The sequence below is a fragment of the Squalius cephalus genome (genome assembly GCF_949319135.1).
Source record: "Squalius cephalus genome assembly, chromosome: 1".
NCBI classification, from domain to species: domain Eukaryota; kingdom Metazoa; phylum Chordata; class Actinopteri; order Cypriniformes; family Leuciscidae; genus Squalius; species Squalius cephalus.
The window spans coordinates 43,157,606-43,409,187 of record NC_137122.1 but is presented as its reverse complement, the minus strand read 5'-3'; the positions used below and the strand labels follow the sequence as shown (position 1 = coordinate 43,409,187).

At 37.3% G+C, this 251,582-nt stretch overlaps 6 protein-coding genes across 14 annotated transcripts; all 6 read left to right on the top strand.

Moving 5' to 3' along the window:
- The first annotated feature begins 5,013 nt into the window (after positions 1–5,013).
- LOC307167490 (uncharacterized protein) lies at positions 5,014–7,092 on the top strand. The gene is made up of 2 exons (XM_079886640.1): positions 5,014–5,080; positions 5,614–7,092. The coding sequence occupies exon 2, from the start codon at positions 5,661–5,663 to the stop codon at positions 6,546–6,548; it is 888 nt and encodes a 295-aa protein (XP_079742766.1). The 5' UTR covers positions 5,014–5,080; positions 5,614–5,660; the 3' UTR covers positions 6,549–7,092.
- An 18,923-nt stretch (positions 7,093–26,015) lies between these two features.
- On the top strand, positions 26,016–42,025 carry stk17al (serine/threonine kinase 17a like). Its single transcript, XM_079871613.1, has 8 exons — positions 26,016–26,118; positions 26,333–26,481; positions 32,445–32,657; positions 36,996–37,140; positions 37,809–37,935; positions 38,274–38,322; positions 39,266–39,445; positions 40,525–42,025. The coding sequence occupies exons 1-8, from the start codon at positions 26,017–26,019 to the stop codon at positions 40,775–40,777; spliced, it is 1,218 nt and encodes a 405-aa protein (XP_079727739.1). The 5' UTR covers position 26,016; the 3' UTR covers positions 40,778–42,025.
- Positions 42,026–55,471: 13,446 nt separating this feature from the next.
- atp6v0a1a (ATPase H+ transporting V0 subunit a1a) lies at positions 55,472–91,607 on the top strand. 4 transcript variants are annotated; one of them, XM_079891566.1, is made up of 23 exons: positions 55,472–55,553; positions 58,610–58,766; positions 64,895–64,973; positions 65,132–65,229; positions 67,425–67,553; positions 68,168–68,257; positions 69,629–69,711; positions 73,728–73,854; positions 74,016–74,098; positions 74,814–74,907; positions 79,502–79,714; positions 84,704–84,854; positions 85,000–85,139; positions 85,737–85,900; positions 86,072–86,162; positions 86,250–86,368; positions 86,451–86,667; positions 86,772–86,879; positions 87,353–87,460; positions 88,867–88,884; positions 89,330–89,447; positions 89,803–89,974; positions 90,490–91,607. In XM_079891566.1, exons 2-23 carry the CDS (start codon positions 58,650–58,652, stop codon positions 90,581–90,583), a joined length of 2,613 nt encoding a protein of 870 aa, XP_079747692.1. In that variant the 5' UTR covers positions 55,472–55,553; positions 58,610–58,649; the 3' UTR covers positions 90,584–91,607. The 4 variants fall into 4 exon arrangements, with proteins under 4 accessions (XP_079747692.1, XP_079747694.1, XP_079747693.1 ...); XM_079891568.1 differs by lacking the exon at positions 68,168–68,257; XM_079891567.1 differs by lacking the exon at positions 88,867–88,884.
- Positions 91,608–92,481: 874 nt separating this feature from the next.
- cavin1a (caveolae associated protein 1a) lies at positions 92,482–108,415 on the top strand. The gene is made up of 2 exons (XM_079878164.1): positions 92,482–93,494; positions 105,757–108,415. The coding sequence occupies exons 1-2, from the start codon at positions 92,919–92,921 to the stop codon at positions 106,516–106,518; spliced, it is 1,338 nt and encodes a 445-aa protein (XP_079734290.1). The 5' UTR covers positions 92,482–92,918; the 3' UTR covers positions 106,519–108,415.
- A 4,924-nt stretch (positions 108,416–113,339) lies between these two features.
- stat3 (signal transducer and activator of transcription 3 (acute-phase response factor)) lies at positions 113,340–147,549 on the top strand. Of its 6 annotated transcripts, XM_079877617.1 has the most exons (25): positions 113,350–113,546; positions 128,302–128,349; positions 129,329–129,462; positions 135,388–135,631; positions 136,004–136,096; positions 136,315–136,396; positions 136,487–136,587; positions 136,698–136,849; positions 136,929–137,087; positions 137,180–137,272; positions 137,349–137,408; positions 137,500–137,529; positions 137,825–137,918; positions 138,439–138,486; positions 138,590–138,673; positions 139,305–139,403; positions 139,502–139,637; positions 140,597–140,649; positions 140,771–140,865; positions 140,969–141,108; positions 141,260–141,478; positions 141,887–141,929; positions 142,879–142,938; positions 145,922–146,022; positions 146,385–147,549. In XM_079877617.1, the coding sequence occupies exons 2-25, from the start codon at positions 128,311–128,313 to the stop codon at positions 146,489–146,491; spliced, it is 2,466 nt and encodes an 821-aa protein (XP_079733743.1). In that variant the 5' UTR covers positions 113,350–113,546; positions 128,302–128,310; the 3' UTR covers positions 146,492–147,549. The 6 variants fall into 6 exon arrangements, with proteins under 6 accessions (XP_079733746.1, XP_079733744.1, XP_079733745.1 ...); XM_079877618.1 differs by lacking the exon at positions 128,302–128,349 and having other exon boundaries at positions 113,342–113,546; XM_079877619.1 differs by lacking the exon at positions 142,879–142,938 and having other exon boundaries at positions 113,343–113,546.
- Positions 147,550–152,046: 4,497 nt separating this feature from the next.
- stat5a (signal transducer and activator of transcription 5a) lies at positions 152,047–240,623 on the top strand. Its single transcript, XM_079891613.1, has 20 exons — positions 152,047–152,242; positions 202,802–202,866; positions 210,553–210,687; positions 210,795–210,951; positions 211,391–211,480; positions 213,051–213,225; positions 214,916–215,046; positions 216,832–216,983; positions 217,160–217,315; positions 221,011–221,190; positions 221,461–221,548; positions 222,376–222,498; positions 223,054–223,146; positions 224,988–225,194; positions 231,123–231,217; positions 232,636–232,778; positions 233,062–233,217; positions 234,501–234,552; positions 235,881–235,985; positions 238,630–240,623. The coding sequence occupies exons 3-20, from the start codon at positions 210,560–210,562 to the stop codon at positions 238,751–238,753; spliced, it is 2,355 nt and encodes a 784-aa protein (XP_079747739.1). The 5' UTR covers positions 152,047–152,242; positions 202,802–202,866; positions 210,553–210,559; the 3' UTR covers positions 238,754–240,623.
- The last annotated feature ends 10,959 nt before the right edge of the window (positions 240,624–251,582 follow it).

The following is a 251,582-nucleotide window of genomic DNA, read 5'->3' as shown; positions in this document are numbered from 1 at the left end:
GTAGGCAGGAGTTACTCCAACAGTACTCCAATGGTTAATGGTTAGGCTACAACAGTCCTCGAATCACACCACTACACTGAATATAGTTTATTCACTATAAATGCTTTAGACATGTAAAACATCCGCGTTTCACATCATTATTGGGTGCTTTCATAATAGAATTGCATATATGTGACATCATTGTGTGATTATGTAAATTAATTGGTTGGAATAGTTTTTTTTTTAACCGGTTCATTGAAACAAACTGTCCGAAAGACCCAGTTTGTGGAAAAGATTTGGACTTCCCATCAATAATGTGACATGATGTGCATACCCAACATGCAAATCAGTGGGAGGGGCTAAAGAGGCAATGATGTAGAAGTAGGCGTTGATCTTCTTCTGCAGAGGTGGTCTTTCGTCACACTATGACATCATACTGAGACAAAATCCAAAACGATGGTTGGTTTGAGAGCTTGATTTTTAAATAAATGCTGTTTTTGGAGTAATGAGGAAGTTTTGAGTTCTGAAACTTATAGGATATTTTTATAGTACAATAACCTTTTAAAGGTAGGGTAGGCAATTTCGGAGTGGCTAGCAATATCAAGTTAACTTGGAAAACATGAGATCCCACCTTCCTTTCAGAGCGCTCTCCAGAGCCACGCCTTCTTTAAAACACATGAATGCACACAGCAGAGTCTGGAAAGCGTCAAGAGAGAAACACATAAGTGCGAGTCTGAGGACTTGAACAGCTCCTCCTGGTAGAGGGTTGCTATCTCGTAATTACGGTTACGGCATGGCGTGAACACAGCATAAGCTTGTTGTTTTGGTTCAGGAGAAACTGTAAAAGGCTGTTGTTGTTTGTTTGTGGCTCTCAGTGACTGACATCTGTCTACAACCCTGCATAGCCTTATTCGGACCGAATGCAATGATTGGATGACCATTTTTTGGTGCTGAGACTTTAACAGAAATTGTGCAGTCTCTTGTCAATACCTTAAACCATTTCACATGGTAAAACACAATTTGCAGATCTCACTGAGACTTTTCAGCAAAACTCTAAACACATTGTCATTCTCAAAACACATTCTGCAATCTAATGCACATGTCATCCTTACTGGTAAACACAAGTGGCAACGATCAAATACAAATAGAGAACACATGTCATTGATTGAACACAACCACTCAAAATTGATTTAACCTGTTTCAAAAGATGTGACACAACCAATATAAGCCAGTTCAAAGAGCAAACAGGTTGTTGAAGGTGGGAAGGAGAAAGTCTGAAAATGGATAGAAGAAACAATGTGAGAGGACGAGGACGAGTGCGTATGCGAGGTGGGCGACGAGGAGGAAGAGGATGAGGAGGAAGAGGAGGAGGCCAAGAAAGAGGAAGAGGGGGAGGAGGGCAAGAAAGGAGGAGGGACAATATTGCTTGTGATGTCGACAAAGTGCTCTGGCCTGGCCTGACCCAGCCCAAAGACAAGAAGAAGCACATTGATCACATGTTTACATGTTTAAGGGATTTTTGTCCCTTTTAGTATTGTATACTGTAGTACAGTGCATTGTAGGCTGTATACTGTACAATGAACAAATTGTATGGCCCTGAACATTGTGCTTTCCATTTGTTAACAGCACTGACTGCTCAACAGATTTTGACTGGTTGCAGGTTCATATCAACAAAGAACAAGAATTACAGTATCACAGAGACAAAGGACAAGTTTGTGAGATGCAGGGTACAGTACTGTAAAAATAGGGGTACAAGGAGGAGGAAGAACACAAAAAAAATTGCAAAGAGCAAAGCACAGTAGTAATTTCTGATCAATTTTGAGCTACTATGATAGAACATGTTTTCGTTCACCAAAAGACAATGACGGAAAAATATGAAATTTGTTTTGAGATTAAAAATGTACTTCTCCCTGAGAACTATATGTTTCGAACAATGTGTTTTGTAGTTTTTTGGTGTATTGTTTACTGACTGCTTGATAGTGTATATCATTTTGATCACTTTGTTTATGATTTCAGAGCAGTGTTTGATTTTAAAAACAGGTAAAACTGTTTTGAGGCGAAAGCTTCATTTTGCAACAGGAGTCAGAGGTTTTGTAAATAGTGCTTGAAGATGAGGTTTTGTGTTTAATGTTTTCAGAAAATGGAGCAAGGTTTCAGAAATTGTGTTTTAGCAATTGAGAAAAACTGTAATATTTAGGTCACTCCTATTATTGATTTCTACCAGGATGTGAAGAGAGTTTTATCCAGTATAACAAAAAGTGTTTATAAAACAAATTGCCTATCCTTCCTTTAAATGTCAAAATGTGATTTCTCTGTTAATGATTAACCTGTCAGCCACAAATTCCTAATTATTTTGTAACATCTGAAACAAGCTGTGCTCAGTATAGATTTTGGTGGTTTGTGGCAGATCAGATGTTCTTTTTGACCATTTATTGCTCATGACTTTGTGAAAACGTGGCTATAGTGGCTTGTTTTTAATTGTGTCATCTGACAATGTTTCTACAGTGGCAAAATATGTCCTGCAACGCAGACTGACTAAATGCACTGCAAAAAATGTGCACAGTCTCAAGCTTTTGAGTAATTAAAAGTCTATTTTACACCAATACATGCTCATTAAAAGAATCAGGCACTGATAAGACATTTACGACTACAATAGAACAAAATAGGTTGCTTACAACAAATGAATCAAAATAGAAAATAATAGATATAAAAGAAAAGGCAAATTTTTTGCATATAGGCAAAATAGGCCTTATTGTTGAACAACATGGCAACAAAAATATATAATTACAATATGACAGTAGGATCAGGTGCAAAAGTGCATTACAGACAAGAAGAAGAAGAAAGAGAGAGAGAGAGAGAGAGAGAGAGAGAGAGAGAGAGAGAGAGAGAGAGTTGATTGGAATTTTAAGTAATTTGTTCATAAATAATTTTTTTGAGAAGAACTGTCAAATCAAGTTTCTAGGATCCCATAGGCCGGGAATAAAATGTTATCAAACATATTTCTGATACTTTTGTTTGGAATTCAGATTCAAAACAAAAGTTGTAAAACAAAAGATAGCCTATTTCCCACTGAAAACAAAAACTGAATATGAAACAAGATAAATTAGTTCTGCAGTTTTGTTTAATTTGTTCATCTGTTTTTTAGCATGCAAATATACAGTTATTGCTATCTGGTCAAACTTGATATACTGAGACTTGGTCACCATTTCTTTAGGACACACAATTGAAAATATATTTGAAAGCTTTTTTTAGGGCTCCTATAGTTAAATAATGTCTCTTTCAAATTCACATGTTCTACATTAGATTTTTTTGTGAGACTAATAACCCTGAGATTATTTACTCTTAATGGAATTCAGGGAAATTTCATGTTCCTCTGACTTTTTCAAATGGTTTTATATGTCTCTACTTTACTGATCAGATGCTTAAGTGATTCACACAATTGTTTTATAAATTTGTTATAGGAGCCAGTATTATGCATTTGCATTCATATGTATACTGTATATGATTGAACTGCTATTAATTTGTATTAAATTGTCTTTTAGGAAGTGAAATTATTTGAGTCGATAAACTGAACAACTCCTGATCATGTTTTTTTTAATAATTTTTTTTTTATATCTAAAAACTGCTGTGCTTAATACAAATTTCTGTGGTGTGTGGTAGATCAGATGACAATTAATTGTATTGTTCAGGACTTTCCATAAAAATTATAATGCTGTGTCATCTGTCTACTAAAAAAAAGTTAGGACAACACTTTTACATTGCTTTAACTCATCAAAATAAGTTAAGCAATTTTCAACTTTTTTTTATATGTTATACAAGATCCAACTCATTCTTTAAGTCAGTTTAATGTAATTTAAGTTGAAATGACTTAATCATCCAAGTTGATTGTACTTAAAAATTTAAGGCAGCAACTTTTTTTTTTTTTTTACAGTTTTGCAGACATAAAAACCGAAAAAAATTAAGAACGTAAATGAGACTTTAATTTTATGATGATTTTAATTCCTCTTTTATGTAAAGCACTTTGAATTACCATTGTGCATTAAATGTGCTATATAAATAAACTTGCCTTGCCTATGTATGTTATTTTACTGTAAAATATTTATACTGTAAATGTTTGCTCTATTTTTCTGGACTTTAGCCTACTCTTCCCCACTTTCTCTTTATTATCCTAAAAGTAAGAAAAGTGATAGATTTTTAACAGAATTCAAAAAGTGCTTTACCGCTATATCTATTACTCTTGAATGTGTTAATGTGTTAATTAGGCCTAGTAAAACATTAGTTATAATCATTTCCTAGAATTCATAAAAATACACCTTAATTTTATGCAGAATTCTTGTTAACGGGCAGAACAGACAAATAAAGAGTACAATAAATAGGAAAAATTTACTAAATGCACATCAAAACCAGGTATAGAGAAGATTTGTTACTTTATATCACTTTCGGCCTTGGAAAACGTACATGGCTTGGTTCAGTCAAATGGATTTGCATTGACAATGAGTGAAGTCAGCGTACTTCTTGTGTACTTATAGGGATAGGTAAGAACACAAATGCGCAAAAAATGAAAAAAAAAAAAAATGAAAAAATGCACAAAAAAAGGACAACACATTTTAAGGGTAAATGAAACAAAAATCATCAAATGTGAGATAAAACCACAGCTTTACTGAAAAATGACACACAAAAAAAGACCTTATGACAAAAAATACTGTGGTCACAGTGAGTTTTTGGTGATTTTTCTCCCAGCCCATTCTTTTATTGGAAAAAGATAGTTTCACATGCAAATTTATGATCACTGTTGAATTTTGTTTTGATTTTGCACATTGAATTACCATTGATATTTCTTACTTTTCAACATGAGTTGTGAAAATGTATTTTGATAACCTTTTTACAATTTAGCATTTGATTATTGAACCATTAAAACAGCAACTGACATTACTTCAACCACATTTCAATGTTGATGGTCAGTCATGTGCCGGCTAGGTTGAGAAATAAGTCGGTTAATGACGATATAACAAGGGGGTGGAGGAGAAGCTCGTTATAGGATATATAAATAAGAGATCCTTCATCTGTCTTCTACAACACACAAGATCCAGGTCCTTTACTGGTATGGTAATGTATTGATCTGAACTGAATCAGCACTGACTTGAGCTGAATAATGGCACTATTGCCTTCTGTAGCGCTGCTTTATAACTGAATTGATTTTTTTTTTAACATTTCTTTGACATTGACATAACATTGACATTGTTATGGAACTGAATTGAACTAAACTGAACTGAATAATGACACTGTTGTCTTCTGTATAGCAAATTGAAGTAATTTCATAATTGATCATTTTTTCAACATTAACACTGTTTGCTGTTTATTAATCTGAAGCTGAAGTGCTATATACTGTAAATAAGTGTGACTTGACTTGATCGGAACATTTTTATTACAACAAAAATGTAACATTAGTATTTTCCTACCTTGAGTTACTTTGAAGAAAATATATTAATATATGTAAATTGTAAATATTGTCATTGCATTAAAACTTCTGAAGTTCTTGTATAAGAAATATTATGCATGTATACATAATTTATATAGTTTTCTTATTGCTGCATAAAGCAATAAATAATTAAAGTTCCCTTTCTTTTTTTGCAGAAAGTTAACCTACTTCCTAAGTGCCGAACAATTCTGAAGAAACTAAAATGGCAAATGAACATCTAATAACAAAGCTCGGTGTTTCCACCTCTAAGGATGATGAGGAAATACTTGGAGCTCAAGGTTATCAGCTCATCAATGTTGACCTCAGTGAAGGTACTGGTAAAAAACGGGTCTTTCTTTGGTACAAGAAAGAGTGTGGCATGAGACCTGTGACCAGGATACAGTTTTCATTCTTAAATGAAATGAGCAAAGGTCTTGATAGCGCTGGGTATGAGAAGATCGACAAGAATCTGAATTCAGTACCTGGTGGAAAGGTCATCAATCTGTGGTACTTCTACGGCAACACTGAATTTGACATTCCTATTGTGAACATCGAGGTGAGCAAAGATGCCAAAGAAGAGCCTGCTCTTCTGCAAGACGGCTGGGAGAGACTGGGCTGTGAACTGAACCGTGGTGCGGCGAATAACCTCATGTACCTGTGGGTGAAGAGAGAGAAGCTGAGCTACATCAGTGAGATCGCAGCAACTTCTGACTTCACTTCTGACAAGCAAAAGTTTGATCTGGGCTTCACTCGTGTGGATGAAGACACCAATCGTGGTGCTGGTGGAAACTATGTCTACCTCTGGTATCGGCGCACAACCGATAAGAGCAAAGCTCTCACTGCTCTTAATGTATCCACTGACTTCCAGGAGAATGTAAGGATTCAGAATGAAGGCTTCAAAAAGGTCAGTGTAAATCTCAATGCCGGAACCACTGGAAACGATGTCTACGCGTGGCACCTGAACGAAGGATGTGAATCGCAGATCAAAGCCATGGTTCTACTGATCAACTCTGACGCCTGGCGGGTGTATCAGAAAGCTGGTGTCAACTTTGTTAACAAAAATCTCAACGAGGGCAACAAAGGCCAGGAAATGTACATAGCATACCAATAGCGCTCAAGCTTAAATAATCAAATTTGTGCCACTATTTGGCAACTATAAGCACAATCATTGAAAATCGTAATATGTTAAAAGCATATTGTCACTGAGGGTTTTGTAATACACCCAACCACACACAATTCAAGTGGCTTTTGTGATTTTGTTATAATTCATTATGAAATAAAGCATTTTTAACCACAGCAACTGTTTGGTGAGGTTTTTACATTTGTGCGCCTGTCTTTGGAACATACAATGTCAATATGCACTGTTCACTCGTAATATAGGGGAGAGCGGGGCACAAAGTAACGCTTTTTGACTTTCTCAGTTTGTGTAAATCTACTTATGGTTCAGAGTATTTATTTTTTCCCACATTAATTTCCCACATGTCTAGTACAATTATGTGGTTTTGTTTTATTAATACAGTGTATACCTTTTTCTGGATATACCCCGAAAGAATGGAAGTGAAATGTGACAACATGCCCCATAGGTGGGGTACATTGTAACATGTGAGGGGTACATTGTAACATGACATATGACAGCTTAAAATGTTATCTGATCTAATAAAAAAAATATACAAGATAAACTAAAATATTTTCTAAATAAAATACAATTAAAAAACTTAATTTTATAACTTCATATAAAATAATGGCAATTTTTAATAATTAAATATAAACTCATGTTTGAGTTTTGACTACGAACACAGGAAAACTCAGCTATACAACATAATTCAAAACAAATAAATAATTAGTAATTTCTGAACATTGACTCTCAGTCTTTATTCACCTTTTTCTCACGTTTTCTCAATAAAATTAATAAAAGTATAGAATATAATAGCATATTTCTAATAGGGGCACATTGTAACCCAGTGTTACAACATGCCCCGCCTGCACAACTGGGGTTTAAACCCGGCTAGTGTCTTCTGCTAGTTAGCGAAGCATTAAAGAACTATCTCAACTGTTAAATATCATATTGGAGATTAAAATAATATCAGATTTGTCTAATTTTTAAATAAACACAAAAAAATAGAGATGAAAAATTAACTTAAGTAAGAAATTTACTTTTGCTATGGTTTAATAAATGTCTATGGATATCTTCCAAAAAAATTATTTTGCCATAATTGTGTTCTCTATATAGTGTTGATATGGCAACTAGTAAATACACCAAGTTTCGTCATCCTAGCATGTGTGGAAGTATTTAAAACAAGTGTATTACAACTAGCCCCGTGTTACTTTGTGCCCCGCGCTCCCCTACCCATATTTCAGGGTCATAATGCTCAAGGACAAAACAAAAAAGGTGAATTTTCTCTTTATTTGGTTCTGTTGTTTACTATAAGACCAAGTGCTTAGATACTAATACTATTCCACATTCATAGGTTACAGGTGTATGCCCTGTAAAAAAAAAAAAGGTAAAAAAAATGTATGCCCATTAGGAACTTGACCCCACCTTGCACTATATTAACCGTAAGTGTACTGTGAGCAACTTTGGATGTAAAAATATCTACAAAATTACAAATATCCTCCTATAACTCTTAGAATTTCTCAGGTCACTGCCCATTATGTCCACTAAGTGGAGTAATCACTTTACTTTTGAGTTCATGTCTCTGTGAGGAGAACAAAACATGGCAATCCAAAAAGAGTCACAAAGTTACAAAGAGCTGCACAGGTATATAAAAAAGTATGCCATGCCATTATAAAGCATTTTTTTTTTTCTTTTAGCCATTATTCATCTTTGTCACACACACACACACACACACACACACACACACACACACACACACACACACACACACACACACACACACACACACTTTCTGCATTTTTACATTTTCAAAAAACATCACTTAGTATGATTTGTAAGCTGTTTTCCTCATTGGGGACCAACAAATGTCCCCACAAGAACAAGGATTTTGGATATTGCCATCATTGACATTTTGTCCCTATAATGTAGAGTTTACCTGAACCACACATGCACATGAATAAAGTGTAATTCAGTCCTGGTCAGACATATTCTGCTGCTGGCATATTCTATTTAAATCGCAACTTGCTCTCCTTTTCTTGTCCCCGAGAGAAATATAGACCTTTTGTTGAAGTCTCTGCACTGTTATGTAACAGGCTCATGGCCTGGTTTTAAAAGCATCTTCTGTGCTGCTGCTGCTGCTGGGAGTTGTTCAAAGTGGAATTTCCTGCCATTTTGCAGTGTTCTCTCAGTATGTCTGAGATCAGATTGGCAGCTGTCCCGTTGTGCTCGGGACAGATAAGAAACGTTTTCAGACAGCAATCAGCTGCAGGTTACAGCACAAAACAATGGCGAAATCACCACAGTGATGTGAAGCAGTGATATTGTCTATAGTGCTTTTATGTGGGGCTGCTGAGGCAAATAAGGGCAGGCACTGTATGTATTTTGTTTTTTCATAGGATCTTATCAAGCAGACTAAAATTCAAATTTGATCAAGTTTGTGCTTATGTGACAACCACTCGACCAGAAAAGCATGATGGTATAGTTCGCATACTGGCATCTTGTCTGATTAAAACAGAAATTCTAAGAAATGATCAGATAGAGTGGCACAAAAGACAACAGTTTACTTTGATAATGCTCTCGCAACTAATAATAACTGCCTCGTCAGATGCTTTCCAACAGAAAACATTTGCTTCATAAACCATAGAGTGAAACAAAACATACGTTTTTGATTCCAGTTTGCAATTGTCAGGTGTAGGCCCTGAATAATGTGTTTTTCTATCTGAGTAGCCTATATGCAGACTATGAGGGATGCCGCAGTGATCAGGTTATGCAGATACCTCTGGGTTGTGTGCCACTTGTAAGATAACATCTCACACTTGTTTTTACACCTGGAACTGTGAGAGATCAGATTAACACACAGAGCAATACCGGTTCTGTACTGCATTTGACAGTGTGTTGATGTGATATAGTGCTGATTTCCTGAGTTTAGGGCTGATGGGAAGGACGGAAAGTAAAAGCAAGGGGATGAAAAATTCATCAGCAATACACTGAAGCAGGGGCCTCAATTTAGCAAACCCAACTAACAGGAGTATACACTTGCTGACAAAGCAGAGGAGGTGTGTGTGTGTGTGTGTGTGTGTGTGTGTGTGTGTGTGTGTGTGTGTGTGTGTGTGTGTGTGTGTGTATGCTTGGAAATCCTCCAGTGTTGCATTTTTCCAGCATTTGTCAGCACAGGGCAAGTGTGGGTTTCTCTGGTAAAGTCATCAGGGTGAGACCACTTGAGATAGAAGAATTTTGTCCTGACCAGGTAATGTTTTTGTGTGTGCGAGACGAGTACATGTCGGCATAAAAACTGAAAGTACAACAGAGAAAAAAGGTGTAAAAATTTTACCTTTAGGGGAACAACAGCTTGTCACTGGGGCAGTACCCTTAAAAGGACATATTTGTACCTTTTTATTTCTAAAAGGTGCATATTATACGTACCTTAATGAACCTTTTTGTGGTAAAAAAAGGTACAAAGATGTCCTTTTAAGGGTACTGCCCCAGTTACAAGCTGTTGTGTCCCTAAAGGCACAATTAAAAAAAAAAAATTCTGTACAACAGAAGAAAACTTGCTTTCATTTATAATATATATATTGTTTTGTTTAAGCTATTAAGTACACTTTTCTCTATTATATCAAAATCACAATATCAACTAACATACAGCTTCTATTTTATATTTTGTTTCCCTATTACAAATTATTTTCAGGATGCAGTTTAAAGGGTTAGTTCACCCAAAAATGAAAATTCTGTCATTACTTACTCACCCACATGTCGTTCCAAACCCGCAAGACATTCGTCCATCTTCGAAACACAAATAAAGATAGGCTTTTAATCACATATATAAACATCATACAAACATCACATTCAAACCGCATTGATTCTCGCACGTCAAGCAAGCCTGCTTGAGCTTCCGTTTACCAGATGTGTGTGTCGAAGAATGTTTATGTGAATTTGAAAAACTGGACTAAACTGCTCAATTCATATGGATTAGTTCATGAACTAACCCTTTAAGTGAAAAGTTAAGTAAAAAAAAAATTTGGTTTGTCTCCCTTTTACTTTAATGACAGCATAATGATGAATCTTAAATTTTTCTTCCTGTTTTTTTGTTACTTTCATAGTGTTTTTTGTTGTTGTTGTTGTTTTTTTTTTTATCATAAAACCGTCTGTCTCAGACTTTTGGAGTCCCCTGTGTGTATTAAAGCAAATGTATAAAAATATACAGAATGTTTGTAGAAGAGAGGTGGTGCTTAAGGATTTAGCCTGATAATACAAAGGTCGCAGGTTCAATCTTTGGCAAGGACATCCATGAACTGTGAATTATGCCTTGTTTTATCTCTGTACCCTTGAGCAAAGCAATTAGAAATGTTATAAAATCCATCTGCTCAATGCCAAGTAGGTTTTCAGCCCTTCTGACAGTTTTACCATCCAATAGTAATGGAAAACACCAAGACTTTGAGAATAGAATGACAGAGTCACATCACTTTCCCTTCTCCATTTCACCTCAGTGATTAGAGTTAAAAAAAAAAAAAAAAAACTGTTCCACAGAAATCCTAGACAATGCTCTCTTTTGTGGTTTGGTCAGGCTAGCCCTAAACAATCAACTCAAGTTTTGTTATTTGTTCCTTACTTGTGTTTACACAATCTGACCAGGAATTTACGACCCACTGTACAAGGTCAAAGGTTTTCTCATTGGTTAACCACTTGACCCGGCGGTCACCATCACATTGACATACTTCATACTTTGTGTATATTTGTGAGTGTTTGTGCGTTCTTTCAGTGAGTTTGGTCTGTGGGAAGGAGTGTCCACGTCATCCATTACCATTAAAGTCATGACCTCGTACCCCTGAGACGTTTCGGAATTCGGCACATCCACTCCGCGCATGTGTGTGTGGAAAGAGCTTGAGAAGTGTGCTGTGGGAACTGTCCTCCGCTAAGCAGCCAAAAAGAACTTCTTATTTTCCTTCCTTGCCTCAGCACAAGGAACATCCACTTCCTGCCTCTCTCCTAGTGCAAACTGCTGTAGTTACTGATGCATGTTTGTGTGTCTCTAGGACAATACACTTTCACTGTTTACACTGTAAACATTTTTTTTTAATTGTTGTTTTAACTTAAAAAATAAAGTGTTTGTTAAAAGTGAAAAAAATTAAGTTTAGTCAACTCAAATATCCACTTATTTCACATTTGAAGTTGACTAAACTTAAACATTTTAAGGCAGCACGAGTACAATGTTTTTTTACAGTGATGCATCACCATTCATGAAGAAGCATCAAGTATACACCAGATCAAAAATCTGGTGTATACTGTGAATGTTTTCACAGTGAAAACATTTTTGTGTCTTTAAAAACATGATCATTATTGAATCAGTCAAAAATTACAATCAAAAACCACTTGAAAAGATGTGAAACAGAAATGTTGATGATAATGACCCTCTAATCACTCTCTTATAGCCTATATATTTTAGAGAATAAAAATATTGTTTTATAATATTTTGTTATAAATAACATCTTCTGTTATGTTTGGGTTTCCTAAAGGCAATGTTAATTCATAATGGATATTCATGCCCCTAAAATAGCCCACAGTAACGCCATGCGAGATATTACATTTGCAAGTGAAATACTACTTGTAGTTTTATACACATTTTATACACACATATTTTTTTTACACTAATAAGTGGGCCAATTTAGTCCCAAGTATTGAAATAGTACACTTAAACAAGTACTACTATTGCATTGATATTAGTATACTTACTACATAAAATATTCTTGGAAATATACTTGAGCTTATATAAATTTAGAGGATTTATACTTAAAAAAGGGAACTTGACGTACAGTATAGCCTACTTATTTTTTTGAAAGGGTCTCTATGAATCCCAAACAGGGAGCTCAGAGAGTACTAGAACTTATTTAACTAAAGGGAAGAAGCTAAATCCAGAGCAAAAGAAAGAGAGACAAGACAACTTTATGCTAAGAATAAAAACTGAGTCAGTCTCAGACACCTTGATGATGATACATGAGCGATGGCATGTGACCCTTCAGGTTTGGGACAAGATTTCATGCCATTCTTGATATCTCAGTCATGTGATTACTCTCTGATTTCTCACAGTGGAGATATGAATATGTCAACTTTTCTTTCTTTCTTATTTTTGACAGAAAGTTATTTCATCATTTCTAGGAGTTTCTTTATCATTACTTCACCCAAATGAACAACCACACATGGGATTTGAAATACACACCAGTTAAATGTGTCACTCACCGAATCTAGACCAGATGGTCTTGAAAATGTCTCTTTCAACTTTTTTTTTGTAGCTCTCAACTACTTTAAACCTATACTGAAACTGTTCATTTGTTAGCTCACTGAACCGTGTTTCCTTTCTTTCTCTCACATCTAATTTTTGTTCCGAATTCATTCTCATATTTACTTTTACAAGAAAGCAATTCTTTTTGACTGGGTGACAAAATTGAAAATACTAAAAGTAATTATTTGCGCCATCTGAAATATTTCAACAAACTGACATAAAAATTCCTTAGACAACATGACATCATTTTTCTCACACCCGTTCTGGGAAACCTGTGTTTATGGTATGTTTCTCAAGTTTTTATGCAACAACAGGTATGGCATGTATGGCTACTGCTTTCTCAACGTCTTTTGTTTCCATAGCAGACCTGCTTTACAAAGGAACAGTCGTGTAATACTTCATTCCAGCTACTACATTCTTATACTGGTCTTGTTGTCTAAATGTTTCTAGACAGCTATTTTAAAAATACATTCATTGTTGTGTAATGTCACTTGACTACATCCTCAACATACTGTACCACAAAGGTTGCATTCTTTCAGTGCAATGAAGTGAAAGAATTTTTATCCTCTTATAATGTACATTTTCATTCTCTTCTCTACAAACTCTACAAACACGATATACTTTTTGTACTAGTACTGGGTCATGCTAACCAGCCAAACCTTGACCTCTTAGTTAAATCTACATTTAACAATCTTCTGAATCAAATCTGAATCAAATTCCTCTTTAATGTGCTTACAGAAATATATACCTTGTAGATCATTGTGCTTTAATGTGGAAGTGTGATGTTGTGCATGTCAGAGAAACCCAAAAGGTTAAATTACTAAAAGACAATAGCATAACCTCAGGCTGCCTTGTCCCGGTTGCAAAGACTTCAATCTTTTTGTTTTCCATTGTGTGTTACAAGAATAATTAAGAGAAATCCCAGTGCTACATACTCAAATGTCTACATTGAGGAATTCATGCTCCCCTTGAGTCATGAACTCAGCTAAAAATTGTGGTTGTTGTATGAATAGGGAACAGGAGATTGAAACTACTTGAGTCTAATTTCAGATGAAATGGGAGACTGTGAGAATGACTGTTATTATAAATTCTCTAGATCCATCATGTCGTAAATGCAAATGTGCTCTGCAGGGTGAGTGATTTTCCATTCCTCTCTTTCCTTTAAACGATTCATTCCTGCCGAGGAGCAGATCGGTGGAAAGAGACTCAACACAGTCGCTACCCTGTTTCAGGTTTTACTTACTTTGCTTTTTTGTCTTTGTTTCTACTGGCATTAATGCAGTATGGATGATAGCAGCTATGTGATTGAGTATTTGGTTTCCCTAAATATTAATGTTGCCTCCAAAGCTGAGCTTGCGTTTTTTTTCTTATGCGTCAACAGTTGACTAGTATTTCTAGCCCCCTGGTGACAAACACAGAGGCTAGCACAACTTTCACACAAAGACAAATTCTTTAAGGTCTAACTTCTGTGGCATTGCGTCCAATGTCTGGAAAAAAAATGCATCCTGTACAAACTATATCTTTTCTGAAGTAAATGTGAGTGGTGCTTCCCTGCAAACCTCATCACCATATGTTTGGGTGGTTGTTAGGGCGTTGCTATGGTGGCCTAACCCTCAATAAGCTTCATGAACATGTCTCATTGATGTCCGTAGCACAAATGGTTGGATAATAAGATAAATATGATGGCATGTGCTTGCGTTAAGGAGGACTGAGATCACAAGATGTAAGAGAACCAATAAAACACCATTAAAATCTTCACCTTGTTTTAATGCACCATGATTCAAATGTATACGGAGAAGGGCTGGTGAGCGATAATGTTCTGTTAAGTTATCACTTATCAGGTCTGTGAGATAAGTTCCATATTTATGGATATATTGTTTTTGACTGTTTGAACTGTTTTTGACATACTTTAGTTTCTATTTCAATCCCTTTCAGTTAGAAAATACCTTCCAAGAGCCCAGTGGTGAAATACATTTTCCCAAAATGAGAATGGAAGAGCAAAGAGAACACCACATAGGGAACTAATTAAGGGGAAAAATTATGACATTGGACTTTTTTTCTGAACGGATGTACGTGCCTCCTGAGCATCAGATCACATATGTTCGCTGATAGCAGTTTATAGCATCTTTTTGCTGAAGTAGGACGTGCTGTGTCGCATGGCCCCTGAGCACTGGACAAATTCCTGACTAAAGAATTTAGAGGATATGACCTCTTCTCCCTCATTGACAATAATTGCATAATAACATCTGCTTTCTCTGTGCCATGTTCAGATGCATTCCCTTCCCACAACAGTAGTTGTAACTACCTCAAGTTAGGCTAGATACAGAGTGAGTAATTGCCTCAATTGGGAATGTCCCAGCAAGGTGAATTCCCTCTTTGGTTGCAATTCCTTGCATGCCAGGCCCAAGGAATGGACACCACCTTTGGACTTTCTTTAAATGTGGCACTTTTTGTCTTTGAGGGTTTCTGCAAAAGGAAATAGCTCTTTATGAGTAAAATAAATATTTGTTGATGTCATGCTGCCTTAAAACGGGTGTGTCGTTGCTCTAAACAGCCTCTCCAACAAGGGGAAAAGCAATGGCCTGAGCAATGAGACTACATACAGACGTGATTGTGTGTGTTAGACAGACACACCTCTCCTGTGAGCGTCTTAACACCTCAGGAGAAAGGATGGTTTTTCAGAAAAGGGTACAATTTCTGTGCTTCAAATGAATCCCCCAAAATAGTCTCTGACCCAAAATATCAGTGGCCTGAATTCATACCAAATCACTGACCCGAATTTGCTTCATTGAAGGATGCTTGATTGTTTAAAAAGATGAACTCTTAGTTTGCAGGCAAATGCCCTGTCAGTACAGGTGCATGAAGTTTATAGCCTAACTGTTAATTTCGCACAAAAGCTGTTGTTTATCTTTTGTTTTGTTTCTTTTAATCTATCATATCTGTTTAATGTATAGGAAAATTACGATTTGTAGATTAAATTAAATGGCATTAAATTAATACAAATTTAATTAGTAAGAATGAAATAAAACACTACTTGTATCAAATAGTTTTTTTTTTCAGTTGCAGCTCAGATTGTTTCATATGTATTTTTTTTATTAGCAAAACATTACTAAGTGCATCTTTAAAGTATACTGTGATCTTCCAGCTATAAAAGTGTTCAGATATCGGTGAACGTGAGTTGTGACTGTGATGTGGTCTGCCAGTTGTGTCCTCTGAGAACCCCAGATAAATGCATGTCTCTACACAGCTGTCTTTATCATGCTGTGAGACATTTCTTGTAGTGTGGTTTTCCTGTCATGCAAATCGCCCAGCCATGCAGAGTGACATCTGAGGGGACAGATGGTCTGGCTATTTAGACAATAGCATATGAGAAAGAGTGTTATTGAACATCTGTGAAAATTTTCTTATATTAATCCAGTACATTGGCCCATATATCTGTACAAACTTGTCTGTGGCTAATGATGCTTTCTCTTCTTTCCCTGTCTTATTCACTCTTTTCAGGTTTGCAAAATGTCACATTTGATATCTTTATTTGATCTATCAACTCTCTAAGGCAAGAGCCAACATCTCTCCTTCTTTCTCATTCAGAGTAAAACTTGACTATGAATGAGTCAATTGTGTGGTTTGACAGTTAGCTCTCAGCAAAATTCATATCTTGTTTTTTTTCCACACACACACTCAAAAAAAATGCTGCAGCCACTGTGTGAGCATATCAGCGTGCTGTGAGTGACTGGAAATCATTATATCATTATAGGCCAATGAAGCCCACACGCCACTAACATCAGCATTAAAAATTATTATTGAGATGAAAAGACAATAGTTTGCATAGGGAGAAACAGTGTTTGAAACACAAATAAGGCATAGGGGAAAGTGGGGTGAGTTGTGCCAGTTTTTACTCAAAGTGACTTTAAAGTGAGGCCATGGCAGAAATGCCTTCAACTTAAGGATGTACATATATTTCAGGATGTGGTGCATCCCTGAGAACAATAACTTTGGATCTGAAATAAATTGTTTCAGAAATATAGCTCTTGGGAAAAAAGTGGTCTCATGGCACAACTTGCCCCTGGTGCGGGGGAAGTTGTGCCTTTGGGGAAATACATTGGGGGTAAATTGTGCCAGTGATTTCTGAAGTAAAACAGAACATTTTAATGTTATGAACCCTAATGCTATATGAAAGCAAGATAAATTCAATACAAAATTACTAATTTAAGGTTTATTTAGATATTGTCACCCTGGAATACCATAGCATGCATTTTTCCTACTATGGTCAATTGCATAGGGATTTTGTATTGAACATAACTCTGGATCACAGTGTCATAGAGACAAGGGGGCGGGCTTATTTTACTCAGACGACCAATCAGTCTCTCAGGATCATTGTGAAGCTATCAAGCTACGCCCTAGCAACCATTTAGAGCACCATAGCAACACAATGTATGATATTTGTGAATCATTTCAGGCAAAAAGGCTTTGGCAATAGATGCCTGTTGACATAGCGCTGTCTGTCAATTATGTAACATATAAGAATAAAGTGACTAGGCTAATTTCTAAACATCCTATTGTGACATAGGCCACTTAAAAACGGAATAAAACTTCTCTTTAATAACATAGTGCAAACTCAAAACTGAAATCAGTGTTAGCTAAATTAAACAAATAGCAGGCAGGCCTAAGTCAAACAATGCCCATCTCCTCACTTCTCAAGATTATCCCCTGTGAGTATGTAGGTCTAGGTGGTCTGGATCTGGCACAACTTAACCCAGGCCCTTTGGCACAAATCACCCCAGACCCACAAGTTTGAAAAACTAGCATGATCCAGCAGTTAAGAGCTAACATCATGCTAACTGTATACTCATTGTGTAGCCTAAAGCACTAAAACATGTGTGAAATGTTTTCAAACTTGTCTATAATTGTTCAGACACTACAATCAAAAAACCTTAATCATAGAAATTTTACTTTGAATGGGAAAAAACAGTTTTTTGCACTAAAATGTGCTTAACTCTCATGCCATGTGTCTCTCTTCTTTGGAGGACGAGTAAAAGTGATTGCTTTTCAAAATTATGTGGTCACAATTTCTTCTATGGTTTTCCAGAAACAAGGGTGGAACTACTTCCCCCCCTGGCACAAATCACCCCACTCTCCCCTATGGGCCTCTCTTATCTTTTGATGAGGATATGTTTATAATTAAGCTTTAAATTAAGCTTCTGACATTTTAAATGCATGGGAGGAGAAAATGTTTGCCATATATCTTTTGTTGTTGACATCAATGGCTGTGATTAAAAATGCAAAATAATTTAGCATACTTTGGCTTATGTATAAATTGAATTAATATAATATAAAATTGTATAATGAATATATGTCAGTGTTTATTTTTAAGGACATTATATGTGCTTTTTTTTTAAGATAAGTCAAAGTATTTTTTCTACTGTGTTGGTTCATCACTTCCCCCTGGTTTCACAGACAAGGCTTAGGCCTAGTCCCACATTAAAGTGCATGTTTGAGCTGTTTTAACTGAAAGCAACTTGCACTGACAGATCTTAAAATATGTCAGTGCCATCGTTTTGTCTCAAGATAATCACAGTAGTAATGTTTGTAAAAGCTACTTAAATTTACCTAATTGAACTAAGGCCTAATCCTGGCCTAATCTAAACCCTGCAGTGAAACCAGGCCTTGATGTCACAGTTGTTCATCACTATGTAAAATGTGCATCCTGAAGTAAAACCAGTTGCGAACCACGGCTTTAGTCTCTTTTCTAATTTGATTGTGTGTTTGTGAGCAGCATGAAAACTGTGGGAGAAATAAAAAAAGGAGTGGAGTCTTTAAAAAGCTACCAAAAAACCCAGATGTCTGTGAGGCAAAAACACACGCTCAAAGTCACATTCAGAGTGTTTTACGACTCAATTTAAATGCAGACAACAGTTATATTCTTGAAGTGTATTTCTCATTGGGGAAACCCCTGATGATTTTTTTCGTATGTGGACCAGTTTATGTGGAGCCATTACTTTTGAACCCTGCCGTCTGGTTGGATGCCTTCACAAATGAGGTTTTAAGATGAAGGAACATTATACTTGAAGGTTTTCCCTCTCTCGATTTCAGACGAGACCCTTAGGAGAAGGCGTAGAGCATGGGAGCACTGTTTAGCTCCCTGTCAGAGTCTGCACAGGAAATCTAGGAAATTCCTTACAGAGATGCGGAAATCCGTCCGCTGTGCGGGGAGTTGTGTTATGCACACAGCACACACACACTTACACACACTCAAATACAAATACTTCTGTGTGAGGTTGGACACAGATCCAGTAGGATTTTAAAGGATTTTGCTATTATGTGTGTACCATACTGAATATAGAGATTATTCAGCTAAACGAAGGTTCATCACATCAAGTCATTCTGGAAAACTTGGTGTATGCCTGTGACTGCCTATATTTCATCTAAACAGTTTTCCAGATTTTCCATATGTGCCCATGCCTCACAAAATTGTGTTTAATCTAATCACATTTTTTGCAGCTTAAATAATTCAGAAATCTAAACTCCAAACGCTAAAAGTACTGCTGGGTCCAAACCACAAAACCCTCACTGGCAAGTTCACTGGAAGCCTCTTTAACCCCAGAAATCATGTGAGCCCCGTTAATTCTTTTTCGCCTGAGCTTTAAAAGTCTAACGTCACTTTTAATATTGTGGGAACACAAGTTTTTTAGCTAAATCATTGCTGAAAAGCCTCTGTTCAAAGGATTGAAGTTGGTGAGAATTTTTTATGCTTTTGAAAGAATTATCTTATGCTCACCAAGGCTGTTTTTCTTTATAAAACAGAAATATTAAGGGATATTATTACACTTTTTTTTGTAATTTTTATTCCTGTGATGTCAAAGCTGAATTTGCAGCATCATTACTCACTGCAGTGTCACATGATCCTTCAGAAATGAATCTGATATGATGATTTGCTGCTCAAGAAACATTCCTTATTATTAATCAATGTTGAAAACAGTTGTGCTGCTTAATGTTTTTGTAGAAACCGTGATACATTTTTTTCAGGATTCCTTGATGAATATAAAGTTCAAAGTTCAGCATTTATTTGAAATGTAGGCTACTTAAAGGGAAAGCTCACCCAAAAATGAAAATTAACCCATGGTTTACTCACCCTCAAGTCATCCTATGTGTATTTGACATTCTTCTTTCAGACGAAAACAATCGGAATTATATAGAAAAAAATGTCCTGGCTCTTCCAAGCTTTATAATGGCAGGGAATGGCCGTTTAAGTCCATAAAAGTGCATCCATCCGTCATAAAAGTGCTTGACGCGGATCTGTGGGGGTTAATAAAGGCCTTCTGAAGTGAAGCGATGTGTTCATGTAAGAAAAATATCCATATTTAAAAATTCGACTAAAATAACATTTTTTAAAATAAATCCAAATGTATCGTCTGAAAGAAGAATGTCATATACACCTAGGATGACTTAAAGGTGAGTAAACCATGGGCTAATTTTCCTTTTTGGGTGAACTATCCCTTTAATGTGTCCATGACTAAAAGAAAGATGAATATGATATAAGATTGTGCAATACAATATAAAAATTAATATGATTTAAAGTTTCAACTATGAGAAATAGTCACAGCATTGAGAAATAAAGTCACAACTTTGTCACAATTCCGAGAAATTGTCAAAATTGCGAGAAATAAAGGCACAAATAGCATTTTATTTTTTGTTTTAGTGGTGTAAATGGGCTTCCAGAGTCAACACCATGTATAGTAAAGCATTACAAAACACGATTACCATCTTCATTATAATACTGTACATATTTTGGCCTTATATGAGGAACTGATGTTGAACGACATCCACTGGAATCTTTTTTAAAGCATGTACGCATGTGTTTCAAAACATTGTTCCTCCTCTATTGTATGAAGCTTTATGTCTGTTCTAATCACATTCTTAACTTTGCTACTTATACAATGATGATTGTGCAACAATAAACACACAATATTTTTTTTTGTTTGACCTAGAGTGACATTAATACCTTCCGTGTATCTAGAGTGTTTTGAACAAATAGTTCTACCTCAGCTGCATGTAAGCGTGCATGTGCGTGCGTTCATCTCTGTGAATGTTGCACACAACAGCAGGATGTGGACAAATCTGTCTCATGCTGCTACCTGTCGAACTGTTTCATCTTTTTTTCTTTACACGATGTTTCGTCCCACACAGCGGTGAGCTTCTGGTTGATTTCTCTCAGTACGAAACAGGAAGTTGAGCGCTCTGTTGTCACTAACCTTTATCATTATGACAGATAACTAGGATTTTATGATTCTGAAATGATGTCATTTGCCTTACACCTCCAAACTCGATTAAAAAAAGTCCCATGATTTGTCACGAGTTGTTACTGGAGCTTTATATTAAAACAGAAATGTTACTTACATGTGCAATATGAGATTTTAAGTCCCATTCAAACTCTACAGAATACACAAAATGTAAATGTTGAATAAAAACACAGGTTTGGCATTTCATCATGATTATATAGACCATTAAATAAGTTTCTGTTTAGAGAACTACTTATACTAGCAGCATTGTTTTTTAACAACTGGCATTGATGTTGTGTTTGCACGCTTATTCAGTAACTAAAGCAAAAGGTTTAGTGTCAACCTCGAGAAACAGCTCCAGTGAAAGCTTGTGTGTGAATGTATAACAGGGTTGTAGGTTGGCTTTAAACAGAAGGCTTTTGTGCTCTTTTAGTGCAGGGACACCAGACACTGCAAAAGTAGCCTACAAGAAGGTGTATAAAAAAAAAGAAGAAGAAAAAAAAGAAATAATAAACAAAAAATTCGTCACTATAGAAAATGGAATTCTCCAGATTCAGACTGACACCGAAAATGTATGAACAACAGAGTGTAAATTGCTTCTGTATGTGCACCTGAAGTGTCCTTTATATTATATACCAAGGTCCAAATGCTTTGAGAATCAATGATTACATTCACAATTGAATTTAAACCTGAAAATAAACCTATATATATATATATATATATATATATATATATATATATATATATATATATATATATATATATATATATATATATATATATATGTATATACATACAACCCCAAATCAGAAAAAGTTGGGACACTGTACAAATTGTGAGTAAAAAAGGAATGGAATAATTTACAAATCTCATAAACTTATATTTTATTCACACTAGAATATAGATAACATATCAAATGTTGAAAGTGAGACATTTTGAAATGTCATGCCAAATATTGGCTCATTTTGGATTTCATGAGAGCTACACATTCCAAAAAAGTTGGGACAGGTAGCAATAAGAGGCCGGAAAAGTTAAATGTACATATAAGGAACAGCTGGAAGACCAATTTGCAACTTATTAGGTCAATTGGCAACATGATTGGGTATAACAAGAGCCTCTCAGAGTGGCAGTGTCTCTCAGAAGTCAAGATGGGCAGAGGATCACCAATTCCCCCAATGCTGCAGTGAAAAATAGTGGAGCAATATCAGAAAGGAGTTTCTCAGAGAAAAATTGCAAAGAGTTTGAAGTTATCATCATCTACAGTGCATAATATCATCCAAAGATTCAGAGAATCTGGAACAATCTCTGTGCGTAAGGGTCAAGGCCGGAAACCATACTGGATGCCTGTGATCTTCGGGCCCTTAGACGGCACTGCATCACATACAGGAATGCTGCTGTAATGGAAATCACAACATGGGCTCAGGAATACTTCCAGAAAACATTGTCGGTGAACACAATCCACCGTGCCATTCGCCGTTGCTGGCTAAAACTCTATAGGTCAAAAAAGAAGCCATATCTAAACAGGATCTAGAAGCGCAGGCGTTTTCTCTGGGCCAAGGCTCATTAAAAATGGACTGTGGCAAAGTGGAAAACTGTTCTGTGGTCAGACGAATCAAAATTTGAAGTTCTTTTTTGGAAAACTGGGACGCCATGTCATCCAGACTAAAGAGGACAAGGACAACCCAAGTTGTTATCAGCGCTCAGTTCAGAAGCCTGCATCTCTGATGGTATGGGGTTGCATGAGTGCGTGTGGCATGGGCAGCTTACACATCTGGAAGGGCACCATCAATGCTGAAAGGTATATCCAAGTTCTAGAACAACATATGCTCCCATCCAGACGTCGTCTCTTTCAGGGAAGACCTTGCATTTTCCAACATGACAATGCCAGACCACATACTGCATCAATTACAATATCATGGGTGCGTAGAAGAAGGATCCGGGTACTGAAATGGCCAGCCTGCAGTCCAGATCTTTCACCCATAGAAAACATTTGGTGCATCATAAAGAGGAAGATGCGGCAAAGAAGACCTAAGACAGTTGAGCAACTAGAAGCCTGTATTCGACAAGAATGGGACAACATTCCTATTCCTAAACTTGAGCAACTTGTCTCCTCAGTCCCCAGACGTTTGCAGACTGTTATAAAAAGAAAAGGGGATGCCACACAATGGGAAACACGGCCTTGTCCCAACTTTTTTGAGATGTGTTGATGCCATGAAATTTAAAATCAACTTATTTTTCTCTTAAAATGATACATTTTCTCAGTTTAAACATTTGATATGTCATCTATGTTGTATGAATAAAATATTGAAATTTGAAACTTCCACATCATTGCATTGTTTTTATTCACAATTTGTACAGTGTCCCAACTTTTTCTGATTATATATATAATTCATATTAATGTTAATATACTGTTCTTAAAATGAAAGTTACACTATGCACCTTTTGGCCCATAGCGGTTAAACTACATTAATTTTGCAGAAGAACATTGTTTTGGTTGTGCTTTGGATCTGCGTGACTGAACAAAAAACTAAAAAAAGTTACATGGTGTACCTTTAACATTAATGTTAATGGTCATTTTAATAATATTTATATTAGTGTTAATATTAATATTGATGTTAATATTTAAGATTAATCAAATATGTTAATTTATAAGTAAATTTTTGACATTGATCATGCAAACTCGTTGTATGGAGGGTCAAATGTTCTTGCTTCTGAGCACGAGATGGATCATTCTCAAATCTGGAGAACATGATCATCATTAAATCAAAATGACTTTTCCCCAAGAATATTTCATGCTTTCTAACATGCTTAACCTAATGACTGAGCAATGACGATTAAACCTCAGTTCTCTCTCTCATTCTGATTTCTTTTGTTTTTGGTTCCTTTGTTTTTATGCCAATGGATTAAATGAAAAATGATAGGCCTGTAGTGAACATCTAGTGCGCGTCTGCTTCAATGCACTGTGTCAGACCTCCTTGTCATATAGCAACACACAGTCTGGAATCCCCACAAACAGACACACGCATGCATGACAAAAGGTGTTTGCTCAGCTCAGGCGTCACAATTTTGTGTCCCCTTGTGACCTTTCTAACTAATGTGCACACACACATGAATGGATAGCAAGGCCAAAAATGCAGCCAGAAGCTCCCTGTTTTGCCAAAGCAGTCAGTGGAGAGAAAGAGAAAGAGAGTGAATGCTCAGTCAAGGTACATTGGTCCTGTAGAGCAAAACAAAGCAGAGATTCCATCAGGCATTTCCCGGAGTATAATTTAAGCAGTCAGATGTCCCAGCAGAGCAGTCAGAGGTGTGTGCTCTGCTGGCACAGGACCCCCATCTTTACTTCTTCAGCCAAACAGTTTCTGAATTGGGTAAGAAAAACAAGCTTAATTCAGTTTGGATACTCCCTGAAACCGACCTTATTATCTTACACAATTTTGCTTCTCAAGTAAGTTTATCTTGTTTTAAGGATGTTTAAACATTTTAAAAAAAGAAGAAGACTTGAACTAAAACTTGAAGTAACAGGTCAAGCAAAACAGCCTTACATAATCCTGAGAGGCAGACAAACAAATGCAGGAATGCCCTTTTCTCATTAAACTCAATCTTCTTCCCATTCCATTCTCTCTTGCTCTCTTACTTCTATTTATGCTGTCGCACGGCCACATGGCTCTTTGGTTTTAAACTGATCACACATTTGTGGTTTGAAGAAACACAATCTGGACTGCAGCACATGAACACACTGAAAACAGAAATGAAATCCATCCATCCATCCATCCATCCTAGTCTGCTCTGTATTACCTGGATACCAAAACTGTTTATGAAAGTTATTTCTCACACACACACACACACACACACACACACACACACACACACACACACACACACACACACACACACACACACACACACACACACACACACACACACACACACACACACACACACACACACACACACACACACAAGCAAGTCACCTAGAGAAAGTATGAAACTAAAAACAGAGATTAGTGGCAGCAGGGAGTGAGAGAGGGTGAGGTTTGAAGCCAGCTGGTATGACAAGAATCCTGACACTCATTAGGTAATTGGTTTTGGCAGATACCAAAAAACTGTGTGTGTGTGTGTGTGTGTGTGTGTGTGTGTGTGTGTGTGTGTGTGTGTGTGTGTGTGTGTGTGTGTGTGTGTGTGTGTGTCTGTGTGTGTGTGTGTGTGTCTGTGTGTGTGTGTGTCTGTGTCTGTGTCTGTGTGTGTGTGTGTGTGTGTGTGTGTGTGTGTGTGTGTGTGTGTGTGTGTGTCAAAGTATGAGGCAAGTCAAGGTAGGGCACTGTGTGTTTGGTTGCCATGTGACAACAAGGGAATCAACAGACTTTGAGATGAGTGAACAAATTTAAAAAGAAAGATTTTTTTTGAGTGTGCAATGAGAGAGGAGGGGAGAAAAATATGTTTTAGTGCTAATTTTCTCACAAAGCAATAGATAAATAAATATGGGGCCAAAATATATTTGAATCATATTACTATTTGTTGTATAGGCTATATAATTTAAAAAATGTCATATAAAAGAAATATATTTTCCAAAATGTAGTTGAAACCAACCTCCAAATGTCTATATATATATATATATATATGGATAATGTTTTGTATTTTACAATATACAAAGAATGACTAAATATATTTACCTGGAAAAAAAAAAAACTAAAATATTCTAAATAGGCCTACATGTATATAAATGTATTTTTATGGGTGTATCAGTACATCCACATTTATTGTGTAGATATTTTCCAGATTTGTGCTTTGAATTATTATTATTATTATTTCATGGATCTGCCTATTTCATACTTGACTTCACTTTCAGAACGGCAGCCCATTTCACAAATGCTACGCTCCCCCATTGGCCGCCTCTTAAGGGGCGGGGTTTGTGATGAGCCTTGTGCTTGGGAATGTTTGTCCGCATTCTCAAACTGAGTTACCGCTGCTTGGACGTTGGCATACGGGCGATCTGTTGCGGTTCTTAGCAAGTTCTGTGAGTTTTTTGGAAACTGTACAGTAGCTTTAGAACATTTGCACCACATCGAACGCTGTGATAAACCTGTAGTGGCAAGGGAATATTTCTTGTGAAATTTTGCCTCTGCAACAGTTAATTTCTCTAAGCATCATCATTTTTCCCACCGCAATTGGCTTGAATAGCGCTCTATGATAGTGACCTGATGGACTAAAGCTTTATATTTCTACTCCAGAGAACTCAAGGTATTATCCCGCAGCAGGACTGTAACGGAAAAAAAAGCACAATGATGAACAGGAACGGAATGGTCACAAAGATTCGCACTCGGATAAGGACCGACCCCTTCAAGAACACCTATGATCTGGTCGGCAGAGAGCTTGGCAGGTAAAAAAAAAAACATTGTGGATTATCTACTGTATAAACGAGCTATCGTGTTTAAAAGATCAAAATGTGTATAAGGCATGTAGTCATATCCCCGCAGGCAGTTTCACAAACTTGGGAACCGGCGTTAGAATTAATTGGGGGAGTGAATCACCGCCAGCTGGAAGCCAAACTAGGTTTGTTTGGCTCCCGCACGTGTAATCTGAGGATCAACTGGATGGATGTTTAGCCCTTATTGTAGCTTGTCAATACTGTAACGAACGACATGCATTTATGAAAAAACGAAAATGTTTATCACGCACTTCTACACCTTTGCGTTTATTATAACGGGACCGTTCTAGTTTACCTGCAGCGTAGACCAGCAGGTGGAGCAATCAGGTGAATTAGTAGCCTATTGTTTCCTTCAAAAACCAATCGTTGTCGTTCACTTAACATGCATGCATGTTTTTGTTCACCAAGTTTTGTGTAGCGCATAATTGCTTTAGTGAATTTTTCCAGTCTGCAAAAATAACGCAAATCAAAGAGGGAATCATTGAGCGAGTCAGTGTTTTAAATCAATTATTATGAAGAGTTGTATTAACCTGAAGGTGTTATTTAGAATTTAAAAAATATATTTTTTAAAATTTGCATCTCTTTGTGGTTACTTGTGTGGGAAAAGCTTATGATGTTTGTTTTAGTCAATCTGTAGACACAAATTTTGCTATTCGGTCGTGAACGAATAGGTTGAATAAAAGATTCAATGTCTCGATCATTACATACAAATTGGCTTGTCGCCACCTACTGGTAACAATATAATGCGTAGAAAAGGGAAACTGAACGAATCATACTGAATTGCTTAGTGAATGGATTCAAAATATTCTATTCATCCTGATAAATCAATCAAAAGTGAACTCTGAACCACTTAACATTCTTATTGGCATTTTCCAGGGGTGCCCCTCGTGCCTGAGAATAAGACTTGGATCCTTTCAGTGTGTTTTCTCAAGTAAACAAAGAATTTAAAACATGTTAATTCAGAGCCGCACGGGGCCCATGTGTGATGGATATAGCGCTGCTTGCCGTGACATTGTTCTTTAACGCTCCACTGACTAATTATAGACAAGATGGTATCGTTTGACCACGCAGATTTGTTTTCTCTTGGACAGATGTGTTCATTTAGAGTTAAACGCATGCTGTGCTTGTTGACAATTGCATGGTCTGTATCTGCTGGCTTTAGGTGAACTTTTTCCAAGTTGCTGGATTTTAATTCTCACTGCCATTCCGCATCATTTAACCCAATTTGATGGGTAATTTGTGGATTGGGTTGTAAAATGTCTCGATTTGGACTGGATTTAGTTGGCATTTGGTTCTCTCTGAAACGTTTTATGTTTGGCTCCACACTACAAGAGATGTGAGGATCCTAAGGCATGAGTAAATCCCAAGTTTTTCCTGTAATTAAAGTGCACAAAACACTATGCATGAGTCACAAGGCAAGCTGCTTACCATAGTGGTGAATTGAATGAGCATTGGAGGAATGCAGATGTTGGTGGATATTGATGTTGAGATTAGGTAGGCAGAAGGCGGCGGTCACACAAATATCTTGCATTCCTTCAGCGTAACCTAATCTGATTTCATCCTTTCCCTTCTTTTTCTTTATCATATATTGACATACATCGTTTTTATGTAAACATGTGACCGTTGCTTTGCAGCAAAGATATTTACACTGAGCTCAGCGGGTCAGCTTGTCTTGTGATTTTTACGGTGGCCTATAGAGCTCAACGCGCTGCAACTGAAGTAAACAAATGCAAATAGAAAAACACCTGCAAATTAAGAAAACATCTTCATCAGTTTCATGCATGTCCCAGCCGGGTTCGTCACTTATTGGGGTCCTCTGGAAACGTTTCCGTTGTGGTCTGTGCTATTTGCAGTGCGTTTCTGTATTTGGCTGTGTTGTGAGTATTTGGAGCACACGTGTTGTGAAACTGAGTTTTCTGAAAAGATGTTTTCTTAATTAGTTTGCGTTTGTTTTCTTCAGTTGCAGCACGTTGAACTCTCTCAGCCACCGTAGTTTAAACGAAAATCTCTTTTTAGTGACAGGCCAGCTTTTAAATTCATTCTTTAGCACTCCCGATGACCATAACATACATGTTGGCCTAGATTTTACTTTGTGCACACACTTCCACACATCCCACTGGAGTCAGTACAACGTAGACTGTAAAATGTTCCTTCTGTGTTGCTGAATGTACTCGTCTTACTGAATGGCCAAACCATCTGGCCCTGTTGTCAGCACTCCATTGATTTGATACAAAACTCCAACAGCAATTTCTGTGTTATTCAGCTAGATAAAATCCAAAGTTTGTTCCCAGACAACTTGTTTGTTTATTTGGAAGGATCAGTTTAGTTATGTCGTGTTTAGGTCAGTTTCCATTTCCAGTCATTTTCTTCCACAATATTTTGGAATCCTTCTGATTTATAACAGTAGTGCTTGTTCTCATTTAATGCTTTATGTACCCAAAGTCATCACTGGTGTGGAAATGGACAGTGTGACAAAATGCGGGATGCTGAAATCCACCAAATAAACTTGTCCGTTCCACTTGAATATCTGCCAGTTACCCATCATACAGTGTAGTGGATGTCCCAGTTCATTAAAGTTCTTATGAGTTGTGTCCCAGTTCGATGAGATTAGAGGGTATTTTTAAGCATATCATCTTTGGAGCTCCTCCAGAGTATCCAAAAATGACTTTAACCCCAACCTTCAAAATCCCATCTCGAATCATGCACCAAAATATAATCTATTTGAGGAACTTCATCCACACATACCTTCATAAATGCATCATCAGTCCTAGCACCCCTTTTTCAGAAGCTTTCCATTGACTTCATTCATGTTTTCTCAGCTATTTTTTTTCATGAAACTTGACACTTTTTTTTTTTTTTTTCCTCTCTCGCTGTGCGGCTGTTTTGTTAATCTGCACTTTTTATCCTCAGGAAACCAATAAAGTTCATGAGTTCAGCTAAGAATCAGTGATCCTCTATCCGAGGTGGTCTGAGTGAGGAATGTTCTACTGCAGAATTCTGGGATGCTGACTGAGCCTTCTGCCATACCAGTAGCAGACAGGCCAGCTGTGCATGTGTTGCAGTCTTTCACTTAATAATGGGGTTGTATGATTTCCCTTTAATAACGGATTGAGATTGTATATATCTTAGTGTCTAAATGGTTTTGTGTTTGTGTCTTCATGCACACGTGCATGATTTTGGTCTTTAAATGTTTATCCATTCTTTGACTCTCAAAAGTAGACATGTTTCTACCATCTGGGCATAAGAATGAAACTGAGAAATGGAGACAGACAGACAGACAGACAGACAGACAGTGAAAGAGAAGATGGTGTGATTTTTTTTTTACACAGGAAGTTTAACCTCCAGTATATAGGTCATCTTTAAAAATGAATGTACATTTCCTACCCTTTGAGAGTCATTGTTTTAGATTGAGTCTGACCATTTATAAGTAGAGAAAATGGATGTTTCAAAGTATTATGGGATTTTGATTTCTTATTCATCTTTGGTGCTTTGTGGAGTGATGAACAAAGTTGAATTTTATTGTGAGGGAGGGTGTAAAACCGCAAAATTTTCTTTATTTAAATAATTTAATCACTTTTACCGTTTTTTTTTTTTTATGTATTTTTATGAATTTATATAAAAAAAAAAATATATATATATATATATAGATATAGATATAGATATATAGATATATAGATATATAGATATATAGATATATATATATAGATATATATATATATAGATATATATATATATAGATAGATATATATAGATAGTTTGGCTCCTGACCCTTCAGACCTGCTCTGAGAAAGAGGGCAAAAGAAATGTGAGCTTGGCAGAATTATGGCAGCTAAGTGATGCCCTTTGACCTTGTTACCTCTCAGTCTAATGCTTTATGGTTGTGTTTGCAATTCAGAAATTGTACACTTCATTATTTAATGTCTGGACAGTTTAAAAAAAATAATAATAATTGTTCACAACAATTTCCTCACATGCTGAACTAATGAACAACAGGGTTGTTCTGAGAGTTGGCATCATCACATGCGGTTCTTGGGCTCCATTTGAACTCTGTATTGTGACTGTTCTGAGCTCAGACGCTGGAACGTGCTCGCTTCACCTCGACCCTGCCAACCACACTCACGTTTAGCAGGAAAACCACTACAACGCTGGCAATGGATGGATTTTGGCTTGTACCCTTGGGAATTTTCAGAGGATTTTAAGTGTTCTGCAATCATGGGAATTGTTAACAGCAAGACCAAACAACAAAAGCTTTTTAAACACCCCATGAAATTAAAGTAAATTTTCTGTGGCCAGAAAAATATAATTTATATTTAGTAGATGGAGATATTAAAATAGTCTTTTTCTTGTAGGAAAGTTGGCAAATATATTGCAATTTACGAATCATTCATGTTCTCTACAATGTGTTCCCTCCCCTGCCTATTTGTTTTTGTTATTTGTTTAGTTATGCATGCATTTTTTTTCAATAAATTATTTTAGTGTATATATTTGTTTTATACTGATTTTTTGGAATGGTTAACTCCTTCATAAGTCCTTCCCTGACTTTGTTCAGCAGCAAATGTCAACACAGGAAGGACTGCTTCGCTTGGGCATTTCATTAGGTCTTTGACTTGACAACTGGAAGCTCCATCCTGAATGTTTTATTGTCCACCTGCGTTTTTGCGTGTTCGTGTCAAACTTTTAAGTAGGCTGTTAATGGAGATGTAGATGGGAAGAGACAAGCAGTGGATAGAGGAGAGGTCACTGGGGGGCTGTATTTTGTTTGTTAGTGCCGTGTTTGGTCATTGGCTGAACTAGACGGTGGCAGGAGTGGACACCATTGACTCTCAATAGAGGAGTGTTGGAAGAGTGGGTGGTCTGTCTGTTAGGGTCCCTACCACACACACAAACTGGTGTCTCTTAATGATATGGCCTGGAGAGGAGGTGTGGTTAAGAGCCATTTGTCCTTCTCGCAGTCAAACAAGAGAATGCCTACGCTGACAGGCCTGTTCTTTCTATGTGTGCAGCACCCTGTGTGTCTTTTGACTGATAGATGAGGCGTTGGGAGGTCAGATGAGAGAGGCAGCAGGAAATCAGTGTGAATGAGCCTGTGTGTGTGTTAGAGGCCTTGGACAGCTCCAACTGTCAGTCTTATCATTTAGGTGTCAGGCTCTCGTTAAAAACGAAGAAGGGAGGAGGGAGGGAGTGAGTGATCATGAAAATTGTGAAATTGACGGGTTGAGAAAGAATACAAGGATGTTCTACTTTGCATGTAGTAAACATCACACATTTTTTGCTTCCTTATGTTGGCCAAACCTGTAGGCTGTTATTTATCAGTAGAAAAGAATTTAAGAATCTTCTTGCAGCTTTTTGACATTGCATCAGATCATGACCAACAGCTGTTAAGGTCCAAAAAAGACTGAAAATTTTGATAAAAGTAGTCCGTATGACTTGCACTTTAACGTCATGCATTTGAAAATAAAGCCAATATTTATTTCATTTTTAGTCAAAGATTCACCGTTTTTAAAAAATGACAGATCAGTGACTTATCAGTCTGCAACACTCTGCAAGACTGCAACCACGTCTTATCACCATGCTAACTAACTTTATGAACCAGTTTTATAAATTATAATTTATTATACATGTATATTTCATATTTTTACATTTATTAAACTAAACATTTCATTGCTTTTTTCTAAAATCAATTATTTAAATAAAAAATAAAACTTAACAAATTATGCAATTAAATGTAATATAAATATTAAATATACAGATGTGCAATTGTTCTGGAACGCTGTGTAATAAAAGCTCATGTTTAATAGAACAACGTGAATGTCATCATTCAAAGTGTTTATATTTTGATTTCCTCTTCTCATTCCCTAAACATTCCCCAAGCTGTTTATTTAATCACTCTTGTGTGTATGTTTGTGTGCACGCAGGGGCAAGTTTGCAGTAGTGAAGAAGTGTGTGGAGAAGACTACTGGCAAGGAGCATGCTGCAAAGTTCCTGAGGAAAAGGCGTAAGGGTCAGGACTGCCGCAGCGACATTCTGAACGAGATCGCGGTGCTGGAGTCGGCGGAGACGAGTCCCTATGTGGTGGCACTGCACGAGGTCTATGAGACCACCACAGAGATCATCCTCGTATTAGAGTGGTAAGACACATAATCGCAGTTATGTAGTGACATTCCCTGACCGTGAAAGCTAAGCGTAATGCGGAGTGTTTTATGATGTCTTGGACGTTGTGCACTGTAATTTTGTTATTCCAAGTCACCAGGGCTTTTGAAGATTAGAATTAGAGGCATAAAGTAATGGCCCAACGGGCAAATCAAAAAAAGGATTTTTTTTTTCATAACTCTGTTGTTTGGAAGCGTTTATATTTGGAGCTTGTGTTTGTCTGTACCTTTCTGTTACCACAGACCACATTGAGCTAGTTCTTTCTTAGCTGAGTGAGCTGAAAGTTCCATTACAATAACCAAAAAAAAAAAAAAAATGAATTAATGTATAATTTCCCAAGTGAGAATGTGGTGTTCTTGTGTTTGCCCCTTGTGAAACGTCAAATTCGAACGCTTCTCAGCCCAAGGAGAGGGCAGTTTTTCCTGACCAATCTGCAACTGCCAATCTGTTTCCTTTGCCTTGTCATTTTCTGCTTAAGTTCAGCAGGCCTGACCAAAAAATGACAAGCTATGTGAGTTTCACAGCTTTTAATATAAAGCATTGATAACCTAAATTCACCTCATTACTCCCCTACAAGATTACTTTAGCCAAGAATAAAAACAGCTATGATTTACACACCCTTACATTGCTCCAAACCCATATGGCTTTCATTGTGGAACACTAAATGAGAAGGTTTTTAAAGCTTCAAAACTCCAGTCCCGATTCATTGTGATTAAATGGAAAAGAGCAACCAGCACGTTCTTCTAAATTTCTGCTTTTGTGTACAATAAAAACATTTTGGGGGGGGGGGAGTGAATTATTAATTTAACACTTCATTGTCAGCTGAAGTGTAATCACACTATTTTAGCTTTTGCTGTAACACAGTAGCTGATAAAGTTCATTAATGAGGAGGAAATGACAGGTCGTTAAGTTTGAAATGCTTTTCGTGCTCTATCATTTGAATCTCCCTTATTTTTTTCCTCTTAATTTTTTGAAGGCATTTCATGGTTTTTCCCCCGACTGTCTTATTGCAAATTCTGCATAAAATCAACAGCCTGTTTTTTGCGCATTGTGTGCATTGATCTGTATAGCGAGGCAGGATGCTGACGTGTCGAATGACGGAGGTTTTGAGAATTGGTAGATTACATCTGCTCTCTCTCAAAGGTAACTTGCCACAAAAAAAAAACCAAAAAAAAATCAGCCCACTTGCTCCACACTGCTAAGCAACTTCCTCTGTAGAGACAGCTGTATATCAATCTATCACATGCAAGCACATTGTGTGTGTGTAGACAACCTGTGGAGTAAGTTTACCTTATAAGGAAGGTAACGCTTCTTGTGTTTTAATTGTTGTGCAAGCGCAGTTAAGGTCTGTGTGAAGTCATGGTCTAGTTTGTCTGTTTACACATTATATATAGGCCCAATTATAGTATTTATATATAAATAAATAAACATAAAAATCCCATTTATGTTTCTATATAAATTAATTACATATTCATCATAAAATATTGTAATATAAAAAAAATGGCCTGACTTTTCTCTTGTTTTGCATGCATGCGTGTCAGTGCTTTTACAGTATGTCTGGTTTGTTAGGGTAATTGTTTTTGCCCTGGTTTTCTGTTAGTTAAATCCTTAAACTTGATGTGGGAAGGTTTAGCAGTAGACACCAGTTAAACCGAAGAGAGACAGACAGAAAGAGACACTTCAATTTCCATTTCCTGTGGCTTTTCTTCTAAAAGCAGAGCTGCGACGTACTCACACTTGCATGTGCAATGCCATCACCACATCCTCTGTTGTCAGAAACAAACCGAATTCTCGCCATTCTCTGCCATTTAAAGTTAAAACCCATGCTATTGTAAGACTGACAATAAAAAAGGTCATAATTACATTTACCAAACATTCAGACACTACACACAAATTTTGCGGTTAAATGCTAGCACTGACTCTTACACGAACACACTAGCCACTGCTTTTTCTAAGGCCACTCATCAAGTAACAGGCCTAACTAGAAGTCATGCAGCCAGGAAGAGGATTTAATGCAGTGTTTATAGATTCTTCTTGTTTTGACTATTGTTTGTAATTTTAAGCAGTCTACATTTACACTGAAGGATCTAGTGACCAGAATAGAGATTTTAGGTCTTGTTTTGGGCCATAAAAACACGCTAGCATCCACCTACAACACCATAGCTGAGTTTCACTCGGAAGTGATGGTCCTTGGAAAATGTGAAACGTTAGTTGAGTTACTCTACCTGTGGCAATGTTTTTCATTCTTTAAACGAAACGAAATGGGGCCCTCCCTTAGTCCAGCGTTTGACATCTTTCTAGGAAAGCTCTTATGTAAGTCTCTTTGTTGCAAGTGTTCATCTTCATCACCTGCTTCTTCGTTTTCCTCATCTGCTTGATCAAAAGCCCTCAGAAGTCTGAAATGGACCGTTCAGTGGTGGCTTAAGTCCTTTTGACAGATGCAGATTTACAGTGTCCCACTGCCTCTGTTAAAGCCAGAGAGACAAGACATCTGGCATTTATGGAGATTTGACAGCTTTTGCTTTTTGGGATAGTTTGAGCAACATGGAAAGTTTTTATTTTTTAAGACATTGAGCATATGCTTCATTTGCTGTGGGGATTTTCTGATCTTCCCAAACAAAATAATTATTAGTACCAATACCAGATTATCCATAAATTAAGGGATTATCAAGGGATATCATCCTTAAAACCCCTTAATTTATGGTGTATCTGGTATTGGTAGTAATAATGGTTTTTATCTTCGCTACACAACTAATGGAGCTTTTTCACTAGAGCTTTTGTTTTGGACCGTTTGTCGAATTTGTTTCCAGTTGTTTGGTGCGAAAGCAGTTTTCTAAGATTAGCTGCAGTCCACAGTAGGTATGTATCCAAGCCATCCTAAATCATAGAAGTGAATCACGGTTTTCTACAAATGTGTTTTTTTAGTCACTTGTATTTAGATAAATTTCCGTTGGAGCGCATTCTTTGCATATTTTGCAAGATGCTTCAAGTCAGAGTACTAGTTCTCATCCTCTCATGAGAGGGGAACGGTGCTCTTGGTGGTCTTGGGTTGCAGATGAGCATATTTTTGTCCTCCTTTCTGTTCCAGAAAAGGAAGTTTATTTGAGCAGCGAATCTTTGCCTTTGCTCCACATTCTCATGGCTTAAAACCTCGGTCTTGGTTTTCATCATCTCATTTACAAGAGCAGCAGCCGTTTGATCAGGTGAAGTGAATGAAAATGGGACGTCAACATCCACCAGCCTGTAAGCGTGCGATTTACTCAACCACTGCTCTTCTTGGGTCAATCATAAATCTGCGTCAGTCCACAGAGCCACTTCATAGATGCTTTAAAATGTTCTGCCTCACACGCACTACGAAACCAAAACATGTTTTTTTCCATCCATGAAAGGCAGTGAGGATTTGATCCCTTCACATGTGAGCATTAACAGACCTCTTTGGGTTGTTTTTCTGATGTTACTTTAGAAGACGCTGACTTCGGGGGAATTTAGAGTGGAGGGTTTATTCTATTAGAGTGAAGAGCGTAAGTTTTTGTGATGTTTGATTTAAAGGGGGCTGAAAGGTTCCCAATATCCCAGTGTCCTCACTTTATAAGCCTCTAGTGGCTCATCTGATAAGCAATACCCAGAATCCCTTATTTATACAGCTGGATTCAACTGTTATGTAACAGACACCACACAAACGAATACATCCAAGACTCTACACTGTAGATGAAAAGCATCTACATGAGTGTCTATGGGAGAGAGCGTTTGTGTGCGGCCTGAAATTCACTACACATGGTCCTGATTTTCTTTCATCGCCCAAAGGAGTATCCGCCTGCAAATCCTCATGGTCATGGTAACCCTCGCCACGGTTACGCAAGGATGAAGTTCCACCCCCTTTGCTGTTACCCTGAAGTCTCCACTAACTTTATAATTGGGCCTCTCCAAGAAGATGGCTAATTATTATGTATAGAAATGAGCGCAAACACCTGGCATTGATACACCACCCACGTAGAGTTGTTTGAACCATGTAACCTGTGTACTATTGATTTCAGGGTGATTTCTATGAGTTGTTTTATTGAGCTCTGTTAGATGCTTGATCTGTCAAATGCTGATATCAGATGGGACAATGACACATCTCACCATCATGTTTGAGACCGTTTTAGGATGATTGCATGAGGATGTGTTTCTCTTTTAGGGTGTCTCTAATCATAGATAGGATTTATTTTTTCCATAAAATGCTACTTTTTGAATTGGAATCAATTAGGTTATGTAATATGTGAGAGTGTAAAATTTGAGATCTAAATTTTAACACACTCGCAATCTTTGTCTTTCAGTGCTGCAGGAGGTGAAATTTTTAACCAGTGTGTTGCCGATAATGATGAGGCCTTCACAGAGAAAGATGTCATCCGATTGGCCAGGCAGATTCTGATGGGCGTGGCCTGTCTCCATCAAAACAACGTAGTTCATTTGGACCTTAAGGTGAGTGTTGGGCATTGTACTATGTGCATGTTCGTGTTTTGCACGTTGATCATAATGATGCAACCAACATCTTTTTGACTGACTTTAGAACAGTTTTGTTGTAGCTTAGACTCCCTTACATGGTCTAAAACGTGACTGCTGCCCCTTTATTGTCATTTGAAGGTGGTGCGTGTGTGAACTAAAATGAGGTTGGCGAAAATGTTAGATAACATTTGCAATAGTAATGCGACTAAATTACTTATGATAGAGTTCTTATTTAAGATAATTAACCAGACCTGTTTGAACACGGTTTACTGATGGCACCCACTGGTTCAAACTAATTGTAATGTTACTAATTTCATCAAGTATGCCTATCCTGGTGTCTAAAAGTTTTAAAAGGCTCTAATCTGGCATCACACATGCTAGTTTTGTGCAGTATAAAAGATTGTTTGATGTCAGTGAACTTATTATGTGTGTACTTGAGGTTGAAACTGCTTGATAAATGGTGCTAATGGGGCGTTAAAGAATGGTACTGTTCACATGCAACTTAGATCCATTTAAAAAGTAATTAAATAAAAGATTAGTTCTAGTATGTTTTATTATAGTGCATATTTTTTTGTTTTGTTTTTTTCCTGTCTGAAGTGTTATTCAGTGTTTCCTTTCACTCACATTTGTAATGTCTTCTCCAGCCTCAGAACATCCTGTTGACGAGTGCTCAGCCTCTGGGTGACATCCGCATCGTGGATTTTGGCTTGTCTCGGCGGGTGGACAGCGTGACGGAGGTACGGGAGATCCTAGGCACTCCCGAGTATGTGGGTGAGTCGGACATCCCTCATTTGCAAACCTCAAACCCTCCCATGCATGGCATAACTGCTGCAAAACCAGATACAGAGTAAAGGTGAAGACTTGTCAGCTCAGTATAGTGAAGAAGAGGTGTAGAATGAAAGCTTGTGTAGGACTAGTGAAACTTCACGTGATCGAAACCTCAGTTACTGAAAATCTGTAGAAAGATCAAACATGAAACAGCGTGTCAGCAGGATGTTTTTGACACTTGTATGGGAGTGCTTGGATCCTGAGGTTTTTGTTTTGTTTTTGGTGTGTGTGTAGCTGTGATGTGAAGGGTTATGAGACGTTTGTTTCTCTCTTTCCTTCAGCTCCTGAGATCCTGGACTATGAGCCCATCAGCACAGCTACTGACATGTGGTAAGTTGAGCTTATTGAGTGTCCAGAGTCCAGGTGTGTGTGAGAGAGAGTATCTGTTCATTGTATTTGACACACATATGAATGTTATATAAAGGCAATTTAACGTTGTGACGACATCTAGTTAAATGAACCTGTAAAAGCAGATATAAGTTCCTTGAAGCATTTCTGTAATCCAGTAGTACGATAAGTGTCAGTGTTATCAGCATGGTAAAGTCAATGTGTGCAATCCGTTTACAATCCACTGATAATCTAGAACAGTCTCTAGAACGTTTATACTCATTTACTGGATGGAAAAGGTGGTCATCTCACACAGTCTCCATTTCCTGCATCATTCTGCTGTGTTTAAACAACATACAGTTTCCTATCTCTCATAATTAGGCAAGCAATATTACTTTTGGTCATTTAAGTATTTAGAACAAACCTCTAAACCTCAAGTATGAGCAAAAATATAAATGTAAACATAAAAATGATTCTTGCCTTAGTTTAAGGTCATGAGGTAAATTTTAAGTAGTGAACCATCTTCCATATTGACATACATCTGTGTGACACTGATTATTGAAAAAGAAAAAGGGCGGGACTTGGTTCTATCTGTTGTTTGTTGATTGGATCGAGGCAGATGTGAATGCAAGTTCGCAGTCGATTATAAGATCTAAGCAAACATGCTTGAACCAGCCCAAGCTGGTTTGCTGGTCTTAGCTGTTTTAAGTTTGTCTCCCAGCCTGACCAGCTGAGAAATGGCCAAAATCCATCTAAAACCAGCCGAACCAGGCTAGGAGACCAACTAAAACCAGCAAACCAGCTTGGGCTGGTTAATTTATATGTCATTTTTAGGTTTACGATTACTCTCAGGTGATGAAATGGGTGAATTGAAATGGTCAAGTCAAGTCAAATCTGATGGTGTGTTTTTCCTCCATACTGATGTGTTGCTGCTTTACCCCTACAGGAGCATTGGGGTACTGACTTACGTGATGCTGACAGGCGAGTCACCTTTTTTGGGAGAAGAAAAGCAGGAGACCTTCCTGAACATCTCCCAGGTCAACGTGGACTACTCGCAGGACGTCTTTCAGGGCATCTCTGACCTCGCCGTGGATTTCATCCAGTCACTGCTCCTCAAAAACCCCAGGTAGGGGAAGTTGGCTGCTATTCGTCCGTGTGGAGGTGGAATGACAGTGTCCCGCTCCAGTCTTGTTTAGGCAAACTTGCATAACCTGATTGATATAGTGGCTTTAGTTGGCTCTGCCCCAGACATGTAATCTCATGCTTCAATCTCTCATTAAAGCGTAATGGCCTCTTGGTTTAGAATATACAGTGAAATGATCCTTGCAGTCTTACTGGTTTCCCACATCCCTTGGCTCTTTTGCTGCAACTGCTGAATGGTGGAAGCTTTTTTTGGGGTCCGTTGGTGTAACTAATTGCAGTCCAGACCTGCCGCTATCATGGCTCTATGGGAACTGATAGTAGCACAGTCTCTGATCCAGGACCATAATCTGCACCCCATAAAATTTAATGCTTGTAGATCATTGGCACAGAGAAAGCAGGAGAGGAAAATGGAGAGCTTAAAGCTATGTGGAAAAATTCCTTAGTGTGTGAGTAATTGGGAAAAGAAAAATCCTGGGAACCTAAACGATAGTCCTTCATATTTGCAGAACTGATGGAGAAACCAAATGAGAACTTTAATGTGCTTTAATCATTGTACAAATAAGCACATTCTTTTATTTGTTTTCACCACAGGGCTAAATCTGCAGTTTTTGCTCAGTGAGCAAAGTGCATGTATATTTGATTTTAATTTAATTAAAAAAATCTTTATTTTTCTCATTTATTATTTAGTTTATTTCTGGAAAATAAAATAAATATACCTGTCTAATATTTGGTTTTATTTTCTTAATTTTTTTTCCCTAGACTATTTATTCATAAATATTTATTTATTTTTTACATTTTATGCTTATTCTATTTTATTCATTCATAGGCTTATTCTATTTAATTTATTTATACATATACTTGTTTTTCTTTTCCTGGCAAAACATTTCTCCCAATATTAGCACAGTGTCATTTCAGTTGTATGCCAGAATGTGACTTGATCGACACGTCAACACTGTCTATCACCAGTCCTAAGATGCATGTTGTACAATCTGACACACACACACACACACACACACACACACAAAATCTGTCTGAGTGTTTAACAGTCTTTTTTCTCTCTAGAAAACGAGCAACTGTGGAACAGTGTTTAAATCATCCCTGGTTAAGGGTCGACCCTCATCACAACGCTGTTGACGAGCAAGAAGCCAGCCAATCCGAATCAGAGCCTGAGAGTCCCGTCCCTTCCCCAGAACTTGTCATCCCTTCATATCCCACCTGCCCAGGCCAGGGGGAGCTGAAGACCGGACGGGACACTTTCATTTTCACAGAGGCGTTTCCATCCCGTCCAGAGATAAAACAACAGCTCATGTGTTAAGTGACAGACACGATTGCCCAATCGGAGGGCCTCTGTGTTACCGACCGAAAGACTTATCTGAACTGGAACCGGTGCGGCCTAGTTTGGACTGGACAGCGGCGGTCTACTCAAGTGTTTGCAGCACCTTTGTATGTGCGTGTGAAGTCTTTGTGTTGTCTTGTGTAGGATACGTGAATGTGAGTCAACCTCCCTTATGACCACAGAGGTGTGCGCGTGTGTCTACAACAGATCTGAATGAGATTTTATAAGCCCTTAATAAAGCATACTTTAGCTCTTGGTCAAGGTTCTTAACTCATCAGTGCACAGGAACAAACTGTTTATACGTTTAGAGTGGACTGAACCTTTTCTGCTGTCTGTACTTGGTCCAAAACTCAAGTCGGAGTCTCCCTAGGAAGCGCCTGCTGCCTTGTAGGAAGGAAATGGAAAGCTCTGATGAATCGACTGATGTTTTATTTATCGCCGCTGTTCATTGGATCAACGTTTTATGAAATGAAAAACTGACGCTACTGCTTTCTTCAGAACAGTAGATTTGACATCATTCTGCTTCTTTAGAAGTGGCATCTGCATTTTAAAGAACTGATTCAGAGACTACTTTTGTTCTAGCACTTTTGGTGGGGAAAAAAAAATGTATACTCGAGTTTCTCAACCACATTTAAGTAGTTCAAGATGGCATGGTCATACATATCCACAACCACTGTTTGTTTGGTTTCTCACACCATTTCTGTACCACTTTTTCTGTTATTCATAAGTTTGCTATAATTGCACAAATGTACCATTGTATCTTGTATCGTTGTTTTGTTTTCAAGGGGCATTTTTGCCTTGTTAATATATTCTGTATGTTGTTGTGTCTGGTAGGGTATCGTGAGGTAAATTTTCCAAGTCGTCAGTGATGGAGTGGGGCTTATAACTGAGGGCCACTCAGAAGGTTTTCTGGGATTTGTGCGTTTCAGACAGTTGTGGGAGATGTTTGCATTTTGAAAAGAGCAGAGCACAACATAACAAAAGGCTTTGATAATTGTATATTTTTTATTTTAAAAAAAAGAATGTAAAAAAAACTATTTTTCTACAGTTGTGGTATTTTATGATTAATGAGAAAATAAATTGTAATATTAATTTAGTTTTTTTTTTTTTTAACCAGTTGTGCTTAAACTTTGCACTTGTGTCCAGTCGGACTACTTATATGTATTATTGGCATGCCTGGCAAGATATTGAAGAAAATAAATGATCATTTTGTATTAAACTTATGAAGAATCTTGTTTGCTTACATGTTCTAATATACACCGTTCAAAAGTTTGGGGTTGGTAAGATTTTGTTTTTGTAAGAAGTCTCTTATGCTCCTCAAGGCTGCATATATTTGATCAAATTCAGTAAAAACGGTAATATTGTGAAATATTACAATTTTAAAATGTAATTTAATCCTGTGATGGTAAAGCTGAATTTTCAACATTACTCCAGTCTTCAGTGTCACATGATCCTTCAGAAAATAGTCTAATATGCTGATTTGCTGCTCAAGAAATTCAAAATGATTAGTTGTGCTGCTTCATTTAAGCTGTGAACAGCATTTATTTGAAAAAGAACAGTGTAAAAGTCTTGTCCTTCATAATCTATTTAATGTGTCCTTGTTGATTTTGTTTACATTTTTCAAAAAAACAAACTTTTAGTGCTTTCAGTAATTTTTAGATAGATATACAGTATATAGAAGTGTATATTCAAAAACCCTGCAGCCATTTCAAAAGTTTAATAGATTTACTTTTGTAATGGAAGTTTTCAATATTTCTTTATTATTTGTTTTAGAAATATTCATGATACATTCCTGATAGATTAACAAAAGAAAGTGTACAAAATGTTCCTTTATTGGACTAACACTAAGGCATCAAGTTTCCACATACCAACCAGAAAGGTTGCAGGAAAATATGAAATATTTTTCCTCCATGTAGTCTTCCTAACCTTGTGAGGCTGAGGTAACCAGTTGAAATGACTTTGTGAGAAAAATCCATCATTTTCTTTGAAAGGTGTGATTCTCTTTGCCAGTGTTCCCTCAGAATGAGGCAGTAGTGTCTGCATTTGGATGCCAAGCTTACTATCACTATTAGTTGAGACATGAACTCGGCTTACCCTGGAGCATCTGGCATGCTTTAAACAATTGTTGGAAAGGGAAAATGTATAATATTAATGACTGGAAAATAGAACTTTTTTTTCTATAAATTTGCCTTGACGTACTCGTTCTGCTTGTCATATTGAATGAACTCACTCTTATGCGCATCTCTCAGTCACAGGTTGTATACAATGGGAACTTTGGAAGTACATAGAAAAAATAGTGCTGTTTACTCTGACATTCTACCGGACTCTCAAGAAAGTTGTTTTTGAAAGCTAACATTTCTTTACATGTGCCTTTTACTCTGAATATTCAAATACGCAAACAGGAAATGCCAGTCTGTGTTTAAGAAGGGAGCATGTTCCTGCATTCCTCAAACACACACACACACACACAGGTTAGACAACATTGACATCTGCCAATAATTCTTGTTTTAATGTGTTCTTCCTCGGCATGTTAGCATTCTTCCTGCACACGCACATACACACTCCCACCCTGATCTCTGGAGTTCCCATTTCCCAGGGGAATTAGAGGAACGCATTGCTGTTTTTCAGATGAACTGATTCTCTTTCCTATCCTTTCTTTTCATTCCTTCTGTTTCTGTCTTCACCTTCTAACAATGCTGCATTACTTCTACTCACTCCCAATATAATGGTGGCCAATATTATATTGATATAATGTCAGTATGCATTATACAGATATATACATAAAAGTGTTGAAATGACATGCTGAAATTGTACTGCTTTTTCATTATAAAAAAAGCACTTAGAATAAAAGGTTCAATGGGGTTCAATCTTGACTCAATTTTAAAGAATCCTTTATGACAACAAGGAATGTCATGTTTAAAGGGTTATTTCTTTTTTCCCCCTATACTGATACATTTTTTAAGAGCTGTTTAATTAATCAAATTGAATTAAAATGGATTAAAAAACTAAATCCATAAAATGATCCCATAATGGGAGATGGTTCTATGAAGGTTCTATGAAGTGCAGCCTGATCTCACGGCAATTCGTACGAATTCTACGAGGTGGCTAATTCGTACGAATTCATATGACCTCACTCGTAGGCCTACGAATTCGTACGATTTTTGCTAAATCGTAAATATTTTACGAATTGCCCAATTCGTATGAATTCATACGAATGACCTACCCCTGACCCCGCCCCTAAACCTACCCATCACGTGGGTATAAACAAATCGTACAAATTCGTACGAGTGAGGTCGTACGAATTCGTACGAATTAACCACTTTTTTATCACTCGTACGAATTCGTACGAATTGGTCGTGAGATACCGTTGGAAGTGCTGCAGAACAATTAAAGTGTATTTTCCTTAAAGTTAAAGGAACTGTCTATCTCTGATAATGATGAAACGAGCCGCACTGCAACGATTGGCCGCCCTGAGTTTGTTTAATCTCTGAAACTTTCCTCAGCTTCCCTGCCCTCCATCATACTGTGACATGATTATGGTGCAACTGAAACTCATTCTGAAATGTCATCTCTAATCTCATCCTCCAATTCCCCACAGCAGAGGGCCGCAGTAACAAGGAAAATTCCGGAAAGGGATCAGGAATTCAAAACATATGGGAACAAAGAGGAATCTCATAATATCCATCAGATCAGTGGTCTGAGTCTCTCACCTTTGGAGTTACATAACCTGTGGATGCCAGAAGGGCATTATGAAGCTGATGAAGAATAACCTTTTTTACAAGTTCTGAAACATAGACAAAATAGTCTGTCGGTTTGGCAGGTAATGTTCTCAATCGCAGGTTTAAATACTTTGGTACAAACAAAACAAGCTAGATCAGTGCTTTAGCTTTTTATTTTATTTGATTATATCATATAATAATAATAATAAGGTGTCAAACCTGTCAGGAATAATTCAGCCAAAATATATACCATATTCTCTCATCATTTTCTCACTATAAGTATGGAACACAAAATAATTTGTATCACTCTTTTCCATGCATTAACAATGTTTGAAGTCATATGATAATTTTGGATGAGAAACAAACTGAAATGTCATTATTCTCTGACAATCTGCCATAAAGAGTTAATGCACAAGTGTATCCTATGCGGAAGTCTTTCTTGTAGAAAAACCTGATGTATAAATTCTCCTCCCCGTTCACAATAATTTTAATTGAATGAATCATACATCTAAAATATTTTAAGAGGGCATCTTGCTTTATTAATATTGATTATGATAACCAAACTTTAACATTATGAGGGCAGATCCCACGCTTTGAAGTGATGCTCGAGTGATCAAGAATATTCCAATAGTCTAAGCTTTCCTTCGTTTCCTCCGTCTTCATTTTCTTTCCTTGCAAGAAATGAGAAGCACCAGCTCTTACTTCAGCAATAAAAGTACAAAAAAATAAATAATTGAAACACAAATGTGATGTTTATCTAAAGTTATTTTTGCTTATTAGAAGGGGTGTAACGATACCCTCATGTCACGATTCGATACATATCACGATACAGAACTCACAATACGATATTATTGCGATACTCCAAGATATATGATAAAAGGTTAACAAAAAATGTACTGTTGGTTAAAATATTAAATTTGATATTACATTGTGGGTGTAAATGAATAGGCTTGAACTTGGCGCTGGAAACCCAATGCATCAGACAATGGTGACAGCAGAATAAAAATATTCATGATTCTGAAGCTGAAAACAGAATTATTTTAGACGAATATGCTTGCACTCTTTCACTTATATAAAATAATGTAGGCCACTTTTTACTTGTAACATAAGACATTTGGCATTATCAGGACCCACAAATATTCCCCCATTGCATTATTATACATCATATACTGACACTAAAACTCTGAAACTTGAATTTTTTTCTCACACAGTAATTGTAATTTTGGGTGAACTATACACAATACATATTGTCACTATCCACAATACATAGTGTTGCATTTTTGTATTGCGATATATTGTGACACAATATATTGTTTCACCCCTAATTATTAGTATGGTTGCATTGGATCATCGAAGGTCAGCAACAAAGACATTGGTTAATACATTTATTTGTGTTATTTAACATATTTCATTATTGCAGGTTTGCATAATATTCTGAGTTTGGATTACACTGTTTTTATTCATTTTGAGGAATACTGAATCTGTTTTTGTGTAAGTGGGATGAGTAAATGCAAACTCACTTTTAGTCTAGAACTACAATAAGCATCATACACAGAGCACACATCGCGCACATTGTGATTTGAAAAGTAATGCGTTACTTTCCTAGTTACTTAAAAAGTAATCTGATTACATAACTCATGTTACTTGTAATGTGTTAACTTGAAAACTGACTATAACAATAAATATAACTATATTTTAGTGTCCACAACAACGAACAGTAGTGCCATGTTCATTATAAGCACTGTTTATTGTCATCTGCCGCTTGAAATGTTCGAGTTCTTTAAAGTTGTGTGGATTCTGATTGGCTGTCAATGTTTTTATCGTTCATCAGCAAGAAAAAGTCATTCTGAAAATGATTCCAATGAAATTGTTCCACTATGTCGTCATTGTTACAGCTGTGTGGTGTGGACTTCCCTATTCTCATATTAGAACGATTATTAAAATGTTACAGTTATAGATATAGTTTGCAGTCTTGGTGTAAGAGGCCCTGAGAGCTGATGGATCGAGGGTGAGTAAATAATGACAGATAATCAATTAATGAATAATGAATTTGCTTATGCAATCTCCTGCTTTCTCTTTGTCTCCCTTGACTTTTTGTGATAGGATGACAAGCCTTCTTTCTCACCATCTCATTTTTAACCTCTGTGACTTTCCCTGGAGGCAGAGACGAGCTCTTGCATAACCAGGACATTCCTTTACGCCTCTGACTCGATTAGAGCTCATTAAGGTGAGACTCACAGTGGAAAAGGAACAAGAGTGAGAAGTGATCATGGTGATGATCACATTAATGAGCAATGAAAGATGAAAGGTGGGAGCCATCTCTGCTTCAAGTGTTCATGATATGTGTGTGTGAGAGTCTCCTTTGTCATGCATGAGGCAATGAATGTTTCAAATTACTTTTCACAGGGTAATATATCATATATCTTGATGGAATATAATGTTTTCTCTAGCCCCTGCCTTAAGTTCATCCTGTTTGACATATCCTCCCTCTCAGATTACTATATTAAAAAAAAAAAGAAAAAAAAGATGCTTGTTGTATGTTGCATGTCCTTTCATAACACTGAAAATTCTCACCATCCAAACTATCAACTTATTTCATGCTCTGTTTATGGAGCATTTACTCCATCGGGTGCAGAAAACAACTTCATGCAGGGCTCAACAATAATATTTTTTTCTGATGGTTTGTTGGGGTCAGTTCAAATATGTAGTTGAATTGACAATTTTGTCATTTACTCCACCACAAAAAATGTAAATGTTATGTGTTGTATTGTTATACTGTACGTGTACATTTTCCATTATACTGGGACTGTGGAATGCTTGATTCTTATAACAGTGCTGTTCTTGGAGCAGATAAACTCTGCTGCCGAACACTGTTAAAGGAGAACTCCGGTCACATCTACTGCAGTAGATGTGAAAGATATGAATAAAAGCGATGTTAATTCAGCCAGCGCACATACCTGTATTTACATCCTGTTTTCGGTCGAAGTCCACAGTAGTCGATTGTCGAGTTCACACGCATAGGTTTAGTTACCTATGATCACGCGCGTGAACTCGACAATCGATTACTGTGGACTTCGACCGAAAACAGGAAATAAATACAGGTATGTGCGCTGGCTGAATTAACATCACTTTTATTCATATCTTTCACATCTACTGCAGTCAGATTCACCCGTGTTAACTCTAAAGGAATCACTCACATGGCTGGGCACTTGTAATGACACATCAAGGATGTTAAGAGGCTAAAAGCAGGTTTAAAACTTGCCCCATTGAAGTCAACAGGGTGCAAATTTTAAAAAGAGGATAACACGGTGTAGGCAACACCGATTTTTGTCGTTGTTCTCTGTACTGACAGCACTCCAAATTTACAAAAAAATGAGCTCAATGTTAAAATTGACCGGAGTTCTCCTTTAAGAGACACACAAACTCAGTAAATTTCAAACTAAATTTACACTAAATTTCTCTCTCTCTCTCTCTCTCTCTCTCTCTCTCTCTCTCTCTCTCTCTCTCTCTCTCTCTCTCTCTCTCTCTCTCTCTCTCTCTCTCTCTCTCTCTCTCTCTCTCTCACACACACACACACACACACACACACAACCGAGGTGTAACGTCATGGCCACATTAGCTCCTCAGGTGTGCATTATTTTTCTAATAATTCAGCGTCCTGGAGTCCATTATTCCTTACTTAAATGTTATATGGTTTGTTTTATATGGTTGAAAAATTTATTTTAGGATTTAATTAGCATAATATCAAGAAAGTATACAGCTGTAATATAACTGCAAGGCAGAAAATGCAATTGGTAATTCATATGGTCATATATTATTTTATTATCAATCATGAAATGTAATTTGTTGTATGGTTGCCCACATAAACAGGTTCCTCTCCAGATCTGTTTCAAATTAAACTATTTAATTACTCTTGGGAGTGGGAAGAGGTTTTTATTGTTTTCTATATTTTGTAAGTGCTGTAAAAATTAATTTAATGCCTCATACGTCATGCTTTTTTTGAAAAAGTAAAGCTTTTAACATCATCAATCTTCAAAGTTTTTAACATCTTCATCTTCTGTTATCAGCAAAACAATTTGTGTGAAGTTTAATTGAAAATATATAATGAATGTCATATTTATTTTTTGCTTGAATGACAGCAGTACTTGAAATTCACGCTTGCGTGAAACCTGATGATCATGTTCTTCAGCATGATCCAAAGAACATCTTGTTCAGTTCTTCAATGGAAGCAAGAACATCTGACCTTCTGTAAGGAATTCACATGCTCAAAGTCACACATTACTTTACTTAAACATGACTTTCGTGAAATACTTATTCAGTTTACATCATAATCTTTCTCTGTTTTTAAAACCCCAAACTTTCTATTTCCAAGTTTATGCTGTGTTAATTGTGTTTTGTCCCCGGTGGCACGACCACGTTTTCCCACAAAACGCAGCTATTTTGGTCATTCTCAGCTATTCTAGAAAAATGTCTTAGAAAAGATCAAAACACACTTGAACTATAGACTTTCTGCCTGTTTCCTTGCAATCTTCTTTATCTCAAAGTAATATTTGTTTTTCTTCCTCTGTAAGGGCGAGCAGATACACATAGGAATCTAGATCATCATTTCAGGATCATGCCTGAGAGAATCTATGTGTGTGTGTGTGTTTATGTTCCGTTATATCTGATCTATTTTCTATGGGATCATGCTGCGTGTCTGCATGCATGATGAAGAATTAAAGGTATGATCTCTCTTTAACAGCTGCTTTATCAGTACATCAAAATGGATCTGAATTACTCCATTTCTGCAGGAATTCAAGCTTCCTTTGAGGTCATGCAATTCATTTTATGGTTTATTGATGTGTGTGTGGTTGTGTTTGTCTGTGTTTTTAAAAGAATTGGTGGATTTGAGAGTTTCTGCCAGTTTTTTACATTTCGTTGAATACTTCTCGCTGTAATCAACTAAATCTTTCACCATTAAAAAAATAAACGGACATGTTCCTATTATGAGAACAATGGAAAGGGGATGGCAGGTCATAATGATGTGTGTGAGAAACAATGTTATCACTGAGGCAGGGTCACTCAAAAGGCTGATAGGAAAAGGTGTATCCCAATTGATTACCTCAGACCACAGAATTACCTTGAGTAGCGTTTGTACAGCATGAATCATAATTAGGCCACGCCCACTCATTTGCTAAACCTTTCCTCTCAGTTTTTATTTTATTTTATTTTTTACATACAGAAGCGATGAACTAGAGAAGCTGGCTTTTGGCCATAAAATACTGGATGTCCATGATTTAACTGTCAATCTGTGTCAAGCAGAATGGATAGGCTAGCCTATAAATATAATTTTTTTATACAACATTTTTCGTCGATTATTTTCCTTGAAAACAAGGCCTAAATATTGATTAAGAAAATGATTTTGCAGTGTAGTTTGACAAGACCACAATTACATGTTCTACACTCCAAAGTATTATGAAGGTAATTGGTATAGGCCTAATAATAATAACGACTTAAACGTCTGGTAATGTGTGATGTATAATGAGTTTTTCCTGCCTTTCACAAAGTTGACAAGTGTATGATAATGCCTAGTGTTTTAAAACCAGTACAGATTTTAAAAGTTGCGTAATGTGTTCCAGCCTTAAATGAAGCTTTAAGAAGCAGCGAATAACATCAGTATTTGCATATAGAGACGAAGTGTGTCGCAATAGACGTGAATGAGGGAACACAATCTTTTCCCCATTCTCGCAGGCTTTCGTCTCGTTCCATCCGTCTGCTGGAGAATTTCACATTAATGGAGTTTATTTATTTAAAGCTCTTGAAAGTGAGCCCGTAGAATCCAATAGCCTATACTGCTTTATCGAAAGGGAGATCATCTGTACTCCAGCCCATAGAAAACACAACAATAACCAGAAAATTCTTGTGTGTGTATGTGTGCTGGAGGTGTGTGTGTGTGTCCATAAATAACTATTATCTTGTCTTCTTCAGTTGATCAATCCTTTGATTAAATTAGGACATACTCTAGTGGTTATTCGGTTGAAATATGAGCGACCTAAGGTGAAGTAAGATACAGCCCTTAGACTAAACTTGTCTCCAGTGGGCACTAAATCACGACTAAGTTTGAAAAACAGATCAATGGAACTGTGTGCCTTCGAGCAAGGAATGTGAGAAGGAAGCACATTTTAAACATTTCAAATGCGCACTCTCGCTCTGGCTCTTGCTCTTGCTCTTGGCCTGTCAATCATAAGGATGTTGAAGAACAGCATGTACAATCCAGTTGATGAGTGTAATGTAATGAATGTTATTGACTTTTTAATAGCAGGGCATGATGTCACTATGGAACATGCCATTAAACATGTAAAAATAAAATAAAAAACTTTATTTTTAAGAGTGTGACAGTGACTGATACACTCGTAAAAATAAAGGTTATTTATTGGCATCAGCCATCATGGTTCCTCGAAAACCTTTCTTAAAGGGATAGTTCGTCCAAAAAATAAAATCTGTCATCATTTACTCAACCTCATGTTATTCCAAACAATAATAATAATTCGTCTTATTATAGTTTCTTTCTTCTGTTGAACACAAAAGAACATATTTTGATGAATGTTGGTCAGACAGTTTACAGACGTCATTGACTTCCATAGTATTTATGTGGCTACCTTCAACTGTCTTTGTGGAACTAAAAATGGTTCATCAAAAAATGCTAAAAACAAAAACAAAAAAACCTTTTGGAATCTTTTTATTGAAGAGTGAAACTGAGGTTCTAGGTAAATCTAAAGCAACAAAATGTGCAACTCTTACACAAGCCGGCTGTACCTCATGCTTCTGTCACATGGGAACCATCAAATTAGATCAAAGAGCCTGAGGTAATGTTATGAAACCAGAGGCTTTTGCAATAAGAAGTGCACGCAGTCTCTTGTGGGACAGCACATTGACACCTTCGTTCCCAAAGCATGAAACTAAAAAGGCACACAATTTTAGTTTTTACCCCTAAAAACAGTAGGATGGTATTTTCAACCTTGTTTGGACTACTTCCGCGCGTTATTATGCTTCCCGGGGCCTTTGTACTGTACAAATAAACACCACAGCACACTAGCATAAGTTTCTCTGAGGTTTCTTGAGCTGTATTAACCTCCTGTGCCTTTTTGTGTTTATATTATTGCTTATTTATAAGATAAGTCAAAGGCATGCTCACATTTTGTTCATGAAAAGGAATTTATATGTGAAAAAGCTATAAAAACCTTCATAATAATAATAAATTTATAAGAAAACATAAAACAGGCTAAAAAGTTGGCAAGAGAGTAGAGCTTCTGGCAGTTAGGGAAATTATATCTCACTATAATTCAAAGACAAAATAATCTCAGTGTCAGTTAAGTGAAATATAACTTGTGAAAAACCTCACAGACAGGAAGCCTGTTCATGCAGCCTGAAGCGGTTTTTGCACGGTTCATTTCCCTGCAGTCTAGGTGTTTTCTTTGCACTTAATATAGGTTATTTCTTTTTTTAATGGACTTCAAAATTTCACATTACACTCTGTATCTTGGGAAATATCTGATAAGTCCTGGCTCTATCTAAGAATAAAATGCTTTTGTTCAGGCACCACAGTTAAATTTGTATCAAGTTCTAGGCCAGTGAGATAGCATGCAACCAGAACTCAAGTGTCCTCCTTTTAAAATTGTTGTTAGCAAAACTAGTATGGAGCAACTATTTTTAGATAACCAACGAGTCTTTAAAACATCTAGGTGTGTTTTCATTTTCACAGCCCCTCAGGTAGTGTGACGTTGTAGTTTCTTGGCCTGTGCTAATGTGTTGTTCATTAGCGCCTCCTGGTGGTTTGAGGGTGTAGTACATATGCCTTCAGTAGCCTCTAGGTCGCGCTTTATCTGTTAAAAGCACATGGTGGGCATGCTCTCTGCTCTCGAAATAAAGAAAGTTGCAGTCATATTATGTTACCTAATAAATTTTGAAAGCATTTAACAAAGGAGTGTCATCGTAATAAATAATCATCCTTTATAACTCCTCACACTTGTGTAGCTATTTTGCGCTACTGTCTCTAACACAACAGTTAACAAAACTCTAAGGTCTAGAAGTCCCAATATACGTATAGTTGAGAATGTACAGAACAGAAATAGGCCTACGTGTTTATATAATAAGACCATTATATGCCATAAAAACAACACCACGTTCAAACACATATAGGCCTACTAAACAATATGAATACCCACACATGCTGCAGATCTACAAACACCTTCTTCATAGAAGAGTATAGAAGCCAGCGAGGACAGTATTCCATATGGTGAACGCTTTTTTTGTTTTGTTTTCTGCAACCAACAGATATCACTAGTCATAGCCTGCCCTGCACTAACAAACACACTTGAGGCCTCAAGTTACATGTTGAGGAGGATCATGACTGAGAAATTATCTGTAACCCTATATGTGCACTTGTAAGATGCCCTCTCATCATGTATGGATAAAAATTTAAATAAATGTATGTCCTGGTTGCTCTTTTCCAAGCAGTTACAATTAATGAGGGATTAGAACTTCAAAAAGCATTCAAAAGCACCATTACAGTACCATAAAATAGTCCATTGTGAACTAAATATGTATCTTCTGAAGCCATATCGTTTGGATGAGAAACAGACTGATTTATGGCTGATATAACCTGATATACTGCGATATGTTGCGACAGATCAGTGAGATGAAGACGGATCATTACGAATTAAGGAGTTCATGAATCATACTGGTTTTGTGAACCAGATAAACATATTAATTACATAAATATACATTCTATTAAAAGAAGTTTAGAGAATGGATGGATATTAGCCTATATTTTTTTTTCTTTTTTTGCTGTAAGCAAGAAAAGTTGCAAAGGCTGGAATGACAGAGTGAGTAAATAATGACAGAATTTTATTTATTTATTTCTTGTTTTGAATATAACTTTTTTTGTTTTTGTGAATTCAGGTAAATTGATCCACTTTTTTCACATTGAGATTACCCGAGTTAAACTTGTTTTAAATCTAAAGCATTCCTTGATATCCTGCACAACCCATATGCGTCATAGGCCGTATTATCGGGTTGAATGATTTGAACTCTCTGATTTGTGATTTGTTTGCTCACAGCTTTGGAATAGTCCCGTCAACCTTGTGACTCAAAATTTTCACACTGGTGCTAGTTCACCCATCCTCCTCTGTGTGTCATTAAAGAGACAGTGACAGATTCTACAGGCAGTGACCTCTTGGCATTAGCTCTCAAGATCAAGCCACTGTTTGAGATTCATGCTGTTGAAAATGAATACTGGTCACTTACGGAACCCAGCTGAGAAGAGGGTTACATCAAGCTCAATTTTGAAACTTCAACAGTTTTCTGGGTTGTGATGACATAAAGACTTCTTTATTCTATTCTATTCTATTCTATTCTATTCTATTCTATTCTATTCTATTCTATTCTATTCTATTCTATTCTATTCTATTCTATTCCATTCCATTCCATTCTATTCTATTCTATTCTATTCTATTCTATTCTATTCTATTCTACTCTATAGTTTTATCCAGACTGGACTATTGGAACGCTCTCCTGGCAGGTCTTCCAGCTTGTACGGTCAAACCTCTGCAACTGATCCAGAACGCCGCAGCTAGAGTGGTCTTTAACGAGCCGAAGAGGGCACACGTCACTCCTCTCCTCACAAAATTGCACTGGTTGCCAGTTGCCGCTCGCATCAAATTCAAGTCACTGACGTTTGCCATACAGAACAACCACTGGTTCTGCTCCCTTTTACTTAAACTCATTACTTCGGACTTATGTACCATCCAGAAACTTGCGCTCTGCAAGTGAACGGCGTCTTGTGGTGCCATCTCAAAGAGGCACAAAATCTCTTTCTCGGACCTTTACCATGACTGTTCCCTGCTGGTGGAATGATCTGCCTAACTCAACCAGAGCGGCTGAGTCCATAGCCACGTTCAAGAAACGGCTGAAGACGCTTCTTTTTCGACAGCACTTGATCCAGTAATACTAAAACTTTCTCTACTATTCTATTCTGTTCTATAATAATAATAAAACTGCGTTAGATTAAACTGAGAAGGGTCATAGCACTTGCATGTACTGTTGTCCTGTTAGTTTAACTGCTTCGGTTGTTCTCATTTGTAAGTCGCTTTGGATAAAAGCGTCTGCTAAATGTATTCTATTCTATTCTATTCTATTCTATTCTATTCTATTCTATTCTATTCTATTCTATTCTATTCTATTCTATTCTATTCTATTCTATTCTATTCCTTTGCTCTGGCATCAATTTAAGGCCCAGAATCATATCCACACCATGTTGATTTGTTTGGCCAGAGGAGAACTGCTCCCCTACTGAGCCTAATTTCTCCCAAAGTTTTTTTTTTTTTCCTTCACAGGTTCCTTGCCACATTCTCCTCTGGCTTGCTTTGGGGACATAATATTTAGCAATAGGCTATTATTGATTTGACTGTGCTGACACTATTGAATGAGAGCTAAACTGAGCTGGACGATGACATCACTGTTTTCTACAGAGCTGCTTTATTTAGTGAAGAAGTCCTGGAGCATCAAAGGCACCAAGGTCAATGATATTGTGACAGACACAGGATGTGGTCCGTGGTAACTACCATCAAAAGCAAGCCACAGATACCAAAAGGGAGTGAGGAACAGTGAAAATAGTGAGAGAAAAAACATATATGAAAGTATACAAAATGTTTAACCTTTGAGAAAGTCATTGAACTTAAAGCACTAAAAGAACAAATCATTTACAATTCAACAGTGTTGCAGGGAAATATTTATCGACATAATAAGAAATATGCCAAGTAAAGAAATAAAAACGGAAAGAAAGCACCAGCTCACAAACAGATACCCACCCCAATGTCCACCTGCACTGTCCTCGGAACCTCCCCTCTTCTCCTCTGCCCAGGTAATCTCGGTCACGTGAGCAGGACTGGGCTGTTCATGACGTCATGTTCGCTCTGCCTCGTTCTGGTCAGCTGATGCTCACGACGCAGAGGATTCAGAGACTACCACAGCACTCCAATTTCAACCGTTTAAACTCAGTAAGTTACATTGTTCTTACTAAAATAACTTTATTCTCACGTATTAGCTGTTTTGAAACGCCCGGTGAGTTGAATTTAGAACAGAATACGTTAGCGTGTCTTCTTTCAGTTTTTTGGGATACGTTGTTGAGTGTTTATGTTCTCTGAGGTAACGTTAACAACCTGTCGAGGATCATTAGCATTAGCGCTTTAACTCTTTAATATGGCTGCTTAGGTGTTTTAATGTTTAAGTTGGAACTTTATAAGAGACCCCTGCCATCTTTCATATCGCAACGTTACTACTGAAGTGAAGAAAGTGGCACTTTGCTCCACTACTTGTTGACGCGTAACGTTAACGTTAAGCTTGGGTTGACAGCCAACGTACACTAATGTCCTCTGTCAGGCTAGTTGTGTTTACTCCTTCTTACAGAAAATAGGCGTTTTTGCGTTACATTGCAAGTCATTTCCGCTGGGTGACTAAGTAGTATAGTATAAGTCTAAAAACAACTGTTCAATTCTTTTTTTGATCGCTCACCATTTAGCAAAGCGGCTAATATACTGCTAATATAATCTGTATAAATGTCATCTCATTCTGTTGTGTAGGGGAAAACCGTAAAACCGATGTGAAAATAAATACATAATGAAATAAAATAAGATGAAACCTAATAACGTTAAATAGGCAATAATATAATTAACAACATAACATTTTATTGAAAGATTATTATTATTATTATTATTTTTTAAATAATACATCTAACAGAAAAAAAACGTAAGAATGTAACATAATAGCCTTTTTAAGTCTTAGGATGGGGTCCCTTCAACGTGGATAACTTAATCATATTTGGGGGATCATAGAATCATATATTATCAACGTTAAACTGAATTGTGCTGAGTAATGACACTGTTATCTTGCTACAGCTGCTTTACTTCAGAATTTGATGTTTGAATGAAGTTTGCACCTTTCATTTGGTTACTATCCTGTTTATTACTGTGAAGCTGCTTTGTAACTTTATTTCTATTGTATAAAGTGCTATAAAAAATAAAGGACTTGTTGGACGACTGTACCTTCAACAGTTTCATGACTTCGTGGTTTCATGAGGCCAAATAGACTTCTATTCTATTCTAATTCTATTCTAATTCTATTCTGTTCCATTCTGTTCTATTCTATTGCTCTGTCACCGTTGATTTAGTCAGTCAGATTATAGCAGTACAAATTACTCAGATTAAACCTGATTAGGCGCCCTACCACAGGTGTTCACATTATTAATATGCAGTCTCATTGAAGGATTTATTTTTCAAAGTCTCTGCTTTGGTCCACTGCATTGATACCTGATGATGCTGGGATAGCTGTATGTAGTTGTACAGGAGAATGGAAAAAAGAGAAGGATACACAGAGACAGCTGAAAGAGTATCTGCATCTTGATAATTCCCCAAAGTGTTGCATTATTCAGCACGTGTGGAATTACCCATGAAATCAAGGCTGCTTTTGTGCCATTTGGAGCACGTAAAAGTTGTCAAAATGGACCTAGCCGAACCATTAGCCTACATGGCTTTTTGTGCTCTATCGATTTTATTTGTGTCTTAGCATGCCACAAAGTGCCTCTGTGTTGGTAATGTTTAGTACGGAGAGTCACATGGTGCAGCTTAATCCTTAATCCGCTCCCTGTGAGTGGAGTCCATCGTACAATCGTTCTTAATGAATCGTAAACTTCTTTCACACAAAGTGAAGGACTGCTTTGAAGAATGGGCTACACTTTACAGTTCACTCCTTTGAGAGAACCAGATGCATTACATTGAGAAGATAAGGATTTGCCCTAGGAGAGCACATTCCATGCAGTTGTAGCTGTAGGTCCAGGGAAATTTAAGTTCATGAGGTTATTCTGTGTAATCGCTGAATGCTCCTGTGTGTTTTCTTCATTCCTCTGAGATGGCATGTGCTTATTCCCACAGCTGTTTCGAGCATCACATGCCACGAGAATGGTGTAGCGGCACAGAAGCATAACATTCCTTGAGTGTCCTCTGGGCACAAGATTCATTGTGGAAGCTTTTTTTGTTTATTACTGTTTCTAATTAATCGTTAGTTCAAGACGTTTTTTTTTTTTTTTTTTACATAGGCCTAGTCTATATTGAAAATTGTGCTTTTGGTGTTATGAAATGAGGCAGAAGTTTTACCTTTAAAGGGATAGTTCACCCAAAAATGAAAATTCTGTCAGTAATTACTCACCCTCATGTTGTTCCAACCCCGTAAGACATTCGTTCATCTTCGGAACACAAATTAAGATATTTTTTTATTAAATCTGAGAGTTGTCTAACTCCTCCATAGGCTTCTAAGGGACTGAAACTTGCTGGCCCAGAAAATGTATTAAAGACATCGTTAATATTCAGAATATTCGCCAGCAAGTTTCAGTCCTTTAGAAGCCTATGGAGGAGTTAGACAACTCTCAGATTTAATCAAAAATATCTTAATTTGTGTTCCGAAGATGAACGAATGTCTTACGGGGTTGGAACAACATGAGGGTGAGTAATTACTGACAGAATTTTCATTTTTGGGTGAACTATCCCTTTAAACTGCTTGGAGTAGGGTTTTGCCATGCATAATGATATTATATTTATCTAATTTTTAATTTGTTTTTTAGTTGAATTATATTTAAAGAACAGAACTGTCGGATGACCATTGAATATTAAAGCCTTGAAAACAGAACATTCACATGATTTTGTTGACTTTGTAAACCATCTGCCATATCCAATGAAGTTTAGCTCGCATTGACAGAGCATTTAGCTGTGGCATCATCATCTCACATGTCTGGAAGCATAACAAAATTTGCACAAAATCAGTAAAGACATCAGAATTGTTTGTGTATAGTGGGGCAACTGAGGTTAAACATGCTAATGTACTGTTTTAAGGGCCGGTCATCCTTCCTCTTGGTCAAAGTAAAATATTCTGCATTTGCACAGCAAATGTGGCTTAACCAATTGTCTGCTGTAAAACAAAAAATATTCTCCAACGTTTACTCTTTTCTTTTCATTTTTGTCTTTATATTATTTATTCTAATTTTTTTCTCCTTTTCCTCCCCCAGACATTCTCCCCTTAGTGCATTGAGTAGAGAGCAGTGCATTATGGGGGAGTTGTTCCGCAGTGAGGAGATGACCCTGGCCCAGCTCTTCCTCCAGTCTGAGTCCGCCTACTGCTGTGTCAGTGAGCTGGGGGAGGTTGGAATGGTGCAGTTTAGAGATGTAAGTATAAACCATTTCATATTGATATTTGTTCCTGGAACATTTCCGGTTCATTGTCAAACAACCGTAGAAGGCGCTTCATTCATAGTGACTCATAGCAGTAACACTGACATCATTGTCAACAAATGTCAGCATTACATTGTGTGTAAAATGTCATTTGGTGGCTGAATGCTCCCAGGATGCCTGAACTAAGGAAATTTCAAGTGTTTTGATTTAAGAGAGAAGCAGTAGGACAGTTGTAGTGTCACAATCGCAATAGCTTTGTAGTAGAAACTCACATGACGAAGATGAATAAACATGAAATGACTATACTAAATAGACTCAATGATAACTGCAACTCCTTAAAGGGATAGTTCATCCAAAAATGAAAATTAGTCCATGATTTAGTCCCTCAAGTCATCCTAGGTGTATATGACATTCTTCTTTCGGACCAATACAATCGGAGTTATATTAAAAAATGTCCTGTCTCTTCCAAGCTTTATTGGCCGTTTCTGTTTTGAAGTCCAAAAAAGTGCATCTATCCATCATAAAAGTGCTCCACACGGATCCGGGGGGTTAATAAAGGCCTTCTAAAGCAAAGTGATGCGTTTGTATAAGAAAAAATATCCATATTTAAAACTTTATAACTAGCTTTCCGGCCGAACATTCGCAAACAGCATTGCAAAGTTGTGTGGTTGGAACGACGTGATCTTCATAAATCCTTATCTTGAGCAAAATAAGCAAGCTGACATTCAGTATAATCTTAGAATACATACAAATGTCATTTACGTCTTTTAGTTTGTCAAGAGATTTAAAGCACCGTTTTTTTTTAGAGTGCGAACGTGCTCTAGTACGTAAGAATGAGCCTATGATTGGATCTGTAAATAAAGCAAAATAACTGAGAAAAGTGAGAATTAGTCCTCAGATGCCATGTCCACAATTCATAGCAAAACATCTAGCATTAATTAGATCTCAAACAGATTCATTAAAAGAAGTTATTACTCAAACACCTGCATGACATCATTAACCAACGTGGTTGAACGATCACTTTGCGACAGTATTGTTTCGGGAAACAGTCGTGACTAGTTGATTTCTTCAACAATGCATCGTACTATGGTAGTGAAGCAGCGAGTTACGTCGTTGTACAGGAAAGAACAACATTTTCTTTTAGGGCCATTTTCCTGGTTGCAATCGTTCCATGATAACTGAGGTGGAATTGTAGACGTATAAGTTATGCGATTGAAAGAGCAAAAAGGAGGGCAGTGGTACATATCAACTGGCAGTGCTACATATCATCGAGGCTGAGAAAATACCACAATGCCACACACAGAGGTGACAGGTAAATGCTATCTATTGCTGTTTTCCATTTTCATGGAGTAAGTATATGTAAACTGTGTGTTTATGCGGCTTTTTAAAAATAGCGGGTGTTTCCTATGGCTTAGTTTCAGCCAATCAACTTACTCTTACATCACTGGTAGTTCCTATTGTGCTGAAGTAGGTAATTTACTAATTTAGTCCTCCGAAAAGGCGCTCCTATAACTAAAATCATTCCCAGGTCCTTGAAAGGTATAGGAACTATGAAAACGATCCTCTTGTGTGAAAGCCCCTTTTATCTTCAATGGGGAAACTAAATTTTGCCAACTAAGTGTTAGTGTGATAGGTAGAGTCTAGTTGGCTTGTTAAGTCAGAGTATTTCTTTACAGGCTCTAAAAGTTAGATCGCTGCAATTTTAATGAATGAAGCTGCAAAAGTTACTCGCTTGCAGTGTTAACTTCATTAATAATAATGGGTGCGATTAAATATTACTGAATGTTCCGCTGAGGAAATAAGCATCTAAACTATGATATGCTTTCATTGCCTTTCTTGTTTAGACAAGCTCAGTATCTACAAGACAATGCTAGACATCTGCATTAGTGACTTCAGGTAAACATTCTCCTTTGAGAAAAGTTTTTGCCTTATTCAAACATCCAGTAATGGCACTACATCGTTTATTTTCATTTTTTTTCCCCGTTTTTTTATTGTTGCATATGTCATATTTGTTCTGTTTTAGCTAGACTCAAAGAGCTTGCATTGCTCATTTTGTTTGACAATTCTGTTTTATAAAAATTCTACTTCTGGAAATGCTTCAGGACCAGACATGCATGGTGTCGTTGTAATTCCTTCCTGATTGTTATTGGCCCTGCAGTATTGCTGACAGTGGATGCCACTCATTTCAGATTTGTGAGTCCTCGTTTCCTCACTTCCTTTCCTCGTGTCTCAGCAAAGAAAAAAAAATGAGGACGGAAGAATCAAAGGAAATCAAATCTTATATTGGAAAAATTCTTGATCGAGCGTCGCTTAAGTGTCTTCATTGCGCTCAAGGGATCTGCCCTTATGTTGCTGAAGTTTGGTTATTTAAAGGGGTGGTTCGGGATTTTTGACATGATCGGACCTCATTTTTAAGTCAGCCTGGTTGTTATTCATCAGTGGAGAAATTTTTTAAAAAAAATTATCCAGTCCTTATATTTGGATAGTTAGCCGATGCTAGGCTAGCGCGAGTCAATGGTATATATGTTAGCCAGCCATTAAAAACCGTTTACCCACTCCACAGTGCACCAAATGCAAATCAATTATAACACTAGACTATCGATGCAAATGTCCGTTGAGAGAATAATGTTAGAAATCAAACTTACCTTTCATCTCAATGATCCCAAAGGAACTAGTTTCTCAGCAGCTGCGGAATTTTACTTTGCTCCGGTTAGTAATGCGGCAAAAAGTAAACACAGAACAGAAGCGCAGGTAAATACACTTGCGTCATGTGTGTACCGGCTCACTCGGTTGCCTAGGTAATCAATATCACTCCGCTGCTGCTGTAGACAAGGCTTATGATTACAGGGAACAAATTATAACTAATGCCATGTGATGAAAGGTAAGTTTGATTTCTAACATTATTCTCTCAACGGACATATACATCGATAGTCTAGTGTTATAATTGATTTGTGTTTGGTGCACTGTGGAGTGGGTAAAACGGTTTTTAATGGCTGGCTAACATATATACCATTGACTCGCGCTAGCCTAGCATCGGCTAACTATCCAAATATAAGGACTGGATCATTTTTAAAAAAAATTTTCGCCACTGATGAATAACAACCAGGCTGACTTAAAAATGAGGTCCGATGTCAAAAATCCCGAACCACCCCTTTAAAGGAACACTCCACCGTTTTTTTAAATAGGGCTTATTCACCGTCTTTCCTACATTTAAGCCCCTTTCACACAGATATTCCGGCAAATACACGGATAAAGTGACCCGTGATTTGACCCGGGTTAGTTTGATTTTGGTTCATTCACACTGCCAGTGATTTTCCGGAATCAGAGAGTGCGTTCACACACACAACCCGTAAAAATCCCGAAAAGACACGTGACATCGACGTGACATGTAATGTCTCAGCAGTGTCTTAAGTTTGCTTATGAGCTGCGATTTCTCTCTCGACAAACCACGCTTGTGTATTTTTTTCTCTGATTCGATCATAAACTTGCGCATTACGTACCGTTTCTCTAGCTGGCGAACGATCCCGGCTTCAGCGTCATCACTACGACACGGCATTATTACGGCTTTTGTTCACACAGCGCGCGTTCCGGGACTGAACATGGCAATGTTACTAGGTCCCCAACCCGGCATCGATGCCGGCATCAATCCCGTGTCGTGTTTGCGTTCACACAGAAGGCGTTCTGCAATTTGCTGGGATCATCGCGCTGTGTGAAAGGGGCTTTAGATAGGTGGGCAAACGCATTTTTGTCTCAGTGCATGCATTGTTTTAGTTTGGAAGCGCCACCGCTAGCTTAGCTTAGCATAATGAATGGAATCCTTTGTTGCCAGCTAGCATGTCATGAGTAAAGGCCCGTTCACACCAAGCACGATAACTATAAAGATAACTATATATGCGTCCACACCAACGACCGATAACGGTCTTTTTATTCTAAGCACGCGCGCGCCCAGATGATCCAGATCCATTTTAAATGCGTGAGACCTTTAAATTAGAATGGATTCTGATTGGCTGTCAGTGTTTTATCGTTCGACAGCTGGAAAAAAATCGTTCTGAAAGTGATCCCAACGATATCGTTCCTCATATCTTTATCGTTATAGTTGTGGTGTGAACTCTGTTATTCTTTAATATGCAGAACGATTTTTAGAATTATATCTTTATCGTTATCTTTATAGTTATCGTCCTTGGTGTGAACGGGCCTTAAAAGTGATAAAAAAAAAATAAAAAAATAAACGAATTGCTTCTTGTGGCCTGCGTATTCACAACGAGTACAAATAGCAATGCAGATTAAGACTAGGTGATTTCCTAGGCAGATATTAACTTGGGACTATATTGGAGTGAAGCACAGGCGAAGCACTGCTTCTTGGGCGCTTGTGAATAAGCCCTATTTCAAAAAACGGTGGAGTGTTCCTTTAAGAAATTCATAGTAAGTAATAAGCAAGATACAGTAGAGTGTAGGCCTAGTAGTGGTTCAACAGATCGCAAAACTCATGGTTCGGATCAAATTACGTTTTTTGAGTCACCGATTGGATAATTTTTCAGATCAGCAAAAAAAGGGGGAGGGGTCAGAAAAAAAAAAAGAACAAATACACTAATTACATGCATAGATAATAATGCATTATAACAAAGTTACAAATAAAGTGAGGTCTAATTGTAGCATTCAGGTACAAAAATTTTATAATTAGGCCTAAATGTAAAATAACACTATAGTATATCAATTAAATATAGATTAATCTTTGTTAAAGCTGTGTTTTGTTGTTCGATTAACATTAATGACATAGACAGCAGCAGGTATTTATAGGCTGCTGTCACTTTAAAAGTGAATGCATAGATCCATGATACACATCAGATTTTTTTCTCAACGTTCACTTAAGACATAACGGACTGTGTTTTCAAGAATACTTGCTGAGACGGGTATTTTGGCGTAGTTTTGTATGTGTGTCCGTTTAAGCTCAAGGAGATGCGAAAGGGGAATCAATTCGCTGTTTGCAAATCAGAATCCCACCTCTCTGTGTGTGCGTGCTTCGGGTGTGTGCGCTAAATTGGCAAGACAAAACACATGCAAATGATAAACTTTCGCTCTATGATGGTTAAACTTTGCAATTAATCCACAAATCACATGCGTACTGAACTGTGAGGCCTGGTCCGTACGGATCATTTACCATTATTGGTAAAGGAAATGCTTTCCACATATTGGTTGAGAAGGAAATGTAAAGATGTAAACTTGTTTGTTCGCAATTAAACTCCACTGAGTAGCAACCTTTTAATATAGGGTCCTGTGAAATCCATTTTATTTTCCCCTAAATTCTGTTTTCAATTTAAGTTTTTGTGGATTCTGTGTTTTATGATTAAATACAAATTGATATAAACTTAAAAATGTAATCACACTTTTAAATTGCAATCAAATGAACATATAGGGCTAACAGTTCATTTACAACAAAATATTGAATCTTTTTTTTGTCAAATAAGATGCTGTACAACAGAACTGTATACATTTAAACCATTTAAAACATATCTTGTTTGTACAATAATATTATTATTATTACTTTGAGAATTACATTTTAGTATACAGTTATATATATATTTCTGTCATCATTTCTTGAAGTTAAACTGAAATTTTGTAACTATGTATTTGACGGTAGTTTTTCTCAAATGAAACAGTGAAAAGCTTGTGACTCTCAAAGCAACTCTGGAGATGAAGTTCATGTGTTTATGTCCTCATATATTAGGACGGCAGACGCTGAAAACCCAGTGAGTGTCGTGTGTGTATCAGGCAAAACAGCGCTGTTCTTTCACACAGAGACACTCAGAAATCGTAGAAGATTTAAGTGGCAAACAGATACACAGACGTTATGACATCATATAGGAAGTGATTGTGAAACTATGCTCAAAGTGGCCTAAGAGTTCTCAGAACTTCTCTCTCATCCTTCTAGTCATTAAGACCTCTATAAAGACAACAGTGTTGTCTTTTTTCATGTGTATTCATTTTTCCAGTGTGAATCTGACTTCTTTGCTATTTTTCCCTACACTCCTTGCAGTGAATGTGGCTTCCTTTATTGTTGTCTTTGAGAGTATGGTAGTTGTGTATTAATAGGTAAATTACTTTTCCTCTCTTTTGAATTGCAGTTGAACCCAGATGTGAACGTTTTCCAGAGGAAGTTTGTGAATGAAGTCCGTCGCTGTGAGGAGATGGACCGCAAACTAAGTAAGTTATTGAGTCAGCATTGCTGACATAATGAGCTTGAAGTCATTGCTGACACAGCATCCTGTGTTCTGATTAAATTTAGTGGAAAGACGTTCAAGAACATATTTTTTTCTGGCTATGTTTTCTCTGCTTTATATCAGTTGTTTTTTCTTTTCAAGGATTTGTTGAGAAGGAAATCAAAAAGGCTAACATACCTGTTGTAGACACAGGAGAGAACCCAGAGGTCCCTTTTCCGCGAGACATGATTGACTTGGAGGTAAAAAAAAAAAAACTGAGTAGAAATAATCAGAACCCATAACTAAAGTGGCAGTATATTAAGGGATTATGTGAAGGTTGTTCCAAAAGGTAATAATGCTGCCTCCTAAAGCCGGGTGCACACTGTGCAGTCTGAGACAAATTTTGCAAATCCTAAAAGATTCCTCGGATCCTAGGCTAAAATCTGAAGTATCTGATCGTTAGTTTGACATGTTGACCGACAGCCGATTAATGACTGTTACGATCAAAGTTTACCTCCGACACAATTCTGGCAGTGTCAGAAGATTTGACTCAGAGTCCTGCTTAGACTTCTACAAATTGTCTTCATTTTTCAAGACTAGCCATGATAGTGGAGCGGCTAAGTGCTTATGTTTGGCAGAATCGTTCAGTTTATGATACAAGCGTGAAAATTGGCATGAGCAGTCTCCATGGGTCACTTGACAAGAAAATTGTCCGAGCCACTTGAAATTTCAAGATGGCGGCAATTTTTCAAGATGGCCGACACCTTAGTGGAGCAGTTAAGTGATATAGTGGTTTATTTGGTGATACAAGCATGAAAATTGGCATGAGCAGTCTCTGTGGGTCACTTGACAATAAGCCACCTACAGCTACTTGAAATTTCAAGATGGCGGCCATTTTTCAAGATGGCCACCACCTTAGTGGAGCAATTAGGCTTAAGAAATCATTTAGTTGGTGATACAAACATGAAAATTGCCATGAACCTAATTGCTCCACTAAGGTGGTGGCCATCTTGAAAAATGGCCGCCATCTTGAAATTTCAAGTAGCTGTGGGTGGCTTATTGTCTAGTGACCATCAGAGACTGCTCATGCCAATTTTCATGTTTGTATCACCAAATAAACCACTATATCACTTAACTGCTCCACTAAGGTGTCGGCCATCTTGAAAAATGGCCGCCATCTTGAAATTTCAAGTAGCTGTGGGTGGCTTATTGTCTAGTGACCATCAGAGACTGCTCATGCCAATTTTCATGTTTGTATCACCAAATAAACCACTATATCACTTAACTGCTCCACTAAGGTGTCGGCCATCTTGAAAAATGGCCGCCATCTTGAAATTTCAAGTAGCTGTGGGTGGCTTATTGTCTAGTGACCATCAGAGACTGCTCATGCCAATTTTCATGCTTGTATCACCAAATAAACCACTATATCACTTAGCCGCTCCACTATGACCAAAATTAACGTTAGAGATTTCTCTGTAGTCATAATTTCAATCCCGGGTGTAATGCAGCTCACAGTCACTGAACGTGTCATTGACTGATGATTTTCTCACGTGCGTCCTTTTTTTAACGTGTCTTGACTTTCGTACAGTCTGACATCAATGACAACTGAGATCTTACAGTGTGACACTTACAGCGAGGATCATGTTTGTGAAGTCTGACAAGCAACAATCGTAAAGGATGAAAATAAAGCGCACAGTGTGCACCCGGCTTAAGAGACCTTATATTGGACAAATGCTAAGGCAGTATTACATGTATCCTTCACTGAGAAATCACTTAATGCATTGTGATGAACACAGTGCTAAAAAAACAAATCAGAGATGCTGGATGGAAAGAGAGAAATGTTGATTACAGTCTTATGTTTCATTCAATACTGACAAGTTTTGATAAAAGTAGTTAATTATGTTGAAAAGTGTTTAAATCTAAATTAATTATATAAAAATGCTGTTCTTTTGAACTTTCTATTCATCAAATCATCCTGAAAAAATAATAAGAAATGTTTCTTGAGCACCAAATCAGCATATTAGAATGATTTATAAAGAGTCACTTGACACTGAAGTCTGGAGTTATAACCTCTGAAAATTTAGCTTTGCCATCACAGAGCTAAATTACATTTTAAAATACATTACAATAGAACACAGTTATTTTACATTGTAATAATATTTCACAATATTTTTACTGTATTTAAGCTGTTGCAAGAGACTACGATCTCTCTTCACAGGCAGATCGTGGAGACATTTTATCTGTTCATGATTTAAGATAAAATAAATGCAGCCTTGGCGAGCATAAGATACTTAATTCAAAAACATTTAAAAGATGTGTATACACACACACACAATTAATTATTTTTGTGCTTATTAGCTAATTCACTAGGTTTTGGAACAGTAGAGCTAATATGTGTGAATTTGACAGCTGTAAACAGTTTTGAGTGTGTCAAATAATTTCTGTCCTTTTGTAGGCCACCTTTGAAAAGCTGGAGAATGAGCTGAAGGAGATCAACACCAACCAAGAAGCTCTGAAGAAGAACTTCCTGGAGCTAACTGAGCTCAAGCACATCCTCAGACGAACACAGCAGTTCTTTGATGAGGTCTGCAATATCTCATCTCTTACTAAACCTTTTAGCCTTTAGAGTTTCCTGTGGTTTTAGAGGCATTTTACACGGTGTATGTCAGGCAGAGAGCTTTGCTTGTGATCTTGCAGACTATCTTGTGCACAGGCGTTTTGCACACAGGCTGTGTGAAACGTCTCAGTGCAACCACAATGATTTCTGTTACTGCTTCAGCTCGAGCAAAAATATGCTGCAGCTCAATGAGAAGATTACTGTAATATTTTGTCCTGTTTCATGCAATTAATGGCTAATAAAGCCATAAAAGACTGTCATAAACTTATCCTCCATGTTGTTCTTTGACCACATAAAAGCTAAATACTAGATGACATTGCTAGCAGTTGATTATAAGAATCTTTTTTATGCTCAAGTTTGCTGCGGTGCCGTTATCCTTGACAGCTTTTGTTCTACCACGTTCCACTTCTTTTCCATTTAAAATGAATTGGGAACTTAGTGTTCCCCTTTACCGTGTAAAATGGCCACCATTCAATAGTCAAATGAAGAAGTACAATAACACAAACAGAGGAACCAAAACATGTTTTTCCATATGTCTGTGATAATGTTCGCGCTGACAAAGGCAGATGCATGTCTGACAGATTGAAAGGCCATTCTCTGAATTCCTGGCCACATCTCAGCCGATGATGATGATGATGTCAAACTGCCCTTCCCAAGACCAGTTCTGCAAGGTGTTCGACTCCCTATTCACAAACTGAAAATGTAAAAAACAGCCTTTTGTGCCCGTGATAATTAGCTCCTACCAGGGTGTTTCTTTTCTATCTTTCAGCCTTTCAGAAATTTTTGACCATACATTTCTCTGCTTCCTGAACACTGATCTGAACTTTAACATGTTATTGTGATATATTTGTTTTACGAGTTGTAAAAGATCATTTGAGAGTATGCAGTTAAGTTGTCTTTTAATCATTCACTTTACTCTTACACAAGCTTGTTGGGTGCTCACAGAGACTGGTGGTGGGTGGTGTGAGGATGGTGTGGCTCAGGGGTGAAACATCTCAAATAAAATTGCAGTTTCAAACCCTAAAATGGACTAATTCATGTGCTACCATCCCTTTGTCCTTGAGATAGGCACATCACCTCTGGTTATCCCTTTAATAAGTGCATCGGCTCAATGAGTATTCATATGAGGGGTTAAATAATAAGATTGGCTGTGAAATAAATCTTTTTAATGGTTATTCCATTGAAGAATTACGATGACATAAGGTCACAGAAATTTGCTCTTTATTTATAATATGAAATAAGTACTCTAACTATTAATGTAATTTCAGCATCTAACAATATTAAGTTAACTACAACCTTTATTGGAAAACAATTTCCTAACACCGTGTCCTAACTACACACGCCGCGACGCGCGATAAAAGGTATCTTTTCCATGTTAATCAGAGTTTTTGTCCTAACCAGCCACGACGGCGTCACGCGACGATTCTATTTTAGAAACGGTTTCTATTTTTCTGCGACGTCGTGGCTGGAACAACTAACACAAAGTGTGGCAATGATAATCTCAGGTACTGTTGTTTATGTTCTTTATTTAATGTTAAAAGCATGCAATGTGACTTTGAATATCATTTAGTGCTCCCAGCTTTGTAGCTGTAAAAGCAACAATGGATAAGAATCTTGAAATTAAACAAATGGAAACAAGAACGAACAAACTGTGAACAAACAAGTGTATTCTTTGACAAAGATTGTTTTAGTAACTCAGTAGCCTATGTATTTTTAATAATGTTTAAATGGTGTAATATTTTTGAATTTGATTATGAGGCCTACTCATCCATTTTCTTGCGAGTGCCATCAAGAGATTACTCTCTGGTGCTGTGCACTTGCCACGAGACTCCGCCCACACGCTGTTCTGATTGGCTGTGAGTTTTGATCGATTTTGACGCGTCTAGTGTGGACAGACAAATTATTTGTCGCTGGAATCTTATCGAAATCGCGTCTGGTTAGGACACGGTGTAAAACAACACTAGAATGAACTTAAAAATCGGATCATTTTTTATAGAAAGAGATGAATAACTTAATGAATTGTTGTTTTCTCTTTTTGTTAGATGGAAGATCCTTCACTTTTGGAAGAGTCATCAAATCTACTGGATCCGAAAGATGTCGGACGCGTCGCTCCACTCAGGCTTGGGTGAGTATGTCAGTGGGTTTTGGTCTCTCAGTCTTCTTAAGCTATTTTAAATGGACAGCTGAAACATGGATGTTTCATACGCAGTTCTAGATATTACAGACATATATATTCTTCTGAATTACTTTCGGTGTATTTCCACATCATTTTACCTCGTAAGCGGCATCCCTTAAAGATTACAGCTCACAGTTACTGCTTGAACTCTAGAAAAATTAAGTTTATACACTGCCTGGCCAAAAAAAAGTCACTGTTCGGATTTAAATAGGCAAATACTTAAAGGAGAACTCCGGTCAATTTTAACATTGAGCTCATTTTTTTGTACATTTGGAGTGCTGTCAATACAGAGAACAACGACAAAAATCGGTGTTGCCTACACAGAGTTATTCTATTTTTAAAATTTGCACCCTGTTGACTTCAATGGGGCAAGTACTAAACCTGCTTTTAGCCTCTTAACATCCTTGATGTGTCATTACAAGTGCACAGAAAATGTGAGTGATTCCTTCTGAGTGAACACGAGTGAGTCTGACTGCAGTAGATGTGAAAGATATGTATAAAAATGATGTTATTTAAGCCAGCGCAAATACCTTTGTTTACATCCTGTTTTTCGGTTGAAGTCCAAAGTAGTCGATTGCCGAGTTCACGCGCGTGATTAAACCTACCGTATTTTTCGGACTATAAGTCGCTCCGGAGTATAAGTCGCATCAGTCAAAAAATGCCTCATGAAGTGAAAAAAAACATATATAAGTCGCACTGGACTATAAGTCGCATTTATTTAGAAATTTATTTCACAAAATCCAAGACCAAGAACAGACATTTAATCAGGAAAGGCAAGTTATTCAACTACACAGTAGCACACAGAACAACAGACTGAATAGGTGTCCAGTATGTTAACGTAACACATTAACGCCCGTTTCACACATACTCCGTTTGTAGTGCGTATATTTTTCCGTACCCTTGTTAACAGGTCAGAGCTTTCACAGTGCACGCGGTTGCAGTCCGTCGATCCGTTCCAGGTGCGGTGCGTATACAGCAGTGCAGCGATCGTTTCCACACCGAGTCTATTTTTGCTGTGCTGCAAGCGCTGAATTAAAGTGACAGCGCATGTTTCGTGGTCAAAATGAATACAGATTGACATGAAAATGTAGTAATTTCATCATAAATGCATTTAATTAAATACTAGCCTACTATTTTTCACAGTCATCTTTTTACTTCAAGCGTTGGTAAATCAAGGAAAACTACAATTTACTTCAACAAGGCGACATAATGAACAACACTCGTCTCATTTGCGGAGGTGGAAAAACAAGTTATTTGTGACATGCAAGACTTATTGTATAAAGATTTAAATTATGCAAAAGAAAGGGTATGAGTCTGCTGTTTTTGTCAATTTTAAGTTTTAATTTAAAATGTATGCGATTTTAATATAAGTGCATGGGTAAATATTTTACCACTTGCTTGAGCAACTTAATATATAATTATATAGAAGTAATGCATTGAATAATAGTTTGTTTAAATTGTGTTTAAACGTGAATACGTCTATTAAAGGGTATACGTAAAGAGAATCGCAATGCTGACAAAAAACTTTTTCTTTTTTTTTAAATAAAATTTGCTGATAACTTCTGGATTTGAAATACAATGTGTTTGGGGTTACAGCCGCGGGTCAGTTACGCACTGCAAACGCAGCTTATGTGAAAGCACTTTAGCGCGTGCTGCTCCTGCACAGCATATGCACCGCACACGCACTGCACACGTTATTCAGCTACACAATAGCATAAAGAACAAATATCTGGGAGGCTGAATAAGCTAAATTAACATAAGCCAGCGAGTCCAACAAGCAATTTACCAGTACAAGTTCACCAAGCTAGCTCCCGCGATCTCATTCCTCATCATTTTCTTCATCATCCGTGTCGCTTCTGAACAACTCCGCCAACTAGAGCGCCCCCTCGCGGCTGTAGACGGTAATGTTTTCTCTTGGTTCATCTCAGTCTGAATTAATTTTGATATATAAGTCGCACCTGACTATAAGTCGCAGGACCAGCCAAACTATGAAAAAAAGTGCGACTTATAGTCCGGAAAATACGGTATATTAAACCTATGCGTGTGAACTCTGCAATCGACTACTTTGGACTTCAACCGAAAAACAGGATGTAAACAGGTATTTGCGCTGGCTTAAATAACATCATTTTTATACATTTCTTTCACATCTACTGCAGTCAGACTCACTCGTGTTCACTCAGAAGGAATCACTCACATTTTCTGTGCACTTGTAATGACACATCAAGGATGTTAAGAGGCTAAAAGCAGGTTTAGTACTTGCCCCATTGAAGTCAACAGGGTGCAAATTTTAAAAATAGAATAACTCGGTGTAGGCAACACCGATTTTTGTCGTTGTTCTCTGTACTGACAGCACTCCAAATGTACAAAAAAATGAGCTCAATGTTAAAATTGACCGGAGTTCTCCTTTAAGAGTCTATGACTTGATCATTATTGCTGTGATTATTATGTTTCTAGCATGTTATATGTTTGGCAACAGTTCTTCTTATCCTAATTGATGGAGGGTGTAGCTTTTCATTTCTTAATTATTCATGTTGGAACATGGCCACATCATGGCCATATTCCAGAATGACAATGTCAAGATTAATCAGGCTCAAACTGTTAAAGTATGGTTGGGAGGGAGCATGAAGAATCATTTTCACACATGAATTGGCATCTCTGAATCTTTGGGATGTGCTGGAGGAGACTTTACAGAGTGCTCGACTCTTGCACTGTCAATACAAGATCGTGACCAAAAATTGATGCAGCTCTTGATGGAAATAAATGTTGCGATGCTATTTCCATGAAGAGGTGCATCAATTTTTGGTCAATATCTTGTATTGACAGTGCAAGAGTCAATCTTGACATTGATGGATCTTGACATTGTGATCCTGGAATATGACCATGACGTGTCTTCCTACATGGTTGTTTAAGAAATGAAAAGCTACGCCCTTCATTGATTAGGGTTGGAAGAATGGTTGCCAAAATTATAACATGCTAGAAACATAATAATCACAGCAATAATGATCAAGTTATAGACTCTCAAGTATTTGCCTATTTAAATCTGAATTTCAAATTTTTTTGGCCAGCAGTGTATGCGTGCATATGCTTGGATGAAACCTAGACGTTAATGGGGTTTGTGCATTTTGTGATTTTTCTGATTTGCTTGCCTATTTTTTTTCTTTGCCATAGCTCTAGAAGAATGCAGAACAGGTCTTTTGAACGGCTCTAAGTTTAAGGGTGTATGGATAATAAATGCATCAAATGTTTAAATGGTAGTCATATGGTCATATTGTTCTGGATTGAGCTGTAAAAATTTCAATACAATGGGAGAGGTTGTTTTTTAATAGATTTATGCTAGTGAGGTTGAAGTAATTAAGAGGGATTTAACACCCATTCTTATGCAACTGCTGCCAATGTCAGCGGATTTGTCATTGATCTGTGATCAATAATCCTGGCATGCCTTTAATACATAACATAAAACATATTTTTTCCATTCCGAGCACTGAATGAAAGGAAAGCACCATGAGGAGAGTTTAAAATCAGCATGAAACGAAAGTTGGAATAGATTCCAACTTTACTTTAAACCTAGATTGACGTTTCAGTCTAGGTTTAAAGTAATGGAAAAACAGAATTGAAGTTAACCTAGGGTTACTGTAAAAATAAAATGGGCTATAAGATCAAAATGTTGGTTTAAATGTAATTGATTATACATTATACATATGCAACAAGAAGTTTGCTGTTGCATTATTATAAAATAAAACTCCAGATTTAAGATTAAAGATTTAATCCAGATTTAAGATTAATTGTTATTGGTGCAACCCACCCAAATTTCATTAAAAATAACAACATATTTTCTAAATAAGGATTAATATTAAACCTTTGGAAGTACAGCAAATGTTTGTTGTTTTGAATATCAGTTTCATTATCCAGATGTCTGCTGTTGGAGGATAATGATATAATTCACTCATGTTTGACACTGGTTGCAGGTTTGTTGCAGGGGTGATAGGCAGAGAGAGGATTCCCACCTTCGAGAGGATGCTGTGGAGAGTTTGCCGTGGAAACGTCTTCCTGCGGCAGGCAGACATCGAGGACCCACTTGAGGACCCCGCCACAGTAAGTTTGTCCTGTGAGAGAGAAAAATAAATAGCTTTTAGATAACTTTGCAAGCTAAAAATTTAATCTCTTGTCTATATAGTTTTCCATTTTGGATTATGAGTTAAATAAACTGCATATTTAATAGCAACTTCCTCTTTTTATTCCCCTCTTTTTTTCAGGGAGACCATGTGCACAAGTCGGTGTTCATCATTTTTTTCCAGGGAGACCAGCTGAAGAACAGAGTCAAGAAGATTTGTGAAGGGTACGAGAGCATCACTGCCAATAAGAAGTCACACAATATAGTGACCGAAACAGAAGAAAAAAGTTATTTACATGAGATTTTAAAAACATGAGGTTGTTCTCAGATTTTGCAGACTTGTTCCTTATAATACTTTTCAAGTTTGGGGTTAATAAGATTTTTCTTTCATTATTATTGTTTGTGATAGAAGTCTCTTATGTTCACCAAGGCTGCATTTATTTGATCAAAAACACAGTAAAAATGGTAATATTGTGAAATATTATTACAATTTAAAGTAATTGTTTTCTGTTTTAGTATATTTTGAAAAAGTACATTTTTCCTGTGATGGTAAAGAAGAATTTTCAGCATCATTACATACATCATTACATTATCAGTCTTCAGTCACATGATCCTTCAGAAATCATTCTAGTGATGATTTGGTACTCAACAGTTGTTTTGCTTATTCAGGATTCTTTGATAAATAGAAAGTTCAAAAGAACAACATATATTTGAAATAGAAATCTTTTGCAACATTATCATTTGTTATTGCCCCTTTTGATCAAAAAATCTTAATGAATCCAAAAACTTGGAACAAATATTTGACAAATTCATAAAATCTAAATATTGCATGTTCATACATATTGCATTGTGTTATTTACTTGTATTTTTGTGTTTTTGTGTACTCTGCACAATCACAATAAAGATCGAATGCAGTCTTTTACTAATATATTTATGTTAGGTTTCGGGCATCTCTATACCCCTGTCCCGAGACCCCACAAGAGAGGAGAGAAATGGCAGCCGGAGTCAACTCTCGAATTGACGATCTACAGATGGTAAGATGTGAGGACACACACACACACACACACACACACACACACACACACACACACACACACACACACACACACACACACACACACACACACACACACACACACACACACACACACACACACACACACGCACGCACATGCACATGCACGCACACATTCTCTAAAAATAAAATAAGTGGATGTTGGCCGAGTCTTTTTTCTAAAGTTCATCTTTTTATTGTATGAGGTGAAAGACTGATCAGGGTTCTTTTGAGTCCAGACCTGGTCTAGTGCTGTTAGAATTGTTCCTTTGTTCACTCTGCCCACATTCTGATTTAGTTTACTTGCAGGACTGACTTGTTTGCACTGTCATTCTGCAAATTATGAAATCTGATCTGCTCTTTCAGACAGTATTGTCAGTAACCGTTGTATCTTTGTCGGTTTGCTATAGTAATGAATATAAGCACCAACACAATGGCAAGACCAACTGTTTGTGGTCTGACCAGCGTCTCTATGTCCTCGTATCAGTGTGTGTCTCTAATCTTTTTCGTCTTGAGTGGAAACCCTAACCTGATCCTTGGGCCTCATTAAAACACATGATTTTATAATGTTATTTTTGTTATTACGATTTCCTTTTGTCCCTGAAATCCTCACTCTGATCAGAGGTTAAGTCAGGGATTATAAAATGAGCTTGTGAAACAAAACACAGCTGTTTACAGAGGGAAAGAGCCTTAAAGATTCAAACATGTTTCCAGAGCCAGTAAACTCATGAATGCATGTTGGTGTTTAAGTGATATGATATGACTGAATATAATTTGACAGTACATCAATTGATGTAATTTGCTTCATAAACTACAGCTGAGTGGCGTAATGGAATTACATGAGATAAGAGTGTGCCCAGAAACTCAGGTTAGATTAGAGAAGGGCAGATTTTGTTGCAAGTAAAACATTAATGTCTTTTCTTTTTTTTCTTTTTTTACAAATTTCACTAAAATACAGCAGAACACTGCAATCTGACCATTTCATTTATATTACATGCATTTGACGGTGCTTTTATACACAGCAACTTCAATAGTACTATTCTAGTTTTGTTGCCTTTTCAATGAGATTTAGCTGTTTTTTTCTTGTTTACTATTAGCAGTTTCACAGATCACTGTCACCATGAAATGAGAATGAATATATATATTATTATTATTTTTTTGATTGATCATTCTTCTTGCCTTCCCTAATATACTGTGGCGCCCCCTGGAGGTCTGTGCATCTCTTTGAATAACATATTAATTAGACTCAAAACTCTTTTTAGTCTCAAAACTCTTTTTCTTCAATTTCCTGCTCTATTTATTTATTTATGATCTTGAGTTGAGTTTAAACTAACAGATTTGCAATAAAGCACAGGTTATTTTGACAGAAATATCCACTGGCAGCATCAGCGCGTACACGCTTTCTGTCGATCCGTACGGCACAGGGAATCTCCCTCAGTGAGTCATTAGAGGCTACTACTAGGTTTAATGGGGGACTTCTGGATGGTGTTACAGCTCTGGGTCTTTGAGAGAATCTCTCAAATCTCTGCCTTATTTGGGAAGGAAAACTTTGGGTGAGTGTGTCCTCGCACATTTACATAGTACCCATACCTTCCTGCCCCCACAGATGCCCACACAGTTTGGACCATCAGCACATGGCAAGGCAGTTGATCACCACTGCCTACTTCTCACGTTATTTTTTTTTCAATGTCTGCACAGTGGCACATACAAGTTTCTAGCTCCATGTCATTTTTCAACACTTGCTGAAAGTGATATACTGCGTTAAACAAAAAATCACAGCCAATAATAATTTGGGCTTTAATAGACCTTAACAGGGTACAGCCATATTTAATTTTGTCAGGAATGAAAACGAGGCTGTGAGAAATACAAGTAGTGCGCTCAGTGGATTGTACTGTTGTTTGACAACATACCGGTTGTTCAGCTGACGAAAAACATCTTTCAATAGACAAAACTCCATAAAATTGTGAAAATTACATGACTTTAAACAGTGCAAGTCCATCCCTCACAGCCTCGTTTTCATCTGTGTTAAATTTAATATGGCCTCTAACCTGATAGACAGCTATGTGAAGTAAGATTTTGGGCCACTGAGGTTTTTCAGTAGGCGGGGGCTACCTATAAAATGTGATAACATAGAAATCGATCAACAAAAATCTGATTTGGGTCAAAAACTTAAGCTGGCATCGCGTCACAACTGTGAGGTGCCTTTCGCAGCGGCTGTCTCATAGTGAGCGTTCCTGTCTGTGCATACCCACATACTGAGGGAGTTTGTTCTTCATGTTTGCCACACTTATTCGCTGATTCACTCTCATCCCACACCCCCTGAAAACCCACATACATATCTGTTTGCTCTCTGACTTTTCAAAAGAAGTGAAGGAACACGTCCAAGCACAAGAGTGCTGACAGGGCCGGGACAAAGCGCACACTCGAGTTCCATGTCACTGACTCACTTCGAGCTATTAGCGGGCCTGTTTGTCCCGGAGGTGAGAGAGAATGCTCACTATGCTTGTGTATGTCGTTAATGTCGTTAATGTCCCTGTGCTCTTCTCCCAGCTTTGGAGAGAATTTGGTTTCCTTTGGTTTGATGCACATGCCTTGTTTGTGTTTGTTACTGTTTAAGAAAGACAGAAGGTCTTCTGGACACATTATTGAGGATTACATAAATCCCAGAGTGGGCGAGTTTGTCTTATTTGTCAGAGTGGGTGAGCCTGCATGTTTCCAGCGTGGGTGGGCATGTGGGTTATTCTAGTGTGAGTGAGTGTGTCTGATTTCACAGTAAGCGACTGCGTATGTCCCACCCAAGTGAGCGAGAATGTGCATTTGGACATTAATGTTGCCACTCTATCTGTCCAACTTGACAACCAGATGCTGGCTCACTTCCTTGGCCACTCCTGAATGATTGTGAAATTCTTTTTACCTAAATAGAAGACACATAGGCTATATTCAGACAACCAGGGTTTGGGATTCATAAACATCTTTACCAGCAGGTGTGTCTGCAATACAACAGCAAAAATGAGCGGCTTGTATACTTTCTGTATGGACAAATAACTAAACTTAAGCCCCTATTCTTGCAATAGCTGTGAATAACACTTGTTCCTAGTGAGGTGGCATTGGTTAATTACTTGTTTGTGTTTCTTGTTCAATGCAACAATAAACACAGCTTGAGGTCTGATGTTCGATTGGCAAAAAAATAACTCTTATGGTCACAAGCTCATGAGCGTGAAAACAGTTTGACAGACAGAACGTGACAATCCCCACACTTGCGTTCTTTGCACTGGACCACTAACATATTTCCTGTATTTGGCCAAAGTGTTTAAGTGGGCATGAAGACAGCACGTGTGTGTAGAACTTTTGATTGCCTAATGGAACACACTACATCAAAATACAGTAGTAATGTAAAGTAACGTTTTTACATTTATTTACACATTTTGATCACATGACTCTTTGTGTTTCTAATCATTTCTCTTTATTGCTTATAAAGAGTTACATCTCACTCCACAAGGGTATTGTGCCTGATGAAGACCTGATTGGTCGAAACGTTGCGCTGTTTGGAAAATATATTGTTTGGAACTACAATTTCAGTGTGTGGACATTATTTTTATTTGTTCATTTATTGCTATTTTGTTGTCCTGCACCCAAGCCCAATTTGGGTTTTTGATATGCATACTTTTTTTGTATTTTTGATTCATATACTTCAGGCTGTTGTTCTTTTGTGACTCCATCATGGCCAATGAAGAACATGTCGCTTTAAATAAGACATTTGAGTTTAGTGAAGCAGATTATTCTAGGATCCTTCTAAAAGACAATTTTTGACAACATTGAGGTTTTGTAGATGATATATGTTGAATCGGTTGGCCTTTTTTCTAGCATTATGGCTTTTCCATTCACATCGCTTTGATCAATATACATTTATCCACCTAATACCTATTATAAATAGTCTTTCTAGAAAACAAAACTTAACTTTTCTTATGAACTTATGTGAATTTTTTTTTGACAAAATACATCATGAAATATAAACTGCACCTGTGCAGCATAATGCATAAATAAATAATGCGTAATACATTCCCAAATGCAAGCTAAACTCACAGCACATGCAGAGATGGAGTTCACTGAGACGTGGAAAACATTGGATCATCGCTTTGAAACACAGCACAAACAGGCTATATACTCACTAAATTTAATTGCAGTCTTTTGCGATTTGATAAAGGCACAAAGTCATATCGCGCTTTTGATTTTAGTTCGTTTGACAGATACTTTGCCAAAGCAATGGTGCAAAACAACGTTAGAAACTTTTATGTCTTATGAGAAGTTTAAAAGTATTTTTAATTCATTATGAAACTGGTGGCACAGATTAGACTATGCTGGGCCGCAAGAGTCTAGGCAATTAATGGGAAACACTGCATCAGATGTTTGAAAGAGTGACATGCAAAGTCAGACACTTGACAGCAATCTACCGAGATTCAGGTTTCAACCCAACCACTGCTCTTTCAGCTCTAATTGTAACCATATCAACTCTGTCCAGTGATCTCACATTTCCTGTTTTGACCCCTCCTCTCCCTGTGCGCTTTGTGTTGTAGGTGCTGAATCAGACGGAGGATCACAGGCAGCGTGTTTTACAGGCGGCTGCCAAGACTGTCCGAGTCTGGTTCATCAAGGTCCGGAAGATGAAAGCCATTTATCACACTCTGAACCTCTGCAACATCGATGTCACTCAGAAGTGTCTGATCGCTGAGATCTGGTGCCCTGTGTCAGATCTAGACTCCATACAGTTTGCGCTCCGTCGGGGCACGGTGAGGACACACATTTGTTTTAAACTATATAGGTAGCCCTTACTTGCACATTACTATAATATTAAAGGGACTGTAAGTAGGAATTTCTCCCATCTAGTGGTGAAATTATATTTTGCATTCAAACGAATAATGCTCTCCAGCGCCTCACTTTTTCAAATGCGCGTTGCATCTATGGTAGCCGTTATGTACCAAAAAGCTATGACAGGATGTCTTATAATAGCACTTCGAGTTTTTCTTCGGGTGAACAGGTTTGTTATTTAAAACAAACTGAAACTTGAAACAACGAAAAAAGAATGTTACAGTATGAATTACTGACTGTGAAAAACATTAAATAAGGTAGTAATAAAGCCTTCTTTACTCGTTATATTTTTTGAAGTACTTGCATTGTTAGATATCATCATCATCAGAGCCTTTCTCTAATGTTACTTTACTCAATAGCTGCTATTCATCAAAGAGCCTGTTTAACTTTTACTATAAATGTTCTTCTGTCTATATAATAAAGTATACAACCAAGCAATGAAAAAAAAGCATGTAATTAAGAACGTAACATTGACTTACCTGTCGAGAAGAAAGCAGGAAACTTCAGTGTCTCCTTTGAAAGCTTTCTCCTGCATTAGCTATCCCAACATTAACCCTTGTTTTTGTAATCTCCGGTCACGTTTCCTTTTACGGTCTATTTTGGACTTTTTCGACGACGAGGACTCCTTATCCTGTGACTCATATGTATGTATGAATGAACGGTGTATAAATAACCGTGCAGTGCAGCCTTTTAAACTTGCCGCGGCAGTGACAAGCGCCTCTCTCTGCTCTGCTCCTCCGCTTCTGTTGACTTCAGTCACGTGACGCTGGTTCTGAACGAAACGCGTTGTGGAAACGCGTTGGCCTAGTACTTTTTGTCCCTCTCTGCTATTATAGTTTTTCAAGATGGCGGAACTACATGGAAGCCTCCGTGGACTTACCCGTCCCATGTATATAAAGATAATCAATTCTTCGTTTACGAGGATTAGTCTGATCATTGGCATAGGTATTTGTACATCATTGAGGGCATATTTATTAATAAAAATATTGATTTTAGATAATAAAATACCTAAAAAGTTACTCACAGTCCCTTTAAAGGTTAACAACAGAGCCCAAACTATTAGCCTAAATTCAGTTGCTATTTCTTTTTAGATATAATAATAATAATAATAATAATAATATTCAAAAACTTGCACTTTGAAACCTTTTTTTCAAAAGTTTGCGTTTTCAGGCATTGCGTTGTCGTGTAAATGAATGGCCAAAATGCATAAAAAGTTTATGCATATAAAGTGAGGTCAACCTCAACAATGGGCCAGGGCTACACACCTATTTTTTATAAACATCCTGAAATCTTGAGCCAGAGGAGGTTGGCATCTTATTCTTCATCTTATCCTAACCCAGTATCCACCAAATCAAATCAGAATCCACCAAATCAAATTGCAACATAACTTTACCTCGATATAATTCATTACATTTAAATTTCTCTGTAATAAGCACATCACTGATACAGGGGCCTGATAAAATAATTGAATTCCCTTTAATGTAGGAAAACATTCAGTGTCATTTTATTTTGATATCTGATCTCAAATCTGCATCGTAATTGTTACAATTGACCCGTGTCATTGTCGTTTGAACTCTATACTATAATTATATACTATACTTTAAGAGCTCTGTAAGTAATATGAAAGATGTATTTAGACTAATTTGAGGAATAATATACAGTAGTCTTATTACTGTTGTAGTTTATGGATATTTTATAGACCCCATGATATGGCTTAATGGGTTATTGTTGACATCCTGTTAAAATAGAACATTGTTTTGTCATTGTCACATTTTTTTTATCATTACATTTTTTTACAGTAGACAGCAGCTTTCTGAGCCGCCCTGTAACAGGAAGAAAACTCTTATTTTACATTATTTAAAACATTCCGTATATAGATTTTACTTATATCAGCACAATAATCTGTTTATTTATTTTCTTTAAGCATATTATCGTATCAGCAAACCCCAATATCGATTGACCTCTAATGTATGTATTGATATATTAGTATAAACTAATTTCAATATATATCTATATATTGAATAAAACATGTTGTGAGTATTTTAAACTTGCAGTTACCCTGTTTTCCCCAGCCTGTTATTAAGTAACAGAATCTGAGATGCAAGATTTATTTTGAGATTGTATGGGGTTGTTCTGTACATATGAATTTAGTCCATTTAACATTGGCATGTTAGATCACATATATTATCACCACACATGTGTTGTCTCTAAGGAGTTGCCTCTTTGTTCTTGTCATCACATTCAGTGACTCACACTTTGTAAACATGACTTTAGCTTGTGTTATCCCAGGACACAGACACATGCACACAGGGGACTGAGTGTTAGGACGGAATGCTCAGATGCTTTTACATTGAGTCATGAGACCCCTCAGATCAAAGTTTGAATTTTCCTGTGGTCAAGAGCAGCTGAAACCTGATCCTCCTCCCATAGTGCCACAAATGGACTCTGTCAATCACTTCTGCTCTGCCCTGTTGAAAAAAATGGATAAAACGATGGGCGAGATTGGCAATGGTCATCCACTCCCTCAGTGTTTAGTGCAAATGCAAAAGAAAGAGAGAATGCTCGTGTTTGTGTTTTATATCAGTAGTAAATAGTAAGTTATAAAATTGTTTTTATAAAAAATGTAATATAAATAAAAAATTTCAGGTTTTTATTAAATTAACTGGGAAATGCATACATCTTTTTCACTAAAATGATCAAATATATTTAAAAGACTCTTTATATTGTCCTTTGAATGCATACTAGTATACAGTGCATTAAGTCAGAATGATCGTGTCAGCACGTCTGAACAGAAATCTGAACTTCCACTAAACCTACATGAACCAAACTTGAATACACAGCATTTTCTGTTCCTTATGACACATATTATAGTGTTATTTGTTTATATAGTATTTATTTGCTGATTTATTATACAGTTTGTGTAAACAGACAAAAATGCACTAGAACATGCATGGTACGCATGACCTGCACTGAATTGGTTGGTCTCAGGATGATATAGTATGTGTGCTGAAGATCCCTTGAGCGATAGATTCTAGATTCTCATAGTTACTCACAGCAGAAGGTGTGTGTGAGGTCTGGATTCTCACGCCTTACAGCAAGACAGTGAGGGCAGGGTGGGTGTAATACCTGTAATCCCTGCAATGAGAAGTTGTAGTGTAAGGGTCAGAGGTCACTAGAATGTTAACCTTGTAATAGTCACATCTTAAGAGGATTAACTGCTCACACAAATTCACCTTCTGTTCTTCTGTGTCTGCCTCTCTGTCTTTATAGGGTTAAAACAGGTTATACGTAGTTTATATAGTGGCAGCAACCTACAGATGGACCAGTTTGTAAATCTGTGCAAACCATTTTTAGTAACAAAAAAGTAGCTTCCTTCTGAACCTAAACTAGAAGTGTTATAGTGTTAAGTCCATGCTGAAATGTGAGGGATTGTGCTTGCGTGCTAGTTCAAAGCCTGTCGTCCTTACACATGGCATTTTTCCTCATGCCTTATTTAACTAGCAGCTATTAATATCAGCTGTCTTACACATTGCCTTCACATGCACTTACATGCTGTAGACTTCACCTACTAAAGTTCAGTTTAGGATATACAGAATCTATTTAAAATTTAAGCAAACGAGTGACATATTAACACTTACATACAGGGCCGTAGCTAGAGGATTCGGGGCCCCCTGAAAAAATATTTATGTGGGCCCCCACCACCCTCCACCAATATCATATACTGTAAAATAGATGAGCATGGAGGCCCACATATAACAGAAGAAGGTGATGTTGTTGTAAAACCTTTATTTTAAAAGTTAAATTTATATAAAAATTACAACTAATAAAAAGAAATTGTTAAATAATAATAAAACCAATTTTAAAAAAGTAGCAGCAAAATAATGTTTTTTTTCCCCATCAGTCTGTTATAATTTATAAATCAAAAAGTTAACATTTATAAACTGACAAGAATGCAGTCAAATTTAAAAAATAAAGTCATTTATTGTCTTATTTTTTAATAAAGATAATATTATTAAATAAAGCTAAAATGTATGCATTCAAGTGCAGTGTGTATTCGTGTTTTATTGATGTAATAAATACATCATCAGCCGGCAGGTTAGGTGCATAATGCAATGCGTTGTGACTCGTGTCAATTTTTGAACTCTATTTACAATAGTGTAAAAAGACAGGAATTTTGACCACGTAATCATTCGGTCGATTGTGGTGCGCACCGATAATGAAGAGTGATAGTACCCGGCAGGCTGTAGATGGTAGTTTTCTTATTCCCAGCGAAATAACAATACAACCTGTCTTTAAGAACGTCTTGATCGACTGGGATACAACAACTCTCCTGACCTCCCTCTCCTTCTTTTCATAGCGTTTCTGGTACACTGATTTATGTTTTCTTTTCCTCGACATTTTGTCAGTCAATCTCCTGCTCTTCCACCAAGTTCATCGTTCACTTCAGACACTGCCGCCTCAACTCTGATTGGTTCTGTTCACGAGCTGGGGTGGGACTTACAATTTTCTTGGGTCCATCTGATGTTTGTCACTGACTGAATAATTAATAAATACTTTAGATCGGACTAAACCATTTATAGGGAGGAAAGAGAATATTTGGAAAGAATATTTAACCAAATTGCATGTCTTTGTGGTTTTCATTTAAATCTCAGGCATACAACTAATATAAATATTAGAATTATTCATACAACAGGGGCCTATATAGTATAACTGCTGGATTTTGTAATAATTGTCACCACCTTTCACCCCACTAGCGACGGCCCTGCTTACATAAATGCAATGTAGAGTTGCTAAGACAAGTGAAATAAATCTGGGCATTCATACAACTGCACCACTATTTACTGGGAAGCAAACTGGAGCATTTATTTTTATGCATAGCTGTTTGTGTTCAATTCCACTATTTCTTGCAGGAGAAAAGTGGATCCACTGTTCCCTCCATCCTGAACAGAATGCAGACCAAGCAGACTCCACCCACCTACAACAAAACCAACAAGTTCACCTCTGGCTTTCAGAACATCGTCGATGCCTATGGCATCAGCAACTACCGGGAGATCAACCCAGGTAACCCTGAACTTTAACCTTTAGTCTCGGAGCAAGTCCCAAAGTCCTCTGCAGTGATTAAAATGGGCTTCAGATCAGCATACGTATATTTTCTGTAGGTGTCACAACATATTGTTTGCATCCATTTTTGTGCTCATGTGCTCAGCTCCATACACCATCATCACCTTCCCCTTCCTGTTTGCGGTCATGTTTGGCGATCTGGGTCACGGTATACTCATGACCTGTGCTGCACTTTATCTGGTACTGCGAGAGAGCCGATTAATTGCCCAGAAAAACGACAATGAGGTATCCATCCATCCATCCATCCATTTATGCACCCATCTCATTATTGATGATTGTCCTTACTCGTATCAAATATTGTTCATGTCATATAGCCTTTATGTGTATATAGGTCCTGAATATAGAAAATATTGATCATAATTGTGTTAAACTTGTGAAAAATAAAACAGACATCTCCCATTGTGGGTTAATTCACAGGCTAAGCTAAATGTGAGAATTATTATTAGTGAGATGATTGTTTTAAGTTTGTCAGATGATTGTTTCAAGTTCAAGTTAAAAGTTGTTTTAAGATTATTTTCTTTTGTTTGTGGTGAATAAAAAACGTAGTTTGAAAATTGACTGTTTAGGCCTAAATTGTGGCTTTATAATTATTCAATTATAATTTATTTATATTTATAAATATAATTTAATTATTCATTTTATATATTATTAAATAATAATACAGGTATCTGTATTTATTTCATGATACTGACTTTGATAGTACTTGGTTAAAAGATGTAATTTTACAAACATTATTTAATTTTTTTTTTTTTTTTTGTCTTATTATGCATATATGTGACAATTTGGACCATCACAAATCAGTTTCTCTCTCTCTCTCTCTAGATGTTTAACATGATATTTGCGGGCCGTTACATTATTCTCCTGATGGGACTATTTTCAGTGTACACTGGGATTATCTACAATGACTGTTTCTCCAAATCCCTCAATGTCTTTGGCTCAGGCTGGAGTGTCAGACCCATGTTTGGAGATAAAGGAGACAACTGGACGTAAGTTGTTCGTTCCAACCCTTTGATTTTACAAAAACTTTGTAACTCATAATCAGCCACTTGTTTGAGTTTGAATAGATCCGTTCTATCGTTCAGGTCAGATCTTTATGCATAGCTATTCATTTGAATTACTTATAAATTTAACATGGAATTTTCCATCATCTCATTCAGGTTTACAACACTGGAGGAAAACCGGATATTACAGCTGAACCCTGCTGTGCCAAAAGTGTTTAACGGACCCTATCCAATTGGCATTGATCCAGTAAGCACCAAGTTCCTAAACGGTTCTGTAGCAAAGATAATCTAAATTCAGTCCTCTAAATATTTTTTTTTTACTTTCTCCTGTCAGATCTGGAACATTGCCACCAACAAACTGACGTTTCTGAACTCCTTCAAGATGAAGATGTCAATAATTCTGGGAGTCATCCACATGACGTTTGGAGTTATTCTCAGTCTTTTCAATCACCTGTATGCACTTGTCCATTATTACTCTCAATAGATCTGTGTTCATATTTTATGCTAATTTAAGTCTGTTTGTCTATGTTTGAAGGTACTTCAAAAAACCTCTGAATATCTTTCTGGGTTTTATTCCTGAGATCGTCTTCATGATCAGTCTGTTTGGCTACCTGATGCTGCTCATTTTTTACAAGTGGTTGGCATATGATGCCAAGACCTCAAAAGATGCCCCCAGTCTTCTAATAGCCTTTATCAACATGTGCCTCTTCAGCTACAATGATCCCACTATCAAACCGTTATACAAGGGACAGGTACACATTACCGACACATACCGATTTAATCAATATATGTGGCAGATGAGATGCCATGACATTTAAAACTGATGTTTTGTCTCTCTCTTTCTCTGTCTCTATAGATGGTAATTCAGTGTCTGCTAGTTGTTATAGCTCTCGCCTGTGTACCATGTATGCTTATAATAAAGACCCTAGTAATGCGCAGGCAATACCTCTGGAGAAGACACCTGGTAAGGACCTGTTCTTACAGACGCTCGCACACCACATTCAAGATTCTTACATACCCAGTTTATTTTTAGATTTTTTATCTTGCCATTTCCATATCCAAAGTGAGACGTTTGTGGGATGTGGACTGATGCAACTATTTGATGCATAGAAAGTTTAAAAGAACTTTTATTTGAAATAAATATTTTTGTAAAGTGTCTTTTCTCTGTTTAGATCCAATTAATTTGTCCTAGATCATTAAAAGTATTATTTTTTAGAAAAAAGAGCTATAGTGTATTTTTTTTTTTTTTATTATGCTCAGTTCTAAAGTGTTTCTTCAGCTAAAAGTCTTTTTGAGTGCAGTCTCTACAAAATCTATCATAAATGACTGAACAACCCATGTAAATTCATTGGTCAGCTAGCGTGGGAACCCTGATAACCGATGTGCTAGATTATTATATAATGGCTCAGCTATGACCTAGTGTGATTTTTGCTGCAGGGAACACAAAACTTTGGGGGAATCCGTGTGGGTAACGGCCCTACAGATGATGAAGCTGAGATCATCCAACACGACCAGCTTTCCCAAAACTTAGATGAAGAACCTGAGGTGAGGGAAGATTCTCTTTTTTCGATTGTTTGTCTGTCTCTCTCTCTCTCAACTAGGCTATAGAATAACATAGAAATAATACTTTTTGTCATACTAATTAAATAGATTACCCATGCTTGTGTCCTTTTTTATTTTACCAAGATGCTTTGATGTAGCATTAGTTTGTGAAGTCAAACAATAGTCTTTCTATAGCCAGAGAATGACTCCTGTTCTGCCGACCCAAGAGCATATTTATTTGGATAATTGTTTGGGTCGGGTTTTTCTGTCCGACACTCTGTGTGATGACATGTTTTGATTCTGAGAATAGCTTAACATTTTATTGTAACGTAATTAAATAGATTTTTTCTTCATAATAGTCTATGTGCAACTTGTTACCACCCACACGGTGACAAGCTACACCAGGGTACCAAAAATTGCTGCAGTGGGCATTCCTTTCTGTGACTCACTGGATCTGTGATCTGCATACCAGTGCTGGTCTAAACTGGGTCTTCCACTTTTAAAAGCACTATCTCTCCCCCCAACCACTGTATCCCTGGGAAACCAGTCTCATAACACTAAACAAACACGCACCCAGCTAATTGAGCTTCTCTTCTCTGAGAATAAAATGGAGGAAGATAGTAAACTATTTATACAATTTCCTGCTTTATTTTAGGGTTTGAGATGCAGTCATTTCAGTACATTCATGCCAATAATCTTCCTCTTTCCGCTCCAAACAGGCCTGTCAGTAAAACGCAGTCAGCCGTAGTCAATTTACTGGAGACTGAAGTCAGATCTCCAGGATTGTTTATCTCTCTCGTTTTGGTGTGTACAGTGACCCTGCAAAAGTATTTGGTTACTGAAGCCGCACTTAAAAATGTATGAATTTAGTGGTATCTGCAAACAAATGACGCTAGACCTTTTCTCGTAAACAGCTTAAATTTCCCAGCAATTACTTACAGTATCAATATGATTTTAGAGGATTTATGAATTCATCACAAATGAATTCATCCCTCAAATTCACAAAGATGTCCTAGTAGAGTGTAGTTCAACACATTATGTTCCAATTTTGTCCAGACAATTGTCTTTTTTTAATAAAATCAACTCTATAATTTATAATTTAAAACCTAACAAGTCTTTTTCTAAAATGTGTACTTTTAAGTGTGCTGTGTGTCTTTAAAATAAATGCCAATTGGTTTGATTTATTGTATTAAGGCATTCATGCATTTGTATTTGTGTGACTTGAATACTTTTTGGGGCCACTGTATTTTGCTGTGACGGAAAATAAATGTGTCGGTCATTAGATCTTTGCATTTTCTGTGAACTTAACAGTTTTCCCCCCACTGTCTCTTCATCAGATTCTAACTCTGTCATTAACCCTATTTTAACCCTGTGTGTCTGTCTTTGCATGTCTCTGATTATATTTCAAGCAGTCAGAGGAAGAAGTGGTAAGAGCAGACAGCCTTCTCGACTCTCTGTGTAGATGTTTGCTATCATTTTTTACATTTGTGTGTGTGAGTGTGTGATTGTGTGTGTGTGCGTGTGCGGCTTGTGTGTATCCCTGCAGGTTTCAGTGTTGGTAGTCTCCTGTTTTTGGTGTTCGGTTCTTTTCCAGCACAACTAGATAGATTCTTTTCTAGACGTCCATTTTCCTTAGTTTTTAGCCGCCATCATTACATGGGAACGATCTGGTGAGCCGTGCTGGAGCGTGATTCTGATTTAAATCACACCAAATGATGCTGATGATCTGAAAGGCCCTGCGCTGTGATTCTGTTCGTATGCCCGTGAGATCCAGGGCTGTTAATCATGCTGTGATTGAGCTGGGAGTGGGATTAGATTCATGTTTTCATCAGTCTGAATAGCTCTTATTGCTCTCTTTCTCTCTCTCTTTAGTTTAATTTTGCAGATGAAGCAGTGCATCAGGCCATTCACACAATAGAATACTGCTTAGGCTGCGTCTCAAACACTGCCTCTTATCTACGACTTTGGGCGTTGAGTCTGGCCCATGCACGTAAGTAATGCACACACACACGCATGCACATTTATTGTATTGAATACAAACTGAAACCTGGTCATATCTGGGCCTGAGAAATAAATGGAAATTTCTGCAGTGAATATAATTTTTGCTCAGCTCTACTTTATAAACTTAGAGTCGTAGGCAAAGACTTTGGTAATGTAAGCCCCTGTTAAAGAAGTAAACTGCTTCCTCCAATTATGAATTCATTCATAAAATCCCATTCCAACAAGTCATGAATGGGAACCCTCTAAAAATGTACTTACATGCTTTTCCTCTCAATATGCAATGTGGAGAAATAAAGTAATTGTTTACAAGGTTTTTCTTAAAATGTGTTTCTTTTTTCTTACAGAGCTCTCTGAGGTCTTGTGGTCAATGGTGATGCACATGGGCCTCTCTTCTAAGAATTTTGGTGGATTCTTGGTCCTGTCAATCATCTTTGCCTTCTTTGCTACACTGACAGTGTGTATTCTGTTGATCATGGAAGGCCTATCTGCCTTCCTTCATGCTCTTAGATTGCACTGGTAAGTACACACACACACACACACACACACACACACACACACACACACACACACACACACACACACACACACACACACACACACACACACACACACACACACACACACACACACACACACACACACACACACACACACACACACACACACACACACACACACTTTGCTTGCCTTTATAAATTACAGTTAAACCATTTTAAGAGCAGATGACTCTTTGTTGCCCCCTATCAATGGTTACATGCACACTGCAGTAAAAATACCGTTGTATTGATTCTTTTGAGTGCTTAGTCTTATTCTGTACACACAAAGTTTAATTATTTGCATGTGTGAGAACTCTATTCTACAACCAAATTCACTCCCTGGAAAGTTACCAACCAAATCTTTAGTAAGTCCATGTTTTAAAACCGAACTGAATAAGTAATTGTAAATGGCACTCTCTTTTGGACACTGACAGCTCAATTGAAATGTGCTAGAACTGTAATTCACTGACTTTGTTTCCCACTTTATTTCTGTAGGGTGGAGTTTCAGAATAAATTCTACACTGGACAAGGCTTCAAGTTCATGCCTTTCACTTTTGACAGCATTCTGGAGGGCAAGTTTGAAGACTAAACCACACCCACATTCTCTCCTTTTCCCAACTGCCACACCTCTAAACAACAGGAGCCAATCAGATCATGTGTGAGATTTTATGATTTGTGTGAACACTGTGACTTTGTAAGGCTCTACATTTCTCAGGTGTTCTACATCAGGACATTAATGGAATAAATTTCAAGTAAGTTAGAAATATTTAGTAGAAGCTGAGCTGAAAATAATCGTGAGCTAGAACTGCATAACACATTTGCAATGATTTCATTACTCTTAAATACTTGATAATGTAATAATACAAACTCAAGTGCTGTTACCATACAGCACACAGGAGAATGAACAGCTTGTTTTTTGTCGTAAAAGCCTCATAAATGTGTACATACTCTTTAATCAAATATCATTAAAGTTTCCCTACCATTATAGCACAGGTGAAGATTTTGTCTATTTCTGATATTTTTTTCCCAGTCTGTTAAATTATTAGTTTTTTTTTTTTTTTTATGTATCTTTTATCCTTTGTTAAACACATTTCTAAAAGAGTTCTCAAACAAAGGGACCTAATTTCAAATGCAGCAAAACAAGCTTCATTGTATGCCATTTTATAATCTTCTGTCATGCATAGAGGAGGATTTCCTCATAAAGCATATCAGAATAATAGTTGTAAATAATCCCCCAGAATAGCCAGATTTATTGCAGATCTTTTCATTCCTCTTTCACTTGCAAACACAAGTAAAGAGTAGTTATATTTTAGTTGCTGGGTTTTTTGTGTTTATTTTGCTGTTGTCTTTGGACAATTAAAGGCAAATACACATCTAAGCTATGTTAACCGTATGAATCTGTTCGCTGCAGTGCCCAGTTCCGGGTTTTTTGATTGTTGTTTATAATTGAGTTTACAACATGCACATGCAATGGCTCTTGAAGGAAACGTGTTTGCTTGCTAGATGTCAGAGGCAGTCCATTTAGTCTTGGAGAAATTAACTATACCAAGTAAAAACAGCCAGTGAAGCTGTGATTGTCTGTTTTTTGTCAATAAAGAAGGACTGGATATGAACTTGAGATTTTGTTTTTCTTTTTTGTATGCGTGTGAGAAAAGATCTGTTGATAAATCATGTCTAAATGTATAATAAAATTAATATAATAATCATTATTGATAATATAGGGCATGATTTTTTTTTTTAAGAGTCAGCTGCAGTTTCATGCCAGCCGAGCTGATATTTGGAACAACAGTACCGATACTCTGATTGTGAAATTGCTTAATTACATTTCAGACAAATTTTGACCAGTTTTGTCTAGTCTATTTTCTTTTTCTCTGCAAACAAAAATACTTTAACAAATGCTACAAGCTTTGTGTAAGTGGAGCAACAGCAGTTTCCCCTCTCCCTTCTTAAAGCATTCTGTAATCACTCCTACTTGCTAGAAAGGAAAATCCGCAAACTTCGAACATTAAAAAAAACAGTCAAAAATCAGACCACTAATCCACACTGCTTGCATACTCTGGTCTGGAACTTTGCAAATGTGAGCAGAGCGATAAAAACGGTAACGTCCAGTGCTGTTGGACTAAATATCAACACTCTTGGAACACAAAGTTTAAAACATGATTGTGCTACGATTACAAGTGCGTCCTATCTACCTCATTTATTGTAATTCCTATGGTGATTCCAATAACACATATCTTTGATCGTAATTTTCAGGATCAGGTTTACGCTTTAATGACTCATGGATCAATTTGAGCTGTTTGTCTCATACCCTTGCATCAATGAGTGAGTGAGTGAGTGGGTGGGTATGTGTATGTGTATGTGTGTCCTTTGCCAGGCTCTATTGGGAGGGTGGAGACTCCCCTTAAAGGGTCAGTGTGGGTGTGACCTTACAGTAAGTGATCTTGGTTGGGGGCTGGACTGAAGAGGGAAAGGGAAGACCTGACGGGCGGGATTCACAGGGAGCTGTGGTCACACACTCTTCCTTACCACATGCACACTCGCACACACCTTGGAGAAGAGAGTCTGTTTCCACCGACTGGCTGACGTCCCAGAGTAGACGAGGGAAAGAGGAAGGCAGGAAAAGTTTGAGGCATTCTAGCAAACCTAGAGAGTAGTACGTAGTGGTAGTAGATAGTACAGGTGTAAGACTTGTTAAAAGATTGGTTCAAAGTAGTCAAGAAAAGTTTTGAAGAGTTGCCGAAGGTTGTTGCCTGCAAGTTGGAGTCATCATTGGGTGTCTACTGTCATTCAAGTCTTTTTTTAGTGCTTTATTTTTACCCTGGGACTGCATTCTTTCGCACCGAGCCAAGTGTGTGTGTGATTCTGCTTTCTGTCTGCAAGTAAGCTTCTGTGCGTATTCATCAGTGTATACTTGAAACCGAGCCATGGCCGACACAGACTTCAAACTGGAGCGTGCCATCTTCGCCGAAATCTCTGATGATGATGATGATGATGAGGAGGTCGCCTTGGTGCCGGCTTCCACCAAACCTGCCACGACAACCAAAGTGTTCAAATCAAAACGAGGCGATGATGATGATGATGATGATGGTGACCCAGCGAAAGAGGTGGACCTGGTGTTGGGGCCGGGACTCGATGGAGGTGGCACTGGTGAGTCCGAGAAGTCTGAGGCCCAGGCTACCGGCATGTTGGTCCTGGCACTCCTAGACAAAATCATAGGTGTGGTGGACCAGATCCAGCACACTCAGACAGGTCTCGAGGCCAAGCAGGAGACCATGGAGAAGAACATGAGCAGCATCCAGACGGAGCTAGCCAAGCTGGCGAAGAGTCACGTTGGAACGGCCGGGACAGTCAACAAGCTCCTGGACAAGGTGCGAAAGGTGAACGTCAACGTGAAGAGCGTGCGAACGGACCTGGAGAAGCAAGTGGGACAGATCAAAAAACTAGAGAACAATGAACACGAGCTCCTCAAGAGGAAGAACTTCAAAGTGCTCATCTTCCAGGTGAGTAAGGAGTGCATTCCATCTCCTTTCATTTGTCTTAACTAATGGGTACTAATTAGTCTTTTAGCACATACTTGCTTTCAAAGTGACTTAAAGGAACCCTTGAGCAACCTGGAATTACTTGACTTGTTCATCTGCATGGATCCCTTCTTGCAGGGTTTGAACTTAAAGCATTTTTGTTACCATTCTCAACTCTAACCAAAGGGGTACCTTCTGATTGTGGAACTGGAACTAATTCTGATTGGTTATAAAAGCTTGAGTCCAGCTGATCTGTGGTCTTTTCCTCACTGTTCTAGTAGGTAACCCATTTTTTAGAACAGCTGGAGAAACTAGCCATGGGCACATTGTTTGTCATAGTAAATATGGCAGTGCCTTAGACCACCATATGTTCCTTGGGGCCCTTTCACACTTACCTTGTTTGGTCCGGATTTTCAGACTTTTCAGTTTGATCCGAATCAAAATTACAGGTGTGAAACCCCCCGGACCAAACAGACGAAATTTGGTCAAACGAAAAGAGGTAGTCTCGGTCCGGATCAAACTGAACAAAGGTTTGGTTAGTTTCTTGTGTGAAAGCATTTTCTGTATGGTTCGGACTTTCAGGCCATTTACAGGAAGTTCCGGTGGTTCTCGCAGGATTGCTTCTTCCCCTCCTTTCCTGCCGGCGACAATAAAATGTTCGCACAACGAGGACGTTCATTTGGCGAATTTGAACTAGCCTCGAGTATAGTTGGTGCTGCAGGGAGTTATGCCATAATAATAACAGTATAGTGGCAACGATATGAGTCTGTTCATTCATTCTTATCAAAGTTACCCGCCGAATTGACAACACGCTGACGTCAGACGCACGTCCATTTACAAACCAATCAATGTCAAGATGCAGCCCACATAGATGATGACGACAGGACGCAAGTACGTCATGTAAAGTTCTTTAGTGCGCTCGCATAATTGCAATGTGAAACCAAACCAAAACTTACCGAATGTATAAAACGTATCGAAACATGAACTTTGGTTCGGACCTTGGTGCGGACTTTCAGGTGTGAAAACGCCCTTAATCTATATCTTGACCTTAAATTGTTACCTTGGAGTTAGCTTTTTATAACACAATTAAACACTTCAGTTAAGTGTTTTAAGCATGTTCATGTTGTTTTGCTTTGGTCTGCTGCATGAGTGTATTTGCAATCCTCTTTCCCAGGTTTCTTATGGAGTACACATGGATTCCTTTGCAAGGCTTGGCCTTGAATTCCCCACTCAGTATCATAAAGTGTCAGTTCACTCCTAAGTGAACCTTCAAAGGTTCCGGTCTCACATCACAGCAACCGCTGAAAAATGCTGGGTCAGCACCTTCCATGAGTATACTGCAAATACTACATGCATGTCAAAACTAGCTGAACTTTATAGAAATGTAATACAGCTCAAAAGAGCACACACACCACACGGCAGAGAGATGTAGTGAAAAAGCATGTTTTAAAAGAAGTCTCTTATGCTCACTAAGGCTGCATTTATTGGATCATACAGTAAAATCGTAATACTTTGAAATATTGTTACAGAGTAAATAAGTGTTTTCTATTTTGATGTATTTTAAAATGTAATTTATTGATGTGAAGCTGAATTTTCAGCATCATTACTCCAGTCTTCAGTGTCACATGATCCTTCAGAAATCATTCTATTGTGCTGATTTGATGCTCAAGAAACATTTCTTACAGCATTTATTTGACACATAATTTTTAAGTTTTTAATGTTACTTTTGATTAATTTAATGCATTCTTGCTGAATAAATGTATTATAATTCTTCTTCGCTCAAAGTTTTGAGCAGTCTATTAGGATGAAGAGGTTTATAATATTATTATAGATTATTCACAAATATAATGCTTATAATAGACTGCAATGCTTTCCAGATGATGCACTGCACTCTTTCACAGATGTCTAAGCAACGTAAATGTGCTTACTGGAAAAATAGAAAAGGTAATTGTACACTGCCTGCAGAAAGAGAATGCCTATACTTTTTCCTTAATGTCTCTCTCTCTCTCTCTCTCTCTCTCTCTCTCTCTCTCTCTCTCTCTCTCTCTCTCTCTCTCTCTCTCTCTCTCTCTCTCTCTCTCTCTGGTGTGTGATATAGTTGGCTTTGGCAGAAGATAGTTGGCAGGTGTTTGAGGGTATAGAATGAAGACATTAAGATTTATATTTCGGCTATATCTTCTGCTTAACTGCTGTTTACCCGTCCATAGAATTATAATCCTGCTGTAATTTAAGATAGATTTGCTGATTTCTGCAGATTTGAGTATTATCATACACCCCAGTCTGATGTCTGATATCTTTCAATGCAATATGGTTTACACTCACACTATTTATCATAACTGAACTTACTGTACTTCAATAGAATATGAAAGAGTTTTCTACATGAACATCTCTATGTTTAGTTTACTCATGAGGGGAATTGACAAGGAAGAGCAAGCTTCATTATTTGAATGTCAAATCAGGTAACTGCTCAATTTGCATAATACTAATATATAATATAAGTCAATTTTTTACAAATTGTAAATAACACAAATATTATGTATGTTTTACTAAAAAATTGTATTTCAATCCGTCTCAATCTGTCAGTTACTTGCCGTTTTTTTTTTTTTTTTTTTACTAGCAATTTCTGAGTAAAATTGTTTCTCAAGTAAATCCTGCACCATTTTTTTTTCATTTTTTTTTTTTTTAGCATTAAAGCTTTATAAGTTTAATTTACATAGACATGAGGTGTGTTTGACCGGAAAATAATGGCCATGCCATAATTTAAATAGCCAATCCTGGCAGTGCTATTTCATAACATTTAGTGTTTGGTTTTCTAAATTGTGGAACTAAGGTTCTTTTAGCAATAAGTGAATAAGGTTAGCAAATGTTTATGTGCTGAAATATTGGTGTCTCTTTAACACATTCTACTGATTATAAGTAACGTTGCACCTACATGTCTATGTAGAGTAGGCCTGTACATTCATCATTAGAGTATCATTAGAGTATATACTGGTAGGGTTAGAAGAATAAGTTGATGCACTTAAAAAGTTACTTCTAGTCAACAGAAAGTATTACTTTAATATTTTGTGTAACAGCTCCGAAAATAGCACCAGACACTTCATATGTGAAAAGATTCTATCTTTAGTGTTTTACTGAAGTGCTAGATCAGTGTGTAGGGTAAAGCATTTCACTGTGAAGAGAGTCTTGTGCAAGCAAGCTGGACTGTGTATTAAATGTGTTCAGAGCGTGCTGGATCGCAGAGAGACTCCCTCTGAGACCCCCATCCCCCTCGAAACTGTCCCTTACATTCTAATTATAGTGCAGAATTCGGTAATGTCTGCAAGGATATGATAATGACACTACCGTACCGTCAGAGAACCTTTCAGTTTTAGAAGTAGGCCTACCGCCGGACATTTGCAACGAGCTTTGTCAGAGATCCAATAAGTCATTTGCTAATATACCATTTTAAATAATATGAATTAGTACATTTTACAGTATTAAATACAATAAATTAGCATGATATCAGTCATGGTCGCCTAAATGGTTTCCTCATAGCAGTGTGATTGACAGTGCAGTGGATGGTATTAAATATTTCTCCGTTATATAATTATGTTTAATGACTCTTTGAAATCCACAGATGTCATTGTGTGCCAGTGAATGTGTCGTTATAGCTTTCAGCCAGTGATCTGACATCATTGCAGTGAAACAGAAGCGTCTAAAGTGTAACATGTAGTCAGGATGAGGTTCGGTGTGTTCCAGCACTTGACTCTACACCAGCGTTACTGCATTTAGCCTCACTAACGAGTCGTTTCCTTCCAGCGCGGGGAACACTGGTGATGTAACTGCTCTCTAATGTTTTTAACTGAAAGATGGAAGATGAGTCAGTGAGGTCATTTATTGGTATATTTGTAAAGTGTTCTGTTGGCTTGTGCCCCTCTTTCCCATCATTTCTCCAGGCAGATGATAATGAGGATCATTATGGTCTGTTAGGGATAATCAGAGAAGATCTATGGATCACATGCAAAGAATGCTTCATGTGTATCTTTCATGAGCAAACTCAGAAATTCACATTAGCTGAAAAACATGAGACGTATTCGGTTTTATTCATATTTTATTTAATATAGAGTTAATGTAAATATTCAAATATTATAATTGCATGCATGCATAAGTAGATATGCATATTTGTTTACCAGTAGGCAAATGTGCCCTTGTACATACAGTGAAAATAAAATATAACAATTGACACTGAATTTGTAAATCAAATATAATTTAGTATGCGCTCAAATTGCATAAACTCCACGAGTTTAAAATCTGATGATCATGATACATATGAAAATGATACAAAGAGCATCTTGTGTTTTACTGTTACATTTTTTTTTTTTATTATTAATTTATGTATATTTACACTTATTTAATGTATTAATTTTATACATTTTTTTTATTGGTTTTACTACAATAATATTATTTATTTCTAGGGTAAAAAAAAATATTTTCACTGTTATCACAGACAATGGACACTGTATACACTACCTTTTAAAAGTTTGGGATCAGTAAGATTTAAAAAAATAATAGTAATACGTTGAATTAATCAAAGATGTTTATAATGTTACAAAAGGTTTCTATTTAAGTAAATGCTGTTCTTTTGAACTTTCTATCCATCAAAGTGTCATGAAAAAAATATAGCAGTTTCCGAGCAAGCTGTTTTCAACATAAAAAGCAATGTTTCTTGAGCATCAAATCATCATATTAGAATGATTTCTGAAGGATCATGTGACACTGAAGACTGGAGAAATGACCGCTTTGCCATCACATGAATGAACATACACTGCCCGGCCAAAAAAAGTTGCAAAATTTAAATAGACAAATGCTTAAGAGTCTATGACTTGATCATTATTGCTGTGATTATTATGTTTCTAGCATGTAATATGTTTGGCAACAGTTCTTCTAATCCTAATTGATAGCTTTTCATTTCTTAATTATTCATATAGGAAGACACATCATGGCCATATTCCAGAATGACAATGTCAAGATTCATCTAAATCCTATTTACATCCAAACAGCGACTTTTTTTCTTTCTTTCTTGTTTTTGTTGGCCCGGCTTATTTTAAATTGATATGATATATTTCACAATATTACAGTTTTTACTGTATTTTGATCAAATAAATGCAGTCTTGGTGAGACTTTGAAAAACAGTAAAAATCTTCCTGACCCCAAACATTCGAACAGTAGCGTATGAGTCTGTGTGTGTGTGTGTGTGTGTGTGTGTGTGTGTGTGTGTGGATTTAATTGCTCATGAAGTTTAAGTTTCAATCTTCTCTGATGGAATGTCCACTCAAGCAGCAGGTTACACTACTGGCATTTATCAGATATCTAATCACAGATCCCTGAGGTCATAAATTACCCCTGTAAAACTGGACTCCTGTGTGTGTGTGTGTGTGTGTGTGTGTGTGTGTGTGTGTGTGTGTGTTGAGAGAGAGGGTACACACATTCAATATTTCCTATGGTATAAATAAGTGGACATTTTAATTGATTTATTCAGAACTGACATTGACATTATTCTCAGAAATGTAGTAAGTCAGTACCAGAATAGTAATTACAGGCACAAGTAGAACTCCATTAAGTTCTTGGGGGGGGGGGAAATACGGCCACTGACCTTTACGTTGTCTCAGTACCAGCCCCTCATGTAAATACATTTTCATTGCATTGTTTAAAATGTTATTTCCATTTGCAGCTCTGCACCTGCGGTGAACATGCATGTCAAAACGTACTATTTTTGGGACACACATCAACTGAGTCGTATTAGCTTGCTCGTGCACATAGTGATATTGTAACAGGAGTGTAATTTCTAGTGAAGCTCATTTCCACTACATTAAACAAAACAAAAAAAATCATGCTTTGATTAATCATAAAAAAATTCCTGTGTCATAATTGTGACTTTTTAAGTTTAAGTTTTTATAGCATAATAATTCAGATTTTCAAAAGCGTGATCTTATGTGGTGGGCTTCCATTCATTTCTATTGCAGTCTGGTAAGAAAATGTTAAATGCTAAGAGGCGTTTGTTGGATAGTGGTTTGCTAGGCGGGAGATGATGAGGTGTGGTTGTGACTTATAGGGGTTTGGTGATCTCCAGCGTTACTGTTGGCCTCTGCTCTATTTTTGCACTGAATTCAGGGTATCATATTTACCCAGACAGCAGTGTGTGTTCAGAGTGAGCGTGTGTGTGTACGTAGACTGCGTATTGCGTGTTAGTCCAGGCCAGAATGTGATGCGTGATGAATGGGCTGAGGATAAATGAGGCATGAGTTGCCACCCGTGTGTGTGTGTGTGTGTGTGGGTGTGTGTGGGTGTGTGTGGGTGTGTGTGAGTGTGTGTGTGTGTATGTGTGTTTTAACCGTCAGAAGAGATGGTCACTGGTCACTTTTATTTTTTTAACATGTTAGATAATATGTCATATATGAGATATACAGGAAATGATAACCGTAGGTGTGCTTTCCCAGGTCCTGGAATTACTACATACTTTCATATCGCTTGCATGGGCTGGGCTGCAGATGAAGACGGAGCAACACTTGATACTGTAGCGCCCGAGCCAGACACAGTCGAAATGCACTTCTAAAATCTGAAGATAAGACTCACCTTCAGCTTTAATAAACCTGAATTAGGAATCATTCTATTCCAATTATACTGTGTCATGGTGGCAGCAAATGCAGTGATTACAAGTAGAACTGTTGATCATGTATATTTAATGTGTGTGCAAGGATATATGTATTACAAACAGGTTGGTAAAGGAGGTTATTAGGTGAAAAGCCTTTATCTTTTTGACATTATGAAGCTGTCAGATACAGAAGCACGAAAACAGCCGCTGGCTCCTGTTTCAGCCGGAGTAGTTTAATATAGCCTTCAGCCAATGAGAGACAGAATCCTATAGAGCAGTGTTGTGACTTTTGGATTCATTTGTTAATGCTGTCTTGGCCCCTAGAAAAACAAGTGCATGTGGTGTCCTGACTGACAAAACACGGATCTTGACTCTTATGTAAGATAGAGAGCTGATATTTTTGTAATACCTGTCATGATGAAACCCATACTAAACTCATGGTTGTTTCACGTTCTCAGAGGGCGTTCTGCTGCACAGCTGCTGTTCTGAATCCAACAGAACTCAACAGCTGCTCAGTGTCTCAACCTTAACATGCCTTTCAACATCACACACATACACAGCTGTTATCAACCCGTCACCGGCTGATTTTGTTTAGCTGGATATGTCATGCAAACCACCAACTGTTTTTGCCGCTGTCTTGGTAACGGTTGTCATGGTGCATTGGTCCACAGATAGCTGTTAATCTGTGTAATTGTTTGCCTCTTTTAGGGGGTTAGTACAGGGACCCGTCTATATATACAGTGTGGGTTGTCGTTCTTTTTTGCACAGAGCTTTTGAGCAGGAGTTTCAGGGTATTATTCAGCACCAGACACACTGGCAGCAGCATTAATGTGCTGTTTATGGTTACTGTATTTGAACTTTTTGGCTGCTAATGGTGAGTGAATTGAGAAAATGTACTGGCCATACATATTTCTTACCAGCAATGAAACTGCAAGACGATGGAATTAAATAGACACTTTCCTTGCATTGTAGTGGAAATAGTGCAGTTACTTCTAGCTTTATCTGTCACAAAATATAACAACAAAAAAAATATTGGAATTTTGCTGGTCACATACGGTTTTAGTCGTAACTGTCACAGTTTTAATGGTCAAACTATTCAATGGTTGTAATTCATGAATGCTTTGCTACAGACCTAATGAATGCAATAAATTAAAATCCAATTGTCTTACCAAGTTGTGTTCCAAATTTGAAGTTGATATCACAAATATTAAAGTTCCCATGAGATTTTGTTTAAGTGCTGTACCAAAAATAGCCACCGGGTGACACCCAAAAAAGGATTTTTTTGATGCCTTACCCTGTGACAATCTAATACATTTCTGTCACAATATCACTTCTATCACAAAACAGGGGGCAAATATGGAACCTTGAAACTCAGACCTTTCCAACAATATGTGTTTTGCCAAGATTAGATTTTTTTATTATTATAAAATACCAGGGGGAGGAGCCCACTGGGTACCATTGAGTACTGGGTACACAATTAAAGTACCATTTCAGTAAAGCAATGTCCAGTTTCAAAACAGTTTTCAAAAGATGAATTTTGAGTCTTAAGCTTTTTAATGATACATAAATGAAATAAAATATGTGACAGTAAAAAAAGTACAAAAAATAAAAAAAGAGCGGCTTGCATCCCGTTAGTGCTAGTTATTATATGTGTCAACTGGCAAACATTTTATTTACACACCAACGGCAAATTTTACTAGTATTTGGGGCTTGGTAAGTGTTAATTTTGGGCTCAGGTTTTAGCTCTGTGCCCACAGACTCAACTTTAGACTTAATAAAATTGTTATATTTACAATAATTAAATTATTTTTACAAGAATCTGTCTTAAAGTGTACTTTACTGTACACATTAATGTGGTTTTTAGCATTTGACTTGTGGCCTCGGTATAACGAAGATAATATGCAGTATGAACTTTCATATTTCTTTTTGGTAAGAAATCATGTAATGATTTCAATTATTCTGACAATGGTTTGCTGCATTAAAAGGTGCTTGCTAAGCGAAGAGAGATAGATGCTGCATTTCTTCAACGGCTCTGCCATCTTGGGATGGTAGAGAACGTACGTTTGAATAGAAATCAATGAGAAGATGCCTTGGTTTCCTGAATTTACTGCTCAGTTCATCATCATATAATCAATGTTAATAATCTTTTTGTTGAGAACTTTGTTTGGAGTTTGTTTTATGAGAGAAGTCATGACAATTGTCAACTAATCTCTGCCAACTGTTCTTTTCTGCACTGTAATTATTTTAACATTCACAGTTTTAATACGAGCTCTTTTTTTTTTTTTTATTTAGCTATGAAAATAATCACTGCTGTATAAAATATACTGATTCAATAATTGTTTCATTTTAATAATATACATTAAAAATAATATTTATATTATTTTTATTTAATTTAAATATATTCTGGTTCAGGTATTTTACCAGTACTTTAATTGCAAGTGTACAATAAGCAAAACTGTCAGATTTTTAGAATAGTCAGTGTTGAAAACACAAATTACTTTATAATTTACTTTCATGTTTACGGGTGGATCTTGACCTTTCTAATGCGGTGGACATGCAGACTATTAATAAATAATATCCATTCGGTATTCCCTTTAAAAAACTCGCCTTTACTCGCCAACACGTTACTGGAATTTGTTGTGGTCGGGCAAACTGTTATGGGGAGAAAAGGCTTTCCAGTTATGTGATTTCCTCCCCAGTGTTTCCATATATTCTCACTTGTTCTCTGTGTTGACACTGAGCTCTCTCTGTTGGCTTTGGCTGTTTGGATTGAGTATTGTGTAACATCTCTGGTCCTCTACATTCTGGCTTGTGCTGGAAATTTAGGCTGTTTATCGAACTGGGGTTCACATGAGGACAATTTGTTTTGGATAGCAAAAAACAGAAATGGTTTGTTTTGACATAGCAAATGACTGTGAGACAAACAGTAGCTAAACTCAGATTGAAGGCGTCACCAGAGTCAGCCAAGGCATAAAGTAAAGCTCTCATCTAAGACTGTGCAGTTCCTCTTGGATGTTTATTAGGTGTCTCTCACACATAGCACAATATCTACAGATCTTCCGTCCAGCTCTTGTCTCTGAGTAGCCAGTGAGTCAAGTCAGTGGATCCGGGTGCACAGCATCAGTATTTACTTGTTATGATGCAGGAGGGAATAGTGATGGATGGTTATGGAGTGTGTGAATGAGCACTGTTCAGGGAATGAGGCTGACTAAAATAAGCGCACACACATCTTCAGCCTCCACAATAAGGAGACACGTGCAAGTTTATGAGGACTTCCATTGGCACAGGGCTAGAGGTTGAAAAACGAACAGATTCAGGTATAATATAATATTTATTTGGAAACTGCAGGAGATCCAGAGAGTGCTGTTTTTATGCAACTCTCCTGGATCCACTTTAGTTTAGGCTTAAACAAAACACAAAGCATCAATTCTTTTTTAGACCACCAGAGGGTGTGTTATACTAGATTCTGCCATGTTAAAACTCTTTCAAATAGCATATGCTTTATAACATTATATGACAACTTACAATCTGAATGGAGAGTTGGGACCGTGTCAATATGCTTAGCATATTTTTATGGGTAGAACACATTCGGTTCACTTTGTTGTGGAATTATATATTTTTTTGCCCCAAGTAGGCTATTGAAATATCTTTTCGCTTCTTCATGTTTTGTTTAGTTGTTTTGTTGACCTGTTTAAATATCCACTGACATCCCCATTTAATGATGTTTGTGGTTAAGATATGTTTTCTTGTCTCACTCAAATGTTAGATGGCTTTGTGTGTGAGTGCGTGCATGTGTGTGTGTGTGTGTGTGTGTGCGTGTGCTTGTTCTTGATTGAGTTTTTTTATTTATTTGCAAGCAGTTGTAGGAAAATTCTGGGATTCTATTTTGATGACAAATCCCATGATTGTCTTGGGTTATTTAAAAAGTCCTAGTTGAATGTGCAAGAAAGACTGAAATAAAAAGTACTGAACTTTTTATTTATTCAGTCCGTCAGAGGACTTTGGTACTTTGCTTCATAGGTGATCCTGTGCTATGCACTAGGCCTACATGAGTTTAAAAGTATACACAGCAGACAATTAAGCCACACAATAACAAAGAGTTGCATTTGTCTTAAATGAATAAATAATATAAATGAACACTTTTCAAGAAAAATGATTTATACATGTTATATACACACAGGATGGTATCGGTGATGATGGCATTCATTCATATAGTAAAAAGATGCTACTAAACAACTATTTAAAATATACCATATTTTTGTTGTTTCTACATTAATTTAGATATTCAAAATTAAATTCAATATGAACACTGTTACACACCTCAGGTCGACAAAAAATGTATTATTTCTTTCATGTTATATTGTTTATAATGAATTGATTGAAGAATACTAAGAAGGTTGATGTCTTACTTTAAAAAATGAACGAGGAGGAGGATAGTGCATGACGTCCCAGGTCACTAAAGTATGCGTTTAAGGGTTAAAGAAAAAAGTATGATTAATTAGTCTTTTTTTTTTTAAAATCAATTGACAGCACTCAACCAAGCTAAATTTGTAAATATATATATATATATATATATATATATATATATATATATATACTTTTTCTCATTTCATTTTGTTTCAAATAATAGAACTATGTATGCATTATGTATATATTAATTTATACATTGTTAAAAAATATACATGTATAGGCTTATAACGAAAAATTGAAACCAAACAAACATATTTCTTAATTTACATGCATAAACCACTGCATTTTCAGTGCCCTATAGAGGGAGTGCTGCACTTGTCGTCTTTAGGCTCAGGATCATTTTAGTAATGGCCCACAGTTCAAATGAATCTCAGTGACATCTTCTCATCCTTGATGCATAAAAATCAGTTCATTATCTTACTAAAAAGCTCCTTCACCCATGTAATCATAATGATTATCACTCCCAGCACTTAGACAAGTCATAGCATGTCCTGAATTCTAAATGTTGGTCTATCTGCATGAGACAAATGAGGACTGAATGACTCAATGCGAACATGTGAAGAACAGGCTTAGGGGTGACAATATAGAGCTATTATAAGTCTTGAGACGAAAGAAGTCCAACTGGTTGAAGCCTAAATACAATTATTAAGCTGATGATTAGGTTCTCACAAGAAATTCAGTGTTCAAATTTAAGTCAGAATAGGGATTGTGTATAGTCAGCGGATACATGAATTGTTTCAATAAATAATATAATCCCATGTCAATACATGCATACAAGGTAATATAGGACTACATGTATTCTACACCGGTAAAATAACAAAACAACAGTAATATTAATACTTAATAGATTTTTTTTGCCATTGTTAAAAAGTGTCGCAAAATCCCTAAGCATTGTGGACAGGAAAAAAGCCTGCTGGCTGAGTACACTATTATGAAACATGTATATTTGCACACACTAGCTTTTTATATTCAGTTCTGAAAGTGAAAATGATCAGCTCTGTGATTCACTTTATATAAAATGGTGCTTTTGATGCCCACTTCAATATCAACTGCTTATGTTCAGATCTAGAAGTTCAAGAATATTCTGATTTGCCTGGTCTAATCTAATCTTAATTCCTTAACATTTCTCACCTCTTCTCTCAGGACAAGGTGAAACCTGTGAAGGTCTCTAAGAAGCCAGTGGCTGCAGAAGAGGAAGGAGAGCAGGTGCTGACTGAAGGAGGCGAGGAAGAACACGGCTCTGAAGAGGAAGTGGAGGTTGAGGAGATCATTGAGGAATCTCGTGCTGAGCGCATCAAGCGCAGCGGCCTCCAGAAGATGGACGAGCTGAAGAAGGCCTTCAGCAAGGAGCAGATGGAGAAGACCAGGCAGAAGACCAAGGAGAACCTGGAAAAAACCCGACAGAGAACGAAAGAGAACCTGGAGAAAACACGTCTGAGAACCCGAGAGAACCTTGAGAAGACCAAGAAGAGCCTGAGCAAGAAGATGGATAAGTTGGGAACAAAGATGACCCCTAACACCCAGCGCCGCAATAAGATCCGTAGCTCCAGAGAGAAGATGAAGAAGACACTGACACCCGACCACACTGTCTACGCCCGCTCCAAATCCACCACCTACCGTGTGCCGCCCTTCACCTTCCACGTCAAGAAGGTCCGTGGGGGTGCGACTGAACCAACACCCGAGCCTGAGGAAGAGGAAGAGGAAGAGGAAGAGGAGGAGGTGGAGCAGGATGAGGAGCTCCAGGAGGAGCTTGTGGTGCAGGAAGGAGGCCTAGTGTCAAAGGTGGAGGAAGGTGAACTGGTCAATATTGACAGCCCAGAGATGGAGGCCTTGCTAGAGGCAGCTGATCACTCACGGCTGGTGTTCCAGGAGACGGTGAGGCCAAGGGAGAAGGCCGGCCAGTAAGTCCAGTATGTTAAGCCCTGGAAAAAGTTCAACACGGGGGAAAAAGAGTGTGGAAGTCTGGAGATAAATAAGGATGATGGGATGTAGGGAACTGAGATGTGCTTGATGGAGGATTAAAGAGCAAATGAATGTGGAGTCGCTTCGACCTTTTGATGAACATTTGGTTTGCTTTATTTCTTGGTATCTCCTCAACCCAAAGGTTGCTTATTTTTTTTATTATTACTATTTTGTTTTCATTAATTTTCCGTTTTTAAAATTGACTAATGATCACTTTTTATTGTGTGGAAAAATTTAAAGTTAACATAATTTTTAATTTGATCAATGTACATTTAAAATCTTCAAAACAACTGAATGTTATAGTATTTTCTGAAAATGTGGATGTTAGGAGGTTTGTGCTCCAGAAGAATATTTTCATAAACACTCTCATGGCATTTAGATGTTATTAACTTATTAATTTGTTATCAAGGCTACCGGTTGCAGCCAATTATGTTTATATTGAAGTGCCTATTCATGAACACCCTGTGTTCTTTATCATGTGATGTGACGGCTGCTGATTTCAACAGTATAAATTATTAGCAGGCCCAATGCGTCTTGTTGAATGTCTGGGCTTTGGCCTTTAATGCCGTGAATGAACTATTGGAAGCAATTGGAAGTGAAAACTTTGAGGTGCTAGAGAGCTGTTGTCAGATGGAAATATTGTTTTGAGGGAAAGTGAATTATAAGATAGTCTAATCATACTAAATGTAAAAAAACAAAAAAAGGAAAGAAAGTACTGCAAATATAAACTGACGACTAACTTTTTGTCTTTTGAAACTGAAGATTTTATTTATCACTTAGATTAAGAACTATGGTGAATTTTGTGGTCTGGCCACTGACGTTAATGATCCAAACTTCAAGGCCCGGTTTCACAGACAAAGCTTAGATTAAGCCAGGATTAGGCCGTAGTTCAATTAGGACATTTACATAGCTTTTATAAACTTACCTTTGAAAAAACATTACTGGTGTGCATCTTGAGGCAAAACAATGGCACTGACTATTTTGAGATCTGTCAGTGCAAATCAGCTCAAACATGCATTTTAGTCTGGGACTAGTTTAAGCCTTGTCTGTGAAACCGAGCGTAATGAAATGCTTCACTCTCTAATTCAGACTTAATGTAAAAGACTTGTAGTTGCTGCATTTGAGACCTGCATCTTGAGATGGCATAATTTGATCTTTGATCTAGGTATGTAAATGTCAGTAGAAGCTCTTAGAAACCTGTAAAATCAAGCAGAATTTCAGTCTCTGAAAATTTTGCTTTTGAGAATTCAGTTTTATTTATTCTGAGGTGAAATAATTTGACTGTTTACCTTGTTTGTACATATAACCTTTATCATGCTTAAAGCAAGATTTGTTTTTGTCTTTCATATAAATGTACACACAAATACAGTATTAGGTAAACCGTAGCTTATGGAAAAGGTTATTGATGTGGGTTACTGGGGGAAAAAAAGTAAACTGATATGATTACCCTTATGATCTATCCACGTAACTGTGTAATTCAGCCTACTTAAGTAAATTGAAATATATCATATTTCTATTCAATATTTGAATATTCAGATCAGTCACTGATCTTTCATAAGTGCCTTCATGTCAGATAATCAACCCACATTATCGCATAAATAGTCAAATTTTTACAAACAATACTGTACACTGAAAGCTTGCATTTTGTATCATGCTATTTATGATCTTGTTATGAAAATACACAGCTATTGCAGTGTTCATTGCACATATGGGCAGTAGTTTTCAAGGTGTGATGGTCTGAATGAAGCTACTTATTGGCTCTACTGTTGTCCTTGTGAGATTGTGTGACAGTATAAATGGATTGGGTGTAGGTTGCTTTTAATAAACAAATAAAAGTGTCCATCTTTTCACTCTCTTTTTTTCATTCTCTGTCCCTACCAAGCTATGTACAGTTATCAGAGAGTGAGCAGCAGCTGCACACTGCATCATTGCTGTGATATTGCTTTGGTGAGCAGTAGTGAAAAGCTGCATTGAAAATTATGGTGAACAAAGACTATGAAAGGGACTTAGTGGTAAAACAGACACAGGCTAAGCCTACTGACTGATAGTTCAGTACAGATACTGCACACACAACAATATCAAGCTGTAGCCTACCAGCAAGTAATCTGCAGTGTCATGAGAACATTTTCTTTCCAATTCGGTGTTAGGACTTTGAAAAATACATGAACATGTATGTGCAAATATTGGACATGAAGACAGCAAAAGCCAAACTAAAGGTCAAATGACTCTTCGCAGGGAGTTTGATTGACAGGCGTTCTGACCAATCATAACCCGCCATCCGCTGAATCCGCCATTTTTGCCCGACAAAGCAGTCAGGAAAGTTGAACTTGAAAAACGGTGTGTAGTGAAAATAGAGCGAATTACCTTTTAAATGTAACTTGACATTTCAAATAAAGATTGTATGAATTACATCGTTACACCAGTAGGTGGCGACAGACGTCTTTCCGTGTTTAAAACAACATTTCTTCTTATGTTCATTCATGTTTATTTAATGCTATAAATTAACTAGAAGGAAGAGAGGATCGGTTCATGAGCAGCTTTAACTGAGGCTCTTGTCAGTGTCCTCTCTGCTACGCGATGTATTTTTCACTGCGTGAGAACATGGTGTGGCGTGAGAGCGCCGTGGCTTGTCGGACATAGCAACAGTAATTAAAGAGGGCAGGTCTTTGCGAACGGTCAATTCACACTGCACCGACAGTCACCAGATTACAGTACGTCACTTCTCCAGCATTCTAACGTCAATTCAAAATGTCTAAAATAAACGCCTTTTATATTTTGCCATCGTTATTCTGTGGTAGACCATAGACTGTAAAAAAAGATGGACGACACCCCTTCACTTTTTCTGAACTCGTTAAATCATCTAAATCGACAACATGAATGTTAGACCCTATACCGACTAAGCTATTGAAAGAGATGCTTCCAGAGGTTATAGATCCTCTTCTTAATATCATTAATTCATCTTTGTCATTAGGATACATACCAAAAACTTTTAAGCTGGCTATGATTAAACCGCTTGTTAAAAAAACGCAACTTGATCCTACAGAATTAGTCAATTACAGGCCGATCTCGAATCTACCCTTTCTGTCAAATATACTAGAAAAGGCAGTATCTTCACAACTATCCTTTTTAGAAAGAAATGATATCTGCGAGGATTTTCAGTCAGGATTTAGACCGTACCATTGTACTGAGACTGCTCTCATTAGAGTCACAAATGATTTGCTCTTAACATCCGATCGTGGTTGTATCTCTCTATTAGTGTTACTTGATCTTAGTGCTGCATTTGACACTATCGACCACAACATTCTTTAGACTCGAAAATTATGTTGGCATTAGTGGAATTGCATTAGCATGGTTTAAATCATACTTATCTGACCGTTATCAGTTTGTAGCAGTAAATGAAGACATCTTATCGATCAAAAGTTCAGTATGGTGTACCACAAGGCTCAGTACTAGGACCGTTGCTGTTCACTCTGTACATGCTACCCTTGGGAGATATCATTAGGAAGCATGGCATTAGTTTTCACTGTTATGCTGATGATACAAAGCTCTATATTTCTTAACACCCTGATGAAACTTACCGATTCACAAAATTAACGGAATGTATAGCTGATTACTACTTAACTCTGAAAAAACAGAGATTCTAATTTTTGGACAAAAAATTTCCTCACGTAATAATCTAGAATACTGTCTAACACTCGATGGCTGCTCTGCCAAGTCCTTGTCGTCGGTTAGGAACCTGGGTGTGCTCTTTGATACCCATCTTTCATTTGAAAGTCACGTGTCTAGTATCTGTAAAACCACATTTTTTTCATCTTAAAAATATATCTAAATTACGTCATATGCTCTCAATGAAAAAGGCAGAACAGTTATTTGGGGGCTTTGGAAAAAAACACAAAACAACAAAAAAGATGGCTTTTCAGATGTTTCTTAAGGTCAGTTATGTAATATAATATAATTTATATATAATATAATTTAGACCAGAGATTAAATAAGTTTTTAAGTGAATCCATAATTAAACTCAAACGTTTTAAAAGCATCCAAATACATTGTTATTAATGAAATGAAGTACGCTAAAAGTAAAAGCTTGTTTTCGGAAGTTAGATGTGCCATGTTTGGACAGTGATACTGCATAATGCATTACTGTACAGGCTGATTTTTTTTTAGATGTTACTACACAGGCTGGTGTCTGCTCTGTTTTTGTCTCCTTTCTCTCTCTTATCCCCTCATGTTCTCTCTGTCTCTTCTCTGCCCTTGGTGGTGTCATGTTGGTTGTAGAGGGAATACATTAAATAATCAATGAGAGGAATCTGATTAAGGAGAGTGCCTTTCCAAAGGGGAGGCAGAAGACAGCAGAACAAAATGAAGGCCACTTCGAGCACTATATACATCACTGAATCAGATAAAATTTCATTGAAATCACTGAAATAGATAATCTGTTTTGGAGATATATCAGATATATCTATTGTAAATTGCAACAAAAAAGTATGCAATATCAATGATGTATGAGATGCATGGATTGGTCACTGCACCACACAGTCATATAGCCTGTATACATACACCACTGCACATCTGTGTTTTCCATCAGAGTCTCAGGGGAACAGATGGTTGTGTGTTTGCAGAGAGCAGCAGGAAGAGCAAACAAGAACCTGAGCTGATGTTTATCTGGACTTTCTCTTTATAAGCTGTATGTGAACTTCCTACCAGGACAAACGTGGAGACAAAAATAAAGGCGAGGCTTGTAGTGACAGGGAGGATTGGTTGCATGTTTTTATCTCTTGTATGAATAAATAAAATTATTGAATATGTGGGAAGCGCATATTTTGGTTATTATGTGTGACTTTCCGAATTACTTCACTTAACTGAAGTCAAACATGTAGTTCTAAATGCAAAATTACATCATTCATATTTTGTTTCTGAATACTCATTTTGTTTATGTGAGTTTGCATTCTGGCCTATTTTCATCTTTGAGACCATTAAATGTCTCTAATGCACATAGCCTACTACATATATCATTATGCATAAAATATATGCATATTGCATTTAATCAGTTGTGTGGATAGAAGTGCAGAAATGCTTTAAATGCGCCAATGTGACATGCAGTGCTGACTAGCGAGAAATGACATTGATTGCATGATAGCATGTTCATTATTTCCTTGTTCTTAATTCCTCTTCCATCATCTTTGTCATCGTCTGCAAAGGTTAACACAATATAACATAACAATAAATTACTTTGCATTTTCTAAAATAAAACTTGAGGAAGTGCTATATTCACTGAGCCTGTTTGAAGCAGGACTCTTGAGCCTAGATCTTTACAGGCTAACAGATCTGTCCAAAAGAGCAGTCCTTGTATTTTGTTAAAGGAATAGTTCATCCAAAAATGAAAATTCTGACATTATTTACTGAAAGAGTGAAATTTATATTCTTAACCCAAGTGAGATTTTAATTTGAGAACAAACACACTAATAAAGTTAAAGCATGTGCATATCATGAGACCTTTATTTCAGTATTAATGCCACGCGTGTGATGTGTAATTTCCAGAATCATATCTTGACGCATCACATATGAATGTTTTTTTGTCAGCATCAGTTTCTTTTTGAGACAGAACTGAGAGACCAGATGTGAAGGAAAAACACTAGAGCCTATTGGACTTGGACCGGAACTACTGGACTGTCGAAAACATCCTCTGAAGTTTCCTTGGAAGCCCATGTCCAGATGTCCAATGACCTGAACACCCAGTTTTTATACTTCAATAAGGAAATATACTATGTAGGGCCTATTTAATGAAACAATGCATATCCAATAATGGAATAAACACAATGGACCATCCAAAGTTTATTTTAAATCAACCACAATTGCAGCAGAGTTGCTCAGTCATGACATCAATGGTATACCCAGAAAGTTAATTCAGCGTGGGTTTCCTTAGGGAATTTCAAAGGGGTTTCTAAAATAGTTTGTGATTTCTGAGTAAGAAATAACTGTGGTTAACATTACTTGAAGAGACTATTGATTGTTCTACATTATAAATTACAGACAGTCACACCTAAAAAAAAGAATTTTTAAACCATTGTGCACCCCCCCCCCACACACACACAAAATAAACTTAAAATGAAAAATCAAATAAAAAATATATATATTTTATAGAAACGAAATTAAAAACACATTCATAAAAAAATAAAATAAAATAAAAAAATGCTAATCTAAAACCCCATTTGAAATTCCTAAGCTGTAAAAAGCTAATACTATTCCAGGTTTTAGGGCTACAAACGTCTCTATTTACAAATAGTCCAGTCAAGAACTTTTATTGAAATTTGTTTGCTAAGCCATATTGTTTCTGAAATAAACGCCTTTTATATTTTGCCATTCTTAACAATTACTACGTTCTAAATATCGTTATTATGTTAGGCTATGGGTTATGAATATTTCTTTCGGGGTGGGGGGTGGGGGGGATTTATTAGGGCAGATGCCACGACAGTAGGCTACACTTTTCACATTCACTGAATTAAAAGTTGAGATGACGCAGGCACTGCCAGTAATTCAGATGACTTCCAGGCGAGCTGTTCTAGCAGCGCTCCCTGCCCCCGCCGTGCGCGGCTTCACAGCGGCGCGTCACGAGGGAGGGCAGAGCTGTCGGAAGAGCCTGTCGAGCCAGGGCAATAAACACAGGCGCTCTCGAGCGCGCAGGCTCTAGGACCCGCCTCTTCGCGTCATTCGGGTTCAGGGATTGGACATATTTCTGATCTCGCTCACGAGAGCGTGAAAGACCTGTCAATCAAAGAGAAACTGGAAATGTGGAGCCCGTTTTCGCATAGTCCACTTTAGCTTGCGTGTTTGTAGTGACGGAAAAGTTGAAAATATCTTTTTAAAACGGCGTATGACCTCTTAAACGATAGTTATTAGAGTCAGTAACGTGTTGACTACGCTTATTTCGGCGGGGTACATTTTCTCAGAAACCTTGAGCGACACATAGAGGGGTAAGTTGCTTTTTAAGGCAGTGAAGTAACGCGTTTTGACGCAATTCTGTGGATGTTTCTCTGTGAAGATGTGTTCTTCAGTTTCTGTGTCAGATTGTGTTCTGCAGTGCTGCTTTACTAGCTCAGACTGTGCTGGTGTATCGATCACAATCTAAACCGCTAGATTCTGCGAACGGGATATGCGCTCGTGACGGAAATAATGAACACATTGTTTCATATGAGCCGTTACATGAAGCTAGAAGAATGTTACTGTGACCTGACAAGGACTAAGTTTGGCTTAGTTTCACAAACACGTCTTAGTATGTTGCCAAGTCCATAACCAAAACAAAGAGTTTATAGAAACAAAGTTTTTCGTTTGTTTTGTAAGCTGACCTTTCCCCCGCCTGTTTTGCTGTAACGTTATATCTTCGTTTCCTCATAAATGCAGATTCTTGCTTTATGGCATGGCACGTTCATAGATGCCATGTTGTCAGTGGAGTCCACTCTCCTTGATCTCTTCTTCTCAGAGTCAGCTAGTAAAGCCTTATTTGTGTGCTTCTCAGCATTTACAATAGTGCTAAAGTGTACTTTTAGGACCAAATAGACAATGCTGAAATTACAGTGGACGAGGTAAATGAAGAAATAGATGAAGTAAAGTGAGTGCAAAATAAATAGGCCTTAATACTCAGAGCCAGAATCAATGCTTTAGGCTACATGATTGTCATAATTTGTAGTATCATCAGTAGGCCTACTTAAATGTCTGAATTAGACACTACAGAGAATAAATAGGGTCACGCAAATTAAGATGCATATTAAACGAAAGTGAATTATAAATAAAACGTGGGCCTATTATTGTTGTTATTATTGATAGAGCAGCCTAGAAACCGTCTCTCGATTTCATTTCTCATTATTGTTGCAGTCAGTGGATTAGGCCAAATAAAAGTAGCTTTTTATACGGTTCTGGCAGCTGTAGTGCTGCTTCTTTGTATCAGTTGCGCTGGTTGGGAAGGTTATGTTCTTTTCTCACTCGCTGTCTCCTGGGGGATTCCCCACCTCTGCGCCATGACGTCACCTCTTCCAGTATATGGCCGAGGGAATCCTCGCGTGCGATGGTATCGTCCTTTGCTTATAGTTGGTCACCGCATTTTCGCTTCTGACTTTCATTGCTTTTTACGGAATTAAGCTTTTACTCGCCAAATGTTTTACTGACCGATTAACACATTAGAATTGCGAGATATAGGCCTATATATATTTTTTATAATTATAATTTACTTATATCATATATATATATATATATATGATATAAGTAAATTATTTTACCCCTTAGTATATTACAGTAGCCTACTCATGAAAGGTTTGGATACAACTTCTCATTTTTTATTATTTCTTTGTTCTACAGTTTAAAGTAACAGTAAAGGTACCAAACCACGGTATTATATTAATTAAATTATGGGAATGATGTGGTGACCAAAAATTTTAATCTAATCAAAACTTTATATATTTTAGCTTTTCCAAAGTATCTGCACACACTGGATATTCCCTGAAAATGATAGTTCACCCAAAGATAGAAGATATTTTCAAAAGATGATATTTTGTAGAATGTTGGTAACCAAACAGTTGATGGACCCCATTGATTTCCATTGCATTTTTTCCCCATAATGGGGTCTATCAACTGTTTGGTTACTCATATTCTTCAAAATATCTTCTTTTGTGTTCAACAGAAAAAAGAAACTCATACAGGTTTGGAACAACTTGAGGGTGAGTAAATGATGACAATTTTCATTTTTGGGTGAACTACCCCTTTAACTAACAGCATGAGGTACATTTCCCATGTGTGGACTGGTGCACACTTGATGACTGCTTTCCCTGTACTATCTGGCACAAAAATTTACAAATGGTTCTTAATTTTATAAGGTCACAAGAAACATGCATATTCAGTCATATGTGTCAGCCAACTTTTGATCGGTTCTTAAAGGTACACTGTGTAGGAATTTCTCCCATCTAGTGGTGAAATTGTATTTTGCATTCAAACGAATAGTGCTCTCTAGCACTTCGCTTTTTCAAATGCGTTGCAACTACGGTAGTCGTTATGTACCAAGAAGCTACGACAACATGTCTTCCAATAGCACTTCATCGAGTTTTCTTTCGGGTGATGAGGTTCGTTATTTCGCTTTTTTGGCGACGAGGATTCCTTCTCCTGTGGCTCGGCATAAGTATGATCCTGCATTATGAAGTACCGTGCAGTGTACTTGCAGCCTTCTTTAAATTTGCCGGGGCAGTGACAAGCGCCTCTCCTTGTCCGTATCAGCTGGTTTCAGTCACGTGATGCGTTGTGGAAACGCGTAGAGGTAGGCTAGTGCTTTTTGTCCCTCTCTGCTATTATAGTTTTTCAAAATGGCAGAACGACATGGAGGCCTCCTTGGACTTACCCGTCCGATGTAAATAAAGATAAGAAATTCTTCGCTTACGAGGAGAAGTCAGATCATTGGCAGAGGTCATTTTACACCAATGAGGACATATTTATTAATAAAGACATTGATTTTAGCCAATAAAATACTTAAAAAACTACACAGTGTACCTTTAAAAGTATTACCGTCTGATAATATGATGGTATCACGTGGTACCGCATCACTTCCTCTCTCCAAGGGTTGGAGTTTAATGATATACATTTACGTCATGATTGCAATAATTAGTGCTCCGTACCTTCATCCTTTGTATCTTTAGCTATGTGGAACTTCCTCTTTTGTTTAAAAAGTTCAATCTTATCAGTTATGTACATTAGGGTTTTATGTTACATCTTATGTTGATAAAGTAATGTTTTTATTGCATTATTTTAGTGTCATATCATCATGTGTATTATGTGTTTGTGTGCTGCACCTTCTATATGTTAGTACTTATAAGCTTATGCTTATAAAGGTAAAATAATCAGATTTTAGTCATTTTAATTGGAATTTTAGTAAATAAATAAGTTGTATTTACCATTAATGTAATGTATACAGCTGATGAAACATGCAGGTGTTTTTAACTGTAAATTTAAGGTCAATATGTTATATTTATGTAATAATAATCCAAGATTATCATCTTCATGTGAGTGTGCAAGTCTGTATCAGTTCTAATAAGTCAAGACAAATAGATATCATCATCATCACCCTAGCTTTGTCAGGCAGTGAGTTCCTCTATCTCGTCTTCTCACTTATAATGCGCTTCAGAGAAGGGCGTTGAGTTCGTTTTTCCAGGGACTCAGACCACAATAATAGACTTGTGTGCACATCTAGTTTTTTTCTGGGTCTCTAATGACTCACACCATTATCACTGAGTGAACTGATCTAATGAAGGTAATTTGTACCTTTTGCTGGTAGTGGAATGTCATATTATTTAGTTATACTAAATTGTATAGCTTTAGCTAAATACATTTTTACATTTTTAATTTATTTTTATTTATTCCTTATTTGCAGCTAATTCTTGTAGGTTTTATCATGCTATTTCTGCAGCTTTCTTATTTGCACCCACATACCCCAAAACAAGTTCTGCATCTGCTCTCTTCCAGCATCTGTATTATTTGGTCATACTGTATGTATCGGGGTGATATGAGGATGTGCTCCTTCTGAGCCATTAGCATAACATATCTTCTTATCTTATATTCCTAGTTTTCCAATAGGTTAAGATGAAAGGGAAACTTCATTTCATTGGCATCACACTTGTTGTCACATTAGCAACAATCAGCATGACAGACTCAAAACTAATTCTGGGGAAACTGCGGTTGAAGACCAACCTTCACAGTTGAAAATATGTAGGTGGGGAGGTTATTGATTCATAGCAGTTATTGTTGGAACCATTGAGAGGTCTGTCAGAGACAGCAGTTGTTTGTTGAACCTTTGAAGCTTATTCCGTCAAGAAGGAAACGGTCCTTAAGAAAAACATGGAAGTCAGCCATACTTGCTTTAATAACCCTCCAGATCGACTCCATGCATCTTAATTTGCATATGCCACCTTTTGTTGTTGTTGGCAAATTTATATTAGGCTTGTGTTTCTAATGGTACTCTTAATTTTGTGTTGCACTGGTCAATATGATAGAGATGCCATTGTAGAAATGCACTATGTTAAAAACAATACAATTACAATTTATTCGAATTTTGCAAAGGAAAACAAGATCTTTGAGAGAGATTTTGAGACCGTTTTTCATTTGAGTTCTGTCATTTCTTTGAATTTCCTCCTACTCTTTTTATTTTTGTGTGTGTGTTCTTTTAGGTGGATGTAAATGACATTTTTTTGTGATGATGTTTAAGAACAGTCAGATATCTTTTTTGTGCAATCTCTTGATTTAAAGAGGCTCGTAGGCCAGTGTTAAAATGCCTTAGCGCAAAAGTGGCCATTATCATTCTGACTTGATTTAAGATGAAAGTCAGAATATGACATGCTTTTGCCACTTCAAAAGTGTGTGATACATACTTTCTTCTCATTGTGATCATCATATTGAAGGCTACATGTTTCATTTGCTATGGCACACGTTTGCAGTCTTGCATGCTTATGTGAAACCCCTGTTAGTTTCATCGAAATGCAGGCAGCAGCTGTCAGCTTTTCCTGATATTACTTATTTATGTCCTGAGCCATCAGACTGTCTCTGACTGACTCGTGCTTAAGAGACTCAAAGGTTGAGTTCATACTGCAGCAGATCAACTTTTTTCTAAATCTAATGTTTACATGACCAAGTCAGACACAGGTCACATCCTGGATGGTGAAATATGATTGATTAGATAGAGGTCAGATTCCATCAGCTGTTTTGCAAACTACCTAAAAAGGATTTTACATTTGATATTGTTACTAATTGGTTATTTATTTTGGGATAATTAAAATATTTGGACCATGTTGCAAATAGTCCAAATGACTGTCCACATAATTGCAGATTTATCAGTTTCATACTTCAGATTAGTTACATATACCATGCACAATTGTAATGAACCAGGAACTTTCTACAGATTTCCTTATGACTTTAGTTTATGATTTCTTCATACTTTGACATATTATATGTCTTCATCATGTTTATAATCCTGGGATCCATTCCAACTTGGCCAGTAAACATGATTCTGTTTCCAACAGAAGTGATAAACAACAGGCAGAGAAACATTCAGGAGAAATCAAAAGGGAAATGACTTTGGATTAAAGTGGGTTGGATGGTCCGAATGAGAGTGTTTTGGGCCAGTTGACTGAAACAATCACTTTCATTGATCTGGCACAACCTTTTTTGTATGCCTTGCAAACTTAAAACGTTTGGTTTTCTGTTTTGTATTCTACAATGCTGTTGCAAATTCTGCTGATTTGTCACCAAGATAATGTTATCTAACTGGCTAACAGACAAGGTTTTGTCGAAATTGCAAAAATACTTAGGCTTATCGTGATGGTTTTGAAAGCAAGCATGTTTTAAAATACAAACCAATTAGTAATGTTTTGTATTATATGCCATTGTTTTTCAGCAAAAGTATTTTTATGGATTTATGATTACAGCTATATTGTTTTACAGCTTTACAATTTTTTTTGTAAAGAAAAAATTTTCAAGTGAACAAAATAAATCTGTAGAGAAAAATTTCTATAAATATATCTAGCAAAGATAAATTACATTGCTAAAAATAAACAATGATCATTTTTATTCTGGTGGGGCCAGTAAAAATGTTGGCAGGGCAACATTTAAATTAAATGCAATAAACTTTTATATAGATATAGATGTCGCAAAGTTCCAACTTAAGTAGATTTCATGACTATGGATATTTGCAAATAAACATTCCACTCTTAGTACAAGTCTATTATCTATACAGAAAACATACAGAGTTTAAAAAGTCCATCACCTGACTGTATTGTGCATAATAAATGTGCATTTATGAATTATACGGTGAGCGTTTTTTGGTTTAAAGTAACAACATAGATCTGGGGGCCTCTGTGAATACAGTCAGAGCCAATGGTAACTAGCCACATTAGCTGTACAACATGTTAACAAGCACATTCAGAAAGGCTGGATATGAAGTTGGATCACAAACAGTTGGTACGAACCCATGTTTGAGAAGCAACTTTTGTGCAAATCAAGTGTTGATCTGATCCTCGTTTGCAAAGCAGTCGGGCATCCAAATGATACGAAATCGCACAAACAAATACGAATTGGACTTGCATTTATGGTTTAAATACCATGTAAAAGTGAATTTTGCATAATAAGGTCCCCTTTTAATTTCATCATCAGCCTTTAATGCGCATGAGCCTCAAATTGTTTTGAACTATTTAGTTGGTCCACAAGGTGTGAACACTAAAGTCCCTTCTAGAGAGGAATAACGCAGACATAGTAAACTAGACATAGATTTTGTTGCACGCATATGCTAAACATTCACATCAAAACCGAAGTATACTTTGGGTTAGCCTATTATCCCAGGAGACCGACTGGAAATACACTGTATTAGCCTGGATGCCAGCCGAATTTAGCCCCGTCCACAACATTTGAGGTCGGGAAGTTCTCAAACCAGAGCTGTTTGGACCAATCAAATTGTCAGGGCGGGCTTTATACAATGATGGACAGATGATCAACAGTAATGTTGCGATAAGATTTGTTTGCTGTATTGTCGAGTTCTAATCCTAAACGGAGAACTTGTGCGTATATGCATTCACCTTTACTATTTCTCTCAAAAATTATGATTGTGTTGGTAAGTACTCCGTGTATCCTTAAATTCTTTTTACAACACCGGCAAAGATTGTTTATACTCCTCTTCTTCTTCTACTTCTTCCAGCGTGCGTGCAGTTGAGTCACTTACTCTGTTGCTCTGATTGGTTGTAGGTCTATCCAATTGAGTGCAGAGACATTTTCTTTCCTGGTTCGCTTGAAACACGCCCCTTAATCACAGCCCAATGGAGCCAGCCCGGTCTCACCCCAAAACGTCACATACTGACGCGTCTTGACCATACGGCAACATACGATGAAAAGGGTACCCCTAAAACGTCCATATGAGACGAAGACATAAGCGCACCAGCAGCGCCTCTTAGCGGTACCCTAACGCATACCTAAACCTACCCATAACCCAAAACGTCACATATGGACGTTTTAGGGGTACCCTTTTCGTCGTATGTTGCCGTATGGTCAAGACGCGTCAGTATGTGACGTTTTGGGGTGAGACTGTGTTAATGGAGCAGTATCAGACTCGTATTCTGACTAGAATCTGAGTATGATGACGTCAGGCTAATACTGTATGGCACTTTGGATAAAAGTTGCATTGTCTTGTCTGATGGAAATAGGGCTTCTTTAAGTGGAATAATGAGTGTTTGTATATTGTATTGTTGTAACAATTGCTTATCTATTGTTTTGAATATGATCCTGTGCTGAGTGTTATGGTAAATTCAGACGTGGGAATTTTTTCGAAATAACATAAAATCAATGTCATGCACTGGAAACAGCAGGAAATGCCACTTAACTAAACTGTGCATCTCTTCACAGATACCCCATAAGTTTGAATGAATGTGTTGTAGGAGGCAGGTAGGAGGTGAGAGACATAGCCTAGTTAAAGACAGAGATAGAATGACAGCCCGCTCCTTCCTCAACCTCCACGGAAATGGAAAGGAGGCTAAGTTCAAAGCCAGGTCTGGGTCTTTTAATATTGTCTGAATATTGGCCCCATCTGTGAGTGTTACATCATTTGATCTCCAAAATGCTATTGCTTTATAATAAACAAGTGTCTAATTCATTCAATATAAAGTCCTGCAGTAATGGCATATATTTGTAGCATCACCCTGGTTCCCTCGACAAAAACCCAATAGGATTTTTCCACTGGCATTTGGATACTTGCAGAAAATTAGCTCTGTGACCTGACCACCAGAAGTTTATGATTCTTGCTTGTTTTGTTCCTCATGATGTTCTTTACAATTGAACACAACTTTTATGTATTTTGAAGCTTAAATGCAATCGCCAGAATTTAAAAGCTACTTGTAGGCTATAAACAAACTACACCACGATCGCATGACTGGCTTCACTCTCTCTTAATTCTATCGAACCCTGGTGCATTTGCTCTCATGTTATGTCATTGCAAATGTGCACAGCGCATAAAAAAAAACAGGTCGCGGGTCAATATATTGTTTTTTTTATTAATTTGATGCTAATATGCTCAGCAGAGTGACGCAGAAACACTTGCGTCTGTAGGCCATTATGCGTCACATGAATGCGGCTTTCTGACTCTTTTGAGGAGACCACTGATTGTGAGCCATTCATTTGCAGCTAGTGATTGCACTCAGTATGCGTGATTACACTTCACGCTCACTCTTGCTCAGGGTTCGAAATGAATTAGGACTCTTGGGGGGTCCCCTAAAATTTAATTATTAAATTATTAAAAATTCTGAAGACTACCTTGCTACACTATATACTGTAGGCAAAATTATATGGACCAATGTTAAAGGTGAGATAATGGTCTTGGGATGTTTTTCATGGTTTGGGCTAGGCCGAGTATTGTAGTGGTGTCTGGAGAAGTGGCTATAATCTAACAGCTAACCTCTAACTCTGCAGCAACAAAGTTACAAGTTCTTTTTCCTCTTTTTCTCTCCATGATGCAGGATTCTAAATTAAGAAAAATAATATTAGCTTAATAGCTTCCTAGATAGCTTACCAAGCTCTCATGTATATACTCATTCATGCTCAAATCACATTCACTTTAATCAACTCACAGACTTGAATTAAGTCCTGGTTATTTTTCGTAATCACTGACTGGACAAGTAGGTTGTTAAGCTAGCTTTGAATAACTAGTCTAGCTGCTAGGTCTGCTGTTAGCTGGCAGATCATTTGGCTTCATACACATACAGCTAGCAAAAAACGTTGACAAACGTACTCTTCTAATCATTACACTGGGTATCTAGTTAATGCAACTTTTGATATAGGAACTCGAACTCCTAATATTTTACTATAAGCAATTATGGAGATATGAACATAATCAAAGCACTTACAGGATTTTCATTTAGGATTTCACTCTTTGTGAGGTTTCGTTTTGCCGCGTTCAGCTACAGTAGGCTACGTGTCTGCGGGAGCACCACAACAACAATCTGTGACGCTGTATAGGAACTCACTCGGCTAATAGCTGCCCTGATTGCTGCCTCGCGCTAGGAAATAAATTAATTACTGTTATAAATATAAAACGTCACTAAAGACCTATAATTTTCACAATAATTTTTAATGTAGTTAAAATATATTTGTCAGGGACCCCCCAAAATCCAAAAATAAATTCTTATGGGGGGTCCCTAATGACTTATGGAGGGTCCGGGACCCCCCCAGACCCGCCTCATTTCAGGTCAACCATCACCACTGTCATCCCTTACATGTGTTTTGTTGAACTAATGATGTTGTCATCAGCTAAAATGTCTACCTTTTTACTTCCTGAACAAGTGGTTATCCGAGTCTGAGATTCTTTCACATTCACGTGAATCGCGCCTCAGTTCCAGTGCAACCAAACTCAGACCACCTCATTCAGGTAATCTCAGGTTTGGTGCCCTGGTGTGCTCCTGGGTCTGCATTAAGCCAGGGACACACCAAGCCAACAATCAGCTGTTCAGCAATGTCGGGCCGTTTTTAAGCATCATCTGACTTGTTTTTTTCGCTGTGTTCCGCACCAGTGGCTCCAGTCGGACGGCGTTGGGGTGTTTTTTGGGCCAATTCAGCATGTAGAATCTGCATCGGGCCATCGGTGAGAGAGAGAACTCTGATTGGCTGTTCAGCTTAGTGAATGAGAATAATAGCAAAACAGCGTTTCTTTTCAAAAAAAGAAGTCTAGACTCTAGACGGTACAGATAGAAGGCTGTTCTAAGTGGAATAAAGAACGTGATCAGCATGATTGATATTCCGAACTAAGCACACGCTGCTTTGTTCACGGTGGGTTTGTGTATCTGCAGCCTGCAGCGTCAGTTTCCCATTTTGAATGACGAATATAGGTGAATATATCTGCAGAAATATGATTTATCTCCTTTACACGCAGGCGTAGAACGCGTGTGCTATGGAGTTAATATTGTGCCATAATTAAACAAACAAATCCAGCATTTTGCAAACAAACACGATCTGCAACCTCTATAGTCCCATTTTAGCCCCTTGATAGCAACCACCTTATTTGAGAAATGTAAAAGCTTTGGTAAAATCTTGAGGGGGTATTACTGATCTATGTTATGTCGTAGAAAGCATGAAAACATCTTGAGATTGTGTTCACCGCAGAGGTTATTTCATGCGTCTAACCAAAAACCCATTTAAAAAAAAAAACCCTGATGGAACCAGAAATGCTATAGTGGTAACTAGTTTTTGGGTTTTGGCTGACAAAAATGTCAGCTCTGTAGCACTTAATAAGCTAAATACTAGGGCTGCTCGATTATGGCAAAAATCATAATCATGATTATTTTGGCCAGTATTGTAATCACAATTAACACGATTATTAGTGGACAATATAACCAAAACCTTATATGAGTAATTTATTTAACGAAAGCAATATCAATTTGCTGAAAATGCTAGCAGAATATTAGGCTAACTTATGTAATTAAACAGTCAGTAATATATATATATATTACTAACTGTTTAATTTTTTTTTTTTTTACATTTTTTTTATAAACAATAGGACAAATACAATAGAAAAAGACACAAATGAAACAAACAGTGCTTTAAGTTTTTCATTCAAGTTTGTAAGTATTTTGCTAACAGCCTTCCACAGATATTTAATAAATGAATGGAAAATAAAACATAACATATCTTCACTATAAGAATTAAACTTGCTACAAAAGTCATTTAGTCAAGAGCAGTGAGTGATTTTCTCATTTTCTTTTGTTGTTTGATTAACATTTACACAGATAGCAGCAGGTATATTCGGCCGCTGTCACTTTAAGACCTAATGCACAGATCCAATGTACTGATAAAAAATTATATTTCCTTCCAACTGTTTGTTCACTAAGGACATAAATGACTGGGTTTACGTGAATTCTTATCAAGCTTGGCATTTTGACATATGTTGTGTGTATGTTTGTGTGTATGCGCGCTCAGAAGTTCTCTTTGCTCCGTGTTCCGCTCCGTTTTGGAGGGTGCACAGAAAGCCGCCTGAGGAACAGCGCGAGTTCTCTTTTGTGCTTTTAATAGCCTAACTCTTTTAATATCAAGCACATCCCATTTTACAAAACGCTACATGAGTTAACTGATTTGCACGTTAAGTTTGGAATTTTAAGGGAGAGCCAAAGTGCACCGCTTTAAAGGAAAGGAACGGAATGGGACACAATAGTCGTTTTACCTGGATTGTCGTACTTTAGTAATGGTTGAAAGCCAAAATCAAAATCGAAACTCAATTTTGCTTAATCACACAGCCCTACTAAATCTGCATGTGTAGCCAAAGTTGCCAGTAAGGTCGACCAGGAAGTTGTTTGACATAACAGGAAGTTGTTTTATATAGATATGAAAATTCACTTTAATACATCTTTACACCTCAAGACCCCAGGCTATTGATCTCCACGGTTGGACTTCAGTGTACCTTCTGTGGTTTTGGGTTGTTTGCATACACTCTTGTTTATGGTAACTCATTTGAGAGCCGAAATATAAACTTCCTCCAAACTTTACTGCTCCCATCTCTGATCCTATTCTTCTCCTTCAGCTCTCCGCCGGGACTGCTGGATCCTTCTGACAGAACTTTTTACAACCTCAAACGCTTGCTAATCTTCAGCTCACTGTGACTCATCCTCTGTGTCTATGACATTTTCTCGTTGCACTTTGAGCCACAAAACCAACCAACATCATTTAAGCTCACACTAGCTCTGAGAAAAGCATCTAGTTACTCAGCACATCAAGGAAGGAAGGCTAACCAAAATTGAGCACCATGGTATTGTTATGAGGTTGTGTAAGTAATCAGCTGACATTTAGGTTGCAGCGTGAGAGCTGATACAGGAAGTAAGAGCATTGTGAATGTGCGCTTATCTAAAGTCCTCTGACTGCTGTTTGTTTTTCAGGAGATGATTTGGGTCATCATCATTATTATTCCTGGGAATTTTTCTTATTATGATTCTTGGGAGCATTGTGTAGCTGTAAACTGAGAACGGATGCCAGATGGTGGGGGCCACTGAATCCTCCCTCAGGGAGCACATAGATCTTAAGCTTTGTGGCTGGTTTCCTCCTATACTCTTAAAGTTCTTGGAAATATGATCCAAGATGATGTGTATCATCTAATATTCAGTGTTCCTGAAAAACACTGATGCCTTTTGTCATAAACCATGAGATCTGTGAATTGTGCAACCCTTCAAAAAAAAAATATTTTTAACACAGAAATACTTAAAAAAAAAAAAAAAAAAAAAAAAAAAAAATATATATATATATATATATATATATATACACACACACACACTCACCTAAAGGATTATTAGGAACTCCATACTAATACTGTGTTTGACCCCCTTTCGCCTTCAGAACTGCCTTAATTCTACGTGGCATTGATTCAACAAGGTGCTGAAAGCATTCTTTAGAAATGTTGGCCCATATTGATAGGATAGCATCTTGCAGTTGATGGAGATTTGTGGGATGCACATCCAGGGCACGAAGCTCCCGTTCCACCACATCCCAAAGATGCTCTATTGGGTTGAGATCTGGTGACTGTGGGGGCCATTTTAGTACAGTGAACTCATTGTCATGTTCAAGAAACCAATCTGAAATGATTCGAGCTTTGTGACATGGTACATTATCCTGCTGGAAGTAGCCATCAGAGGATGGGTACATGGTGGTCATAAAGGGATGAACATGGTCAGAAACAATGCTCAGGTAGGCCGTGGCATTTAAACGATGCCCAGTTGGCACTAAGGGGCCTAAAGTGTGCCAAGAAAACATCCCCCACACCATTTCACCACCACCACCAGCCTGCACAGTGGTAACAAGGCATGATGGATCCATGTTCTCATTCTGTTTACGCCAAATTCTGACTCTACCATCTGAATGTCTCAACAGAAATCGAGACTCATCAGACCAGGCAACATTTTTCCAGTCTTCAACTGTCCAATTTTGGTGAGCTCGTGCAAATTGTAGCCTCTTTTTCCTATTTGTAGTGGAGATGAGAGGTACCCGGTGGGGTCTTCTGCTGTTGTAGCCCATCCGCCTCAAGGTTGTGCGTGTTGTGGCTTCACAAATGCTTTGCTGCATACCTCGGTTGTAACGAGTGGTTATTTCAGTCAAAGTTGCTCTTCTATCAGCTTGAATCAGTCGGCCCATTCTCCTCTGACCTCTAGCATCAACAAGGCATTTTCGCCCACAGGACTGCCGCATACTGGATGTTTTCCCTTTTCACACCATTCTTTGTAAACCCTAGAAATGGTTGTGCGTGAAAATCCCAGTAACTGAGCAGATTGTGAAATACTCAGACCGGCCCGTCTGGCACCAACAACCATGCCACGCTCAAAATTGCTTAAATCACCTTTCTTTCCCATTCTGACATTCAGTTTGGAGTTCAGGAGATTGTCTTGACCAGGACCACACCCCTAAATGCATTGAAGCAACTGCCATGTGATTGGTTGATTAGATAATTGCATTAATGAGAAATTGAACAGGTGTTCCTAATAATCCTTTAGGTGAGTGTATATAATATTTATAAGGGATAATGTATCCTCTGCCTCCCGTCGGGGTCCTGATCAGCCTGAAGGGGTTGTATTCGCTATAACAACCGCCTCGCTCTACATTATCCCGCTTATTATATGGCTACCTACCAAATAAATAAATAATTTGACACAAAATATTGATTTAAAAAGGAGTTCATTGATTTGAAAACGATTGTATTGCTTCCGCTAAAGAAAATAGTCCGTTCCGTCTCTACGGTTAGAATCCTGCATCCATAGCAATGCTCTGTTTTTCATGGCAACGGTGTGTTATACTTAGCAGCGGTCTGTTATCAATAAATACCAGACCGCATTCTACATTGGAATTCAACCAAGCCATGTAATAAAAAACATTAATAGTAATACATTTTTATATAGCACCACTCAAAGACGCTTTAATACTGTTATTTTTAAAGTAATTTTAGAAATTTTGACTACCTATGTTGTTAACTAACTAGATAAAATGAATTAGGTGACAAATCAGCAGACTTTGCATTAACAGTGTAGAATACAGCACAGGAATCCAAATGTTTGTTTATGAGGCATAAAAATGAATGTACAGTATGACTAAATGCTTAATTTTTAGTGGCAACTCAGAACTTACCTGAAAGGCCAAGTGACACGACAGTCCTGTCAACTGGCCATGAACACTCCATCTTCATTCTTCATCTGATGTTCATGTACTAAAATCCAGACAAAGATTTCCAGTTTTGTCTTTTGTCTAACCAGCTTTTACTTAATGAGGCGTCACATTGTTAATTGGTCTGTGTTCATTGCTGCATTTGTGCATTCCTATCTCTATAGGTCCAAGTCCTACCCCTTCACCTCATACTCTTATAGTTTCACCTGTACAATGTGTGCATGAATAAAGTAGTTCACTTCCCTATTACACAGTAAAATTACCTTATTTCGGTCATAAATGCAACAGGTAACCTAGAGAAGATAAAGCATAAATGAGTCTATCCAGCCAAAATAAACTATTTATAATGGACTAGGTATTGTAAATACAGTGGATTGTTTGACCTTTATTAACTGCACTTTAAGTAGATACTTTTACAAGATGGCGGTGCTTTCAACGTGTCTGGCATTCCGGTTCCAAGTCCAATCCTCCACCTCATACTTTTATAGTTTCACCTGTACATGAATAAAGTAGTTCACTTCCCTTTTGTGCACACAGCAGGTAGACATGGCGAGCAAGGTTGCAGTTCGTTTTGTGGATAACAATGTAAGTTTGCTTTATTTCAGTTATGATTTATACTTATTTAAAAGGTTATCCGATGAAAATTTGTAAATATTCTCTTTAGTAGTTTATTAAACATATACTCTATAAAGAATGAGTTTTGGTATATAAATTGTATTCATTTAAATATTGGATTAGAATTGATGTATAATTTATTAAATAGAATTAGAGGTTGGGTCCCTCCCTATTTATTATTTTTTTATACACTTTATGTAAATTATAATTATACATTTTTATAAGGAAACATAAGTTTTACAGTTCTTGTTTGGCTAATTTACTGCTCAAAAGTTTAGTCAAAAGAGAAGTGAAATAAAGAAAAGCAGTCAAGTTTCGTTCATGAGGCTCAGACTTAAGGATGCATTTCCCTTTTCTTGTGTCCTTTTTCTCTCTATCCTTATTCAGCGTGCAAACCTGAGAGATATTGTGTAAAGAAAAGGTGTTGGTCTTTTTTAGTCTGTTTGTCAGCACAAACCTCTGTGTGTGGATGTGGTAAACTGTGAGTGTGTGTTCCACAGCATATTGAGGTAATGTAGAGAGAAACGCTGTCTATGGGCTTTTGAGGTTTTCCTCATTGAACGGATGCTCTCGTTGCTTTACGATCAACAGCCACTGATTTCTGTGGCCTTCACTTCCTTGACATCTCTGATGTATATCTGTTTTGTTGATAAGACTGGGTTGCTAGCAAAGACTTTCGTCCGAACATTTATCTGCTAGGTATGCTTTTTTTGAATGTAACTGCATATAGAAGCAGTATTCTATATTGCAGACCTTGATATGTGATATTTATGTCTGTTTTCAACAGCCACTGAGGTACTTTCACTCTTTGAGTGCTCCTTTGTTTTGAACTGTTTATGAGGAAGGAACAAGGAAACAAATCTTGACAAGCTGAACGGACCAGTTTTGTTTGCTTTTGTTTCCTTATGTTAAATGAGTTCTCAATTCCTTCTCTCTTTCTGTCCTGCAGGTCAACATGGCCCAGTGGAATCAGTTACAGCAGTTGGAGACGCGGTATCTGGAGCAGCTGTATCACCTGTACAGTGACAGCTTCCCCATGGAGCTGCGGCAGTTCCTGGCCCCCTGGATCGAGAGCCAGGACTGGTGAGTTGCCAGCGGTAGACAGGATATGACATAAGAGATGATAAGGACCTTGGCAATCTGGAGGTCTGCTTTTTTGAGCTGCAAGATTTAACATTTGTTTTGATTATTTTTGTGTATTTTTAAAGTTGCGAAAGTTAAAGTTGCGACATATCTTTTCCGTGTTGTGATGTACATCCGAGTTTAACGGATTATCGAAAAAGAAAAAAAACTCGGACGGAGGGGCTTGGCTGTATGCTTCAGTTGTTAATTAGATTTTGAGATGCAAGAGTTACACTCAAAAATCAGTGCGAGTTTGCAGTCAACTCTGGAGGAGCGGGGTTTAAGCAGACTAAATGATTGGAGAAATTTGACATTTGTCCCCAGAGAGGTCTGCAGGTCGAGAATACATTTAAGTCCAGTTTACTCTGGTGTTAAGATACGTTTTAAGTTGATCGGTTCACAGATAGATAGAGTGAATGTTATTTTCATTCTGACTTTTAAGAGCGCCATTTTGAAAGAGTCGGTTCCTGATGATTGCTTTTTGCAGAATGAATTAAAGCCAACAGACTTTCTGACACCAAGAGAAGTCGAGATATTAATCACTTGACCACACTCCTAAATATTGTGTTTGCTAGTGCACTTTTTGGGAATACAAATTTAAGAATCTGTTTGAGATCTGCTGATCCTATGTCCTGAAATAATATCACATGAAAAACTAAGTTGAACTATATTGTGTTGGGCATAGGACTGGGCGATAAAATGGTATGGGTATTTATCGACGGTACACCATTGTCGGTAACGCTATAAAAAATGTTCGATATAGCGCTCGATATTTTCATTAAAATGGCGCGCACCGCTGGTGTGACCACCACAACGTTGTCCAACATCAAATGGCAAACGTAAAGAAAGCGGAACGAAACTGCGCTATTCATTATTTTGTGCTTCATGGACCGTTTATCAGTTTGGAGTCCAATGTCAATACAGCGCGAGCCGATCTTGATCAAGTGACACTGTTACTACACAGCGCTAAGAGATCCAGTAAAGTAAGCATTTAAGCATTTGAATTCGCCTTTGAATTGAATTCACATTTTTCCACAGTACAGATGTGGAAACCAGGAGAAACATTGTGCCATGAATGAACTAGTTATAGGCTTTAAGTCCACAGATCAGCAACATTCACCATGGATTTAATGTAGTAACACTAACTGTAACCATGGAAGTTTGGCAGGAATAGTAAAATGCTCTAAGTGCCTCACACATCTTTTTCCTGCAATGTTATCATATTTAAATTAGGGCTGTGAAAAGATTAATCACGATTAATCGCATCCAAAATAAACGTTTGTGTTTACATAATATATGTGTGTGTACTGTGTAAAATTATTTTGTATATATAAATACACAAACATGCATGTATTTATTTAAGAAATATTTGCATGCATATACTGTATATATTTATATATAATTTATATTATATATAAATATAAATATTTTATATATAAATAACACATTTTTCTTAAATATATACATGCATGTGTGTGTATTTATATATACAAAATAATTATACACAGTACACACACATATATTATGTAAACACAAACTTTTATTTTGAATGCGATTAATCGTGATTAATCTTTTCACAGCCCTAATTTAAATGTTATTTTTAATGTGATGACCAAAACATTATTAGTTCATCCTTCAAAGATTAACCCCCATTTATAAAACTAAAAGTTTCAAGATGTAGGAAAACTCAGACTTGGCTTATTTAAAATCATTTTTCTTTTAATATTTTTTTTTTCTTTTTTAAATCAAGGAAATTTCTCTGGCATTTTCTACTTTTTTATCTTAATATAAGACATAAAGAAGATATTTTTGTTTATATTTTAGTTTAGTTTTTGACTGCTAAAACTAATATAATTTGTTGTTTGCCTTAATAATGTGGATAAATAAATAAAAAACAGTGGTTTAAATTCAACCACTAACCACAACAGTGGTTAGTGGTTAAAATGCCAATAATTATCGATACCGAACGATATGAAACATTATATCGTGATAATGTATTCTAACGTGATATCGTGATATTTTTTAGCTATATCACACAGCCCTAATTGGGCATTCAAGATGAACATGATGGCATCGGTTTTCTGATTAGATTGAATAAAGTCTCCAGTGAGGGGGTTCTGCCAGTCTCTGATCTTACTATTGAGAGTCAAACTATGTGTGAATGTTAACCTAATCTTAGTTCCCATGACCTGGGGGAACTCAAACCATTTTTACCAGAGTTTACCCGAGATACACCGAGTTTACATTCGGTGGTAACTTCCTGCATTCTTCTTTTGTTACTTTGATCTAAATATGTCACCCCTGAGTACTGTGTCAGCCCATCGAATGCCTATAAAATAGAGTGTATAGGCTCCCTCTGTTAGACTTGATGCCTGCAGGGCCTAACCGCATGTTCTCAATAAAGAATCCTGCTGAAGATACACCCGAGCTTCCTGGTCTTCGCTTCTGGGTTTCCTACAACTTCCTTATTCTTAGAATCATCTGTGGTGATGTCAGTCCTCTGCCCGTAAAGTGATCCAGGAAAATCTGCTGTGAACAATAACACGAACCAGTGCCATTTTTGTTCTCTGAGTTTTTTCACTGCATCAGTGTGAATGGCTTCTTTATGATTATGTTGTGGACTATAACATGTCACTCTGAAATGACTCATGTCCGGTTTCATTTTCTCAGTCTCTGTATCACAGCATGCATCTTTAAATGGAGAGGTAAATGTAGTCAAGAAAATTAAATGTGTCAGTACATTTAGTTACTGAACTAGTGAAGTAGGCTATCCCATACCCCCTTTCAATAACTCTCAAGAGTCCCTAGGAGACAGCATTGCACTTAAAGAACCTTTGAGTCGTGGTGTATTAAGTGTAAGTGATATAATTCTGAAGCTGAGATGTTGCTCTTTAAAGTCACCTTAAAATCAGAATTGACAATTGGATTATTGCAGCGTTTATTATAAATGATTTATCCGTGCACATCATTTTTTTATTAAATTCATGTGACCTTGTAGTCTTTAATCAAAATAACTTCCCCTCCCCCCTGCAGTGTCATCACTCCTCTTCTCTGATGACGTGTTTACTGGCGCGAGGGTGGGACGACCTGTCACTTACATGAGATCACAGCAATATGGCAATGACAATGATTCAGTCAATTACCAGTGGACAAAATCAAGTCCCGCCCCTACTTTTTTTTTTCTTCTCGTTCGAGAAGCCGTTTCACTCGAATATACATCACAATAGGGAAGACAAGATGATCGCCACTTCATTTCATGTTGACTTTAAAGGTAGGGTAGGTAGGAATTGTCTAAAAAACTTATTTTCCAAATTTGTTTAAACTTTATTTATATATCAATACATAATTAAAATGTAAGTACTCTGAAAAAGAAAGTATAAAAATCGAGTGTCTGTAGACCTCTCACGACTGTTTTAAAGACAGCTCATTATTTCCATTCACTCCACCCCCTCCATTCTGGGCTCCTTCCAAAGCCACGCCCCCAAAACACATGAACGCGCGACTCCGACCGCTGAGCTGGACGCATTATTTACCTGAGACGAGCGGAGAGGAAGGAGCACCGTGCATGTAGTGACATAATGTCAGAATCACATGTAATAAAAAAATCTAACTTTATCATTATGAATATAAACAAATAAGATGTATTTTAGTACTCACTATCAAGCTAGCATATCGATATTGGTAAAGTTTAAAATATATATTTTTTTGATTCGCTAACGAGCTAATTATATCTATAAGGCAAAGCTAAAAACAGGTTGCATTGATACACGTTTTTCCATTACCATCAGTTACACTGTGATGAAGATGAATTTCGTGTAAGATTCATAACATATATGGTGTTCTGCATGTAAGAGTTTCCATGATGAAAGCATTGTTGACTCTGATGAGGACTAACGTTACACTCCGGTGACAAGTACCGCATCGTCAGCTCGAGGACAGGTCCGGGGTCGAGGGCGAAGCAGAGGAGGTCGTGCAAGCGGCCGTGCAACTAGGGTCCGAAGAAGTAGAGGCCGAGGACGGGGTGGTCGAAGTGCAGGGCAAGGAGCACTTCTTGGACAAGAGGACCTGCGTCGAGTTTTGCATCTCCTATTCCTAGGTTCCGTGCCTCTTGAATTCCTCAAATCAAACGGCCGGTTGCGCGCAAGTGGGCAGATCCTTTCGCTAAAGGGTGGTTGCCATGGTTGCGAGAGAGTGACAGTCGCCTAAGCCAATCCTTTGTTTCGTCCCGAATGGAAATAATGAGCTGTGTCTAGAGTCACTCGATTTTTATACCTTTTTTTTTCAGAGTACTTACATTTTAATTATGTATTGATATATATAGAAAGTTTAAACAAATTTGGAAAAAAGTTTTTTTATAAAATTCCTACCTACCCTACCTTTAATGCAGTGGTTATTGGTTTGACCATGGGACTCACATTTGCTGTTGGCAAATGAAGAGCACAGTATAACATCTGACAGGACAGGAAAGTAAAAATTTTCTGAAGTGAGAAACGTTTCATTTTGTAACAAATTACGAAAATAATGTCAGAATAATGACACTGATGTTGCCTGACAACATTTCATTTGACGGCCTGTACTGAATCAGGACAAAGCGTTTTTCTCTGGCATGCTTTACTTACAAACTGCGTCTGGCAGAAGAGTCAACAGCATTCATGCACGTCTTTTAAAATAAAAGTCTTGCATCAGAAAAACATTTATAATTTCGTTTGTTGTTGTTTCTTTGACTACACACTCCGCGACCCACACAAAACGGTCCCGCAACCCACCAGTTGCGAAACACTGCTTTAATGCATACTGCTTTTTATTTTAATAGATTAATAATGTGTCTTTCCCTTTCTTTTGAATTTTACTAAACTGAATATTGCTTTTAATAAGCCCTCGGCATGTATGGTTTATGTTATTACTGGCAGTGTCATAGAACTTTCTGAATGGATCGTTTGTTTGAGCGCACAAAGGGACAAACATCAGTAGTATAATGAAGCCAGTAATTTATTGATAAAAACTTCAGGTCAAAGACTGGTGGCGATTGTTGTGCTTGTAAACCAACCATTGTTTATTTAGATATAGAGAAACAGTCCTCACCCGTTACGTCATGTCATTAAATTTGCAGTTTTCAAAGAGAAGCTAAAATAAGCGTGGCACATATATGATGGTACTGTTTGACAGTAAAGAATCAATAGATTTTGATGATTTTTTTTATTTTTTATACCAGAGTAGAAAGATACCTGTGGAAAAAAACTGTTATGTTATTTACACAAGAGTAATGAAATAACCTTATTTATTTGTTATATGAATAATCCTACCCGTTTTAGTCTGTGCACATCAAGAGGAAAAAATTAAGTAAAGCAATACGCATTTAAGTATTTAATTTACTGGATTATCTTTTTTTTTTTTTTTTTTTTACTACATGGTTATGTAAAATGCGTAGTGGATAGAGCGATGACTTGTTTCTTTACCGCTGGATGAGGTCAGCAGTGTGGAATTTTTGCTAACAGCAGAACAAGTGAGATCATGTGTCTGATGATGACTGCAAGCTGCAAGCTCAGAATACTCACTATTTGTCCAGTTTTGCAGTTTGACATCTTTAGACAAATACAATTTGGTTAGCATAGGGTTGGAATGATGTATAAATGTACATTAAACTCATATTGGCCATCCACTAACTAAAACCCTATCCTAGTTTGAAGTTGTACATGCTTGAAAAGACTTGGTTTTCGAACTGCAATATAACCCAGGGTTCGTATTTTTTTTTATTTACTGGAACTTACCGTATTAGATGTTGCTTATTCTATAAATAATGGCACGTCTAATTATCAAGTGCATGATTGGAATGGAGGAAGCTGTGCATTGCCTATCACATGAGCCATTTGCTTCTGTCCGCCACAGGGCGTATGCAGCCAACAAGGAATCTCACGCAACGCTTGTGTTCCATAACCTGCTGGGTGAGATTGATCAGCAGTACAGCCGCTTCCTGCAGGAGAACAACGTCCTGTACCAGCACAACCTGCGGCGCATCAAACAGCACCTGCAGAGCAAGTATCTGGAGAAGCCCATGGAGATCGCCCGCATCGTGGCCCGCTGCCTGTGGGAAGAGCAGCGTCTCCTGCAGACGGCCACCACTGTGCAGCAGGTAGAGAGACACGCACACACACACACACACACACACACACACACACACACACACACACACACACACACACACACAAATGCTGTATTTACTCATGGGTGAGATTTGTATATATGTACAGATTTGTTGTACTTCTATGGTAAATAAATTCCACCATACAAAGAGTGAAAATTAGTTGACTTTATTAAACGGTCCATCTAGATTTCATTCATAAATAAATTCATTGTTAAAATACATATAGTGTCCTTATATTTTTATTCACCAGGCCAGTTTTCAGGTCCTTTCAAGTCAAACACACTTTGCTTGGAAATGGATTCTGCTTTGCAAGGACATATATTTAGATTTCTGTTTCTCCAATTTCTTTCTCTTCTGTAGGATGGCCAGGTTGCCCATCCCACAGGCACTGTGGTGACAGAAAAACAGCAGATACTGGAACACAACCTGCAGGACATCAGGAAGAGAGTACAGGTTAGTACATCAAATCACACTTTAATTGAAAATCATTGGTTTGTTTTGTTCTCAATTAGAGTTACACATTCCACGAACCATCTAGCAACCCCTTATTGGCCAAGTTTAAAAGGCCTTTATTTAACATATTGCCCCGAGCACAAAATGAGGGTCTCATATTTTGTCCTTTTTGGGGTACACCCTCTCACTCATTCAGCTGCCTTACTCTTTCTATACAGGATATGGAGCAGAAGATGAAGATGTTAGAAAATCTGCAAGATGATTTTGACTTCAACTACAAAACTCTAAAGAGTGCTGGAGGTATGATGAGTACATGTGGCTGTGTTTTTTTTTTTTTGTCCAAAATCTCTTAACTAGTCTTAATCACTGATAAAATCTGTCACCATGCAGAGTTGTCCCAGGACCTGAATGGAAACAGCCAGGCAGCAGCTACCAGGCAGAAGATGTCTCAGCTGGAGCAGATGCTGAGCGCTCTGGATCAGCTGAGGAGGGTGAGATACAGCACAAAACACGGCGTTGACTTCTGGAATCTTGAAAATAATGACCAGCAACTTTACATAACACTTACAAATGTGTCAAAAGTTTGCTCTCTATTTTGCAGCAAATAGTGACTGAGATGGCAGGGCTGCTGTCTGCCATGGACTTTGTGCAAAAGAATCTGACAGATGAAGAACTGGCCGACTGGAAGAGGAGACAGCAGATCGCTTGCATCGGAGGACCACCGAACATCTGCCTGGACCGCTTAGAGACATGGTACACAGTCAGTTCACAAACAGTCCTGCTTTTGAATCCTACCTTTTTTAATTCCTTCTTTTCAATTTTTGCCTTTCAGGATCACCTCTTTGGCTGAGTCACAGTTGCAGATAAGACAGCAGATCAAGAAACTGGAGGAGCTTCAACAGAAGGTCTCGTACAAAGGAGATCCAATTATTCAGCACCGCCCTGCTCTGGAAGAGAAGATCGTAGACCTTTTCCGCAACCTTATGAAGAGGTTTGAAATCACCCTCACGTGTTTAACTGTAAAAACAAGTGAAACAGGATCTGATCAATGATGTTTTCTGTGGTGCTCTTGTCTAATTGCAGTGCATTTGTTGTTGAGAGACAGCCTTGTATGCCCATGCACCCTGACCGACCCCTTGTCATCAAAACAGGTGTTCAGTTCACCACTAAAGTCAGGTGGGTTAACACAAAGGTGAGTCATAAAGGAAGGAGGTCTAGACACAAATTGTGAACTTTTCCCCCTCTCTTTCAGGTTACTTGTGAAATTTCCAGAGTTGAATTACCAGCTCAAAATCAAAGTGTGCATTGACAAGTAAGTCACCCACTTCCTGTCTATGAAACGAAATGATTTTGAGTTGTATTTTGACATGCCAATTTAATTTTTTTCCACCTATGTCCTGCAGGGAGTCAGGTGATGTGGCAGCCATTCGCGGGTGAGTTCTGAGGTTAAAAAAGATGCCATTTCCATTACCATTTTCACGTGGTTATTTGTAGTTATAGACCAATTTCTGTTGGGCTGGCCAACTAACGACATTATTCATGGATAATTCATGTATTATTATTATCAGCTTATTTTAAGTACACAGTTGTGTAAAATAAATATTTCAGCCATTTTGTAGAAGTTTCATTTCTATCATTAAATTATATTGAACAGTTACAGGGAAGTATCTCTCTTGTTTGTATCTGTAAGTTGTTGCGTTACACAGTGTTCTGCTTCTTTTCCATCAGTTCACGCAAGTTCAACATCCTTGGCACCAACACGAAGGTGATGAACATGGAGGAATCCAACAATGGCAGCCTGTCAGCAGAGTTCAAACATCTGGTAAGCTCAGCCAATACACCAAATGTTTTTTTTAGTTTAGTTTTTTTTAGATCAAAACCGAATATTCTCTGGACTTGTGTGTTTCTTCAACTGTGGACACTGTTGGCTCTCTGAACCAAAGTTAAACTCCCTTAAAACACACTTAAATTAACTAAAATTAGTCCAGCATTGAATGTATTTCATCTCAAGATCTACGCTATTTTATTCTTAGTAAATAAGTACACTAACTTTTGAAACAACTTTATTAGAGGCTAAATTGATTAACTATGACAGACATAATTTGCGCGAGCAAGAAAAAAATCATTTTCACATGACTTATTTCACTCTTTCTTTAGATAATTATAGTTAAAATATCCTCTTTAATAAGAATCAACTTCTGGAATATAAAGTGCCTCAACAAAATTTCTTAATAATATAATTAATCGAATGTGCCATACAAGCTTCGAGAAGACTGGATCAGCTGTTGACTGTATGTTGCTTGAAATGCATTATAATGCTGACTTGTTCTTCTGTCTTTCAGACTCTACGAGAGCAGAGATGTGGCAATGGAGGCCGAACCAACAGTGACGTAAGGATGTGTATAATTAGCATTGTTACAGTTTTTCATTTTATTTAGGGCTTCTATTGACGAAGTCAGTGAAAGCACCTAAGCTTTGCCCTCTGAACTACAGGCGTCTCTGATAGTGACTGAAGAACTTCACCTGATCACATTTGAGACAGAGGTCTACCACCAAGGACTAAAGATTGACCTTGAGGTGAAAAACTACACATAAACACTTCTGCCAGCAGCAGCACTGGATTAGTTCATCTAAAAATGACTCTTTCATTTTTATCAAGAATTTAGATAAAATGTCAAACATGTCTTATCGTGACAGGATTCCTGTCACAAAGACGCTGTCCTGTTGAGCTGTATATCAAATCAAAGATGATGATGATATTATTAAACCCTCATTACTGCATAAGTCCATCACACTGCTACTGGTGATTGATTCAGTGTATTGAAAGCCAATAAGGTCATTGTAATAGGCTGTTGCCATGGTACCAGCAGTAGGAGGATATTACTGTGTTACCAGGCAGCGTGTCCTTGGGTAATCTGTCTCTTATCAAACCCATAACCACACACAGTGCTGCCTAGATGCTTATTATGAGTTGATAAGACTACACGCAAAATCATTCCTTTTCTGTTGATGGACACAATAGGGTCACGTAACATACCTACACATGTTAATTAAACAAGATAATTTAAGCCGTTCAGCTCTGTTTGCTTTAATAATTATTCAACCTCAGGTCTATTTGCACTAATTAGATTTCTAACAGAGCGTGCTGTACAAAAATAGCAGGATTTGTTATTCTAAATTATAAATAAATGTCTTTATCTCTGTCCAGACACACTCTCTCCCAGTGGTGGTCATCTCTAATATCTGTCAAATGCCAAATGCATGGGCGTCCATCCTGTGGTACAACATGCTGACCAACCATCCCAAGGTTTGAAATTGATCCACAGCAAGACATACTTACTGTTAGCACATATTTTTCAGTATAAGCGACTAAGAATCATTTTCTTTCCCCCCTTTTTTTCACAGAATGTGAATTTCTTCACCAAACCTCCAGTGGGAACGTGGGATCAGGTGGCTGAGGTGCTCAGCTGGCAGTTTTCATCCACAACCAAAAGAGGACTTACCATTGAGCAGCTCACCACACTTGCAGAGAAACTTTTGGGTATGTGGGTGTGTAATTTAAACCTGGAAATAAATAAATATGCTTGAGGATTTTGACAAAAAAAGAAAAACTTTTCTCTCAAATTGTTATGCTTATATATATATATGTGTGTGTGTGTGTATATACACTGAAATGTGCCTCTGAACATGCACTACAGATCAAAGGTTTTGGGTCAGCAATAATTGTTAATGTTTTTGAAATAAGTCTCTAATGTTCACCTAGGCTGCATTTATTTGATCAAAAATACAGTAAAATAGTAATATTTTGAAATATTATATCAATTTAAGATAACTGTTTTCTATTTTAATATATTTTACAATGTAATTTATTCCTGTGATGTCAAAGCTGAATTTTCAGCATCATTACTCAATTCTTCAGTGTCATGATCCTTCAGAAATCATTCTAATATGATAATTTGATGCACAAGAAACATTTATTATTGTTATTATTATTATTATTATTATCAATGCTCAAAACAGCTGTGCCGCTTCATATTTTTGTGTTAACATATATTTTCATTCAAATCAACAGCATGTAATGAAGTTTTATTAACAAAGTTCGAGAGGAGCACGGTCAAGTCAAGACACGTCACCTTCATTTATATAGCGCTTTTTACAATGCAGATTGTAATCTGTAAATACGGTGATAAAAGGAAATGAACAAGTACGGGGAACTCTTGAGTTCGGGCCGAGCTTGAAACCCTCACCTCAGACAGCACCCTAAATATGCATTCTTTTTACTATATCTGATTATATGTAGGGGTGAACTCTTGAAATAGTCTTTACAGTCACCTTTAATCATTTGTATCTTTGCTGAATAAAAGTAGGACTTTATTTAAAAATAATAATCTTACAGACCCAAAACTATTTTTCTCTTTCTCTCTCTGTGTATGTATACAGTATATATCTTAACATTCTTTGTGCATCTCTGTTTAATTGCGAATTTCTGATTTCGTGTAGGTCCGTGTGTAAACTACTCCGGTTGCCAAATCACATGGGCCAAGTTCTGCAAAGTATGTTTCTATAACAACTTTTTGTTCCCTGTCCTGAGTTAATTTTAGTGCAAATCAGACCAGCTGATCAGATTTCCGTAAACATTGCTGTTCTGTTTCTGTTTCTGTTTGTGATTCGCAGGAGAACATGGCGGGAAAAGGTTTCTCATTCTGGGTGTGGCTAGACAACATTATTGACCTAGTGAAGAAATATATTTTGGCTCTATGGAATGAAGGGTGAGAACTCCTGCTGCACTCGTTGTGTGCGCCCATGCGGTTTTTATAGTTCATTACATCAATCACTGCTTGGGTGGTTATATAAAGCTCTTGTGTGCGTCAGGTATATTATGGGCTTCATCAGTAAAGAAAGAGAGAGGGCAATCCTGAGTCCAAAGCCTCCTGGGACATTCCTGCTACGCTTCAGTGAAAGCAGCAAAGAGGGAGGAATTACCTTCACCTGGGTTGAGAAGGACATCAATGGTGAATGCATTTCCATGTACATGTCAAAAGTGTCAATACTTTGGTGATTTGCCAAGTCAATGTTGAAATATAAGTTTTGTACTTTATTAAATGTTTCTGTAGTTGTATAGTTGAATATGTGAAGCATTTGTGCTCATGTATGTATGTGCAGGTAAGACCCAGATCCAGTCAGTTGAACCGTACACTAAGCAGCAGCTCAACAGCATGTCTTTCGCTGAGATCATCATGGGCTACAAGATCATGGATGCCACCAACATCCTCGTCTCGCCGCTGGTCTACCTCTACCCCGATATCCCCAAAGAGGAGGCGTTTGGCAAGTACTGCCGCCCCGAGGCCCAGCCAGATACTGAATTCCCTGACCCTGGATGTGGTGAGTGTCCTTTGCGGGAATAGAATTCATTCAGGCTTAGAATAACATCTGTCTGTTCCTTGGCAAAAGTATGTCTCATTTCATTCTCATTTGTCTTGGAGACTATTTTTGTATTGGAAGTGCACTGAAAGGGTGTGGTTTACCAGAAACGTTCTCCCTTTGAGGAAATCATCTAAGAATAAGAGAAGAGAGAATGCAAAAGCATGATTTTATCCTTTGGTTATTTTGATCCCAATTTTTTTTAATGGTAGTGTATGAAATGAAATACTTTTATTCATAAAGGACATTAAATTGATCAGCGAAGACTTTTACATTGTTATCGTTATATAATTTCTTTTGAACTTCCTATTCATCAAAAATCCTATTCACTCTCCCCGTTTAATAACACGGCGATTGTTTTTCTTTTAGTAATTCAGCCCTACCTGAAGACCAAGTTCATCTGCGTCACCCCGTAAGTATCTTTCCTTTCTTCCTCACCTCAGTATGCGTGTGAATGATTGATCTTGCTGTAGTCTCTGTTTTCTCTCTCTGTCCTCTTGTAAACTTTGAAATCTCTGGTGTGACTCTTCAGGCAGGAGCACATGCAAAGTACTCCTCTCAGTTTTCTTTTCAACATGGATCAGGGATGTAGCCACTACTGAATCCTCCAAGGACCCTTCACACCATCCTTTAAACCACAATCTTGCACAAGAAGACAGAAAGAGAGAGAAAATAATGCTTTAAAAAGCACATGATCAACAAAACAGCTAATTAAAGGAGGTTCAGGCTTACTGTTGTCATTAACATGTATTAAGCGCACAACTTGAGGTGAACTGTTGTGTAAACACTTTGTAGCCATGTGATTTCAGAACTTAAATGTAATACATTTAAAAAAGAATAATGTAGAAATCAAATTTAAAAAATCAAAACGAAGAAATAAATTTCCACTGTTAACATGAAATAACAATTGACGCTATTTACGTTAATATGCGTTCCTGGACGATATTTTGAGCAATTCCTTGTTTTCAGTGTAGATTATTCCAAATAATGTTTGTCTTTTTGTAATCTTTCATATTCCTATATTTATATTTTTATCCATATTAGACTTTCAAAATATAACTTGCTCTGCCTCTGAAACGGCACCAGATTTTTGAATGTTTTTTTTTTTATGTTGACTTTAAGATAATGAGAGCAATGGTTAATGGACATGGTATATAAACTGTATGTACATGCCATGTTAGGTAACATGCTTGGCTACAAGAAAAATTTGGTTGGAATAAAAGCTGCTTCAAACTCAGTCTTGCTTGAATCACAAATGCTTTCTGTCTTTGTAGAGGGGTTGGATTTACTGGAGGTCATGTATGTACGCCTGTGTGTGTGTGTGTGTGTTAGGCAGGCTATAAACTGACCTCTCTCCATAGGTGTCCTTCTGTCTTCATGGACTTCCCGGACAGTGAGCTGCTTGGGAACGGCTTCCCTGGGTAGGCACTAGGGAGCTGCTCTATGTGTGTGTGTGAGACGTGAACGTTTGTGGTCAAACACACTCCTGTAGTTGTCTGCTAACATAGATCATTCCTTTTAACATCTCTAGAGCTTGACCAAGGGTTTCTGTTTACTCACTTCATCCCTTTATAACAAGAGGTCTGGATGTCACGGGAACTTTTCTACAAGTTAAAAGGCTGGAATGGCTGTTGTTCATGTCTCTGAATCTCAGTTTTGTGTTGGTGAACTACTTCCGCTGTAGACAAGGGATTTTTTTTATTCATTTCTAAGGTCACAAGCTAACTTCTGTATCAGTATGTAAAATATTTTCACTAAAAAGTGTTTACCTTCTCTCACATGTTCATTTCTTTTCCCCATCTTCCAGTTTTTTTCTATTTCCCCCCTTAGAGGAAAGTGCTATGAATGGAGTGTTGCATTTTATGTGATGTATAAATGGTTTGGTCCCTCAGTATGGTAAACAATGATGTCTCCGAGACTCATGTCACACATGTGACCCTTATTATGGCCGTGTCCACAGAAAATGTCAATGTATCCCCAATTTGATGAAAACACCATTTCAAACCAAAATATCAGTAAAAGTAACAGTGAGGCTGTTGTTAGACGCTGAGAACGGTCTCTTAGGAGGCTTTTCCCAACCTGAATGTGGCAAGACAAGGATACTGAGCAACAACCACACAAATGACCTCACTAGATGTAGCACATCCCCTCATAACTGTTGCCACTGTTTAGTTTATATCACATCACACTGTATTTCTGAACCAGTGAGGTCTATAATACCTGTGGCTCTGTTGCCGGCCACAGGACCATCTGGAGATATACAGTTTTATCACATTATTTAACATTAATTATATAGTTTGTGATTTATGTTTTGCTTGCAAAAAACATACATTGCTTGCTACTTCTGAATGGTTGTCCATGGAGAAAGGTAGTTGTGACATCTCATCTACCATCAGAGGCTAACTGGACCATGCTAACCAAACCTCAGCATCTGCAAGAATATTATCTGCACTCTTTCGTGCTCAGCATCCAGAGTTTATTCACTTTTTTTTTTTCAGGATAGTGTAATTCAACAATAACTGACATAACTTCCCCAATGGGTTACATCGCTATTAGCTAATTCACATTTTATGAGACTCCAGGTTAAAGAAGCAGTCAAAATCTGAACAAATGAAATGTAAAATTTGGAGATGTCCTTCATTTATGTAATAAATGACCACATCGTCTAGCGTTTGCTCGGGATCCTGTAAGATAGTCAGGGCTTTTAATGCTCCGGGAAGAAAAACAAGTTTTTGGCTTAAACTTTTATTGGCAATCTTTTTAAAGTGCTCTTTTATCTTTGACAGCGAGTTCTCCGGATTGGTCCTGGTAATGGCGTTAGAAAGTGTTTCTGGAAAAACGCTTACAAAGTCTAATATTACTACAATGGTTTAGAGTAAAAATACTGTAAAGCTCCCTAACAACTCTTATACCCTTTCTCATACTTGCAATATGAGCAGAACAAAGCACTTTTTTAAATATAATATGTGCCTATTGTTTTTTAAGACCGATAATTTTGTTCTTGGGCAGCCTGCATCTCAGGACAGGTATATTGATATAACATTTGATGTGAAATTTTATCACCTTTTGTTTTAAATTACACTGGTTAAACCAAAAAAAAGTGTTTGTAAGTATCACTTTTGTTTGAGATCTCCTCTAGACAGAAAATACACACATCAAGTATCGATCCCATGAAATTAACAACGCCTGGTTTAATTTCCCATCAACCTGACATACTAGACAAGATCAACAACTAAATGTCTTGAGTGATCTGAAAATCCTACAGTTTGACATTTGTATCATTTGATTAGTTTGATGTATCGTTTGTGAGTTCATGACCACTTACCCACAAGTATGAACTCTTGCCTGACTTCTGCACCTCAGCTAGTGTTGTAAGTGCAGACTTCAGGTTCAGAGGTTTTGTGCTTGTTCTCTTGTCTCAACACAAGCAGGAAATAGTGTAGAAATGCAGCTTTACCAAAAACAAACCGCCCGTATGAGCTGTTTGTAGTGTTAACAAATAGGAATGGGTGAACTTTTCCCTCTGGTAAACCATTCGCCAGGTTAAGACTCGATGCTTCAATGGGTAACTGAGCAGAACACCATAGAAGAGGTCAGATTTTAAGCAGGCTATGATATACAGTATGTCAGTATTTATTCAGTAAATTCAGCCACCTATAAAAAAACTAAAAAGCATAAAGCATGTTCCTCTATCAATGGCCATTCTAAAGTAGCCTCTCACAAAAGGGATTTTTTTTTTTTGCAAACATATGAATGGCAAAAATGTATAGCTTTTCCATGTGCTAATACAGAATGATCAATCACACGGCATTTACGGCTCAGGTGAAAAGGACGGGGAAATAAAAGTGGACAAGCAACAACTAAAACTCCAGATTCACATTACATCACAGCTTGTCAACTATGTAGTAATATACATTTTCATTGCATTGTGTTCAATCCACTGCCTCTAACACCTGACTGAGTTGTCAAAAATCTCTTAAAGGTATAGTTCACCCTAAAAATAAATTCCATCATTTGCTCACCTTTATGTTGTTCCAACCCCATGACAACTTTGGAGCCCATTGGCTTCCATTGGATGGACAAAAAGAAAAAAAATATATTTTCCACAGTATTAAAGTAATTGAGGTTTGGAACAACATGAGGTTTCATTTTTTTGGGGTGAACAATCGCTTTAAGTTACCTAATATTACGCAAGTGATGCTCATGTGTGTGACTTTGAGTGTGGGTGTGTGTGTGTCTTGGTAAGTCGTGTGTTTATGATACATGTGAATATTGGAGTGAAGGTTTACTCATGATGTGGTGAATGAACTTTCAGATCTTTCTAAATCATGACGTCTATATGTGATGGTAGGCGTAATGATTGCTCGTGTGTCATGTCTAATGTACGCTGCCTTTCTTTTGCAGGACTAACTCTGGCAACACAAGTGATTTGTTCCCGATGTCCCCTCGTACACTCGACTCTCTCATGCACAATGAAGCCACGGAGGCCAATCCGGGACCTCTCGGTGAGTCACATGACTAATTTCAACAGCTTTCTCAATATGTGTTGCACGTTAACGCCTTGTCATAATTACCGTAATTTCGAGATGACGTTCTCGGACTGGGAATTCTGCCTTTTTATGCCGACAACTATCAAAGCCTAAATGAATCTACAGTGGTCACATGGCACAAATAGGAGCTCTCTGAAAATTCCCAGCCTACAAGTTGCAATTACGTGCTTTACGAGGATGTTAGCACATTTTACAGGTTGAGATTTTGTAATTATGGTAATTACAACATGGTGTGAATGCAACTATGCATACAGTATGAAGAAATCTTAATTTTATCATAATACTTCTGTTTAATAGCGTTTCTGTTTCCCCCCCAGAATCCCTCACTCTGGACATGGAGTTGAGCTCCGATCATCCCTCACCCATGAGAGAAGGGTTTGCAGCCTCAGCAATCTCAGATATGGACACCTGCCGAAATGCTTAGGTTTCCAACGTTTTAGGTTTTTTTTGTTTGTTATTTACATAGGGAAAAGTAATTGTCATGTAAATAATGTGCTTATGTGCTAGAGCCCTTTTCTCTCTCCGAGCCAATTCTTTTCTTTTCGGTTTTTACAGGCATAGCCACAAGCGTGCAAACGCGCTCGAAAGTTAAATTTTCATCCTCATATCAACATTGATAATACTGAATTGAACTCATTCTTTTTTTAAATGATTAAGATGTATGTTTTTTTGTCTTTTATTACAAGAGCATGAGGCATTCAAGATAACAGGAGTTTTTAGCTTTTTTTTTTTGTCAATGAAGGTTAATGTAAAGATTATATAAAAGTTTTTCAATATGTTTAATTGCAGACATTTGGCCATGACTTTCACTTGTGTTGCAGTGTCCACTGGTGTTAGGAAACATAAAAACATATTTTGATCTGTTAGCAAAGCATAAAGCCAGTGAATTCTTCATTCTTCATGTTGATCTTTTGAAATGAGTGTGAAGGGGAGTAAACTTTACAGTAGTATTGATAAGCAGTACTTTAAAGCTGCCAAAACTCGGCATGATCTTGTACCGTGTTGAACATAAACTTCAAATCTGGATTAGTACAGAATTATCATTTGTCAGATAAGTTCGTGCATGCAGGTCTATATTGTCCATTTTAGCTTCTGGTTTATATAAATATATTGTATTTTACTGTTTTACTGAAAAATATTTGACTCTTTTATTGGATTTCTTTGGGAAGTGAATGGAAGAATATATATATATATAAATATACATTACGCAGATGAGCAAATGTGATATTTCCACCATATACAGTGTCCTAGATGTGATGTTTATTGCGCTAACTTAGATAGCAAGCAAATCTTGCACTATAATTGTAACAATTAGATGGTGAATCTTATATATAGAGAGACACATTCATACATGCACATATATACAGATATTTATAATTTTGTTCAATTCACTGATCTGCTGTGTCGTCATGTAAGGCAGCGCTTCAAACGGAAATATGATGGAAAATGATGTTTCTTCATTTTTAAACACCTGTTAGTCCGAGTTTGTTTCCCAGTCTGTGCATCTATCCTTCCTTCTACTCTCAATTTATAGTGTGTGTATATATATATATATATATATATATATACTGCACTATGCATGTTCTCTTTATTGTACAATGAATTCTTGATGAGAAACAGTCATCAGCTCTTTGTGTCCTTGAGGCGGTTCTTCAGTTATCTGCTGGGATATACACTACCGATCAAAAGTTTGGGATCTTTTTATTATTTTTTATACATCAATACCTTTAAATTGATCAAAAGTGACAGTAAAGACATTTGTAATGTTGCTAAAGATTTATATTTCAAATAAATGCTGTTCTTTTTTAACCTTCTATTCATCAAACAGTCCTGAAAAAAACGTAGCTTGAATTCCACAAAACTATTAGCATGGATAATAATAATAATAATAAATTGAGCATCAAATCATCATATTAGAATGATTTCTGAAGGATCATGTGACACTGAAGACTGGAGTAATGATGCTGAAAATTCAGCATTAAAATATAAAACAGATACAATTATATTTCACAATTTTTTTTGTTCAAAGTAATATAGCCTTGGGGGGACTTCTTTCAAAAACTTTTAAAAATCATACCAACCCCAAACTTTTGAACAGTAGTGTGTTCACCATACTGTATGTTCAGCTACCATAACATCTGAAAGTGGAAATAGAGTCTGAACTAATAACAAAGATGACCAGAACTACAGTTAGGGAAATCAGGACTGGCTTTTACAAGGTGTCCCTGTAATAAATTGGGTGCCCTGTAGGGGCATTTTATCTCAGACCCAGTGGAACAGAATTAAGTGATCATGTTTCAGCAGATATTTAAAGGTCATTCTTCCTGAATGAATCTCATCTGCCTTTACGCAAATGGTAATTACTGAGTGTTTATCTCTCTCTCTCTCTAGCTTACCCCCAGCCATTCTGCTGTAAAGGTTAAAAAGAGATAGATAGAGACCCCGCATTGGACGTTGTGCTTTGACCTTTCGTTAAGGTTCTTTAATTAGACGTCCAGCTGTTTGTTAGGTTTGCAGTAATGATGTTTATACTTTCAAATAATTGCATTTTTATGGAGACCGGTGACTCAGGAGGACTGAGAATACATCGGTTCAATTTGTGTTGTCTTTATGCAAGAGGCAAAAACAGGATTTTAATTTGCATTGTTACTTTTTTCTTTGTTTGTTCCTATTCCATGATACAGCATTATGGTCTTTGTTCAAGTACATGTCATTCCTGAAAAGCTCTATGTGAAGCTGTACTGATTCTGAAATTTAATTTAAAAAATCAGACTATAATCTCTTTTAAAAGCAGCAAAAACATGGTCACTTTCTACAGAGAAATGTTCTCACAGCTTATACATAGGATGTGCCATTAATAACAATCCTCGCTATTTTGTTCTTTTGATTCCTATCTTTTTAAGATATTGATTCTGCTCTATTCATGTCATTTTCCATGATAGTATAAAATAATGAAGTAACTGTATAATTGTAAATGTTACGGTATTTTTTTTTTTCTCCACAATTATTCATCATGAGCATTGTAGAAACAAATAATTTAACACTGAATATGTTTTGCAGAAACAAATCACCTTCTGAAATAAAGCTGTTATATTGGTTACTCTGAGAAACTGATTGTTTGATTATAAAGACGTGAGAATTATTTAAAGAGCGACTTTCATGAGCCCCTTCATATGTTATGTGGCATTAAACATAGTGCTATTGAATTAACTGATATTTATTAATAGGGGATTGGATGCGTAAATGCATGCACGTGCACTTAATATCAAGATTGAAAGAGATTGCTTCATTTGAGAATTTCAAATAATGATAAACAGATGCCAAGTATACTTTTTATTTAACATGCCTTGTTGTATTAATATACACTCTGGAGGAAGGAGACTAAATCTCCACGGATCCCGCACACTCAGAGAGAGAGAGAGAGAGAGAGAGAATATGCTGAATCTGTGTTTTCATCTTGCCAGGATGGAGTTCTGCCAGTGTAGGTTGTTTATTTGCTGCACCTGAATGGGAAACTGTGTTTGAGCCCATTGCTCTTCTTAATAGTTTTCTTGCAAAAAGAAAAGTATTTTTTACACAATAGTATTGACCAGCATTCTCTCTCTCTCATATACTGCAGCTGATATTTGTATTGTTAAACTCAAATACTGGCATGTTTGCTATTTGATTCTCATTACCTTTAAAAATTCAACCATATACTATGTGCTTGTCTACAGTTCACTCGGCCAAGTCAAACAAGAATAATCAATGTTTAATCAACCTCTATGCCTGTGAATGTAGTAATATAGTTTAACCAGCAGGGGGCAATAATGACCTACTGAATGCGGCTGAATTAATCACTCATTTAAATAGCGTGTGCTTGGGAGCTAATGCAACTGCACCAGTTTTAATTAAAGCCCATAAAGAACGAGCCTGCAGATAGAATGGTTGGAAAAGACACTGAAAGGCGAACTGTTTTATTTGTAATACGAGGTTTTGAGGTTTTCCCAATAACCAACTCCTAATAAAACTGAATTCAAATAGCATGCTCTTTATCATCTCGTGACTCGTCTAACCCTTTTGATCACAGTTTGCGTCCATCTGCAAGAGCGTGCGTGCCCAACCTGGATCCGGTGTTGTGCCAAATTATTACCCCCCTAGTATTGGTAGGTTTAGGATTAGTTGGGTTAGGATTAGGCGTGGGGTTAGGATTAGGCAATCAGGCACGGACTTCAACGAATAATTTGGCAGGGCCGGGGTTGAAATTCGGCACAACACCGCGGGTTCACGTCCGGCTGTCGACTCGGACATATTTTTTCTCCGTCTTCGAAAGTCAGAGGACAGGAGAAATAGGGGTCGCCATAAGTGGATTTTTTCCAGATCTGGCCGTTTCCCAGAGCCACACTCTCCTGAGCCGGTTAAAAGTGCTGAGATCGCAGCTGAAGACAGTTTGTTTAGTGGAAAACGCCCCGTGCTTATAATACATACAACGCCACTGGATTTACCTCTTGCCATTATTGTTGTATTATATTTGCATTATAATTAGGCTATTGTATGGCATTTTAAACTACACGCCCACAAAACGTCCAAGTTAATAAAACGTGTTACTGAGGAAGTGAAACTCACATTATAGGAGTTTATATAGTATTTATCATATATAGCCTATATATATATATATATATATATATATATATATATATATATATATATATATATATGCCTATATTTGAAGGTTAACTAACTGTCTGACAATAAACTTCCATGGTCGTCAGAGAATTATAAGACATTTGCACATTCATTGAATAGCCTAAATTTCCATGTTTCCATTACTTTTAATATTATATGGATTTCCAAGACTTATCAGAGCACAATTCTCATCGCCTTATATTTACAGGTTTTCTAAAAAGTAACAAATAAAGATTTTACTACTACTACGTCTATGAGCGTGGGAATTAGCCTACCCCACATCACAGAACAACTGTACTCGCCATCCGTATGCGCGCTTCGACAGCTCAAAGTAAACAGTTTGTTCCGCGTTAAGGTTATATTATATGAGACTCAGCCCAAGACAGCTCGACTCGAGTCACGCGTAACCGCTCATGCCCAATCAGCAGTCCTCGCGCTCCGCTAACCGTATTTATATTTTATAGCCCCACCCCCGTCCCGCAGCGCTCATATTAGACCTTTTGCACATCTAAAATAATAATTCGCCTGTCAATGTTCGCACGGGCCTTATAGACGACTAGCGAACGACTGTGCATTAACCTTACCTTACATTTCCTTGCATAAGCGACTCTCTCATCAGGGAAACAACACCGGAAACGGGCGGTTAGAAGTGCGAGAGAGTAGTTGCTGGGAAGTCCGACTCATTTCCGCGAATCGATTCTTTCAAACAGTTCGTTTAAAAGAACATATTCAGAGCACAGTGATTCTTTACGTCGTGACGTAATTGCACAATCACGTTGCCCCTGATGCCCCAGCTTGGCATTTTACGTGCTAAAACGTTCATATTGTAAACATCATTTGAGTTTTATAAGGGGGTTCAATGAAATAGCATGTGTCCCAGTTCAGTTTGTTTGCAGGCTTAATTCAGCTCGAAAAACAAAATAATGTAGAAACTACATATCATTTTCATTTGCATGAAAACATGCACATATTTTGGCAAAACAAGTTTTGCACGTTTTGATAAAACTATATTTATTAAAATGTTTCGTATGGGTGTCGATTAAAAATGTCATTCAAATCATAAACATATTTCTATTAGCCTACTTTAAAATCAATTTACTTTTCGGTCCCAATGCTCTTGCTATGAGCTCACTCATGTAGGCTAATGTTGTTCATTACGAATCGGAAATGGCCGAAAGAGACGGTTCTCAGTCCAGTGATTTGTTGACTCGAGAACCGCTCGGACCTTTTCAGTCCAACACATTAAAGAATCGTTTAGAGAGATTTTGTGAAACGGTTCAGCCGATTCATTGATGCGATTCGACTCAAACGAACGACTCGTTCACGATTCGGACATCGCCAAAGAGAGCGAGAGAGTGAGAGGAGGGGTAGAAGCACATGAAAAACTGTATAACCCACTGCTGGTTGAGATAGACGGGGCAGAAAGGTTGCCTTTCTGGGTCGTTGGCGCTAACTGGAGCTTTGCTGTACTTTTATGCGAAACGACAGCGGATTTAGAAGACCTGCCGAGGTACGTTTAATGCATCTGTGCGAATTCAGTGCGTCTTAAATGTTGTTTGTCGATGTCAAACGTTGTTGTTTTAACAGCATATTTGTTTATAAACAAATGTCCACGGTTGATCGTATTGAGGCTTCGCTGTGCTGCACTTTTCACGTTGAATTAAAGCTGTTTACGTTGCTCTTGTTGATTCTGAAATATATGACATGTCTGATAGAATCTAATTTAAAAGGTTCCCGTTTAGTTCAGACAGTGCGCGTTTGACACCGGTGTTTCGCAAGCCCCTAGCTCTTGCACCCTGTTTTTTTATCGGATCAACAGGCTGAGAGTCCAGCCCCCCTCAGCACGCCTGTCAAGTCTGGACAGTCCAGCTCACATTTCCAGCTCCATTCCAGAGTCCAGGGAATGCGGCTCCATAATTCTGCGCGTTCGACCAATTCGCATGTGAAGAGAATTCTGACATTTATTAAGCGCTCAGAGGAACGCACGCGCACGCTCCGCGAGAAAGTTTTCATCAGGCTGTTGAATTTACCGTTATGAGGGGAGAACTTGAGCGCTGGTCTGTTAGCAATACTTCTTTTGGGCTCGTGGTTGAAGAGACAATTGGGTTTCTGTGGGTTAAAGTTAATTATGTTACGAAGAGTTAATGATTAAAACGCTGAGACAGGTCTGTCGCCATGCATGATAGCCTACATTGTGGTTGTGACTGGAGATTTCAATAAAGCAAGCAGGGTTGTGTTATTAAAGCCATACCTCTTGCCGAATTGTGAACTGTCCTTTCGTTTTGAGGTGTCACATTCATTTGGCAATGAGACAGGCAAATCGATTACAAGAAAGTCGTGCGTATGTACTCACATTTATTTGAGTTTTAACCGTCATGTGAAGGGCATTGGGTGTTTTTTAATCATAGCGCAGTTTGTTTACATGTAAATCTGAGTTTATTAGTTCCTGACACACGACAGTTACCCTTGTGAGAAAGTTGAAGCCATGCTCTTTGTTTTCCCCTTTGATATGATCTTCCACAGTAGATTTTTTTTTTATCTCCCATCATGCAATTTGTTTAGTTTCCGTTCAGTAGTGAAAGTGTGTGCGTGCGTGCGCTTTTGTGCATTCACATCGGCTGTAGGCTGTGTACCATACACATGTGCGTTGAATGTATTTTTGTTAATGTTTGTGAAAACATTGCGTTTTAGTATGCTCTTAAAGTGTAAAGAACACTTTATTTTCGATAGTTATGCATCTGTCAATTAGCTTTATTATATAGCTAGCATTATATAAACCCTGTAGCGTGTATAGTTTTTATTCGACGGCACAAATCTTGATGTATTGTGGAAAAAAAAAAATGTGTGAATGTGTGGCAGGATTATTGAGAACTAAATCTTAAAGTCAAGCTTAATTTAAGAGCATGCTGAAAAGGACCATAGTATTCACTACTGTAAATGTAAAAATGGCCAATCAACCATTATTTTAATATTGCAGTATTTATTATAAATGATTTATCCATGCACATCAGTAAAAAAAATGAATAACAAATGAATGTGCTCATGTAATTTTTAATCAAAATAACCTCCCCTCCCCAGGAACGGATTATGACTTGCAAAGGCTCCGGGGCCAGTTATCTCCAAGAGCCCCTCCCCCACAGACCCCCCCCCCCCCCCCCCCCCCCCATTTTTTCAGTCCTTTCCATTTAACTGTAATAGAGAGTGGAAGTTATGATGATCATGAATGAATGATATTCAAACTGTTCTCACTCTGAGGTGTCAAATCCAGCCACAGATTCATAATGAAATATTTGTAAATATTTGTATATCTCTAATGTTGCTTTGGCAAAGTATCTGTCAAATGAACTAAAATAGATGGTTTAGTGCTAAAAGGCTGTGATTTAATTAAATTAGTTTTTATTTGAATTTAGTTTTTATATTTTATTTTACTTTTTGAGCTTTCCTTTCTTTGTGTGAAAGGTATTGGAAAAAGTACTAATTATTATAACTGCCCATCTTCCTTGAAGTTATAATACATGCCAGAAAGAAAGAAAGAAAGAAAGAAAGAAAGAAAGAAAGAAAGAAAGAAAGAAGGAAGGAAAAGAAAGACCAATGTGCCCACCACCCCGTCATTATTATTATTTTTCCTGCCTATATTAATTATTCTAAAAAATGTATCCAACAAAATGGGCCTAGAGAGATCTATAGAATATGTTTTAGTATTTAGTATAATATTTTTGTACATTTTAAAGTTAAATGCATCAATCTGGTGCACTTTGGCAGATCAAAATTGAGTGGACTCAAACCTCTTTTTATTTGTAATATAAGTAATAATAATAATAATGTTGTTGTTGTTATTATCCCTATAAGACAGTAATATATAGTAAAACAAATTCACTGTAAATTGAATGTAAATGAAAAATCTATATTTCATAATAAGTACCTACAGTATATTATTTGACTTTCATTTTTTTTACTTATTATTTTACACTTGCTTTTTTTGGCGAAAAGCTGAAGTTTCTGGGAAAACAGGTTTACAAACGTGTCATTACAAATCTTGTGAAATGCTGTAATCATCTGTCCGCAAAAAAATGTCCACAAATGTGAAAATAAAGCATACTTGTGCCCGCTGTGTTCCCAAATCACGCTAATTTCACAGCACATGCAGAGATGGCGTTTACTGTGAACCGAGCCGCTCTGAAAACACTGGATCACAAGCTGATCGCGTGAGCAAAGTGTGTGCTTCTATCATTTGAAGGCCAATTCACACCGCACAGACAAACGCCAACTAACAAGTTGGCCGTTGGATTTAGAATTTAATGAAAAATAACTGTCATGTTCACACTGCCCCAACAGACACAGACAAACGCTGAATGAACATGTTCAGTCGGGTGAAAACAAACCCCGACCAACACCAACAGACGCCGACGGGTAACACACTGATCCGACAAAACCCAACAAACGTATTATTTGTTGGTGTTTGTCTGTGCGGTGTGAATTGGCATTAAAACAGGATTGGACAATAGTCCTATAAGAGGTCTGTGGGCATTCATTTAGGGCCCATAGTAGCAGTACCAGGATTGCCAGAGAGCCTTCATAGTTCAAGAGCCTCGTTTTAAAAGGCTGTAGGACCTATATATATATATATATATATATATATATATATATATATATATATATATATTATATATATATATATATATATATATTATATATATATATATATATATATATCACGTCTTGTTTTGGTTCATGTTTCATGTCAGTCATGTTTCATGTCTTGTCATGTGATTCCCTGTCTTAGTCATGTGATCCTGCCATGTGTTCCCCATGTGATTGTGTCATGTTGTCATAAAACTAATATTCAAGCATAATTAAACATTTGTTTTCATTGTTGATGGGTTTTCTGTACCAAATTATTGTGCTGCCTTAAAGCCTTGGGCCTCCCGGACTCCTGTAACCAAGGGCCCATGGGCACTGGCTCCATTGGCCAGGTCCGCAATTCATCCCTGCCCCTCTCAATGATATCTTGTAATGACATCTCTTCTCTTCTCTGATGTTGATGTGATCACTCACATGGAATCGCAGAAATAGCAAATGACAATTTATTTTGATTTTGAACTTTTTCAGTTGAGAATGGACATCAAATTCAACTGTCCACAATGTGATTGAAAAGTGTTCTTTAATTGCTCTAATTGTGGCCTTTATTTAGTATCTTGCCAACAGGTTATTTATTGTGCGGTCAGATTATTGGTAAGCTGTACCTAGTTTAGCAAATGATTGATGACGACTCATCAAATAGCCACAGTAACAAGTCAGTTTGATTTTTTTTTTTTTTTTTGTGCATTCCTGGAATCACTCAGACTTTCAAATCAATATTTTATTGCTAAACTGACAAACATACTTTAACATTGTTTTCTGTTGTTATGCAATGTGAACAATGAAGATGTTTGTTGTCAAATGATTTAATGCAAGTATGATTAGTAATTACCAATGCCATTAACCAGATATAGGCTATCTTTTAGATATGAATCATTATATGAAGACCGGGAAGGACGAAAAGGGAAAATATTTGATGCATGATTTACCATTCCTGAGTGTATATTAATAAATTACAAGAAACAGTCTATCTGCTCAGTCACATTTTGTTGCAATAAAGCACTCCCTTCTGGAAATGGATAATACATTACCGATCGTGTCACGTTTGGTAAAAATGTCACTAGGTTTACAGCACAACAGACTGCGATTTCATAAATTGATTAGATTCGATTTTTTGTCTAGTTTATTATTTCATAAATCTGAAGTGTGCCTTTGTTTTACATTGAGTCCCATGCTCTGTCTCAGCTCAACTGGAGGAGGATTATGAAGTTTGTGCATTTCAAGCTGGAGAAATATGGCTCTTGATGAACACTTAAGAGCCGCTTAAGTTGAGTGTTTATGTACTTGACCAGTGCAGTCATTCATTGATCTTGCGTTGTACTAGCTGTACTTAAACATGCGTTTTCAGTTGGCAGTAATTTAGCACTGGAGGTGATTACTTGAGACCACACAAGCTTTGAAACAGCTGTCATGACAACAAAGAGTAAACATACAAATTGTTGGGTGTTTGCAACAAAAAAATCTGTATATGGTTAAGGCTGAACCATTTGGTTTCTTGTCAGTAAGGTACACAAAGGGTACAAATTAATTATTTAAAGGTTGAATGTATTATTTAAATGTATTGCCTTAATTGTTTCTACTCGCTAATTCTCACACTTACATTTACATACTGCATAATTATCTCGATCTTTGGCCGTTAGTGTTTGTTTTGCTTTTTGTCCACTTGTGGAAAAAAGGGGCAGATCTCTTTCTCTCTCTCTCTCTTAGCTAAGTTTGTTCAAGCTCTCTTCGTTTGCGTCTCTTCCCACCACTGGAAGTGAATGTGAAATGCATGTTTAGCGAAATTGTTTGGCCAACCTTGACTATGAGAAATCAGGAATGTAGAGGATCTGGTGTGGGATTAGAGGTGAAACTCTGGTGAACCCCAGGTCTGTTGAAATATTATATTTCATAAATAATTGAACTTGAGGTGCATTTGGACATTTAACCTTGTTGACACGCAACCTACTTTGACCTGTGCTGCGAAAGTTTGTGCGGTTGATGCCCTCTTGTCTGAGTCGACGACACACAGCGTTTGAGAGAGTTGACTGGGATGTAATTGCTGTACAGGGAATAAGTTCAACGTGTTGACCAGCACACTGTGTACTTAAAGAAAAGGAAAAGATAGAAAGGCAGAGGGAGGTGACAGAACGTCTGTAAACCGAAGTAGTGGGCAGAGTTGTGTTTTTTATTTGGTTACACATATATTTGTGCATTTTTAACGAGCACCTGGAAATGTGAGAGTTTAATGTACTTATGTTGTGATAGGCTACATGAAGAAAGTTAAGCTTATTGTATTGATAATGAAATTCATAAAGCCAACCATATCATTGCTGCTTTTCCAAAGAAATTACAATCATGTCCTGTCTGCTTTAAATAAACCTACAGGAGATATCACTGCCAAATGAGCCTGTGTGCCTATTGATTGTCTGTTGTGGGATTTACAATAACCAGAATCAAATGTTTGAAAGACTCTTATGAGCTGGCTCATTTTAGTGAATCCAACAGTGTAGTTAATGATTGTCTGTTTATTTGACTGTCTAGCTAAATATTATACATGTTTTGTCAGTAGTATTTTATAAGAATTAAAGTGCCACTGTCTATTTGAAAGTTTCCTAATGTTGTTTTGGAGTCTCCTACAACAGGTTTACATGCATCAAAGGTAAAAAAAAAAAAACTGTTTAATTTTCTCATAATATATATATTTGCACATCACCACATTTTCAATCATTCTCAAACGACTCGTCAGACGAATCAATCTCTCTAAATCCCTCCTTTCCGCGAGCTTCTCTGCTCTGATTGGCCAGACAGCTCAGTCTGTTGTGATTGGTCTACCGCGTACAGCGTGCGCGTCGAAAACAAAACCTCCCATTGCCATAACAACGTCAGCTCTGCATGTCCTGGGGCTTCCTACACCGTAAACTAAACACAGTAACGAACAATGACGTTGATTTTACCATATCAATCTAAGCGCGAGTCCAATGATGAAACACTGGAAGAACTAGTTATTCAACCCGAACCTCCATCGCAAGGACGACTCGAGCAGGACGTTTCTCAGTGATACACTACTCAGTTTGAGGTACATTATGAGATGTTGTAACTGTAATTCCTCACCATCAGCATTAAGTTCATGTCCATCAACAAACCGACTATTTTACTTGTACTAATTTATTTACCGAGTATTTTTCTAATATATTGCGGTGAACACGTGGTATCAATAACAGTGCATGTATGCAATGTATACATGAGCCAAGCTCTAGCGTGAATGACTGATGTGAATGACTGGTGTAACATAAACGTTGGTAAAACAAATCTTGCTCCATGCTGACAGTCAATCTGCATTAATAGACACAGTTATAGGTAATAGTGGCCCACAAACTGATTAGCAGAAGAATTTCAGTAAGACAGTAATAATGTGAGTTAGCCAGTTAGCAGGAGACCTACACAATATAAAACTCAAAAGTAAGTGTTTTGAACACCATCTTTCAAGATAAAGCGGTTTGCGAATCCTGCATTGAACTCGTCAGTAAAATAAAGGGAACACAGCAAAAGTTTAGGATTATACAGCTGTGTTATCGTGGTAAAGATGAATTTTAACCACTGATTCTTCACATGCTCGTCCTTGGGCAGTGAAAAAAAAACTGGCTTTACCTTCACATTGTAGAGCACAGCGCCGTCTTCTCGACATGCTATCCAGTATCCACAGGAATCAGCTGCCGATTTGAGGGCGTTCAAGTTTTCCCTGGTGTCTGCGCGCACAATAAGTGGGCGGGCAATATGCTAATGTTTCGTCTTGACGTCACACCGAAACTGCTTATGACTCGTTTGAAAAACAATTCATTTAATTGACTCAGAGTCGACTCTCATTTATATGATCAAAAACAAATAGTGTGAAATATTATTACATATGAACTTTTCTATTGAATATATTTTACAATGTAATTTATTCCTGTGATCAAATCATTACTCCAGTCTTCAGTGTCACATGATCCTTCAGAAATCATTCTAATACGCTGATTTGTTGCTCAAGAAACATTTCATATTATTGTCATGTTACTATTTTTATTATAACAATATTATTGTCAAACCCAGAATTTTTTTTCCAGGATTATTTGATGCTTGTCATGTGACAATTACATTATCTCCCTAAATATTCAAATGCTAAAAGAATTGTTAATGGAATCGGAACCAGAATCATATATCTGGTGTTTTATTTGATATTTAATTTAAAATAGTCCTTTTAAAGGGCTTCCACTTTTTTGAGAAGACTTTCCACTAGATATTTTATAATTGCTGGGGGTATTTGCTCTCATTCAGACACAGCCATCAGTAAGGGCAAGGCACCAATGTTAGGCGATGAGATCTACATCAGGCTTCGTTCCAGTCCATCCCAAAGTTGTTTATTTGGGGGGTGTTATGGATGCCTGTCAAGTTCTTCTCATCAAACTCAGTTAATCATTTCTTTACTGACCTTGCTTTATGCACTGTCGTGCGAACAGAAAAGGGCCGTCCACAAACGGTTGCCACAAATTTGGAGGCGAGTCATTGTATCCTGTAGCATTAAGATTCAGAGGGCCTGGCCAAACACATTATTTAGATGTTTGTGCCCACATCCTTTTGGCTATGTGGTGTGTATATGCATGTTCGCAGAGCACTTTTGTTGTTTTAAACGCTACATGAATCAAGTCAGAGAGTTTGAGGAAACGAAAGTAAGGGAAATTTAGTGAGTGATGGAGCGGTTATCTCAATCCTTGTCCATTCAGAAACCAGTGCTTTTGTGCAGTTGCACTCAGCAGCTTTACAAGAAACTTTGTGTTATATATTAAATGAATTCAAAGTGCACCAACTAGACTGTAAGCTCTTGAAATCTCTGAGAACAGCTAAACAGAATATTTACCATTGAGCAACATCAGACCATTGCAAGAGTGTGTTCTACTTTTTAGTTTCCTCTAAATCTATATTTAACTAGCTCTTTTATGCGCTTTCGCTTTCTGTTTGCGCTCTCTCTGCGCTTCTTTGCTGGTGTTTTCCTCTACTTTCTTTACACATTATCTGTTTGTTTTGGGTTTTTCACAATCTGCTAACTGACCTTGACTGCCATCCACCCATCCAGCGCTCATCTCGCTCTGTGCCAGGCTTGGGTAGACAGAAAGATAATAGAGCGTCAGATGAGAAAGAGAGAGACTGCTGTGGTTAATGTACGCCTGTTAGCAGTCACTCCCAATGAACGGGTTCTTTTTGTAAAAGAGAAAAGTCTTTGATCTTTAGTTCTGATGCTCTCTGATGCCTCTTTAGTCAACCCTATACCCACTGCATCTCTCATCAGTTCAGCGACCTAGCAGTAGTAGCCACAGCGTATGGGAAGTAAATGTATAGTAAAAGTAAAAAAAGAAATTGGTTATGTTCAGTGGTTTACACAATGATGCCATATAAGAACCATTTTTGGTTCCCCAAAGAACCTTCTTAATATAGCCTTTTTTTCCTTAGTCAGAAGAACATTTTAAAAATCTAAGAACATTTTTCCACAATAAAGAACCTTTTGTGGAATGAAAATGTTCCATGGATCATGTTAAAGGTTCTTCGTGGAACCATAGATGCCAATGAAGAACCTTTATTTTTAAGAGTGTACGTTGTTATTATGTCAACTATTTAAATGATTGAGTAGTCAGAGAGCAAGACAATCACCTATTAAATGTGTTTGAGGAAAAAAAAATTAGAGTTTCGACCTAATATCTAAGAGGACGAAAGCAACATATTTAGTCTGTAATGCTAAAAAAAAAAAAAAAGCTGAAGGAAAAGCACATTTTTAAAGATGAAATGCATGTCTTGATATTTAGCCTACTATCATTATCAGTCACTATGGTTACAAACGCGCACAGGCAATTCATAACGAAACATATACATAATTGAACTCAATAATTATAGTGTATAAGTGATTCATCTGAAAATCTGAAGGATTTGTTTTTGTTTTTTGCATTTATATTTGTCTAAAGGCAAATTTTTTATTCATTTTAGACCACCAACATGTTCATGGAATATGTTTTATTTTCTCTTTTAATAAGCAACAGTAAAGGAACAGAAAAACGTGCTGTTCACGTCTATATTATAATTATATATTATAATATACTACCGTTCAAAAATATGGGGTTAGTAAGATTTTTTTTGAAAGAAGCCTTTTATGCTCACATTTATGTGATCAAAAATATACAGCAAATCGGTAATATTGTGAAAAAAAAAAACTATTTTAATATATTTTCAATTTGTTTCCTGTGAGGAATTTTCAGCATCATTACTCCATTCTTCAGTGTCACATGATCCTTCAATAATCATTCTAATATGCTGATTTGATGCTCCAGAAACATTTCTGATTATTGTCAGTATTGAAAACAGTTGTGCTGCTTAATATTTTTGTGGAAACTGTGATATTTGTTCAGGAATTTTTGATGAATAGAAAGTTCAAAATAACAACATTTATTTGAAATAGAAATCTTTTGTAACATTATAAACGTCTCAACTGTCTCTTTTGATCTAATGCATCCTGAATAAAAGTACTGACCCCGAACTTTTGAACAGTATTTATAAATGCATTGATATGGACTAATTTTGCACAGTCGTTATTTGCACACTAAAATTCAATCTTTAATACTCATTAAATCATTTTACTATGCTTGTTGCATATTCTTAAATCTTGAAAAGGCTTTTTTGACATTCGTTCACCCTCAAAGAGCAAGTGCAGAGGACGAGTGACATTACTAAGGCAGAATTGACGTTCAGATGACTAAAAAGCAGGAGACCTCCTGGGAGCTTCCCACAGGAACAAACCGATCGACTGACTGAATGAAGACCAACCTGAATCAGTGAAGTGAAAGTTTTGACTGGCAAGACTGTAGGGATGTGGAGTGGACTGAGTGCATTTAGAGATCTAGGTGAATCAACTGGATTTAAATGTGGCCTGGGTATTTGTATGAATATGAACTCAGTAGTCAGTACATGTAGAGATATACCTAGTAGTGTGTACTTTTATTGCTATCAGTATAGAACTTGTAGAATTATGATCGAATATTTCCAAGTAATGAATATTGTTTGTTCTGTGCCTATATTTTATGCCTCATTTCAATGTCATGGTTGTGAAACAAGCATTTTTAGGAACTGTTTGTGAGACGCTGGGGGAGAGGCCACTGATGTCTAAGTTCAGGGCAGAGTCCTAATTAGCTTATCTGATCAGGTTCATAGAGCGGTCAGTTTAACTAAACTGCAGATGACCTTATGCAGTTACTTTTAATTTAATATCTGTCTGTCCGTCAGCACACTTTTATTTGCTCTTGTTTCGTTTCCGCCGCTGTATGCATCAGTGTGCATGTGGCCAACATTTTAGATCTGTTCCAGTTGACTTGAATGAGTAAAAATCTACTGACTGCTCACTGTCCACCATGCTCTCTCTCTCTCTCTCTCTCTCTCTCTCTCTCTCTCTCTCTCTCTCTCTCTCTCTCTCTCTCTCTCTCTCTCTCTCTCTCTCTCTCTCTCTCTGAGAATAAATCACTGATAGAGAGGCTGGCCATAAAGCTATAGTATGAGAGCAGAGAGGACAGTGTTTCTGTCCTGCTTAAGCCTATTACAGGCTTACCAAGCCAAGCAGTGCCCCTTAAGCACATAGAAAGAGAGAACGCAAGACAGCGAGAGACAGATGTTTAGTTATTCATCTGAGAGTATTAAAAAGGTAAAAACACTCCATTAAGCTGTCAGCTCAGAGCTTACCATAATTATCATATATAAACAACAATATATATAACAAGATATGTTTTAAAATGATATGTTTGCGTGATAGAGAGACCAAAAGTTGTTATTCACAATAATCTGGATTCGAAAACGTAAAATCATTCAGACATAAAAGAGTCATTTAGACAAACAGTTTATTCAGTGTTTTGTGAACTGGATCAAAGATTCATTGAAAAGATCCAACATAAAAGATTTGTTCATGAATCGGACACTACTGCAGAGTGTGAATCTCAGTCGGTTCCTCACACAGCTATAATATGACTTCTATGACATTTAACATTGAATGGTGCTTTTTTTAAGCCATTTTGGAGCTTCATAGCCCCAGTCCTCATTCATTATATTGAAAAAAGTGGCTTAAGATACTGTATACTATAAGTTCTCTTTTATAAGCAATTTTTATGTTCCCCATTGAGATCTGACATTGATTTTAGGCATTTCAGTTAATGCCGAAGGTGTTGAATGGAGTAATTAACTGAATTGGATTGTTGAATTGGAGTAATTAAGTAATTGCTGAAATAACCAACCAGTTCAATAGAAGGGGCTGAACTTTACTGTACGTTTACTGTATTCATGGACCATGGCATTGACAAAATTCTCTTGGGTACCTCAAAGAAAGTCATAGTGAGCTTCTGAGAGAAGTGCTGATGTTCCATTCACTAACCTTGTATACAAACCTTATTGTGAACTTTTCACACATTTAACTTAATTTGCAATTAAATATATTCTAAATACAATTTAAATAAACAAATGGTTTTAAACAATGTATATTTTTATAAAAAAATCAACATTTGAACGAAACAACAATTTTCTGTGTGAACAAGCTGACATTCTACATGCAATTATTAGTGAATGAGACTCAAATTCTGTTTTGTGAATTTTCTGTTTCTTGGAGTCACAAACATCTAATAAAGGTCATGGCGTTTGCCGTTTGGACCAGGGGATTGTGGAAGGCCTTCAACAGATGAACTTAACGCAAGACAATCTGAGGATAATAATGACAGCGGTACATGATCCATCAGCTTTTGTGATTAGCACTAGCTGCCCAGACGTGTTGCTGGTCTTCTAATCTGCCACCAGACATCAGCAGGCAGTTATGCAGATTGATTGTAATGCCTGTAGACAAAATCTTTTCCTCTTCTAATGATCCTTTTTTTAGGTCTTCTTTTCCCATTAGATGGTAAAGTTACAAAACTAAACAGTCTAGGCCTCAGTGGGTATTAAAGTTGAATGGTAATGAATGGTTAGTACAGAGACTCAAATATGATGCAGTGTAAAACATGTATGATATAACCAGCCACAGTCTTGACAGAATTACCTCATGGCTAATTTAACGCCCCACTTACAGAGGTTATGAGAGCGTGTGCTGTGCTCAGGGACCGGGGAAAAAGTTTCATTGAGGAGATTTAAACTTTTTTTGAACTGTTTTGAAATGCATTTAACATGCTGAAAAAAAAAGAATGACTTTTTTAAAGCTTACATATACTTAATTTGTAGTCACATTCCTAGCGTAGCTTGTTGTGCTAGGTGCTTGGCTTCGCTAATGCTAGTGGCCCTAGCTGGTGCATTCACTTCAAATTAAATAGGTCCATTATTTATCAAATGCACAATATGCCCCATAAATCAGTAACTGTGGGCTGTGAAATGTTAGATCTGCGAACTCCCCCCAAAAATAGAAATAGAAATCACAAAATTATGCTACAAAGTGAGCTACAATCGAACCTCGCGTTGTGCTGAGTGCCATTTGCTTCTCCGTTTGGATTGGATGCTATTATTGTACAACTACAGCAACTCCAGAAGCACATGATGTTTTGAAATGCATCAACTTTCCTTTGATTATATGTATGCACATGGTCCGCTTAAGGGCTCTTTTAGTCCTCTTACCCCAAGCTCATAAAATGCATTTTGTTTAATCCGCCTCTACATATTTTCCCCCTCCCTCTCCTTCTCTCTGTCTCTTTCGTTATCTCTCTCTTTTGGCTTGCTGTAAACAGGTCAATACTAGAGTTCTGTCCTGTGCGGCAGCAGCCAATCAATTCTTTGTTGGTACTGGTGACTAAGCAGCTCAGCCAATCAGCTCTCTCACACTGACATCCTCCTGCACAGATTGTGATTGGCTGGAAGACGGAACAAACTCTTGCTTGAGAGTCTCGGTGCTCTCTCTTATTTAGATTAAAAGTGTGAATTAAAAATTAATGTTAAGGCATGAGAAGGAGTAACGAGTGTCTGCAGCATCAAACATCAATGATTTATCACTGTAAAGTATCTCATACCTCACGGCAAAAGAAGAATTGAAGCTGTTTTTCAGCGATGAGGACTAGAGAATGATATGGATGCACAAAACATGAGAATTTTGTGGTGGAATGACAGCAGGTCCAATTGTGTGTGTGTGTGTGTGTGTAAGAGGGTGAGAGTTTGCATGTATGTGTGCACCTGATTCTATAGATACATCTTTAAAATGGGCTTCAACCACTGTGTAACTTTGCATAATACATTGAGTATCACTGCACCAATTAAAAATGTAATGATCTAAGTCTTGGCACAATCATTCTTGGAGAATGGGGAACTGAGATGATCTATTTTTTCTTGCTTGTTGGTGTGTATACCATATAAGAAGTGATATCCAAATGTTCAAGACCACTGGTGAAAATGTTATTCATAAAAATCCAAAATATGTTGCATTATAATTTAATCATAAGCATTGTAATTTAAAGGGAAAAGTTGAATGTTTGTGTCTGAACAATGTGACAAACATTTAGCTTTAGGACAGAATCTTATAATTTTGATATATTTCTTAAATCCCTTGCAAATATGTTTTTGTTGTTCCAAGCATTAAGCCTCACAAAAATTAGAATGAATTTAAATGCATTTTGAAAATGCTTAAATTACAATGCTAACTACCATTCAAATGTCTGGAGTCTGCAAAAAAAAAAAAAAAGGATTTTTGAAAGAAGACTTATCAGTTTGTTACATTTGTTAAATACAGTAAAAACAGAAATTTTGCTTTTACTTTGTTTACTGGAAAACAAGACAAAAATATTGACTTAGAAAATGGTTAATTTGCAGCGCTGAATCTGACTAGACATCAGTGGTGTTATATAAGGACACTAGGACAGTTTGTGGTTTGTTTGCTCTAATAGTTTTCACTCTGTTGTCCCTGTCCTCAGTTCTGATTACAGCTCTTTACAGCTGACCTTGTGCTTTCAGAAGCGCTGTGGAGTGGAGTCCATTTTCACTTGTTTTTTTGTTTTTGTTTATTTTGATTACTTATATTATTTATTCCCTATAAAGGAGTGAAGGTGTATGTGACATTAGGGTGACAGTGAATAGGACATATATGTAAAAAATTCAATATACATTTCTCAGGTAATAGGGTAAATGATCTTCTAGTGTGTGGGGGTGGGTTGTGTGTATACTGTATATTGGTACTCTAAATTGTATGTTGTACACACAGATACACATAAAACAGAGGTCTGACTAGTTGTCAGTGGCCCTTATTGTATGTTTGTATGCTCTAGTGGACCAAACAGGTCATGCTATTGATTGATTACTTGGACGTCATAGCAACTAGTCTTGCTGTTTACACTATGACAGTGGAGAGCCGTTGAGAAAAGTGAAGATGTGCCACAGTATACACTTTAGCACTTTCTCTAACTGCAACACACAAACACATAATGCTGAACAGACCGTTAATTCTTCTAATAGCCTTTCCTGTGTATTGGGTGCATTAGCTGATGTTACCTGGCTAGGCAAAGCTAATGCTTTAGAAGCTAATCTGTATTAGGGAAATCATGTGACTGATGTAAACGTTGATTCACCTGCCTTTGTTGTCACAATAGTCTCAAGTCGTTTGCCCAGTCAAATTAACCTCTGCTCTCTGGCATCATAACAGTCAAATCAATGACCAGGTCATGTGCAGTACGTCACTAAGCACTCCAAGATTTTACAAATAATGTTTCTGACAGCATATATATTAATACAAATATTATTTCAGAATTTATCACCGATGCATTGAGAAAACAAGTGAAACAAGTATATATGTATAATACTTTAATATTTTGTATGTTTTTATATATGAAATATTTATCTATGCATATACTGTATATTAATATAAATATATGTAAATTATATAATATTTTTTATTTAAATATATATTATGTACAAAAATATGTGAGCAAGACCCTGTTAGTTTTGCCTTTTGTAGGTAACCATCAGACTGTATTTTAAAGCGCTGTTCCATTGATGGACACATTTCCACAGGATTAGTCCTAATCTGCTCCGGGTGTGTTGACACGAACGTGGTTTGATCTAATGCTGTTGCCGTTTGTTATTTATTTGACATAGTGACTGGAATTACTAAAACGTTCAAAAAGGATAAGCAGACAATAGCTGTACTTAAAGTATGTCACAGTAAAACCTGTTTGGATGGTTTGGACCCAATAATCTGAAAAGTGTGTGTGTGTGTGTGTGTACTTGTACAACTATCTTTGTGAGGACCAGTTTGAGTTTTAGACCATTGGAGTGAGGACAAAGAGAGTAAAGTGAGGACATTTTGGCCAGTCCTCACTTTCTGAGACCCCTTTAAAGGCTGTTTGAGGGTCAAGACTTGGTTTTAGGGATAAGGTTATAATTAGGTAGGTTTAGGGTAAGGGTTCGGGTTAGGCACTTAGTTGTGATGGGTAAGGTTAGGGTAAGTGGCTAAAGATTGCATTGTGTCAATGAATGTCCTCATAAAGATAGATGTACAAGAATGTGTGTGTGTGTGCGTGCGTGCGTGTGTGTGTGTGTGTGTGTGTGTGTGTGTAAGAAGAAGATGTGATCCGGTTTCCATGAGAGACAGTGTGGGTAACTGAAGATCACCAGCTATTTGACCCCTGGCACATCACAGACTGTTAAAGGTTAAAGTTCATTGTCAAAAATGCCTTTATGTTTATCTGAAGTGGTGAGAAGAGAATGAAGGAAAACGTAAAGAAAAAAACTGATCATGTATCGAAACCAAACGAAGAACAGTCATATGTCCATAATGAAGTAGAAGATTTACTGTGGACTAGAGATTCACTTTCAGTTGTTTGACCTGCACAGACCTAGTGACACAGATCATTTAGATCATTAGATCATCTTTAGATAATTTTATTGTGTATTTATTAGGGGTGTAACGATTCACTCGTTTTCTCAATGCATCGGTGATAAATTATGGCATGCACAAATGAATGAAGACATTGTGTGGCCATCTTTTGCACCCTCACAGCTCTCCCTCACATACGCGCTGCGCTCTTTCCCGCCTTTCACTGGATTGGATTGTGCTCGCGCTTGCCGCTTTGTCCCATGGCTGCATTCGAAAACTTAGGGAGCTGGCTTGTTGCCTCGCTGCCTTGACTTTGCAGGCAGCGTTTATGCATTAAGGTGCCTCATGAAACAGACTTCTTAGGCAGCGTAACGGTTTAATGATCTAAGCTGTCTAAAACTAAGCGAATATTTAATTACTACAATAGTAATTTCTTGCTAGAAATGACATCAGAAGTGGAAAACATTATTCAAAAACATATATTTGCACACAAACTGACCAGCAAAATCTTTATTTTTTAGCTCAAATGTCACAGAATGGAAAACACTTGATTGTGGGATATTTAAAGACAGTGAAGGAAACTATGGCTTCAAAAATCCATCAGATGAAGGTATCTCAGGAGACAGGAAGTGAAGCTGACATTGGTTTCGGACGGGCCTTGATGACTTCCTACATTGGAATGCGTCCTCCGAAGACAGCATTTATCAGTTTTATCAGGACTGCCACTGCTATCACATGAGAAGATGACAGCTCTCTCACAATAGCACTATATCTCAAGTCAAACCACTGATAAAGTCATGGAAATAGATAGAATCCCATAAAATGAAGCTTTAAGTAAGTAGTAAGAAGTAAGTGTGAAGATACATTTAATAGTATATGTGATATCCGTATCGCAGAGAGTTGTGATAAATTACATTTATTTTCATGTGCCATGCATTTGTGTATTGCATGCATATGTTGTTTATCCAAATTTGACCTATCAGATGGGGCCTTACTATCTTAATACCCGCCTCCCCAGTAGGTGCTATTATGCTATTGGCTAGACCGGGCCCAAATGAGAACTAGTGGCTCAGAGCAGAGAGTGGAAAATAAAAACTAATGGCGGGAGTAGAGAAGCGAGGAAAATAACAACAGCGAAGAACTTGTGCCTTTTTCAGTGATTCATTGACTTAGTTGAATTTACTAAAAAAAATTATGTTAATTGGATCCACATAATTGATTTTAGCTACATTTAAACAAATGCATTACGTTGAACTTTCAACTATTCAATGAATCATTTTTTTTCAGTGTATAAAGAACTGTACGTCTGAAATATGGCAATATGTTGGCTTCAAGAGAGAAGACGTGTCACAAATGCAGGTACCATGTAAGGGGCCGTTCACATATCGCGTTTTAAAAACGCGTGGAAAGCGCAGCCGGTGTGGTGAAGTGTTGAGTCCCAGTGAAGTGATGAGTCCCAGCTTAGGACCCAAGCAATCCGATTGGTTCAAAGCTCGTTTTATGGGTAATCGCTTTAGTGCCTGGTTACAAATCAGATATCACTTTATTATTTAAGTCTTTTGAACTACGTTATAATGTTATTCCATTGAACTACGTTGTTCCATTGAGAACAAAGAGAGCTTTTTTTTACTATTCTGTGAAGAAAAGTTTAGGATTAGTTGGGAAAGTGCCAGATATAGGGTCGTCTATTTATTGGAAGCATTGTATGTTTTATGCATCTGGAAAACTGTAATAAGGTTGTCTAGCCTATACATTACCACTATCCCACACAATAGTAAACATGAACTAAAAATACTTTTAAAGCCTTTTTAAATCTTGGTTTAAATTTCTACATACCAGTTTGTATAGGCTACTCAATGACGTGATGTAGCATCATTAAGAACTAACATGAACTATCATCTAACAATGAACTTTTTTGGGGGGGAGGGGGGCACCCCATGAACGTCGCTGTGTGTTTCACACCCTTACTTAATCATTAATTGAATCTCATTGGGAATTGTCTCAAATCGAATCCTTCTGAATTTGCAAAAATCGTCCTTGAATCGAATAAAAAATCTACTAATCTTGAATCAAATCAATTCGCTCTCTACCCAAAGCATATCGTGAGCTTAGAATTATAAGGTTCTATCTCCACTTTTGGTCGAAATTGAGTTTTTGACATAAACTGATCCATTAGGTGTTTATTAATGCCTTTGTGGTGTTATTTTTGTAAAAAAATATTTTGTTAGTAGTTATTAATAAAATAAAAAGGTTCCATCTCAGTTGTGCCAGTTGGGATGTAAAAACTGTGATGCTCAATATCTCGGAACTACCCTAAACGGAGATAGAACCTTATAATTCTAAACTCACGATATAGCATTATTTATGCACTTTGTGTAAAAAAGTGGCATATTTCTCTATGAGATGATGCAGGTGTTTGTGTTTCTGTGGAGGAGGGATGCATCTGTCTGAAGAAAAGGCACACAACGGAAGGGTATAGCAACCTCTATAAGATGATTATTATGATTATAAATCAGTCTCAAGTGCTTCTGTTTGATTATAATCAGTTTTATCTCACTTCCTGACTTCATCAGTGTGGGTGCATAGAAGATACAGGGTGCGCTCCATTCAGATGTGATCATTCCTATGTAGTGCTCTCTCTGAGGGCTTCGTCCTCCACAGCGGGAGCTTCAGGGGGTTAAAAGATGCAGGGGTCAGAAATAACAGGCATTCAGAATGCAAAGTTAGGCTACATCAAGACAAAGGAGCCATTGTTATTGTCTCACAAAGGCAACATTACTATCCTGAATTCTTACATGATCTGGACTCACTAATAACTTTTAAAATGCAAACCAAAAATAAATGCTTTAAAACATCCAAACATCATATAGGTTTGGGGCGAAATGATGGAGAGTTAATGATAGAATTTGTAGAGCTATCCCTTTAAGTTTGAACCCTCACTGTGGATGATACTTTAATATTTTTCTTTCTTTTATTAGTTGTTTTGAAATAGCATTTTGAAGTAGTTATTTTCTGATTGGAATGACGCCAGTAAAAAGATGGAGATCAGCGTGCATCATGCTTTTGTAATTACATGTTTGTGTGTTTTTAATGCCCACATGTTGTGTGTTGAAAACAGACAGTATTTAGATGGATTTTAAATGAACCGAGATTAAGCTGTCTGTGAAAGTGCTGTCTAGATTCACTTGCACTCAATCAAACCTGAAGAACCAGTGCTGCATGTGTGTTGACTTAAAATAATAAGGGTATGAATGTGTGCTTGATATTCCATATGATATATATTTTTACTGATTTCACACCAGATTAAATTCTGTGATTAAATTCTCATGTTATGTTCTTGTGAAACTCGAGTAGAGCTTTCAGATAAACCTGAACAGCCAGTGGCGAGTGTTTTTGTATCGGTGCTTGCAAGTTTGTGTGCCTGCTTGTGTTTGAAAACTGTTTTGTTGTAATTCTTTTTAGTTGGATTTTTTAAATAGCTGAGTTTTATTGATTTCACTCTGTTGAAAGAGCACAAATTATTCCTTGTCAGAATGTTGAGTTTTCACTCTTAAACATTGTAATCGGAATAACCTGTGCTATTGAACCCATGCAGTGACTGTTACATGGACGTAATCAATTATAACATGTGGCATGAGTTTGGGGTGGGACATTTTGTTTGACAAAACAATGGCAGATGGGAGGAAAACATTTCTAATGTTTGTTACCATTAGCTAAAGCAAAAATACATTTTTATAGACTAAAATAGGATTGTAGTGTCAACCACCAGGGAAAGTTACAACAAGGCATTATCAACAGTACGACAGACACTAAGAACTGAGTTCAGACACCCAAGGCCTGACAGATCACTTTCACTAGACATTTACTGTAAACACATCTGCCTTTGAACTTTTTAGTAAATATTCATTAATAAAAAGTAAAGTTTTTTTTCCATTTACCTTTTATTTTTTTATTAGTTAATAAAAACTCTCATCAATGAGATGCCAAAACTGACATTTTGAAATCATGTTCACTATTTAAACAACATACACTGTAAAAAAAAAAGATAACTTTTTTGTTATACAAGATTCAACTCGTTTTTTGAGGTCAGTTTAATGCAATTTAACAGTGTACATGTAACACTGGTCCATAGACCTACCATATATATATATTCCCATATATATACACTAATATACTAATATATATATATATATATATATATATATATATATATATTCGTATATTAGTATATATATGGGAATATATATATATGGTAGGTCTATGGACCTGTGTTTGGATCTGACTGGGGGCAAAAAGACACATTTAACAGGCTTTAATCTGTATGAAATAATATCAGGGGCTAAAACTAAAGTGAGTTATAAGAAATGTGTATTTAATGTGAGCTCTCTCCACTCTCTCAAGACAAATGAGTTGCAGAGAGTGTAAAATACAGTGCATTTATTGGTAATAGATTGAGAGTGTGTTTACCTCTGCATGATTATTCTCGAGTTGCCATGTGTTCAGGGCTCCCAGGCAAGAAACCAGACAGCATTGTTCATTAGTCTTAATTAGGTCTTTCTTTGTTAGCGCTGATTCAACCTCACAGGTTCTTGTTACCACACTGTCACGTACACATGTGTGTGTGTGTGTGTGTGTGTGTGTGAGAGAGAGAGTAAAGACTTAAAGGATAATCTTGAAGGTCCTTGTTGGCCTATTTGTATAAGCAAGTAAAGTTCGACAGGATTTGTATCCTATGGGCCCTTGTTACTATCACGTCCTATGGGGCCTTTTTCAGTGCACCTGAAAGTCACCTAAAGGTCAGTGTAATCTCGTGTGTGTGTGTGTGTGTGTGTGTGTGTGTGTGTGTTTCCAGGTAATGCCTTCAGTCCACTGTTGATACATAAACTGATCTACTGGTCACAATAGTACGAATATTTGCAAATACATTCACATTATTTTGTTTAATCCTATGGTTTTTATGCAGACAGTAAAAGGTTGTTCATCAAAGTCTGTCAGCTATCAAATGCCGGCATATTGAATCATTGCTGACTTGTGCAGTTTCATTATGTCTCAGGAGTTCAGCCAGTTTCTGTGAAACAGTGTCACATCTACTAGAGTTTGAGGCATCATTTGGAGCAAATGCTCCACTCATGTCTTTCTATTTGTAGTGGATTTCTTGAATAAATCCTCAATTACAGTAGGCCTATAGATAACAATTATGATATATGTGGCTTTAAAGCAGTGTTTTAACTGCTTAACAGTGCTTAGTAGGCTATATAATTAAATGTGACATGACTTTTTTGCAGATGTCGTGCAAACATCACTGTGATCAGATGGTTTCTTAACTGCTGTTTTCTCACTGCTGTTATTTTTGTTGTATGTTTATTTTGTTATTGAAAGGAAAGCATATTCATCTAAACGGCACTCTCCTCAGTGTGGACGTCAGGATGTTAGTTAACAGTATAGCCATGCAAAGGTATTTCAAACTTCTTTTTATCCATAAGCAAAAAACGAAAAAGAACTTTGCTGTTAGTACAGTATATCACAAAATTAATCTTTTAATAACTCCCTTTCAATTTCTTCTCATTCTTCGTTCTTAACTTTGATGTTTACTATGCATTTAGGCTATGTAGTTCACAACGTCATTAAAGCAATATTTGAACTCCATAACCTTAGACCTGTTGCTTATTTCACATATTCACCAAGAATTTTCTGGATTGAGCGTGCGGCCTTGAGCGGACTGAGCGAGCAGAGCGGAATCTCTCCGCTCCGGAGGAAATATTGCACTCCGCTTACATGCTTTGGTCCAGTTATGACATTATGAACTGTTCACAATAAGGTCTATAATATTCATGTGGAAAATAGAAAGGGTGGATTTTAATGTCATACCGACTTTAAAATATATAATACATATTAAAATATAAAATATATAAAGGCTTGATTTTAGTGAACTTGAATGATTGAAAATGGGTAGGTAAGATCTCATGGAAAAAGTTTCCTTTTTGATAGTGCATTTCAGACTGTGGTTTGCTGTCCATGTAACCTCCTCACACTGATTAACCAAGGAGAGGAAAATCGAGATTAGTTTTTTTTTTTTATCTTGCTTGTTTGCAGCATGATTGTGTGTTTTCAAGTTGTTTTGCAAACCAGGTCTACTAAAGAGCTTTGTTGAAATTCAATAGGCTGTGAAAATGGCATCTATGAGGAGATGGGGCCCTTGTGAACCAGCCCTTTCCAAAGTGATTTTGTTCATGTGACTGCATTTGTGTGTGTGTGTAAGTATATGTCAGTGTGCACGAGCATGCTCAAGCATTGAATGAATAAACCCTCTTTTTATGTGTGATGGGTAAAAATGGAAAAAGAATAATAAATAGAGATTGATTCCTATTCACTTATTCCTCTCATAAAGATCTCTCTTGATTATGTTTCTTTGCGGGTAGCCTAAATGCTGTTAAAAAATATGTAAGATAAGCATGCAGTGGCTGACTGATTTAGAAATATGACGACGATCAAATGTTGCTTCGTAATACTGTCAGTGTGTTTAACTTATACAATATCAAAACATTTATAAAAAAATATAATTTTTTGGTTTGTTTGTGTGCATGTGTGTGTATTTTGAGTAGGCATACATGGGTTATAATAATCACCTAACTGACTAGTCAATTACTGGAGTTGACCATCATGACTCATTTCTACTCAAAACACACAAATGCATGCACAAAAACAAAAATAAATGCAACCTGCTCCAAATGTTTTTTTCAACATTCATGTAACAGCCTGAGGACGGAAGAAAAAAAATGGTGTTCATTATATGCACATGTTAAAAGGGTTGGACAGTCTTTTAGCACCAGAACCTCAGCTGTCTCTCTCTGTGTTTCTAGAGGGTGTGTGTGTGTGTGTGTGTGTGTGTGTGTGTGTGTGTGTGTGTGTGTGTGTCGTTGGCCACTCTGCTTTTTGGTTATATAAGAAGATTAACTCACTGCTCCCTCCCTCTCTTGCGGCACACACTCGCTCGTACACAAATCACTCATGTGCTTGTTGGTACTGTTCTCCTGCCTCTTCTAATGAACTTCATTTCAGGTGACAAAGGGAAAAACAAAAGAATCCGGTACCCCCTTCTCGTCAGGGATGTGCACCGTACAGAAGTGAATTTCTTTATTAAATTAATAATTTAATTTAATACTAATTTCTTTTAAATTCCTATTCAGTTCCTGAATTAAAATGGTATTTTAATTGATGCAGCTATCAGGATGCTGAATTTGATTTTGAAGGTAGAAGAATTAAAATTATCTGAAATTTTAAGAAATTATATATGATTGCCAGTCATATTTCATCCAGGATGAATTGTTGATAATATCATACACAACATACAACATGTATGAGGTATTTCCAGAATGAGAGAATATTAACCATGCACCAACTTTTGAAATTTCATTATTATACATGAAATATTTAATACATTAATTTCCATTAAAAATACATTTGATGACAATATTGTACTATATTTTATTTTTATTAGAATTTTTAATCAATAGTGGACATTTTGTGGTACTGTATAGCAAAAATACTTGTTTTAGTCCCCCTGTAGTAAATAATTGTATCCCTTAAAACTCATCTTCGATCACCAAAATTACATATTTAAAGTTTTTTCCTGAGATAAAAAATCTTCATGCCTTAAAATAGCTTGAATGTAACACACACTTGCTTCATTTAGTATACTCAGAACCATGAATATGCAAATTAGACCCCACCTCCACTCACTCACAGCAGCTCAGAATACCTGATCCACTCAACTTTACTGTAGTAAACGCTGGACAATGGCAAGTGGAAATACTGGTTTAATTCAGCCATATATGTTTGAACCAGAAACTTATCCAGAAAAAGTGGAAGAGTGAATTATACAGGGTCGTCTACAAAGTCGATGTATCAGAATGGTAATGCATTTTATGTATTGCTATTAGGGCTGTCAAACGATTAATCGCGATTAATCGCATCCAAAATAAAAGTTTGTTTTTACATAATATATGTGTGTGTACGGTGTATAATTATTTTCTATATATAAATACACACACATGCATGTATATATTTAAGAAATATTTGCATGTATATACTGTGTATATATATTTAGATTATATATAATTTATATTATGTATAAATATTTTATATATAAATAACACATTTTCTTAAATATATATATGCATGTGTGTGTATTTATATATAGAAAATAATTATACTCCGTACACAGACATAAATTATGTAAACACACTTTTATTTTGGATGCGATTAATCGCGATTAATCATTTGACAGCCCTAAATGCTATACATATTATAATGTGTTGCTAATGTTACACAAACCATGCCTTCTAAAAATCCGTATACTTAGAAATGCTTTGAACATCTTAGAACGTCAGTGGAGAAAGGCATATAGTTCATCATAACCTCGTTATATCATTATCATATACATAATTCACCCGCTAGATTGCTAAATGCATACCCGATTTTTCATATTAATAGAAAATATACCGGGATAACCTGGCTTCTCTTGACACTCCCCTGCTTCAGAGCAGTTAATGATATGCTAAAGCCCGCTCCTCTCGTGACGTGATTGGTTACAAGGTAGTTTGTGACGTCAGAAACACCAGTGATTTCAAACCGTGTTTTTGAGACTGCAGTTTTAAGGAGAAAATACTCAGCAATTGTGTTATGAGTTTGTGCATGGTTTGCCTTAAAGCATATTTAAAAAAAACACATAGACATATAAACAAAATTAAAAACTAGATTTTCACCACAGGGGGTCTTTAAAGGGATGGTTCGGAGTAAAATCAACCTAGGGTCCTTTGCACCATGACCTCGAGCCAAACACCCCTCCAGAAGCCTTTTTTCCCTTGGTCGAATATTATTAAAGTTAGAGCTTATTTCGAGATATCAGCCGAATGGCTTAGTGCAGGCGCTAATGGATCCTATGATGCATCTCGTAAATTACCCCAATGCCCAGAATGGTACCAAACTTATACAGTAGTACAAATAGGTTCTGTACTCATAAAATGAGGCATTGCAAAGTTTGTAAGAACATCAGGAGTTTATTTAAATAACACTTGCCTGACGGCTCATGCTACTGCTAACCCAGACGTCGACATCACTTCTGTGATTTGGGAAAAGCACGTAAAAGTCCTGGCATAAAGCGATGCATAAGGATGTAGTGTAACGACGAATTATCATTTTTTCCAAAGTGTTGCCAACTTAGTGTTAACTAATAATTGTTGCAAACTGGTACTACCAACAAAATATTAGTGCATTCCTGGAACTCGTTCCTGGCGTCGTTACAGTACATCCTTATGCATCGCTTTCTGCCAGGACTTTTACGTGCTTTTCCCAAATCACTGAAGTGACCTCGACGTCCGGGTTAGCAGTAGCATAGACATTATGCAAGTCAGACAGTCACTGTGAGATTGCGTCATTGCGATGAACTAAGATGAGTGACAGCTTTTAATTGATTATAAAGGTACCGCTCTTTGCACACTTTAGGTGATATATAATCAATTCATAATTTGAATAAAACTTTTGTTTTTTTATGCTTGAACAGCGGCCATGTACCCCCTGTTTTTGGACATCCGCTACATTCATGTATTAAGCGATTATTATTGTCATGTTTGTGTGTGATTTTTTTATTTATTTATTTATTTATTTATTTTATTTCTCCTTTCCCACAAAAAAAAATATTTGACCAGTCATCAATCTGAGAGGGATAGTGCCACCCTGGCCCTTATGTAGCCTCACCACTGGCTTATACACACATACACTAAACTATATATATTTTATCTATTCTACCATTGTAACATTGTGGTAGTTGTGGAAAGCACATGACGAAAGTGAAGGTGAAACACAGTCTTTACTGATCGAACTCAGGCAGGACAGAAACAACCACATAAAACATCAACGAGAACCGACAAGGGACAGATCGGGGAGTATAAATACACAGGATTAAATGAGGGAACTAACTAGGCACAGTTGGAGGAAGATGAACTATTGTGACAACCATAACTATTTATAATTATATGATAAGACATTATCATATTTCATGACAATATTCCTTTTCTGAACATGGTAGATGTTGTTTGTTTCTGATACCCGGCATCTCATTGTTGCTTTTTGGGTATTCGCTTAAATAGGCATTTACTAGTGTAATAATCTGTTTTGCGAGGGAGTGTTTGTTTTCTAACTGTTCTGTCAATGTTCCAGGACATGGTGAGTTGTTTTCCAGTATAAATTCCTGGGAACAGTAGCCTGACCAGATGGTCTTTGAAGTCAGTATCCTGACATAAACTCAGGAACCTCAACAAGGTGTGCGCGTGCGAGTGTGTGTGTGTGTGAGGGGAGATTTAAATGGCAAATAGGTCAAATCACAGAAAAGGGTTAAATCCAGTTTATCCATGCAGATCGGCCCAGTTTCCTGTCACACTGTGAACCTGATTTATGTATCAAATTCATGTGTTTATGTCAGTGTTCTAATTAGGGCTTCTTTTTATAGGCTATTTTATTGACAAAGTTGTTGTTATGCAGTAAATGATTAGGTTAAAGTAAAGCTGTCTTAGAAATGGTTCAATGCTTTCAGGCCAGGTTACTCAAGTTAGGGAAATCACTAACTGAAATGGAACCAGGTGATACCAACTCCTACAAAGATAGAATTTCAGTTTTACTTGATTATAAAAGGGCAAGTTAATGTGCACTATAGGGTGGGAGTTGAACTTAAAACTATTTGTATCAAGTATAAAGGGAATACATTTTATTTTCTTGCCCCTTTATTAATATTTTGGCATTTGAAGGTTTAAACAAAAAATAATTTCATTTAGAAAAATATATTAAAATAATGAAATAATTTAGCTGCATTGTTTACAATATTTGTTTACCATACATTTAATAGTGCCTTCTTATTGGCTAAATTACTGAATAACTTGTCTCATCGTCAGATTTTAGTCGCTCACACCATCTCATGCTCTGAAAAGTTTGAAGTTTCTCTCATTCATCTCACTTAAGAGAAAAAAGAAGACTGAAACATAACCTTATGTTCCTGTTGTGTGACCTCTGTGTTGTTTTACTGTAAATCATTCAGTGTTCCATCATTATGAGAGTCTATTGCGGTGGACAAACTGCAGACAGACACATGCAAACTCTATCAAATGGAGTGTAAACTTTGTTTGCTCATGCTCCTCTGTTTAGCACTTTTGCTTGTCTCTGTAGCCCATCTGTGCTTAACATTCAATCAGATCAGAGAGCAACACTGAACTCTGATCCCACAAAATTATTATAATTTTTTTTTAGTGAGCAGTGTCATGTGAAAATAAGAATCGACTCTGTTGCGCAAGTAGTTTTGAGAATGCCTCATCTCTTTAATATGCTCTCTCTGGACAGATTTTTTTTATGCCTGTTAGGAATTTTGGTAGGAAAACACTTCACAGATTTTCTCTTTTACAATAATCATAGTTTAAGGAATGCTTGTAGTCGCTCAAGATGCATGTGGTCATCTCTTGCAGCAGTGATTCCCTTATGAAAGGATAAATAAGTTATCATGACCTCCATGACAACTCAATTTTGACATTTTCTGATGAAAATATCATGGGAAACCAAAACCGAAGTCCCATGAAGGTAAATCAGTTCAGTTGGCACTTGGCAGCCATTTTAGTAACATCCCCGGGCCAGGCTGCTATCTGTATGTAATGTTGGCATAAAAGTACAGCTTTACTTGAATCAGTAAAGTTTTAAACTCTCTAAAAGAGTATCTATCTTTTAAGATTAAGTGTTAATAATATGGCAACAATAATATGCTTGTAATTAACCAATAATTAACCGAATCGTGTTAAAGAAACTGCTTTCAAATTGTTCTAGCTAATGTGCATATACTGAAATTTGCAATTTGTTCCCAAACTTCACCATGTTACTATAGGATGTTTTTGTGATTCAATATGTTTATTTTTAGCGTTGACCAAACCGTTTCGAGGTATCATTCTTGTCAAGTACAGTACATTTCATGTGTAGGACTAATAGTGATGCAGAGCTTAGAAAATACTACTTAAATGCTTATGAATTCATTTGATTTGCCAAAAAAAAAATTAAACAGGGCAGAGTGAGACTTTAGTGCTTTACAAGAAGATCAGAAGAACATCACTTCCAAGACCAAAAGTGTAATGTCCCTCAACAGAAGATAAACCAAAATCCAAGACCCTGGCCTAAAGTAACACTATTCTGATCTTTGCACATGGAAAAGTTGGGAAATGCTGGATCATTTGCATAATGACTATTGCCCAAAGGAAATTGGGCAACTGTTGTACTTGTTTGGCCAAGCTGCACTGTTACTCAGTCCCCCTCTGATACTGTTTTTACACAGCAACCAGATGTTATGAAAAATGTGTGTTCAGTTTTGGCTAACTCCTTATAGATGTGTGTTTTTTTTTACAAGGTACACTTTGACTGAGCGAAATGGTGTTTGTTTGTTTTTGTTTTTGTTATGTGAATGATGTAACCAGGGTCTAAGGTCTAAAAACTTTACTTTAAATGGTTCTAAAAGGTTCTAGTGAAGACTCAAACTCCAGCATTAGAGCTTTTAAAGTTCATTTTCTGGGTTTCCGGTGATGGATTCTTGATGGCTGGGTCTGATGACTGCATGACCATTTTGTCATAAATGTGGTCATGATTTCCCAAATTCTGTCTCCCTACTATCACACTAATGGATTCCTGAAACTTCAGCAATTAGTTTGTGGATTACCGAAATCACATCCCACAAACAGCAGAAGATGACTCCATATGCCATTGAATGGTGATGTGCGGTTGTGAAGCGCTGACATTTCTGTGTCATAACTCATAGCCTTGACCTTCTCAGTATCATTTAAGGAATTTACGGGAACATTCACAACCCGAAGGAGAAATTGGAAGGGGTTTTCGATGGGATTTTTGTGTTCGGTTTCAGCATTCAGTTAATATTTTAAGGGAACTGCTCTCATAAAAAAATATTGGTAGTAAAACATTTTTTGTGTCAGTCAAAAATGGTCAGTCTTTGTTGGACAGCATTAGATAATATAATGCAAAGATTAACGGCGGTAGATGGTCCATTTCATCACAGCTTCTGGCACAACTGTAGCCTGTAAAAAAATTACTAGAACTGAATGACAACTGCATTGCCCAATAACTGGCCACAATCAAAGTTTTACACAACTCACCAAACATTGTAACACCACCGACAGGATCTATTGTATGAAACTAAATTGGGTTCAATCTGAATGGGAAGTGCAATAATCTATATACGGTAAATTATCATGGAATATTTAGTCAATATTCAGTTGATACTTATACAAATATTGACAGTAGCAGAACATTTTCAACAAATCTGAGTAATGAAAGAGATGGATGGCCAATATTTCTGTAACTGCACCTTACTTTTCAAGTGCTATAGTGAGTGAAGTTTTGTCTTTTCTTCAGTTTATATGCTTTTATCAGGCTAAGTGAATAATGACACATTCAGTTTGATGGTGCGAATATTTGAAGATTATTCTGTCACCCCCTTGAGCCCTGAGCTTTGTTACCGCCACAGTAACTCGAGAGCGCACATAAAATATTAAATATGGGGACCACTCCGATGCAATGCATTGGCCAATGCTAACATTGGCTTTTTGTTTGGTGTAATTCCAAAGCCACTAGCGGCATCAAACAGAACTGCAATCTGTTTGTTTGACTCAGCAACATGAGCGCAGCCAACCAACGCTGTTAGTTTGGTGAATGACAACTCGTTTGTCTGAACAGTGGCATGAACTTGTTTGAAAACAGACATTATTGCAGTTCTTCTTGGTGTCAATAACGTTGCTAGAAAAAAAGTGATGTGTAATCAAACTCACCCGTGCATTTTATCATATTTATATTCATAAAAGTTCATTCATATATTCCTCATACTCTATGGTAAGGATGCACAGCTTGCAGTCTAAGTTATAGCCTGCTGTGCCTGTGGATTCTAGACTATCATCAGTCAGTGCTGTTGCATTCTGGGTGATTTACTGGGTGACAGACCCTCTAATGGATCATGGGTCTTGGTCTGGCTGGATTAAAGTGCGGCTGGAATTTGATGATTTAGCATATGGTGGCAGGCGCTCCCTGCTTCAAGGCAGTAGCTTGATACATGGCCTGATGTTAAACCGGTCAGGATTTTGCCCTGGGACTTTCTGTCAGTTCATTTTGCTGCAAGGTGTCTTTCTCTACTTAGGCCTGTTTAAAGACCGAGAAGGAAGGAGAGGGGATAACAACAACCTACAGAATGCTGGATTTGAACATTTCCTATAATTGAATGGTTTTGTGTAATTTTACAGTTTCAACCAGTAATGCAAATGCAAATGCAAAAATAACAGTTTTCAGACAGGTTTTTCGAACACTCCCCATCTGCCCTTTGTTAAACAAACAGATAGTCCCGCCCCACGATCTCACGCCTTTGGTTGAGCAATGTTGCTGTGCTGGGCTGGTCAAACAACAGAGAAATGTTTTGCCATGTTTACAGCTGTTCTGGAAATCAGCCTACAAATGGCTTACATATTGTCTCTGCATATTTAACTAGGATAGGAGCAAGTATTTTAAAATCTAAAAAGATTCCACTTACACACAGCTTTGACTCTTTGTCATGTGTTTTTAAGTCGGATGTGTCAATACAACAAGGGTTTGCAAAAACATGTAGAGTATTAGATAATATTGTTCCTCTCTGACCAGGCCAGGACTCAAGCAGTGACTTGTAGAATTCCAGTGGAATGAATGGTTAGAGATGCCTTACATCAGATGAATTTAGATATAGGGCCAGATTTACTAACAGCTTGCGCAAACCCTCTTTTGGCGTTAAAAAACTACAGTCAGGATTTACTAAAGACACAGTGAAAAATTTGCGCTGAAAAGGCGTGGTTATTTTTGCGGCTGACCTTATTGCATAATGCATTTGTAGGAGATTCCCTTTCAGATGCAAAATGTATGGGAGAAGAGTATTTAAATGATTCATGCAAGGTGATTTAATGTGAACTAATGTTTCCGCTGGTCAATTTACTGGTATTTGCACCATTATTTAACGCCCAAAAAAGCGTGTCTCAAACCAGACACTAATTTGCGCTGCTCTTCATAGATTGCGTTGTTTGTTATGTAAATTATCCGGTTGCGTTCTTTAATTTGAGCATGGTCAGTAGGCCTAGATCACTTTTTAAAAATGTAAAAATTATCGGCTGAAAATAGTATTTTCGTTTTTGGCCGAAAGAGAAAAAAGGCCGAAAATATAAGCCGAAAATATGTCGCTCCGTGTTTGGCGATCAGGTTTTCACACTCACGCAGCACAGTAACTTGACGAGCAGCTCCGCTTTTCCGCTTCGTGTGCGCGCGCTCTGCTCAATGTTCCGCTCCGTGTGTGTGCGCTGCGACCTCTGCTCTGTCGATCATGGCCCAAACTCTCCACTCATGTACCGATCACGCACACCGGAAAAGCAAAGTCCGCTCAAATAAAGCGCCGACATGAAATTCTCTGTAGTAGACTTCTGTTTCACTAGTAGACTCCCGCTTGTTCACTGATCTGCTCACATGCTCTTATAATAGCCTAATAGTTTTATTATTATATATAAGGACTATACTTATGTATAAGGTAATTATGTATAAGGACTATACTTTATTTTGATAATCAGTCAAAACATAAATCTGTTAAATCTCTGAGTCTGTTGCATAGAACTGAATGATGAATAATATACTGATCTATTTATATTTAATATTATTTTAATGTAGAGCTATTTGCTTTCCAATTTTTGTGTGTTACTTTAAATAAAAGTGTGGTTATTTTATTGGCTTGTATTTTTTTTTTTTTCAGATTCAGTAAAATGATTGCATTTAATTTAAAAGTCTAATAAATAAGTAATAAATTAAATAAAAGTAATAATAATTTTTTTTAAAAGTCATTTTCGGCCCAGAATTTTCATTTCGGTGCATTTATGGCCCTTTTTTACATTTATATATGTTTTCATTCTATATTCCAAACCCAAATTGTACTTTAAGATTGGAAATGCATTTTCTTGCCCTATAAGGTATAGTATTTGGCCATTTGAAGGTTTAAACAAAATATACTTTTAATAAAAAAAAAAAAAATCTTCAAGCCATGCTGTTTATGATATTAACTATCATTTTGAAATATATTTTGGCCAGAATTTTATGCATATGTTTTCCAGTTTCCTTCTACTTTTTAGCTTTTTTCTTGGTTCAAAATTGTGTCACTATTCAAGCGTGCTGATGGCTATATCATTATTTAAATGTATAATAACCTCAAAACAAGTTACCAATAGAAAAGTATCAGTTGTACTGTAGCCTTACTACTGAATGATCCTTTAGCTTATAATCAGTTCAAGTAATTGCCAGAGCATGCTGTATTGATACTTTTACAGCATTAGCTGGTGTACATAGGACTTTTTTTTTTTTTTTTATAATTTATGCAAAAAAAAAAACATCCGACAAGAAAATGAAATCAAGTAAACAAATCAAAATAATTAGAATAACACAATAAAAAAAAGTAAAAACTTATAATAATTAACAATAGTTACAGCCAAAGACTTTTTAGCCATTGTCATTGTCCATTGCATATTCGAAAAGGAGTGGGAAGAAAAAACAAAACGTATTTAATCCCCACAAATCAAAGCTTACAAATAATCGACCCGCGTTCCAAATATTCATACATCTACTTTGTTATACCCCAAAGCAATACAATCAATTATGTAAACAAGGAAAAAAATTATATTTAAATAACTACTATGAAAGAATAAATTATAAATGTCAGCAGCTCAGGAAAAATAAATTAAAAAAATGAAGTAATAATAAAAACACAATGAAACTGAAGATAATTACTAGCCCCAAAAATACTCGTTAATTATTCACCCCCTTCTTCATCCCTGTATCCCTTGAAGACCATATCTTTATACCTGATTTTAAACTGATTTATATTTGGACATTGCTTTAGTTCCTCGTTGAGACTGTTCCATAGCCTTTCTCCAGAGCTTGAACTTGCTTCTCTCTTTTAGATTGACCTCTTTTTGACTACTCTTCTTACAGCGGCAATGATCACAGGTGTTAGCAGTCATCAGCAGATGACATGTGGTTCACAGCACTAGCACTGACCTGCTCTGAGCCTTGAACCTGCGATTTGTTAGCATGCCAGCCACACTTACACCTTTGCTTTACAAGCAATGTACCTCCCTCTGCAAGCATCAAGTTACAAGCTGTTAGTCATTTATTGGAAATTTAGGTGCACTGATGAGTTGCCTGAACCTGCGCTCTGCCTCATTATGCTGGAACTTCTCAAACGTTTTTTACCCATGTTTGAGTGAATGAAACGTATTACTAATGTTTTACAAGCACCTTCCAAGCATTGCATACTGATGTAATAGTGTTATGCCTGGTAACTTCTGGGTTACTAGGTTAAAATAGGCTTGTGGTCTGCAAAAAGAAACTGTCTGTCTGATTTGTTTGTGTTTGTGTGTCTGTCTGATTTGTGTGTGTGTGTGTGTGTGTGTGTGTGTGTCTGTCTGATTTGTGTGTGTGCGTGTGTGTGTGCGTATGTGTATTATTTAGCATAGGCTAATTAGAAACAAACAAACAATCTATAACTATTGAACTTAAATTAGAGTTCAAAGGTTTGTTGTTGGTAAGATATATATATCATATATATATAGTGGTGTGAAAAACTGTTTGCCCCCTTGGTAAATATGATCAAATATGGCTGTAAAAAATAAATCTGCATTTTTAATCCTTTTGATATTTTATTTAAAAAATTTGCAAAATTCTAACCTTTCATTGGAGTAAAATAATTGAAAGTGGGGGGAAAATCACATTATGAAATAAATGTTTTTCTCCAAAACACGTTGGGAACAATTGTTTGCCCCCTTTTATTAAATACTTTTTGCAACCTCTTTTTGCCAAGATAACAGCTCTGAGTTTTCTCCTATAATGCCTGATGAGTTTGGAGAACACCTGACAAGAGATCAGAGACCATTCCTCCATACAGAATCTCTCCATCAGATGAAATAAAAACATTAGCTTTTTTGGCAGCAAACACTTATGATGGGTTTGGTGCACACAGGGATAAAAAAGAATGAAAAAAATGTGTAAAATGAAATACTCTGCTGTATCTTTAATGCTGTGGGCCTAATTTTCTGCCAGAGGTCCTACCAACAGATAAAAAATCTAAACCTGACAGCCTGTTCTGGAAATCTTATAACGTAGAACAGGATGGAGAGATTCTGTATGGAGGAATGGTCTCTGATCTCTTGTCAGGTGTTCTCCAAACTCATCAGGCATTATAGAAGAAAACTCAGAGCTGTTATCTTGGCAAAAAAGAGGTTGCAAAAAGTATTTAATAAAAGGGGGCAAACAATTGTTCCCAACGTGTTTTGGAGAAAAACATTTATTTCATAATGTGATTTCCCCCCCACTTTCAATTATTTTACTTCAATGAAAGGTTAGATTTTTGCACATTTTTTAAATAAAATATCAAAAGGATTAAAAATGCAGATTTATTTTTTACAGCCATATTTGATCATATTTACCAAGGGGGCAAACACTTTTTCACACCACTATATATATATATATATATATATATATATATATATATATATATATATATATATATATATATATATATATATAAATAAATTATTGTGAATTAGAAATGTTTTATATGCTGAATTTTCAGCATAATTACTCCAGTCTTCAGTCACGTCACATGATCCTTCAGAAATCATTCTAATATGCTGATTTGATGCTCAGGAAACATTTCTTATTATTATTATTAATGTTGAAAACAGTTGTGCTGCTTAATGTTTTTATGGAAACTGATTCTGATATTTTCAGGATTCAAAAGAACAGCATTTATTTGAAATAGATCTTTTGTAGCAATGTTAAAATCTTTACTATTTTTTTTATCAGTTTTATACAGCTTTTCTGAATAAATGAAAGTATAAATTTCTTTAAAAACAGGTGTGTGCTCTTTTGACTTGAGTCAGTAAGCAAACACTAGTAACCACCCAGAACACAATAGAAACTGATCAGCAACATGTTAACAAACCCCAGAAGTCCCTTTAAGAAGCTTCATGAGAAGCTCAGTGAAAGTGAGCTTTACATACTCAAACACCACTTGTTTTTTTTTTCTCTCTCAAAAATGTAAATCTAATTTCTTGGTTTAGTATCTTTTCAACATGTTTGTGTATACAATTGTAAATTCTTGTAAAGTCACCTAAACAGGTCAGTGTCTCTGTCTCTGCATTTTGTTGACTAAAACAATTGCCTTGTGGTCTGGGAGCCTCAGATCTCGGTTTTCTTTGTTCCTCCTTTACATAACAACAATTCATGAAACTGTAAGAAAACATACAATGTCAACAGTAATACTGAAAAAGACATAACACTTCGTGATCAGTTATGCAAATCAGTTGTTAATGTGGAGTTCCTGTTGACTATGTGTGTATAATAACACAAATGGGGTTGCAATGGGGTCCAAAGTTCAGAAGTAATTTTTGAAAATGCTTTTTTTGCATTTGTCTAATTTACTATTTTTCCCCATTACTAGTTAAATAGTAAAAAAAAAATGAGTGAAAAGTTTAAATCAAATTTTTTTTTCAAATTGTCTTAGTATTTAGTTTGTCTTCTTTTGCAGCACTTGAGCTGCATGAACTCCACATGTTTAAGTCAAATTCAATTGAATTCAATTGAATTCATGTTTAAGTCATGTTTAAGTCAAACCTGATGATCATGTTATCTAACCTGCAAACCTGTTCTGATGATGCAAAAAACATCTTGAGCTTCAATGGAAGCAAGAACGTCTAAAAACCTGTACAAAAAAGAGTTCATGGGATCAAATGCTTACTCTTTAAATTTTTAATTTCAGATTTTCATTGTGGTCTCAGACGTTTGGATCCCATGTGTCTTTTTTAGCCGTAACTGAAAGTCTGGTTTTAGTCTTATGAAATTTGTAGTACTGCAAGTGTTCTCTTCCTTTTTAAATCACTCTGAAAACCATTTTTTTTGAACATTTTCACACCCCAAAGTTGAAGGAGGATGTGAAAGATACCTAGACAGCTAAAATTATGCTTCTTTTAGTCATTCTGGAGAGATTCGATTGGATGTGATGGATGGGTTTTGCCACTGCAGTTGGAAATATATTGTGGTGTGTGCGTTTTTCCATAAAATTCGGATACATTTGTTTTGCCTATAGGCTAATTAATAGCTAGCAAATGGACCCGAAGCGTTTAAATAAAAAAATTTAAAAAATCATAGCTTCATCGGAATGATCCGAAATTTGGTGACTTTGTTGGTACTTGGTATATGAACACCCAAAAAAATTGGGGACAGGATTTGAATAGTCTAAGTGGTTGTAAAAAAAATAGTCACACTCAGGACCTTCGGGTCCAAATGGACCCGCCATAGGAAATGAATGGGAAATTGGCAAAAATGTGACAATACAGAGTTTTTTTGTGCGTACAATCTACAAATCAGCCACGATCCAGAAAAAAAGCACACAACAGTGAAGGGGTAAATCTATAAAACATCAAGAGTGCAAAACAGACACATCCACACACACACACACACACACACACAAACACACTTTTATACACATACACACTAATAAATTCAGATTACAAAAATCTGTTTTGAATTTTTAAAAATCACAGCTTCATCGGAATGTTACGAAACTAGGTGACTTTTATGGTATTAGGTATGTGAACACACAAAAAATATTGAGGTCATGATCCAAGCATGCTAAGTGGTCATCACACTTCTGCTCTTTGGTCAAAAATGACTCCCATAGGAAATGAATGGGAAATTGTCAAAAATATGAAAACACAGAGTTTTTTTGTGCATACAATCTACAAATCAGCCAGGATGCAGAAAAAAAGGACTCAACAGTGAAGGGGTGAATCTCTAAAACATCAAGAGTGCAAAACAGACTAAATCTGTTCAGGCAAAAATCACTAGAATTCGCAAGCCTTTCTACAGAGAGCTGTAAATCCACTAGTGGTAAAAATGTGCTATTGCGTGATAAAAATGCTCAGTGTGTCCACCAGTTGGCGCCCATCTCATTTAAAAAATTGCTTTCATGAGGCCTAGGCTTGACTCTAAAATGAAATACAGCTTTAATAAAAATAAAATAAAAATTATATATATATAAAAAAATTCTATTATATTCAATGGGAAAAAATGGGTCATAATTATTGCATAAATATTAATTATAAATCATAAAATTATCTCAAAACACCAAAAAAGAAAAGAAAAAATATTATAAAAAACAAGTAAAAAAAAAAAATATTAAGATTTTTTTATATATATATTAATCCCGCCCTCCGGGTCCATTTGGACCCGAAGGTCCCAAGTGTGACTGTTAAACGAAGGACCCCAGAGGGTTAACACAGATGTCTGTTTAATAAAAAAAGTCCTCAAAAGTACAATAACGTCTTGGTTACTGATGTAACCCTCATTCCTTGATGTTGACTGACAAATGGGGTCTCACTTGGGAGCCCCAATCACCTCTGAGTTTTAGAAAAACGGCCAAATGAATTGGCAAATGGAATTTGCTTGGCACGCATCCACTCATTCAGGTTTATGCTGAGGAGCCGAGATGAGGGCCCCGGCCATTCAGCGGTGGTTCAGGCTTGTAACGGGGGGGACACAACGTCTCCATTCTCTCCATCGGGAAAGTAGAGGCAGTGAGTGTTGTGTGACACATAACTGGCTCCAAGGATCCCGCAAAGGGATGGCCAGAGATACGTGAGGAGGCAACACGTCCTCGAAACGTGACTTCTTGGCTCGTGGCGAATGTGGAAGGAGAGGCTGTGGAATGAGGAAGCATAGCATCACTCACTGCATGACCACGCCCTGAATGGCCCAGAGATTGAGGAAACTGCTCTTTTTTTATTGAAAATGTGGGTAATGTGGGAACAGTTTAAAGAAAAAAAACAAAGATTCTACACCCAGCCCTCCTCCAGGTTTAGAGCAGCTTCGCACATCTCTGGGCTGACTGTATCAGAGCCGCTTCGATGGACTTTGGATGGTTTAGTGGCCTGAGGGACGGCAGCGGGCTGGGTAACTGCACAGGGGACTCCAGCCTTCACGAGGAGTCTTGGGGCCTGACATGGTCATGTTCTCGCAGTGCAGACTTGAACCACCCACGAATGCCGTCTCAGCCCAGGCATTTGTGACAGTGATAGTGGCCGTCAGATGAAGACCGGAAATGACCGCATCCAGAAACACACGAACGGAAAGGCATCTTTGAAAAGACGCTCGCCGACCATGCTTGCTCTTTTAGGGAAATCTGCTCTTTGCGCTGAAGCACCCAGGGAAATTTCACTGCACTTCTGAATGAGTGCAGATGCTTGCTACCATCTTGTATACCCATATGTACGAGGGAATGGCTCGGTATGCAAATTCCACTCACCAATTCCATTGGTCTTTTTTCTAAAACTCAGAGGTGATTGGGGCTCCCAAATGAGTCACCATTAGTCAGTCGACATAACGTTGTGTGTGTGTGTGTGTGTGTGTCAGTCAGTATGCCAGTTTCTCTTTCTGACTGTGTCTCCGGCACACTTTAAACTTAAGAGTTTTCTATGGCAACCAGTAGTTATGAAGTTACTTATTGATCATTTCGTCTTAACAGCTCTCATTCCACCAGTGTTCAGTCTGTTTCTACACCTCGCATGTCCAGACAGCGCAATTTCCATTTCACTTCCTTCCTTCGTTCTTGAGCTCTCTTCTCTATTTTTAACATCCATTCACTACTACCTTTCCCAGTCTGTCTTTGTATGTTCTTTTTGAAAGTGCACTGAACTTGAGTTTTTATCATTGAGGTAAAATTGGGCTTTTAGATGGTTATGTGCACCTTTGTTAAAAGTATGTGTGTAGAAATGTGTACAGGACAGCTGCTTTTTCCCTGGAACAGAACTGGACCATCTGTCCATAGTTCAATTCAGCTGCTCTGGAATAAAACTTTATGAAATCCTCTGTTTATCTTGCATGCATGTAAGATGCTTTACTAACTGGTTGCTACACCGACAGACCGATCTAGTTCAATGGAAGTTGAATGGAAATCACATACTGTAACACACAAACATGCAGATAGAGACATTTACTGTACCATACACATATACTTTTCCCTTTCCCACACATATATACTAGACTCTAACAGAAACATGATCAGATGTTGTGCATTTAAAAAGTGTGTGAGGTTTAAAATAAGCTTCACAAAGGACCTGTTAATAGACAGACAGACACAAATGCACAGAGACACTCCACATACCAGTCTTGCTAAACATATGTCGCTGTTCTCGCAGAACAATTTCAAAGTTTAAAGTGCCCCATTATGCTATTTTAAAGGCTCCTAATTTTGTTTTGGAGGTCTCCTACAATAGGTTTACATTACATTATAAGGTCGAAAAAATGCACATCACCACATTTTTTCAATGATTCATAAACGACTCATCCAATAATTCAGTCTCTCTAAATCCCTCCTTTTCGAGAGCCTACTCTGCTCTGATTGGTTAGACGGCCAAGTCTGTTGTGATTGATCTACCTCTTACCACGCGTGTCGGAAACGAACCTCCCATTACCATAAATGAACTTCTGCTCCGGAGGCTTCCTAAATCCTCAGTGATTGCACACACTGTAAAGACAGTAACAATGGAGTCGATTTCACCAGATCAATCTGAGTGCAAGTCCGATGCTGAAACATTGGAAGAACTAGTTATTCAACCCGAACCTCCATCGCAAGGATTACTTGAGAAGGACGTTTCTCAGTGAGTAACACACTACTCAGTTTGAGGTACATTATGAGATGTTGCAACTGCATCAGCATCAGCTTAAACAAGTGTACTGTATGTTCATCAACAAACCGATGTGTATATTTTTTATTTATTGCGGTGAACAGTCCGGAACTGCATTAACTGTATCAATAATGGCGCATACTTTAGCCGAGCAGCACTAACATGAATGACTGAAGTAACATTAAAGATTGTAAAACAAATCTAGCTCCATCCTTTATCATTACTCAAAATAGTAAAAACATCAGATAATATGCATTAACGGACACAATTTTGTTAATAGTGAGCCCATAGCTGCTTAGCAGAACTATTTCAGTAGCCTAAGTTAGTAATAACGTGAGTTAGTCAGTCAGTCTAGAGAACTAGCACAATATAAAACACAAAACTATGTATTTTGAATACCCGGTAGAAAATATATACATCAATAATTACTCATACTTACAGATTGTGATTCTGAGGAGCAAGTTTGTCCAAATAAAGTGGGTACTGTCCCATCTTTAATGGATAAGCGTTTTATAAATCCCATTTAGACCTCACAGAGATTTGAGAAGCAATCGTCAAAAGGTTATACTGCTGTTGTGTCGCTGTGGTAATTTTAACCACTGACTCTTTACATCAAAAGCAGAATTTGCTTTTGCAGAGCAGAAACAGCGGCTTTTCGACATGTACAGCATTTGAGGGTCAAAGTAAACGTTATTCTCAGACAGCCAATGAAGACTATAGGTGGGCACTATGCAAATGTGTTACCCAGTGACGTGTAGCCCTCACGAAAGTGGGATTCGAATTCCTGATGACTCATTTAGGCTGTTCAGAGTTGATTCTTTCTTTTGGGAGTCAATATGTAAGGAATAATTGACGACAGGCCGTTGAATTATTAGAAAAATAATGCACACCCGAGGTGGTAATGCTGTCACGATGCGAAGCGTAGTGGCCGTTACACCTCGGGTGTGCATTATTTTTCTAATAATTCAACGGCCTGAAGTCAATTATTCCACTTATACTACAGTTACCACACCTCGACACATTGTTCAGATTATGTATTCCAAGACGTTTGTAAAGTTTTTGTCATTAAAATGCTCTTGAATGTAGGACTAATTTCTTACGCATCTAATCCAATGCCTCCGTTGATAATTCCAAAACGTCATTTTAGAGTTAGTAACGGAGGTTTGAGCCACTGATAGCAGACTAATGCTGGGGACACACGACTAGCTGACACATTCTCTGACTGTATTCATCGCAGCAGATTTTAAACACCGACTTTGAACACAGACTGAACGCGCTGAACACGCGTTTGGGCATGATCAGTCATCAAATTACATTCATAACCGGCCTTAAAGTGTGTCCTCGGCTCGGCTTTATGCAGTGATTAGAGAGAGATGTTGCAATAATGAGACAGAAAAGCATGTGCGTCAATATTATTATTTATTTATTAATTCAATTCGTTTTAATTAATTCGTTCATTCTTTTTTTTTTTCTATTATTGACAGATGACAGTAGACTAGCCAAATAAATGAAAAAAAAAAAAAAAGCCTTTTAACAAGTAAGGCCTATCAATAATTATTTATTTGTTATATTATCTGCAATAAAAATCCGTGCTGCAGGACTAGGAATAGGAATATAATTTTTTTATTAAAATTAAACTGCATGTTTCCATTGATTGTGAAACTAGACATTGAAAATTGCAGATCAAGCGCATGGGGCTAAATGTTTTTTCTTGTTATGAATTGTATCCTATTTTCCGTTATTACAGTTAACTACGCGAAGTGATACGGAACTGTAATGCGGTCAAGACCTGCCTGGAACTACTTTAGCTGTGCGTTTCCCTGAAAATAATGCACACCTTAGAACGTTCGTCAACCAATCAGATTCAAGCATTCAACTGCCCTGTAGTATAAATTTATTTATCGTGCACTTTCTGCATCACAACTTTGCAGACCATTTACATTCACAGACAGCTACATTACACATTGCATGAAAGGTAATATTCGAAAAAACTTTATTTGGGCACTTGAAATTTAGAGCAAATGAAGATAATTGGGCTATTACGTACTGAAGTTGCAAAGCTTTTGGCACTATCAGCCTCAGCATCCCAATAAACAGTATGATGGGTCTCATAAACGCCACTCGTATGCTGCTCATTTGGCCGAGGCCCTTCCTGTCAGACAGACAACAGCTTGCTTTCAAAGTCCAAGTTGCTCAGCCACATTCATTGACATTTTCTGAATTTACATAATTAAATTACATTCTTGACCTAAGGCCGGAAACATATCAGCAATTTAAAAATCCAAATATGCTCCTGTTTAAAAAGAATCACAAATATTGAGTAAAGGGCAATTTAAGAATAATGATGAATTATATATATATATATATATATATATATATATATATAATTCATTATTTTTAGTCAAAGTAGTAGTAAGTGTGTGAATTATTTAGTGACTTTCACTAGCTAACTAACCTTCAGATTGCTTCAGGACATTCTAAACTAAGAACTAACTGTTTCTGATACATTTTTGGTATTTAAAATGGCAAAGCTTTAAATAATGACAGTTAGGCTATGTTTTGTTGAATTAATTTTATTGATCCTAACAGAAAGTGCTAGAGTTGCCTACCGTTTCTATGGTTACATCCTCAGGCAAATGCTTCTTCTCTTTGCTGTGTTTAGTGCACTCTTAGTAGTTTCTGAAATTATACACACACATCACATATATGTCATATTTCAGCAGCTTTAATATTTTAATCTGTATTTTGATTAGTAATGTGCAAAAAGTAGTTTGTTGTCGTTCGTTTTGCCGTTGCTGGGATGTGTATACGAGGTCTGTCATGGTGGTTTGTGTTTATTAATGGTGATATAATTTGTAACAGGCAATGAGAGAATATATGACAGATATTTGTGTCCACCCAGTTTCAAGCGCTGTGATGTTGCTGTCCACCTAGTCCCAAGAAAACAATCCATTCGCTTCACTAATTAAATGAATGAATGAACATCCCTATTAAAGTCACTTTGGCCTTGGTCTTAATAGGGCCCAAGAGAGCCGTACACATTTTGTGTGGCGTTATTGTACATATGCTCTTTAAAACGTTACAGATGAACTGGGAAACAGCGCAGTGGAATCAATAAGTCAACATATGCTCTGAATAACATTGCTTAGCTATAGAGTCATTACTCATTGATCATTTAGAAAAAAATAGACTAAGAATTTCCCCATTTTGGCCTTATTTTAGGTGTTTCTGTGTTCATTTCAGGGAATGAATAACTGCGAGGCTTGTGGGATTCAGTAAAAGAGTGAATTAATCTGTTGGTTTGTGTTCCTCCTGTGCTTTACTGCTTTAATTAATGTATCCACTTCACAGAACACTTCAAACTATTCATACTGTGTACGATATGTTGTGTGTGTGTGTGTGTGTGTGTGTGTGTCTGTCTGTCTGGTCCAAGGATCATTGAGTTTAAACACTTCACCTTTGGACTTCCATGTTTCATGTAGTCCCTCATTTTCCATCCATCCATCCATCCATCCATCCATCCATCCATCCATCCATCCATCCATCCATCCATCCATCCATCCATCCATCCATCCATCCATCCATCCATCCATCCATCCATCCATCCATCCATCCATCCATCCATCCATCCATTAGCGGCTTCAAGCATTTGCTTAAAAATGTGAAAAGCAGATTCCATACGTTGTGCTAATGGACATATGATGCAGGTAATCAGGGTGGATTCATTCAAACATGATATGTCTTTTTTCATGCTCATCCTAAAAAATAAACAAACTGCCTGTAAGTGTTCATGTTTTCTTGTGTGTGTGTGTGTTGTTTTCTTGGTGAGTAAGTGCGACCGGCTGATAGCCTCTAGGCATAATGCACCTTTCAGAAGTGCTTCATCGTCATGGCAACCGGAGGTTAGTGGTAGGCGTGGCGATTACGGCGTTTGAGTCGGCTGCTATTGTTACCTGCACAGGAAGTTTGATGCTCACGTTATCTTCTCACAGATTAATCTCCGCCAGATGCGTGACATATTAATTCATGTTTGCTGATTATGATTTTCTGACTTTTTCTTTTCAATCTTGGAAATAATTTTGGTTGTATATTGTTTTAGGGTATTTTAGAGACCAAGGTATTTATAGATGTCATGAGGGCCTCTCTGGAGGGTTTGTCTAACTTGATCAGATATGCAATGGCAGATGGTATGCAAACATGCGCACACACACACACATTCATCAGCTCACACACAGGCATGAGTCACTGCCTGTGCTCGCTCAGATAGACTGACCTTTTAATCAGGATTTAGACTAATGATACCAAACACACACAAACAGACACAGATTCTGTTCCGAAGAGTTTTCTAAATTGTAACCAGTAAATAAACTGTCTTCAGGTCTTCTACAGGGACTCAATAAATTATTTCAGCAGAAAAGTTTGCCTGGTTGTGTCATGAAATTTACTTTCTAACGATTTCAACATAACAATCTTGTTTTACTGCTTTTTTCTCCAAGTGCTTGAGGACATTTATATATATTGTTTTGTTTCTATGGTCATCTTCCTTCCTGTCAACCTGACTTCTTGTAATGGAGGGCGGCTTTCAGTTTGCTTATTCTCATAATGCTTCTCTCCCTCTAAATGAGGGACTCTAGATTCAGTAGTTCAAGTAGCCTACCACTTTTGATTGTTTGTTAGGATGAAGTCAAACAACACACTGTGATTCATATTACATTTATACCACAAATATTGAGGCAAGATGGCGCCTGTGTTCGGACCAGATCTGTCTGAGCCGAGCGGTGCCTTCGTCTGGTTCCAGTCAGTGACCGGACATGGGAGTCGCACCGTGCGCCACCGGCCTCCGCTTCTCCATCTTTTTGGCACTCTGATCGGATCTTTTCAACCCGGCAAGCCTGGATCCTCGCTGGATAGTGCCCTGGCTACGCCGAGGTGTCCCGCCGGTCAGCGCACACCTCCAGTCTATTGCACCCAGCAAACACTGTTTGCTTTACTGAATGCCCGCTCCATTCCGAACAAGGCACTTTATCTGGGAGATTTGTTCACAAACGAAAATCTTGATTTCATGGCCCTCACTGAGACGTGGCAGCGGCTGACTTCTTTTATTGACTTCTTTATTGTATTTTAATTTACCGACCTCCTGGTCCTGCACGAGAGTTCTTAGACGAGTTTTATCTACTATTATTAAATTAGACAAAGGTTCCATTCTTGGTGATTTCAATTTCCACATTGACGATCCCTTTTGTAATGTAGCGTCTGAGTTTTTAACACTTACAGACTCTTTTAATTTAAAGCAACATGTTTCTTCAACATTGTAAAGCACAATGTGCCATACCATTTTTATGCTGATGACATACAGTTGTATTGCTCTGATTTATTGGATTGTATTTCTTGCTAGTAACTGTCTACAATTAAATTAGAAAAAGACTGAAACCCTAATTGTTGCCCCAGAAAATCCCATCCATCCTTCAACACCTTGGTTCTCTGAGCTCCTCTGTCCAGTCGAGCCTCAGAAATCTTAGCGTCTGGTTTGTCTTTGGACTGCCATTCTTTACTTTTTGGTCAGAAATTGTTTTTATCATCTAAGAAATATTGCAAAATTGAGGGCAATTTTATCAGACTCTGCATGATCTTGAGATGGTTATCCATGCTTTTATTTCTTCACGTTTAGATTACTGTAACTCCCTTTTTACTTTTTTTTAACAAATCTGCTCTAAATCGTCTTCAGACTGTTCAAAATGCTGTGGCAAGGCTTTTAACAGGATCTGGCAGAAGGACACACATCACACCCATTTTGTCCTCTCTACACTGGCTACCCATCACATTTCGTATTGATTGTAAAATATTAGTTTTAACTTAGAGCTTTAAATGGTCAGGCCCCACAATACATTGCTGATTTGTTATGCACATACTCCCCAGGCCGTGCCCTTGGATCCTCAGGCCAGAGTCTTTTAATGGTCCCAAAGACTCGTTATAAAACCCTGGGAGACCTGTCCTTTCAGGCTGTAGCCCCCAGACTGTGGACTCTCCCCCCAGACACTAGGCCTACTGTGTCATGTCCATATTTATTAGTGCTCTGTTGTCCCGGATGGTTTGTTTTTATTTGTGGTAAGAAGATTTTTCTGAACAAACTTACTCACCTGACTCCAAAAGTTGGTTCACCAAAAAACTAAATTCTTTCATCATTTACCCTCGTGCCATTCTAAACTTGTATGGCATTCTTTCTTCCATGCAACTACTAAAGTTTGCAGAATTGTCACTCTGCTGTTTTTCATATAATAAAGTGAATGGTGACCAGGGCTGTCAAGCTCCATAAATGACAAAAAGCACCATAACATTTCCATAACCAGTAGGTCATTTGACTGCTATGCTGTATTCAGCGTAGTCAAAAATGTAAGTACTTACTCACTTTTAAGGCATTTGTATGAACTGCACTATTGAAATTAAGCGAATATGCATGAATTTTCAGTATGTTATATTTCATTTGAGTATGTTCCCATCACAGACTGGTTGTATAGACTACACTACAACAAAGATGAAAGTCAAAAGTCTTTATCTTCATATTACTCATTGAGGATTATTAATTAAAGGAGAACTCCGGTCAATTTTAACATTGAGCTCAGTTTTTTGTACATTTGGAGTGCTGTCAATACAGAGAACAACAACAAAAATCGGTGTTGCCTACACCGTGTTATCCTCTTTTTAAAATTTGCACCCTGTTGACTTCAATGGGGCAAGTTTTAAACCTGCTTTTAGCCTCTTAACATCCTTGATGTGTCATTACAAGTGCCCAGCCATGTGAGTGATTCCTTCAGAGTGAAGACAGGTCAGTCTGACTGCAGTAGATGTGAAAGATATGAATAAAAATGATAATAATTCAGCCAGCGCTCATACCTGTATTTACATCCTGTTTTCGGTCGAAGTCCATAGTAGTCGATTGTCGAGTTCACGCGCATAGGTTTAGTACCTATGATCACGCGCGTGAACTCAACAATCGATTACTTTGGACTTCGATCGAAAACAGGATGTAAATACAGGTATGTGCGCTGGCTGAATTATTATCATTTTTATTCATATCTTTCACATCTACTGCAGTCAGATTCACCCGTGTTCACTCCGAAGGAATCACTCACATGACCTGTGCACTTGTAATGACACATCAAGGATGTTAAGAGGCTAAAAGCAGGTTTAAAACTTGCCCTATTGAAATCAACAGGGTGCAAATTTTAAAAAGAGGATAACACGGTGTAGGCAACACCGATTTTTGTCGTTGTTCTCTGTACTGACAGCACTCCAAATGTACAAAAAAACTGTGATGTTAAAATTGACCGGAGTTCTCCTTTAAAGACAGGCAAAATAACAAATAACATCAAACACAGACAAGAGACAAAGAACTGAACAAAACAGGGAGTACTTATACCAGAACTAAACAAGGCTACTAATGAGATAATTGATGGGCAACAGGTGAATACAATGAATGACTAAATCAAACACACAGGAAAACTGGGTCAAACTAGCAGACAATGAAGGCAGTGTCAAAACACAAAGAAACATGAACATAACAGAACATAACTGGGACTGTTCCTCACACATAGCTATAAAATTACTTCAGAAAATGGTGCACAAGTTGAATAGACCACTTTTATGTTTTTTATTTATTCAGCTTTTTAGTCTTTTTGATGCCATAGCTGCTTGTCACTTCTCACTTTCATTGTATGGAAAATATCGTCTTTGTTGGTCCATGGAAGAAAGCACATCATACGGCTTCAGAAATGAGTACATAACAGCTGAATTATTTCTCTAAAGAGAAAAGTACTCTTTTATTGATTTAACTCTTCTTTTATTCTTTGCACCATTGGTCTAATTTCTGTCAAAAGATCGAGAGGGAAAATGGCTTGTTTATTCCCAGAAAGCAAGACCTACATCTGAAGAGAACTTGGAATGTGTGTGTCTATATATATATATATATATATATAATATTATTATTATTATTATATTATATTATGTTGTTGTTGCATAAGGTCAGCTGGCACCAGTCCCTCCCTGCTGTCGGGTCTGCTATATCCTCACCGGCCATAAATATGCTTTTATTCATCCTCCCTGTAGAGAAAGCGAGTGATAGTCAGTGTGGAAATGGTGGGGGATTAATTTGGTGTTGCTTCATCATATTAGCCTTTTTAGCTGGAGGGATGGAAGAGTGTGAGAGAGCGAGGAATGCTCTTTTGGATATCAGCTTGAAAGTATTTGCGCAGTGTGAGTGACGCGACAGCTTCAGGGTTGTCTTTGTGCGGCCATCAATAAATGCAATAAAAACACAGATGGTGTGTGTGTTTGTGGCCGTTTGAACATTGCCCCCTTAAGAAAGTTGACCTCGGCCCTTCCAGCTGCCTGCAAAGTGTCGGATGAGTGTTTTTGTGTTGATATGTGTGACAGTTCACTCTGTATATTCTTGTCGCCACTCACCAAATGAAACTGCATACAAATGCCTCTCTGCCATTTAAAGCAGTGTTTGAATTCACTTCCCTGCTTATCTGTTCCTCCTCACAAGCACTCACTCACAAATGTTTATGTTTGTCTTCCTCTCTCGGCGCTATCACATCAGATCACGCACAAATTTCTCCTCCTCGCCTCATTAACATCTGTCGCGCATGGTTTTCTACATGGATTCCCTCTTATCTTACCATGGCCTCTGTCAAGAGAGAGTTTCTCTGTGAGATTACATAATCCTCCCCATGGGGTCTAATCCTGGCTGGCTTTCTAAAGTCAGTTGTGTTGAAAATGGGCAAGAATTTGTACCTTTGGGTTTCACGCTTGTGTCGAAAGTGATAATTGTCGACTGAGTCGTCGATAGCTGTTGATCAAAACATTATATTTTTTCTGGGGTAAAAGGAACAGATGGAGTTAAATATAGATAGAGTGTTTTTTGCTGACCTTTTCCATAGAATGAAAGTGAATTGTGACCAAATGTTGTAGATAAAACTGCACACAAATTTCATTGAGTGACAAGCCGTGCAGGTCATTGTGTCACTTGCAGCATCGTAAACAAGCTGATGACAGCTCCATCTGTCAGTGAAATTGCACAAAAACATGAAGAAGACACATTGTGGATTTATTCCATTTCATTTTGAAAATTGAATGCAAGGAATATCCTATGTATTTTAGCCACATGGAAAAATTACTCAAGGCATCCTAGAGGAGGAAGTTGTCAGAAGGCAAGGCACATGTGTTTTCTTCAGACTGTTTCATTTGAATCAAGCTAGTCTCTTATATAAGAGAGGGTTGAATCTCATTCGTACAATGTGATTTAAATCATGCTGTTTCAAACAAAATGATCAGCCAATTGGCGAGAAACTTTATTTAATATTGGTGCTTGGCAAGTGTTAGTTTTGAACCCTGCTCTCATCCTGTGCAGTGCAGACAAAATACACAGCCAAAACTGACTGAAGCTGGACATATTTTTGATTTCGAAGAGATAAGTCATAGTCTTAGTTCATGGCAGACAATCAGGCGATTTTCAGGGATCAATCCAGAATGCACTAAATCCTACACTGCTGTTTTTTTTTTGTTGTTGTTGTTTTTTGTAGAAAAGAACCACATTTTGCATTCAATATGAGTGTTAATTTTGCATATGTTTAGTTATCCAATCAGTTGATTATTCTCTGTCCAGAGAATGTGTTTTTTCCTTCAGTTTCCCCATTCAGCGTTTGTGAATGCACCCAGTAACCATAGATCAAGATTTAATGCTTCACATTTAACGTTTCAACTGTCAGTGGAGACAGATTCCTCTTTCTCTCTCTCTCTCTCTCTCTCTCTCTCTCTCTCTCTCTCTCTCTCTCTCTCTCTCTCTCTCTCTCTCTCTCTCTCTCTCTTAGATTTTCTTTCCCTCTGAGGAAAGAACAACAGACTGAGAGGAAGTAACAGTTTTGCAGACCTTAAAGGGATAGTTCACCCAAAAAATGTAATTCTGTCATCATTTACTCAAGTTGTTCCAAACCTGTATGAGTTTCTTTCTTCTGCTGAACACAAAAGAAGATGTTTTAAAGAATGTTGATAACCTGACAGTTGATGTGCCCCATTGACTTTCACAGTAGGAAAAAAACAATACTATGGGGACCATCAACTGTTTGGTTACAAACATTCTTCAATATCTTCCTTTGTGTTCATATAGGTTTGAAACAACTTGATGACTGAATTTTCATTTTTGGGTGAACTATCCCTTTTAACTATTGTTATTCTTACCTGGCGTGTTCAGTGTGTATATCTCTGTTTAATTAAATAGGAGAGTTGCATTGTGTACTTCTTCATACAGAAATGTATACTTCTACAGGCCCGTTCACACCAAGGACGATAACTATAAAGATAACGATAAAGATATAATTCTAAAAATCGTTCTCCATATTAAAGAATAACAGAGTTCACACCACAACTATAACGATAAAGATATGAGGAACGATATCGTTGGGATCACTTTCAGAACGATTTTTTTCCAGCTGTCGAACGATAAAACACTGACAGCCAATCAGAATCCACTCTAATTTAAAGGTCTCGCGAATTTAAAATGGATCTGGATTATCCAGGCGCGCGCGTGCTTAGAATAAAAAGACCGTTATCGGTCGTTGGTGTGGACGCATATATAGTTATCTTTATCGTTATCTTTATAGTTATCGTGCTTGGTGTGAACGGGCCTTACTTCTCAATGTTTTTTTTTTGTTTTTGCTTAAAATTGTACAAGCTAAGACAAAAATACTTACACAGTTCTCTCCTTCTCTCTTTCTGTCTCTCTACCACGCAGGTTTTCCAGGTTTCCTCTCCAAAAGTTCCTGTTCTTAGATGGTAACAGAGAGCTTGAGATAAGAGGTAAAATTAATGTCTGCATGTGTGTGTGAATGATTTTCTTTTTTATTCTGATGTGATTTTAATTGCAGTGTGATTCCTATTGAGATGTAATTACTATTGTTTGTTGTTGCTGTTATAATGATGTAATGGCTTTACATCAATATTACATTGCATTACATTGGCTTTTGGCAAATATTATAACCCATAAGACAAACACTAGACAAATCATAATTAAGTCATAGTAAAACAGGGACTGACAATATGCACTCAGTCACCTCCCCCATGGTGCACATCCCCTCACAGAGTCAGGCATTGTGTGTGAATGATTGTCTTTTTTATTCTGATGTGATTTTAATTGCATTGTGATTCCTATTGAGATGTAATTACTATTGTTTGTTGTTGCTGTTATAATGATGTAATGATGGAGATTAGTAGAAAACGTCTCCGGTTAATAAATGTAACCTCATTTCCCTGAGATGAGGGAATGAGACATTACATCAAAAGCTAAGGAGAAAATTGTTTCCCCATAATGTCAGCTTCTGACGTAATGTCGAAGTGACCGAAAACGAAAGGGAACAAAAATTATTACCTTTAGTTATCAAGGTTATCAAATGTCTGCTTTTGTTTTGGTCTGTGTGATCTCGCCCACTGCCAGTTTACCCAATAGTATTTCGACACCCCGGGTTGTAGCCACGGAAGTCAGCAAACAAACTAGGTCAGAGATCGCGGATTCAACCTAACCTAAAAAGCCTCGGCATCCATCTGAAAAGCTCTATGTCCAGAGGCATGTTAAAACGCGGATGAATCAACTTACAAGTGCAAGTGCTCATCGCCTTCCATTGTACATTGCGCAACCCGCGTGAGCGTCGAGTCAGAGAAGGAGGTAGCGGGGAAACAACCCTCTCCAATATTTTGAATTTGGACTGCAGTACCCATTTGAACCACTAGCTGTCAATATTACATACTGTACCTTTAACACATTCTGTTGACTGATTTACTTTGCACCTACTACCTTTCATTAGAGTTCAAAATTTCGATCAAATAAAAATTCCAGATATGTCTATAAAATGTTATGATAAAATACAATACCATTTATAATAAATACAATCATTTATTGCACATTGGCTTTTGGCACATATTATAACCCATAAGACAAACACTAGACAAATCATAATTAAGTCATAGTAAAACAGGGACTGACAATATGCACTCAGTCCCCTCCCCATGGTGCACATCCCCTCACAGAGTCAGGCATTGTCCTTATTTAAAGGCTTACAGCGACGGGAATGAACAAATGCCTTTGAAATTTGTTTTTACTGAGAGGAGGAATTATCTACCTCCTCCCTGAAGGTGGAGGTTCAAGGTATTTGAGAAGTGTACTGTTTGTGTATTTTTATTTTCTTAGCCTCCTCCACAACTAAGAGGTCATAAAGGTCCTGAGGCCAAGGAAGGCCACAGTGCTTCATACACAGCCTAACTTTTACTATTAATGATTTATTTAAATTTTTCACTCTGTTTACGTTGTTGTTGTTGTTGTTGTTGTTGTTTTTCCTCATATTTTTTGCTAGTTTACTTTTTGAACCTACTGACCTGAAGTGTTTGGGAATTTTTGATACCTATATAGACCTAAATAATGCTGTAGACATTATTGATTGTATAGATTTACAGATATTGGGATTTACCTCTATGTTTACTAACACTGTTCCCTGACCAGAATTTACAGTGGCAAGCAATTTGTCTGTCCACGATGAACATGAAACCATGTGATGCAACACAGTTGCAGACAATCAGAATAGATTTGATGTTTAATGTGTTGTGGGACTTTCAACCAATGAGATTTTACTGTAGGCAGAGCTACCAAGTATGATTCTGCAGAAATAGATACCGAGAGGTCAATAAAATGTCACTTTGGTTGTCACTGCTTATCCAGGACTCTATACTGTACCTTACCGCACTTTCTATCTGCACCCCCGCCTGCTGAATAAACTCTTAGTTTCAGAGTAGGTTTAAAGTTGATCAAACCATACAGATCCAACCTGGTTTAGATCAGGTTCAGTGGGCTCACAACGTTCGGTTTAATCGTTGCCTGTCAACTCAGTGTTTGACCCAGAGTTTGTGATTAACTCTAGAGAGTGTCATGTGCAGCAAACAGCCAATCACATGGAACATGGAGAGGGTCAGCAAAGCAACTTGAAGACAAGCCTGCAAGGTTAGCAAAAAAAGCTTAACTCCTGCTGCCGCAATGGTACGCAGGGAAGGAGACCAGAGGCCGTTTTTTTAATGGATGTCAATGGAGGAGAGACTTCACTACGCAGCATAAACCGCTTTTGTGAGGAAACAGCCTATAATTGAATTAATCGACAGCCCATCGGCTAGTCTTAAACATTTTTGCTCTTAAACATTAGTTTTGGATTGATCTATTTTTAGAGTTTACATTACATAGTTTATGAAAAAAATGCTTTTTTATAAGAGAAGTCACAGACAATTGCACGACAGGTAGGATTCAGTTTACGGCACTTCTCGTGCAGTAATTGACTGTCGCAAAACTATAAGACTATCTCTGACATCAGTTTGATTCACTTCTCGTGAGAGAGCTGGTGCAATTCACTTCCAAATATATCAAGAATTTATAAATGTATATACAAGGCAGGAATAAATGCTGCTGCAGCGAGAGTTTGAGAAGACAGCTGAATGAAAAAATAAATGCATTTATCAATTGATTTTAAATGATAATTTATACAGATTCACAAAGAGCTCAGAAGAATACACGTAAACTTAATCAGATTAAAAACTTTATATATTAAAGATTATATTATATATATATATATATTTATTTTAATTGAATTGACAATTAATATAATTATTATATAGATATATTATATGAATTATACATAATTATAATTCATATAATATAAATAAAATAAATAGCAGCAAAATATTTTCACTAAACTGCTTTAATATGGGGCAAGAGATATGAGGGGGGAGTGACTTTATTGAGTCACTTTGCTCACAGCTGATTTGTTTTGGTTTGCGATCTCTAACCCAGAATAAAACCTGCGAGAGTTAGCCAGCTAAAAACAATTCACCTTCTTGGGCCCGAAAAACCAGAGTTTGCTCAAACTTATCTCAAACTTACCTGGCCGTTTCCCAAAAGCATCGTTAGCCAACTGTGTTTGCAAGTTCTGTTGAATTTTGTAGATAACTACGAAAATTGCGACCATAGTTGGCTTCGTGAAATGCACCCCTGGGTAGGAAATAAAACCGGTTTCATGCAACTGGCCTAAGATATTCAGGATAGGTCTACCAGAGCTGTATCATCTACAATTTAAAAGTTCTTATCTGAATCCCTTGTGTTATGTGTATTTATGGACAATAGCACTGGGAGGATTGCAGTTCCTTGAGGAGCCCCAGTAGAAGCAAACAAGCTTGAGACAGTAGTTTCTGTTGTTTTAACATACTGCGCTCAGCAGGAGAGAAAGTCCAGAATTCACAATATGATGGAATCACAGCTTGATCTGTGCTTTAGCCTCAAGGGAACTAGGTACTGTAGTTAAATGCAGATGAGAAGTCTAGAAGAAGAACATCTTCGTGTAAAATGGCCTCTTCAGATGTTTTATGTATGATGTTCACAGCTGCACTGAAAACCTTGTTTGGCCCTTATAATCATAAAGCTCTAGCCTTAGGACTACATGTGTGGTCACATTCTGTGTGCAAAGGTGAGACGCTGCGTTATGTGACACGATGATCAAAGATGTGGGAACTGTAATTTAATTCATAATTCTGAAAACACAAACTTTTGAAATGGGTTTCAAAGTGCACGTTTTTTAAACCAATACTGTGATCGTCTCCGTGTAAACAAAAAAAACGTGAATCTGTGAAAACAGTGATGTCATGCGCACCTGGCATGCATAATACAACGTTTTTAGTAATTTTTCCGGATCCGTGTGAATGATGTCATTGTACAAAGAAAAAACATTTCTGTTTTTTGTACATCGTTGTCATGCTATAAAGGTTTAAATCTTTGCCATAATCTACTGCTATCCCTTTAGGTTAGTGCGACAGGATGATGATCTAAATGCTAAAATATGTGTAAACAATTCCACATCCAATACACTCTTAAAAAAAAGGGTCTTTATTGGCATCGATGGTTCCCTGAAGAACCTTTAAAGGAACACGCTGACTTTTTGGGACTTTAGCTTATTCACCGTATCCCCCAGAGTTGGATAAGTCCATACATATACCCTTTTCATCTCTGTGCATGCCGTAACTCTGTCTGACACACCCACCGCTAGCCTAGCTTAGCACAAAGACTGGAGGTAAACAGCTCCAGCTAGCATAATAGCAACATTTTCCTATTTACATGTTGTGATTTGTATAGTCACAGCGTGTACAAATAACAAGGTCACATGAGACACAGCCATCTTCTAACCGTATACAAACTGGGAAATATTCTCAGAAGGTGAAGCACTGCTACTTGGGCGGAGTGATTTGCTCACAGCACCTGAGAAGCCCCGTGGCGAGGAGCAGAGAGTTCACTCAGAGTTGGAGTAAATCACTCTTTCAATTGTGAAAAGGTTCTTCATAGTGGAAAATGTTCTTTAGATCAGGGATGTCCAAACTTGTTCCTGGAGGGCCACTGTCTGGCAGAGTTTAGCTCCAACTAGCCTCAAAACACCTGCCTGGAAGATTCTAGTATGCCTTGATTATTGGTTCAGGTGTGTTCATTTTGGCTGGAGCTAAACTCTGCAGGATAGTGGTGCTCCAGGAACAGGATTGGTCACCCCTGCTTTAGATTATTAAAATGTTCTTCACACTAAAAAAAAAAAGAAAAAAAAAAGAGGTTCTTTCAAGAACTTTTCATTGAAAGATTAGGGGAACCAAAAATGGTTATTCTATGGCATCGCTGTGAAAACCCCCTTTTATTAATTTTTATTTTTAAGAGTGTTGGCTTATCAGCAGCCAACAAATATCTAATAGGAATGAATGAGTGGTGAAGAGAGCAGGCCAAATGTGAGGTGTGAGAGGAAGTGTTAATGGGTACAGTGAGCTGTCAGGGTCAGGAATGCTTCGTAAGTTCAGAGAGACATCTGACCTGATTTCAGCAGCAGCAACCATCCAAAATCACATCAAACATCAGTCTCCTTAATCCATCACATCAACCGGAATCAAGTGTTTGTCTTTGTGGTTAGTTGACTGGCAATGAGTGGCTTTTGTGTCTGCCTTCTTTATAAGTGTAGTGTTCGTGTGTGTGGCAAGCTGACTGGAAATCAATGGTTTTTGTGTCTGTGTAGGTGTGCAGCTTTCAATTCATGTACATGTCTGTGTGGTTGCACTGCTTGGAAACACACACATGTTCACACGTATGCGAACACACACACACAAGAAGTTGGACAGGAAGAGGCGGGCTGTGAACTCTCTTCTCTTACAAGTTACTTCCGTTTTGATTTGAAGCTCATATGCTCTTAGGTGACAGCTCAAACAAATCAAATGCAACGGTTTCTCACATGGCTCATTTTAATAGCTGCTTTGTCTTGCATGTTTATGTTCTTTGAAGACACTTTCTTACCACAGCAACTTCCGAGCAGGGGATTTTCAAACTGAAGTCCAGGGACTCAACCAATTTTGACACGATTACAGTTTCATTTTCACTTTTTTTTTAAAGATCAAGATTAATTAATGATTAATAAATATTCAAGATAAATCTAAAAAATAAAATATATCAAGGTATTAATCTTGTGAATTTCTATTGAAAATTACTTTATTTACAGCCGTGTGTGTGTGTGTGTGTGTGTGTTGCAAGAAACCTTGACTTAGTGCACTTCAGGGGGAAACACTTCCGCATGTGCAGTCATCACCATAAAAACTGTCAGCGGACTGATCAGATGACCCTGCCTGGAGTGATGTTTGAATATGTATTTTCGAGTGTGTTTATGCGCATAGAATTTGATGCTTTATGCAGTGCCTGTAGTTGAGAGACAAGCAAGTCATGTGGGGATGTCATATTGACGGCTAAAACGAATTAGATTAACACACACAAACACAGATACAAGCTAACACTTCTGCACACACAAATGAATGGTGGTCAACCAATATATGAACCAATATATGAAGATTAATAATCATTATAATACTATTTTAGTACTTTAAACAAAAATAATTAATAAATCTTACCAACTTTAAACTTTTGAATGGTAGTGTATTTTTAATTAAAGGGGTCATGACATGGATGTACAAAAATCATATATATATGTGGAAAAATGATTGCAGCCCTCATTTTGATGCTCTATGTCATTGTCATTGAAATGACGATGCCCACTCGCTATTGCATCTGAATGTTTTGTCATTTACAGAAAAAACATTATGAAATAATTTACTTATTCAGCTTTCAAAAAAGGTTCTTTGCGAACTCTCCATTACACTGACTGTGCCTCATTTACAAAACAAAATGCTCAGAACAAACATATAATCCTTCTGGACGCAATCCAGAATGCCATTAAAATAAACCATCCACTTGTTTCTGACTCTGAGGTCTTTCTGAACTCTGTACAGAGACGTGAACGAGCTTTTTAAACTGGACGTGTCAAAGCAAAAGCTCTTTCACTCTTCCATTTGTCCTGTTGTCGACAGACACAAGCACGCGGAGTATGTCAGAAACTGAATGTGCATCTATATTGACACAATGTGATGCTCACATCCAGTGTAGGCAAATGTAGCCATTAAGCAACTGAATGCCAGAAGGCAGGGCCTATGATGCGATGATGTATAACTATTCGTCAATGTTATATGATCATTATATGGCAGGCATATGCAGATGTATTTGCCTGTGTGACATCCCAAATCCCACAAAATCCAAATGAGCCGTTTGGAGCTTGCTTAAATAATTGCTTTGTTTATGATGAGTTGGACATTTTAAGCTCTGAAACTTAATTTAAACTTAATCTTGATATTTTAACGGTACAAAGACCTCTTATATGACAAATGACCAAGGCAAATTTGATTTCTCGTGTCATGACCCCTTTAAATATATAATTATACAATACATTGTATATAATATGTAATTATTATATATATATATATATATATATATATATATATATATATATATATATATATATATATATATATATATATATATATATATATATATATGTGTGTGTGTATATATATATATATATATATATATGTATATATATATATATATATATATATATATATATATATATATGTATGTATAGTGTTTAATTATAATATATATTAAAATAGTAAATATTTGATATATATATATATATATATTATAATTTAATAAAATATATGAGCAATGAATGTCTAGATATAATTTTTACAAATATTATAATGTGAAATATAACAAAATATAATATATAATTAAAAAAGTTTAAAACTATAGGAAACATTCTTTTTTATTATAATGTAAAACTCTAATAAAATATAATTCTATTTTAGCATTACAGTAATGACAAATGACTTGGTGGGAGACTGCTTAATTGTCATTATAATGTCACAAAAAAAAAAAAAGATAAAAAAAAAAAAAAAAAAAATTTAATAATTTTTGGGGTGAAATGTGACCTAAACATGTTCGTGGTAATGTGAGCATCTCTTTTGTATTCCCTTTTTTTTTTTTTAGCATTTCTAATTTTCCCTAACTCTCACTTGTTTGTTGTACTGTACCTGACGCTGTGTCTCTCTCAGAGTGAAAATGGCAGTGTGGATCCAGGCCCAGCAGTTGCAGGGAGATGCTCTGCACCAGATGCAGTCTCTCTACGGGCAACACTTCCCCATAGAGGTGCGACACTACCTGTCCCAGTGGATAGAGGGACAACTCTGGTATGTGAAGAGTTTGCCTAAACTCATTTGAACTGCAGCTGATTTGCAGATTTTGACATTTTTTATTACATAAATGTTATTTACTGTGTCTGCATGTCCTCTGTCAGGGATGCGATAGATTTAGAGAACCCTCAAGAGGAGATTAAAGCCAAGCGTTTATTGGACAACCTGATCCAGGAACTACAGAAGAAAGCAGAGCATCAAGTGGGAGAGGACGGCTTCTTACTCAAGATCAAATTAGGACATTATGCTTCACAGCTGAAGGTTCTGCTTGTTCTTTGTTTGCGAGTACAGTTCAGGAATGATGAGTTAAAAAATGTGATAACGGATCAGACTTTTGATTTTCGCAGATTCAAAAGCTCCTGAATAAATGTTTATACACGCACACTGAAAAACGTGCAGACTCAGATCTCTTTTATATGTTTGTTTGAGATGTTTCTCTTAAAGGATATTTGGAGGAATAAAATTAGAGAATATAGATAGAAAAAATAAAAAATAAATGAGAGTTGTTGACATACAGTATATCAGTGCATGATGATAAAGCCATTATTAAGAACAGGCCAGTCAGGAAAGTGCAGCCGCAGTGTTTACTGTCACTAGTGTTGCACAGTGTACTTGAGTGTGTTACTGTAAACAAGACCGAGTAGATGGAGGTGTGCGTTTATTTTCCTCTAATTCTGACTCTGTGTGTGTGTTTTTTCAGAGCACATATGACCGATGTCCCCTGGAGTTGGTGAGATGTATCAAACACATCCTGTACACGGAGCAAAGACTCGTCAGAGAGGCAACTAATGTGAGTGGACAGAGTTGGCAGTCGGTTTATCAGTTCATTTGTAATAAGGGGTTACTTAAAATTAATTGTATGTGTTCTTATCTTTATTTTGTATATATATATATATCAAATAAATGCAGACTTGGTGAGCAGAAGAGACTTCTTATCTAATCTTAATGACACCAAACTTTGTGTATGGTGTGTGTGTATATATATATATATATACACACACACACACACACACACACACACACACACAGTTAAGATTAGATAAGAAGTCTCTTCTGCTCACCAAGTCTGCATTTATTTGATCATAAATACAGTAAACACATTAGTATTGTAAAATAGTATTACAATTTAAAATAACTGCTGAAAATGTATCACATGATCCTTCAGAAATCTGTTTTTAACAAAAAAAAATTGTAATAACATGAAAGTCTTTTCTGTCACTGTTAATCAATTTAGCGTCCTTGCTGAATAAAAATAATAAAAAGTAAAAAGGAATAAAAAGTAATTATTGGCCTCAAACTTTTGAACGGTAGTCTAGTTATTGCGTTTTTGTTACACAGATAAGTGTAATAGTTGGTAATAAATCTGTTAATTTAAAGAATTGATACCTGATAAACAACTGGAAAAATCATGGAAAAATACACAGAATTGCATTGGTCAAAATGTGTGGGAACCCAGGTCTGTGAATTGTTCCATAACATATGATTCCAACATTTTACAGACCTCATAATTTTACTCCCAGAGCTCTCTCTACATTCGACTGATTTATAAACACTTTGTTTGAACAAGCCATTAAAAATGGATTGTACCATTTATAAAAAGAGAGAACTATGTTGCCTTCTTGGTTTAAATCATGGACATTGAGTAATAAACAGGGCTGCTGTAAATGACTTTTACAATCTTCAGAAATAGAATTTGCATGTAGATGTGTAGATGAACATACATAGCTAAATATACACATACTAATCTACACACAAATTTGACGATACCTGCCAAGAAAGTGCTCAGTTTTATGAGAGTAAAAGAGGAAATTTCAGATTTTATTAACTGAACTGACATACCATAAAATCATAAAACTAAAGACAATATCAGTAAATCTAGAGGCTCACATACACATGAAAATGCCCACTCATTCCTTATGTTCTTAGGCACACCTGTACATCCACTCAACGCATAATATTTATGTTCACATACCATGTATGCACTACACAAACAATATTTAGTTTGCTCAAACACACATGTACATGCACCCAGTCTTACGTGGGCATAGAGGAATAACCTCACCTGCGTGGGTTATTCATACACAATGGGACAGAGAGGATAAGGACAGTATACATATTGAAGCTTTGGTTTGTGGGATTTTCATAGAAGAACCGTTGATCAGGTTGTTTTAAAGGTATCTACAAACTTCCTTCATGCTGCTAGTTTATCAAAACTAAAACAAAAACATACAAAAAGTTGAATTATATCATGCTTTATGCTTTTCTGAAATATTCTGTTATAATTTTGTGAAACATAATTTTAGTGAAACTGAACGTTGAACTATGGTTGGTTGTCACTCATGTGTGTCTGTGATTGGCAGTCAAGCTCACCGGTGGGCGGGGTGATGGACAGCATGTCGCAGAAGTACCATCAGATAAACCAGGCGTTTGAGGAGCTCAGAATATTGACTCAGGACACAGAGAATGACCTCAGAAAACTACAGCACAACCAGGAGTACTTCATTATACAATACCAGGAGAGCCTCAGAATACAGGGTATATGTCCACACACATTTGCATTTATACATGCAGCAAACGCTGTTATCCTTGCATTCAAAATATACTTTTCATCAGTTCATGTATTCTCTGCATGGAAATCAAACTTTGCCATTGTAAGAGCCATGCTTTGCTGTTTGAGCTACAGGACACACACACACTCACACACACACACACACACACACACACACACACACACACACACACACACACACACACACACACACACACACACACACACACACATGTCTGGTTCACTATCTTTGTGGGGACTCTCCATAGACGTAATGGTTTTTATACCGTACAAACTGTACATTCTATCCCCTTACACTGCCCCTGCCCCTAAACCTACCCATCACAGGAAACATTCTGCATTTTTACTTTCTCAAAACAACTCATCCTGTGTGATTTATAAGCCTTTTGAAAAGTGGGGACCGCTGGCTGGTCCCCACAATGTAGGTGATCTCAGGTTTTACTATTCTTATGGGGACATTTGGTCCCCACAATGTAATATAAACAAGGGCACACATACACACACACACACACACACACACACACACACACACACACACACACACACACACACACACACACACACATAGCCATGACTATTTTATCATTCAACTCATCATACAGCAAAAAATGTCCTTATTAAAACAGTCTGGATGTTCACATATATACAGTGCTATGCGTAAGTTTAGACACCCATGCTAAAGTTGACTAAAAAGAGGAATAAAAAATCATCTTTTGGAAATTGAACTTAATGCCTTAATTTAAAAAATTAGGAAAAATCCAACCTTTAAGGACACCAATTTTCTTTGTGAATGAATAATGTATCGTAAATAAATAAATGTTCTTCCTTAAAATACAGGGTACATAAGTCTGGACACCCCTATGTTAAATTCCCATAGAGGCAGGCAGATTTTTATTTTTAAAGGCCAGTTACTTCATGGATCCAGGATACTATGCATCCTGATAAAGTTCCCTTGGCCTCTGGAATTAAAATAGCCCCACATCATCACATAGCCTTCACCATACCTAGAGATTGGCATGGTTTTATTTCAGTTAGCCTAATAGCTGGTTTGATTTGCATTGAGAGATGATCTTATGGAAAGTACCCCATGCCAATCTCTAGGTATGGTGAAGGCTATGTGATGATGTGGGGCTATTTTAATTCCAAAGGCCAAGGGAACTTTATCAGGATGCATGGGATCCTCTATGGGAATTTAACATAGGGGTGTCCAGACTTATGCACCCTGTATTTCAAGGAAGAACATTTATTTATTTACGATACATTATTCATTCACAAAGAAAATTGGTGTCCTTAAAGGTTGGATTTTTCCTTTTTTATTTAATTAAGGCATTAAGTTCAATTACCAAAAGATGATTTTTTATTCCTCTTTTTAGTCAACTTTAGCATGGGTGTCTAAACGTATGCATAGCACTGTATACTGTAGAATACCATTGAATTACAAATCAAGTCTGAATTTAGACCGCTAATAATTTATAAATAAGCATTATTTGTAAAGATTATTACTATAATAAAAAAAGAAAACTGTTTGTCACAGGAATTGCTAGATTCACAACCCACTTTTTTCATACCCAGATCCCTCTTCTACATACGAGAATATGGGAATTTTATTTTTCAAAACTTATGTTTGTGGAATAAATCTTCCTCTGCTTTGTGCAGCTCAGTTATCAAGCCTGGCCACGCTGCCTCCAGCAGACCGACAGCTACGAGAGCCCAGCCTGCTCAGCAAGAGAGCCACAGTAGAGGCCTGGCTGACCCGAGAGGCCAACACCCTGCAGAAATACAGACTGGTACTCACACATACACGCTCGGAATGAATAGTGTGTATAGCATTAGCATAATGCAACACTCAAACTTTAACATTAGTAGCACATGCTTTTAAAAGCCACGTCTTAAACATTTATAGCAAGTTTTTTTTTTTTTGAAAGAAATTAAAACTTTTATTCAGCAAGGATGCATTAAAGGTGCCGTAGAATGGATTATTTTATTATTTTATAATGTTTCCTGGGGTGCCCTTATAATGTTAGTATGTTTTTTAGATCAAAATTTGTTATAATTTAGAAATAAAAGGCATATTTCCTAGCCTAATTTCATCCATTGATTTGAACAGTCTGTTTGAAGGGGCGTGTCTGCTGTGAGACTTCAGTGTTGTTGCCCACTGCTGTGATTGGCTGACATGCTTGCATATGAAATATCTGGCGTTACATGTAGAACTATCTGGAAAATTTTTACTATTACAGCTTTTATGCGTTTTTACTATTACAGCTATCGGGATTAACGAATCATGAGAAGTTTTTTAAGTATTTAGATTATTCCAGCATTGAGCAGATGACAGCCTGTTGATCGCGTGAATGAAGATCTTACTGCAACGCGATTTACTGATGCATAAACAGTGTTGAACGACTTTGAGAGAAAGATTATCTGTCTGAACTTGAACAATTACACATCAGAAATTCACATAACCCACTGGTTCTCCAGAGGCTCGGATGAAGGAACTAAAAAAATATTTTTGTGTTCATTTGTACATCCAAACACTGAGCAACTGCCATGCTTCGTTCGCTCGTTTGCAAGCCACGATGTCTATCGAGGAAAAAACAATATCGCGCTGGATCTAGATAACACATTGTAAATTATTGTTAATAAAATCACTACTTACCGCTTGCGGGAATATAACGTTAGTTGAAATTGCCCCCTTCGTCTGTTTGAGACGCCGAGAGATGCCTGGGTGCTTGATATTGTTCCAGGTTAGAAAAACAGTCCGTGGTGAAATGGACAGAGCAACTAACAACTTCGAATTAAACTGTAGCGGTATCCGATTATAGATAGATTGTAGATAGATCTGCCATTTTCCCTATGATCCTCCTCCTGCTTGTTTCTTCACCTGCAGAACTTCTGATGATTCGGCTGTGCAGTTCCGCCTGGCACTGAGCATGGGCTGGCATATGCAAATTTTTAGAGGCGTACATATTAATGATCCCAACTGTTGCGTCACAGTTGGTGTTATGTGGAGATTCGCCTGTTTTTCAGGGGTGTTTTTCAAAAACGAGATTTAAATAAGAAAGAGAAAACTATGGTGTTTGAGACTCACTGTATGTCATGTCCATGTACTGAACTCTTGTTATTTAACTATGCCAAGATAAATTCAATTTCACATTCTAGGGCACCTTTAAATTAATAAAAAAAGGTACAGTAAAGACAACAATGTTACAAAGACTTCTATTACAAATAAATGCTGTTTTGATCATTCTATTTATCAAAAAATGTATCTTCGATAATCCATTTCACTTGGGTATACATCACAATACAGAAGAAAATGTTGTTTTATCACGACTTTAAGGTATACACAAATTACCTGTTTTGATTGGCTTACCCGGTAAAAAGAGGAACACATTCATTTCAAAAGATACTGTTTACCATTATATGTCTTCTTTAAATTGAAAACAACAGTTCCACTTGATGTTACACATTCGTTTTCAAGTACAGTACTAAACTTGAGGGCCGTTGTCATTTACATGAGTACAGTGCATATGTTCACGTCTGTTCAAGCTAGTGTGTGTGTGTGTGTGTGCGCTCAGGGCTTGGCAGAGAAACACCAGAAGACACTGGCATTGCTACGGAAACAGCAGACGGTGATTCTTGATGATGAGCTGATTCAGTGGAAGAGACGTCAACAGCTGGCTGGCAACGGAGGGCCGCCCGAGGGAGGACTGGACATACTGCAGTCATGGTGCGCACACACACTTACTTAGGATGTATCATAGACCTCTATTGTTTTTAAAGCTAAAGTTAATTATAATTACTACAGATTAACCCAAACACTTTGCATTTACATTACACATACACAACCTGTGATCTTTCATTCATGTTTTCGTTACACATTTCTGCTTATGTGCATGTGCACAGGTGTGAGAAGCTAGCAGAAACCATTTGGCAGAATCGTCAGCAGATCCGGAGGGCGGAGCATCTGAGACAGCAGCTGCCCATTCCTGGCCCCATCGAAGAGCTGCTGACCGAACTCAACGGCACCATCACAGACATCATCTCAGCTTTAGTCACCAGGTGTGTGTGTGTGTGTTCGTTCGAGAGAGAGAGAGAGAGAGTAGCAGTTCAGTTAAGGTTAAAGGGATAGTTCACCCAAAAATGAAAATTCTGTCATCATTTACTCACCCTCAAGTTGTTTCAAACCTGTAAGAATTTCTTTTTTCTGCTGAACACAAAAGAAGATATTTTGAAAAATGTCTGTAACCAAACAGTTGATGGACCCCATTGACTTCCATAGTAGGAAAAAAAAAATACTATGGAAGTCAATGGGGTCCATCAACTGTTTGGTTACAGACATTTTTCAAAATATCTTCTTTTGTGTTCAGCAGAAAAAAGAAATTCTTACAGGTTTGAAACAACTTGAGGGAGAGTAAATGATGACAGAATTTTCATTTTTGGGTGAACTGTCCCTTTAAGTGATTGCAAAGTGGAGTAACACAACCAATATCCTCACTGTAATCAACATCATGCATTTTTATTATATATTTTATTAATATATATTATATTGACTTCACAATGCATTTGAAAGCATCATATTAGTTGCCATGGTGACATGCCAACCACATTCAAAGTCATACATCAGCTTCCTTTCAGTTTTCTGTATGTGTGTTTATTTTTTCACTCAGTATAGAGTCTGGGTTGTGGGTTGAACATTTATATTTAATTATTTAGCAGACGCTTTTATCCAAAGCGACTTAGAAATGAGGAGAGCAACAGAAGCAAACAAACTTACAAAACGGCAGCAATATGCAAGTGCCGTGACCAGTCTCCAATTAGTCCAGCACAGTACACATAGCAAGGTGTTTATTTTTTGTTTTTGTTTTTTAAACAGATATACTAGAATAGTAAGTGTTAGTATTAATGGGTCAAGTGTTACCGGAAAAGATGCATCTTCAGCAGTTTCTTGAAAATGGCTACGGATTTAGCAGCTTGGGTTGAGTTAGACAGGTCATTCCAACAGCAGGGAACAGGTGAAGGTCCGTAAAAATTGATTTTGTGCCTCTTTGAGATGGTACCACAAGGCACCGTTAACTTGCAGAACGCAAGCTTCTGGAGGGCACATAGGTCTAGTTCTGTAGGCAGACATCAGTGCCTCGAATTTGATGTGATCAGCAATTGGCAACCAGTACAAGTGTATGAGGAGAGGTGTGATGTGCGCTCTCTTCAGCTCATTAAAGACCACTCTTGCTGCTGCATTCTGAATCAGTTGCAGAGGTTTGACAGTACATGCTGGAAGGCCTGCCAAGAGAGCATTACTATAGTCCAGTCTGGATAAAACAAGATCATGGACAAGGAATTGTGTAGCAAGGGCCGGATCTTCCTAATGTTGTATAAGGCAAATCTGCAGGACCAGGCAGTTCTAGCAATATGGTTTGTGAAGTTCAACTGATCATAAATCACAACTCTGAGGTTCTGTCCTGGATGGAGTTATGGTTGACAAACCCAGCTGAATGGAAGTTGTGATGAAATGCTGGGTTGGCCGAGATCACAAGCCGCTCTGTCTTTGCAGGGTTTAGTTTAAGGTGGTGTTCCTTCATCCAGTCCGAAATGTCTGTCAGGCTGAGATGTGAGTAGTTACCATCAGATTATTTGGCTGGAATGAGATATAGAGTTGTGTGTCATCAGCATACCAGTGATAGGAACAACCATGTTTCTGAATGACGGTGTAGATGGGAAAGAGAAGTGGTCCAGGGACTGAGCCCTGAGGCACCCCCATAAAGTAGCTAGATGTTGCAACCTACCTATATGAATAATGAATATGAATAATCTAAAAAGAAATATTAAAGGGATATATTTCACCCCAAAAATACTTACTCTCATGCCATTCCAAACTGTTTGACTTTCTTTAATATGTGTTACACAAATTGTGCCAGTCACTTTTTCCATGAAATGACAATAAATGGGCTTCAAAAAGGATGCAAAAGCATTATAAATATATCAAAGTGGGCCATACACAACTCATGCACTATGTTCCTAGTTTTCTAAAGCCAAACAGTACAGTAGCTTTTTTGTGAAACAGATGGAAATTCAAGTCATTATTCACAGAAAATATATACCTTAGTTCATGAAAGTTCATTCTTCATGAAATTGCTGCTTCTATCATGAACCATTATTTATGCACCTAGGAAAACTAGGGCATACGTCAAGTTTCAATGACTAGCAACTTAAATGTCCTTTACTCTACTAAAAGTTTTGGGCCAGTAAGATGCTCACCAAGGCTGCTTTTGTTTGATCGAAAATACAGTAAAAACATATACCGAAAAATATGACATTGTGAAATATAACAAAATAAAATACAATACAAAAATAAAATAAGTGTTTTCTGTTTTAATATATTTTACAATGTTATTTATTCCTGTGATGGGAAATCAGAATTTTCAGCAACCAAGTCAAATTTACCTCTTTATGATAGTTTCATCATGCTTTTGCTTCCTTTTTGAAGCTTGAAATCCCCAGTCTTTTTCTGTTCCTGAAGGAAAGATAGTCATGAGTGTGAATGATGACGCAATTTTTCCTTTTAATGATGACGAAATCCTTTCACATTGTTCATTCTCACATTTTATGAAAACAAAAGATTAACATCTCGGTGCCAAATTAGTTTATGTATCATTCACCCTGTGTATACTCGTGTGAATCTCTGAGAAATCAACAGAGGCCATTTGTCAGAGACATTCAGTCGTCACTTTTGTGGCACACTGGGGATGTCTACAAACTTCTGCTCTCCTTCACTCTCTTTCTCATCATATCTTTTGTCAGTGTTCACACCTACCACAGGGGATGAATGTGGGGGTACATTCATGTGTGTGTGTTTGGTGCCTCAGGCCAAGCAGTCATTGAAACAACTGAGCTTAATAGGAATTGTGCTTTTGGTTACACTTTATTTTGATGGTCCTTTTTAGACATTCTTTTGACTTTATGTAACATGTCACATACATGTCAACTAACTGAGTGTTAGTTGAGTATTAGTAGACTGTTAGGGGTAGGGTATGTAGAATAAGGGGTTTGGGTTAGTAGAATAAGTTGACATGCACTTGAAAAGTAAGTAATAGTCAGTAGAATGTCTGTTGGGGAAGCATCACAATAAAGTGTTAGCAGATATTAATCTACTAATACTCTAATGAGAGTTAGTTGACATGTATGTGTTACTTATAGTCAACAGAATGTCTAAAGGGGACCATCAAAATAAAGTGTTACCATGACATTTTCTGATCCAGTTCCCCCTTTTCTCATCATTCCATATCATCTCTTTACTATAAAATAAGAAATAAGAAAAATAAGGGAAAATATATTATATATTTATTTAATATATTTTGTGTGGAAACCATTTTTTCAGGATTCTTTAATAAATAAATTTCAAAAGTATGGATCACATACCCATACACATAAGGGAGAAGGGAGGAAGAAATATATCTCAGCGCTTTGCATTCTCCTTCTTTCTCCTTGAGAAACTTTGCATTAACTCGCAAGCTTTTTTGCGAGCGAATGTAAAATTTAATTAAAATTTTGTAGCAATGTAAATGTCTTTACTGTCCCTTTTTTTATCAGTTTGATGCATATTTGAAGAATAAAGATATTAATTTCTTTAAAACAACTGACTGGCCCTTGACTTTTGAACGATAGTGTACATGTGTTTCTTCCTGTAGATAATATACTGTGTGTTTTATGGATTAGGATTTACAGTAAATATGTGTGTGTGTGTGTTTTCTCTGCAGTACCTTTATCATCGAAAAGCAGCCTCCTCAGGTGCTGAAAACACAAACTAAATTTGCAGCGACAGTGCGTTTGCTGGTAGGTGGGAAACTCAACGTGCACATGAACCCACCGCAGGTTAAAGCCACCATCATCAGCGAACAACAGGCCAAGGCCTTGCTCAAGAATGAAAACACCAGAAAGTGAGCAGAAACACAACACACTGTATTTAGTAACTCCTTTGCGTGTTGTTGATTACTCATTGGCCTAATATGCCTGGAGCTGCTAAAACAAAGCATGTTTCATCAGGCACCCTGATACACAATCCTACATTTATGAACACACACACATTTTTTTTGCACAAACCCAATTTTTAGCTGCATTTGCCACTTCTGATCTTGGTTAAAATTCTTATCTCCATCTTTACGTCTACATGCTAAATAATATTCTCTGTATATGTGTCTGTCTAACAGTGACAGCAGTGGCGAGATCTTGAATAACAACTGTGTGATGGAGTACCACCAGACCACAGGCACCCTCAGTGCACACTTTAGAAACATGGTGAGTGCACTGTGTCTGTCTAACTTTAGAAAAAATGTCTGTAAGAGTGTGTGAATGTTTCAAAGTACGCTGTAAGCCACCATTTCATTTTATTCATAATTTACTCTGTGCCCTCAGAGAACAGATATCTATTCTCGGTTACATATCAACCATGACAAACAATAACAAAATAATGATATTATTTCTGTACATTTGTTAACCAGAAAGTGTAACAATTACTTGTTACCCAAGTAATTCTGTCTTACTTTTGTACACTATATTTTATTTGTTTATAATAAAAGGAAGTTTAAATGAAAAATGACTAAAACATGAAATGAAAAACATGAAACTTTCTTTATTATAAACACTTGGTTAGGCAATTTGTTGTCTAATTTGACATTCGTGATTCATATACTGTGAATGACGTTTGTAGATGTAGCCTAAGTATTTTTGGGAGGGTGTTTTGTGTGGAAGTGACTCATGGGAAGTTGAATGGGAAGAAGAAATCAATCATCTCTCTCTCTCTCTCTCTCTCTCTCTCTCTCTCTCTCTCTCTCTCTCTCTCTCTCTCTCTCTCTCTCTCTCTCTCTATATATATATATATATATATATATATCTATATCTCTCTATCTCTCTCTCTCTCTCTCTCTCTCTCTATCTCTCTCTCTATATCTCTCTCTCTCTCTCTCTCTCTCTCTCTATATATATATCTATCTCTATCTCTCTCTCTCTCTCTCTCTCTCTCTCTCTCTCTCTCTCTCTCTCTCTCTCTCTCTCTCTCTCTCTCTCTCTCTCTCTCTCTCTCTCTCTCTCTCTCTCTCTCTCTCTCTCTCTCATTTGTCCTATAGTCTCTGAAGCGGATCAGGCGTTCAGACCGCAGAGGAGCGGAGTCTGTTACAGAGGAGAAGTTCACCATTTTGTTTGAATCACAGTTCAGTGTTGGCGGAAATGAGCTGGTATTTCAGGTTAAGGTGAGATTGAGATGAACTGTAATATTGAACTGTCTCATGAACTGTTACGAACCACATATAGGGATGTAGAAATAATTATAACTGAGACATTTCTATGTTAATCACATAGATTGTCATTAATTAAAAAAAAAAAAATTACTATGTACATTTTAGACTGGAGTTGCTTTTTGGTTAATTCAGTCGAAATAATTTTTTTGTATATTTAGCAGTACAAACAGTTATAGTTGTTATATTTATGCTACACATTTCTGTTCAAAACTTTTCAAAACGTTTCTATTATTTATTTATTTAATGGCAGCAATTACTCCAGTCTTCAGTATTTGCTGTGCAAGAAAAAAAATATTATTATCAGTATTGAAAACTGTTGTGCTTTTGATCAATTTAATGCATCCTTGCTGAACAAAAGTATAATTTATTTCTTTCAAAAGAAAAAATCTTACTGACCCCACATTTTTGAATGTTATTGTACAATTAATATTATTAAAGTGATTATGTATAATAAAGTCAATTGCAACTTGGTTCATCCATTTTTCTCATCCACACATTTCCCCCCAGACTCTCTCTTTGCCTGTGGTGGTAATTGTCCATGGAAGTCAAGACAACAATGCTACAGCCACAGTTCTATGGGACAATGCATTTGCTGAACCGGTTAGTTCCTGATAACATCAGTGCATCTTTGGTTGGGTGGTGTGGTGGTTAAAGTTCAGGCCATCATTATTGTGCCCTCGAGCAAAGTACTTAATACCAGGGAGGCTGTCCCTGTTATAAGCTCATGAGGCCGTTGTATGGCGAAATCACAAGAAAGTAGTGGAAATAAATTCCCAGGTCATGTGGCAATAACTAAACATCCTATAACTTAACCGTGTTGAGCATCAAAAATCACCCCTGACTTGACAACACACAAGACTAATTCTTCAAACCATACGTAATGTAATTTCTCTCCCACTCACCAGGATTTCAAACTCCCCACAACAAACAAAACTGTCATGTTTCATAGCGTTGGTGTTGATTGGATGGCTAACGACATATGACTAACATTCCTTTACTGTACCCTTATTCTCCTTAAAGGAACAGTGCATCCATAAATGGATATCCTGTCATCATTTACTCACCCTCATGTCATTCCAAACCTGTATTACTTTTTCTTCCCTGGAACACAAAAGGAGAAGTGAGTGAATGGTGACCAGTGGCTGTCAAACTACAAAAAGCAGAATAAAAACAATACATGTAGTTCATATTAGGTTTTTCAAGAGATGTCTAGTTAGTATCATATCATTATGAGTCACTAATAAATTTTTCTTAAGGGCAGCAGTGAATGGCATGCGTACAGAACATGTTAGATACTTATGCAAATCAAGCAGGATATGGTGAGTGAAGGAGTTGATGTAATATACCCCTCTATATTGTCATGAAATTTCTCTGTTCTTTTCCTAAAAACAAGCTTAAAACCAAGGGCGTAGGTTTCATTTTGAGATTGGTGGGGACATTTTTGCACTTTAGACTACAATTTCAAGTAATCTGAAGCCTTTATTTATAGACATGGTAGCCAACCCACTCATAACATGATTTTGATTATGTAAACCAACAACATTACAATTTAGCTTTCTGTACTTTATGCTAGAATATCATAAATTACATAAACAAGCATACATTCATAACACCAAAAAAAAGTGATCAGAGATTTGAGGTTTTGAGTCTATATTGACTTCAATTAATCAGTTCTGTAATGTTATAAGTTAAAAGTCAGTAATGACGACAAGAAGGCTGTTTAACAGATACTTAACTTTACTCTGTCCATATAGTGCAATCGTCAACATACAGTACATCAGCATCAGAGTACATATACATAATGTATGTAGAGCACTTGCAGGCAGTGTGCAAATTGCAGTGTTTTTAGGGGCCAGGGTGCTCTTATTGATGCTGTAGTGTATATTCTTTTAATATCAAAAATTAACTGGACCATCAATGATTTTAGAAGAAACTTCAACCAGGAGTCTACTGTTGCTAATGTAACAAACACAACTTTCACGTGCATCTGATCGAAAGATAAACCACATGCTCTTATTTCAGTGTTGTTTTTATTTTTGTGGATATTTCAGTTTGCTATGCACATTCAGTTTGACAACATTTAGTTGAAGAGGGTCAACTTTAACATTCAGCTGAACTGTTCACGTTTTAAACACTTACCTTACTGCATGCATTAAATGCACATCCTTAAAAGATCAGTTTTCTAACGTACTTTTTCATGTAATGTCAATGGTACGACCCCTATATTTCAGATGTGGCCAAAATTACAACAGTGGTTACATATACATTTATTTTAATTGTTTGATCAAAATTATTGCTAGGGGCAATTCAGTAGTCGCTGGATTTTGCTTCCCTACTAAATTGTATGCCCTTGCTTAAAACCAAAGTGATTGTGACCCACTGAGAACCTGCCTGATGAATAAAGTTTTTGATAAGGTCCTATATTTTTCATTCTCTCTCAGGGACGGGTGCCCTTTATTGTGCCTGACAAGGTGTTATGGCCGCAGTTGTGTGAGGCTCTGAATATGAAGTACAAGGCAGAAGTGCAGTCAAATCGAGGTCTGTCCGAGGGGAATCTCGTCTTCCTTGCTCAGAAAGCCTTCAGCAGCTCCAGCGTCAACCCGGAGGAATACCGCAACATGACCATGACCTGGTCACAGTTTAACAGGGTAAATACACAACTCAATCTCAACCACAGTACTGTACTGAATTAGTTTAAGAGGTCAGGGGCCGCATTCACAAAGCATTTTATCTTACCACTACGAGTGCTCTTAAATCGCACTAAAAGATTTTAGCTAGGAGTTTTCTCTTAAAAGTTATTCACAACGCCTTTCAGACCTACTCTTAGTAAAGAAAAATGACAACTCCTAAACTAAGAGTGAGTCTTCGTTGCTATGGATGACTTCATTACTCATGCACGAGCTTGACTGAAGTGACCACCTTGATTGGCTGATGATTGTAACGCGGGAATGATTCCAAACACCTCCCCTACGATGATGAGTGACAGGTGACAGGTCTGAGAATGCGTGCGCTACACAAGGACGGAAGATGATGAATAACTGAATAAATAGCCTAAATGAATAAAGAGTAAGGCAAAACAATAGCCTAGTAGCCTAATGAAACATATGGATTGATGCAATATCTTTGCAACATTATTGAATTAATCTGTCACTATATGTCTCTGCCTACGTTTGCAAAGAGAAGAACATTTTAATGTGATTCACAAATGAAACGTTACAAATAGTTTACATGCAATGAGTAGCCTAGTTTTGGTTGTTGTTGGTGGCGTTATTGCATCCCTAGTTATGCCTACAATGCAAAATTGTTCCTCGCGATTGGAAGCTCCTGTAGCCGCCGCTTACGCATTTCAAAACATCGCAACGTGAAATGCCACAAAAAGCGGTTTGTGAATAGGTCTTAGTGAGTTAGGAGTCCTCTCGACTTCTTTTAAGCTGTCCCAGGCTTAGGTGCTACTTTTAGGGCTAAAATGCTTCGTGAATTACTCTTAGTCAAAAAAATTAGGAGTCCTAAAGTTACGAGTGACACGCCCATTATTTTTAGGAGTTGCTCCTAAATTTGCCAGTTAGGAGCTACTTTTAGCCTTAAAATTCTTTGTGAATACGGCCCCAGAACTCTTCTGTAAAATCTGTTTTTCCTTGTCTATCCATACTAGTGAAAAAAAATGCATAGAAGGAAATACCTATCAAAGAAAACACAAAAAATACATAGATCAATAAAAATAGATTATGCAAGATAAAGACTAATGGACTGTTGGTTAAGTGAGGTCAAATATTGTATTTATATTTCAGATATGTATACACATACATGTATATAAATACACACACACTACCGTTCAAAAGTTTTATTTTTAAATAAGTAAATTTTGCTCACCTAGGCTGTATTTATTTGATCAAAAATACAGTAAAATCGTAATTTTGTGAAATATTATAATTTAAAATAACTGTTTTCTATTTTAATACATTTTAAAATGCAATATATTCCTGTGATGACAAAGCTGAATTTTCTCCTGTGTCACATTATCCAGAAATCACTATAATATGCTGATTTGGTGCTCAAGAAACATTTCTTATTATTATCAGTTGAATTTTTTTCAGGATAATTTCATGAATAGAAGATTCAAAAGAACTGCATTTATTTAAAATAAAAATATTTTGTAACCATGTATAAGTCCTTAATGTCACTCAGTTTAATACATCCTTGTATATAAGTATTGTATACTGTATAAGTATATAAAAAGTATTAACTGACCCAAACTTTTGAGCTATTTTCATTGGTGAAGCAAAATGCAAACTGACTGCCAATATTGGGTCTAAAATGTAAATCATCCAGTAATCAGTCATAATGACGTGTCCCATGCTGTTTTTGAAACCCATCTCGAAATCTCTAAACCCCTGCGTTTAGTTGCGCTCCATCTAGCTGTTCTTCAATACAAGTATTTTTGTTCTTCCCTATTGGTCATGAGCTTTATATGAGCTTCAGTTAAGCCGAAAGCAACATGGCCAGTTCTTTTGTAACACATTTTTCGACCATGACTGTGACCTGCTGCTCTGTTACTCAACAGCACTGCCTTTATCGAGCAATGTTCTCACAGATGGCTTAATCCTAAACTAGTCTCTCATCATTCTGGCTTTGTTTTCTTCATTTTAAGTGGCGATCCGCCGACCTGGGGCAGCATGCTAGCCGATCAGATTGACATTGCTTCTCGTCCATTGCAATAGTTAATGGTTATTCAGAAAGTGAGGTTTGATCGGAGAGCTTTTGATGTGCAGGCAGGCCTAAGGCTGTGGCTGCCTTTGAAAATGGCCATGTGCTGATCTGCTACATTAAGCGGGCAGTGTTCCCAACAGAGGCCTTTGGAATTTAGGCATTGTATGCGTTTATGGCTTTGTTTATTTACGCACAAGTCACTGATACTCACTATGCACACACTTGCACAGATAGACACCAAGTAATCTTCGCGATTGATGCCTTCATGCAGTGGGGTCCAAACGTCTGAGAACATTTGTGGAAATGCTTGAATCAAAAGTTAAATGTATGTGAAACAGTTAGTTAACATTAGTTAATGTATTAACTAACATTAACTAACAATGAGTAATATACTTCTTACAGTATTTATTATTTTTTGTTGAATTAAATAGCTCATTGTTAATTCATGTTATCTCAGGACTAAATAATATGGTTACACTTTAAAATAAGGTCTCATTTGTTAACATTAGTTAATGCATTAACTGACAATGAGCAATACATTTGTTACAGTATTTATTAATCTTTTTCAATGTTAGTTAATCAAAATAGAGTTGTTCATTGTTTGTTCATGTTAGTTCACAGACAGTGCATTATTTAATGTTAACAAATACAACATTTGATTTTGATAGTGTATTAGTAAATGTTGGAATTAACATTACAGGTGCTGTATGTATTTTATTTAATTAGCATTATTTTTACTGTACCAAAGCATAAAAAAAAATCATAATATGTTTGCATCAGGGTTTTTCCTGGGTGAAAAATGGTCTTCGGTGGTCGCAGACGAACACTGTCATCCACAAACACAGTACCAAAAAAAAGTACAAAAGCCCAGTACTGACAATAAAACCAAATAAATGCATAAATAAATGTATTCATAAATAAATAATCACTGTCAGGACAGACCATAAGTGCTTAGAACTATTTTATATGTAAATATTATTAATAAAAAAAATGAACAAAGTAACACATTACATAGAAAAAGTGGCAGGTCTGTTATTTTGTATTTACACTCCAAGACTTAATGCACTGATCATTTGACATACAGTATCAGACTGCAGATTCAGTTGCACATTTAAATATGGTTGTCAATCCAGAAACTTAGCAATGTGTAGTTAGCAGCATGAAAAACATATACTATACACTAGGGATGTAACAGTACATTGAAGTCATGGTTCGGTACGTACCTCGGTTTTGGGGTCACGTTTCGATGCGAGTTCAGTACAACAGGAAAAAGCTACAAATTCCCAATGCTAGGTTTCTTTTAATTTATTTTGAACAGACAGTAGTGCAAATTACAATTTATTCCACTTAGCGGCATTTAGTCCCCTAGTTCGTATAGTACAGCATCCTTTATTGTTTTAAAGCTGCAGTAGGGGATCTGGGAAATGCTAACGTTAGCCTGCTAGCATTGCAAGCATACGAACCCACCCTCCCTGCAAATCGCTGTCCAAAACACATGAAGGCGCACACACACACACAGCTGCTCTCGGCAAAGCGTCACAAGAGACGGCGTTAAACTACCTCATGTCTCAAAGCACATAACATTACAATAATAATGAATGTAAACAACTTAGAAAGCTTGTTCCTGACTGCTGCAGATTCATTGCGGTGTTGATACTGTTGACATGGAAACGCATCCGTTTCCAAACAGCTCCGGTTAGAACGTCACGGGTTGCCGTCTCTTAATTATGGTAGCTATGGTGTGAACGCAGCATAAGCTGGTTGTTTTGGAGGAACTGTAAATATTGGCTGCTGTTTGTTTGCGCTGCTCCGTGACCGACGTCTGTCTGTACTCTGCATAGCATGAAACGCGCTGATGACGTATGATGTCTGCGCGAACAGGGTGCACGAGGGTATGTAAAAACAAACGTTGACAGGCAGGTAGGATATCGTATTTCATTCGGACCGAATATAATGATTGGATTTACATTTTATGGTCCTATGCCTTCCAACGACGATATATATTTATAAAAATACATTTAGACCGTTTAACATAGTGGTTGCTGTCAGGATATGAGGAGACTTTCAACCAGTATAACAAAAATCAATTCTTTAAAAAAGAAAAATTCTGTAAAATAGAGAATTACCTATTGCACCTTTTTAGCACTAAGCAGTTTACAAAATGCACTCTTGCATAGGTTCCATCTGAACTCGCCAATGGTGAGTGGCCATGCTTGTTTTGGGTTGGTGCATAGATTTAGATTGTCTCTTCTTCTGCTGCTCTTTTTGCTGTTAGCAAACAGCACTGCATTACCACACGCGCCCCCTTCTGGATTGGAGTGTGGATTGCCTGTGACTGGTGCATATAGTCAGACGACGAATACAGTCAAACCATGACATCTGTACACACACATACATAATATTTTCTGTTTGGGTCGGGTGTTGATTTAAATTTTCCAAAGCGTTTTTTTTTTTTTTTAAATGGCTTACTGTACCTTTAACAAATGGAACCTCATTGTAAAGTGTTACCAAATATTCTATTTATCTTCATGTTTAAATTAGATTCCAAATTTTGACATCTAAACCCAGTTGTTCGTTCAAGAGACATCAGTGCATCCGTGTGTTTGTGTGTCTCTGTGTGGTCTGCCATGCTAACTACTGAAGCGGTCAGGGCACGGGACACCGTGTTCTAAGAAATAGAGTGATTAAAGTGAAAGAGATGGAGACAGGACTGAAGACAGGAAGCGTTCATCTCTCTAAGTAATGTGACTTTGCTTTTGGATCACTGATTAAAAACAGAATGAACATGTAGTAGAGGATCATGCTCTGATTTAAGCAGTCATGCCTGCGTTTCATAAACCCTGAACGTTCACTGTAGCACATGCACTTCTAACTGTTTACTCTCTGATTCATGTCAACTCCATGTCCATTTCCAATGAACACATCACTTGTGAGGAACACGTACCAGAAATTCAGCAGATTGTTTTTTCATACTTTCATTTATTTTATTTTTTATGTTCAGCATCTGTGAGGAAACAAGCTTCATACAGTACATGCATTTACAGTAAGAGGTTCTAGTCTACAACATGCTACTATGTCTTATTTAACACTGGATCTTTACACACTCTATAGATGTCGTCCTAGAAAAATAGATGTGGCAAAAAAAGAAAGGCAACAGTTTGCATTTGTTTTTTTCTAATTATGTTCAATTGCATAATTATTTTAACTTAATATTGTGAGTGAATTTACTCACACTTATGATGTTCCAAACCTGACTTTTCTACTTCAATATTCTTTTTCTTCTTCAATATTTTGTTATGGAGACCAATATCTTCCATTGCATGGACAAAAAAACATTTCTCAAAATATATTGTTTTATATTCTATTAAGAAAGTCATACACATTTGGAACAACGTGAGGATGAGTAAATGATGACATAATTGCCATATTTGGGTGTATTATCCCTTTAAAATGTTAAGTTGACATGATTTAAAATCTACAATCATTGTAACAATTATCAAGGAACTGAAAGAAAAGTTCTTAAGTTGTATCAGCTCTATGCAAAGTTTTCCCTTTATTTCTCACATTATCTCACATTTCTCAAGTTATTAAATGTGACAACAAAATCAGCAATGAATGAATGAATCAATCAATCAATCAATCAATCAATCAATCACTGTAGATCTATTTGGAAAAAAAAAGAAAAGTATTTTATATTGACAGCATTGAGTTGCTTTAGTTTTGTCTTTGAAAGTTGTATTGTTAGAACTCCACAATACAACTTTAGGTAAATCTTTGGGGGTTTTTTCCCAACATCATTTACTTGATCTAAGAATATATAATATATGTTGTTAGTAATTTAAAACCCGATTTGCTTCTTGTCACTATAGGAGAGTTTACCAGGCAGGAACTTCACATTTTGGCAGTGGTTTGATGGTGTCATGGAACTTACTAAAAAACACCTGAAGCCCCACTGGAATGATGGGTAAGAGCTGACTTCTGTGAGAACACGAAGAAATATAAGCATCACACTCCTACAGATTTAATGTTGAAGATAACAATTAATCCATGTGTAAAGCCTAAAAAGAAAATCTCTCTTTGTTGCTCAGTCAATGAACAATCAGACAGAAAAAGGATAAATGCTGTTTCTCCTCACATAACAAAGACATCTCTCACACTCATCTGACAACGGTGCCATTTACACTGTCTGACCTCATGAATCTCACATTTGTTCGTCTTTCGGTTATATGTGACTTTCAATGGAAAGTGCACTTATTTGACAGGCAAGAAAATGCCACAGTTATTTATGATTATTGGCTTAAATATAAATTATTGAATAATAAATTGTATTTATGTATGTAATTTAATTGCTTTTCCCTTGAAAAAGTAAAGTGAGGGATTACTCTTAATTTTTCTGTAATTTAATTACAGTTACTTCTGATTTAATTGCATTAAATACTGTATAGATACAGTATACTATAAAACAATTCTATATAAAACATTGTGGATTTAACATCAACATTTAACGTCTAATGTTAAAATGTATGTTTTTAATGTAACCTTCTCCCTTTAAATACTTTGGTCAGTTCAAGAATAATTTATGCAGTTTTATATTATTTATTTGATAGATTTAAAAGTTTCATTTCTATCCTTGTATTGTTCAACTGGTCGAGGTTGATATGTGATTTAGAAAGTAATTAGTAATAAGTAATGCAATACATTTTTAGACAGTAATTAGTAAATTAATCTAATTATACTGTTGAAGATGTAATCAGTAGCTAGTAATTAATTATTTTTTAGAGTAACACTGGTCATAACACAGGGGTGTCCAGTCCTGCTCCTGGTGGGCCACTGTCCTGCAAAGTTTAGCTCCAACCCCAATTAAACACACCTGAATCAGCTCATAAAGGCCATTCTAGAATCTTCCAGGCAGGTGTTTTGAGGCTTGTTGGAGCCAAACTCTGCCGGACAGTGGCCCTCCAGTAACGAGTTTGGACACCCCTATCATAATGTATCACATTCTTGTTGGATTCTGGTCATTTTGTTCCTTTTTGATTGATATATAATAGATGTATTCATAATGAAGTGCTCTTTGCCATGGCAACTGGCTGATTGAGAGATAGTCCCGGTTAAGACTATACATTAAGACATTAAACTATGGATGGATTAACAAAGGAGTAAGGTCTGAGAGACCTCTTGTGGGTTTGATAAGATCTGGCTCTCTCTCTTTCTTTTATTTTCTTATCTTTTTCCTGTTCAACCCCCAGTCGCCCATAACTTGTATTCCTTTGTATACAAATCATGATAAAACTGAACAGTACACACACGATAACAGCCTCTCTGTGTGCAAATGCCCTTTTCTGCATGCGCGTTCACGTGTGTTTGTGTGCTTGTACTTCCCAGAGCAATTCTTGGCTTTGTGAATAAACAGCAAGCTCAGGACATGCTGATGTCCAAACCAAACGGAACCTTCCTGTTGCGCTTCAGTGACTCGGAAATCGGTGGCATCACCATAGCCTGGGTGGCAGAGAACCCTAACAAAGCAGGTAGAACCATTACTTTGCTCCTCCACTGCCATGGCTTGATTGCACTTTATAATATTCTGATTTATAATACACTCTTAAAAATAAAAGTCATTTAAATGATAAAAACTGGATCAATGAATGGTTCTTTGGGGAACCAAAAATGGAACCTTTTAGAACCTTTATTTTTAAGAGTGTAGGGACATTTTATGTGCTGTATTCCAAAAAATACCATAAAGTGGCTTTAAATGCACATACAACTATTTCAAAGCTTCTACAAAAGAGTGTGTATGTGTGTTCTTCACAGGGGAAAGGATGGTGTGGAACCTCATGCCATACACAACCAAAGACTTCTCTATCCGCTCCCTGGCAGATCGCATTAGTGACCTGAATCATCTACTGTACCTCTATCCCGACCGGCCCAAAGATGAGGTCTTCTCCAAATACTACACCCCTCCTCTGTGTAAGCTTGATCTTTAATTATCTATAGACAGAATTTTAAATCAAATATGAAAGGTGATCCTTTTTGACATTACTGAATGTATTTATACATCGTTCAAAGGTTTGGGGTCAGTATGATTTTTTTTTTAAAGAAATTAATACTTTTATTCAGCAAGGATACAAGTGACAGGAAAGACATTTATAATTATACAAAAGATTACAATTTCAAATCAACGCTGTTCTTTTGAACTTTCTATTCATCAAAGAATCCAGAAAAAAATATGCATCGGCACAACTCTTTTCAACATTGTGAATAATAAGAAATGTTTTGCTGTATCTTGGTGAGACTTCTTTCAAAAACCTAGGAAAAATTCACCAGTCCCTAACTTTTGAATGGTAGTGTATATTTACTTATTTATTTATTAATATATTTATTCTAAATTATTTATATGCACTAATATTACATTACATATTTTAAGAGAATTTCTAAGAAAATGAAGAGAGTTGAGAATTTTGAAAAGGTTCACTTAAAAAGACGATTCATGAAAATGAATTAAACTTGCCAATTTGAACTTACTAATAATGTTTTGCAAGTTTAAATCAGAGATACCATTAAAACATCTGTCTTAACACCATACTCAGAAGTCACAAGACAAGGAAGAATTGTGAAATTAGTATAATTATGCAGTCTTTAGGAAATCACATTAAAATCCTCACAATAGGCACAAAGTTGCTTAATTTTATATAGTCAGTAAAATCATTATAAATAGTGTGTGTGTGTGTGTGTGTGTGTGTGTGTGTGTGTGTGTGTGTGTGTGTGTGTGCGTGTGTGCGTGTGTGTGTGTGTGTGTGTGTGTGTGTGGTTCAGTTATTTGCTGCTTTATGGGGACAATTTTTGGGTCCCCATGAAGAAAACAGCTTATGAATCATACTAAATGATGCCTTTTGAAAATGTATGGGTAGGGTTAGTGTAAGGGGAGAGAATATACAGTTTGTACACTATAAAAACCATTACATCTATGGAATGTCCCCATTTAGATAGCTAAGTAAACGTGTGTGTGTGTGTGTGTGTGTGTGTGTGTGTGTGTGTGTGTGTGTGTGTGTGTGTGTGTGTGTGTGTGTGTGTGTGTGTGTGTGTGTGTTTATGTTCTTAGGTTTAAATGAAAGTGTATCACTCTGTGTAATCTAGTGTGTTTGTCTGTGTGTGTTCTCTTTCACATTTGTATTCATGTGTACATATAGCAGTGTGAGCCAGTGTTATGTTATGGTTTAAGAATAATCTGTTTATCTTTTCCACTTCTCTAGCTAAAGCTGTGGACGGATACGTCAAACCACAGATCAAACAAGTAGTGCCAGAGTAAGTACACACACACCACTGTGTCTGTGTGTTTTTCTGACCTCAGTACAGGTCTTTAAATCTCTGATATTCTGGAGCTAACCTGTCATCTCAGAGCAGTAAATCTAATTGCTTGCATCGCATTAGCCCTGGGCTGGCTCAGCGGCAGTTACAGGTTGCCACGGATACTTGAGACTCTGCTCTCATTCCACTTTTCAGAATATACTTAGCTCTATTAGCCTCATTAGCAGCATTATTTGTCCATAGGTGGACGACTACGTCTGTCTTGTTAGCAAGCCGTCCACTTCGGTCAACCTCAGCAGGGAGTTATACACCATCAGAATCAGATAATTCAGTTCTTCTCATCAGCATTCTGAGAGAGTGATTTAAAGGAACACGCTGACTTTTGGGGACTTTAGCTTATTCACCGTATCCCCCAGAGTTGGATAAGTCCATAACATACACCCTTTTCATCTCTCTGTAACTCTGTCTGACAATTCAGATAATTCACCGCTAGCCTAGCTTAGCACAAAGACTGGAGGTAAACGGCTCCAGCTAGCATACTGCTCCCAATAAGTGACAAAATAACAGCAACATTTTCCTATTTACATGTTGTGATTTGTATAGTCACAGCGTGTACAAATAACAAGGTCACATGAGACACAGCCATCTTCTAAGCGTATACATACTGGGAAATATTCTCAGAAGGTGAAGCACTGCTACTTGGGCAGAGTGATTTGCTCACAGCACCTGAGAAGCCCCGTGGCGAGTGGCAGAGAGTTCGCTCAGAGTTGGAGTAAATCACTCCGCCCAAGAAGCTAAAGTCGGCGTGTTCCTTTAATAAACAAGCTCTTACTTTTTACAAGGGTTAGCCTCTGACCGCTAGCACTCAACTGGTTTGTGTAGCAAGCTGTGCACTAGAGCTGAATAGAACGAATGTCTTTGGTTAATTATTTATTTAGCTTTTACAGACATTTTATTGAAGAAGAGAGTAGAAAGAGGACAGGAAATGTTACGGGAAGCTGTATCAATACATACTGTAACACGGACTGGATTCAAACTCGTTTCTCAGTTATTATTTTTATAAATATAAAAATCACAAGCGTTGCCTTCATAAAATCATTTTAAGTTGAAGTACTAAAATTACTAAAACTATATTTTTTTTTTTAAAAACTAATAAAATTGACAAACAAAACAAAATTACTAAATCAAACTGAAATGAAAACTGAAACATAAAACTAAAATAATAATTCAAAATAGTAATAAAAACAAGAATAGTTTATAAATAATACTAAAATAACAGGTGATGTTAAATGTGTCTATCTGTGTGTGCGTTTCTGTTGACACAGGTTTGCGACACCTAACCCTGACCCTGCAGCGAACCCCACCTACATGGACCATGCAGCATCTCCAGCTGTCAATCCTCAACACACTTATGGACTCTATCCTCCCATGTGAGTAGTGCACACTGCACAGATATCTTTCTGCATCAGTGTTGTTATTCTTAAAGTGCCCCTATTATGCTATTTTAAAGCTTCCTGATTTTGCTTTGGAAGTCTTCTACAATAGGTTTACATGCATCCAAAGTAACAAAAAATTATAAATAAAAAGCAGTTTACTTTTCTTATAATATTCACTGCAGCATCTCTCTCGAAACCCCTCAAACCCCTCCTCTCCGAGAGCCTGCTCTGCTCTGATTGGTCAGATGGCCCAGTGTGCTGTGATTGGTCTACTAATCTAAAGAGTCTTTTATGATAATAATCTTTCGCCACTACATCCTCTAACATTTTTATCGAGAGCCAAACACGCTTCATTCAAAGCCTTTTCGCTCTGTGTGTAACACTGTAATAGTTGTCAATATAACACCATAAGTGTTGTATCACTCTGAACATGTATAAGTATAGGCTAGGTTCGACTCTTAGGAGGATAAAAATAAACTTTAGGCCAAATAGTATGAATCAGCTAACAGCCAGCACATTTATTGTACACGGAACATTTAATAGAGCAAGTATAAGTATAATAGTGTATTGATGTGTAACACAACCCTATCTGAAATGGAGAAAAGTCATATTTAGTCCACGTTTTTCTTTCCTCCATATATACAGGGAACATCATAAAATAAATGTATCAAGAATTAAATCTATCAGTTTCCCCGATCTCCGTTTGTATAACGTGTATTGAAATACAATTTTTTTTTTTTTTTCATCCACTATAACATATATACAATTTTCTGATCATTAATCAGTTAAAGTACATCGACTAAACATTTATTTGAACACAGAAACTCAATAAACATCAATGGGAATTCCTTTTGAAACCCATGAACATACTTCAACAATTTTAGATGAAAAATTTAAACATCTTTTGTCAGAAATTCACTTCAAAACACTTCAAATGCAGCGCTTGATCACCTCGTGCATATCAGCTATAACAGTCTTCTTTTCTCAATATCTACGTCTCAGTCAACTAGTTCATACAGTGGCCCCTACAGGGAAACTACGGTAGGCTACTGCATATAACTAACAAAAGTGCAGAACAGTGTAAAACACCAGGGTTACATGTGCGTGTTGCTTCTCTCTCCCGCTAAAGTCGTAAAGCGCCACATTAAGAGCTGCAGATGACGCAGTTGTTTTAACTACAGTAGCTGAAACACAGTGAGCAGAAAAATAAAGTTTTGCTGAAATGCTGCAGAAAACAAGAATGCAGCAAATACAATTATTTTTATCTGTCATACAGATGACTCTAACCATGTGTGTGACAAGTTGACGCGTGACGCCTTTAGACCTTTTGTTTTTTTTCTATACATTTAGCATTATTAACCTGCATATTAAGAGCATTTCATAATATATACAGGTGCTGGTCATAAAATTAGAATATCATCAAAAAGTTTATTTATTTCAAGAATTCAACTTAACAGGTGAAACTAATATATTATATAGACTCATTACATGCAAAGTGAAATATTTCAAGCCTTTATTTGTCATAATTTTGATGATTATGGCTTACAGCTTATGAAACCCACGAAATCAAAATCTCAGAAAATTAGAATATTACATGAAATCACACAGTAATTACACAGTGATACCATGGTCATTGAACCAGGTTTTGGTTCTTTTGGCAGTGTGGGCAGGTGCAAATCCTGCTGGAAAATGAAGCATGAAGTGCTCTGAAAATGTCCTGGTAGACGGCTGCGTTGACTCTGGATTTAATAAAGCACAGTGGACCAAAGTCCTCTTTTCTGATGAGAGCAAATTTTGCATCTCATTTGGAAACCAAGGTCCCAGAGTCTGGAGGAAGAATGGAGAGGCACACAATCCAAGATGCTTGAAGTCCAGTGTGAAGTTTCCACAGTCTGTGTTGGTTTGGGGAGCCATGTCATCGGCTGGTGTTGGTCCACTGTGCTGTCCACTCAACACAGCCGTCTACCAGGACATTTCCAGAGCACTTCATGCTTCCTTCAGCAGACAAGCTTTATGGAGATGCTGACTTCATTTTCCAGCAGGATTTGCACCTGCCCACACTGCCAAAATAACCAAAACCTGGTTCAATGACCATGGTATCACTGTGTAATTATTGTGTGATTTCATGTAATATTCTCATTTTCTGAGATTTTGATTTCGTGGGTTTCATAAGCTGTAAACCATAATCATCAAAATTATAACAAATAAAGGCTTGAAATATCTCACTTTGCATATAATGAGTCTATATAATATATTAGTTTCATCTGTTAAGTTGAATTCTTGAAATAAATCAACTTTTTGATGATATTCAAATTTTATGACCAGCACCTGTAATATATAATATAAGGTTATAATTTGGAAAATTATTTACAGGTGCTCATGTTGAGAGTTTTCTATTATTAGATTATGTACATTGTTTTTAGTAGTTTATTACTTTGTGCAAAATCTACAAATGGCTCATACTTTTCTTAGATGTAATATTTTTGTAAGTTAAGTCATTATGATTCCAATATGTGTTTAGCACTTTTAAACATTTAAATCAATACTGCATTTTTCTTTTTTTCTTTCGACCCAGCACAGAAAATATCTTTTGATGTCACCTAGATTGTGTGCGAGTTACTAAGATTCTCTCTCTTAGTGTTGACCCTATGCTGGACCCTGATGGCGATTTCGATCTGGACGACACCATGGATGTAGCGAGGCATGTAGAGGAACTGCTCCGTCGACCGATGGAGGGCCAGTGGAGCGGCCAGCAGTCATGACCTCTTGACCTTCGTCATCTGTGACTTCTCTCGCTGAATAATGTTTTTTTAATCACATTTTCTTCTCCTCCTCTTAGTGTATTTTCCCCATTTGTTTCTCAGTGTGGGTCTTTATGACTTTCGGTTCTTTTTCTTTATCTGTTATTTTTTCCTATCATCATACCTCTTTATTTTCCCATCACTTGTTTCTATAGAAGAGAAAGGAACTAATGGAAGAAAAAGAAAATACTATGAGCCTTCCTCTAATAAAATACCACCAAACAGTATTGTAGAAAAAAAGAGAGAGATGCATGTTATCTCTTTTCCTTTGTGCGTGTGTTTTTTTGTTTTTTGTTTTTTTGTGTTGTTTTTATTCTCAAATTGACTTTTTCGCAGGACAAGTCTGGGAAATCCTTAAAACGAAATGTACTACTGTAAGGAACATTTAATTTTTTTTCAAACTGCTTTATGGTTGTCATTTTATTTCGGGGGTGTTCAGATATCTATTGCATCTAAAAAAAAATGCATATTATCCTTTGCACTCTTAAACAAATGCTTTCTTGCAGACGACAAAATTATTGTTACCATGGCAATTGCAATGTATTGCTTCTGTACACTAAAGAGTGTTAAGGTTGCAAGGCTGTTCGGTGCACCTACATGAGCACCGACAGGCTGAATGGGTCTTACCATCCCCTCGTCTGTGTTTAATCTGAACCGTGTTACACCCGCATCCAAACCAGCAGCACACAACCTGTCACTCACATCATTGAAACTGCGGCACACGTGGGAAACGGCACACACACCCGGCTCTCATCCGTCCCACGAAAACTGATGGAAACACTTTGGGGAGAGAGAGGTCTGCTGACCATCTCGGCTCACACTACACTACACAGGCCATCACAGTCTCTCTCTCTCTCTCTCTCTCTCTCTCTCTCTCTCTGTCTCTCTCTCCAGCGCAACAGATGATGACCTCATCTGTTCTTATGCTTTCCTCTTCAGAATGTGCAAAACAAGAGAACCTGTTGTCATGGTTACACATGCTCTTAACTGGCCATCCTATAGGTTAGCATTTCTTCATGTCAGCTCGTTCCCAACCGGCATCTTTTTTTCTTTCCTACTCGTACACTTGCACAAAAGCCTTGCCCACTCAGGACATTACGTAGAGCTGATGTAAAACACAAATAATAAATAAATAAATAACCAACAAATTGAAAAGAAAGTACCTATATCCAGTAGCCTATATATGAATTTATTTTTTGTTAACATATTTCTATTTTATTACTGTAGGACGCTTGAGGGCTCCGTCCGTCTGTGTAATGCAAAATGCTGTGTTACCGTGTCCGATTCTCAGTAAAAGCCCTGACGTACTGATCCAAAATCAGTTTCTGCGATCCCCAAAACCTTTATCGGCACAAAGGGGCTGATTGCTGGTTTTCTGTAGTTTCATTTCAAATTTCAGCTGAGCTTTCGCAATGGAAGAAAAAGCCAAACAGTGAAGTTAACACGAAGAGACGTTTCCTGTGTGCTTACTGTATGTTAGCTGCAAACCTGACTCGTGACGCCCACTTTTAGATGCCTGTCTCTTGTTCATTCTCAAACGATGGTTTGTTCCTCAGTGGATGTTTTTTTATTTGTGAAGTTTCTCTTTTTTCCTCCCAAGGCAGAGCCGCATAGGAAGTTGTGTGATTTGACTTCATCTTTTTTATTGTCTTTGTTTTCAAAGTGTTCTGTCATGTTGTTGTGTAGACTGTTTCACACTGTAGGTGTCAATGTGTGTGAGAGTGTGTGTGTTGGCATGTTCAGCTCTGCTCTGTTCTATGTTCGTCACATGTTTGTGGTTTGGCTGTAGAGAAGAGTAATTGAATTGACAATAAAGATTTTTTTTTTAATACTTTGGGCTCCAGCACAAGTGGTGTGAGCACTTTGTCTTTTCTGTGAGAATTAAATGAACTTGGGTTCAAAATTGGTGTAATTTTCATTTGGTGCACCTTAACATTTTAAAATTACAAACTATTTGTTCCCTTTCGATCTGGATCTCATAACGCTTTCTGAAAGAGTGACTTGAGAGCACTTTAATCATTGTGTTCTTTGCAACTACTCTTTATAACAGCATGTTTCTGAGAAAACTCACATTTTTACTCAAGTTTGTCTTTTTCTCTTTTATGGGCTCCAGTTGTTGGACTCTTCAAGCTGGGAAGTAGTTTTCTGCAATGTAACAAAATATTCAACATTCAAACATAAACGTTATAGAATCTGTCAGTGAAAACATTATATTGATCGATTTCAAATCTGTAAACGGAAAAGATATTACAACCCTGATTTTCAGAGCTGTTTTCCTGATTTTGAAGGTGAAAAGTTCCCATAATGATGTGAAGTATCATGATGGCGCATCAATGTCGCACTGCAATAATGGATGCCGATGGTAAACAGATAGGTCAGATCGCCTGTCAATCAAACTCCTTGAAGGGTGAATTGGCGCTAATTTTAAGAGTGAAAGTAAAATGCACACTGCCGCACCAGCTTTTTATAAGCGATATAAACCCATTCCCTCATCCACCAAATTTAGGAATTTAAAATAAAAGATGAAGGATACATTTAACAAGATTAGGGGGGAAATGCTCTTTAAATGTGCAGATATGACAATATGCAGATTTAATTATATCAAAGCTGATTGAACACTGATAAGATTATTGGTTCAGAATAAATTATATTTACAACACAATATTTTTTTTCCATACAAGTGAATGACATATTTAAAAGGCTTAATGTCGAGGCCTGCAAGTGCTTATAGGCCTACAGACTATATATTAAGTGCAAATATTTATTAAATTTATGTTGTATATTTGCTTTCCCTTCTATTTCATTCACAGGATAACACAAATACAGATTTGCAATTTTGATTCGGATTCCGGTCCCTTGAAATGAAGTAAACTTAATTTGCCTATACTCTTTTGGTCAAAGTGGACAGAAACAATTCCGATGAGAAGCAAGCAGCGAGAGAACGAATCAACGGACTAAAATGATCTGTCTAGTGTCTACATCGTATGAGTTCAAACCTTTTCTCTTCTCACGGAAATAGTTATCCTTTCAGCAGTTTCAGGCATGGTTTATAAAAACAAAATGGAAAAAAAAATCCGTCAGGGAGTAGCACTTGTTTTATGTATCTAATTGCAAAGAGAATATTGCGTGAGGAAAGAGCTTATCTGTTGCTTGGATACGGAAATATGCGCTTAATAGAGCCATTATAGAAAAGCAGTGGACTAAGCCATAAATTAGATCAGAGTCAATGATCCGTTTGACCTGATGGAGAATCAGGTATTGTGAATCAAATACATTTTTTGACTCGAAAAATCCAATCACTGCAGAAAAGACATTCAACTGTGATTGGTTTGAATGGATCTTTGGCATAAAACAATTAGTGCCACTAAACCTAAACGGTTTTTATTATCTGCATTAAATGTATTTGATCTGTCAATTACATATTGTATGAATTTAAACTAGCAATCTGAAATAGGACACAACATGGACATATTAGGCTAATGTTATATCAAGCTAAATATAATTATTATAACTAACCCAAATACTAGACCTAAAAGAAAATGTCTTGCATTCAGAATTTAAAAAGCATAATTCACCTGACATGAAAATCATTGTTTTGCAAGAGGTTTCCTTTTGAATGGACATCATTTTTGTTAATTCTAACACACAAAATGGAAATTTATTGCCAACAATTTAACAAAATAGGCCTACGTTTTCTTATCAATAGTGTTTTAATTGGTAATCAATTTCTAGATTAAATTTCGTTCATGTCTTTTTAAATAACAAAAGCCAGTTCCTTTGCATCCAGCAGGAATATCATTTTTGGAGGGAAAACAACAGTGCCAAATTTTATTGGTAAGTATTAGCAATGGATTCTCTGAATTATTTGATGTTTTGTGGCATTGGCTGGTTTGTCTAACTTTAAAATCAGTATGATGATATCATTTAGTTAATTTAAAATAATATCAAAATGAACCTCAAATATAGCTATACTCACTCATGTAATCTAACTTTCAATATATACACACACACACAGTTCCTGTTTCAGGATGATGTTGTGGGCAGTGGTTTTAAAAAAAAATTGCTAAAAGCAAATTTGCTAGAATAAAATTCTCTTTATCTGTTGTTTGCTGTCTGCCTCATTCAAATGAGTTTGTGTGTATGTACGCCTTTTTAACACCAGATGTCGCTGAAACACTACTTGAGATTGAATTGACAAGATTCGTTAAATTTCTTGAGCTGTAGCCGTTAAGCGTCTCCTCTCTATCAGCAAGACTGATTGCATATTCTTGTACCTATCCAATTTAATTAATATCTAAATATAAAATATTGCATAGTGTTGAAGAGTGATTCAGGTGATATGCTTTCTTTGTTATTCTGACGTCTCCCCGTTGATTTATTTTTCCTCTCAATTTTTCAAGTCTTCCACGGTCAGGTCTGTGAAAGATTGTGTTGCTTTTGATTCCTCATTCTGCGATGAGCAGATTACAGGAAATTGCGCTTTTCTCTCTTTCCCCCTTTATCCTTTCAGTAGGCCTACATAGGCTACATTTGATCAGTTAAGGAATAAAAAAAATAGTTAACTGTTTACTTAAAATTAATATCATATGAGTTACTTTTGACCCTCAAACTGTTTAAAAAACTCATTTTCCGCATTTTGCGGAAGCTAACATTGTTTTGGTTGTGTTTCGGCTCTGTGTGACTGTGTGGATGAATGATTCCATCCTACTTCTAAAAAAAAAAACATCCACTAGGCTACTAGGCCTAAAGTTGTCATGAAATCAAAATTGACCCTATTTAATTTGTTAGCGCACATTATTAGTCTTGTGAACAATTAATCCGTCCAAGTTAATACATAGAAGAAAAAAAACTGTCGTGGTAATCTTTAATCAAAATTTGAAAATTTGCTTCCGCTCTGGAATGGCCTTCCTTCTCTGATGATGTGAGTTTGAAGGCTTGGGTTAAATCAAAGTCCCTTTTAAGTGTTATTCTATAGCCTTTGGTTGAATATCCTTAACTATTCCCCTCCAACCATCAGTCTATGAGCGAGGGATGGAAACTAAGGAGGTGTACGTGCTCGCTAAAATAAACCCCACCCTTTATGTCACAACAACGAGGTTGCAACTTCCTTTTCACAGGGACTTAAAGGGATAGTTCACCCCAAAATTTAAATGTTGTCATTAATTACTCACCCCCATGTTGTTCCAAACCCGTAAGAAGTTAGTTCATCTTGGGAACACATGTGAAGATCTTTTAAATGAAATCTGAGAGCTTTCCGTTACTCCATTGTCAGCCTACGCATACTACTTTCAAGCCCCAGAAACAGGCATCACAAACAATAGGGCAGGCAAAGCAGTCAATTACAGGGCTGATCATTTAAACAAGCAGAAATGTTAATATAAAGACGCAGCAACATCTCTGCATCCCCCTTAGGCCCCGTTTTTTGCAGTGAGAGGTGCTTTTTTTTAAATTGTTATCTATTGGCAGTGAGCATTTTGCTCGCTGTTTATTTGCCCGCGTTTTAGCCACCTGCGCGCCTCGCGTTTTTGTAGGAGCACTCTGAGCGCCTAAAGTAAAAAAAAAAGAAAATCGACAGAAAAGCGCCTGATGTCATCGCGTTTTTTTTCCCACTGTCCAATCGAATGAATGGAGAGGCAGGCCTTCCGTTGTGGTGACGGAAGTTTACAGTTGCTTTGAACGTCCGGAGACTGCAATGATGGAGTAGAAACTTGTGGTGGCATGACTTCACGAACCGCAACTACCACACTGTTAATAAGTAAATAAAGTTAATAAAAAGCTATTATGACAGTTTACTTAACAGCAAACCAAAGATTCTAGAGCGCTCACACTATAATCCTTGATTAATAGGCCTATGTCACGAAAAAATTGAAGACCGGAAGTACGTCTTTTAGTAGGGATACGGCTCTTCCGGTTTTACAATGGCGGAGTCCGATAGATATCGCTGGACTAAATCTCTCCGCAACCTGCCTGAAATCACATATGACGATGTGGTTCGGATGGTAAATGAAAACTCTCAAGTGGAAAAGCGTGAAAGCTGAGTTATGGCTGTCTACGTCCTGATGCAGAGCAACCCGGTACACTACAACAACAGCGGCGGGCCATTCGCCAGTAAGGTAAACGTTTCTATGGTAACAGCGAGTTGGACCAATCAGCAGACGTTGCTGCTACGCTTAGGATTGTGGGTAGTGTAGTTTTTTTTTCATAAGATCGCGGATAAAACGTGTTTTTCTTAAAACAAGGTTGATTTCATACGAACTTATAGCTTCTACAGGAGCAAAAACCTTCGTTTCACAACCACATAGCTCGTGGTCAGTCTACCTCGGATGGTTTAGATATTATGGATGATAATCTAAATCCGTATGGAGAAATACTGTTGACCGGAAGTTCTGAATCCCTACTCCGCGTTCCGGAAGCAGGAAGTGTGACATAGGCCTATGACAGGACAGCTGTTTCGGTGGTTGCCTAGCAACATAAAAAAACTGCACCACACTGCTCTTTTCTAAATTAAAAAGAGTCAACAAAAAAAAGGCAGTGCAGTGTGTGATCGGGGCACCCTCTCGTTACACTGGTTATGCTTTTACCGCCTGCCTCAGCCGACTTTTTCAAACTGCCGCAGCGCTTATGTGGTGCCCCAATTGTTGGTTCTTAACAATTGATGAAAATAATATTATCGCTGTTTGTGAAAATACATTGAGTGGATGGTGGTTCTGCCAGACCAGAGGAGGGCGCTAGATGTGAGTGCAGTGTGTTGCGATGGGTCTGCTGTTGCTCGTCATAACCCAGCAAGACCGGAGCTGATCACACACACCTGTTTATTCCACAGGTTAGTCGATTGTTTTATATGTCAGTCTCAGTCTCAATCTCAATCTCAATGGATGTTGAAAGAATACATGTTAGTGCATATTAAGTGTTGCAAATTGATTCGTTTTGATAAAGTTTTACATGGTTAATCACAAAATGAAATCGCGATGTTCACCTGCGATTGGATGATGTATGCTGCATGACAGTGTTGATTTAAGGTGAACATGTTTAAATGTGTCCTTATATTAGTTCATAATAAGTGTATTTTACTTTAAAAATGCATGTGAGTGGTCTAAAATGGGTAAAACACACAGAAATGTTTTGTTTGAATATGTGTTCGTTTAGTTGATTTGAATTGAGTGAAAGCTCTAAAAGTCAAAACACTGAACATCGTTTTGAATATGCAAATGAGTAACAGTGACTGACTGATGGACAGATCTTCATGAAAACGCTGTGTAATTTACAAGAATGAGACTGAAACAGTGACGTTTTGCATAAAAAAACCGATTTATTTTGACAATGTATTTTTGACATTTGTGTTTGTTTTAATGTGAACATTTTGGAAAATAGATAACCCAACAAGACAGGAGCTGATTACACGCACATTGTTGTCCTGTGTTTATTCCACCATTCCACAAATTTGCTAAGAACGCTTAACTGTCAGCTGATACGGAGATCCTGTACCCGCTATAGTTCTTGGGGGGCTCGTCCAGAATGGCGCCACCTGCTGGAGGAGTGGAGCTTATCTGAAAGAATCCGAAGACCAGCTTGCTGTGAATCCCTGAATGGAATCCCTGTTGTTGTTTGACTGTTGTTAACAGTGGACCACTGACGGAGGTCAGTACGATGACAAACAAGAGAAGAAGCCTGGTGAGGGAAATCAGGAAAGCACTCTGTGAACTGTCTGCTGATGAACTCTACTTTATCGCTAAAAACATAGACCAAATCGACGAGAGGGAAGAATCACAAGTAGAACTGGGGGATGAAGAGGGATGTTTTGATTTTGTAAGTGGGTTTTTGTATGGTAAGAGCCTTTTGGGAAGGTATGGCGGCGTTACTTGATCTAAGAGACAAAATTACACAAATTACTCAGTCCCAGCACATAGAAGCACAAAAAGACACAACACATGTCACAAGTACAGCTCAAGCTCAGGTTTATTCTGATCGCACAACATCTGACACAAACACAAATACTAGTCACACCCACACATAGACTGGAGACACTGAATACCAGCAGATGTTGAAAATGTACAAGGAGCTTGGCTGAAAGATTCAAGCTAAGAGTCCTTACGCTACACCCCCACAGCCCAGCTATTTCCCACCCCCTTTTCAGACTTGCCCTACTCCACACAATACCGATGACTAGGTGTTCAGGAGAGAACTCCTATATATCTCACGGAGAGAGTTCAAAGTCCATGGAGGTCAGATTGATGACTCCACTTCTGAGATCAGCTTTAACACAGCTTATGTCGACAAATTGAAGAAGAAGAACATTTTAGCTACAAGAACATTTTAGCGAGTTTGAAATTATAATAGGGGCCCTGAAAATCACTAAACCTGGTCATTTCAAGGAGATGTGTACAAGAGTTAAGAGGACTGCTACAGTCTCACTTAGGTAATGAGTAGCACTGAGCTGTTTCAAAATTTGATGTGTGCACGCCAAGGAGAAAACGAAAACCCACAGCAATTTCTTTATCGCGTCATTGGCCTTAAACAAAAGATCCAGTTTCCTTCTAAACACAGCACAGCTGATATAAGGTATGATGCTAAGACCTTTCAAGAAGTGTTTCTCTATACGGTTTGTCAGGGTCTGGGGCCCAAGTACAGTGAGATTCGTTGTGAGTATATACAACTTGTTGCTGCAGGAGACATAACTGATGACATGCTTCTCAGACAGCTTGTAAAGGTTACAAGTGAGAAAGAGGAAAGACAGTGTCAGCTGCAGTCACTGGCACGTCATAAAGTCATTCATGTTTGTAGTGCTCAGATTGAAGAGGCTTCAGAAATTAAAGCAGCATCTGTTACTACTGAACAGACTGATAAAGAGATTCGCAAACTTATCACCCAAGTGGAAGCGCTGACGAATGTTGTCAATTCACTGCAGCAGATCAAGATGACAGAACAGCAGTGTCAGTGCACGGCTAAAGCACCTTAAAAGAGGAGAAGACTGTTCCAACTGTACCAAGCGAGGGAAAGTAGAGACTTGCAATCACTGTTTCTTGTGTGGCGAAGAGGGTCACAAGGCTGTTGGCAGCTTGAACAGACAAAAAAGGTCAGCGCCCAGCACCAGGCCAAAGAGCGCGCCACAGACTGCAGTCCCCACACCAGGGTCACCCTGCTGTAACTATACAGTTAATGTTGGGTCGTGGAATCACAGAGGTAGTACTGCAAGGAAACCATACGCAAGGCAACCTCAGAACTCAGAAGAAAAGATTGTTCAGTTTGTTGGGAAGAAGTGTCTACTGGAAGGGGAAATTGCAGGCCATAGACTGAGCATGCTTCTCTGTACTGGAGCACAGGTTAGCATCATCGATCAAAACTGGAGGAAAAAGTACCTACCAACACAAGATGTTCGCCCCTTATCTGAAATAGTGGGACTTAGTGCTGGTCTGGAGGTGTTCGCCATCAGTGGGGATGGAATTCCATTCAGTGGATGGGTCGAAGCAACAGTAAGCTTACCGGGACATGACGGGACTCATTACTCCATCCAAGTTCCCTTTCTGATCAGTCAGCTGCAGTTGGAGAGGCCTCTGTTGGGGTTTAATGTGATCTCAGAGTTAATTACAGGGCCAAAAGATAGTGCAGACATTCTTACTACCTGATGAGTAGCACTGTAAATATCCAAGATGATCCTGTTGAGGTGTCAGTTGGATTCATACGTGAAGAAAAAGTATATGCAGACACAGCTCATGTGAAGGTAGGACTGTGAAGTTTCACTATTCTGCCTGGTCAGGTCGCTAATATGAAATGTTGGGAACCTCATAACTTCAACACTTCTGACCCTGCAGTCCTGTTTGAGCCAAGTGATGAGGTCTTACCTCTAGGACATCCTGAGCTTGGAGAAGGACTGATTGAGATTCACAAAGGGGGGCAGTCATACATAAGAGTCCCAGTTGGAAATCACACTAAGCATGACGAGACCATTCCAAAAAGAGCTATACTTGGAGAAATAGCAACCATTAGCAAGATTATCCAGAATGATCAAGTTGAACCAAGCAAACTTCTTCATCTTAGCCAGTGCAGCTGACAGATTTGAGTAATTTAAAATTCCATCCACGATGAGTGTTGCCTGCCCTAACTGGATGCTGTGCTGTGTTTTGCCAAATCCTTTGAAGTGCATGTGGAGAAACTGCGAGTTGTGTTCAGAGCTCTTTAGCAGCATGGAGTCAAGCTACGTCCAGCTAAGTGCAAGTTGTTTAAGCAAGAGGTCTGGTACCTCGGTTGTCTTGTGTCTGCAGACGGAGTAAGAGTGGACCCAAAAGATCTGGAGGCTGTGAGGGTACTCTGCGACAAAACACCTCAAAACGTTGGAGAAGTGCGCCGCCTGGTAGGCTTCCTGTGCTATTATCGAAGCTACATTCAAGATTTTGCTAGGTTGGCGAAACCCATTTATGAGCTGCTTCAGGCTAGCACATCAGAAACTCCATCACAAGTAGTATGTAAGAAGGAAAGGAAGAGTCGTCCACAGCTGCCATCTCGACATCCGGTTGTGTAGGAAGACAAGCACCAGCAGAGCTTGGACACACTTACTGACATGCTTACCAGCCCGCCTGTGCTTGCGTAGCCTGACTTTGAAGGCCCATTTGTATTACACAGATGTGTCTGAGCAAGGATTAGGGGCAGTACTTTACCAGAAACAAGAAGGAAAATTACGAGTCATTGCATATGGCTTGAGAACATTGTCCCCTGCTGAGAAAAAATACAGGCTCCATTCAGGCAAGCTGGAGTTTCTCGCACTTAAGTGAGTGGTGTGCAAAAAGTTCTATGACTACCTCTTCTATACCCCATATTTTACAATCTATACTGACAATAACCCTCTCACTCAAGTAATGAGTTCCGCAAAGTTAAAAACAGTGGGTTATTGTTGGGTGGGGGAGCTCGCAGACTTCCGATCTGAGATCAAATACAGACCTGGCAAGATTAACAATGATGCAGACCTGTTGTCATGTTGCCCCTTGGAAATGGACCAATACATCAGTGAGTGCATAGAAGGCATGTCACAAAATGCCATAAAAGCAACCTGGGAGGACAACATGATGTCCAAGAATAGAGATGTAGCCTGGGTAGCAGCTCTAAATTTGATGGCGCCAGACAGCCACATTCCATAACCACTTCTCACCTACCATCAGTACTGATGAATTAAGTAGAGCCCAGCGGGAGGACATGGTGATTGGACCAGTCTTCGAACTGAAAGAAGCTGGTAAGATGGTGACCCCTTATGTTCGGTGCACGGCAGCTAGCGACGCGAAGCTGTTAAGAGAATGGCACAGGTTGGTCTTAGAAAACAGTATCTTGTATAGGATAACAACACAAAGACGACAACTGGTATTGCCCGCAAAGTATTGGCAGATGGTTCTTCAGCAGCTGCATAACCACATGAGTCATGTCAGGTCAGAGAATGTATTACAGCTAGCTTGAGAAAGGTTCTACTGGCCTGGGATGAGGAGGAGTATGGAAGAGTATGTGACCCGCCAGTGTCCATTCATAACACAGAAACAGCCAGTAATGGGTGGAATCACATCAAGCACACCCCTTGAGTTAGTATGTATTGTTTACTTGCACCTCAAGGCCAGTCACGGGGGGTATGCATACATCATTATGGTGATTGACCACTTCACCAGATTTGCCCAGGCCTATCCTGCCAGGAACAAATCTGGGAAGACTGCAGCCGAGAAAATATTCAATGACTTACCTCGTTTAGGATTCCCTGCAAAGCTACATCATAATCAGGGGGGCGAGTTTGAAAATTCCCTTTTCCACAACCTACAAAAGCTCTCTGGAGTTGGTCGCTCCAGGACTACACAATACCACCCCCAAGGTAATCCTGTGTAGAGACTGAATCTAACCTTGCTCCAGATGCTGCGGACATTGACTGATAAGGACAAACAGAGCTCGGGGGAACATCTGCAGAAGGCAATCCATGCCTACAACTGCACCAAACATGAATCTACGGGGTACTATCCGTTTTACCTCATGTATGGTTATCATCCCAGACTCCCTGTTGACTTATTGTTTGGGCTTGTGCAGGAAGATGGATTCACCACCCCACATGGGTATACTGAACACTGGGCAGATCGGATGGCTGAAGTCTATAGGATTGCAGCACAGAGCAGCAAACAGATGAGTCTTCGCAATAAAGAGAACTACGGTACTTACGAGTACTACGAGTACTTACTACCAGAAAGCCAGCTGTGTCATCCTAAGACCTGGAGATCGTGTCCTGGTAAGGAATTTGAGTCAGAGAGGTGGCCCAGGAAAGCTGCATTCTTATTGGGAGCCTACCATTTACGTTGTAAAGGAGCAATTAGGTGATAACTTTGTATACATAGTGCATCCTGAAAACGATAAGTGCAAGCTCAGAACACTGCACCAAAACCTCCTTGTGCTTGTTTTTCGGTTCCTTGCCACTGTTGCCTTTGGCTTGCTCAGTTGGGGATACTTAATTTAATCAATCAATCAACAATACTATTGATCAGCATTACCAAACGTGGACGTTTTACACTAGAAACAAACACTGATGTACTGTTTTATTTAATACTGTGAAGCTGCTTTGATACAATCTGCATTGTGAAAAGCGCTATATAAATAAAGTTGACTTGACTTGACTTGACTTGCTTGTGGATGAATGACTCACCAACACCGGAGAGCCTGGACCCAAAGATACAGGAAGTGCCTAAAAAAGTAAGTGTGTTGAGGTAAGGGGACAGCAGAACATAAAGGTGACACAAAAAGAGAAGGCAGGAGATGGAGAGTCTAGCTCTGAAGAGGA

Coding starts and splice junctions, on each gene's coding strand:
- LOC307167490 (XM_079886640.1), top strand. CDS start 5,661: ATGGCAAATGAACATCTAATAACAAAGCTCGGTGTTTCCACCTCTAAG.
- stk17al (XM_079871613.1), top strand. CDS start 26,017: ATGAGCCTTGTGCTTGGGAATGTTTGTCCGCATTCTCAAACTGAGTTA. Junction 32,658..36,995: donor ATCATCCTCGTATTAGAGTG/GTAAGACACATA, acceptor TTTGTCTTTCAG/TGCTGCAGGAGGTGAAATTT. Junction 37,936..38,273: donor AGGCACTCCCGAGTATGTGG/GTGAGTCGGACA, acceptor TCTTTCCTTCAG/CTCCTGAGATCCTGGACTAT.
- atp6v0a1a (XM_079891566.1), top strand. CDS start 58,650: ATGGGGGAGTTGTTCCGCAGTGAGGAGATGACCCTGGCCCAGCTCTTC. Junction 74,099..74,813: donor GTCAAGAAGATTTGTGAAGG/GTACGAGAGCAT, acceptor TATTTATGTTAG/GTTTCGGGCATCTCTATACC. Junction 84,855..84,999: donor CTACCGGGAGATCAACCCAG/GTAACCCTGAAC, acceptor TCATGTGCTCAG/CTCCATACACCATCATCACC.
- cavin1a (XM_079878164.1), top strand. CDS start 92,919: ATGGCCGACACAGACTTCAAACTGGAGCGTGCCATCTTCGCCGAAATC. Junction 93,495..105,756: donor TCAAAGTGCTCATCTTCCAG/GTGAGTAAGGAG, acceptor CTCTTCTCTCAG/GACAAGGTGAAACCTGTGAA.
- stat3 (XM_079877617.1), top strand. CDS start 128,311: ATGGCGAGCAAGGTTGCAGTTCGTTTTGTGGATAACAAT. Junction 135,632..136,003: donor CGGCCACCACTGTGCAGCAG/GTAGAGAGACAC, acceptor TCTCTTCTGTAG/GATGGCCAGGTTGCCCATCC. Junction 137,088..137,179: donor TTCCGCAACCTTATGAAGAG/GTTTGAAATCAC, acceptor GTCTAATTGCAG/TGCATTTGTTGTTGAGAGAC.
- stat5a (XM_079891613.1), top strand. CDS start 210,560: ATGGCAGTGTGGATCCAGGCCCAGCAGTTGCAGGGAGATGCTCTGCAC. Junction 213,226..214,915: donor GGAGAGCCTCAGAATACAGG/GTATATGTCCAC, acceptor TGCTTTGTGCAG/CTCAGTTATCAAGCCTGGCC. Junction 231,218..232,635: donor AAGCCCCACTGGAATGATGG/GTAAGAGCTGAC, acceptor TGTACTTCCCAG/AGCAATTCTTGGCTTTGTGA.